The sequence below is a fragment of the Lissotriton vulgaris genome, chromosome 5 (assembly GCF_964263255.1).
Source record: "Lissotriton vulgaris chromosome 5, aLisVul1.2, whole genome shotgun sequence".
Classification (NCBI taxonomy): Eukaryota; Metazoa; Chordata; class Amphibia; order Caudata; family Salamandridae; genus Lissotriton; species Lissotriton vulgaris.
Genome location: NC_141693.1, coordinates 1,500,355,711 through 1,500,644,068, shown reverse-complemented (window position 1 = coordinate 1,500,644,068; position 288,358 = coordinate 1,500,355,711). Strand labels below are relative to the sequence as shown.

Sequence of the window (288,358 nt, the reverse complement as noted above, 5' to 3'; positions counted from 1 at the left end):
ATGTACATAACGTTACATAGAAACCTCACACTTCACTTTTTTAATAGTACCATCCTGGGGGCCTATTAAAGATTTTTTGGACCAACCCCAAGAGCCATGCACTTTTTAACTTATCACTCACAAATAACCCCACCACTCACTCACATCAAACCCTCAAAAGCACAACGCATAGTCATTGAAATAAGTGCTCCCACGTAGTCGTAGGTCGTAGCACGTCGCATCCCGTAGAGGGGTGCGAAGACCCCAATGATGAAGCATGACACCAAGGGTCCTTTTGGTGTGTGAGGGGTATTTTTAAAAGACGCTAAGTGCTCCCCACCACTGTAGGAAATATTTTTGAAAACTATTGGTGGATTCTTTTTGTTTACACTATTTTGAGTGAGCCACCAGTAAAAAAAACAGGGCTGAGGAAAAAAGGTAGTTCAGCCTCCTAAGAAGGCGGCTCGCCCAGCTACGTTAGTCCCTCCTGATCTAGATCAGGTTATGGATAAACTAATCCCCAGCTCTAAATCAATGGTTAAACTATTACTGGCCCCAATTCTGTCACGGCGTCAGGGATAGAGGTCATGCTTACCCATCTCACCCAGTTTAAACCCAGCACATCCATTGCTAATGCAAAGACGGTGGCTGCGGGGACCAGTCATGCGGCTGGGTCCACTGCCCCAGGTCTAATAAGTGAGGGGAAGAACCCTAGTGAGTACAGTCATATATTACAGGCAGGGCAGATGTTTACACTACCCACGCAAAAGGGTGGCCAAGCATCTAGGGCTAATGGTGCGACTGCGACTGTAGGTGATGCAGCAGGCACAACCTTCCAGAGATGAATAACTGGCCCAGTGGAAGCATCTAGAAGTGAACATCCATATGATGGGATCAGAATCAATACGTCCAACATACTCAGACACCGCTTAACCTAAGCATGTGATTCTAATTGTTGTAATTTGCCAACTGAGACAGCGCACCTGGTGGCCACTCTGATGGGTGTCCCTCCCATTAAGCAGGGATCAAAGGAGTCCACAGTAGACCTGATGCCCAATGTTACTAACTGGTATGATAGTACATTAGGAAAATGGGCACCACCTGTCTCCCCACATCATAATAGCAAGAAGAATGGGCTGGGTTAGCACCAATGTGAGCAAGAATATTGAGGGGGGCTGTGTTGTGGTTAATTTAGGACATCCTTCATATATGAAACCTATGGTTGAGAGCTATTTTACCCAAGACTCAAAAACAACAATTAGGATTGTGCCCCTTCAATTCTACTTTCCTACCAGTTTGTTACTCCCAGTAGGTCCCCCTGTCAACAGAGTTCCCTTGCCAGTGAGGATTCCACATGGATCAAACACTAGGGTAGCCGTTCCCCTTGCCAATAGGTTCAAACCTCTGATAGGCCTCAACAGCATTGATTGACAAGAGTTACCGAATCTATGACAAAATGTCGATTACAAAAATATCGAGATACAAAATTATCGCAACAAAAATATCGATGGCAAAAATATCGGGATCCTATACCTAACAAGGTAAGTACAAAAATATCGAAAAAATAATATCGAATGTCAAAAATATCGTTTTTTGTAAAATATCGTTTTATTTTAATAAGACAAAAATGTAATATTAACAAAATAACACTTATAAATGTAATAAACATATTTAAAAATATATTATAATATTTAAAATTAATAAATAATGTAATAGAAATTAATAATAAAGATATAATACATAGTATATTTTTCATTAATAATAACTCTTAATTAAATATTTTAATAACTTATAAATAAATGAAAATATAATAAATTACAAATACATTTATATACCTCCCAAAAAAATTTCAAAATAGCTTTATTCGATTTTTGCACAAGAAAATCATAAAAGCACAATTTAATACAGCATAAAATTGAGTTCAAAACTCAGGTATAAAACATGAAAAGGATAAGTTACGAGAATCTTTATACTGATCGGAAGTAACTATCAGAAATAAATCAGTTCATGGACGCTCTGCACCTTACTACAAATTTCAAGAAACTGGCAGCTGCAGTAGTTCATCCTCAAGCATGTATAGTTTGAGTAAGGCTGGCCTGCGTTGTCTTAGGCCCAATAACTTCAGGAGTGGGAGTAGATGTTTCTTTCTTCCCCAGTCATAAAATTTGCAGAACAAAACGACGTGTATGTTGGACTGCTTAGAAACGTTGTCACAGGGACAAACCACCAAGTCGGCAGACCAATCGTTTATGGTGGGGAATGTTAACAGACGGTATAAGCAGTCCGTCCTCATCCTTGTTAACAGCATTCTTGTGTAGGTCGAAAGAGTCGGGGAAAGATAAAGGGGAATGCCTGCATCATGTAGTAAAAGATTATATACCTAAAATAATAATATCAATAACAATTAATAACAACATAAAACTAATTAAAAAAACTAAATACATTTTAGATAGCGTATGAGTAAAAATTACTATTCCCACTCCAGAGATTCCAACAGTAGGGAAAGTATTGGATAGCGTAGGGGTAACAATTACTATTCGCACTCCAGAGAGTGCAACAGTAGGGACAGTGTTGGATGGCGTAGGGGTAAAAATTACTATTCCAACTCCAGAGAGTGCAACAGTAGGGAAAGTGTTGGATAGCGTAGGAGTAACAATTACTATTCCCACTCCAGAGAGTGCAACAGTAGGAAAAGTGTTGGATGGCGTAGGGGTAAAAATTACTATTCCAACTCCAGAGAGTGCAACAGTAGGGAAAGTGTTGGATAGCGTAGGGGTAACAATTACTATTCCACTCCAGAGAGTGCAACAATAGGGAAATTGTTGGATAGCGTAGGGGTAACAATTATTATTCCCACTACAGAGAGTGCAACAGTAGGGAAAGTGTTGGATAGCGTAGGGGTTAAAATAACATACATATAAATAAAAGCTTTTTTTTTATAATAAAAATATGAACGATTAAATAAATATAAACCATTTACAATACCTATACATAATTATTAAAAACATGATTAGCAAAATATATATAACCCAAAAAAATATTTAAAAATACCATTTTATAATATTTAATTACCAATTAATAATTAATTAACAATTATATAATTAACAAAACAATTAATTTAAAAACATTATTACTTAATTACATTTAAATTACTTCCCACCATATTCCCCTATAAACCCACAACCCGCAACAGAACACATTTATCTATTAATGAATTAATTAAAAATAATTACCAATTAATTAAAATTAATTACCAATTAATTAAAATTAATTTATGATTCCTACTAATTAATCATTAATTAAAAATAAGTAAATTACTTCCCACCCTATTCCCCTATAAACCCACAGCCCGCTACAGAACATATTTATCAATTAATCAAATAATTAAAATGAATTACCAATTAATTAAAATTAATTTATGATTCCTACTAATTATTAGTTAATTAAACATAATTAAATCACTTCCCACCCTATTCCTCCATAAACCCACAACCTGCTACAGAACATATTTATCAATTAATCAATTAATTAAAATGAATGACCAATTAATTACATTTAATTACCATTTATTTAAAAATATTTAATAATAACTACTAATTAATAATTAATTTAACTTAATTAAATTACTTCCCACCCTATTCCCCTATAAACCCATAACCCGCTACATAACATATTTATCAATTAATCAATTAATGAAAATTAATTACCAATTATTATAAAATAATTACCAATTAATTAAAATGTATTAATAATTCCTACTAATTAATAATTAATTTAACATAATTAAATTACTTCCCACCCTATTCCCCTATAAACCCACAACCCGCTACAGTACTAAAATACAAAATTTAATTAAATTACATTAAAAAAATTAAAAAATATAATAAATACATTATAATATTACAAAAATTATTAAAAAATCGATATTAGTAACATCGAAATTATTTACATAGATATTACTGACATCGATATTTAAAACTTCGATATTACTAATATCGATATTAAAAATGTCGATATTACCTACCTTCTATATTATGTCCCTTCGATATTTAAACTTCGATATAATTCTATATCGAAATTTAAATCTCGATATTTTGTCTGTGCACCAGAGTTACCACAAGCTGATGTGATGAGCCTAGGACCTGTGTGCCAAGTAGTCCGTGTGCCCATCTCCTCCCCCCAGATTGACCCTATTAACATCATCCCACCAATTATGAAGATATTGACCTGGTATATTGGAGGATTGAGGGCCAAAAGGGACGATGCATTGTGGCTAACGACATTTGGGTATTGTCATACAGTTGCTCTGCAGGAAACTTGGGACACATGTGATTCCTTTTTTTGGATAGATTCTCTTAATTTTTTTATCTGCATCACCCTCTCCTGCGGGGCGTGGTAAGGGTGGCTTGCTTACTTTGGTATCGCTTAAAATCCCCTACACCTTTAGAGCAGTTGATTGTCATTCACCCCACATGCTATCAGTAGAGCTGGTATTTATAAACCACTCAACCCCGTTAGTGGTAAACTTTTATAGCTTCTTTTGCAGAGAAATTGACACTGAACATATTGCCACACTGGAGGGGGTTCTTTAACTCTTTGGGGAGAGGGGACGCCCTTACTATGAACTTATAGTCCTAGGAGATTTTAACATACATCTCCGTCAGCTTAACAGCACCCTTGTAAAAAGCCACCTGAACACATTATCATCGGTCGCCCATTTTGGACTCCCGGGCCAGGGCTTCTGACTACAAGGGTTACTTGCAGCTAATAATCTGCATTGTTTAGAACAGTCAGGTGCAGCTGAATCGGTTTCAACTTTTTCAGGCAGGGGCTGTTCCTCTACTATCGATTTTATTATGCTATTTTCTCCCCTGGTCCCTGTAGTGCACAATCTGAGAACCTGTTGGAGTGGCTTTAATGACCATAATCCTTTAATATTGGACGTGCTTTGAACTCATGATTTATCCGGAGAAGAGGGCAGGAGCGTACCGAATCGTGCAATTAGTCCAAGCGACCAATCTCGTAGTTTAAGTTGGAAGAAGGTGTTACCAAAGGCCTTTTTGCACAATCTGTACGCAGAAGGCACAGCCAAAATAGCACTTTGTCTTGACAATAGTACGCAGGATAGTTTGGTACTAGATCCTTTAAATAACTTAACTAGGGGATTACTGATAATTTATCCGTCCGTGGTAGAGCAGGAGGCACTCAGGGGAAAAAGTGGTTGGATGTTGAATGTTGCAAAACACATAAGAACTTATTATTGATCTTAAACAGATACCCAGGTTACGGAGAGGGTCAGGGCATGTAGCAGTGCATATAAATTTGCCAATAAGCATAGGAAAAAGGCTACTAGGAAGCAGATGTGTGAGGCCCTATGTCAGGCCAGTGTACTGGCCAATAGCACCAAGTTCTGGGAAGTGCCTAATAGCACTGTCTTCTCTGACCCCGCAAACACCAGAGTGGAGTGCATCATACCTGCAGAGAGATGGGTTCAACATTTTGAAGGGACCTACAGGGGAGCTGACTGGTGGAGATTGACACTCTGTGGGAGCATGGAACAGAACTTCACCATTGTCTTTTAATGTGGGTGAGATGCATAAAGCCATTGTGACCACAGCCGGGAGGAAAGCGCTGGGCCTGGATAGGGTGCTGTCAGATCTTTATCAAGCCGACCCTTTGACCTGGGCTAAAATTCTGACTATTGATACAGCCATTACTTGTGGCTTGCTCTCTTCTTGGTCCACCGCCATCATCTTGCCTATCTTTAAAAATGGTGCGAGGAACAACCCAGCATGCTACTGTCCTGTTTCTTTATTGGGCTCAGCCGCCAAAATTATGGACAAGGTGGTACTGGATCGCTTAACCCTATGGTTAGCCAACTTTTATTTCAGTCCTGTGCTGCAGCTTTAGGCAAGGTAGAGGGACCTTGGACCAATACATTTATTTGCATATAGTCATGGGAAAATATACTATAGCCAAAAGGGGAAGCCTGCATATGGCCTTCAGGGATCTAACTTCTGTGTTTGATCGTGTTAACAGCTTAAGCTTTGGCCCTCCTTGCTAGATTTGGGCATGGACACAAATTTGGTGGCCTTCTTACACAGCTCTCAGTCTAATCTCACAGCTTCAGTGAGATATAATGAGAATGATTCTGTATTGGTTTCCTGGGAGGTTAAGAGAGGGGTCAGACAGGGGTGTATCCTGACCCCGATGCTGTTTACCCTCTATATTAACAAGCTAGGGAATGTACTGTCAGCAGCCTGTAAAGATATCCCTAGGGCTGATACCAAACTAATTCCCACCTTGCTCTATGCGGACAATGCAGTGTTACTTGCCTGAATGGCTGCGGGACTGCAAAGCCCTTTAAATACCTTTACTGATTTTATGGACCCCCTAGACCTCCCAATTAATTTTTCAAAATAACATATTATGTCAACAGGCAGCACAAAGTCACTTAGTCCCAAGTTCTTCTGTAGGGGGGCAAAACTTACTACAATTTCTACCTTCCCCAATTTGGGGGTTTTGTTTGATGAAATGGTGTCATGGATAGCACAAAGAACATCGTTTTCAAGAGAAGGGGTAGCCACCATGGACTTTGCAAAGAGACTAGGGGCCAAACCTATACCTGCTCTACAAAAAGTCTTTGGATTAAAATGTATACCCATGACCACCTCTGGCTGCGATGTGTGAGGATACAAAGTTGTAAGCGTACTGCAGGTGGCTGAGAACAAATTTTTGGGCAGACTTCTGGCTGTTCCCACATGCACCCTCTCCTTATGGCACACAAAGAACTTGGCCAGGGTTAAATCTCTGACCTCATGGCAGTTGCACCAATAATGCAATAGCTTAAAATTTGGCAAGCCCCATTCCTACCCTAAATCAGCTTGTTCTAGAGTACTGTATTGAACTTGAGGGGGCTATGAATATCCTCTGGCTGAGTTTTGTCTTGAAGCAGCTGAGGTGGTGAGGCCGCCCTGAGCTGTTCACGAATCAAAGGTGGTTATGTAATAGTGATCTGAGGGACATCAAAAAAATGTTCCTGGCCAGGAGTTTGGGGGAAGAGAAGGCAAATAACTTGCCAAGCCCACAGTAAGGCAATACGTAGGGCCCGATTCACAGAATGAACTTAAGACTAAATCCTAAACTTACTACTATTTGGTGTTCACAGAATGCACTTACTACTTTCGGGATTCACAAAGTGAACTTACTACTTTCGGGATTCACAGAATGAACTTACTACTTTTGGTATTCACAGAATAGATTTAAGACTACTAACTTTATGTCCGCACTCGGGCTGTAAATTCCGGCCCGGAGGCGTAGTTTCCGGTTTGGGGGCATAGCTTACGGCCCGGAGGCGGAGCTTCCGGGCCAGAGGTGGAGCTTCCGGGCCAGAGGTGGAGCTTCCGGCTCGGAGGTGGGTATTTAGCCATGGCTGAAATCTCCTTATGCGAAATACCTCTGATAATGACCTATATTGCTTTTTAACGGAGAGTAAATCTAAGCAGTCTTTATACAAAAGAGGATGTCAAAGAGGAAACCTAACACTTGAAAGTATTATCAAAACATATTTTTATTTATTTTTTATATGTATACTTTATATCGTTTTTTCAAAAAAGTTTTTTATGCATCTGCATATTTCATTTTGTCAGTTTACATATTATACAAAGATTCACCACAATACATAAAGCAATTGGTGTAAACATTCCTAACAAACAGTGGGAAACAAACTAGACACAATAAGACAGAGAGACCCAAAAGGTGTACTAGGTAGATTGCAGAAGGAACCTAGATGAGGTGGTTCTACCAGTTTAGAAATTGGTCTGTGTAGATTTGACCAAACTATATCCAAATTTGTGTATGCTGGGCCCAGCTAGGTTCTTTCTGCAATCTACCTAGTACACCTTTTAGGTCTCTCTGTCTTATTGTGTCTAGTTTTTTTTAATAACTATTATGGTATGCATGGTGTGCAAGTGTGTATGTGAGAATGTTAGGATCGAACATATTGTTAGGGGCACTTTTTCCTAAGTCAAATTGTTTCATTTTTTGTATTTTTCCAATTTACACCAATTGCTTTATGTATTGTGGTGAATCTTTGTATAATATGTAAACTGACAAAATGAAATATGCAGATGCATAAAAAACTTTTTTTAAAAAACGATATAAAGTATACATATAAAAAATAAATAAAAATATGTTTTGATAATACTTTCAAGTGTTAGCTTTCCTCTTTGACATCCTCTTTTGTATAAAGACTGCTTAGATTTACTCTCGGTTAAAAAGCAATATAGGTCATTATCAGAGGTATTTCGCATATGTTGTTTGCTTTTGTCTCCCCCCTCTGGACTTAAAATCATTTGGGAGAACACTCTTTCTCTGCCCATGGCTGAAATCTCCACCTCTGGGCCGGAAGCTCCGCCTCCAAGCCGCAAGCTCCGCCTCTGGCCCGGAAGCTCCGCCTCTGGGCCGTAAGCTCCACCCCCAGGCCGTAAACTCCGCCTCTGGGCCGGAATTTACGGCCCGAGTGCAGACATAAAATTAGTAGTCTTAAATCTATTCTGTGAATACCGAAAGTAGTAAATTCATTCTATGAATCCCGAAAGTAGTAAGTTCACTTTGTGAATCCCGAAAGTAGTAAGTGCATTCTGTGAATGCAAAATAGTAGTAAGTTGAGGATTTAGTCTTAAGTTCATTCTGTGAATTGGGCCCTATGTATTGAGTGCTAGTCTACTATGGCAGCCTTATTGGTCTTTTATTAATAATGCCTATCACTGTTCTCTCCTGACCAGATTTAGATTTAATTCTATCAATTGGCTCTTAGCTATTTCCAGAGGATTCTTAAAGCCAGGTGACTTAAAACGCTGTCCCTATGATCACTTCTCAGAGCAAGATACTTTACATTTGATTTTTTTATGTGATTTATATAGTATTTTACAGAATTTTTTTTTTTTTTCCATTGATAAGGAATTGTAATTTTGCACAAGTGAGGCCCGTCCTGATTTACAAATGTTGTCTTCCTCCATGGTCTGCTTTGGATTTGCAAGCTTTCTGTCAGGTGCACTGAGATACAGGAAGAAACTGTTTATGGAATAGAGAGATACTATTTGTTTCCGTGTTGAGATGAATTATGCATGTATTATAAATTCTAGCATGTTTTATAGACCGTTTCTGATGTCATCCTTTCTGTCTCTGCACTACCATATTTGCACTTTACATGTCCCATTTTTGCAGGTTTGTGTTTTGTACTATATTCCTAATGTCACGTTTTAACTCCCTTTATTAAAGGTTTTAGATGGTTTTATCTGTACCAAACTGGCAATGCACAAGTATTACTGGTCGCTTTTAAATAGCCATGTACTGAATTTGAATTTAGGCACACATGCTTTATTTAATGCGCTTTTATTATCTTTGATGGGCGAATAAAGGCTTATTGACTGACTGACACACACATCTCAACCAATACAAGTTATACATTAGGTGAATCGCCAAATGTCCATCTTGACCAGTGGACCACCTCTCAACTCAAGCACTAGTGATTACATCCTAACTAAACCATTAAATATCACATCTTAATTTTACCATCATATATGCATGTACTTTTTTTCCTTTTCAACTGCCTCTATTAAACGAATTGATAGAAAAGGACCAGTAGAGGTCAGTTAAATACTAAAAATTGCTTTATGTTTGTTCAACTGCCTCTTTTTAACTGTCTTGATAGAAAACGACCAGTAGAGGTCAGTAAAATACCAGAATTACTTTCTGCTGAAGGACTTTCTTTTTTTAATGTTTCTGGCAAATGTCTCTATTTAACTTTCTTGATACAAAACAACTAGCAGAGGTCAGTAAAATACCAGAAAGACTTTAACATTTTCTAGATTCCAGTCCATAGAAATTGTCTTCCTCGAGCACCCGTAGACAATAATATTTTTTTCAAATCTTGTATTTTTAGTGATATGACCACTGAAGGCCCTTCTTTTATATTAAAAACCGAGCTTTGGACTATACCATTTCCAGCTGAAAGGCAATATTTCTCTCCATGTGTTCCCATACCTGGCGTGTCACACAATTTGGTGCTTACTTTCCCTCCATGTTAAAGAACAGCAGATGTTTCAGCACCCAGGCTAATGTGCTGCATAGCTAAATACACATATGGTCCCAAAGGCAAGACCGATTGCATTTCAAATGCTTGTTTTATTTGGTAACAGTTCAGTATCTGCACAACTCTGTGACCTGGCCTTTGTGTACTTGTGGCTTCGGATGTCTATTTACTCACCAAAATCACAACAACCTTAGCTTATAAGCCGGAGCATCAAGTCAACTGCTAGAAAGCATCCCAACTCAAACACTGAAGAGCATTTCAAAACAACCAGTAGATCACATCTCAATTAACTACTAAACCATGCAGGAATACATTTTAAACGCATCTTGACTTAAACATTAAAGCACACCACAACTTTACCATTCTAGCCCACCTCCAGTAAAACACCAGCCTGACTTTCAAGGTAATCGTTATTAATATAATTCCAGTGTGATTTACGGATCCTCATCCCTTCTTAAAGTCATTCCCATACATTAGGTCCGTGGTATGTGAAACTAATGTAAAACTGTCATGTGCATTGTCTGCCAACAGCTAACATATATACAGAGACCAAGAGCAAAATTATGTCCTCCTACCCCCAGCTGAATGTGGTGAGGGGCCTCTACGACTCCTATATCTCATGACTATTAAATGGCCTTCAGCTGAACTGGGGTTCCCTTCACAAGAGCCCCCCCCCCCCACCCTCAGAGGCTGCAGGGGTCTGTATTTCGCACCTGATTCAGTGGGTGGAGGTGCCCTCTGCAGGTGACTGGTTCTGGTTCCCGCAGGGTTAATGCTCGGAACACCGCTGGTAAACAAGGACATCTGTTCTTCAATCATCGCCAGACCATTCAGGTTGGCACTGCAGCGTTCTATCAAAAGGGTCAATGTCAATATTACTTCTCATCAGCAAGTTAGAAGCATGAACAGATTCCAGGATGAATAAAGTTATGGATTGTTCTCAGTTCATTTCTCCTAACTTCAACTTCTGTAAATGTCATGACGACCTGGGCCTCTCCCTTCCCTCAACAATGGCTAGCTCTTTCACTGATGGGTGCAATTAATCAGCATTAGAGATGCACAACAGCTATTTAAAAGGAAGCAGCCAAAGGACTCTCAGGGCAGGCCATCCTCACAGACTTAAGAGGGCAACCATTTTCTGAGTCCACTCATCTCTTAAACCCTCTCTCCACTTCTCCAAGCTGGTCCAGGTAGTCACTGCAAAACCACAGCCAGCAGCTTCTGAGAACCTTCCTTCAGCTTTGATTTAATATTTCCATGTTAGGAATTCAAAAGCGCGGGACCGTAGACTGAACTGAGCAAACCCACACGGAGTCGCCCACATACTGGCAGCAGTAAGTCCACAAGCATTTTTATTTATTGGTTTATTTTAAACTGTTGATTGCTTAATTTGGAGGTGCCCTTTTAAGATTTTTCTGGAGTATAGGAGGTCGGAACAGTTTTGGATAGAGCATTCCAGGCTGGGCCTCAATCATGAAATTTCCAAGCCCCCTTTATGAGTCACCATATGAACAGGGTGAGGATTGAATCAGCAGATGAGTGGATGCCAGACCTCATCCCATGGACATTGTGGCTTTATGTTACAAGCATGCCACATTTCCAGTCCTGGTCTCTCCATTTACAAACCACTGGATTCTGTTTGTTCGCGTGTGCACATGTGACTTATCCATGGAAACATAGCTACACAGCAAGGGAGCCCTCTAATTGATGGGGATTACAAAGAGTGGTGTAGATGAAGGGGAAAAGGAAAAGGCAAGATGGGGTATTCAGCATCGTTGGTTCATGGTATATGTTAGAGAGTAAAGGGGTGCTATGATAAGCCTTTCAAGAAAGCGAGGAGTGGCAAAGTGACTAGTGGGATGGGGGATATAAGGGTGTTTCGGCATGCAGGTGGAAATTGTAGACTGCTATTGAAACTCAAGTGTAAAAGTCCTACTTATCATTAATCTGCTTAGGCAAAGACCATACATTAAAATGTGAACTCCTAATGATATATAACCCTATGCTGGAGCCCTGGGCAGCTAGTGTGTCATGTGGTACACTTCCAAGCAGGTGTGTTCTCAAGGCTTGTCTTATCGAGTTTCCCACTCCGTGTGGAGATGCCGATTTTGTGATATGTTCTGAAGGACTGAGACTCTCACAGAGATTCTTGTTAGGTTCATCTTGTCTGGACCCAAATTGACTATTTTATGTCAGCCAGGGCTGCGTCTGTGCCTTGAGATGCTATCTAAAGTGACACACAACATTAAGATTAATTTAACTATAACGGTACGAGTACTTTTTTGCCTGGGTCTTGTGACTTTGTACTTATGAATCAGCATCACCGTATTTTCTGAGTTGTAGGTTGACACACTCAATTGCCTTGCACAACCATTTTCAGCATTAATAATATATGGCACTGTAACCTGTTCTGGTGCTATTGCTGTTTTATTGATATTTTTCCTTGGACCCTTTAACTTTCTCTTTTGTTCAATAATATTCAACTTCGCTGACTCAACTGCCTTAGCTTATGTTAAATACCTTGCCTTATATCATTTTCAGCTTGCATCTTTACTTACACCACAATTACCCGCATACATAATTGGTGAACATATTCAAAATAATATATCATAATACATAAACTGCAATGCCACAATTTCCTGTAAATCTCCACAGCTTTTTACACCACTTCCCTTAGTGCCAAAGGAAATCACATCACTCCAATCCCATATAAAAATCCAATGTATGGACCCTCTTTATGTCTGGTGTTAGTCAAGTCCTATTGATTTTACTAAAACATGTATAATATACTTACAAATAGGGCTTTCACCCACCTATCTTCATCCATTGAGCTGTTGTTGTCAGTCACGTTTTGCTTCTGCCCACTAGAGCATATAGCATGGGGCCACTAGTTAACTTCGTTTTGAGTGACTGCACTGTGTTCTCTCAGAAGGAGCGCATTCAAACACAAGCCAGTTCTATGCAGTGCCAGTATTGTTTGTTTTTACTTTTTAATTATTTTAGTTGCCTTTGTCTTTAGAGCCAGACGTGATAGGAGGAAACTTCTGAAGTACATTCCATCTTTATCAAATCCCATCTCCTGCCAACGTTGTTGTAAATTCCTTTTGGAGGGTTTTGCTTTTCTCACTGCTGTTATTTTAAGGTATACCACATTGTATTCATTTGTAACATTTCTGTATTAAGTTATACTCGTCTTTCTTTCTTTCTTTCTTTCTTTCTTTCTTTCTTTCTTTCTTTCTTTCTTTCTTTCTTTCTTTCTTTCTTTCTTTCTTTCTTTCTTTCTTTCTTCCACTCAAGGGAAAGGGGCTTGCTGCCAATGCCAGAATGATTGACTTCTTAAGGCCTGTGTTAGCCTGGACCTTTTGATTTTACGAAAAGTATGTATGTACTATAGTTACTTGTAGGGGTTTCAGCCATTAGTCTGTGGTTGGAGTCATTCACATTTGTTTGTCACCCACTCTAGTGTACATTAAGGGGCAATGTTTCAGCACAGGTCAGCCATTGACTGATTTCACTATGAGTTATATATTCCACCCTTTCACAAGGAACACATCCACACACAAAGTAGTTCCCTTAAGTGCCAAGGAGTACTATGGTAACACATGTGTTTTTGTAGGGGTGGCTAGAATATTCAGTTTTACCTTCAGAATTAGCAAATCTGCGTTACTCTTGTAACTCGGTGTTCAGGCCAAATCCCCCCAGGATCACTGAAATAATATCGAGAGACAGAATATCGACAGACAAAATATCAAGTTTCTATCTACAAACAGGTAAGTTCAAAAATATCGAGTTAAAAATATCGTTTACAAAAATATAGTTTTAAAAAATATTGACTTTACTAAAAACAATGTTAAATAAAATTAATATTAAAAATTAATTACCAAAATATACTTAAAAATACTTAAATTAACTTATAATAATTAAATAATTAATTAAAGTAAAAAAAATGTTTTTAATTCGTATTTCTTAAAACATATATATATAGTAACAAAATATAATTAAATAATAGCCAATATTATTAACGCACAATAACAAAAGTGTAAAAATTACTATTCCCACTCCAAAGAGTGCAAGCATAGGGTAAGCGTTGAATAGCGTAGGGGTTAAAAGTACTATTCCCACTCCAGTGGGTGCAACTGTAGGGAAAGCGTTGGATAGCGTAGGGGTAAAAATTACTATTCCCACTCCAAAGAGTGCAACAGTAGGGAAAGCGTTGGATAGCGTAGGGGTTAAAATTACTATTCCCACTCCAGTGGGTGCAACAGTAGGGAAAGGGTTGGATAGCGTAGGGGTTTAAATTACTATTCCCACTCCAGTGGGTGCAACAATAGGGAAAACGTTGGATAGCGTAGAGGTAAAATTTACTATTCCCACTCCAATGGGTGCAAGAGTAGGGAAAGCGTTGGATAGCGTAGGGGTTAAAATTACTATTCCCACTCCAGTGAGTGCAACAGTAGGTAAAGCGTTGGATAGCTAGGGGTTAAAATTACTATTCCCACTCCAGTGGGTGCAACAGTAGGGAAAGTGTTGGAAAGCGTAGGGGTTAAAAGTACTATTCCCACTCCAGTGGGTGCAACAGTAGGGAAAGCGTTGGATATCGTAGGGGTAAAAATTACTGTTCCCACTCCAAAGAGTGCAACAGTAGGGAAAGCGTTGGATAGCGTAGGGGTTAAAATTACTATTCCCACTCCAGTGGGTGCAACAGTAGGGAAAGTGTTGGATAGCGTAGGGGTTACAAATTACTATTCCCACTCCAAAGAGTGCAACAGTAGGGAAAGCGTTGGATAGTGTAGGGGTAAAAATTACTATTCCCACTCCAGTGGATGCAACAGTAGGGAAAGCGTTGGATAGCGTAGGGGTTAAAATTACTATTCCCACTCCAGAGAATACAACATTAGGGAAAGTAAATATTTCATATATTATTCAAAAATGTAAAAATGAATATCTGTTAATAATTAATTAAAAATAAATAAAAATGTTATCTAATATAATAATTAATATTTTAAAATTACTAATTAACAATAATTATTTCAATTAATCACCTATTAATACAAATTAATTAAACATTAACAATTAATTATTTAATAATTAAAAGTTATTTTACAATTATTTCCAAATAAATACATTTTAATTAATTGTATTATTTAATTAATTATTAATAAATTACTTCCCACCCTATGCCCCTATAAAGCCACAACCCGCTACAGAAATTAAATTAGTAACATTTACATAATTACCAATTAATCAATTATTATAAATTAATTAACTATTATAATTAAATTATTTACCAAGTATAAATTAATTAACAATTAATTACTAATTACTATCAATAAATAAATTTACATATTTAATTAATTATAATTAAATGACTTCCCACCTATTCCCCTGTAAACCCACAACCCGCTACAGAATTAAATTAGTAAAATTTACATAATTAACAATTAATCAATTAATAATAATTAATTTCCAAATACAATTAAATTATTAAAACATATAAATTAATTAACAAATTACTATTCCCACTCCAGTGGATGCAACAGTAGGGAAAGCGTTGGATAGCGTAGGGGTTAAAATTACTATTCCCACTCCAGAGAATACAACATTAGGGAAAGTAAATATTTCATATATTATTCAAAAATGTAAAAATGAATATCTGTTAATAATTAATTAAAAATAAATAAAAATGTTATCTAATATAATAATTAATATTTTAAAATTACTAATTAACAATAATTATTTCAATTAATCACCTATTAATACAAATTAATTAAACATTAACAATTAATTATTTAATAATTAAAAGTTATTTTACAATTATTTCCAAATAAATACATTTTAATTAATTGTATTATTTAATTAATTATTAATAAATTACTTCCCACCCTATGCCCCTATAAAGCCACAACCCGCTACAGAAATTAAATTAGTAACATTTACATAATTACCAATTAATCAATTATTATAAATTAATTAACTATTATAATTAAATTATTTACCAAGTATAAATTAATTAACAATTAATTACTAATTACTATCAATAAATAAATTTACATATTTAATTAATTATAATTAAATGACTTCCCACCTATTCCCCTGTAAACCCACAACCCGCTACAGAATTAAATTAGTAAAATTTACATAATTAACAATTAATCAATTAATAATAATTAATTTCCAAATACAATTAAATTATTAAAACATATAAATTAATTAACAAATAATTACAAATTACTATCAATAAATAAAATTACATATTTAATTAATTATAATTAAATTACTTCCCACCCTATTCCCCTATAAACCCACAACCCGCTACAGAATTAAATTACGCAAACAATATAAAAAAATCATTAAATAAAATTATTTATAACATTAATACACACTTTTCACACATATTATAACATAAAAATACACTATAAAAAATTATATATTATTAAAAAATCGATATTTTTAACTATCTATATTATATACTTCGATATTTTAACTATCTATATTTTTAACAGTCGATAATATTTCACTTACCTTAAAAATGATATTTTTGTTATTTATATTCTGTCCTGTCGAAATTTTGTCCAGTCTATATTAAAAACTCGATATTATGTTCAATCGATATTTTGGACTCGATATTATGTCTGTGCACCATCCCCCCAATCGCTGCATGGCGGAATGTTTTCTTATGCGCAGCTTCAGAACAGTGAGTTGGTAAATGGGAGAGAGATAAGGCATCCCCTAGCACAGTTTCTGGTTGTTAGAAGGACATTTACAAATATTTGTCTAACGCTGGCAGTCGCAGGTGGTCACGACTGTTCACAATCAGAAGGCTTGAGCAGAAAACCTATTCAAGTGGCTGCAAAATCAACTCAAATAGCTGCACCCTCTGGGGTGTGTGCGCTGAATTTCAGTGTGGAAAGCGCTCCGCCACTAAATCACAGAGTGAGCTGCACAACATGCCTAACTCTGCAAAATCAGTTTTTATGTAACTCTGTGGAATTCCGCAGATTCAAATTGCACAAGTTCCTGCCACTCCTAGTTTTCTTCGACCCCAAAAGCTTTATTTCCTGTAGCAAATAATTTTGTTTTAGATTGATGAGGGCCCAGCATGTTCCAGATCACTAATGTTTTCAAAAACGATGACAAAGCAAAACAAGAATTACCAGAAGGCTGGCAGCTAATGCCACACCTATTAGCTTTGTCTACTGTACAATAATCTGTCAGATGCCAACCAATGTACAGGTGAATACATTCACTGAATCTTCATCCACCTCCCCGTTGCCCAATATCATAGATTAAGGAGACAATCTGAGGCCCACAAGGGCAATGTAGCCAATGGGTGGAGGGTGGGGTAGGTAGGATGTACTAGGCTAAGGGTTTTTAATAATCACCTTCCTTTCCCGTTAGTGAAATTCACTTAGGACCTCATTACGAGATAGCCAGACACTGAAGGGGGATATTGCAGTGATACTTAGCAATATTGGTTGCTGCATACATGGGTTACCGAGCATAGGATCAGGGCAAATATGTGGGTCTCGGAATTACCCAGCCCATTCCTGCATGCAGTCCCTGTCAGCAGCTGAGACATGTGGAGTACAAAAGTTTTATTGGATGAGTTCCTGCATCTGATAAACCCTAAAATCTTGTTTAGTGGTATCTCATGTGGAGAGAGATCTCAAAACTGAGAATGCGGGCATTGGTCTCCAGCAGAAACCATTTCTGTCTGTAGTTTCCTTATTAAAGGTGAGCTTTGATGTTACAACTTGACTGTAATTTAGAAATTGGATATAGTCGTTTATACATGTATTGCAAGCCTCCATGTTAGTAAATGGTATGTGTAAATTGTTTGTTGTCCGGTATAAGAAAGGATGGTGGGTAGTTGGTAGGAAGACTTGGGGTAGGATAGGCTGAAAGGAGAGGGAAATGTATTCACTGCCCAGTGGTGGGAAACAGGATTGGCTGAGGGACATGTCTTCACCTGCAACAGACAGGTATTGGCTTGAGGAAGAGGCACATGGTTCTTTCTCTGAACGACAGGCAATGAGGTTGACAGCAGAAGAAAGAGGCAAGTCTTCAATTCAGTCGGGAAGACGAAGAGATGGAGAGGTGATGAGACTCGATGTGAAGATAAATACCAGAGGAGGATGTTTGAACAGTAGTGCTTTCAGATACATGTAATGTAGGTGTCACACTGTACCCACATTAGAATGGAATACTGACTGCCTAATGTACAAACCCTCAGCTTCGGCAAATCTGAGGGCTTTCGCCTGCTAAAACACTTTTTGAAATGCACTAAACCCAATTAACGATTCGGAAAAGTTTTTCCGAATTGTTAAAAGTTAACATTAAAGAATCGCTATTTTGAAGGGGCATGTTAGTGACGTCCCTTTAAAGTACAGATTCCTTGAGGGATGTATTTATGTTTTGTGACAGAAATCAGTGGCAAACCGATAAAAATGTCCACCAATTCAAAATTTATGGTACACGATTCACAAACATAAAGGTCTCCCGATGGGACCCCTTCCTCTTTGAAAATGTTAACAAACATGTTTTTTAGGAGTAGGCAGTGGCCCCGGGGAGCACTGCTTTCTTCTTAAAAATGTTTGTTTAACCTTTCACTTTTTCATTTTTCTATAAATGAATTGCGTTTTCCTTTTAGGAAAACGAGGTACATTCAAAAAATAGATAGCTTTTTTTAAAAGCAATCACAGACATGGTGGCATGCTGAACCCAGCAGGCCAACATGCCTGTGACTCTAGCCAATCGTAACTGGTCTCAAATTCTGACCTGCCTCATGCATATTAAGGAGGTAGGTCGGATTGCGAACCACTACAATTTGGAATTTTGTGAACCGACCTTTTAAAACAGTGGTACTTAACCTGTGGTCCGAGATCTCCTGGGTCCAGGAAGCCTTCTCAGGGAGACCGCAACTGTTTAGAAAACTAAATAATATTAACAGATAAACAAAGTGTATATAAATAAAGTAGCAAAATGTTCAATTAAAACGTTCAAAATATTATGTAAATGTGTAGGAATTTGCCATTGTAGGCTAAAAAGTAAGGTAGTATCCTCAAATTGATTCATGGGAGCAGTGCAAATGCATCAGACAGAACATAGTATGGAAGATGAATGGCTTCAACTGAATGTAGAAAAGCTTCAACCTTTCCATTCAAATGTAAAGGTTTTCATATTTGTTTGCGAATGAAACAAAATATGTCATCATTTGTATATTTGTTTGATGGGTTTTTTTTTCTGTATTACTTATGTATTGTTTTGTGGGTCATATTATTGAAAATGCTAACATCATGGTCTCTTACTGCCAGTAATTACTTAGTGGGGTTCCCGGATTCCAATAATGATACAGTGGTGGTCCCCATGTTCCAGTAATGATTGAGTGAGGTCCGCGAAAGTTAAAAGGTTAAGAATGACTGTATTAGAACATAGGTCTCATATCAAAATACATTTACAGTCGCAAAACGTTGGTGTGCAATTTGCAACCTATTTTTGTAAATTAAAATGTGTATATCATGCCCCAATTTTGTGCTATCAGATGGAGGAAAAGAAAATGAGAGACTAACAAAAGCAGTAAAAAGAGATGACCCAAGTGCTCTTAATAACAAAATTCTCCTTGGTCGTTGGCCATCAACATTGGTCAAATTGTACTCTCTAGGTCTTTTGTTAACAAAACATGCTTTTTGTTTTGTATAAAAGGATTCAGGTGCTGAGACCAGTAAAGTGAGAGCAGGAGAACAATGCGCAATATCCTATTGTGGGTTGGTGAGTATTTATCCTTAATACCTCTGAACATTTGCACAAACTGAATACAATAGGGTGACATTTTACATCCTGAGTGGAGGTTAATCATTTACCCCAAAACGGAAGTGGATGCACATGGAAACTAAAATCAGAAAAGTAATGTTATCACTGTACAAAGGCAGCCTGGTCACTTTTGGGATAATGTGTTCATGCAAGGCTACATTTTTCCATCCAGGTAATTTATTTGGACAGTACAATTAAGCTGCTCTAAAGGGAAGCTTGAGAGACACAACAATAAAAACAGATCTTTGCACAGATGTGGCTTTGTTGTTTCAAACTTAGTTAACCATCTGCACTGACTTTCTTGCCGTCAGAACAGATATTTGACTTCAAAGAGGTACGTATACATTAAAATGTGATTTCTATACTTTATAATACACCTTTCTTCAATATCAGCATGACTGCCCTCAGGGCCATAATGCCATGATCATAACACATAAACTCTGGCCAATAGGAACAACATCTACCACTTCCCATATAGGGCGCACCCAACCCAGGCACCTCATAACAAGCATTGCTAAATGCATTAGGTTTCTACTATATGATCATCAATACGCTGTTTTTTGTTGTAAGTTGTAACTTGCAGAGTAGTTGTACGATATAAGTTACAGAAAGTCTGTTAAAGTGTTATAACTTGTTTATTGATGAAAGGTAATATATTATGCTGCCACTAGCGGTATTATAAAGTGGGGAGATTAGGTAAATGGTGGAGGACAAAGATAAACAAACAAAGAGAATATGTTAATGATTTGCACTTCTAAGATAGTTAGAGAAAAGCTAGAATCTTTGTGCTTGTTGCTACATAGTCCGAGCTTGTGCAGCTTATTTTTTTAAACTATCTTCTATTCAACTGTTTCGAATATCTGTGTTTATTTTTGTACTAGAGGTTTAATTTTTTTTTCTTCATATTTGCAAATGTGCTCAATCTTTCATATGAAAGGTCTATGCACCAAGGTTTTAAGTGGTTTGTGGGAAAGGTGATGGTGTGATTATGTATTATGTGGGATAAAGTACCTCTTGGAATACATAAGGATATATCAGGTCACCTTGGAGTTCCAAAACGTTATAAACATCTATATGGTGCTGGAACTCCTCTATGACTTGCAATCTCCTTATAATGGACATCAGGGGGGTACGTTATCCCTTATATAGCAGCAGCTATGCAACCTGATGGGGAAATACTGGCACCCTCCCAGGAGCAAATGAATGAAACTCACCAGACATAGCAGGTTTGCTCAGAAACAGAGTGAAATGTATGTATTGGTACCAAAAGCATGCATCATTGCTAATTAGCAAGGGAGACTTCAGATCTGCCACCTTAGGGGCTCTCAGACTGCTTCTTCCCAGAGTGACAGATTTCTAGGTGCTATATACCTTGAGTATACCTGTCAGCAAAACTAGAATAAGGCCCCAAGCCAAATATGGCTGACATGAATGTGCAATGTCTGCACCCTGCAAATTATAAACGCCAGATATGGGCAGACCAGACAGGCTGGCTCGGCACTGTGTAAGCAACTTGCACAACCAGAATAAGAAATATCATGTAGTCGGGACAATCAAGGTGACCTCTAAGGGGGTACAGAATAGCTTGTTGAAGCTTGTCCAGTCAAGGTCAGATAGGAAGCCCTTTTGAGCTCCAGCCGTCATGTTAACATGATCTATCTAAGCATATCTTTTGGAGTGCATACACATGAATTTGTATGGATATTCATATATATTTTACAACAATCCTCCCTTTTGGATAGACCTATCCAACATTGGTGTAAAACCAAAATATATATATCGCCAGTAGGTAGTTATAGTTAGGATTTTTTTCAATGCAAAATCTCAAAATTCTATTGTGAATAACTTTGGCGCCGGTTGACGAATCTGCCTGAAAATTTCTTCAAATTTGCCTCGCAGAGCTCTGGTCCTTCCTTGAAAGTTTGGGGGGGATTCGTCAAGCGGGGGCCGAGATAAAAGGGGGGTCCCAAAACATGTTTTCTCCATGTTAATTTCCATAGGGCGGTCAACCTCACTTTTAGCCCGAACGGCTGAATGGATTTCCACCAAACTTGGCAAAATTGTAGGGACTGGTAGCCCGTTGTGCCTTTGCTATGTCTCAAGATATGTGCTCCAGTGGTTTTTGAGTAATTTAGGTTCAAAAGAATATATATATCTATGGCAGCGCCCCGGTACGCGCACCGGGGAGCGCTCTGGGCGCGCCACGCGAGGTGCGCACGGAAAGCTGATTGGCTCTCGGGTGTCTGTAAACATTCGAAACAGTCCGGAGGGGCTGCCATCTTGTGTCTCGGTAGGATCGAGACACAAGAGGTAGGAAAAACAAAGGGGGAAATGACCATAAGGGGGCAGAGTAGATGCCCCTTGACCCCCTAGGTTTGATGTGGGGGCTATAAAAAGGCCCCGCGGGTGAAAAAAATATGTGTTTTTTTATTTGCGCAGGGGAGCGCCCGGTACGCGCACCGGGGAGCGGACCGGGGAGCGTGCCATGGGGAAAAATGAATGATAGAGTTTTAAAAAAATGTAGCCTTTTTTTAGAAATTGGAGGTAGTTCTAAAAGGAACTGTTTTTTTCTTCTTTTTGTTGTTTTATATTTTTTAATGTTTTTTAGACATTTTTTACTTTTTTTGGCTTTTATGAACTATTTTGTATTTTTTTGGTTATTTTTATGGGGAAAAACAAAAAACAGGGAATTGAAAATGGCTCAACAGGAGCAAAAAAAAAATCAAGAAAAAATTAGGGTTTTTGGGCCAAATCGTGGTTGAATGCAAGGGATTGTCTCCCTTGTCTCTGGTCCTGATGGAGTGGGTTGTTTTCGCTTGGAGGTGCAGGGTGTAGATTGGGGAGGGTTGCTGGCCAGTTCCCTCATCTCTGCGGCAGCATAGTTGTTAGGATGCTTGCGCTGCATGTGCCTTATCATGGTATTGTTCCCAAATGAATATTTTTTATTTGGGTTACCCCTTGAGAGTTCCATGTCACAGATAAGGCAAGTCAACTTTGCCGCATTCACTTTCTTTTTTCCCTCAGGGATGGAAAAAAACTCCCATACAATGTGTGGCTTGGGTTGGTATGGGGTATTGTGTTCTTCCAGCCACCTCCTCCTCGTCCCCTCCTCCTCTTCCTCCTCCTCCTCTTCTTCTTGACCACCAATGTGATGTTGTGGTGGTCCTCTTGGTGGTGGTGGTGGTGGTGCAGATGCTCCAGCTGATGCTGCTACTGTAGCCATTTCAAAGTACAAAATATACCTAAAAGATTTCAAAACAGGTCTTCCTCAGTCAAAGGACAAAGTCAGAATAAGGAAAAAAGGTGGGGTCTTTCATCATTTGGAAAAAAAAAATGTCCTGAACCAATGAGAAGTGTTATTTTCAGGTCACAAGACTAGGGATTTCATCATTATGAAACCAAAACTGTTCTGCACCAATTAAAAGTGTTATTTTCAGGTCACATGACCCGACGCGCTTACGCGACGCGCCCCCGGGCGCGCACCTGGGCGCGCCCCAGGTCACGTCGCGTAAGCGCGTCGGATGTTTACATTGCGCGATCGTATTCGCTCGAGTGTTTCCGGGTGCGCTTACGCTGTGCATATCACGTGGACTCGGCTGCGCGATACGTCACAATGATGTTTTCGTTCGCGGCAATAGCGCTAACGGGACGAACTCCGGAGCGCGCCCTGGGGCGCTTCAAAAGACTACGCTTTCCGGGGTGCTCACCGGGGCGTGCCCCGGGAGCGCTCCAGGGCAAAAAAAAAATATATACATATATATATATACGTTAAAAAAATTGTTTTAAATACAAATATAATATAGGATTCAATCATTTTCAAAAATATTACATTTCATAGCTATAGACATTTGCTATTAACAAAATGTTGAAATTTACTGAAAAAAACATAGGTTTGGGGCCTTATATATAGTTAGGAATTAGCATTTAAAAAACCTATGAAATTCACTGAAAAAAACATAGGTTTCACACCAGTTATAGTTAGGAATTGGCATTTAAAAAACCTATTAAATTCTCTGAAAAAAACATAGGTTTCACACCAGTTATAGTTAGGAATTAGCATTTAAAAAACCCATTAAATTCACTGAAAAAACCATAGGTTTGACACCAGTTATAGTTTTCTGGAAATTTTACTGACATAAAACCATTGAAATTCCCACGTTATAGTTAGTTGGACTCACTATAACTTGCGCGCCTGCAATGAACTGCTGATGACGTCACATATGTGATGTCACTGACCATGTCATGAGTGATGTACTATGTGACGTCATCAGCAGTGCATTGCAGGCGCGCAAGTTATAGTGAGTCCAACTAACTATAACGTGGGAATTTCAATGGTTTTATGTCAGTAAAATTTCCAGCTAACTATAACTGGTGTCAAACCTATGGTTTTTTCAGTGAATTTAATAGGTTTTTTAAATGCTAATTCCTAACTATAACTGGTGTGAAACCTATGGTTTTTTCAGTGAATATATATATATATGAAGGAAATATTAGTTACATATCTTTGGATGGCATTACACAGTGTTTGGATAAAATGCATATATTGTCACATTGATACATCTTGAAGAGATCAATATTATATCAGCAGGCTGTTGTGATACCGGCAGTAAGTGTTCAATAAATATTTTTCTTTGAGTAATGCAGAGCGCTACAGTGTCACTTTAGTCACTCAGTTATCGGGCACTTTCTTCAAGTGTCAGTAATTTAAAGGCACGCAGTGAGCGGTCATCTGCTTTTCCCCCTGGTCCGCAGTCGTCTTGTTCAGTGGCGGTTTCATGGACCTGCCCTGCATTGTCCTCTTCAGTCTATTTTTTCTGCCGGTGCAAACCATCACCTTTCTTTGGGACTGCGTTGTATATTACCATGAATTGAGAATTAATTTTGACCCTAATTTTCCTAGGCACATTATAGATTCAGACATCATTAGAGCAAAATTTACATTTACCTGTAGTGTTGTACCCTACAATGGTAGAATCAGGATATTTAATTAATACAAAGGAATTATTAAGTTGTTTAAACTACTTTTCAACATTATAAGCAGGTATTATATCTATGTTTTTTCTATTTTACTCATATAATGTGAATGCCTTTAATATTTAATATCATGTATCTAAGGAGAGTCAAATCTACTCCACATCAATGATAAATTCAGCTTACATTACTGACATTTTGTGTTTTCTTGAAATGTCATTTTAAAGTGCTTTTGCCATAAGAGTGTTGCAACATTTTGCATCTATTTTTAATATTTGTTAAAATGCCTCTGGGGTAGATTGGAGTGTAGTAGAGTGGGGGTGATTAGGGTGCAGTGGGGTAAATTGGAATGGTGTAGATTGGGTGGATTAGAGTATGGTAGATTGGAGTGAAGTGGGGTAGGGTAGATTACAATGAAGTGTAATAGGGTATATTGGAGTGGATTGGGGTAGATAGGGTTGGGGTAGATTAGAGTTGAGTGGGGTAGAATGGAGTGGAGTGCTGTGGCGGGGCACAGAGTAGTCGATGTATAGTGGAGGGCTGAGCTGTGTCGTAGAGTGGAAGGGCATAGATTGGAGCAGAGTGTTGAAGTGGGATGTGGTGCAGAGTGTTGTAGAGAGGAGTAGTGTAAAGTGGAGTGGTGTACAGTGGATTATGCATGGTGCGATAGCTCACTGTTATTACATATTACACATTTCCAATTGAAAATGACCATTGCATTTGCACAGATATACATTTTTACTACACTCAAATGATAGTTTGTGGAACTGTCATCACCTAGGGTATTGGCCTGTTTTGATCGTATTAAAATATTTGTTTCCACCATACTTCAGATTACCCAAAAAATGTAATTAATTTCTATTGTTCTCATTCTGATGTATTCTGAAATATCAGCATAGTTCATTTTTGTTGTGTGCTAGAAAGATTTACTACATTCTACATCTTCTTGCATGGGACTAAGCAGGATGGATGGCACATAAATCAGCAAAAGAAAAGTAAACAGCAAGTTCCCTAGGAATACAAAGCCTGACGTTTGACCACTGCCTTTGAGTGCACATCAAATGAGGCCTGTTTACAGATAGTGAATACTGGGGAGGATACAGTAAACAAGGAATGCTCACAGGCGAGACGAAGTCAAGCTTGACAACCTAAAAATCAAGCAAACAACAGAGCTAGCTAGGAAAGATGCACTTAGTGGAATAGCTCAACAGAATGAAAAAAATAGGTCCCAAAAGTGCAAGCAGTGTACAGACACAAGTTCTTGGTCCATGATTCAGGGGAGGGTCACATGCAAGAAGAAGGAAGTGCCAAAGGCAGAGCTGGCCCACAGGAACCAAGCAATCAAGAGTAGACTAAAGCCCATCAATGGTAAGTCATTGGAGGGCTTTAAGACCACTAACACTAAATACAATGTCTAGACAAGACAGCACATGCACTGTCTATGCAAGACCTAAAACTTAGATAGCTGGTGCTACTGGAATCATAAATGTCAAATGGCTAAAAATAAAGGCCGAATAAGAGCAGGAACACCCTTAGTGTTTCAACTCACATTATTATAGATACCAGCATGACTTAGCTAATACAGACTACAGGACTTGAATAGCTATTCAAAAAATGTATCAGTAGAAATGCCCATAACAATTACTACAAGGGAGCACTCATAGCAATTGTTACAGTCCATTGCAGTACTGCACTGAAAAGTAGCCAAAGAAAAGTACTGTATATCTTATCCCACTGCACTAATGCAGGGTGGTAGGTTTGTAGTGTGCAGAGAGAGACGGGGAGAGAGAGAGAAAGAGATTTCAAGAGAACAAGAGATGGAGAGAGAGCTCGAGAGATAGAGAGAACCCGAGATGTAGATAGAGGAAAGGAGAGAGAGAGACCGCAAGAGATACGGGTGGAGAGAGAAAGCGCAACAGAGAGGGGTAAGAGAGAACAAGCATTGGCATAGCCAATTGGTCTCTCCTTTGGGACCTTATAAGTGTTTAACCATGCAACAGTTAATGGTGTTGCACCAAGGATATTGTGCTCCATAACTAAAACCTGAAGGGAGGATCATCGTCCTATTTGTTATACTCCTGCTATGCCTAGTATCTACTGCTCCCTTCATCCCAGTGTGTATAGTTACTCTGGTCTTAAGATGATATTATCTTTATCCAGTCTTCTTTTGTATTAAGTCCCTTTTCCACTGCGTTGAGGAAACAAATGAACCACTGTTCACGTTTTTTCCTCCTATAGTACAGATCACCTCCTCGTCTGTCTATAATGATTTTTTCAAGGACAAACCATTTGAAATCAGTAAAATTATGTTGTTTACTCCTGTAATATTCTGTCAGGGGGGGGCGTTTCCTTTTCCTGTTTTAATTGCTGACCTCTGTTCCAAAAGGCAGATACGCAGTTCTCTGCTGGTCTCCCCCATGTATCTCAATCTGCAGGGGCACACCAGGAGATAAATCAAGTTTTTGCTGCGGCAGTTATTCAGCGTGGTAGCAATTAAAGTTTTGCCCGCAAAACTCATCATTTTACATTCTAAGCATTGCGGTCACATCGAACAAGGGCCACGGACTCCATCAATGTGCTTTGGGTGGTTTTAGTTGTTCTATATGTTTGTACCACCGCATTTCTAATTGTTTTGTTTCTTCTGAATGAGAAGAGGGGTTTTACTAGCTGTACCTCTGTACCATAGTTCAAGTGTCTCCAATTGCGATTCACTATATTTTTAAATTGGTTACTAATATTAGAAAATTGCGTAACAAAGACTATTCTATTCTCAGCTGCATTCTTCTTTTCTTTGTTACCTTCTAACAGACTCTGTTATAAAATATCGCTCTCTTTAAAGAATTTTGTATCAATTTGTTAGGGTACCCTCTAGCTTTGAATTTCTGTTTGAGGACCTCAGCGTGGCGGTAAAAATCTGATATTGTTGTGCAGTTCCTACGGAGTCGTAGAAATTCTCCGAAGGGTATGTTGTTTTTTTGAGAGTGGGGGTGGTTACTCCCATATTGTAGCAAAGTGTTTTTATCTGTAGGTTTGGTATATAATTCAACTTGTTCAAAGCACAAAAATGCCAAAGAGGATAGGGGATAGCCGAGGAGAGTTATGTCCTCTCTGCAGGGCTGCAGCTTACCGTCTCCCACCTAGATCACTAGCGGGGACATGGGTGACCTGGAACAGCTGCTGAAAGTTTGGCGGCAGTCTGCTTGGGCAGACTACAAGGAACAGAAGGTAACAAGGCAGGCTAGGCGGGCAGTGAATGTCTCATCGGCTCCTCGCCGTACAAGCCAGAGAGAAAAGCCGAGGGTGGGTGGAGAGGGGGACTGCACCGAACAGCCAATAGGGACAGTTATGGGGGAAAGGCTCAGAAAACAAGAGCAAGCATTGGCGGCCGCAAGTGCTACCGTGCCTGTGATGAGCTTGCTATAACGTGCATGCACGCGCGCGCTATTGTGCGCGTTCTAGCAAGCTCATCGCTGGCAAAGTAGCATTTCCCAGAGCCTTACTAAAGTCTCGGCCGAGGCCAGCGAATGTGCTGGATCAGGCTGAGACTTAAAAAGGAAGAGACAGAGAGAGATAGCAAGAGAGAGTGAATCTGAAACCCAGAAACTCAGTCACAGCGGAACGAGTCAAAGACCATCAGCAACACTCTGAGCTCATCCATCTAAACCAGGGCCAGAGGAAGGTTCATGTCGATGGTCACCTTGGCAGCACTTATGTCATCTACCTACCAATGATAAACTGGTGTATATCCACAATATTCTGAAGCAGTAGTTTCAGGTGCACTAGTGTCCCAGCCTGCATGTATGGGGCCTGCACTAAGTGCTGCAGTTTGGCCTGTGCACAGGCGCCTCCTGGGATACATCCTGTTTTACTGGTATTGTTACTACTCCTAGTATTTAAAACAACACCTCAAAGGATAAGTTAATGGGCCCAATGCTCAAAACCTTGTCCCTGCTTTAGGCCTGCTAGTAAGAATGCTTGACTTTTATAAAACATAGTGCCGGTTTTAGTCATTGGTAAGTGCTATAAACTACAAGGAGTTAAATCACGCTTCTAAAAAGAAGGCATTTTTCATGTTATAAGAGGTCACAGCAGGACATGACACATCAACTATCATATATTTATGATGAAATCAAGAAAAGAGTTCTGACATCAGGAGGGTACTCTGTGTTCTGGCCCCAAACAGCACGCGCCTTTCACGTAATCAGGAAGGGAAGTGACCAAACCTCTCTGCGTTTGGATAAAGAGCGTTTTGAAATGTTATAAATAGCAGTTATTCAAAGAACTCCCACCTACAAATTATGCAGAAAAGAACGTGTTAGTGGGTGAGGAAAAGATAATAGGCCTCACCAAAGTGGTGAGCATTTCAAACATGTCAAAATTAAAACACATTTCACCACAAACCCAGGTGGAGGTGCATGTAACACATTCTGTTTCTTACCCGATAGGGGCACATAGACACTCTGGTCACAAGCTGCAGGGTGCATAATGGAGATAGCTGAGGCCCAGCATCGGAATGGTAACACGAGCAGTCGAGCATTGGCCGATGTGCCAGTGCCTAAGGGTCACCTGTGGGCCGGTTTTATGTCAAACAGCCCACAGAGACTTATTGTCTTCCCCACCAGGCCACTATAAGGGGGGCAGCATCTTGAGCAAGGAAGCTCTGAGGGGGTTGCTTTCAGCAGCCAGACTTTATCTTGGCCTCTCGTGGGGCCGGTGCAGATGCCCAGAAGCAATGTCCCACTACCCTGCTGTGGGCCATCATCACCTCGGCTCCTCTGCCTTTGTTCACCCCTCCCCTGCCAGGTCACAATAGACTGGGCTGGGGAGAGTAAGTGAATGGCCTCGGTGAGGGCCTGTTGACAACTCGGCTACAGTGTCTTTCAGGCCCTCGGGGGGAGGGTGGGGGTGTATGGTGGCTTAAACCTCCCTTTGAAACACCTTTCCCAGAGCCGGAAATTGAGATAATGTAGTGTTAGAGTCAGAGAAGCTGAATATGGAACTATGGAAATAGGTTTGAGTCCCAGCCTCACCACAGCATCCTGTGATTCTGGGTAAATGACTTACTTGTGCAAAGGCATAAAATAACAAGCATATACAGTGCAACGGTTTCGCCTTTGGAAACTTTAGAGCTATTGGCATTGTAAATGACAACATTTGTATTTATGTGTTGGTTTTGAAAACAGATAAATAAATGGCATTGTCATTTACATTGCCAATAGCTTAATCTCTCGCAAATGTGAGACCTATTGTACCCTACGGACGAGCTCAGCAGACAGCAATTACTACCACACACACACACCCAGAGCCACACACCCAGAGCCAGTAACACACACACCCAGAGCCACACACACACACCCAGAGCCACACACACACACACAACCAGAGCCACACACACAACGAGATCCACACACACACCCAGAGCCACACACACACACCCAGAGCCACACCCACCCACCCAGAGCCACACACACCCAACCAGAGCCACACACACCCACCCAGAGCCACACACACTCACCCAGCGCCACACACACCCACCCAGAGCCACAATCACCCACCCAGAGCCACACACACCCACCCAGAGCCACACACACACACACACACTTAGGAGAGCAAGCACAGCGAGGGGGCAGGGAAGCAAGCACAGCGAGGGGGCAGGGAAGCAATCACAGCGAGGGGGCAGGGAAGCAAGCACAGCGAGGGGGCAGGGAAGCAAGCACAGTGAAGGGACAGGGATGGGGAGAACAACTTTTTTTTTGTTGCATTTGTTACAGAGAAACACAAACAGAAGAGTAGGCGCACATAGGGCAAGACCAGAGAAAACAAATTACACAATTATGGTGTGGAGCACAGACAGACATATCACTCTCCTGTTATAAAACCAAAAATGACAACAACATAGGAGCATGTCAGATTGGTATTACAATATAGAGTATCTGTTAAGTCATGACAATCCATGTTTTAGCAGTAAATAAGTAGGGTTCATTAAAGGGTACGCAATAGACGTATATCCAGTTTCTGATCATCCAACTAAACTGCTCAGGCAGGTCAGTATATCACACCATAACTTACCCATTACTGCCCACTGTTTCATCAACAGGATGAAGCAGCAAATAATCTTTAAGTGGTTGCCAGATATCACAAGGGGCGAGAGACTACAGGTAATAGTGTTGCATAGATTGCATAGTTGTATTACAATAAATAAGGTCACAAATCCATTTTTCTTAGAGTTGGTGTTTGTGTTCTGCCCCAATGCAGGAGATCTGGCGTTTCGCCAGAAGGAGAGCAATTGGGATATTTAAAAAATAAATATAGCAGTCTTGGTAAAACAACCATCTTTACTATGGCAATTCGGTCCGCTATAGACAGAGGGAGTTTATTCCATCTATCGACCGGAGTTGAGAGTTGGTCAATCACAGTGTGGGGGCGACTGTGGGTACTATTATCTCAGGCAGGGTAATAATGGCCCACTGATCTAAGTTATCGGGGTCACTACAGTGCACTTGTCCCGTCTGGGTGAATGCGCTAGTTCAGGAATCACCAGGCCGCGTGCCGCATCAGGCCATCCCAATGGTACTGGGTAGTATTCCCAAAGGGCGGCCAGGGGTAACGGGACAAATTGGAGTACACCAAGTGTCTGAGTAGTTTGAGAGGGCCGGGCAGCACGCCGGGTATAGAAGTATGGTACTCACGGTGCAGACAATATCACGCCATAAGAAGCGGAACTTCCAGGCGACTCATTGCAGGCTTCAGCCGCTGCATACCACCATCGGTCAAAATAAAGAATGACTACAAGGGATTCTGTTTATGAATCTTACTCAATTATTTTTCGTATTTATGGTTCAAGCAATCGAACCTAGTGCATCCTCAGGATAGCTGATCAAATTAGTTGAATGATTTTATAACCAAACAATACATTCGTTGTTAAGGAAAGTGAAAGTAAAACGCACACTGAAGTGGAAGGTTATGTTTAAATGAGTTGTTTATATAGATATAAATCACAAAATAAATAATGGGGATAAATGTTGAACAAAACTATACAATAACCATCATGAATAGCAACATATAAAAATTAGATTGACAATTCATAACAGTACGATCAACTCCATTGAGTAAATAAGGAAACCAAATTCATAAATGTATCCTGGTGTCCTATAGTAAAAATGACTGAGGAAATGATGTTTATGTCGACGTTTCGGTCTTCTGGGCTGTCATCAACAAGACCATCATCAGGACTAGGTTTTTTTGAAAATAACCCCTTGGATCAACACAGAGAATATAGTGGATCTGCAAGTATTATATAGTATTTCAATCTGGGGTGGTTCTGGATGTTATCTTGTACACTGAACGTTTGTGCCTTCGAAATGGGCCCTTATCCGGATAATTCAAAGTAATTTTAACAAGGCGGAAAAAGGAAGATCTGGATCAGTTGAAATACGTCCAAACACTTTCAAGAGGTCAGCGATTATATACCTAGATCAATCACGCTGCCAGGTGTAAAAAGATAACCAAATGTAATTCACGAGCTAGCTAGCAGAGGTTCATCAGTCACTTCTTAACCAGCGCAAGTGGAATCGAAAGTCGTCAGCCAGGTGGTAAACATAGTCATATCAGAGGTTGTGGCCTTTGGGCCACTTTATTTCACTTCACCCGCCCAGCCAAAATATAGTGTGTCTAGTTTTCACCAATATTTCTGGCTCCAAGAGCTTTAAAATATATAATTTATCAAACATTTCTCTAAAAATGAGCTTGATGAGATTAACCAAATGCGGTTTCGTGAACAGGCGTAATCCAGGAACGTGGGCCACTTTTCTGGGAGTGCCTGGGCTGAATTCTGATCCCAAACCTGCTGAGGCCACCCTTGGTGTGTGGTCTGCAGGCGTTTAGCATTGTGTGGAAAATGTTGGTTTCTGTGAAAGTTTGTTCCACTGAGAAAACATAGCAGTAAATATAATTTGCTGGAGTGATTGAATGGATGTCGTATAGCACACACAGCTAACTTAAATGCATCTAGAAGCTCCCAATTGTTTACAGATGCCGGAACTGGGTTAAATATATTTACCTAAGATCATGCGCCAACACACATTAGTTTAGGACCTTGTCACTGCAATATAGGGATGTCAATAAAATGCGCCCTGTGCTGTAAAAAGCCAATAATGCTAGGTCTAGTAGGGAGCATAAACATGCGTTTTAATAAAACTGCGGGCCTAGCATGTGTAACTGCACCTCCAGGGAAGAGGCACAGAAGGCAGCAAAGGTAATTGTCACTTAGGGATCGATTCCGATTCGGTAAAATGCCCTCCATACGGAACTTTTTTCCCATACGAATCGTATGCAGAACCGTACGCATAAGTACGATGTAGTACGATGTGTACCCAAAGCAGTCCTCCGTACGAATCATACGGAAGACCGTACAACTCAGTAATCCGTACAAATCACATTCGGAACGCGCAGTACGCGATGTCCGTAGGGATCGAAGCAGCATTTTCCGACCCAGCAAGTACGAATCGTATCGACAACACTCTGTACGACTCTTTTTCTACGGGAGCTTAAAACATCCGTAAAAGCAGATTTCGCCTCAAAATGCATACGAAATGGACCCCCCGGGTACGGTGCCTACACCCCATGATTGCAGCGGTCCGGTGCATCGGGGTACGGTGCGTACACCCCTGATTTTCACGGGTATGGTGCGTATGTCCCCGTGCGTACACCCCATGATCATAGGTGTACGGACCATAGGGGTACGGTTCGTACACACCAAGGTCGTAGGTGTACGGTGCGTACACCCCGTGCGTACACCCCTTGATTTTAGGGTTATGGTGCGTATGTGATACTGTTGCCCTCCGTACGAATTGCTCATTCGTGACGTTTACCGTATGAATCGCGTAGTCATTCCCCAGTCCGGATCGTACTTGGCGGGTCGTACGGCATGTTTATGAATCGTATGGTTCAGTGTGGGTTGATATCGTACGGATTTACCCTTCATTTTCTTTGTACGTTTCGCAATTATTCGGACGTATTTTCTGGTAACGGAACGTACTACGCGATTCGGAAAAATTCGGACGATTCGTACGGAAACGGCTACGGATACAGATTTGTTTTCCGAATTGGAAGGGCACCAGGGGATAGCTAAAGCAGAGAACGTAAATCTGTCTGAAACTGTGGGCTTAAATCTAATTCCTGAGAGGTAATGCCTTGTGGGCAAGGTTGTTAAAGTTCCCTAGTGCAACAATAATCTACACCATTAAAACGACAAGATGGGTTCTTTTTGTAGACAATATTTTATTAGAAAGTCTAAAGGAAATCACTTTATTCTATAACAGTTCCAAACCGTAAAACAAGCCAATAAAATGGGATACGCTATACGCTGCCCACATGGCTGTGATTAAACAACACAGCTACAGGGCAGCCTGTCCACCATTTGAATGCCGACCAGCACTGAACCCTCAAGTGGTACCAAAATAAATCTTCCCTTTGCATCGAATAATATGTTTGCAGCCCTAGGCTTATTGAGGCCCATTTTCAGCATTGGCATCCCAGTTGGTTTGTAGAAAGCTTGAACTTTCCTCTGTTAGATAGACAGAAGAGGTGATTTATCGTTCGAGAAAAAAGAGAGATGCTTGGCGGAAATGTTATTTTGTTCACTGGGTGGGACTCGATTCTTGCAAGAAAAGGAGATTAAACCGATCTCTCAGCTTGACACGCTTTAAAGCAGTCAAAACGCCTGGTAACAGCAAACAACAAAGAAGTACACAAAAAAGTTCCATGCAAAAGGGGATGAACACAGTACTTGGTCACGGGAACTGATAAGAGCGCCCTTTTAAGATATATTAAATACAACAGGTTTCACAAGCACAGCGTTGTGCAGGCGAAACCTAAAAGTGCTTAGGAAGTGTGACTCGTATCCAATTAAATATACCTTTCTAGGCTACCAGCACGACCTGCTGCAGCACCACATTTACTGTGACATGAAGAGAACATAACTTTGGCTCTTAGGCATGATACCCAATTCTTACTTTGCAGGACACGCTGAACTCATGCACCTCCGAACCTTGCATGCAAGCACCAGCCTTCAATCCATCAGCCAAGGCAACAGCACTACAAGGCTACATCATTGGCAACAGTCTGCAAACCAATTACCAAAAACAAAAAGTAAACAATTACGAATTCAATCTCCAACTAAATATAATCAAGCATATTTAGGTTTGGACTACAGACAAGTAAGACACCCATTCACATGCTATTCAGATCTAAAACGGAGTTGGCTGTCGTTCTACTTGTTCACATTTATAACTTTTTAAACCCTACAGTCAAATTGTCTGGATAACAGAGAACTGTGGGCCCCATTACGATGGCGGGTGGACTGTCGGCCCGCCACCGTAACGGTAAATGGGACCGACGCCAGAAGTGCGGCCATCCCTCCAGGTACAATAGGATGCGACCGCCACTCTGGCGGTCGTATCCTGCGTAATCCTGCGGGATCCTGCGTAATCAGCACACGCCGCAATGTAAAATAGGCATTTTGTGCATTGGCATGCACAATGTGACAGGCACGGCACGGCCAGCAAGGCACTGCCACCATATTATCTGCCGTTTCCACCAGGCTGGCAATCCAACTGGGGTAAAAGCGGCGGACGGTCTTTCCGCCCGCTGTGGTGCCCTTCACCATACTAATATGGCCGGGGGTGTCACAGTGTTATTTGGCAGGCTGTTCACCACCGCTGGCCCGGCGGTGGCGATCCGCCCAAGATAGGCCCCTGTGAGTTTTTGAGGTTGTGTGTGTGCCACTTTTTCTGTTGGCTTCATTTAAGTCTAAGACCCAGCCTCTTACATATCGGAACCTGTTCACAGGTAAATATAAAATTGTATATTTTCTAAAATGTATAATTACAACTATACCTAAATGTAAACACTTTACACCTTTGTGCTGTTCGCCTTTTCCGAATGTAGATGTACACATGTTGAGCACCTTATAATACAAATCCGAAATGTAAAGATTTTACCTGTAACTTTGCACATGTAGGTGGAGTTTTTTGCCACTGTGGCAGAGATCTCCCTATGGGGAAGTATAGGACAAATTATGAGTGTATTGCTCTTTAAAAAAAATATTTTAATGTAATATTTTATATACATTCGTTTAATATATGTGTGTGTATGTATGTGTGAGTACGTGAGTGTGTGTGTGAGGATTCCCACACTCACAAACATTTATATTCTATTTAATATGTAATATATTTGAGTAAAATTATGTTTTATTATTTGAAATGATGTTTACTTTTTTAATAAAAGTTATAAAAGTGCCATTTATTTGAAGTGAAATTAAAGAATTCCGGATAGTGCAGGGCCTCTAAAAGGCCAGCACAACCTGCCACATGAAACTTTTCTTCCGTCCTTTACTGTTTTTATTAGTTATGACTGGACAGTTGAACGATCTGATGAATCCCCTTGTAGGATGCCTGATAGGATGACCACTTGGCAAGACGGTGAATTCCGGACAGTGACAGTAAAAATTCAGGACAATGGGTCGAAATTCAGGACAAAAATTCAGGAACAAAAGGCCATTTTTACAGATGGTATGCAGACAGAATATTGAGTAAAAAATATGGAGTTCCACAAATATCGAGTGATAAATATTGTGGTTCAGAAATATCGACAGCAAGAATATTGTGGTCAAGAATATCGACTTAAGGTAAGTAATATTGATTTTTAAAATATAAGTGTTTAATATTGTTTGCAAAAAATATAGTTGTTAAAAATAACATTTTTTTTATTAATGTTATGTATTTTAGTATATATTTTATATGTATTTAATGTATGTTTTTTTGTATAGGAATTGTTTGTATTTTTAATACATTTGTTGAATTTTTAGTAGGACACATTTTTTACATTTTAATTTTGCATTTTTAGTTCCTTAGTGGGTTGTCGGTTTATTGGGGAATAGGGTGGGAAGTAATTTAATAATATTACATTAATTGATAATTTATCTATTTATTTATTATCATTTCTTTTGTTGAGATTTTATAGTTTTAAATGTGTAAAGTTATTCATCATTAATTCTTTAATAATTGCTTGTTGATTAATTGTAATCAATTATTTGGTAATTAATTGTGGTATTTGTATAATTAATTTTAGGTGTGTGTTGTGGTGTTTGTAGGTGGAAAAGGTGGGAAGTAATTTATTTTTAATTTATGAATTAATAATGTGTTAATTAATTTTCATTCATTATTGGAAATTAATGATGGACATTGTGTAATTAATTGTATGTGTGTGTTGGGTTTATAGGTGTAAAGGGTGGGATGCAATTTATTTTTAATTGATGAATTAATAATTGGTTGTTAATTAATTTTAAATAATTAATTGGTAATTAATTATGGTATTTGTGTAATTAATTTTAGATATGTATTTTGGGATTTATAGGGGCAAAGGGTGTTAAGTAGTTTATTTTTTATTTGTTAATTGAAATTAATTAAAACTTTATTATAGTAATTGTGTAATTAGTTTTCGGTGTGTTGTGGTGTTTATAGGAGTAAAGGGTGGGAAGTAATTTGTGTTTAATTAAATAATATATAATTGTTAATTATTTAATATTTATTTTGGGTAATTGTTTATTTTTTGTTTGTCGTTTTTAAGGGGTGAAGGGTGGGTATTAAAGAAATTGTAATGACTTTATTATTAGTTGCTAATAGTAACAGTTTTTGAATTAAACATAATTTTTAATTGTTTTATTATTTTATAGTTTAATTTAGGTGTGTGTTGTGGGTTTTATAGTGTTAAAGTGTGTGTTGTCAATGAATGTTTATTAGTTTTTTATAAATAATATTTTTAATTGATTAATAATTATGTTAATTATGGGAGTACATTTAGTTTAAAATGTTGAAGTGTTTTGTTTTTGGTTTGGAGTTATAGGGTGGGAAATAAAATAAATAAATGTATGTATTAATGAATTTTTCTGTTTATCAATATTTTATGGTTGAGTAATTTTTTTACATTTCTTTTTTATTTTATTTTATATAACATTTGTAGGTTTTTGATATTATCAAGTGTTAGCATACTGCTTTTTAACCTTGACCAACTGCACTCTTAGAATAAATTGGGTGTTGAGTTCCCTTAGTCAATTTTAAACACACTTTTGCTTTTCATTTAGTGCTGACTTTTCATTCTTTTTGAGTATATAATTTTCTTCACACACTTTGTAGGTGTGCCTTTGGGTTTCATGAAGTCATCAGCCATCCTCTAGCTCTTCCAGCAGCTTTTGATGCCCCAGTCAGTCTCTCAGACTGAGGTTCCTGATGAAAGGAGGCCAGACCCAAATGATGAGATATCACTTGGTGTATGATGGGTTTTGGCATAAGTGGTTCTCTTCTCCAATAGAGGAGGCTGTTGTCTTAACCCCGATGCACATTTACCTTTTTCCTTTCCCATTCTCCTTCTCTTCGTCTAGACCCGATGTGTTTGGTGGTGTATATATGCTTTTGAGGGGAGTACACCTTGCAGGTCTTTAAATTTTCCCTTAGACCTCCCTGAATGTTTTGTTTTGAATTATAGTTTTTAGCCCTCCACTATACAACACTTTCCCTCCAGTTGCAATCTTTGGAGTGGGAATAGTAATTTTTGCCCCTCCACTATCTACAACTTTCCCTACTGTTATTCTCACTGGAGTGGGAATAGTGATTTTTACCCCTCCACTATCCAATACTTTACATACTGTTGCACTCACTGGAGTTTGAATAGTACATTTAATTTCTCCGCTATCCAACACTTACCCTACTGTTACACTCACTGGAGTGGGAATAGTTATTTTTACCACTTTGGCATCCAGCAATTTACCTACAGTTGCACTGATTGTATTGTGAAATTTAAGTTTAAATATTTTTTAATAGTTTAATATTTTAATTTATTTTATATGTTGGATTTTTACATTTTAAATCATTAATATATTTTCTATATTATTTTAAACTTTTAACATAAATTAAAAATAATAGCTTATTAATTGTTTTAAAGTAAATATATATGTACACATTATTATGTTTGTGTCTTTATTTAATTACGTTTAATTGTTATATTTTATTAAAATGTATATTACATTTATTTTATTGTTAAAATTATATTTAATATTTTATTTTATATTTATATGAACCGATATTTTATACATCTATATTTTTACATCAATATTTTTAGTAGATATTATCTTACTAACTAGTTTACGTATAGGAGTTGATATTTTTGTTGTCTATATTGTTTACTCAATATTTTTAACATCAATATTTTTTACATTAATGTTGTGTCAGTGAACCTTTACAGACACATCTGAGGATGTCGCATGATTATAAAATAGACAGCTGGCAGAAGTAGAAGATAAAATAGGTTAATGTTCTTTAGTTTACACATTGGAATATTGAGCAAACATTTATACATAGCTGGACGTATTGCAGGAAAAAAAACTAGCAAAGATATAGACTCTAAAAAGAATTTGCCTCCCGACATAGGGGGCAATTTTCACAATTCTACCCCAGTACCATGAATGATAGTCCAGAAGCAGCGCTCTGTTGCTGAATATAGACTAAAGCTCCCTGTTTTCCATTTTTACTGTTTTTTACAGATAAATACAGACAGAAAACCATTTATTATCTTGTCTGTATTTATTTTTAAGTGTGGAAAAACGGAAATTGGGTGCTTTTTGAGTGATTCAAAATACACTCTGCCATGACTGCCAGGCCAATAACTGTGTGGAGTGATAGGGAAGGGTATTTAAATAAATGAATATCAGTAAAGAGGCTTAAACAGCAGTAGATATGCACATGGCTGATACCTAAATGTGCATATTTTCATATAAGTGCATTGATTTATCTTCTGCAGGTGTTCATATCACTGACACCTGGCAGGCATTCAAGCGTGACTGAATAGTAATTGGTTAAATAAATGCGGAAATATGTCAGTTTTATTTTTTTCACAAAACCGATAAAAAATATGGATAAATACAGATAAAGTTGACAAAAAAAATAAATATGGATAAATACAGAAGGAAATGTCAAAAAAATAAATACCATAAAACCAGGAGCCCTATTTATGAGCCACTTGCGCCCCCAGAGTGTCACTTTTTATGATGCTCCAGCACACAATGCAGCGCACATAGAAACAGAAAAGGCCATGAATGATTGTTTATGTGCAGAAAGATTTCCCTTCCTGCTCATAAACAATCACAAATGGAGATCTGAACCTTCTATATGTGCTGCATTCTGCAGCACACATAGAAGTTGCAAATCATCAATTTTTTAATGAATGTTTATGTGCAGAAAGGGACATCTTCTTGCAGATAAACAATCATTCATGGTGTTATACTTTTGCTATGTGTGCTTCACAATACAGCACACATAGAAACAGCAAAAACGAGGAGAACTAAAGCTTTTCTCCCTGTTTTGCCACGTTAAGATCTGGTCTTAATTTTGGTGCTGCTTTTTATTTATGTTGCCCTTGAAAATAGAGGGCAGCGAAAAAATCTTGGCAGAATGCCCACAGCAATAGCCATTACCCACCCCTTTCACACTAAATATATAGCGTGAGAGGGTGCCTTATTTACAAGGTGGCGTTAAGCCAGGTTAAGTGGCTTAATGCCGCCTCTTAAACAAGGCAAAGCCCCTATCACCATAAGAACGTTGCAAAAAGTGACATTCCTGTGGTGGTAGGGGCTTGTAAATGTGCCCCCATATCTTTGATAATCTGGTGCTGCTCTGCTCTTTCCCCTTCACGCAACACAGCGCAGCTACTTCACAAGTATGGCTGGAGTAAAGAAAATCTAGGACTGTACGTCACAGCATCCAGCGAGCTAATGACATTCTCTAACAAGTATAACTAACTATGATTTTTAACTGCAATTAATTTTCTACCTTTGCGTTTTAACTGGTTTTAAGAATAATTTTCTTCAGTAACAACTAAAAAGGCAGCTAAGGTGGATGAAATCATATTGAATGTCCCTCTAAAATTGTATTCTTTTAAGTGTCAATATTGCAATGGTTTTAGTTAACTAGGCAAACATAAAGAAACTCTCGAGAGTAATTCATATTAGAGCTTTCTTAGATGATTCAGCACACCAGAAAACTTGATGCGGGTTAATGTACTAATCTTAGTTCGTCGCTTTGTTTATTGTTGAGTCCATGGGCTCTTCATTGTCATATGTAAACAATAGAATTCAGAATTGGGTTTTAACTTTGTAGTTATAAATTAGTCTGGTGTATTTTTGCATTATGTTTGAACACACATTTATTGTATGTATGATTAATATTTTATTTTAACTGCACTGTGTGAATTTTGGTTTTAAGAGATCGATGTTTTAATCATATAATAATTAATTTTAATATTTTGTTATTTTATGGCTTCAATGATTTGTGCCGAATAAAGCTTTCTGATGTTGATGATGATGATGATGATGATGATGATGACTGCTCTGTTGCTCATTGCTATATTTCGGTGTTAAATTGGTAGAAATGAAGTGCAACCTATGCTCAGAGATTGCTAACTTTTGTAAACAAATGAATAATGAAGAAATACTATAATTAAATGGGCAACCGTATGTCAGATAATTATAAAGGTAAATGTAAGGGTATCTCAGGCGCTTGTGTGCATACCGCTGTGGAACCCTTCCTGGCTTTTCCCTGTGAAGTGCCCACTCCTGGGCACCCCCAAGGTGAAGCCAGGCATCCTAGCGTTGTTGGGGCCATTATGGAGATTAAGCAAGCTATTGTCCAGAGTTGCAGAGTGGGACCCATGATTAGAATAGACACCGAGGCGAGAATTATCAGGAACCCTAGTCCTGGGCTAGACCTCTGCATCAGGGTCTGCCATTCTAACCATTGAGCCACAAGTATCCCTCTTTTAACACATAATTTAGTGAAGTAAAGAAAAAAGAGCACTGGTGAGATTAAATATTTGCCTGTGATCGCACTATTTTGTAAAGGGAGGACACAATTAATCAAGGTTTTGTAGTTTCAGTTTGACAAATTAGCCACTAAATGAGTATCCATTTGTCTCTCCTTTCAAAGCGTGGCTCCTTATGGGCTTGAGGTTCCAATAGGACCTCAAACTGATCCAGAGCCAGGCTTTAGGCGTGAGGTTGGCTCAAGCTATCATCGTCTCGCCAACCTCTACCTATGCCCCTGTCAGGGCCACCTTTAGTGCTGGGGTCTGCCAGAGTGACATTATTTAATGGCACCCCAAAGCCCCCCCCCAAAGACCAACTTCTCCATGGATTCCCTTAAGACCACTCTCCAATGGAGTCCCTCATTTCTACATAGACCCTCTCATATGTATTTAATTTCTTTTATAGGTCTACTCATCCCAATTATGTAGGGTAGGGTGTTTAAGCGTGTTACATCGCAAACATATTATACAGAGACAATGACTCATATAAGTGAGTAAATCAATGCATCGAACATTTTACTTAAAACAAGGAGGGCTACAAGGTGTAGGAGTCACAAGTCATCCATACTGGTAGCCATTATATGATAAGAGTGCATGGTATGGAGGAATACAAACTCAGGAATTAAAACATAACCTACTGGTTTAGGTTGCTTAATAAGTATTTATTGTTTTTCTAAGAAATCCTTTTTAGCAACCAATGGAAGTTTGGGGGAAAATAACTGTAAGTAACAAAAGGAACTATGTGACAAGGGCAGTAGCCCATTGAGCTATTTGCATTAAAAACATATTTGATCCACATATTAAACCTTGTGCTTTGCAGGAGGCACATTTTCTGACTTCTACTTTGAGTCAAAACTGGAACTAGACAAAACTCAGATCTCTCTAACAGATACTTTAAGTTAATCACCGGATTTAAACTGACTATATTTTACTATCCCCTAAGAATTGCTGGCAAAAAAGGAACTCTGCAGTCTATAAAAAAATATTTCTACATTCAGGCCCCCAACGTCTCAGGGCTTGGCCCCCTAGTGAGGTGGCTCAATCCCCTGGATAAAAGCAGAATGCTGTGTCCTATGCCAGGGCAGGAGGGGTATCGCTTCATCCTGAGATTGTCCCATTGTCTTTCTGTGTGTGACAATCAGCTGGCATAAGGAATGAGAATGGGCAGGGAGCAGTAAGTGCGAAGCCGGGGAGGGGCTGCTCTTGTGCTGAGAGGAGGAGTGCAAGCTGACCCCAACAGGGAGGTCTGCATAACTCAGAGCCTTCTCACATGACACAATGAGCTCCCTTCAGTCTCTAGAGCTACAGACCGAAGACATCCCTGAAAGGGTTCATCACAAATAATGGACGTGAGGCCCAAATAAAGGGCTCACTGTGAAATTTACAGATGAGTGGTCACCCTTGTGCTGGAAGAAAGGGCCACTCCTCCAAGTAGACATGGATCCACCCTGCAGAGTACAGTATAAGTTAAACTTGTGACGTGCTCCCGTATGATGGCCCTAAGGGGGAGAAAAAAAGCGCAAGGTGGAAAACCTTCTCTGCACTCTTAGGATACTTGATTGAACGTTAAAATTGAAAAATTAGGAGAATAGCAAGCACCAAACCACTCCTGAAGGAATAAGGAGAAAAGAGTCAAGATAAATATTAGGAGAAAAATCCAGTACAAGTTCCTGGTGCAAGGAGCCAAATTCAGGGACAAAAAAATGGAAGCAGAGGACAAAGATTGTTACTAAAAATAAGGGAAAGAATGCATTGTGTTACAGCCTTCACATAAAAAGAGCAGCTCTGGCAGCGCCAGCGCTCAGCCACATGCTGACTGTGGCATCTCAGAAAAGGCCACCTGACAGCTTGATTAATGTTTCTTCCTCTTGAGCCTGCTCAGGGCCTACTGTAAGCTGAGTTCTTGCAAAAGATGGACCTCTGCCAATCCTTCCATGCATACCGAGCTGGAACAAAAACACAAGGCCCTGTCAGTTCTAGGGCATGACATGCCAAGCATGTTTATCCAAATTAAACTTCTAATAAAAAGGATGTGGTTGAAGGAGCACTTCCAACATAATTTAAGGTCAGATTTAGCGTTGAATGTTTCATGTCAGAGACTTTGACAAGACAAGTAATAGAATGTCCAATTGTTTACTCTGCCTAAAATAATGGTGCTCAGGTTTTTCCATCAGCATCTCAATCTTAGAACAAGAGAGGTGGAAGTGACAGGAAGACAGCTCAATTTTGCCTTGCCCAAACAGTTTGGTTAAGTAAGAAATCCATGATTACATGTAAGGGCTTATAAATTCACAGGTAACACCTCAGCCACTAGGTCATGCTGCTACTTGATTCAGCCCTAATCCGTGGAACCCTAGAGCAGCAGTATTTTACCATGTTAGGCCCTGAATACAAGTTGTGATGATTTGGGTGTCCTATTTATCACAACAAGTAAATGCCAATCACCACAACACCAAGAAATACAATACTAGTTACCACAGAGGACAAATATGAGCACCAGCCAAAAATGTTTTGTGGCTCTGTCCCTCTTCCTATTAATACAGAATTAATCAGAACCATGCAGATTCACTCTGTGATCCACTCCTAAAATGCTGACTTAACATGACGTTTTCTCCTAAAGCCCACACCCCAGAACTCAAATTCACTCAAAGCTCAGCAAAGTTCAGACTTGCGTAAAGCGCAGTTCCTGAAAATACCAAGGCTAGCTCAGACCTGTGCTCTTGCTTGCGAGAAAGGCATTGATGGTGTACTGCTGTGGTACTCAGAGTTCAGCAGTGCTACTCAGAGTACAGCCCACGGACAGCTGCCGCACGTACTGATAAGAACGGTGGGGCCGGGGGAGGGGGGATTTTGATGGACGATGACCAGGGCAGCCTAATTATTTATTTAATTTTCCCTGGTCATTGCCCATTGAAATCCCCCTCACCCAGCCCCACCACCCCATCGCTCTTACCTGTATGGGCAGCGGCTGCCCAAGGGCCGCCAGGAACACCTTGTTTGTGACCCCACAGACCTTTCTCATGGCCCCCTTCTTGGGCAAGCCCAGCACAGCTGCTCTGTAGCCAGCTACCCAGGGCTTTCAGTAAATACAAAAGAGGGTTACTGAAGAGTGCGCGATAATAACTTCACTGTGCATGCTCCAGTGGCCTTCTTTTGTGTTTACTTAAAGCCTCGGTCACGCCACGCACCTGGCACTGACGCGAAGCAAAGACTCTTTAAAAGTCAGCTGTTTCGCATTCAGAACTGACTTTTAAGGAGCCTTCCAGCAAGTTTGCTGCTACCTTTGCCGAGGACGTCGTCACCTGCACCATGCTCTGTCACCGCCACCCGCAGCCTGGTCTCTTCGGCACTTCTCTTCACCCACAAAAAGGACTGTAGACGCAGCAGGGGGCCTCCAGGTGATTGGGCCAGCATGCTCACCTTCTCACCGCCCACTGAACCACTTGTTTCCCTTCTTTGCCAGCTGCTCGCCGCCAGCCAGCCTGCCCTCCTCATCAGGAAGCCTGCCTTCCCAGTAAAATGTACTTGGAGAAGGCCTTTCAGGTCATTATGTAGACTGTTTTTAGACTGTTCATGTGCCTGTTTAATGGTCTCCCTGTGCAGTTTTTACTGTTGATTTCCCTGATATTAAAACTAACATTGCCAGCAGCAAGCTCAAATCCATGCAGTCTTCCATACCTTGCAAAAAACATATACCGCATGCCTAACAACTGTCCCAATTTTCTGACATGGGCCACTTTTTCAGTTTTCTAATTTACTAAAGGGGGCCAAAAACTGGTAATTTGGTACTAGGCTTATTTTGTGTCCAAGTTTCACCCTGTCCCTCACGCCCCCATGTCACTGCACGCCTCTTTTTATGGGCTAAAACCAGCCTTTGTGTCCTTGTTTACCAGTAAGCAGCATACGTCTTGTTCCTTCATGTCTGTTTACAGGTGAATGCTGACTCACCTGTAGCTGCATGTTTGTTATAGGTGAACACTACTCATCTATCATTGCACAAATCATCCAGCAAAGAGTGCTTTACCAAAGGTAAGTAAATGGCATATATATGATGCTAAAGTATTTCTTCAGTGTAAGGGCAGCTCTGGCTTGTAATTTGCAAACATGGCCCACTTTTTGTACCTATTTAATTCACAAATGGCGGCCCTTTTATTTTGGTGTCCGGTCTATTTTCTGTCCCAGTCTGATGCCTATAATAAAAAAGGATTGCTGATAATAACGAGGGTGACTTAATTACCGTGTTTGGGCCTCTGCAGGGACTTAGAACTAGTGGCATCACCCTGGGGAGCAGTCTTGTAGAGCACTACCAGTAATTGCCTTGACCCCACCCCCTGCCTCACCACTAGCTAAAAAAAGAACATAGGCCTCCCAGCCTGGGAACAGCCATGCTGTTGTTTTTTCTAATTTTATGTACTCTTGAATTCCTTCTGTTTTAGTTTTTTTTGTTCTAGGATGTTGTGTTTTTGCAGTTATTTTCATGCAATATATTACACTTGTGTGCTGTACTGTAAAAAGAGCTGCCTCCATATTTATGTGCATTCAGGTTGTGCGCCGGTGTTTATAACAGGGCACAGTTGAGAACTATGTAGATCAGGCCTAAGGCAAAGCAAGCTTCTCACAGTACCCATCAGTGGGTTATGAATAGGTTCAGAACAAATGCTTATCCAATCCATGGAATGCCTCTGCTAAGCACATAGACAACAATGGTCAGGTGGTGCAAATAGAAATGTGCTTTTATGCAAAAGTGTGTGAGTGACAAAATGGGAAATACAAGTGCTGAAATATTTGTATATCGATTATTTTTAACTAGGAAAGGTGACAATCCTACATCCGGTATAGTGAAGAGAAAAAAGTGAAAATGCTTGTCCTGCATCCTTATTTGTCACCCTTAAAGTATGCTGCAGTCCTGTATTAGTTTGGGTTTTCTGGCATTATTTTCTTCTACCGTTGATTACCATTTTGTGATCTTTTTTTTATCTCAAGATTGCAGGCAAGGCTGTTGCTTGGAGGCCTATTGCAACTATAAAAAAAGAAAATATAAAGGGGCCTTTAGCCCGCTAATCACTTACCATTCATTGGTATCATTATTACTCCTCTTTGCTGCCTTATAATTTGGTGCTGTGTTTAATGCTGTCACATTTGGGGTGTGCAGACAAAACTAGATTTGGTCAAGTGGAGTACATTTTAGCCAAAACTAGGATGCCTGGCAAGTTGCAAGCATAATTGAAAACATTCCTTTTTTTAATGAGCTTCTCTGGTCTCTGGGAATGGACCAAGGCCAATAAGTGTGTTAAAAATGAAATGTTTAATGGCAATGTCCATTTTTCGTGAGCTGAGGTGCCAGTCCATTTGTTGTGTGCTGAGGTGCCACTCCATTTGTTGTGTGCTGAGGTGCCACTCCATTTGTCGTGAGCCTAGGTTTTGTTTCATCAGTCGTGAGATGGTTTTGTCCATCTGATTCCTGGTCCCTGCTATATATTATACAGTAATGCACCAGATGCAGAGTTCTGAAATGTCCTACATTCCAGTTACCAAGCTTGCAAAAGACCCAGACCCATACAGAGTGAACAGAGGGTATTCCTGTTTGCTTTGCAAAATAAAGTACATGTTCTCAAAAGATATAACCTGCAGCTGCACTACATAACCGCCGGACACTCAAGATATACAGAAAATATCCCATTTAACTGAAAACTGCGTTCTTCAAAAGTGGCATTGTTAAAGCAATCTCTTCTTTCCCAACAGAAGCTCTTTCTTTTTCAGATGAAGGAATCCGAGGCTGTTACAGGAGCATTGTTCAAAATATGCTAATTACTGGACAAACATATGAAACCATTCAGCCAAAATGTTATCTAAAAACTATAGTAATAAGGTCAGACCTTTAAAGGAATCTGAACATTTCAGCTATCCAATTCCACTTGTGCAAGCAGATTAGAGGCAATGGGTGAAAACCTCCAGGAGCAGGTGATCAGAACAATCTGAGAGTCACCGTTCTTCAGCATTGCCATGGATGAGTCAACATATAAAGTGATGAGTCACAGTTATTAGTTTGGGTGAGATATTTGGACACAATGATTCATCCAAAAGAAGATATCCTGTGCTTTTCTGCCAGGGCACACAAGAGGAGGAGCTATATTGGACAACATATATACCTTATTTGAAACACATCACATACCATAAACAATCTCTTTCAGCATCACAAAAGATGGGGGTCCTGCCATGGTAGGCCATGACAGAGGTTTCGTATCTCTGTTTAAAAAGAAGCTCGCACTTATAGAATACCACTGCACTATTCATCAAGACATTCTGTGCACAAAATCAAAACCAAGAGAACTGTATAATGTCCTAAAATTTTCAGTGAAGATTGCTAATTTTATTTGTGCCAAAGCCCTTAACCATAAATGTTTTAAAGCAATACTGCACGATACTGTAGCTGAATATAAAGATCTCTTGAAACACACTGAAGTGTAATGGCAAAGCAAAGGGAACGTTCTAGAGCAGTTCATCTCTTTGCTTCCTAAAATTGAACACTTTGTAAACAGTAGAGGTCAATAATTCCCAGAACTGACGGATGTGAAATGGCTTATAATGCTCCATTTTCTTTCAGATCTATTCACACACTTCAATGCTCTCAATTTGACATTGCAAGGCAAGCAGCAGCTTGTCTTCTCCATGATGAATGGTATTTACTCATTTGAAAGTAAGCTTGTGCTAGTCAAAGATCAACTGGAAAATGCAGACTTCGCCCACTTTCTAACGCTGTGACTCAAAGGTTTCAAAATGCACATGAAATGCTGTAAAAGCTAAACCTTGGTTCCTGTCTTAAGGACATTTCTGGGGACATCAAAAGGTGATCTTCCCAATTAAGAGCGTTCACTCCTCTGCTCAGGCTGGCTGCAAACCCCTGGATGGTGAGTGCACGAAATCTTGAAGTTGTTAAACTTATTGGCATGAAAAGGGCACGAGCAGAAATAGAGCTGATTGACATGCATCACAATTCAGCTCTTGAAGCATTGTTTTTTTAGGGGGGGGCAAAAGAATTTGCAAAATCATGCCTTCTGATACATTTTCCCTTCTTTTTGCAGAGGCCCAGAAAGTCATTTATAGGTTTGGGTCAAAATATGCTTGTGAAAGTTTGTTTACCACAACAGGAGTCATGAAGAGTAAACTCAGAAATAAACGTACAGACTTACATCTGGATCAGTTCTTGAGGATTACCGTTCCATACATAGTACCAAATTACAGGACACTACTGGGAACATGAAGTGTAAAATAAGTTCCTAATATAGATGTCTTTATCTTACCGATTTTTCAGAATCCGTTAAACCTGTGGTGCATTGGGCCTGTGCTGGATATTAGGTTAATGAGGATTACCATCCAATGCCTCTTAACCCCTCCGCTGCGCTGAACGTTCCGTGCTGGTGCGGAACGTTCTATTGCGCGGGTGGGGCCGGAACGTTCAACGGACATGCGCAGCACTACCGAGGTAGTGCACGCGACGTCCGCTGAACGTGGCCAGCACTGAAGGGGTTAAAATTGCTACTGTTTTTTTCAAGTGTGCATATTGTTATAATCTGCTATGCTTGTGGTGCATTCTGTGCCCACCTCCATTGTTCAGTGCTCTGCTCAGCCAGTGTGTGATGTCATGGAATGTTGGTGTGTGAATGGCAGTTAAATGGGGTGGGCTGAGGAGAGAGGATGCTGCTCCTGGTGGGGTACTTTAGTAAGTAACTTGTAACCTCTTCAGCAAAACTATAGCTTGTTATTCTACATGAACTGGCTACCTAACTCCTACTTACTAATAAGGAATCCTTAATTACAACACTGGAGATGACAGGAAAATTAACCTATGTGTGAGAGATTCACTGATGAAAATAAAGAGGAGAAGGTAAATTGAACACAAAACAAACCTACATGAGAGTAAAACTGATGAAAACAAAGAAGAAAAGGTATACTGAAATCTGGAGAAAAGAAAAGAGACGTCCTGTACTCCATCAGTGTGTTTTCCAATAGACACCCTGTGGACAACGAACCCAAAAACTAAAAATTAGGGTGTGAACTGCTGAACTCTGTATGTACAGAATTGGAAAATGTACAGACTTCAACAATCAACTAACCAGTGCCAATACTGAGTGGAGCTTGTTTCAATTCAGTATTTCATTGGTGAACCGTCAATGAGTAAAAACATACCAGTGGGAAGTGAACCAGCAGTGCGTGAAATACGGGCATTGTCAGCAATTGTGACCTGATTTAATTGCCTTCTGTGAAGGGTAGTGAACAAGTACATCTGGGGATGAAGCGTGGGTCACCCTAAATTTTGCAGCGGTAATTGAGTGTAGGTGTTTTGCGAGTAAGACTGGCAAGCCGCAGTGTTATAGTTTGAACAGCACGCGTGGTTCTGCATGTCTGTGCAAAACGCTTTGATCCAAGGCATTATCAAACCTCAAGGGAGCACGTGGGGCCTGCATTATGCATTGCCAGGACCATCAAAGTGTTGCAAAGCGAAGCCCTTATCCCATTATACATGCCGTTAGGAGCTGCTGCCAGGCATTCCAAGTATGACGATCGAATGCTGTGTTTTAAAGTAACCATAAAGCTGCTGTGCGCCTCTCCCGAGAATTACGTGGGGGATAAGTGCAGAACGTAGGGCCATGCGCGTGTGAGGTACGCACGTGCGACCGCCATAATGACATCACAGCTGGGAGGCTGGTACATGAACTGTTTTGTTAATGCGGTAGCCGGCAGTGTTGTGAAGAATTACTCGAGATCATGTAAAAAGTAAGATCCATTTATTAGCTCGAATACTCACAGCATCCAGGAGTTGCGGATGCAGCCGCCGGTCAGTCTTCTCTCACAACACTCTGGCACCCAACCACCACGACATAACTACCGAACCCAACACACATTCAAAACATACCAACCTAGTCTTGTACTCGAGCTGTCCATGAGGAATGCGCAAGACACAACACTTCCCCTACAATATTCACACAAAAGAAAACAAAATATTAAAATGTAATGAAGATACAAGTAGATTAAGTGTCACAAATGTGCGTTACGTACATTTTCAAACTTCTTAGGTCTGACACTAATGCGTTTAGAAATAGTGGCCTCTCCATTGTGTGCACCATTAAATGGTATTACAGCAGAATCACTACACGCATCCAGATCACCATTCACAGCAGGAATCTTACTACACGAAGGTTCAGCAGAAACACCAATGTTCATAGGATCAACATTGTCATCAACATCCTCAATCCAATCAAATTTGCCACTGATCTCATCAGATTTGAACTGTCCTCTAAACAAGGCAATTCTATTGGCATTCCAAACTTTACCCTCACTAAGCAGAGTGGAATTACATAGGACTGTAATAACTTTGAGGGGTGTGGAGTACTTACTTTCACCCTTACACACCATCCTGCCCTTCTTCACTTTAACAAAAACCACCCCAGTTCAGACATGGCCATATGCAAATCAGTCTGACCCTGTGCCTCATTGGAACAGTCCAGCCCGAACTGCCAAGCCATGCCTTCCCTGGACCGGAAACAAGCTTCCGAGGACCGGTTTCTTGCATTCCAGCCGTCTTCAGCCCGGCTTGCTTGAATCCAGTGGTGTGGAGGGCATGGGACTCACATCTGAGCATACCCATCCCACTCGGGGTGACAAATGCAAAAACCACAGTTGATGGACAGAATGCAGGCACAGGGTCAAGGCTGATTTGCATATAGCCAGTGTCTGACCTAGGGTGTGAAGTGCAAAAAAATGATGGATTTAGGCCCAGATCTTTGTACTGGGGTGAATGTAAGACATTGTTCTGCATTCTGTCCATCAACTGTGTTTTTTGCATTCTTCACTTTAACAACATCACCAATTTTCAAAGGAACACACTTCTTCTTCTTCTGCAATTTATCACACCACAACTTCTGATTTTGCTCTAGATTCTGTCTTACACTTTCCACAGACCAATTTACCTTACTAGTGTGTGCATACCAGCCCATGTTGTCTTTAGTACGCGGAGAGCACCCTCTCATTACCTCAAAAGGGGAAAAACCTAAAGAATCACATTTAGTGATTCTGTATGCGCCCATAGTCTTCCTCAATTCGTCCTCCCAATTCATCCCATTACTATTGGATAATTCAATGCATCCTTTAACCACCCTATTGAAGCGTTCCACGCTTCCATTACCTTCGGGATGGTAAACAGAAGTAGTCCTGTTGGTAATAACAGAATCAGTGATAAAATCCTTAAACAAAACACTGGTAAACTGTCCCCCATTGTCAGAAATAATGTTGTTAGGAAGGCCCTCACGGCTAAACACATCCTTCATAAATTGTACCACACAATCAGAGTCCACTGTTTCCTCAATCTTATATTCAGGACATTTTGAAAAATGATCTACAATAACAATTACATATTTCTGCACGTAGTCCACACCCTCAACTGGACCAAAAATGTCTGTACCTAACCTCTCCCAAGGCATGCCCGGTACAACAATAGGATGAAGAGTAGTACTAGAAGTGGACAAACTCTTATCTGAATTAATGCAGTCCACGCAGTTCCTCACAACTTTCTCAATGTCCTTATCGGCCCCTGGCCATCAATAAAACTGTTTTATCCTCCTTTTTTTCGTTACAATACTAAGATGGCCTTCGTGACACAAGTTGATAATTTTCTCATGGAACACAATGGGGGAATGAGCCTACCAACTCTGAGTAACAGCCCATTTTCACATGAAATTTCATCCCTAATCTCTCAAAATGGAAAAAAAACACAGTCAAATTTTGATTTGCTAGGCCAACCATTAAGAACAAATCCGCCAACAACCTTAAGTATATCATCCGAATCAATGTTCTTGACCCATTCACTGTGAGGGATACTAGCTAGCTCACTACTGGAGATACTAGCAACAAACGAACTGTCCCACTCATTGTCAGTGCTATCAGGGACAGGTAAAGGACACCTACTTAAAAAATCTGCAATTCTATTTCCCACACCAGGGACATAAACAGCATCGTAGATGAAATCCAACAATTGCGCAGAAAAACAGGAGATTCTAGGTGAAACATTGCTGAGACCAAATGAAGTAAAAACTTTGGTGAGCGGTTTATGGTCTGTGCGAAGCGTAACACTAGCACCCCAAATATACTGCCTAAAATGCTTAAGGCCCCAAAGGCAACCCATAGCCTCTTTTTCGATCACTGAGTAGTTTTCCTCAGTGACAGTCAAGGCTCTTGAAGCAAAAGCAACTACACATTCCGAACCATCACTCTGTAGTTGTGACAAGACTGCACCAAGGCCTTTGCCACTAGCGTCAGTCGTAATGAAGCTCTTAAGCTTGGGATCGAACCCTTTAAGGGCTGGAGCCGAACAGATGTCCCTCTTCACACCATCTAGACTTACTTGACAAGCATCAGACCACTCAAAAATGGAACCTTTTTTAACAAATGTCTGATAGGATACATTTTGTCAGCAAAATTGTGGACTAACTTTGAATAGTACTCTGCGAGTCCAAGAAATGACCTGACCTCGTCTTTATTCTTAGGAACGGGTGCTAACACCTTGACTGCTGCAGCAATTCCCCCTCTGTGCTGAAAATCCTTGGAATCCATTGTTCATGACGAGCTCAGCTCGTCATAAGCACACGGCCAGTGTACTGCATGACGAGCTGAGCTCCTCATGAGCATGGAAGGGATTAAGTATGGCCTCAACCAGATTGGATTTAGGAAGAATACCACATGCACTTATCTCGTGACCCAAATAGGTTACACTTTTCCTACCAATCTTACACTTGGATCTTTCCACAGTGAGACCTTTGCTTTCTAAAATTTGCAAAACTCTGCACAACAACAAATCATGGTCCTGATTCTCTTTGCCCATTACCAGGATGTCGTCCTGGAAAAAGAGTACATTTTTTAAATATTTGAACAACTTGTACATCATGCGTTGGAACATGGCAGCTGCTGAAGCTAACCCGAAAGGTACCCGCTTGAATTCAAACAAGCCAAATGGGGTAATAAAGGCTGTCAGATGCCTACTTTCCTCATGGAGAGGAACCTGGTGGTAAGCGGAGGTCAAATCAGTACTGGAAAACCACACCATGTCCTTAGTAGCTGACAATAACTCCGAAATGTTGGGTAATGGAAACACATCAATAAAAATGTTTTTATTTAGCTCCCTGAGTTCCACAAATAAACAGATTTTGCCGTTAGCCTTGCGTGCGACCACCAAGATGGCAACCCAATCAAATGACTCTATGCATTCTATAATTCCTTTGTCAATCAGTTTTTGTATTTCGTTCTTGACCTCATCTTTGACCCCTACAGGAATATTCCTAACCTTGTGAATCACGGGTTTAGCATTATCTTTAAGAACGATCTTGTGTGCAAAACCACGAAGTTCACCCACGTCCCCTGAAAAGACCTTGGGAAATTTAGAGAAAATGCCATTAGGGTTACAAGTTTGTAAGGAATCAATGCACAGAACAGGATCCTAACTGTTAGGATCCAAGCGTATACCCAACTTGCCTTGGTCCGACCAGCCTAAAACACAAGGACCAGCTCTAGATACATATAGTTTGCAAGAAGTAGACCTCCCTTTAAATGCAAATTCTAGTACACGTACACCCGACTATTCAATCGGTTTACCTGTATAACCTACAGGACGGATGTCAGGCTTATCTAAGAAACATCCTAACTTAGGACAGAGGACCTCCTCCCATCTGTCTTTATTAACAATAGAGTATGGGGAACCAGAATCTTCAGTTAACTTAACCGGGACACCATTCATCACTATTTCACACACAAGCTTCTTCCTTCTTTTCCCATGAACTTCAATCTCATCATCATCATAAATAGTACACACACTGTACTCATAAGTTTCGGAACTGTCACACTCATCATCGTCATCATACTCTTCAACTACACACTTGACAGACTTGGAATTCCTGCATGCTTTGGCAAAATGACCAGGCATTTTGCAATAAGCACATTTCTGGCAGGGCAGGGCATTTTTTGTCATTGGCCAGATGTGAAGAGCTCCCACATCGGTAACAATTTCCTTTTATAATTCTAGAATTAATGGGTTCTTTGAACTTGTTCTTAGGCTTATATACAGGTTTGCTTTTCCCTTTATCTAAGTTGGACTGACTAGGAACTCTAACAATCTTAATTACTTCATCACCACCTTCCGTTTTCGCTTTACCTACAACAGTTTTAGCACATCTTGAAGTAAGTTCAGCTTTACTTATAATAGCTGAAATTTCTCGTAAGCTAGAGTCCCCGTTAATCCACAATTTGTCATGCAAATTCTGATTATTACAATGCATGACAAGTTGGTCCCGTATCAATTCTTCTTCTATATTACCAAACTTGCAAGATAACGCCAGTCTCCTTAGTGAAGCAATGTAGTCTTCAACCTTCTTGTTCGTTTCTTGCTTCCTATGGTAGAAATTAAATCGATGCACAGCATTGCAAACAGTTGGAGCAAAGTAAGCGTTAAGATCTGCTATGGCTTGTGTGAGCACATTTACTTCACCACCAGCCACTGTTCTCTTTTCAATTCTGTTTTAAACCCTCAACCCAGCTGGACCTAGACAATGCAATACAATTTTCTTTATCCTCTCAGGAGGCAATTCCTTGCTTTCGAATGTATCAAGATAATTGTTTAAATAGTCTCTCCATTACTCCCATCTCTGACTGGATACATCACAGTCCTTAATTAAAAATGCTTGAGGAGCAGGTAGGTTCATAGTGGTAGTTGCCATTTTAGTTACAGAATGCGCAATACAGGAAATATAATATATTCCAAATCTCCTTAAAATCAGAGCACTTAAAAAGGAATTATTTGCAAGAGTTCCAAAGAGGTAAGGTTAAATCAATGACGAATACCTCTAATAAATTTGATGAAAAGAATTAAATTAAATTATGTGCAATAAACTTAAGCTCAACAGTACCTTAAAATGACACACTGTGTGCCTGCCACAGAAGAACGAAATCCGATTAATTATCTTCAATCTTGTTAAAAATAGAAGAAATTCGAACTCGAGATTCGTTTCAGGAAATGAGGAAAATTTCCAAAATGGAGTCACGCTGCGTGACCCCTAACGTGCAGACGACACACGCAATGTGAACTTGCAGCGTTCTGAGATTGGATGACTAACACACCATAAAGAAGAGTTCCATGCGTGTCAGCATGAGAATGCGGAGGCTTCCTGTTGCACCAAATGACAATGGAATGTCAGGTTGAAAGATGCACAGTGAGTAAAAACGCGATATAATGAGTTAAAATATCACGTTTAGGGCATGTGCAAACGTTAAATATTAGCAACGATAAAACTTCAGTCACTTCCGAAAGGAAATCACATCTCTCAAGTTCATCCGGATTATTTATAGAGAAACCGAAATACATAGGCAATACCTCGATAGGTGTATAAATCCTCACTGAGTGCTGTTCACAATAGTCACGATCCTCTCAAAATGTAGATACTATATAAATCCGAGGCTCCTTAAGGTGTCACTGAATTTCCAAAAGTGCCGAAGTGAATTAATCCAAATTCACAATGCGCAGGTTCTTTTTTTTTTTTTTTAATTTTTGGTAAACCTTTATTGTAGGTAAATCAGTTACAATCACAGGCACGATACCATCTCAGTCGGCCAATAAATCAATTGAACAGTTAGCATAGCAACATTCCGCCACCCAAACGCCCCGTTGTAACTCAGGATAATGTCCGTACCAAATAGGCACCAGGATTAATGAGGTTTCTTTTAAAGTTTTAAAGAAAAACAGGATCTAGTGCCGCACAATCAAATAATACAAAAGCAAGGGGTTAGCAAGAATCAGGATATTCACGGTCAGGACTACTGCAGGCAGGACGATAGCGCCAGTACACAATTATCAGGATAAACAATAAGCCATACATTCTGTCCCCCAATACAGCAGGTGTCCGCCATAACACAAAGCTTTATAAAAACATCCCCCCTTGTAATTCGCATCACCAGAACGTACGGAAAGTAGCCCGTTACACGGTTCCTAACAAAGGCTAAGAGGAGGAGAAGTGGAAAGAAAGCCAAAAGAAACAGAAGAGAAAAAAGAGGCCCTAGAAACAGAAAAAGGAAAGACAATATTACCCCCCGCAAACCCCCCACCCCGCACCCCTGCCTCCGGCTACGGCCTCCCCCTTAGCAGCGTGCCTGTCGCCCAATGTGAACCCGAAATATAGCAGAGAAGAGAAGCATAGAAAAGAAAAACGTAGTGGGGGGTCCCAGTTCAGGCCCCCGGCCCCCCCTCCCCGGCGTAGTACACAGCTAAAATGTCGTCGCTGCAAAATACTCAGAACACTCGCCGACATAAGGTAGCGATCAACATGCCAGAACACCCAGGCACCCAATCTCGATGGTAACCCCCCCCTTAGCAGTCCAGAAAAAAGATCATCCCCCCGCAGCCCGACCCGCCCGTTCAAAACAATGCTGTGTCCCAATCCACACCTTCCGTCGCCATTTAATCAAAGTAATGAAAGTACAGTAATAACGAGTGTCCAGGGGAAGGCAGGAGATCTTGCAGTGTCCTGGGGCACAACACATTCCTATTGCTGTCCGCTGCCCTCGACAGCCTCCCGATCAGCCATGCAAAGTGCGGTCAGTACAAGTAGCCAGTCAGCGCAGTTTGAATAGCATGATGACGTCAACCTCCGGTGAGAAGGCAGCACAAGAGTCACCCCATGCCTCACATCCAATGGAATCCCCGACGACTCCATGCGCCGAGGAGGCAGGTGCCGTTCCGAAGAAACCTTCCGTAGCGATCAGGGAGGCCTCACATACCAATTCCCGCTTGCCAGCGACATACAAAGATGTACAAAGACACCCATCCGGGCCTTACCACAGACTGAGGGGGGAGTCACTGAGCCAGAGGCACCCGAAAAAGTGCCAACATCACGTTCACTCGTAACTCCACAAATGTCGGGGTCTAAGTTCCACACAAGCACAAATCCACCCAAGGTGTTGCCATTGCATCGGGGAGGGTGTCCGATCCCCCTGCTCCAGGTGAGCACCGCCATCTGTGCCGGTGGAAGCGGCTCTGCGGGGACGACGCTGTCAATCGGGGCCCACGGCATAAGTGCCGCCGGAGCCCTCACACAAGCCGCCATCTTGTCGACTATCAGGGCGTCTCCTCAGTTGCAGACGATATAACTGCCGCCCCAGCCGTCGATCCGGTGGTCCCACGCATTTTGCACGGTGCATCCAAGCAATGCCAAGTCACGACACAATAGCAGGCTCCGAACCCCCAAAACGCGGACTCTGTCCGCTGCAGCCGATGTGCGTCAAGCTCCGCCAGGAAAACAATGAGCGAAGCCACAGTCCTCCATGAGCGAGGCAGCAATCAAGGGAGGAGGGAGGGTCCATCCAACACGGGGGAACGGAGCTCCGCAACGAGGGCAGGGGCTCCTCTCGGGGCAAAATAGAACGCCCCAGCGGGTGTCCGGTATCACTCAGGTCCTCCTGACCGATGTTGTTGTGCTCACGGCAGCAGCGATGTCACGGGAGGCCCCGGCTCCGGGACCCGCGAAGGCCCCGCCGACCGAGAGAGCATTTCTCCGCCCTCCGAGCTCGGAGAGCCGCTGGAGTAACTTCTAGCCGGTCAGGGAACATTCCGCCGTTCGACAAAACGTCGGCAGCGCCGCCGCAACTGCCAGATCAGGTAGCCGGAGGAGAAGGTCGTCGGAGCCGGGAGCCCCGGCGACCATCTTGGCCGCCGGCCTGGCTCCGCCCCCCCCCAATGCGCAGGTTCTTTAATGAGGATTCAAGCTCCATCGTCGCCATTGTTGTGAAGAATTACTCGAGATCATTTAAAAAGTAAGATCCATTTATTAGCTCGAATCCTCACAGCATCCAGGAGTTGCGGACGCAGCCGCCGGTCAGTCTTCTCTCACAACACTCTGCCACCCAACACCACGACATAACTACCGAACCCAACACACATTCAAAACATACCAACCTAGTCTTGTACTCGAGCTGTCCACGAGGAATGCGCGCGGCTCAGCTCGAGACACAACAGGCAGCAAGACCAGGACGTGTTTGACAAGTGTTTTCACAAGGATGTGCTTGACAGTGCAACACGTCAGAGCGTTAAGTTTTTTCCTGTGAGAAAAAGTAAACTGGAGCCATTCTATGTGAGGAAAAGTATCTGGAGCCAATACGTAGGCTTGAGCGGTGAACTCTGAGACATTGGAAATGCATTTGAAGATGCAAAATTGTGGTGGAGTAACGTGTGGTCCCTCAACAAAACAACTTGTATCCAGTGCTTAACTGTGCTGTTTTGAATCTACTTCAGGTGTTCTACGCAAATGTTTGGGTGAAATGTTGTTCATCAGAGAGGAGTATTTTCGGTGTGGCTGCCAAATAAATTGTTTTATTTTATGCTAAATATTTACATATGGTGTTGCTTGTATTCTACATTTTTTATCTTACGTAGTCAGGAAAAAGCTTTTATATGTGTTGCATGTGAGGCAGTGTGTAATTTAAGTCCCTGGCCCAGCAAGAATGCACAGAAGAGGGTCCCTGGTCCTGCAAGCTTATAAAGTGGGGGGGGGTGAGCGGATTTAGGGTCCAGTAATGGGCATGCAGCAGAGGGTGAGTGATTTAGATCCCTGGTCCAGTAATGGGCATGCAGCAGAGGGGGAGTGATTTAGGTCCCTGGTCCTGCAAGAGTATGCAGTAGGGGTGGGCCCTGGTCCTGCAAGAGTATGATGTAGAGCATGGGTGCTGACAAACTTTCTGTCGGGGGCCAAAATTACAGTATGGGTTGTGGCCGAGGGCCGCACCAGTAGGGGAGGGTCAGTAGGGGCAGGGTCAGTGAGGGGGCGAGGATAGAGTTTGACCCCAATTCCATCAGTCTCTCTCTCTCTCTGTCAGTGTCTCTCTCTCTCAGCCAGTAAGTATCTCCGTCAGTCAGTCTCTCTCTCAGTTATTCTCTCTCTCTCAACTAGTAAATCTCTCCGTCAGTCAGTCTCTCTCTTTGTCAGTCTCTCTCTCAGTAAATCGCTCTGTCAGTCAGTCGCTCTCTCTGTCAGTCTCTCTCTCTCTGTCAGTCGCTCTCTCTGTCAGTCTCTCTCTCTCTGTCAGTCACTCTCTCTGTCAGTCTCTCTCTCAGTCAGTCTCTCTCCCTGAGTCATTCTCTCTCTCTCTGTCGGTCTCTCCCTCTCAGTCAGACTCTCTCTCAGTCAGTCTCTCTCACAGTCATTAAGTCAGTCTCTCTCTCTCTTTCTTTAAATAGCAGTATTTCTCTACTATTAACAGACACGCAACAGAACCTAAAAATAGATTTTTCGATCGAACTACAGCGATATTAACATATAACTGACATGGATTGCCTGGTTACAAGGCTTGTAGTGGAATGAAAAACGTGACGGTTCTCTCAAAGGTCCATGACTGATAAAATTAAGGGGTTGGCTTAAAAACATGTTAACAAAAATCTTTGTTTAGCATGGTGTCCCACCCTACTGGTATGTTGCTGTTTGTCATTGGATCCAGATAAATCAGATACAACCAGTAGCATTATACCTGCAACAAGTCAGGACTATTGGCTTTGCCAATAGTTGCTAGTTGCATGAGATAAATAAGCAACAACTATGGCTTTGCAGTATATAAATTATAATATTGAAAATGTGTCAGTTCTGAAATGATTAGACTGTGAAAGAAGTAAAACCAGTCTATTTGAAATTACATCAAAATCTTTGTGCAATGATGCTGCTACCAAGATGAGATTGTTTTCGTTCACCCGGAGGGCGAAAATGGAGACCCCGATAGTTAGTTGCATAAGATAAATAAGCAACAACTAAGGCTTTGTTGTATATAATATATAACATTGAAAATCCTTCAGTTCTGAAATGATGAAACTGTGAAAGAACTTAAACGAGCCTATCTGGAATTACATCAAAGGCTTTGAGCTGCTGTTGAGTTGAGATTTATCTGAGGGCGAAAATGGAGACCCAAGTGGTTGTTAGTTGCATAACATAAATAAAACTATGGCTTTGTTGTATATAATATTGTAAATGCTTTCGGTCTGAAATGACAAGAATGAAAGAATGAAAACTAGTCCATTTGAACTGACAAAGGCTTTCTGAGCAGTAGTGCTGCTACCGAGTTAATATATATATATTTTTTCCACCCTGAAGGCAAAAATGGAGCCCCCGATAGCTACCCGTCTCAGCATCTGCTTTGAAGCACTTGGCCCACTAAAAGCCCTGCCAGTTAACTATGTGAGATCAAACTCGCATAAAAAGTAAATTTAGCTGATGATTAACTCACAATTGGTCACAACAGCACCATCTACTGTTGCATTCACATAAATTATTATGCAAAACCACTTGGAATAAATAAAGGCACATAAAGAAAGGCAGCAACGTGCGTGCCTTCTTTTAAAATCCTCACCTGCCGTGACCCAAACCTATGACCTCACAGGGGCAGATGAGTGCGGGGGCTGCAGCTGAGCATGCGAGACACTACTTGTCTGCGCATATCCCTTTGACCTCTTCTCAGCAAATGCGGCCACCGAGGAATCACAACAGCAGTAATGGTGCCGAGTCCCTGACTGCTGCTGTTTTCCATGGGGGCAGCAAGGGAAGGTCTGGCTGGCCATAAATGGCCTGCGGGCCGTACTATGAGTACCGCCGCTGTAGAGGGTGAGTGTTTTAGGTCCCTGCTTCCTCAGTAGTATGCAGTAGAGGTTAGAACATGTGGTGCTAGTCCCTAAGCCTGCATGAGTATACAGTAGAGGGTGACCGTCCCTAAGCTCCCTAAGCTTATAAGAGTATGCAGTTGAAGAAGAACATATAGTGCTAGTCCGTTTGCTAAATTCACTAGACTCCCTGTTGTTTTGGCATGAGTATGCGTTGAAATAGATCTGTGTTTAAATTTATTGTGATATTCTGTTGTTTTGGGATGAGCGAAGGTTAAAAGACACCCATTTTGTTATACACAATATGCCCTGTTCTAGGTTGAGTGAGGGTTTAAAGATACCCATTTTGTGGTTAATTTGATTGTTTGTGTCTGGTTGAGTAATAGGTGGGGTGTTATGGGTCTTGTGCAACCTGAATAGGGGTATATTGCTGGTTTTGTATGTATAGGGTCGTATGAGACCCCTGTGTCAATAATTTATGTGTCTTCAAAGGGTCTGTCTCCAGAAGAGATGGAGGACAGGGAGAGAGATTGCAGGCAAAGTTTGAAGATGGCCAAATTGGAAGGTCAGAAGGACCTAGAGAGTAAAAAGTTGGATATTAAGAATAACAGGTTGGCATTTGAACTTGAGAAAATGAAACTTGAGCATCAGAGAGTATTGAGGGAGTTGGAGATCAAGGTTAAGAGTCTAGAGATTTCCCCCCTCGAGTGGCAGCATACCATTTGTACCTACTGAGAGTAGAGTTTATACCCATGGATGTCATCAACGATTTCCATAAAAGTGAGGATATTGGGCAATGGTTTGCCACATATGAGATAGTCATGGTGTCCTACTGGGTCCCTGAAATAGACTGGGGAGCGGGTTGTGGAGATGCTTTGTGAGTTATATGAAAGAGGCCTTGATGACAGAATATGGTTTGACCCCAGAAATGTACAGGCAGAGATTTAGAACCTGTAAGAAGTTAGAGGGTACCACTTGGGTTGAATATGTGTCTTTTTATATTGGTTCTGCTTGAGTAGGTGTGCGCGACCCCTCGGTCCATGACAGCCATTCAGGATTTTCAGAAGGACCTGGAACCTGAAAGTATGGCCCAGGCTCCTGCCTTAAAGAGAAGGGGTAGGGGGTGCGGGAAACCGGCCCCCTTCGTTCCCACGGTCCAGGAGGGAGCAGACCTTGAGGGGGATGCCCTGGAGCCTACAGGGGAACAAGTCGCTGAACTGGGGGACCTGCCTGAGCTGACCCATTGGCAGCAGGAAGGGGGGCCCACCAGGGAGGAGTTTTGTGAACAGCAGAGAACATGCCCTTCTCCTGAGGGGCTGTGGCGGCAGACTGCAGCCCAGGCAGCAGGTGATCAGTCAGGGTCAAATTTGATCTATTGGGAGAATTACCTCTTTCCAGCGAGCCTAAGGTTGCTAAGCCTGGGTAAGCCCTTGTGCTGGTGGTAACCCAGTGCTTCAGAGCCTTCCTACTGGAGTTGGCTCATGATGTGCATTTGCTGGACATCTGGGGCAGACCAAGACCTTTGAGAGGCTGGTCACCCACTTTCATTGGCCCCAGGTGCGCAGGAGCGCAGATGCTCACTGCAGGACATGTGAAACTTTCCAGGCAAGTGGAAAGAGCGGGGGGGAAGATCAAGGCCCCACTTTCCAGTTGGCAGTAGCCCATTCGAGCGAGTGGCATCCTGGTCTTGGTGGACCATGCCACCCGGTACCAGGAAGCCATCCAAATCAGGACAACGACAGCCCTTGTGGTGCGACGTGCACTGATGCGGATTTTCTCCTGTGTGGGGTTCCCCAGAGAAATGGTGTTTGATAGGGGTACTAACTTAATTTCCAAATATATGAAGTCCCTGTGGGAGGAGTGTGGGGTAACTTACAAGTTTACGACTCCTTACCACCCCCAAGGTAATGGGCTGGTTGAGAGATTCATCCGGACCCTTAAGGGCATGATTATGGGCCTAGAGGAGCCCATGAGGCGTAAGTTGGACGTCCTCCTGCCATGCCTGCTGTTTGTTACTCCGTTGTGATGTAGCATGTCTATGTCTTAAATACAGAGGAGTTTTGGAGAGGCAACCAGTTCATAATACCACTGAAGAGATAATGTCATTTAACAGCCCTTTGATCAGACGTGCAGCAGAGTGGAGAATGCTCTTCAATGTGGTCAGTAAGGATTTAGAAACAGTGACAAGTACACCACTGCCACCATCCATATGTGGTACATCCAACAATGAACTTTGGTTCTGCAGTCTACTTCCTGTAATAAGGGTTGACTATCCATAGCAGTGAGAGTTAAAACTAGGCTTTTTTTTACCTTAGTGTTGTGGTTATTAAAGCAGCGGCTGAATTCAGTTTGTATGCACTTGTGGTGAGTTGTGGTGGGAATCCTTCTAAACTTATGTGGAAGAGCCACTCTTTGATTTGGGCTTTTTTAATCATTGTTGATGAGTATGATTAACTGGGCGTTACTTCAGGTTGGCAATTGACATACATGCTTAGATGATGGAGACGTGGTAAAAAAGGGGGTGGTGATGGACGGAGCATCTGAATCAATCAAACACTCACACCCAGTCAAAAGATCTGGGTTTAATCCATCACTGTTCTTTAGCCCACTCGCCCACCCCAGTTCAGACATGGCTATATGCAAATCAGTCTGACGCTGTGCCTCATGGGAACAGTCCAGCCCGAACTGCCAAGCCATGTCTTCCCTGGACTGGAAACATGCTTCCGAGGACCGGTTTCTGGCATTCCAGCCGTCTTCAGCCCGACTTGCTTGAATCCAGTGGCAAAGTGAGCAAGGGACTCACGTCTGACCATACCCTGCCACACTTATGGCGGCCAAAAGCGGTAAAAAAGGGGGTGGTGATGGACGGAGCATCTGAATCAATCAAACACTCACACCCAGTCAAAAGATCTGGGTTTAATCCATCACCGTTCTGTAGCCCACTCTGCCACCCCAGTTCAGACATGGCTATATGCAAATCAGACTGATGCTGTGCCTCATGGGAACAGTCCAGCCCGAACTGCCAAGCCATGTCTTCCCTGGACCGGAAACAAGCTTCCGAGGACCGGTTTCTGGCATTCCAGCCGTCTTCAGCCCAACTTGCTTGAATCCAGTGGCAAAGTGAGCAAGGGACTCACGTCTGAGCATACCCTGCCACACTTATGGCGGCCAAAAGCGGTTAAAAAGGGGGTGGTGATGGACGGAGCATCTGAATCAATCAAAGACTCATACCCAGTCAAAAGATCTGGGTTTAATCCATCACCGTTCTTTAGCCCACTCTGCCACCCCAGTTCAGACATGGCGATATGCAAATCAGTCTGACGCTGTGCCTCATGGGAACAGTCCAGCCCGAACTGCCAAGCCATGTCTTCCTTGGACCGGAAACAAGCTTCCGAGGACCGGTTTATGGCATTCCAGCCGTCTTCAGCCTGGCTTGCTTGAATCCAGTGGCAAAGTGAGCAAGGGACTCCGGCGTGGGGTTCCCCAGAGAAATTGTGTCTGATAGGGGTACTAACTTCATTTCCAAATATATGAAGTCCCGGTGGGAGGAGTGTGGGGTAACTTACAAGTTTACGACTCCTTGCCACCCCCAAGGTAATGGGCTGGTTGAGAGATTCAACCGGACCCTTAAGGGCATGATTATGGGCCTAGAGGAGCCCATGAGGCGTAAGTTGGACGTCCTCCTGCCATGCCTGCTGTTTGTTACTCCATTGTGATGTAGCATGTCTATGTCTTAAATACAGAGGAGTTTTGGAGAGGCAACCAGTTCATAATACCACTGAAGAGATAATGTCATTTAACAGGCCTTTGATCAGACGTGCAGCAGAATGGAGAATGCTCTTCAATGTGGTCAGTAAGGATTTAGAAACAGTGACAAGTACACCACTGCCACCATCCATATGTGGTACATCCAACCATGAACTTTGGTTCTGCAGTCTACTTCCTGTAATAAGGGTTGACTATCCATAACAGTGAGAGTTAAAACTAGGCTTTTTTTTACCTTAGTGTTGTGGTTACTAAAGCAGCGGTTGAATTCAGATTGTATGCACTTGTGGTGAGTTGTGGTGGGAATCCTTCTAAACTTATGTGGAATAGCCACTCTTTGATTTGGGCTTTTTTAATCATTGTTGATGAGTATGATTAACTGGGTGTTACTTCAGGTTGGCAATTGACATAGATGCTTAGATGATGGAGAGGCATTTGTTATAACTGTCGATGTCTTAGAGACTTTTAGATACAGTTGTGTCAGTTTTGTAATGGTGGATCAGGATTCCATGATGGCAGAAAATTCCAATTGGTTCCATATACAGGTTGATGGTCACTTGGAAGAGATGGTTCCTTGAACATCATAGGTCACTAGTAGCTCTCGAGAACTAGAGGAGCCCATCAGGTGGAGTTCATAGCTACTGAAGATGTTGGACACTAACACACAAATGACAGAACTGGTGAACTCATAAAAGGATATTAGTAGGAACATGAGGGCCAAAAGTGATGAATGCTGCTGAAAAATGTAATAGGACAAACAGGCACTGTTTGTCTGTAGAAACTAAGCACAGCATGGAACCCCTACGGGGAATCACACCTATCCCGCTATCCCCACAGTTCTTATAATGATGGCAATAGCCCTATATGCGTCAATGTGCACACAGTTCAAGCACCCACTGTCAAGGTGGGGTACTAACAAGACTATACAATTCTAAACAAAAATCAACCGGTGCACCAAATAGTATTTAAACATTTAACAGTAGGCAAAAAACTTAGATTCAATTTAGGAGATGTATTTCCAAATCTTTTTTATGCACCATAGATTCAGACATGACAAGTGTGCGCAGGGGAGAACTGCCAATGCGTTTCGTCCAATACATTGGTCTTCTTCAGGGCATGCGCTTAGTATTGTATGAGCGGTTGCAGAGCCATCAATCCTCCCATCCGATTGCGGGGAGACACCCGTATTATTTATTCATATAGTAAATCTAAGTCAAATCATGGACAAGAATAATCTGACTAAAGGTCTAATTTTATTAAGATCCATCCGGTAAGGTCAGTTTTGTTAATGATTCCAAATTAAGGAGACCAAGGGCATATCAACCCTCAAGTCTGCACCATAATACGCACCAATGTGCAGCTTGCACTTCTCCGGTATCCTCACAAGACAGTGAATGAGGTCGGCAATGTTCATCTGTCTTTACAATGAGAAGTGCACAGTCCCCAACTTGTATGTTGTTACTCCAGTGACTCCTGTGTGGCGTTATATTGCTGCTGTAGTCCACACTGTGGTCAGAGTTGGGGTAGCTGATCTGGTCTCTGAGGTTACGGCTACTATTGTCTCTCCAATGCTAGTAGCTGTGATCTTTGTTGTATTTACAGCTGTGCTTGTTGTTTTCATCCGTGTTGTGGTAACAGCAGTGGTCACTACTATAGTCCCTGTTGAGATGTAAGCTCTGATCATCGCTGCAGTACCTGCTGTACTTCTGACTATTGTAGCTGTTGTTAGTGCAGACATAGCTGTGGTTGCAGCTGTTATGGCTAGTGATGTGGTTCCTCTTGTTGGTGCTGTAGTTCCTGCTGTGGTTGAGGTGAATGCAGCAACTTTGAGGCTGCCATGGTGGTAGCTATGGTTGATCGTTTAGTCGTGGCTGTAACTGTGTTCGCTGTCAAAATCCTCTCAATGATTGCAGTTTAGTCACTCCTATACTTCTCTGAAATTACACATTTGGTCACTTCAGTGGACCCTCCTATGCTAATAGCTTTTATTGCTCCTCATCCTATTCTAGTGGCAGCTATTGTGGCTGCTGTAGTAGCAACTGTTTCTGCTATTGACCCTTCTGTGGTGGCAGCTGTTGTCTCTGCATTGGCCCTCCTCTTAAGACTGCTTTGGTTGCTGATTTCCTTGCTGTGGTTATAACTGTAGTACTGTAGTTGCGAGGAGCTGGTGCTGTTCCTGCCACGGTGACAGCTGTGGTTTCAGCTGTGATCACTTATGTTGCAGCAACTGTGGTTTCTGCTATTGTGACAGTTGCTGTTGCTGCTTTGATCCTTGTGTGGTGGTAGATGTGGCTACCCCTGTAGTCTCTGCTGTATATGTGAATCAACATCATGGGAAGGAGGGGGACAGCATGTGTGTTATGGGCCTCTATTTTAGCCCACTTACCAATAAAAAAAGCGAAATGTGTCACTGCTCAAATCAACAATGATATCCGCTTCTGTCACCTTTTTATATAATTATTTTGTATCACATGACTTCTGGCAACAACTAAAGTTATCTCTAGCTAGACAGAAAAATGTGTTTACTCTGTTATCCTTCAAAATCCTCTCCAAACACTTTGATCACACTCCTGTGACCATTGAAATTAAACATTCTGTTTCATCACATCTCTCAATGAGGCACTTACGGTGGAAAAGTCACGGATGTCCCTGGAGCAGTAGCTGGCCAACTTAAGAAAATAATGCAACATAGTTACATCTTGCGGAGGATAGGTGGATGACAAAGCCTGAATTTTGGATTGATCTTGAGTCATCCCACGTCAGAGAAAAGGAGCTCAAAGAAGTTTAATTTTGTTTTGTGAAACGCAAACTTTTCAGCATTCAAAGTAAGACCTGCATCAGCAAGTAGACAGCATACTTGGGTAAGGGCTCTATCATTATCTTTCCATGTAGCCCCAAATACTAGTATATCATCACTATAATTAAAAGCATTTGTGACAGACTGCATATTGCAAGGAATGACATCTTGAAAAAGCTTAACAGCTAAAGACACTCCGAAACACAGTCTTTTGTATCTGAACAAACCAACATGAGTTGAACAGGTAGTAATGGACCTGCAATTTTCTTCCAGTTTCCTTTAGATCAAGGAACGAAAAGACTTTGCCACTATTCAACTGGTTAATATTATCGGCAATGTGCCTACCTAGATGTCGTTCTTTTTCAATCACTTTGTTTGCTTCACGTATGTCAACACAAATTCTCACAGACCACCCACTGTACTTTTTAAGTACCACGATTATGGGCCAATCCCATGGCGTCATACTAGTAGAGCACTCAATTATGTCATGTTTCAACAAAGCCTCAATTTCTTTTTCAACAGCTTCTTGTAATGAAATGCAATTCAACAATGTCATTAAGCAACAGGACGAATGTACTCATTAATGTGAAGCTGCACTTTCATTGTCTTATGTTTTCCTATTCCACGGAACAGTAACGGAAATGGATTTACTAGATCTTGATGAGCATGGGCATTGTAATTTACAGAAATTAGTCCCATGTCAGCATGTGTGCTGAAGCTGAGCATACATGTACTCAACAAAGTGCACTGAAGGTCATGGATTGGGGCTTGTACCTTCGTCTTTTTGTGTTTCATAGTCTCCATGAAAGAACCATGACTTTATAATGGCGATGAGGTTGCCCTCATGTATACCTTGGTTTTTGATGGTGTGAGTTGAGGCACCCGAGGCAGTTCATTGTACTTTTCGTCTGGCAAGATATTTATCGATGCACCACTGTCTATGATAACTGGTATATAGAAACCATTGACCTTCAGGTTTATTTTTGGACAATGTCCAAATGAATTTCGTGATTTCACTTTTCAATCCTTTTTCAACTTGCCTTTTTCCTTGCAGGAAGCCAAACCTACATGTACACGTCTTTCAGTAGTCAACATAGACATTGCACACCCATCTTCTTCACTGTTGCTCAACAGTGACGTCGAAGAACCTCCTAGATGAAAATCAGCCTCCTTCATTTTCCAAAGAAGTTTAATTTTGTTTTGTGAAACGCAAACTTTTCAGCATTCAAAGTAAGACCTGCATCAGCAAGTAGACAGCATACTTGGGTAAGGGCTCTATCATTATCTTTCCATGTAGCCCCAAATACTAGTATATCATCACTATAATTAAAAGCATTTGTGACAGACTGTATTATGCAAGGAATTACATCTTGAAAAAGCTTAACAGCTAAAGACACTCCGAAACACAGTCTTTTGTATCTGAACAAACAAACATGAGTTGAACAGGTAGTATTGGACCTGCAATTTTCTTCCAGTTTCCTTTAGATCAAGGAACGAAAAGACTTTGCCACTATTCAACTGGTTAATATTATCGGCAATGTGCCTACCTAGATGTCATTCTTTCTCAATCACTTTGTTTGCTTCACGTATGTCAACACAAATTCTCACAGACCACCCACTGTACTTTTTAAGTTCCACGATTATGGGCCATACCCATGGCGTCATACTAGTAGAGCACTCAATTATGTCATGTTTCAACAAAGCCTCAATTTCTTTTTCAACAGCTTCTTGTAATGAAATGCAATTCAACAATGTCATTAACCAACAGGACGAATGTACTCATGAAGCTGCACTTTTATTGTCTTATGTTTTCCTATTCCACGGAACAGTAACGGAGATGGATTTACTAGATCTTGATGAGCATGGACATTGTAATTTACAGAAATTAGTCCCATGTCAGCATGTGTGCTGAAGCTGAGCATACATGTACTCAACAAAGTGCCCTGAAGGTCATGGATTGCTGCTTGTACCTTCGTCTTTTTGTGTTTCATAGTCTCCATGAAAGAACCATGACTTTATAATGGCGATGAGGTTGCCCTCATGTATACCTTGGTTTTTGATGGTGTGAGTTGAGGCACCCGAGGCAGTTCATTGTACTTTTCGGCTGGCCAGACATTTATCGATGCACCACTGTCTATGATAACTGGTATATAGAAACCATTGACCTTCAGGTTTATTTTTGGACAATGTCCAAATGAATTTCGTGATTTCACTTTTCAATCCTTTTTCAACTTGCCTTTTTCCTTGCAGGAAGCCAAACCTACATGTACACGTCTTTCAGTAGTCAACATAGACATTGCACACCCATCTTCTTCACTGTCGCTCAACAGTGACGTCGAAGAACCTCCTAGAGGAAAATCAGCCTCCTTCATTTTCTACTTGCCTCAACTGATTTTACTGTACTTCGATGGGTGTGACTGGAACACTACTGGAACTTTTTGTGGCCATTTTGTCTTCACCATGTGATGCACTAACTTTTTCTCTCGCCTTGCATACTGTTACAAAATGGTTCTCTTTCTCACAGCCTTTACATATCTGTCCTATGACGGGACATACCTTCATGTGGAAAGGAAATCCAAACCGATAACACAACTTATTTTTCTTTAGACACATCACTTTGTGACCTTTGACCTGGTGCCTATTCTTGCTCTTCACATTCAATGCCGATTCACTCTGGGCCCGTCTGGCCTCCATATCAGTGGCTTGTTTGTCAGCACGTTTTTCTGCTTTGGCAGCATTTGACGTCTGAAGGATTCAGAAAGGCAACTTTCTATGATTCTGAGTCGTGTGACTTCTTCATCATTAAATAAAGTTTTTCAATGAATTCATCCATCGTTTCACTGTCGTTTTGTCTCTCTTGGTTGAAAGGTTAAAAAAGTAGCTTTAGTAGTCGAAATTCTGCAACAGATTGAATTTGGTGTTCAATACTTCTTTAATTTGACGGTAATTTCTTTACCTCTTGGTATTTCTTTATCACTTCCTTTACTCCTTCGCCTGCTATGTTTTTGAGATATTTGATGACCTTCTTGTCATCAGTTACTTCCAGCGCATCAATGAAATCATCAAAAGCTTCGATCCAGGCAATCCATTGTGTACCAATATTTTTTCATGTTCTCTAATTAAGATGATGGATTCAGAAAGGCGGCAACATTTCAACTGTCGCTTCCTCTGGCAGCCATGATAAAGCTGGAAAATTACACTCTTGCAACCATTTCATGGCTTCTCTGGTCAGTTTAGCAGGATTCAACAGCCTCATAAGCACAGCCCCCGTGCTTACAATAGGGTTGCTGCGTCTGACCCTGAGGTCAGACTGGCCCTCTTTACCCTGATTTTGATAAGCAAATTTGTGTTCTCTATCGCAGGGTTTCACTGCCTCTAATGTTTTGCTGCATGTATCTGCTTCTCATCACAGCATTCTCTAGCACCTGGCTGTCGTCACTTTCAGCAGGTCATTTGCATCAAACTCTTTCCATTTCTAGTGCTGCTTCCCATTTCAGCTATCACTGCCTTTATCGCTTTTCTGTCTTTGGTTAACCCTACCTTTAGTGTTTTATTTGCATTTATCAATTTCTGATCGCAGCGTTATGTTGCACTTCCCTGTCACTGTTTGTTGCGCTTTCTATACCTGGTTATCACGGCCTTTAGCGTCATTGTACTGTATGAATGATGACTGTGTTTGGTTGTGGTGTTATACCTCTTATCTCAGTCGCAAAATCAATTTTCTGACAGATGATAAAGGAAATGTTCCATAGGACCTTCCCTTCCCTTTCTTCAAAGGTCCTGTGCTGACAGGAGTTTTCCTTTGACTTCACATATGCCAAATGTTGATTCTCACTTTGATTGAGGCCCAAGTGGCATGTGCAAACTCTCCAGGATCACACTCTCAACTCTGTAAGTTGAGGGGTTTATTTATCCCCTATCTCATTGCCAGTTGTATGTCCCTCCCTGCCCCAACCCAGCAGCATGTAAATGATTCACGCTTGGTATTACACATTTTTATTCTCTAGAGTGTAACAGTTAACTGAACTCATAGTGTGACATGAATTTTATTTACCACACCCAATCACTTAAGCCACTAGACTACAGAGTCTGTTAGGGACCAGAGCGTTCAAGTGCTCCATAACAAAAGACACTACAGATATAATTTTTTCCTAACACACAAACATGTAAATTGCTGTAAATAATGCTTGAAATAGAGAGGTCAAGCAACTACATCACCATTGTCAGGAACTAAATTGCATTTTGGCATTTCACAAGTGGAGGAGAAGCTTTTACTCAGCATCTGGAATGGGGATATAGCAGATAAAATCTACATATTCAGCAGCTAGGAAAGCAAGATGAAGTACATTTTTTTGTAATTCTGAAGTGTGATAGAAACCAAGATTTTAGTAGGTTTAGAACAAATCAAGACATTTTATTCGGCGATGCACAAATAAATATTCAATGAAACCCGATTTCCACACATTATCATTTGTGCACAATATAGTTTCATCTATAAAACGGTATGTCTGATTAAACTTATTGACCATGTCAAAGGAATGACTTCAAATAGCAATGCACTAAGATGCCAGGCTTTAGAACGCTAAAACATCGCCTGGCTCATATCCATTAAAGCTTTGGGGCCAGCAAAAGTTTGTTGTAATAAAAATTGGGTTGTGGTTCTAAAAAATTTCAGAAGCCCTATTTTAAGGAAATGTTGAATAATGCAAAGAGAAGAGGATTACAAGGTGTAGGAGTGTTGCCATCTGTTGGACTTGGCCCTCTCTGCAGGGTCACCCAAAACGTTTTACCTTTACCCTGCACTTTTTTCTGAAATACGTTTTTGTTGGCTCTAAGACTCTGTGCACTTTACCACTGCTAACCAGAGCTAAAGTTCTTGTCCTCTCTCCTTGAAACATGGTAAGATTGGCTTACACCTGATTGGTATATTTAATGTATTTATGACTCCCTTGTAAAGTGGTATATCATATACCCAGGGTCTTTAAATTAAATGGTACTAGAGGGCCCACAGTACTCATTGTGCCACCCACCTAATTAGCCCCTTAGAACATGTCCCAGGCCTGCCTTTGCAGCCTGAATGTAGTATTACTCTGCCAATTCGACATGGCAAAATAACCCCCTTTTCAAGCCATAAACTCCCCTTGTATTGCAAATAAACCACACCTAAGGTAGGCTCTAGGTAGCCTATAGGGCAGGGTGCATTGTAATTTAAAGGTTGGAGATGCACTTTACATGCCTTGGTATTGAAAAACTCCTGAGTTTGTTTTTCACTACTGTGAGCCTTACGGTGTCTGAGAAAGTGTAATTAAAAATCCTCTTTAATTGTAAAGTCGGATTTTACGTTACACTTTTGAAACTGCCGCTTTTAGAAAAATAAAATGTTCCTGTTCTAAGTATTTGGTGCCTGCAGCCTATTACTAGGGCACATGACTGGGTGTAGTTGGCAGTTGGACTGTTTTTACTCCTCCCAGAAAGTCACACATTACAGGGATTAGGAATGCCTGGATGGGCCATCAACTGGCAGAATGGGGAACGGTGCTGTCTACAGCCCTACTTGCAGCTGAATAGGCTGTGGTCTGCCTTCACATAAAACATTTATGACCAATGCATTGTTCGTGCATTGGTCATAAAGTTGGAGCCAGTACAGGGGAAGCAGGAAACTTCAAGCACTTCAAAGAGAATTTGCTAGAAAACTTTCCTACTTCAAGAAAACACCAGGACCCTCAGACCCACTCTTCAGTACACCTGTACCTGTGGAAGACTCAGAATGTCTGTTGTACTGCTCTGCAAGAAGGATAGCTACTTTGGTGCCTTGTTCCGCTGCTGCTAAGGTAAAAGGACTGGATCTGTATTTTGAACCAGAACCACAAGAGTGACTCCAATGGCAAGTTGGCTGTCCTCTGTGATCAGAGCCCTTGGGACGGAAAAGGCTTAAACTACCTTAAACCCAGCACCTGAACTTTGACTGCTGTGTGTCCTACCCCCTTTGCCCCCAGGTGATGCCACCCCATTTCTGGACTCTTGGAAGTGGGCCTGAGGGTGCTCGCTCTGTCAGCCCAGCTATTATCCTGTGAGCAGAACTGACGCAGCATGATACATCTCTTTGCAGCCACATCGAAACTGCAACTGCGTGACACATTCCCGAAGTAGGACCTCGCACGGCAGCCCCCCAGTTTCTCGGAATACCACTGCATGACACATCCTCAATGTGGGCCTCTGCATCGCAAGCCCCTCATTGATGCCACCCTCAACAATGACACATATATTTGCATTGTGCTTTTAAGCACTGTTTTCACTTAAGTATTTAAAATTGCATATCTCCGGGTTTACTGACTGGATTTTTGTTGTTTTGGTGTCAAAAAATGTATTAAAATGTACTCTGTTTTTCTAAATTTGTGTGGGATTTTCTTGTGTTGTGTTTTTACTTTAAAACTGTTTTGAAGTGCTGCTTATTTGGGGTTTCCTAGTGTTCCACCCTGGCAGAGATTGTGGTTGCTGTTTGAGTAGGTAGTCACCCCCCTCAACCAGTAACCCTTTTTCTACATCATCCATACTGGTAGGCTGTATATTTTAAAAGTGTTTGGTCTAGCGAAGCACAAACTCAGGGGTTAAAATATACCACAAGGGTTTTGGTTGGCTTTACTGTTATAATATTAGGATAATGAAAGACAGGGAAATAACATAACATTTGTATTCTTTACCTGGCAGTTTGCTTGCAGTTCTTTGAAGAGAGTTCATAGATCAATGTGCTATAGAAGAAAGTAACTCATGAACTGCAAGTAAGAAAAGGATCTCTGTGACAAAAGCAGTAACCCACTGAGCTAGTCACATAAAATACAGTTCTATGATCTGCATGTTACAGATTCTTTGCAGCAGTCAAAACTGGTATTAGACACAACTTAATATCTCTCCAGCAGGAACATTAATCACCAGAGTTATCTTGACATTTTTTATTGTTTCCTGAAAACTGCCAGACACACAAGGAGCTCTGTAGCAGGGTTTTTTAAACACAAAGTGTATTTCACAGCGACTCCTCCAATCCACCCCCCAAACTCAGCACCAGGTGTGACTGCACCGGTCAGACCACCCTAAGCCCACGCTGGAGGAGAGCACAAAAAGGTGTTAGAGCTAAAGCAACAATGTAAAGAGGGTCAGCCGATAAGAAAAATACTGCCTCATCAATTGTGAGTCACACTTTTTGGAGCACAGGTCAACTCATTGCTTGTATGTCAGACTTCTCAGACTGTTTCCCTCATTTGACCAAAATGCACAATCTCTTTCAAAGGTACATGTTCCAGGCCTTGGAAGACAGTCTCAGTCACTGGGCGTGGGTGTCTCATCTGGGACCACAATGCGATTGAATGAGTTTGAACCTTAACCACTGGAGCACAGTTTTACTCATTTGGTGTGAATCCCACAGTTGGTGAAACATCTAATCCATATGTGTGACTTCCACACCTTGGGGCACATGCAAAGTATGCGCCTGGACTCCACGGTGTGGAAATCACATCAAATGAGTGAGAAAGTGCACCAAGGTTTGAGACTCACACCAAATGAACGAGGCCTTTCCCCAAGAAATGCATTCTTACGAACAATATGGTTAAAAGTGCTTCACGAAGCAACATTTGCACAATTGTGAACATTCTCTTACATTTGATGCAACCCTACACCTTAGAGTAGTCACACACACTAGGTGTGATTTTCACTTTTTGGGTGTGAGGTTTGCCTCTTGGCGCACAGTCTATCTTATTAGATGTGACTCACACTTTGGACTCACTCCTTCGGTGTGAGTTACACTACTTGGTGCGCAGTCTCACTCTGTGTATGAAGTCACACTTCTTGGAGCAATGGGGCCAAATCTCACTCTTGCCCATTCTCAATGTCCCCATTAGCGCTACCTTGAGTTGTGCACTATGGACTTCAGTGCAGTGCCCACAAATGGCAGATCTGTGGACTGTTGGCCTTGAGATTTGTGTTGAGTCTTTGACCTCGACTAGGGTTATTTGTGGTGTTAAGCGTCAAGCACATAAACAGCATGATTTCGAAAGAGAGTTCGGTTTGAAGTAACTAACACAAAAAGGTGTGGTTTCTGCAGACATCCACACATCCTGCTGGTGCCCTGCTTGAGGGGAGAACTAGAGGCGCCTGAAATTCGCATAACCTTCTTTTTCGCATCATTATCTGAGATTTTGGGAATATTTCGTAACATTACCCGTATTTACGTGAAATGTAAATCCATCATTTAGGCATCAATTTCTGCCACAAAGACACATTTTGCACACAAAAAAATACTATGAAAAATACAACTGGTGCGAACAACAGTCACTCATGTTCTGGTCGTTCTTGTTCCTGCGCTCGGTTTTTACCGTGTACGTAATGTAATAATGCAACTGGCATAAAGGTTTATATTATAGTGCTGATGGGCAATGCGAGACTCCCCAAATGATGTGAATTACACTGGGTTAGTTTAAAGACATCGATGATCTGAAAGTACATGGAGGACAGGAGGTGGTAGCAAAAGTGTGGTGCGAAGGATAAGAGAGAATCTTCCCCTGACAGATGATAGCTGCAGTATGCAGGAAGGGCAGGTAAAGCTTGAGAGGGGGTGAGGTTGTGAAGTACAGATGAAAGAGAGGATACATGTGCGGGGAATGAGATTTTGATACCCTTTTTGATTATCTAGATATTAATCTCATTCATCAATTTGGATCGGTTATTTTCTGTCATTGAGTAAAAGACAAACCCCGCATAGGTTAAATTAACCCCATAAACTGACGCAACTCTGAAGGACCACTTACAACTGATGAAGTTTAAAAGTTTAATATAAAATCAGAATAAGTTCATATACAATCCTCTCAGGATAGGATTCAACAAATATACAGGAACTAATAGGAACATAAATTCCCTAAAGAACCTCAGTCTACAACGAATACAATTAAAGTCAATTCCAGAATCAGCAGATTGAAACATAGACACAATGTGGTTCCGTTGCGTCATCTACAAAAGGAATAAACAAGTTAATTCTGTCCCTACTCTGTACTAGGTGACATTCCTACTTCGCAAGTTCCTTACCTAAAAAAGGTGTCAGCAGTTTGACTTCCAAAGAAGCTCAAACTCTCTTAGCCTCTAATGGTAACTTAAGTTTAAGAAGCAGTACCCTCTCTGCCTACCCATCCGCTCTCTAAGGGTCCTCGGCCTACTGCTCTCTTGCGCTCTGATCTCTCTCAGTGCATCTGCTCAAGTCATCTGGTCTGAGCTCCTAACTTGCCTCTCCTCGCTGTTCTCGCTCTTCGCTCTCTTCTCCCCGGGGTGCTGTACCTAAAATACACAATCACAGTATGGGTGGAACGCCCCTTCGACGCCCACCACGTACTTTCCCCATGATGTCATTTCTAGCTCTTTCCATGGCTTCATCTCTTTGCGTCGTCCGTTAAGTTGACCCTTCTCCTTAGACGCCATCTTCGTCTTCTTGCTGGTGACTTCATTGACATTTCATTTGACACTTTCGGAGCAAAAGTCTATCACCTCAGCAGAACTCTACTCTTTACGACTGTATTCGTAACCTTAGTTGGTCCTGTGAATGGTCCTTTCAAAACAAGACTCAAATTCGAAGCGTCTCCTCTCACGTTTAGGCCATAAACTTCGTCCTGCATTGTCACCTTAAATCTAACAAGACCTTAGACTCTTTGGCTCACACATTCAGATCAAGGCTATTCACGACTCCTGTGAGCCCACTAAATTACATACAGCGGACTACACTCCTGCGAACCCTTGGTCAGTTAAGGTTAAAATCACACATGACTAAACTCTTCTAACATTCCTACAACTTCTTCTACACAGTGTAACCTTTAACACACATTTATATATAATCGTATTTAGCAAAACGTTTGCTTATAAGTGAATACATTTTACATAGAATATAAAGTTATATTCTCGTTCGTTACATCGTTATATATGCTCCCTGCACATTTCTTCGTTTTACATTTCTTCTCTCGCTGCTTTCTCCGTTTAGCATTACACACGTATATGAATTCTACTTTTGCACGTTCTTCTGTTCGTAAGCATTTCTATACATTACTACATTAGCCCACTATGTATACGGGCTTCTAAATTCTAATGCATCTCAGAGTAAATACAAATACATTTCCTATTATATTGGTTACATCGGCTAACTTTATACTACAAGCGTTAACTTCACGTTATAGTTTCTACGTTTATGCGATATGCTTGTGAATATGGTCCGGATATACTTTTTATTCAAATTGCGCTCTCTCAGTTCCCCCCTTTGATGACTTCTAGGAGTCATCACTAAATGCAATTTGAATAACACTTTTACACAGAACTAGTTACAATATTCCCTCTTTTTATCGTCTCGAGAGCTCTTAAACTTTTGTACTGTTGGTCTTGTAAAGCAGCTAATCTCCTTTCTTGCTCTCTCATGGATCTTTGTAACCGGTTCGACCTATACCACTTGTACAGTTTCACTAACCCTAACAATGTAATTATGCAAATTAATACTATTAATACAGGTTTTAATATGTACCATACAACGCCTTTACCAAGGTTGGCAACCCAACTTCCAAACTTTCCCACTCCATGACCTACTTTTTCCCAAACATTTACTTTTGTTAAATCTTCTGTTTCTTGGTGTATCTGTGTAATGTTTTGTATGACCTTCTCAAGTGGTTTTGAATTATCAGGAATATAAGTACAACATTCCTGGACCTTCAAAGCCTTGCAAACTCCGCCCTCTTTTGCTAGCAGTACATCTAAAGCAAGTCGGTTCTGAAGAACCATTGCTCTAATCGACTGCATCTCTCCTTCTACTAGCATCAATGACCTTGCAGTACTTGCAGATAGTCTATCTACGACTGTAGCTAGTCTCCTGATCTTTACATCGTTAAGTATTAAACCTAACATAGGAAACATCGCTCCAAAAATGTCTCCAACTAGTTCAGCATCTCCTACTTCTCTTTTCGCTCTTGTCGAAGCCTTTCCTTCTATGATCGCTAAATCCCTTGCATGATATATTTTGGGGAAGACAATTGCCAAGTAACACGAACCATACCAATTGTCAGGCAGTTTTACATAGGCATTTCTTCCACATACAAAATATACATTAGGAATAGCTTGCATCCCCTTCATAAAATCTTTCGTATAGTACTCTAACCTAAAAGCATGTTCGCAATTTACTTCACCTACAAATACACTCTCATAATATGTCTTGCTTCGAGTTAAACATAACTTTCCTTTCTGCGTTCTATCCAAAGCTATTGGACCATTGCTACCTTTCTTTTTATGTGCCTTCTCTTCTTCGGTCCAATCAGTTTTCCACTGTCCTGACATCTTTAGAATCTTCTGCCTTCTGTATCGGTCATCTACTTGTCCTATGAACTTTTTCTCTACTTCTGACACTTTGCAAGTCAGATTATTTCTGCGTGCATATGAAGTATCTAGTGTATCCCAAGGAAGAAAGAATTTGGCTAATCTATCCTCCTTTTTATAATAGTCCCACTTATTCATTTGTTTATAATTCGGGACTTCAGGCAGTACCGAATCATAATTTGAAAAGTAGTACTCAAACCCTTCTCTACCATAAAATATACTGAGCAGTAAACTACATGTTATCCCATAAGTCAGTGGGAGATGATGATATCTGATGCCTTCATCTACAGAAGCCGGCAATTGCATACAGACGTAACAATCCTTGGCCTCCATGGCATCAATATACTCGTACAATAACTTTGCATATGCGTTTGATCTAAAATTTCCCTGTGACTCGTCTACGTGTAACCTACGAGCTTCATTTGCCAGTAACGTCTTTTCACGGATTACATTGCTCTCCTCCTTCTTCCCAACAAGAGCAGGTTTCAAAGTCGTTACAGGCTTTACATCTGTGGTTTCTTTATCACTTTCATGTCCTACTATGTATGATATGGTCACTACTGTAATTATGAGAAAAATTACTACCGCTATTAGTGTACCTATTATGCATTTAGCTTTTCGGTTTGGTTGCCGTTCTCCATGTTATCAAACAGCGTAGCTCCTTCTTTTGCGAAGAAAAAGTTTCTTTTAAAGTCTTTATTTGCTTTATTGCTTTCTCAGTCTGTAAAGTGCTCTTTATCAACAAAGTCTCTTTTCACCGCAATGTCTTTTCTCTTCAGCAACAGACAACCCTAACCCTTCTCCGTCCTCTAAATGCAATCCCTAATTTTATTCTTCTTTCCACTCGGCGCTAGGTTATCTTCTTCTTTATAGCTTAAACACCAAAGTCTTTATGCATCTACAATTATTCTCGTACCTGCAGCTTTAATAACATGTTCCAATAACTCTAAACGAATGACTTTTTCTTCTTGTTCTGGAATTTGATGACCAAAAGTCGGAAACTGTAATCGATTTAGCACTAGATCTTTGATCCGACTTAGGTAAGGGGGTATGGGAAGTGTGAAAGTCAGTAACCCCTCAGTCTCGAGTCCAGGCGTCAACATCCATATCTCCACTGCCACAAATGGATCGAGATCGATCACTTTCACTTCTCTCACTCTCCCAGATTTCTGTCCCCAAGACATCTGCTAGATAAGTCCACTCTGGGGTGGCGTACCTTCTGCAGGGCACACGTACCCTTCTTGATCTTCTCGGACTCTCAGAGCCTGAATCTGTAGTTTCTTCTTCCTGATCCGACTCTTCAGAGATCGGGACAAGGGTTCTCTCTTGATTTGCTTTTAAGCTTGGCCTTCTCCTCCTCTCCGGCCAACTGGCTTCGTCACTCCTTGTCCTCCTGCTCCTTGTTCTTGGACTTGTCTCTTGGTCACTCACAGCTTGTTCGTTATCTGATTCGAACTCCCAGGTACTCTCTTCTTCTGAGACGACTTCGGTCCCACTGGTGTCCTGACCGTCGTCGACCTGTTCCGACACAGGCTCAGCCTCTTCGATCACCTCTTCAGCTTGGCTTTCCCCCTCTGTGGCTTCTCCGCTTTCCGCTGGATTCTCATTCGAGAGAGGAGCTGTTTCTTCTAGAGGTGTTGGCACTCTTCGGGTGTGTGAAGCGTGTATCCAGTTGGGCAAGCCTCCACACTTTACTGCAGTGTTCGTAACTAGTATGACTTGAAATGGTCCTCGCCAACGCACGTCTAGACAGTTCTTCCTGACGTGCTTCTTCACCAGGACCCAGTCCCCCGGACACAGGTCATGGCACAAGTCTTGTGCTGATGGAACCTCTGTAGCCTGGACCTGAAGGGACACAGAATTAATGGCATCAGATAGTCCCTTGCAGTAGTCCAAGATCAAATCGTCTGTGATGTTCAATAACGCTGCAGTCGGAACCGATGGCAATCTCATAGCTCTCCCCATTAGCACTTCATGTGGAGAGAGACCTGTTTTTCTATCTGGTGTGCTACGTATGCTCATAAGAACCAATGGAAGTGCGTCTGGCCAACTCAGGGATGTCGATGAACAAACTTTGGCAAGTCTGGACTTGATTGTACTGTTGATTTGTTCTACAATCCCTGAAGCTTCTGGTCGATAGCTGCAATGGAGCTTCTGATCGATACTCAAAGCTGAACATAGCATCTTCACTATTTCGCTGTTAAAATGAGTTCCTCTGTCCGATTCCAAAGAGGATGGCACCCCAAACCTCGGTATCAACTCTCTAAGCAACAATTTCGCTACTGTAAGTGTATCGCACCTACGTGTAGGGTAAGCTTCAACCCATCTTGAAAATATACAGACAATCACTAAAACGTATCTAAGTCTATTGCATTTGGGCATTTCGATGAAATCAAGCTGCATTCTATTGAAAGGCCCCCCAGACCTTCCTATGTGACTCACCGTTACTGGTGTTCTCTTTCCTACGTTTAGTTGCTGACAGATCGCACAACGCTGACATACTGCTTCTGCCGCTACCCTAAATTTCGGATTAAACCACGTTTGTCTGAATACTCTCACCATAGCATCTCTACCTATGTGTGCTGATCCATGCAATTTCCTTGCCATTGGACTAACAAGTTCGTTTGGTAAAACTGCTCTCCCATCTGCAGAGATCCAAAAGTTCATCTCACTTTTTGTACATCCAGCTGTCTCCCAGCCCTTTTTCTCATCATCTGGTGCATTTTCCTGAACACATTTCAACTCATCCCATGTGTCTACAGTGTCCAACAACATTGTCAATTCAGTTCTTTCCTGTATTCCCCCCACTTCTACATTGGTGTGAGAATAACCTTGTTCTGCACAGTAACGTGCTACCTCGTCAGCATAACGGTTGCCTTGCGACACAAAGTCTACATTCTTCGTGTGCGCAGCACATTTGACAACTGCTATGGCTGTCGGACCTTGCAATGCCTCTAACAATAGTCTCACGAATTCTCCATTCCTAATTGGAGAACCCGAGGAGGTCAGGTAACCTCTTTGAGACCATAACTGCCCGTAATCGTGAACTACCCCGAAACCATACTGGCTATCGGTGTATATGGTGACTCGAATTTTGTTACCTGCTAAACAGGCACGGGTCAAAGCAATAATTTCAGCTACCTGAGCGGAATGTACTCCTTCCAAGCAGGCGGCTTCCACGACTCTGGTAATTGTACAAACTGCATAAGCTGCTCTCAGCTGACCAATATCGTCTCTTACGCATGAACCATCAACAAAGAATATTTCATCGGGGTCAGTCAATGGCTCATCTACGATATCTGGTCTCGGTTTGGTGCATAGTTCAGTCACATCAAGGCAGTCATGATCTGTACAAATTTCATCATCAATCTCATTTGGAAGTGGCATCAAAGTTGCAGGATTCAAGACGGAGCATCTTTTTAGGGTCACATTCTCGGCAGCCAATATGACTTGCTCGTAGCGTGTGAGCCTGCTATTCGTCAGATGCTGAGTCTTAGTCCTGGTCATTAACAGTTCCACAGAATGCGGTACGTACACCACTAACTGATGTCCCATTACCACACTTTCACAACGTTCAATGCTGACACCCGTTGCAGCTACAGATTTGAGACATCCGGGCAACGCTGCGGCTACTGGATCTAATGTAGCCGAAAAATAAGCAACTGGCCTACGCGCATCTCCGTGTATCTGGGCCAAAACTGCTAAAGCGCAACCCTCTCTTTCGCAGCAGTAAAGCAAGAATGGTTTTGTGTAATCCGGCATTCCTAAAGCCGGGGCACGACACAAGTCCTCCCTCAGCTGCAAAAACGCCATCAAACAATCTTTGTCCCATGGTACCGGATCACTCACTCCTTTGTGCGTCAGTTGTAATAACGGTTTTGCCTTCAGCGAAAAGTTGGCTATCCACTGCCGACAATAACCGACCATGCCTAGAAACATCCTGACTTCTCTTTGTGTTTTAGGCGCGTTCATTTTCATGATCGCCTCTATTCTATCTGGAGACACCTTCCGTTTTCCCTTTTCAATCCTGTGGCCCAAGTATTGCACTTCAGTCAGACAGTATTGCAATTTACTTGGAGACACCTTGTGCCCGTTCTCAGCCAAGTGATTTAGTAAGGTGATGGTGTCTACCTTGCAAGCTTCCTCAGTTTCTGACGCAACTAGGAGGTCGTCTATGTACTGGACTAGAACCGAGTTCTTGGGCAGTACTAGACCTTCAAGATTTTTCTTCAGTAGCTGGTTAAAAATCGATGGGCTTTCTGTATACCCCTGAGGGATACGACACCATGTTAAAACGCGATTTTCCAGCTTAAAAGCGAAAAGATACTGGCTCTCTTCATCTAAAGGAATCGAAAAGAAAGCCTGGCACAAATCTATCACTGTGAACCATTCAGCTTGGAACGGTATCTGAAACAATATCACTGATGGATTCGGTACCACTGGACAACATGAGACAACAATATTATTAATTTTTCGAAGATCCTGCACTATTCTGTATTTTCCACTAGGCTTCTGCAAACCCATAATCGGGGAGTTACATGGACTACCCACGATCTCCTTCAATATTCCCTGTTTAATCATGGATTCGATCACAGGCTTTATTCCTGCAATTGTCTCCGGTGTCAACTTGTATTGTGGTGTTCTTGGATACTCGGCATTGAGTCTTACCAGGATCTTTACTGGTTCTACCCCTTTGATCAATCCTATTTCTTCTCCAGTAAAGTCCCACACCTCAGCTGACACTTTCTCCCTCAAGTCCTGTGGAAGCTCCTCCACTGTTAAGGTAGGATATAGTTCCACGCATTCCTGCGAGTTTACAACCTTAAAATCGGCATCCTCATCGTTGGTCTGCACTTCTACTCCTTCAGGTGTGCAATGTATTGTGCAATTCAGTTTACACAACAGATCTCTTCCTAGCAAACACACAGGGCTAGAATCACAGATCACAAACTGATGTTCGTCACTGTAATTCCCTATCTTCACTGACACTGGTTCTGTCAGAGGATTCGTCATTCTCCTGTTTGCGACTCCTACCACCTGAATCGTCTCTCCCGATATTGGCAAACCTGGGACTACCGCTGCTCTCAAAGTGGATCGAGTGGCACCCGTGTCTACCAAAAAGGTCGTAGGACATCCAGCTACTTCAGCCTCTACGTATGGTCCTCTCTGGTCTACCTCCAGGGCTGCTCCTAGAGTACAGTCTTCTTCTCTATTCACTCGTTGTCCCGTAAGAGGATCAACGTAGTAGCATTCTTCCCCTCCTACGAACAATGGCATTTGTCTATAGGTTTTCCCTCCATTTGTAATGCGAGGCGGTTGAGGAAACGGGGCTCGAGGAGTCTGAGTCCCCCCTTTGACAAACTTTCCCTTCTGGACTGCTGCTCCCTTTACCACGTTGTTCTGTACCTCTTCCTCCTCCTGTTCTAATTCCCCTGTCTCAACATTATAAGGACATTCGCGTCTCCAATGTCCCACCTCGTTACACTGATGGCACCTCGTTGTCTTTTTCAGTGTCGCGATATCTATTCTCGGTCTCGGTCTTTCTTCCTCATCTCTGCTCTGATTATTCTGTTTCTTTCCTGGCGTTCCTGTTCCCTGTTGCCGCTGTCCACCCTTTCCAGCTGATTGCATCTGCACCAACATCAGAATTCCAGTGACACGGGGGTTTTTTAGAAAATAGGACTAAAAGGGCGCGCTGCCTGGGTTAATACGTTACAAAGTGTGTGAGAAGCAAAACAGTAGTTCATGTAGTGCGTGAAGAGCAGACGGCAAAACACCCTTAACCGTCCAAACAAGTCAAAAGACAAAACATTTGTACATAGCCAGGCTCTCGCAACTACATTTATGTATGTTCCAACAAGGTACAATGACCAAAGTCAAAAGGAAGCGCAGAAGCAGGTTCTTTGATGTAAGTCTTCTTGTCACAGCAAGATGTTTATTTTCTCCAGACTTGAAATAATACAAACGCCGACACGTGTTTCGTCGTGTGCGGTTGAGTCACACGACTCATCAGGGCTTCCACTCCGATTCCAATATGTGGATGGAGTAAGTCTGGACCTCAGAAAGCTCTGTATCGAGCAATGGGTTTACTAGGAGATTATGCAACAGTAGATGCTGTGTGGCATAATGTTCGGTTGCAGTATAAGGATAATAGTTGTCTTATCCCACTGGTAATTTTCTTATGTAGAAATAGCACTGCTAGTAGCTTTGTAGTAAAGCGGAAAGCCGGGAGGGGATTCTTTATGGCGCCAAAAAAGGAAGGAAACGGGTACGTGTCCTCCGCAGTGGTGTGCCACTGCAGGCAATCCCTCCTCTGTAGTTTCCCGGCGGTCGTCTCTCGTGTCCGTACACGAGAGACGACCGCCGGGAAACTACAGAGGAGGGATTGCCTGCAGTGGCACACCACTGCGGAGGACACGTACCCGTTTCCTTCCTTTTTTGGCGCCATAAAGAATCCCCTCCCGGCTTTCCGCTTTACTACAAAGCTACTAGCAGTGCTATTTCTACATAAGAAAATTACCAGTGGGATAAGACAACTATTATCCTTATACTGCAACCGAACATTATGCCACACAGCATCTACTGTTGCATAATCTCCTAGTAAACCCATTGCTCGATACAGAGCTTTCTGAGGTCCAGACTTACTCCATCCACATATTGGAATCGGAGTGGAAGCCCTGATGAGTCGTGTGACTCAACCGCACACGACGAAACACGTGTCGGCGTTTGTATTATTTCAAGTCTGGAGAAAATAAACATCTTGCTGTGACAAGAAGACTTACATCAAAGAACCTGCTTCTGCGCTTCCTTTTGACTTTGGTCATTGTACCTTGTTGGAACATACATAAATGTAGTTGCGAGAGCCTGGCTATGTACATCTGCACCAACATCAGCTTTTCCTTGAGTTTCTTTGCCTTCGAATCTATTTCGTCGCTACAGTACCTTGCATACCTCAGAATCTCATCTAAAGGTTTGTTCTGCCAACAAATCAAATGCTGTTGAATCATCAGGCTTATGTCTGGTCTCAATCCTAAGACAAACTTCGACACAAACTGTCCTATGTCTTTAGGATCCATTACGTCTAACCCACTGTACTGCTTGAATGCTTTCAGTAATCTCTCATAGAACTCGTGAACGGTCTCTTTAGGTTCCTGAGTTGTTCGATCTATCTTAACCCAGTCTATGTCCTGCACCGGCACTTTCTCCTTTAGCCATGCAATTACTCTCTCGTATTTTTCCATGACTCTATCTGATGGACCGTTTGTCCGGGCATCTCTCGGAGGCTCACAAGCGGGCCATTCGACACTAAGCTTGCATGCCGTCCACAAATCTCCGGGTACTACGATATCGAACAAGGTGTTCAAATCGATCCACAGCACCTTAGAGATCTTCACGAACCTCTCTACCTGCTTGTACCACTCCACGGGGTTCTCTCTTAACTTGGGGAAAGAATTAGTAAATGCCGCTAAATCCCCCCTACTCCAGGGCACATGGACGTAGTTTCCGTTCGCGATTTCTTGCAAAGGGAAAGCTTCCATTCGCATTAGCTCTCCATCTTGGGACTTCGCAAGTGTACTCCTTCTGACGGATCCCCTCTTGGACCATCTTTCTTCCCATCTATCCAGATCCCTCCATATCCTGATACACATGATTAGTTCCCTTATGTGTACTCTTAGCCCAATCGTCCTACGCTCATCTAAATCCTGATCCGTGCAATTTAGCCTATGGTTGGCCTGTAAAGCTTTAGTCCGTGACATGTCTATCATATACCTGTCTGCCAATTCAGATAATTTTCCATGAGCTGCCCTTGCTTTCTGAGTAAGATCCTTAGATAAAAACAGTATTTCATCCGGTTCGTACAACTCTAACCTTTCTATTGCCACTGTGCCGTCAATTATCTCATCCAAGTCTGATTTTAAACTCATCACATCAATCCGTTTTGCTTTTAATTCAGCTCTCAGTACGCCAGTTCTAGGTTGTTCACTCACACCCCTCTCACCTCCACTATGCGCCCTACGTCTAAGCACAGGTGAGTTATGAGGAGTTCTTCTTCCATCTCTTTGTTCCCACCTCTCTAGATCCCAAGCTTTTCCATCTTCCCTTGGGGTATGGTGGAACGTTAATCCATTCCCCATCACTACACTCCGTTTTTTCGGCTCGGTTTCTCTAGATACAATATAGGATCCTCCGTGCTGTTCTGTATCACTGCAACTCCCTTGCTGTCTGGTGTCGCTCAATAAAATGAAAGGTCCTCCACGGTCCTCCATGTTCCCGCGATCTCGTTGGTGATCACCGGATGCATGGCGAGACGTTTCGCGACTCCCTATATTCTCACGACTTCGTCCATGATCACCGGATGCATGGCGAGACCCTTCGCGACTCTCCATGTTCCCGTGATTCCAATGTCGCACATTTTCGTCCGGGGCATGGTGAGTGCACTTGAAACTATTTCGATACTCCTGCGTCCTTCGTTCTCCCTCACTAAGGATGACGCGAGGCACTCCCCCACACCCTGCATTCCTGTCGTCGCACATTTGCCTATTGCCACTGGTAGTATGGCAAGTATCTCCTCTGCTTCCTTGACTCCCTCTCTCCCACTCCGGGCTGCTTTCGCCAGCTCCACAATGAGAGAGGATCCTGTTATCCTGGTCACTCCATTCTGCTCCTGTTTCTAATCTTTTATTCTGAGTCTCTTCGGCAGCATCCCATTCTCTCAGATATTTCCTTAACTCTTTATAGGATTTTGGTTTCGGTCCCCTCAAATCCATCTGTCCTCTTTGGCCCCCCTGTTCTATCCAGGGACCCGTTGCGGAATCTAGTGGGGTACTCCGACTCATTGGTCCTAGCAACTGCCTCTGGGAATTGATCGTATTATTCCTTCCCTCTATCTCTGCCCTTTCTCTGTCCCAACGTGCCTGTTCCTCCTGCTGGACCCCCTCGGGGTTGTAGATTGATACTATAGGGCGGTATAGAGACAAAATATCGACTCCAAAATATCGACTGGACATAATATCGAGTTTTAAATATAGACTGGACAAAATATCGACTGGACATAATATCGACTACAAAAATATCGTTTTTCAGGTAAGTGAAGTAATATCGACTGTATAAAATATAGATAGCAAAAATATCGATTTTTTAATAATATATAATATTTTATAGTGTATTTTTATGTAATAATATGTGTGAATAGTGTGTATTAATGTTATAAAATATTTTATTACATGAATTTTGTTTTGATAATAATTGCGTAATGTAATTCTGTAGCGGGTTGTGGGTTTATAGGGGAATAGGGTGGGAAGTAATTTAATAATAATTAATTAATTAATATATGTTTGTTAATATTTTTAATTAATATTTAATTGATAATTAATTAATATTAATTAGTTAATTAATTAATATAATTTTGAATATATTTTGTATTAGTAAATAATTGTTAATTAATTAATTGTAATTAGTTAATTACATTAATTAGAGTACATTTTTTATATATATAATTTTGTGGTATTTTTTAAGTAATTAATTTTGAACAAATAATATTATTTATTAAAATAATTACACCTAATGTTCTAATATATTTACTTTATTGTTATTGTTAATTAATAATTAATTGGTAATTAAATAATATTGATAAATTTTGGGTAAAGGAGCATTTTTAGGGTTCAGGGTCAGTTTTCAGTTCATGGGTAAAGGGGTATTTTTAGGGTTCAGGGTCAGTTTTCAGTTCATGGGTAAAGGGGTATTTTTAGGGTTCACGGTCAGTTTTCAGTTCATGGGTAAAGGGGTATTTTTAGGGTTCAGGGTCAGTTTTCAGGTCATGGGTAAAGGGGTATTTTTAGGGTTCAGGGTCAGTTTTCAGTTCATGGGTAAAGGGGTATTTTTAGGGTTCAGGGTCAGTTTTCAGGTCATGGGTAAAGGGGTATTTTTAGGGTTCAGGGTCAGTTTTCAGGTCATGGGTAAAGGGGTATTTTTAGGGTTCAGGGTCAGTTTTCAGGTCATGGGTAAAGGGGTATTTTTAGGGTTCAGGGTCAGTTTTCAGGTCATGGGTAAAGGGGTATTTTTAGGGTTCAGGGTCAGTTTTGGGTTTTTGGGTAAAGGGGTATTTTTAGGGTTCAGGGTCAGTTTTGGGTTTTTGGGTAAAGGGGTATTTTTAGGGTTCAGGGTCAACAAATAAGATGTTAAAAAATTATTTTTATTATTTTCATTTATTATTTTATTATTATAATTTAATTTAAGTCGTTTTAAGTATATTTTAGTAATTAAAATTTAATATTAATTTAATTTAACACTGTTTTTAATAAAGTCGATATTTTTTACATCTATATTTTTGTTAACGATATTTTGTACTCGATATTTTTGTACTTACCTGTTTGTAGATACAAACTCGATATTTTGACTGTCGATATTTTGTCCACGATATTTTGGCAAGTCGATATTTTGTCAGTCGATATTATTTCAGTGATCCACTATAGGGCCTATGGTAACAGGTACTTGTAAAGCGTCGGGCATTTGATACGACCTTGCATGCTGTGTTTCTGGCACCTTCTGGACCACGAATCTTCCCACTACTCTCTGTTCGGAACTAGATTGAGGTACTTCCTCCCCTTTCCTGGTATCCCACTCTGATACTGGGAGCGGTTTATATTCCCCCCATCTAGCTCCGTCCCCTTGCTGTAGTTCGGGACTTTCGGCTTCTCTGTTGTACGGAGGTGGTCTATCCGTTAATAGTCTCTCTATCAGATCCTCATCTGGCTCGCTATCCTCATCTTCTTCTAGAGGTTTCTTTTCTCCCGTAACTTCTAGCATCGGGTACAATTTGTCTGCTTCTATCTTCTGCACCCTCCACTTTTTAGCTTCATCGTCCCATTTTGCATCCTGCACTGCCTTTACCGATCGTCTCACTCTTTCTTGGCGTCTCTTTAAGCTCTTTTCGTGTGCTGCTCTAAACCATGCACTAAGGGCTTCGAACTGTGTTGGCCTCGGTAGAGGTCTCGTTGCAAGCATTACCGCTTTCAGTTGGTTCAATACTTCTAGCTTAAACGTCCCGTATCTCGGAAACGTCAGTTCCTTATTCCCTTCTGTTAGCTTATTCCACTCAGAGATCCATAGTATCGAGTGTAAGCCTACATTCACTGCCATATGATAAGCTGGTGTGCCTTCTGGTGGAGCTTCTTCTCCTGCATACAAGTTTCCTCTATCTCTCTTAAAGATCGCCCTTAAACGTTTAAAACACTTCATTTTTCAAGAATCTACGATTTTCCTTATTAATTCTCTTCCTTGTTTACGTCCCGATGACAAACCACCAATCCCTACGCGGCTCTCGCTAATCGGCCTATCCCAGCGCGGTTCTATACTAACCGACCAATCTCAGCGCGGCTCTACGCTGACGTCACTCGTTCCCTCTGCAGCAGTTCCCCTTCTTTCTCAACTCGTCTCACGGTCTTGCATGCGTTTTCATTCATACGCCGAAAAATGACTACTTCCGTCCAAGCGATCACTTTTCTCTGACTGTACGGCCACAGTCTAACTGTAATTGTCACCTCAACTGACGAGACGTCTTCCTCTCACGGTCAGACGCTCACCTTAACTGATAGGTTACTTACACACAGTAAACGTACGACCAGCGTCCGTTACTCATACATTCACTCTTACGCTCCCCCTATCATCGGTCCTTCGGGCGATCAATGGTACCTCATGACCCCCTTTACAATGGTGAACAATTACTCTGGGTGTTCGATACACCCGAACCACTTAAGCTCTCCTTGAACTTAAGATTTTATCCGGTTGCGCGCGCTCACAACCTTCCCTCAATCACACTACAGGCATTCAACTCCGCTTGACATTACAACACAGGTACAACACAAAACACCGCAATCTTACAACGCATGACCCTTATACTCACTCTCGAACGATTCTGCTGCTTTTCTCTCGACGCACCGTCAGCACCTTCTTCGGCAGGGATTCTTCTTCTGGTCGTCGATAACTAGGGACCTTGGGGTAATCTAGACCTGACCTAGGTTGTCTTCCTCAAGAAGAAAACCATCTTTCTCTGCTACCAACTGCGGGGAATGAGATTTTGATACCCTTTTTGATTATCTAGATATTAATCTCATTCATCAATTTGGATCGGTTATTTTCTGTCATTGAGTAAAAGACAAACCCCGCATAGGTTAAATTAACCCCATAAACTGACGCAACTCTGAAGGACCACTTACAACTGATGAAGTTTAAAAGTTTAATATAAAATAAGAATAAGTTCATATACAATCCTCTCAGGATAGGATTCAACAAATATACAGGAACTAATAGGAACATAAATTCCCTAAAGAACCTCAGTCTACAACGAATACAATTAAAGTCAATTCCAGAATCAGCAGATTGAAACATAGACACAATGTGGTTCCGTTGCGTCATCTACAAAAGGAATAAACAAGTTAATTCTGTCCCTACTCTGTACTAGGTGACATTCCTACTTCGCAAGTTCCTTACCTAAAAAAGGTGTCAGCAGTTTGACTTCCAAAGAAGCTCAAACTCTCTTAGCCTCTAATGGTAACTTAAGTTTAAGAAGCAGTACCCTCTCTGCCTACCCATCCGCTCTCTAAGGGTCCTCGGCCTACTGCTCTCTTGCGCTCTGATCTCTCTCAGTGCATCTGCTCAAGTCATCTGGTCTGAGCTCCTAACTTGCCTCTCCTCGCTGTTCTCGCTCTTCGCTCTCTTCTCCCCGGGGTGCTGTCCCTAAAATACACAATCACAGTATGGGTGGAACGCCCCTTCGACGCCCACCACGTACTTTCCCCATGATGTCATTTCTAGCTCTTTCCATGGCTTCATCTCTTCGCGTCGTCCGTTAAGTTGACCCTTCTCCTTAGACGCCATCTTCGTCTTCTTGCTGGTGACTTCATTGACATTTCATTTGACACTTTCGGAGCAAAAGTCTATCACCTCAGCAGAACTCTACTCTTTACGACTGTATTCGTAACCTTAGTTGGTCCTGTGAATGGTCCTTTCAAAACAAGACTCAAATTCGAAGCGTCTCCTCTCACGTTTAGGCCATAAACTTCGTCCTGCATTGTCACCTTAAATCTAACAAGACCTTAGACTCTTTGGCTCGCACATTCAGATCAAGGCTATTCACGACTCCTGTGAGCCCACTAAATTACATACAGCGGACTACACTCCTGCGAACCCTTGGTCAGTTAAGGTTAAAATCACACATGACTAAACTCTTCTAACATTCCTACAACTTCTTCTACACAGTGTAACCTTTAACACACATTTATATATAATCGTAATTAGCAAAACGTTTGCTTATAAGTGAATACATTTTACATAGAATATAAAGTTATATTCTCGTTCGTTACATCATTATATATGCTCCCTGCACATTTCTTCGTTTTACATTTCTTCTCTCGCCGCTTTCTCCGTTTAGCATTACACACGTATATGAATTCTACTTTTGCACGTTCTTCTGTTCGTAAGCATTTCTATACATTACTACATTAGCCCACTATGTATACGGGCTTCTAAATTCTAATGCATCTCAGAGTAAATACAAATACATTTCCTATTATATTGGTTACATCGGCTAACTTTATACTACAAGCGTTAACTTCACGTTATAGTTTCTACGTTTATGCGATATGCTTGTGAATATGGTCCGGATATACTTTTTATTCAAATTGCGCTCTCTCACATGTCACAGAAGAAAACTTGCGACTGCCAACACCTTGGTGCTCACGGCAATAATCAACACAAAAAGGGGAGCGGGAGACAAAGGGGTTGAGATTGAACTAGACAATAGAGGCAGAAAAGCAGGGAAAGGCTGTACCTGGGAATGAGCAGGTGTGGCGCCATACTTACCACTCCTTCACTACGTTAGATACCGGAAGAGGGGCCACCTTGGCCGAAGGAGAAGCTTGATAAGCGGTTAGTTGCTAGGGCTAGCATCCCCTAGGCACCCTTATGTTGAAGTGTTTTTAATAGCCTCGAGTGTTTTTACTACTGTCCTTTTGTATTCTTGCATATTGCAATGATTTTAAATAATTGTGCAATAAAAAACTTTACTTACTTTACTTACTTCTGTTGAAGTGGCTGATTTATGTGGATATTTGGAGCATCATGAAGTGTCTTTGTTAGTGGTGGAGCAGGGAAGAGGCGGAGCAGGCAGCCTATTTTGCACATGGGAAACTGGCTTACTGACTGAAACTCACATCATTCCCTTCCAGAGTACATTGATACAAGTGATGAATCGAAAGAATGACTTTCTTCCTCTAGCTTTGTGTTTAGCTTCTCATGGTCTCTTTCCATTCTTGTAGGAATGGCCCTGTTGCTGCAAGCACAGACAGGTAAGAAGGATATGGAACAGCTGTCAATTGCAGAGCTCGAGACTGTGTATCGTGTCTGGGAGAGTGTAAAAGGGGGCGACTACGTGGTCTTGTCCACATTTTGTTCCTTTTAAATTTTGTATGTTTTGTTGGAAGGTGGCCTGGAGTTTAGGCTGGAGTAGGGGGGGAGGGGGGTGGGGGAGGGGGGGGGGGATTGGGATTCACTTTTTATGCAGGTAAATGTTTACACTTTTTGATGGTGAATCCCTAGAGCTAAATACACTTTTTCTCCGTTTTCTTTTTTAGCTTTTTGTAATTTTATACTAATTTGTTTACCATTTTACTGTGATGTTGTTTTACTGTCGGGGGTCTTGTGAGGGGTTGAAACCCATTTACATCGCACACGAACTTCAATATACTATCAGTTTCAAAGTCACTTCCTCTTTGCACTCTTCGACCCAGTGCAACTTCCTCTTTATGTTATATGTCCCAGTGCCACCTCCTCTTTACACTCTTTGTCCCAGTGTTACATCCTCTTTACACTCTTTGTCCCAGTACCCCTTCCTCTTTCTTGATACTATTTGTTCCAGTTTTACATCTTCTTTACACTTTTTTTCCCCGTGCCACATCGTCTTTATCCATTTCCTCTTTACCCTACTGGTCCCAGTTTCACTTCCAAATTACAATGCATGTCCCAGTGCCACACCCTCTTTACACTATTTGTCGAGTATCACATCCTCCTCACACTTTCTGTCCCACTGCTGAATCGTCATTACTCTGTGAGCGCTGGTGCTACATTCTCTTTACAGTGTGTCCCGGTACAACATCCTTTTTACACTGTGTCCCTATACCATATCCTCTTTACACTGTGTGTCCTTGTGCCACATCCTCTTTACACTGTGTCCTGATGCCAAATCCTGTTTACCCTAGTTGTCCCAGTTCTCCTTCCTTTTTACACTACATGTCCCAGTGACAGACCCTCTTTACACTATTTGCCCAATTATCACATCCTCCTTACTCCTTCTATCCCACTGATGAATCGTCATTACACTGTGTGTCCTGGTGCCAAATCCTCTTTACACTATATCCCTGTACCACATACACTTTACACTGTGGGTTCTGGTGCCACATCCTCTTTACAGTGTGCCCTGGTGCCACATCCTACTTACACTAACATCTGAATCCGGCATTTTTAAAGCGCAAGCTACTCACCCCTAAGGGTGTCAAGGTGCTGGGGGACATCAGGAGATTAAGTGAGCTAATGCCCAGAGTCACATGGTGTTGAGCTGGGCTGCCTCCTTGAATCGAACCGTGAGCCGTGCACTCTGGAGTCAGCCACACTGTGTTTCTCTGAGCCACGTCTTCTTTACACTGTGTGTCCCTGTGCCACATTCTCTTTACCACTAGTGTAACAAAACTTGAGGGGGCCCCCTCGGGACTCAATCATGAGCTCTCCGGACAGAATACTGTGCTGAGGACACCCCCTGGAGCTTGGGGCCCCCCCGTACAGCGGAGGCTGCACAGACCTGTGTTACGCCACTGCTCTTTACACTGTGTGCACCAGTGCCACATACTCTTTACACTGAGTCCCGGGACCACATCCTCTTTACACTGTGTGCCACATCCTCTTTACACTGTGTCCCAGTCCCACATCCTCTTCACACTGGGTGTCCCGGTGCCACATCCTATTTACACAGTGTGTCCCACATCCTTTTTACACTGTGTCCCGGTACCACATCCTCTACACTGTGTGCCACATCCTCTTGGGGCCGATTATGATTGCGGAATTTCCGCATCCTCGGGGCCGGCGGAAGCCACCGCCGGCCCAGAGGATGCGGAAAAACCGCAGCGGACCCACCAAAGACCCACCGCCACATTAGGATGGCTGGTGATTCCTGGTTTCCGTCCGCAGCTTTTCCGCCGCGGTTGGCTTACAACCGCGGCAGAAACGCTCTAATATGGTGGCGGTGTCTCTCAGACACCGTCCACCATATTAGGATGGGCTTCCAAAGATGCTTTTCCGCGGCGGGTTTTCCGCCGAGGAAAAGCATGTGTATCTTCACTGCTGGGGCCCGTTGCGGGCCCCCTAGGTGAAGGGGGGTGGGGGGTGCACATGGGGGGTACCTATGGTACCCCCCTGCATTTGTATACAGAAATCGGCAGGCACCGCGCGGTGCCTGCCGCTTTCTGCATACAAATGCATTGTATGCATTTTTAACATTGCGGCTTGAAGCTGCACCTGCCGCAATGTTAAAGATATAGGATGTGACCGCCAACCTGGCGGTCACATCCTAATCAGCACAGAGGGAACGCCGCTGCCCATGCGGACGTTCCCTCATACTCTGGGGTCGCGGACGGACTCAAGTCCGTCCGAGATCCTAATGACCCCCTGTGTCCCGTATCACATCCTCTTTACACTGTGTCCCAGTCCCACATCCTCTTTGCACTGTATCCCGGTACCACATCCTCTTCACACTGTGTGTACCGGTGCCACATCCTATTTACACTCTGTGTCCACATCCTTTTTAGACTATCTGTTACAGTGCCACATCCTTTTAAACTATCTGTCCACATGTCTCATCCATCACAATGTATTTCCCAGGACCACATTCTGTTTATATGCTTTGCCAAATACCATCTTCTTAACATGTCTGTCCCAGTAACCCACCCACTTCAAAGTAGCCATTCATGTAACACATCCTTTACCGTGGGGAGCTGCTTCTCTATTATTAGATCCCTTCGTGAGGTTCTTCCCTATCTGCCAGCTCAAGCTCGAGCACTGGTAGTACGAAGTACCATTCTAAGCAGGCTGGCTTATTGTAATGCCTTGCTGCTGGAGTCTCCAAGATATTTGATTGAGAGACTCCATAGGATTCAAACGATAGCAGCTAAGCTAGCCCTGCGAAGGCCAAGGCAATCATCTGCCTCCCTGGCCTTGTCGGAACTGCACTGGCTTCCTATACTGCAAATAGTTCATTTTAAGTCCCTTTGCATAGTATTCAAGGCTCTGCATGGGTCTGGACCTAAACCAATGCAGAATACATTTTACTGGCATGCTCCTGCGAGGAACCTTCGCTCCTCCTCCACCAGGATGGTGAAGGTACCCAGATTTCAAAAAATAAAATCAGGAGGTAGGGCTTACAGCACCTCTGCTGCACAGCAATGGAATATTCTTCCATTTGAGTTGAGACAGCTGGAAGATCTGTTTCTGTTTAAGTAGAGACTGAAGACATGGCTCTACCCTAGGGCATAACTCTACTAAAGTGGTGAGACCCCCGTAACATGAGCCCAGTTTGGCACACATATGTTAGCTCCAGGTTGCTCGTAGGGTGACAGTGCACTCTATAAGTGCTGAAATAATAATAATAATTTACACTTTCTGTTCTGGTGACAAATGTTCTTTACAATGTCTGCCTCAGTGGTACAACCACTGTGCATTGTTTATGTAGATGCCAGACCTTGTTTACACTACAGGTCTGTGCGCCACATCCGATTTACACTATCAATCCCAGGGCAGCATACTCTTTATACTACCTGCCCTAGTAACACATCGTCTTTACATTGTCTTTAAAACATCTTTTTACACCATCTGTGTTGCGCATGCTCTTTACAATCTCTGTTTGTGTTCCACAACATCTTTACACATGTGTTCAGGTGCCCATCCTCCTTACACTTTCTGCCCTGGTGATCTATCATGTTTACACTTTCTGCCCCATTGCCACATACTCTTTACTCTTCCTGTCTTAGTGCCACATTCTCCTCACACTATCAGGTTCAGTTATATTCTTTCGTTTACACAGTATGCCCGTGTCCTCATCACAATTGCTGTCCACTTATCACAAAAGCCCCACTGTTCTGGTTCAGACGGACAGATTTTCTCATACAGACAGGTCTTCAGACGTTCTATCTACCACAAGCCCCTCACGCTGCCTGGCTAAGTGCCCAATTATCCTGTCATTGCCTGTCCTAGTGCCCGAGGATCCTCACAAGGCTTCTCCATTTGTTACATTTTGTTTACACTGCCTTTCTATGTAGTGTGTTCCATCCTGCCTGTTCATGAGTCCCACAGCTCATATTGGAGCCCTGAATTGGTAAAACACTTTTATTTTTTTTAAATGAACCCTCTATAAAAATTGTGTTATCTATTCTATTGTCTCTCGAATCACGTAGCAGTGAAGGATTTGGCCCATGCATACCAAGGGCCGTGTTTAGAATTTGGTGAAGGGGTACTCTATTGTGACCGATAACTTGTTCACCTTATTACAAGTGCATTATATCTCAATGCATTTGTTATAAGGGGGAAGGGATATCCGTTATGGAAAGCAGATAACCTAATCTCTTAACTTCTGAAGGAAAGATAGGGCAACCTGTCTTTTAAAGCTTTACATTCTCAGATGGGGTAGTAAAAATTGTTTTGTAAAAACATGGTAAAATTTACAAAAAAGGTGAAATGTAACAGAGACTGGCTTGAGACTATCACAGGGAAAAATGTAGATTTCACACATGTTGCCCTAATGGGAAACAGATGTTCAGAGCAGAGAGCAGTGTTTCCTCTCACAGCTTGACCCAATCAGAGTTGGAGGATAGACAAGCAGAGAGACTCTTAAAACTACAACTGGCTACCCGTGCCCCAAAGGAAAAGAAAATGGCACTGGCCAGAGAAGAAACTACTAATGACCCATGAGATGAGCCAGCAACACCTGGACCTGGAACCAAAGAGAGTCTCTGAATCCGGTAATGATGATCGCAAGGACACTCAAGTGCCTAGGAGAGGTAAAAGGCTCCACATCTTCAAAGCCCTAGTGCCTAGCTTTGTGGTGGTATGTGAAATAGACAAAAGTTTGAGGCATATGAGATGGCATAGTGCATGCACAGAATCCCAGAGGAGCACTGGGGGGCCATCCTGTGGAAGCATTTGCCCACTCCAGGATAAAAGAGAGAAGTTTCCCAAAAGGCCCTAGAAGAGTATGGAGGGAAAGGATTCCCATAAACCTTCTGAGTGCAAGGAGGGAGGCTCTGAAAGGTGAAAGTTCAGGGTGCCCTTTTCCCCGTTCAGTTCTTATGACAGTTACCGGTCGAGGCACAAATATCCCAAGAAACCATTCACAGTCTGGCACTCTACAGTGGTGGCTAATGTAGCCTTGGCGGGAGATTGCTCCTGGAGGAGAGGATAGAGCATGTCCTTGTGCCCCTTAGGTGGGAGGTGGATCCAGAAGGTAAGCTGGTGGTCTCTAAGGCTGGTAGTGATCACTTTCATCAAATCACAGTGAAGAGGAGTCTCTTTCAATGCTCTGAGGGATATCTGTGCCTGACATGCCATGGTGGTGGAAAAGCTGGTTTCCCCAGAGCAGTACCTGCCAGGGCAGTTATGTAGGGCAACCCAGGCCTATGCTCTATGGGCCTAGGATCCCTGGAATGGGAGGGGGACAGCTGCTCAGAGGAGGGGCCTTCACAATCCCCAGGAGCCCACGGACATGCATCTTTGACAATGAACCTCCACTGGTGAGAAAAGAGCTGGGTGAGGCGGCTGCAACGAGCGCCATACCCCTCAGATTTCTGGGGGTACTGTTGCCCAAAAGGGAGTACGGAGGCCCAGATGGAGAGTAAGGGGTAGGATGTGGAAGCAGTCTACAATGGGAGGACTAGTAGGTCAGGGTGACCTGCTCTAAGAGATGAGTACCCCATGATTGACCCTGGCGAGGCCACATCAGACCTGGACTGTCACAGAGACAGAATACAAGAGAACCTTCCCCAGACAGACACCACCTTGTTGGCCATGGTGGTACTATCCATATCTTCTCACACTTTCGCTCTATATTCACAAAGGTTGTTACAATGTATGATTTTGTAATTGTCCATGCATTCCCAGCTCCTACACTGTCTGCCCATGTGCTCAAAGCCCCTCACACTATCTGCCCTTGTGCTCAAAGCCCCTCACACTATCTGCCCTGGTCCTCAAAGCCCCTCACACTATCAGCCAATGTGCTCAAAGCCCCTCACACTATCTGCCCATGTGCTCAAAGCCCCTCATGCTGTCTGCCCGACGTGCAAATAAGGTGTAAGGGTTTAGCCACTAGCCCCTTGGTCTAGCAAACCTGGGGTTTAATACCAGAATAGGGATTTGACAAAAATGTGTATTTCTATCCATATACATTTATCTCCCTATGCCTCAAATTTAAAATGGTGCGTAACGTAGTACCAGCAAAAGGCCACCAAATAACATAATAATATAACTGACTTTGCCAGTCACATGTACATTGCAGTAATCTGGTTTTAAATGGACTTCACAAACAAACTACTGTTCTGTTTTTGGCATCTGCGATGGAGGATTCTCCAGATAAAATTAGAATGCTCACTAGAAAGAGCTGCAATACTCTTAGGAGCTAGGTCTGAGCTGTGGGTTATAAACTGTGACATCGAGGAATCGCGGATTACAGCATGAGGGTATTCTTCTGCTTTCTCAAGAACAAAACTGAAGTTAATCATTATAACCAACTCTGCTCTTCCCTTCCAGTTTTGGGTGCCTACAAACTGGTCTGCTACTACTCAAACCAGGCCTGGAGGCGATCTCAACCCGCCAGTTGGAGGCCGAGTGAAGTGGACCCCTGCATCTGCACACATCTGGTCTACGCTTTTGCCACCATCAGTGAAAACAAGATCACAACTAAGGATGAGTCTGAGGACAATCTCTATAAGATGTTCAACAGCGTCAAGGAGCGGTCAGTATCTGTGTGGTAGCATTGAAAGCCTCTGATTGACTGCTGTGTTTTGCCCGGCAGGAGGCTTTTTTAGAGGGGCGCGGATTCAAGGGATACAAGTTGAGCCATTGTTGCTACAGCTAACATAGTGCTATAGGCCATGGGGCCAGAAGAACTGTGTGCAAAAGAGCAGGTCTGGAGGTATCCCCGCCTCTATTTACTACTTAATAACTTTGCACCAGAGGATCATAGGGGCTAGATGCGACCTCCTTACGAAGGACTCCACATCCCCTGCTGGCCCATGCTCACTATTTACCCGGCCACAGATCCCAAAAATACCGGAAAACTGAGAACCAGAGCAGAAAGGTCTATTGATCACAGGACTTTTCATAAAAGCAGGTGGCTCTTACCCCTTTGTCTCTGTGTTCAAATATTTTATTAGGCTTTTGAGAATAGGTAACATACAAAAAAGAGCTCCGAAAAGGTACAAACATTAATCGAATACAATAATATGAATAATGATAAATATTCTAATTTTCTAAGTAAGAAATGCGTGATTATATTATAAAGTACCAACAAAACTGAATTATATCACTGTAAATAAGAAATAAAGAGAACAACATCAAACATTCATAAGTACAGATTACTGAGCTACGAAAGCTAAGAAGCCATGCTACACAAAGATATAACTAAACAATAGAAAATCATCAATTGGTTTCCAGAAATGCAAATAGTTCAGATTAATATTAATATTACCAGATAAAGTCAAATTAGCACACTTTCTTGTAAAAATAATCCAGGCCCATCATGCATAAACAGACGAAGAAGAAGATTATTTCCAATTAGCAGTAAATGACTTCACAGCAGCTGGCATTAAAAAATCAAAAAGTTTGTTATTCAGTAAAGACAGTTTAGTAGTGAGGGAAGAGGATTTGCAAATAATTAATTCATATGAAAAAGTATCTAATACATTCAATATACAAGAAAATCTTTGCCAAACTTTATCTCCAAACTTCTTGACAAAAGGACAAATAAATAACATATGTTTTAATGATCCAACATATAAAGAACAATTCCTGCAATGAGAAGAAGTTAAAAGTTTGGCATTTTATAGTTTTAGAGGGGTCCGTAAACAATTAAAAAGTATATAGGAGTTAGTTTGGTATAAAGTTACAGGCAAGCAACCTGAAATAGAATTCAACCAAATCTTCCTCCATGAGTCCAAAGGAAAGGACATCTGTAATTTTGCATTCCAAAAGGTAGCAAGAAAATTGATATTATCTCCATTAGAAATATTTAACTTTTGATATAGTAACTATATGGGGAGAGGGCGTGATTGTCTGGAGAAACACTTCTAAATCCGAATAAACAGTGAAAGGAAAGTCTTTCGGGAAGGAATCGAGAATAGAGTTACAAAGAAATTAATATTTAACAATATCTGATCGTAGCAAATGAAATCTTTGTTATAAATCATCAAACTTATAAAGGCATTATTATGATAAATATCTTTAAAGTACAAAATGCCTCCTTTCATCCAATAATTCCAAAAATGTGTATGACAAACTAATTTTACTGATGGGTTACACCAAAGAGATAAACTCAATGTATTGGGAATAGAACATTGAAAAATAGAATCTAAATCACGTAAAAACAAACTAGTAGATTTCAATATGACTGATTTCTTTGAAAAAAACAGAAGAATTTGATATTGTAAGCAAAGCAGCTAGAGGAAAAGGTGATACTGAATTCTGCTCAACACGTAGCCATGCCGGTGAGTTATTATGCTCCAAATTTTGGAACCATAAAATACTTTGCTTTAAAATAAAGGCTTCATGGTATTTTAGATAATTTGGTAATCCAAACCCTCTATTGAGGTTAGACCGTTTAAATTTTTTGTAACTTAGCCATGGCTTTTTATTATTCAAAATAAAATTAGGCAAAACTTTGTCTATATCTTTATAATGTTTGAGAGGAAGTTGAACAGGAATCATTAAAACAAATAAAGCAATATAGGAGCCAAAATCGTATTCTACCTCATCAAGATAAACACAAAGAGGACCATTTGTGAATTTTGACCTTAATATATGTACAAGTAGACTCAAAATTGAGAAACAAAGTTTGTTTAACGTTTTTGGCAAATAATATACCCAAGTATTTAAGTTTATCTTTTTGCCAAACAATCTCTTTATTAGTTAGCATATCATGTGAACAATGAACATTTAACCAAAAAAATTCTGTCTTATTAGTGTTAAGTTTATAGCCTCAAATAGTAGAAAAAAACACCATAAGCTGATATTTTAATAGCAACATTGTTTATTTGAAGGCCTTCAATTTCAGAGCAATTTATAATAGCAGTTAACAAGGGTTCAATTGCAATAAGAAAATGCAATGGAGATAATGGGCAATCTTGCCTGGTTCCTCTAAAAAGGTACAAATTTTGTGAAAGTCTATCATTATTAAAAAGATTAGCCGAAGGACTATATTTGAGTGCTGAAATCATTTGGATAAATAAGGAGCCAAAATTGAATGCATATAAGGAGCGAAAAAAGGTATTGCCAAAGCCTTCTCCTCATTTAATACTAAAACTCCAGCAGGAAAAGAAAATAATAATCCAGTTTCAATTGCTTGAAATATTAGTCTAATATTATTTGATGAAAGTCTCTTTTTCATAAATCCAGACTGATATATATGGATAATAGAAGAAATTATACAAGTTAACCTAGATGCAAGGATTTTAGCATACAGTTTACAGTCTTGATTTATTAAAGAAATAGGACAGTAATTGGTAACCAATGAATGATCTTTATCTGGTTTCAGTAGGACAATAATCAGAGCTTTTCCGTTAATGACCCAGATATAGACCCAGTATCACCTAAATGTGAAAATAAAGAAAGCAGATATGATGAGAGGTGAGATGAAGTTTTTTTTATTCTGCAGGAACACAATCCAGACCTGGAGATTTCTTTAACTTAAGTGATTTAATAGCTGAAAGTATTTCCTCCCTTGTAATTGGAAGTTCCAATTTATTTCAATCAGTTTGTGGTATTTTAGGTAACCCACAACCTTCCAAAAATGTGTCTATAAGAGCTGTGTCTGATGAAGGTGGTTTATTGTATAAATCTGAATAATAATTAATGAATTCTTTAATAATTTCATCATGGGATAAAGCAATCGAGCTATTTGGGGAATGAATAGCATTAATTTGATTTTTGTCATTTTTAATACGGAGGTAATTAGCTAACATCCTGCCAGACCTTTTTGCGCTAAAACTAAATTTAGCTTTATTATTAAAATATGTACTCCAGCTCTATTACTTACAATAGAATTCAATTCATAACAAAGTTTCTGTAATTTTTCTTTATATAAGAGTTTATTAGAAGTAATATATAGACTTTCGTATTTAGCTATCTGCTTTCCTAATTCGTCAATTTTCTTGTTAAATATTTTATTTTCATGTGCCATAATGGAAATAAACTCACCTCTAATATATGCTTTAAATGCGTCCCAACGATTAATAATAGATGTGGAACCATCATCATTAAATAAAAAACTCTTTAATAGCTAATAAAAGTCTAGATCTATTATTTTCATTAAGAACAATATTGGTATTCATACGCCAACGATTATGACTATCCTGTTTGGATTCATTACATAAAATACACTAGATTAAAGCATGGTCAGAAATATCTATTGTCTGAATGTCTGGAGTAGAAATTGAGGACATTTAATTATGAAAAATAAAAAAATAATCCAACATAGAATAAGAGTCATGAGGTTTAGAGAAAAAAGTAAATTGTTTGTCAGTAGGATTATGTAGATACCAAATATCAACCATTTCGGTATTCTTGAAAAATGCTGTAAGTGTGAAAAATGCCTTTGGAGGCCGAAATTTAGCTTGAGGTATTCTATCCAGTAAAGGGTCAGAAATAAGATTAAAATCACTTCCAATAATCAGAAAAACATTACTCAAATGTAAAACCTCTGATGTAAATCTTAACCAAAACTCTGGGTCATCATTCGTAGAACCATATACATTAATGAGGTGGAAAACCTTATTGTCAATTTTTATCTGAGCTGTAATAAAACGACCTTCAGAATCAGTATTCTTATGCAAAATTTGAACATGCAATTTTTTTGCAGAAATATTTGCTACCCCAATGTTCCTATTGAGAGCCGGAGATAAAATAACAATCCCAACCCATTTCTTATTCATATAAAATAGAACTTTATCATCTACATGAGTTTCCTGAATTAAACAAATATCTGCTTTATACCTCACTAAATAATCTAAAACTTTAGTATGTAAAACAGGGTGCTTTACACTTCTAACATTGAATGAAACAATTTTAATACCATTACCATTTCACATTTTGTAAAAAGAAAAAATGTAGGGAGGAAAATAGATAATCAAGAAAAATTAGAAAAAGAATAGTAGCTCCAGAATTGATATATAAAAGACACCAACAGACACCAAAAATAATAACCAAACAACATAGAAACACATTTAGAACTTTTGAATTTTTATCTGAGCTATAATAAAACGACCTTCAGAATCAGTATGCTTATGCAAAATTTTAACGTTTAATTTTTTTGCAAAAAGAATTGCTACCCCATTGTTCCTATTGAGAGCCGGAGATAAAATAACAATCCGAACCCATTTCTTATTCATATAAGATAGAACTTTATCATCCTCATGAGTTTCCTGAATTAAACAAATATCTGCTTCATACCTCACTAATAATCTAAAACTTTAGTATGTAAAACAGGGTGCCTTAAGCTTCTAACATCGAATGAAACAATTTTAATACCATTACCTCTTGACATTTTGTAAAAAGAAAAAATGTAGTGAGGAAAATAGATAATCAAGATAAATTAGAAAAAGAATAGTAGCTCCAAAATTTATATATAAAAGACACAAAAGACACCAACAGACACCAAAAATAATAACCAAACAACATAGAAACACATTTAGAACTTTTGAATCGTGTCACCCATTTCAAGAGAAAGCCACTAAACATGCCCTAAAAGAATGCTCCAATCAATTAAACATAGTGGCAATAAAATTTAAGCAACATTGAATTCATGTGGTAGCTTCATTTGTTTGCATCGAAGACTGAGATTGTTAATCCAGAAAATGGCGAAGATCTTAAGGATGATGAAAAGATTTAGAAAAACTATCCTTCCAGATTTGCATAGTAGACGGATCAAAGAAACCATATTTATAACCAGCAATTCTTAGCCTACGACAAAGGTTTGCAAATTACTTACGAATATTGACTGTCCCTTTTGAAAATGTTATTCCCATTGACCATTAACAAAGGGATATCTCTGGGAGCCTTTGTTATTAAAATTAGATGGTGATGAAATAACACTTTGAAAATCAATTGACAAGGCTTATCTTGTCTGGGATTTCCATGAGATTGTATTCTATGCGCCTTATGAATTTCAAATTTTTCAGGAAATTTAATATGCAAAATACCAGGAATTAGGTTTTCCAGATAGACCCTGCAGTCATTACCTTCCACATCGTCTGGTAAATTAAACATTTGCAGATTGTATTACCTATTGCAATTTTCCAAATCTAATGGTAATTTATTAATTGGATCAATTTTGTCTGCAATGGGCAAAATGTGGTACATTTTAACTTTATTGTCTTGAATTTTAATAGCGTTGTCAGAGACTTTAATGGCAAAACCTGCCATATCTTTACGTAATTTTTTTTATCTCAGTTGAATATTATCAGTTTTGAAATGCACAGCTTGAAGTTCCTCCAATAAAGTGGATAATGAAGGTTCATGAATATCCACTAATTTGGATTTTACTGGTGGTTTGTGAGACGGTTTGCTTCCGTTTAGAAGACATATTGTGTGACTGCTTGCCCTCCATAAATAATAGAGAAATAAATGCAGGCAGCAATAAAGGAGCAGTTAAAAGCAATATTGAAAGAGCAATACCGATAAATGATGAAAACATCCTGAATAAACAGTGCTCAGCAGCTAAAACCAGCTATGGGAGTGGCCTAGTCCTCATCCTCGCCCTCTGACAGGAATTCCTGGGACAAAAAGACACCAGCCACCAGAGAGCAGTTCACCTCAATGAAACTCAGCTCTACTTGCTGCACCAGGCTCCAAAAGGTATTGTTTCAAGCGCCTTCCTTATGCCAAACGTCGTCTTCATGTGGAAAAGAAAAATGACAGCGTTAAATTTGCATAAAATCGTCAAAAACTGGCCAAATTCACCTCAGATCAGTGAGGGGCAGCCATCTTGAAACGGCATGCTCGCGCGACTCTCACCCCTTTGTCTCTGAATTGGGGAAACAATAAATGTTGTAGTCCTCGGACTAAATATCTTAAAGTATTTGTCATGTGCCCATCCCTGTTATTATTTAGAAATAACCGCAGTCTCCCTGTTTGTGAGAGGAAAGAAATACTTCAACACTCACGTTTAACATTTAACTTAAGATTTAGAATAATCCACTAGAAATAATGTTAAAATAAAGAGATGGTAAATAAGTTTCAGATAACCACAGATTAATTTTCATTTTTTTTAATGAAAAATGTAATTCACCCTTTTATATGTTCCAAAAAAAGATAAATATATACATTTTTACATTTTTTATATGGCATTTTATTCAGTTTTCAACAATGAAACCTATAGCACAGGATGATACAGCATGAGGTATTAATAATGTTGATTTTTATTTATTAGTTATTTCTTTGGCATCACTTTTCATATGACCCCTTAAGGTGCTGGGTGTGAATGCACGTGCATTACCTTATGGCTAACTTATTTCTTATTGAGACTTTGGTTTTCGGGCATGGTCTTGGACGATTTACTCCCTCCTTGAGCAACAGAGATCATGGATCTGAAATATCAGTTCACAACCTGCCAAAATGACCTGCCGTGGCTCAAGGGCTGCATTATCTTCCATATTCTTGAATATATATTTGGTTCCGAGGAGAATCATAATGAAGAAGGTGCTTCATTTCACCAGTATGCAGATGACACTTACATCAAGCAACCTTCATGTGCTCATTGCCAAAAAACAGAATTTCTGATAATGGCACAACAAATGTAGATAAGTTCATCTAGCTTGCATTAAGGAGCTATCGGTAAATGGCTTCACTCCACCTCAATCTCCACACTATAGACTGGGTTTGATTTAGACCCAGCCCGAACCCCCGTTTTACAATGAAATCCAGTATCAGCCAGTAAACTCAGCAGGCATCGACCTCCATGGCCTCAGGAAAGGGCTCTTTACTATACTCTACTGCTAGGCCCACAACCAGCAAAAGAAGACATGATTGCATCTCTGAGTCCTGCAAAACCACAACTGGCTATTCCTGGATGGAATGCTGAACCATGCAAACATTCACACCCAGTCACAAAGATCTGGGTTTAATTAATTGTTCTTTTGCTCCCCATGCCACCCCAGTTTGGACCCAGCCATATGCAAATAAGTCTTGACCCTGTTCCTTATGGGAGCAGTCCAGCCAAACGGACAAGCCAGGTCCTCCCTGGACCGGAACCAAGCATCCTGGGACCTTGTGTTTGCTTTGTTTGCCCTGTTTTCCACACTCAATCATCCTCCTGGACCATGCATCCTGGAACACCGACTATATTCAGGGACATCCCTTCTCACATTGATTCACCCACTACCGCCTTTGTCCCCTCGAATACACTCAGAAACCCACCCCCCTCCATAGATCTCCAAACTTAACTTCCTCAACTTTCCCCTCTTTCCCAATACCCAGACCTGCTGGCACGCTTGGACGATATCTCCCTCCAGATGCACCTTCTCTCCCTCGAACTCCATGATTTGAAATACCTCTCACTTGAATATCTCCCATTGTTAAGCCCCCTCCTCTCTAGTCCTAACCGGCCCAGAGCCCCCGCCAGCACTATTGACACAGCTCCCCGTGACCATACCTCTTCCCCTTCTATTTCCATTCCATTCCCCTACCCAACGCAGCCTCTTGTCCAAGAAGATCATCCGGCCTTACGCCCATGGAAATTGACAGCCTGCTCAAGTCGTATCTGTCTAACACAGATAGCAACTTGAGTCCAAAGGGTATAATCCAAACCATTCATTTCAACCCTAACAGAGAACCTACCACAACCTCAGAGTCATAAATAACGGCAACCTCAAGAGAGTAAACATCACTCAGACTAATCCCACCCTCACGCCGGCTCCACTCAAGTGCATACTGCTCAATTGCAGGTCTGCCAACAAACACGCCTCCGAGATCTTCGACCTCATACAACACAATGAGATAGATATTATTATTCTCACTGAACCCTGGCTCAACCCCTCGTCCACCCCAATCCTAGACCTCTTGGTGCCCCCCTCCCATGACATAATTCGCCTAGATAGAGTTAGGAAGCAGGGAGGTGGTCTTGCTTGTATACATTGGAACACACTTGCGGTCTCCCTCACAGAGCCCTCCTTGCCAGCTAATTATGAATACCTTTGCCTCAACATCTCTAGTAACAATCAATTGTTCTGCAAATTACACACTTTCTATCACCCCCCAGGTGACAAGCTCCCCTTCATTGAGCAATTTATGGAAATCATCTCTGGCAATGTGGATTCAGTCCAGCACCACATTTACCTTTAGGACTTTAACCTACATTGGTCCAATACCAATGACCAAGCAGTATCATGCCTTAAGTCCTTCTTGAATGATCACAAATTTATTCAACATTGTGACCAACCCACACACACTAAAGAAGAAACCCTAGACCTCATCATCTCCAAAGGTCATAACATCACTTTGGACTCGATCATACCATGTGACTGGTCGGATCATCACATTATTACATTCCATCTCAACTCGGAGGTCCTCCGGTGTAAGGCACAAACAACTAAACCAAAGATATGGAAAAGGGACCTCAGAGATATCAACACGGTTGACCTAGCAACCCGCTGTAAGCGGGCCCTTTCTCCCCAAGGGGAAATACTTGAAGTCAACGCACTCACAGACTACACAACTCCTCTATTGCCAGTATCATGGTTTCTATAGCGCCACTCCAACAAAAGAATGCACCTACTAAAAGATTCTAAACTTGGTTCAATGGCAACCTAAATTCGGAATGGCGCAATCTAAGGGCCATTAAACGTTCCTGGAGATCCACACTATCTGCGGACCATCTTAAACCCTAAGATCAGCAAGAAGCACTTATAACAAACAAATCAAGACAGCCAAAGCGGGATATTTCCGATCCCAACTCATCCAAGCGTCTAATCGACCCAAGAAATTGTTTGAACTGGTTAAACAACAATCAGTGGAAGCCCCTAACCGTCCAGCTGCAGAAGTCATCCCTCCCTCATATGATGATCTGGCTGCCTTCTTCATGGAGAAATCTAGACTTATTAACATCCATCTGGAGACCAGGAAGGCCCTATTGCTACACAATGAACCTGCACCCCCCTGGCCTTGTTAGACAAGGCAGAACCAGTCAGATGGGGTATCAAGAACAACGCTTCCTAGGATACATGTATTCCCCTAACTGAAACAGAGATCCAAAAGGTTCTTCAGAGTATTAACCCATCAAATCATTTCAACGACCCGTTACCTCCCAACATCTTCAAAGAAATTAAGGAAGAAATCTCCCCATTCTGGACAAAGATCATCAATGCATCTCTGTCACAAGGCACGATCCCTGATTGCCTAAAAGAGGTGCAGGTAACACCTATTCTAAAAAAAACAACAGCCGACAGTACAGTTCTTAACAACTTCCGACCTATCTCCAGTATCCCTACACTAGCCAAACTCCTTGAAAAATGTTTTCAGTCCCAACTTAGTGCGTATAACGAAAATTTCAATCTTATGGACCAACACCAATCTGCTTTTAGGAGTGGGCGCAGCACAGAATCGGCTCTCACACATGTGATGGATGACATCTTAATGATGCTTGATCTAAATGAATCCTGCCTCCTGATCCTACTCGACCTTTCCTCCGCCTTTGACACGGTCAATCATGACAACCTTTTATTCATTCTTGAACATAGGATGGCCCTCGCAAGTCAGGTGCTTCTTTGGTTCTCATCCTTCCTGCAGCACAGGTCACAAAGAGTTAAAGCTAACCATTCCCTCTCCCTGCCATCCACAGTCAACATGGGGGTTCCCCAAGGGCCCTCCCTATCTCCGATTCTTTTCAATTTGTTCCTTGAACCCTTAGCTAATGCTCTAAAATCCTTGGACATTCGCTTCCACATGTATGCAGACCACACCCAACTCTATCTGAAAATCTCCTCCCAGGATGACATCACTTCACTCAACTCCACCCTACTGACTACCCAAACAGGTTAAGGGAGAACCACCTCTTGTTAAATACATCCAAAACAGAATTCCTCCTCATTTCTCCCCCGAAACATACTCCTAAAATAGACCTCTGGATGAACCAACTCACAGCTTTCAACTGCTCCCCCCACATTATTGATTCATCTAAATCTCTAGGAATCACCCTGGACAAGCATCTGAATATGAAGACCCATATTAGCAATGTGTGCAAGGGTGCTACCCACGTGTTGAGAACATTTAGGAATCTAAAACCCTTGCTACCTCATTCTGACTTCAAGCAAGTGGTCCAAGCGCTCGTCCTACCGTTAGTTGGACTATGGCAGTGCTACGTTATGTGGCCTCCCCAAATACACTCAGGCCCCCCTAAAGGCTTCACTGAATGCGGTGGCCAGATTGATCACGAACACCAAGCGAAATGCCCAAATCTCCCTGGTCTTAAAAATCTCTAAACTGGCTGCCCTTTGAAGCTAGAATTCAACTGAAGTTTGCCTGCCTATCCCAAAAAGCCCTCCACTTCAAAACCCTCAACTACCTTGCACAAAAACTAGTACTATCAGGAGGGGGTAGATTGTCTAGGAGTGCTAACTCCCTCCCCTTGAAATCTCAGATCTTCCGCAAAAAGAGAACATGCCAACGAGTCTTCTCTGGCGCAGCACCAAAAATTTGGAACTCTCTTCCACTGGAAATTCGTAGAATCTCCTCCAAAGTTGCTTTCAAAGTGGAAGCAAAAAGATTCCTCATGAATAAGTTCTTACCTTAACACAATGGTCTCTAATCGCTTTGTAAATACTACAGCATTGGTTAATAATTCTGTTTGTTACAATTGTATTCGCCCCCTTACATCATTATGTATCATCACTCCCTTGATGTCATCTTATCATTGACTAGCCCACTCTGAATTAATCCTGAATTAGATAGGATCTGTTATGCTAGCACCAAATGTTTCTATGCATATTGTTTCACCATGTTAGTCTTGTTGATCTTTTTCCTTCCTCTCCCTCTAACTGTAAAGCGCTCTGATATCCTTCGGGATCAAGTTTGCGCTATATAAAACTTTATAAATAAAATAAATAAAAATAAAATAAATAAGTTGGCAGGGTATGCCCAGACGTGGTCCCTTGCTCACTGCACCACAGGATTCAAGCTAGCCTGCCTGATGAAAGGTGACATACCCCGAAACCATTCCCAGGATGCTTGTTTCCCGTCCAAGGAGGACTTGGCTTGGCAGTTTGGTCTGGACTTTTCCCATGAGGCACAGGGTCAAGACTTATTTGCATATGGCTGGGTCCAGACTGGGGTAGCGTATTAGGCAAAAGAACAATGGATTTAACCCAGATCTCTTGACTGGGGGAGAGTGTTTGAATCATTTATCATTCCGTCCATCATTTGATGCAGTTACACTTTTCGCCCTAAGTGGGATGGGTATGCCCAGCTGTGGGTCCCTTGCTCACTGCACCATGGGATTCCCCAAAACCGGTCCCAGGATGCTTGTTTCCGGTCCAGAGAGGACCTGGCTTGGCAGTTCGGGCTGGACTGTTCCCATGAGGTACAGGGTCAAGACTGATTTGCATATGGCTGTGTCTGAACTGGGGTGGCAAAGTGAGCTAAAGAACGATGATGGATTCAACCCAGATCTGTAACTGGGGGGAGTGTTTGCAATGTTTAGCACTCCGTCCATCATCTCCTTGTGTTTGCTTTGTTCGCCCTAAGTTGGCAGGGTATGCCCAGATGTGGGTCCCTTGCTCACTTTGCCACTGGATTCAAGCTAGCCTGGCTGATGATGGCTGTTAGCCAGAAACCGGTCCCAGGATGCTTGTTTCCGGTCCAGTGAAGACATGGCTTGGCAGTTCGGACTGGACTTTTCCCTTGAGGCACAGGGTCAAGACTGATTTGCATATGGCTCTGTCTCAACTGGATTCAACCCTGATCTGTGACTGGGGTGAGTGTTTGCAATGTTAAGCACTCCGTCTATCATCTCCTTGTGTTTGCTTCAAGGAAGGAGTGACATTTATTGGAGACAGAAGTGTATTACATTCTGTGTATCTGAGCTCTATACATTTGTGGTGGCTGTACTAGGGTATTTGAATCTATCTTTTTTATTGTACTGTTTAGCTCCTTGATTTCCTCTACAAGTGTGGCAACTTTCCCCTTCTGTGTCATGACTACAGCTATGAGATGTCTGCTGCATCTGGCAGTATGATCAGACAATAGACAAGGCCATTTGAAATGGCTACTGCTGCAGACTGTGTTGCTGTTAATTGTTGGCACTAAGATCCACCCTTTTTAAACTCTTCCTTCTATCATTTTAGCCGTGTATGTCTTTGTTACCCAGTTGAACTGAGTCGGCCTTGCTGTGAAATATGCAGAACCCTAACAGTTTGCATTAAGTTAACAACTCCCACTAGACTATTAAGCTATGTTATAGGGAAAGTTAGAATAAAGACACAAGTGCCTCTCTGGTCTCTGAACCTAGCAGGTGGAATGACAGCATGGATGATGGAGCATCTTGTTACTCAGAATTTTCATCCAACTTAACTCTATGAAGAGTTTCTAATCACATCTCAACATTACAGTCTGATTAGCCTGTCTCACTAACAAAAACTACTTACCTGACCACTCTATCCTCCTTCCCATAGTTCTCATTTCTGAGAAGACTTCAAACCAGAAATAGAAGTTTCACATTTGTTGAATCATCAAAATGTACAAATAAACCGGCTCTTTGATACTCCTTCATCATGGCAGCAGCTACAAAATGCTCATAAGCTCATCAACTGTGATGAGCTTCTGAAGAAACTTAAAACACTTCTTCATATTTAGCTTCCTGGGAAAACCATGTTTATTTGTGCGATGTGACCCTTCACAGTCTTAATTGATCCTTCCATTTCTCCCTTCTTTCTTTACCTCCCTTTTCTTTTTCACCCTTGGTGGTTGAGGGTGGCTATCTGATAGAAATCTTTATGTTAGAAAATGTTGGCCTCTTAGTAGGTGATCCTCTGCAGATATTTGCCTGATGGTTGTTAGGGCTTCTATGCCTTTCTTGGTCATAGCTGTGCCCTGATGATTCATCTCTAAGATGTTTCTAAATCTATTTCCTGCATGTGTGGCCTAGATGTAGGTACTCATCTTGATAAGGGACCAAAATCACTGTACCCATCTTGATTTTTTTAACCACAGCACACATACCAATCAATCTCACATACTCTTTCTCTTATTCAGCGTCATCACATTCAGCCACAGTTGTTGACATAGAATATCAGACAGATTCTTAGTGAGATTGTCTCTACCTAGCTGAAAACCCATTTCAAACTTCTTTACTTTTTGCTCCATGTGAGATGGATAAGCATGTATCTCTAGAAGGTACAAGGAGCCTGAAATCAGTGATGAGCTGCAAGAGGTGCCGTTATAATTGCAGAGTGGAACAGCAATGCCCTAACAGGATTGTAATTGTTTCTTTTTTAAGTAGAGAGTCTTTGTTCTCTGCTGGTGTCAGAACTCAAATGGTGTATGTATATCCACGTTTTAGTATAATGTTGCTTTGGGACTCCTAGAACAGATTGAAGTTCTAGTCAACTGTGGTTTACATTTGAGTGCTTAGCCATCCTTACCTAATGCGCTCTGGTCCTTGCTCAGTGTGGATCCTAATTGTTTTAGTGCCACTCTACATGGCTCCACTTTAAATCCTGTTGATAAAATGTTTGTAGTAATCCTCAAATTAATGTCTGCAATTTGTTAAATATGTGTGCTGAACTGGTCCACAGGAAAAGTCTCTTATTATTGGCGGTTCCGGGAAAATTAAACTCTTTAGAGAAAGAATGAAATTCAGCCGTTGCTTAATACTGTAATGCAGTGCCTTCCTCCTACACAACAATTCAATATGCATTGTAATTCAGACCCCTATCCAAGATTCAATCAATCAATCAATGAACCAATCAGTCAGTAGATTTTTAGAGCTCTACTTGTCACCCACAAGAGAATCCAGGCGTTGGCAGGGTCGAGTTGATAATCTGAATAGCCAGGTCTTCAGGCCCTTCTGAAACTCTGGAGGATATAGGAAGGTTTGTATATGAAAAGGTAGCTCGTTCCATGTGAGAGTTGAGGAAAGGGACACGGAGCAGAGGTGTCTGGTGGGCTGATGGAAGTTCAGGCGGTAGTTCAAGTAGGCAGGTCTGCACTTGTGTAGGGCCTTGTATGTATGGGTCAAGAGCTTAAACTGGCATCTTTTCTATACAGGCAGCAAGTGGAGCTCCGTGAGGTGTGAGGTGATTTGGGTTCATCTGGGCAGATCCAGGAAGAGTCTGGCTGTGGCATTCTGCATGGTCTGTAGTCGTCAGAGGAAGCGAACTGCAATCCCTGCGCAGAGACAGTTGCTGTATTTCAATCTGCTGGAGATGAGAGCCTGGGTGATAGGGCGTATTGAGCTTTGGGGTAGACATTTGAATATCTTACAAAGCATGGATAGGATGAAGAAGCAGGAGGAGGAGATGGAGTTGATCTGAGTTGTCATGGTTAGCTTGTTGTCCAGAATCATGCCTAGGTCCCTAGCCTGGTCAATGGTGGTAGGAATGGGTCTGAATTCTGAGGGCCACCAGGATGCGTTGCATGGGAACTTTTGTTTCTGAAAATCAGTACCTCTGTCTTGTCCATGTTTAGCTTTAGGAAGTTGTCCTTCATCCAGTTGGCGACATCTGTCATGTAGTTATGGAAGCTGGCCTTGGTGTTAGTGGTGTCTTCAGAGAGAGAGAGGATGAGTTGTGTGTCGTCAGCATAGGATCTGATGTTCAGTCCCTGCGTTTAGACGATGCTGGCCACAGGTGTCGTATAAGTGTTTGGGAGGGTTGGACTGAGCGAGGATCCTTGGGCTACTGCACAGTTGATTTACTTGGATTCAGAGGTGAACTTTTTTTATTCTTCCTGTTTTGAAAGAGGCAATCTATCTAATAGTGGCTCCTTGGATGCCTATGTTGTGCAGCCTTCTGATGAGTTTGTGGTGGGAGAGCATATCAAAGGCTGCTCAGAGGTCAAGGAGGATCAGAGCCGTAGTCTCTCCTCAATCGACTAGGTCTGAGATGTCGTTGATAGCCACAATGAATACTATCTCTGTGCTGTGGTTGCTGTGGAATGCAGATTGGGAGGAAGTGAGTAGGAGGTTCCATTCCAGATGTGAGGAGAGTTGCTGGTGGATGGCTTTTTCTAATAATTTGGCCGGGAACAGGAGCAAGGAGATCGTTCAGTAGTCCTTGGAGAAGGTGGAAATGCCAAATGAAGTATTGAACCAAGATAATGAGTACACAGCTGTTTCTGGTTTTGCCAAGGTTGAAGATGTGGTGAGGGCATGAGTTGGTTGGTGCCCTTAAGTGGACCGAGTTCATGATGGAGGTGGTGTCCTGTGGGGTGAGCTGGCTCCTTTCATTTATTTGGATGTCTGTGGTGGTAGTGGGGTAGTTGTGTTGCTTGAAGAAGTCGGTGAACTTGTCCTGGGGTTTGAAGTTCCTGTAGATGTTAGCAGTCTTGTTGTGGAAGAAGTTTGCAAGGTTGTTGCAGAGTTCCTGTCAGGAGAAAGGTTGTTGCAATTGTGGTGCCCTGTATAATTCTTTGACGATGTTGAAGGGTTATTTGATGCTATTTGAACTTGATTGAGTGCATGAAGCTAAGGCCTTTTTCTTCAATATTCTGAGCTGTCTGTGGTAGAAATTGAGGACTGTCTAGAAGGTGGTCTTGTCGGTTGTGTCCTTGCTGGTGCATTTCCTTTCCAGTTGTTTACAGTGTTGTTTAGAGGTCCTGAGCTCCAGATAGGCTGCTTGGTGGACCTTCTGTGGGTGTTATTGCCGATAGGAGTGACACTGTCAACGAGTTGGTGATCCGGTTGTTAAATTTTCTGACATTCTAGCCTAGGTTCTTGGGGGAGATGGGGTGGGTTGTGTTGAGGGTGTTGATCCATGTTTCCTTTGAGACTTCCCTTCAGCTGCAGTGGGGTGCATTGGGCAGATTGGGGTGGAGGTCCGTGAGCTGGTGATGTTGAAGTGGACGATTGAGTGGTCTGACCAGGTGAGTTCCATGGTGGAGCTGTACCTAATGTGGTAACTTGAGGTGAAGATAGGGTCTTGCATGAGGCCTTTGGTGTGCATGGGGCAATGGATGAGTTGGGTTAGTCTGATATTGTTCATGCTGTCAAGGAGGTTTATAATGTTGATGTCATTGTGGTCGTCAAGATGGAAATTGAGGTCACCAAGGAAAACTTAGTTGTTGGAGTCAATGCCGAGGGGGGTGATTAAGTCGGCGATGAAGTTCCAGAATGCTGGACGTGGTCCTGGAGGGTGGTAGGTAAGGTTGCCCCTGATGGTGGTTTTGATGACTGTTTGGAGCTGGAAGTGGAGAGATGTTGTCATTTGTGGTGGTGCATTGGATGAACTCCTTGTGTATGATGGCAATCCTACCGCCAAGCTTGCTGATTTGGTCATGGTGGGTGAGCGATGTGGGGAGCGAAAGTGGGTGAGCCAGGTCTCATTAAGGAAGAGTACATTGGATGTTTGGGTTAAGGGTGGGCGTAGTTTGCGAAGTAGCGCTACGCAAAGCTACGCGAAGTGCACTTCGCACTACGCGAACTTCACGTAGCATTACGCGAGCTGCGTAGTAGCATGTTTGCACTGTGCAAGATGCGTTTTCAATGATTGCACAGTGCGGACAAGCATCCAGCACTGTGCAATCATTGAAAACGGCATCTTGCACAGTGCGAGCTGTAGTTTTCTGCTGCTCGAGTAGATTATTCCTCGAGCTGCAGCTTTTTCAACGTGAACTGGTAGTTTCTCATTGAGAGCGGTCGCGAGCATGCGCAACCATTCACAATGAGAAACCTTACCTCCCCACGTTGAGAATCTCGCAGGGATGTCATTTTGCTTGCTCGCAGTCGCGAACATGACGTTCAGGACCGCAAACAAGCAAAAAATTTGCGCTGCACTACGCTACGCTGCACTACGCGTGTTCGCACTGTGCTACGTGCAGCTCGCATAGTGCGAAGTTGTGCAAACTGCGCAAACTCCGTGAGCGTAGCGTAGTGCTTTGCCCAGGGTTAGTTTGGGTAGAGAAGAGGTCCCCAATCTCTCGAGTGTGTTTGCATAGTGAGCATGTGTTGAGTTGGGCGCATGTGAGTTGGTGTTTTTGTTCAGGTGGGGTTTGTGGTGTGTTCGGGGTGGGTCTAGTTAGTGGGCTGGTGTGTGTGCTGTGGCAAATGAAGTGGTAGTGGGAGCAGGCAAATGGTTCTAAGATGGAGTGTGGGTAAGCATGGTGACAGTGTTTGTTTTGGTGTCCGGGCTTGAGGGTGTAGATGTCGGTGATGCTATAACTTTGGGGGCAGATGGGCCAGGGGTCACGGCGCTGGGCACGGTTCAGCCAAGGACGGTCACAAACGGGCTCATCTTTGGTGTGCCAGCAGCACGCCCCCTGCATGCTGTTGCGCTGTGGCCTGCATTAAGTAGGTCTTCTGCCGGCAGGAAGAACGGTGAGCGAGAAAATTCAGGCAAAGCGTTGTCACTGGATCCGGCAGGAACAAGTAGGAACTGGAGGCCATAGGCAAGTGGAAGGCAAAGTGTCCTGGTGTCAGTTGAAATGTAGTACAACCTACCAGATTACACTGGAATGTCAAACTTGGGCTTCTTCTTCATGCCATATTGATTCCAAAGAAAGCCATTAACAATTATAAACAACCATTTCCACATTCCCCGCAACACATTCCTCGCCCCTAAGCTCCGATTTTGTGTCCCTGAAATATGCTTCTAGCACTTGAAAATTCTTCTGGATTCTCCTTCTGGACATTATGCCTGGCTCTTTTCTCTTCCCTGTTGTCAGTGGGAGTTTGATGCCAGCCATCAGTATTAATATTCATCTCCAATCAAGAGCTACAAGATTGCCAAGGAGGGCTTTATGTTTTTTCTTACTGTCTGGATTTCTCTTAAAGAGATGCTCGACTCCTTTCATGAATACCACTCAGTGCAGGGTGGTACCGTGGCTCCTGGTAGGAGTTGCCCTTCCCTTAGACAATCCAGAGGAGAGTCAATATACTCAAGATCCAGTCCTTGAAAGCTCTTTGGTAAAGCTGGGGTTCACTGGATTGTAGGGAAAAAACTCTAGTAATAGATTCGTTTATATTGAAAAAATACCCACATGTGTAGATTAATGAGAATTTATATAGTGAGTGTTGCCTGCAGCAGAGCTTCCTTTGGACTAAACAGATTCCTTGACAGGATTAGGTATGGGGCCAGATGGTTTTCTGGCCAGGTCAAACTACTCTTAATTTACTTTCTAACAAAACGTGAGTAGCAAACACTTGCCTTTTGCATTCCCAGCTAGGAGCTGTGGTCTAACCCGGGGTGAGAAGAGGTTTAGAGGCTGCTCCTCACTTTGAAAATTTATGGGGGAACGGAGCTCTTCTCTCCATCATCACACTTTCTTATCGCCAGCACATGGTTCTCCAGTCACATGCGCTGGGCAGACATGCTCATGAAACTTTGTTTTTTTATATAGTTTTTTTCAGACAGTGACCAAATGCAAGTTACATTCTCTTCTCTGAATATCCATCAGTCCTGAATGTCTCTCACATCTCTCATAGTAGAATTTTTGAGATTTGTTTTGTCACCCATATTGTATTGGCACTAACAGTGTAAATAAGAACAACCCTTCCCAGGGTCTACTGAGATACATTATATAAGTAAATATGGTGTATATGAAATGAAAACAGGCTGTTTAAGCAGTGTCATGTGACCATTTCACACAAAGTTAACCGCCTTCATATGTGATTGTAAAAATATTTCTGTAACCCTGAAACTTCCAGGCCTACACCTACAATTGGTGTGAACCATCTGTGTTCAACATCATCTAGTAGCATGCCAATACATTTGAAGGGTCTGGCATCTACAGGTTCTGCCTTTCTCTATGGGATATGATGCACTATTAACATGTCAGTTAGAATTGTCTCATTAGAAACCTGGAAAACTAAGTGATGCTTCTCTTGCCACCTCCTCTCTACCTTGTCCTGCCAGCTTCCAGAAGGAAGGTTGTCAAGTATGTTGGTTTGCCTAATAAAATTCCTCACTATCTAGCATTTCATGTCTGCTGTTTGGCTGTGAACTGATTGTTGAATTGTTAGTGAATTGTTGGTTACAGATGATGCATGACTTATTTTCCTATTTTATAATAAAAATCAATAGAATATGTGCAATAAAAAAGAATATCCTGTCAAGGGTACAGATGTCCCCTTTATGCCATACACGTTTGAGTCCACAGAAACATTATCAGACATAATTGTGTCAAAATTGTCTTGGACCAGTGTGAGCCCATTTTCTTGCAATGTTTCTGCATTATCTTCAGACATTTACGAGGTTTAATTACTGATGCTGCATTTAGCAAGTAAGCCTCCTAGAGGACAAGATTTTCTTAATGTCATAAATGAGAAGAAAGGAAGCACTCCACTCAAATTGAAGAAGTCAAATATGCCAGGAGCAGAATCTGGAAATGTATGCTAATTGTGTTTATTACTTATCAACAGCTGGAGCATAACATGACTCTGGGAACTTTTTCACAGCCTAAGTAATGGTATTTGAAGATATAGTTATGGTGTAGAGTATAAGGTTGCCAGATGGTATTAGTTTGAGCTCTAGAGTTCCAAAGAGTTGGAATGGTCTTCAATAAGGATTACAGATGGTGTGTAATCTGGTGTAAATCTGAATGAAATTATATGAGATAAAACTTTGTGGGTCGCATATGAAAAAACACTCAGTCAGAATTAACCTGAAAGACCTGTGTTCATTCTTTAGATCAGTATGCATCCAAAGGCATTGTTGGAAAGTGGCTTATCAGTTGTAGTAAATATATATTTACCGCTGGCAATAAGGCCACTAATGCGATTTTAGGCTCAGTATAAGTGTAAGAAGTGTGGCTCACTGGTTAGAGCAGGCAGACCCTGAAGCAGAGGTCAGACCCGGGACCAGGGTTCAATTCCCGACGCGGCAGGGTCTTGAGCTCAAATGTCCATGGACTCGATAATTCTCGCTTCGGTGCCTGACCTAATCATGGGTTCACACTCTGCAACTCAGGGCATTAAGCTTGCTTAATCTCCACAACGCCCCCCCCCCGCGGCGGGATGCCTGGCTTTCACCTTGGGGATGCCCTGTAGGGGCTATCTCACAGGGAAAAAGCCAGGACGGGTTCCCAAGGCAAGCGCGGAGATACCCCTTCGGGGTTGATTCTGGCGCTATATAAGAAACATAATAATAATAATAAGAAGAAGAAAATTATTCCTATGCTTAACCGTGGGTAGCTTGGCTGCGAGTAAGCAGGCTTACTTTCGAAGACTGGTGGTAAAGCATTTAAGAACACCAATTCGGTAGATTATTAAGGCACAACTCAAAATAAAAATCCAACACCAATTTATAGAAATAGGAAATATGTTATCTTTAAAATAACACCAAAGTGAAAAAAAATCCAAAGTAGGGAACCAGGAATATGAATTTTTAAAGATTTAGCACTATATAGAACATAGAAACCTATAGTGCCTATTGGGACATCTTGTCACGCTAGACCAAGACAAAGTCAAAGTCACAGGCTCACTGCGATGGAGCCCTGCTCCGTTACCCCTTGCAGCAGCTCTCAGTCAAAGTTTTTACCCTCTGACTTGGAAACATTTTTGGAGCTTTTCTATCCGAGGTCCCTTGAAGTTTTAGGCCAGTCTGGATTCGGTGAGGGTTCACCAGATTGCCTTGCAACAAGCTCCTGACCAAACCTATGGAAGTCAGACGTCTGAGTTTTCCAGCAGGACAAACTAGAGATACAGGCCAGCTCGCAGTTGAAGCTGGGCGGCTTGACTCTCACAAATGGTCCCGGTCACCTTTTCTACATTTGGACTTCGAAACGTCTACAGAGCTTTCAATGCTCTTCACCAGGCCGGATTAGATGAAGGTTTGCTGGCTTGGGTTTCCACCAACTCCCGGTCAATCTCTGGAAGTTGGACCTCCAGAGCTTTTCAGTGGGACAAACGTTGGCTGCAGGCTGGCTCGCGGTTGAGGGTACCCGACGTGCTTGGCCATGTTGATTCGGTCCACTTATGTAACTTTTTACCATAGTTCTTCAAACTACTGGAACTTCTTCCTGTAGCTCCTTTGAGGGTCCCAAACTGTACAAAACTTACTACAAGGGTCTGGAAGCTCTAATATGGTCCTTGAAAGTTTAGAACTTCAATTGCCACAATCCACTTGGACAAAACCTTACAAATCCACTGGCAGTACTGTAGGCTGGGGATTCTTTGTTGTGATTGTCCAGGTGAGCTCTGTTAACCTGTAGCATGCAGGAAGCCAACTCTTTATTCCTTTTGAAGCATGTTAGTTCCAGATTGTCCAGGAGGCACAGTCAGTCAGAGTGCAGGGCCTGGTTGGTGCAAATTAAACTTCTCAGCATGGACCCTTCTTCTTCCTCTTGTTTCAAGCAGCAGATTCGAGAGGCACTGCCCTTCTCAGATACTTATTCAGGGTTCCCTGAGGTCACACAGGAGGGCACTACTGTCCAATGAGGTGCAGGAACGATGCCACAAAGTATAACCATTTTCTCCAAAGTGTGGCACAATGGTCTCCCAGAAAGCACTATTTCTCCATCAGAGAAGCAAGAGTTAGCTAAGCCAACGTCCAGGATGTCTCATCTCTACATTATCCAACCCCCATGGAATCTTCACATTCCTTCCTTAAGCCTGCATCAGGCTGGGTCGAAAGAGTAGGATTGTAAATGAAACTGGCTACTCCTGCCTGTCTCTTCCTTCTATTGACCATTATTGTTTATGACCCCTCCCCCTTGCTCTGGCATTCCAATGTAGCAGAATCCTCTCCTCCCAGAATGGCTCCTTCACCCAGAGGCTACTTACTACCTCATCAAGGCAGCCTGGCTATTCTACTTAAATCTGTCCAAGCAGGGCAGATCACTGGACGTCTAAATTTTGGCTTACAGACAGGAAAGTCTTATAATTTCTTGTCTGTACATTTTAGTATAAATTCAACAATAGTATAATGTTGAATTTGTCAATACAATTCTAGTAAGTCCTTGAATTACATTTTCTGATTCTCCTGGCGGGAATTATTAATGAATAGCTTTCTGCCATGTCAACCTATGTAGCAGGAGATTTGCAATGGGGAAAATAACTTGGGCAACTTTTCCAACACTAGGGCTTATAAAACATCATGTATAAGGACCCTGCCTATATCTACAGGACCCCCACCCCTGGAATACTTAGGGGATATTGTAGGGTTTATGAATATGTAAACAAATTGCAGATCCTCACTCCACAGTGCTTCTAGCACAAAAGTCGATTTTGGAAAGCACTTTACTACAATGGGGGCAGTGAAATGTGCATTTTCACTAAACCCAAGGCATATAAACTTTTTTATGAGGGCCCTCCTTATACATAAATGACTACCCCACACGTCCACCTCCACCACCACTGGGACACCTAGGGGAAATCCTGGGGGTACCGAATATGGCAAATTATTGTAGTTTATTAATTTTTGAGTGCCCCAAACACCAAAGTCGAGTGTGGGCACAATTTACCATTTAAAAGCCGTCCTGCAACACAGGGCTGCTTTTACACTGAGATTGACCCTTAGCAGTGCACACATGCAAGTGCAGAAAGGGCTTCTGACCTCTAAACGGCCATGCCCTATTATATACTAGGGGACTTAAAGGTAGTTGTATCCCCTAACCTATTATGTACTAGAGCATGATATGGGAGGTTGTTCCAATCATAGGGGTACCCTAACCCATAGTGAACCCTAGTGTATGTAGGTGTTTTCACTATATAAGTGTATGTTCAGCATAGCACTGGCCCTGGGCCTGATTAGGCATAGCCCAGGGATAGTCAGAGTCAGTTACCACCAGTAACAGTTAGCAAAAAGTCTGGGTGTGCCCAGGGCGCAGGATGACCTTACAACTTAGCCTCCGTCAAATGAAAGTTGATGGGTTACTAACCTACACCTTGGTCATCCTCATCGGCTAAGTGGAAAAACCTGGAATGTCCATTAGAATTTGATAGGGCACCCCCAGGTCTGTGTTCCACTGTCATGCCCATTCCCTGTAGGGAAATGGGCCACCTTTACTGATACATATTCTCCCCTCTCATCTGTGTGAGCTATCTGAGAGTCCTGTGGTCAGTTGAACGTGAAAGTGAGTCCCAAACAAATATGGTCTAAGCTTTTTCAGGGACCAAACCACATCAAAAGCCTCTCTCTCAAGGGTAATCTGCCTCTGCTCTCTGGGGAGTAGTCGCAGGAGAGAGGATGTGGCCTAATGTCTAAAGTGGTCGACCTCAAAGCTGGGGAACCGGGTTCGTGTCTCAGCAGGGAAGCTCAACATCCTCTGATTCTGGGCAAATCACTTAATCTCCCCATTCCTACCAAAAATGAATGTGTCCATCTGTAATGTAACTGGTGCTTATGTAATGCGCTCTGATTCCTTTGGCTCAAGTTCATGCTATATAAAACTCTTTTTGTTTAAAGTCGCCTGCTAATGATCAGGGCCTTCTTCATTTAACTGTGACAGCACTGCCCCAATCCCTCCTCCTGAAGCATCTGTCTGAACCACATATTCCTTTATATAGTCAAGGGCCAGTAGCACTGGTGCTGAACACATAGCAGCTTTCAGAGTGTCAAAAGCCTTCTCACACTCTGGGGTTCAATCAGGGCCGGACTGAGAACAGAAACCGGCCTTGGCAAACTGCTCAGCTGGCCCCCTGAGGTCAGGGGGAGTGCAGCCGAGCATGTTGCAAGGGTCGGTTTCGGCCAATTTTGTTACCGGGGGCCGACATTGCCGACCCCCGGTAACAAAAACGGACCCAAGGGGCCCAAAACCGGCCCCTACCCTAGCGGCCTACCGGGGAAACGCCCGGTGCCCGCTATGGACAGTCCGGCCCTGGGTTCAATACACCTTTTTGGGCCTCTTCTTAGAAGTCAGTTCTGTTAGGGGCCCCACAATGGTCCCATAATTTTGAATAAACCTTCTATAATACCTATTCAGTCCAAGGAATGCCCTGACCTGAGTCTGGGTAACAGGACCGGTCCATTCCAATATAGTTTGAATATTGGCCTGGACAGGCTGTACATGGTCTCCACCTATCAGGTGACCCAGGTACACCACAGAACTTTGCCCTATTTGGCACTTATTTCCCTTAGTAATCAGGCCTGCCTGCCGCATGGCCTAAATCACTTCTTTCAGGTGGCTTAAGCGATTCCCCAGGGAGAACTGTCTACAGCTATATCATTGGGATAAGCTGCACTGAACTGCTCTAACCCAGGCAATACCCTGTTGACCAACCTCTTGAAGGTGACAGGTGCATCCTTTAACCCAAAGGCCATTACCTTGAAAAGATAATTACCCTCTGGTGTGGGGAATGGTGACCTCTCCCTAGTTCCATCTCTGAGGGCAATCTGCCAGAAAATTGAAGTCAAGTCAAAAGTAGTCAAGTAGTTAGCAGCCCCTAACCTGTCAATGAGCTCATCAGCTCTGGGTATAGGGTAAGCATCAGTCTTTTGTGACTGCATTCAGTCCTCTGTAGTAAGCATGGGCGGAAAATCCGTTCCGCTCGCGGATTTTGCGGATTTTCGGTAAATTCGCAATCCGCGAACTCCCGCGAATTTACCGAAAATCCGCAAATCCGCAAGCGGCGGATTTTTCCGGGGGCAAAAGTTCAAAACTTGCAGCATGGCCTGTTGTAACTATTTTAGGATGGCGCCGGCAAGCTGCCAGCGCCATCCTAAAATAGTTACTAAGTTAGCTTCAACAGGAAGCTCTAATAGATAAAATAAAGCAGGTGCTCGATTTTATCTATTAGAGCTTCCTGTTGAAGCTAACTTAGTAACTATTTTAGGATGGCGCTGGCAGCTTGCCGGCGCCATCCTAAAATAGTTACAACAGGTAAGGCTGAACTGATCTTTCTCTGACCTTTTATGCACACAAGAGGCATGTGAACTCGCATGGAAGCCCCGCACGTTTGGCCCCGCGCACACATTCGCGGTTTGAACCGTCTTCCCGCCATTCACCCACTATGATGGACAGCTCATTCAAGGGACCCCTGCGCCCTTCGGGGCGATTGCATAGTAACACACACATGGGCGCTCGAACTAGTTGATGCTCAAATTCAGTGACTCATTCATTAGCCCAAAAACAATCATGAGCGTCTTCGAGGCTGGACAGGTGTGCCTCTTCCCAAATCTACCGTGGAAAGTTAGCTGTGAGGCTGGGTAGAGGCCTTTGCATCCTTGACTTTCATGAGCGCAATCCCCGTGCTGTTCCTGTGACCAGGAGCTTCTTTCTCTTCATATTATTGTGTTCGCACGGGTTGCTGCAAGTTCGCACGCGTTTTGTACAATTTCGCAATTTGCGAAATTGTACAAAACCCTCGCGAACTTGCAGAAACCCGTGCGAACATAAAAAAAAAATCTGCGAATTCGCGAGAATTCGCGGATTTTGCGGATTGCGAGTTCGCAAATCCGCAAAATCCGCGAACGCGAGATCCGCAAAATTCGCCCATGCTTACTCTGTAGTCCACACAGAACCTTAACTCTGTTGGTCCCCCCGGGGATTAGGTTTGGGCACCAGCACCACTGGACTTGCCCATGGACTGTCAAACGGTTCAATGACCCCCAACTCCAGCATTTTAGCCACCTCAGCCTTAATGGTGACTCTGACATGTTCAAAGAACCTGTACAGTTTGTTTTTGATAGGCAGGGTGTCTCCAGTGTGAATGTGGTGCACACACCACTCAGTGATGCCTGGGGTCAAAGACAACAGGAAAGCAAACTCCTCCAGCACCTGCTTGTAGTCTCTGTGCTGCTGGTCTGTCAATTTGGGAGTGAGTACAACTCCCTCCACTGGCCCATCTTACAAATTATTGGAGAGGAGGTCAGGCACAAGCTCAGTTTCCTCCTCCATTCCCTCATTAGTGACGAGTAACATGGTCAACTTTACTGTGAAGGTTCTGGGTGTGCCAGATAGGTGACCTCACGCTCCTTTTCTAAGATTGGATAGAGCCTACTCCATTTGTCATGGAGGGCCCTGGGAGACTCCAATACCCACACCAACTGTCCGGTAGTATATTCAGGCATAGTAGACATCTGATCATACCAGTGTTTCATGAGCTCCTGGCTGGCCTCTAGTTTTCTGCTTGCTTTATACATGTTCTCTGCCATTCTTCATCTCAGGCCTAGCACATAGTCCAGCATATTTTCCTTCTCCGCTTTTTAGAAGCTTCTTCATAGACTCTCTCAGCAGGCAAAATGGCCCCCTCACAGGATATTCAAACAACTCAAAGGGCCTGAACCCAACCCTTTCTGTGGAACCTCCCTGTGTGTAAACAGTATACATGGCAGGAGAACATCCCATCTCCTACTGAGTTTCTCAAACAACCCATTAATCATGCCCTTCAGGGTCTTGTTGAACCTCTCCGCCAGACCATTTGTCTTTGGGTGATAGGGGTTGGTCAACTTGTAGTTGACACCGCACTCATCCCACATGGCAGTCAGATAGTTGGAAGAAAGTTTGTGCCCCTATCTGACACAACCTCTTTCGATAAACCCACTCTGGTGAACACACAAAGCAGTGCTCTAGACACTGCAGGAGCATCTATGGTTTTAAGAGGTATTGCTTTAGTGTACCTATTTGCATGGCCAAGATGTACCTATTCTCTGATGCACGAGGTGGTTCCAGGGTTCCAGGGGACCAACAATGTCCATCCCCGCCCTTTCAAAAGGAACTTCAACCACTGGTATTAGGAGAGCCTGTGTCTTGCCTCCTGCCTTGCCACTGGCCTGACAGATGAAAAGGAACTGTAAATATACTTTTCCTTTTCAAACATATGGGGCCAGTCTTTGACTGTCTCAAATGTCCCGCCAAGGAGATATCATGACCCAAGGTCAAGGTGAACTTTCTGTAACTCTGGGGCACCACCAACTTACTGGTGTCCTCCCAACCCTCCATGAGGTTTCTGGCCTCAGTATAAAGCAGTCCATCTTCTCAGTAGATGCTGTGAAACCCACTGCCTTCCCTCTCCTCTTGCTTAGAGGCAATCAGTCTCAAGCTTTCAAGGGTGGAACAGTCTCTCTGTACCTTACTAAACTCCTCTCTGGAGGGTCCACTTGTTCCTGTCAGTTCTGCCAAATCTGACAGCTCTGACAGGGATGGAGTCCATCCCTCAGAGGCCGGATCCTCCCCATCAGGGTTAGATTCCTCTGGCACCTTGGAGTTCCCTGGGCTGGCTCACCAAGCCCAGTAACCTTGTCCTTGGATGCTTGGCCCTTTTTTTCCAGGGTCCAAGAGTCCAGCTTTTTGTTTCTGGATAGCCTCTGGCCTAGACACAACACATACACACAGGGCAGAGAGCTCCACTATTTTCATTGGAGTGATCTCTCTCCACCTCTGACCACTCTGATGCTTCGAGATCATTGCTGAGTAAACACTGGACTGGGAGCACAGGAGAGCACAGGAGACACATCTACCTTCATGGAGCCTATCACACCTCCCCATTAAAAATCCACCACAGCCATAAGATGGAGTTTGGTAGTGCTGTCTGCATAGGTCACCTGGTGAAACTCACCAGGTAGCTACCTTTCATGAGGCACCAGCTTCTCCAGGACCATAGTTACACTAGCCCCTGTATCTCTGATAGCCTCCACCTCAGCCCCATTAACTTTAGGCCAATGCCTGTACTTTTCCATGTTTAGAAGTAAGGCAGCAATGGTTGCAATATTCACCCCACCCAGGGACACTAAGATTGCTTCTACCACCAGCCTACCCCTCTCTGGGACACATCTTTCCACCCCCACACTTACACTGGCAATTACTTATGATGGCCCCTTATTGAGGGGCCTCTTGGTGCAGGCAGCGTCTCCCTTTTTCTGCCCTGGATGGTTACAGTCCAAGCACTTACCCACCAATGAGGGATCAAAGAACCTACCATTCTTTCCCTGTTACCACATCTCTTTGAATTTAGGTTGGCTTGGCCCCCCTTCTTGACCAGGTTGTTGTGGGTCTTTGGAGGACTTCTTCTTTTTTGACCTTCTTTTCCCCGGGCTTTCCCCTGTGGAGGGACCTGTCCTCCTTTCTTCTGGTAACCCCCCTGGTGCTGTGTGGAAACCTGGGTTCTCACCCACTCATGATCTGCCTTGACTAGGTCTCTAGGACTAGAGAGCTTCTTTGAGTTCACTATGTACTGGTATACCTTCTCTTCAGCACAATGAGTAAAACTGTGTTCTCTCAAAAACAAATTATACCATCCCCCATATGTGTCAACATTGTTACCAACAATCCAGCCTTTCAGTGCCTTTCCAAAGATGTCCAAAAAGTATACTCATGACTTTGAACTCACTTTATGTGTGTCTCTGAACTTAATCCTGTACTCTTCTGGGTTAAACCAAATTTCGCAACTAAACATTGCCTCGTGTGAGTATTGGACTTCTCCTTCTCTCCCTGCAGGGTCAGGAGCCTATCCCTTGAAGCCACTGGAATCAGTTCCCACAAGAGTGAACACCGATGCTTGAGGGGACCCTCCACGTTTCAAGAGCCCTTTCAAATGCAGTCAACCATTTGTCAATGTTATCCCCCTCTGGGTACCTGGGTACTATACCCTTGGGATGTTTGTGAACAAATCCACCACCCCTAGACATCTGAAACTCTTCATCATTTTCACTGCCACCATTTCTTTTCATCGCCTCCTCCCTCTTCCACTTCTTTTCAGTCAATTCCAGTTTCCTCTGCTCCAAAGCTATCAAAGCCATTTGGGCATCAAGCTGTCTCTCTGCAAGGGAAAGTGGTGGTCCATGAGTAGGAGACCCTCTCCCCTCCCACCATCTAGAATCATATGACTAACACTGAAGAAATTGGAAGAGGCACCATCCTCACCTTCCTCTTAGGTGAGATTGGGGGGGGGGGACACCCTTCACATCACCTTGAATCTTCTGAGCTACCCCAGGCCAGGCCCTAAGCGACTTAAGCAACCCTGCCTTCTCTAACTTCCTCCAGAGTCAGATCTGTTCCTGTGAAATTTCATGACTATATGATGGAGTGATACCTATGATGATCAGTTTTCTCTTTCTTTTCTTTGGTGCTTATTTCTTTCTTCTCTGTTACTTTTCTTTGGTTCCTTTCCTTTTTCTTCCTTCTTCCTCTTTCCTTTCCTTGTGTAGAAAGGGAGGTGTGTTGGGTTTTCCCTTGCCTGTTTTGCCTGCCATTGCTTTGTATTCAGAATGTTCCCTGCATGGAACACTGCTGTCATTCTGTTCCTGGCAGTTGCTGCCGGGGAGCTGCTATGGCTGGACGCTTAATAAACCCCTTACACTTACCTGTCATGTGGGCTCCACTTCTCTTCACCTTCCTAATGTTGTTGAAAGCAGACTGCCTCCCATGCCTACACTGCTCCCTAAGATCAGCCAACCTGCACTTGTGCAGTTTAGCCAGTTCTAGCGTCATGGTTCCCTAGTTTTGGGTCACAACCAGCACAACAGACTTAGAACAATTCTGGAAAAATCCAAACAATGGATTAAAAACAGTTTAGTCCAAATTCAAAAAACCTAACCAACGTTTTGTTCTAAGGCAATGTAGATGATTTTTAAAATCTTAATTTACTTTACTGAAAGGTGTACTTGTTAAACACAAGTTCTCATCCACACCGCTGAACACCAAAATGTTGGAAAACAGCTTATTAGTAGTAGTAAATATATATTTACCACTGGCAATAAGGCGAATAACGCGGTCTAAGGCTCAGTATAGGTCTAGGAAATATATTCCCATGCTCAACCCTGGGTAGCTTGGCTGCAAGCAGGTAGGCTTAACTTCAAAGACAGGTATATAAAGCCTTTAAAAACACCAAGTCCGTACATAATTAAGACAAAACACACAATGTGAATTCAACATCAAATTATAAACATAGGAAATATTTTTATCTTTAAAATGACACCAAAACGAAAAACATACAAGGTAGGGAATCGGAGATATGAATTTTTAAAGTTTTAACACTATATAGCAATTAGCAACCTATAGCGCCTAGCGGAACATCAAGTCGTGCTAGACCAGGACAAAGTCAAAATTTCAGGCCGACTGCAAAGGAGCCCTGCCCAGCTACCACTTGCGGTAGGTCGCAGTCAAAGTTTTTACCTTCTAACTTAGAAACTTTTCTGGAGCTTTTCTTTCAGTGAGGGTTTGCTTGATTGCTTTGTGACCAGCTCCCGTTCAAACCTATTGAAGTCAGACCTCCGGAGCCTTCCAGTGGGACAAACCAGAGATCCAGGCCGGCTTGTGGTTGAAGGTGGGCGGCTTGACTCTTGCAGTCACCTTTTCTAAGTTCGGACATAGAAACGTCTATGGAGCTTTTTGTCCCAGGGAATCTCGAGGCTCTTCAGTCGGGTTCGGTGAGGGTTCACCAGCTTGTGTTTCCACCAACAACTGATCAAACTCTAGAGGTCGGACCTAACCTGACCTGCTGGGAAGTGTGCCCAAGGAAAGACGTTTGGAATGTAAGTTATTCAGACTATTTTGCTAAACTGGCTACACCCTGCTATACCTCTAATCTTGCTCATCATGATTCAAATCCGACCAGAGAAAGGTCAGTCTAAGCATTAAGGGCCAGATGTAGGTAATTCTATTTTACCGATTCATAAATACCGAATTTTACGTATTCGGTATTTATGAATCGGTAAAATAGAAGCTGGGAGATGTAGGTAGATTTTAAATTTCAATTACCGAATCGGTAATAATCGGTATTTACCGATTCTGTAATTACAGAATCGGTATTTCCCATTGATTCCTATGGGCTTTGAAGCCCATAGGAATCAATGGGAAATACCGATTCTGTAATTACAGAATCGGTAAATACCGATTCCAGCAAGGGTGCAGGGGGTGTCACTTTGACACCCTCTAGCACCCCCAATACAGGCCACACAGACATGCCCTAAGGGCATGTCTGTCTGTCACATGGCATAGGTGTGCATGCACACATGTGCATGTACACCTGGATTCGGTATTTTACCACCCAATTGGATTGGGTGGTAAAATACCGAATCTAAAAGGCCTTTTGGACTCAGAAGAGTCTCACCTACATATGGAAGTTACCGAATCGGTAAAAATACCGATTCGGTATTTTACAGATTCTGTAAATTTACCGATTCGGTAAATTTACCGAATCTGTAAAATGAGGCCCCTTCATGTCGATTCCTAAATACCGGTCGGTAACGGCCGAATTCGGCCGTTACTGACTGGTATTTGGGCTCCTACATCTGGCCCCTAAATATGAAGCAGAAACAGCATCTAAATTCAGGAGTCCTGAACTGCGTGCATGCACTTCTGTTTTTATCCTTGACAATCCACATCAATGTGGAGGGGAGAGTAGCAGCCAAGTGCTCATGGAAGTGACTCTACAAGGCTACTGCAGGAGTACCAAAAGACAACTATTAAGACACTGAAGGAGAAACAAACTTCCAGGTCGCAGTCATGTGAAGTATTTCATATGCAATGTATAAGAAATAAAATCAATGTGATGTAAACGAGAGGAGTTGTTAGTTGTGACTAATTAAAACATGGAAACATGAGTCTGTTTTACCATCATATCCTCCCTCTATCTTTGTCTAAACCCTTGTACTTAAGCTTAAGTGTCTGTGCACTATGTGACCCTGGCACACAATTTTACATCCTAGCTAGACACCAGACGCGCTTTGTTGAAGATGGTTTATGGTCTTTCAAATATGGGCACATGTTTAGAAATAACCTCATGGCATAAAGACACTGAAACAGGAAGTTAAACAAGATCTATCACACAGGGTACCAGCAGGTATGCTTATTAATGCAACAGCAGTCTGCGCAAAGTCACTGAGTGACAGAAAGTAATATTAGTCTCCAGGTGATATCGCTCCATGTGTCTGTGGCCCCTATGTTTTCATCTTTAGACTTTATATTTTCAAATGAATGCATTATGGTAGGTATATAGTCTTGGCTGAGAAGATTGAAATAGGCACCAAAATACAACAGCTTGTTGAATGAATGCCCTGCACTCAACACCGTCTGTTCCATGAACAGAAAGCCACTTCTTCTCCCTACTAAAGACTGTAGGTTTGGCCTCACAACAAAACAGTATAACCCGTGCAAGCTGACTCGCTGCAGGACTCAGACATTGCGAGGTGTGTTTTAAAGGATGGTTGTTTCCAGGACAGTTAGTGTTCTTGTTGTTAACAAACAATGAGCTCTTGTTGTCTACTGACCACAGCAGGGTGAAGTGGAGTGAGGACATAACTGCAGCCAGAGGAAGCATGCTGATGATGTATTTTTGTGGCCCACAGGAACTACTGGCTGGTCACCCTCCTGGCGGTTGGAGGAGAGGACTTCGACATGACCAGGTAAAGCTCCCTCTGTTACACTGCGTCCCACCACTTACCCCCAGGTTCATCTGGCACATTATATGATTTCCATAGAGTTTACTTTAGCATATGTTTTTTAGCCTGTTACAGAATAATCTACTTCATGTATATATTTTGTATAGTCTATCAACTTTACTTACCACAAACAAGGAGGTCCTATGTGTATAGATTTACGAAAACCAGTTACAGTAACTTGCTGCTTTTGAAGTTGCTTCTCCCAACATAAATGCTTCAAAATAGCTGGTGGTATTGATTCGACCTTCAGGTGTAACAATGTCATCATCACATGCTTTTGCCATCTGTTTCGAATTTCACTGTAATATATCAATAACAAGTTAATGTTTAGCAGCTAATCAATCACTAAAAGGCAGCAGGATTGTAGAGGGCTGTGGATTAAACAGTAAAATATAAAGATAGAATGAAAATCAGACTTTCGAATAAAGCACGCATTACTTTCATATTTCTTCAACTCATGATGTTATTTCGTTATGCTTGCAATATTCTAATATTGTCAACATGATTTTTCTAGTTAAGTAAAGGGAGAAATTTTCAGTTTAAAAACCTAAATAGATTCTGAGCAGACTCCCAAAACCATCTGTCTGTATACACAAAAACGAGCAAAGTTTTACTTAAAAAAAAAAAACACAAGCCATTCAGATGTTAGTTGTATGTTGGCCGCGATTTTGTTTTTTCCTTGTTACGGTTAAGAATGTGGCTCTTTTTTATTAACTCTCAGAATTGTTTTTGGCCCCTTCGTTTTTTTTTTTTTTTATTGACAGTTTTTCAAGTACAAAACAGTACAACAACCCAACAGGCCAGTTTGTTGATACATTAAGGCCCACATGCATCATTGTGTCATTTTGCATTTCTTAATTTGCGAAAAATAAGGAATCGCAAATTAAGAAGTGCAAAATGCTATGCATCATTTTTTTCGGTATTTCTTTGTGATTCGGTAAAAATCGCAATTTTTACCGAATCCCAAAGAAATACCGAATTCTTAAGTTAATTTTCGCAATTCCAAGGCCCATAGGAGTCAATGCAAATTGCGAGTGGCACTTAGAAAATTTCATGGGTGCAGGGGGGGGTCCAAAGGACCCCCCCATGCACCCCTGAAATGTATTTTTCGCATCATGTTGCACACACACATGTCCTAAGGACATGTGTGTCCGTAACATGAATGTTGAATTTTCAACATTTTAAACACTTTTTCCAAATTTACCGAGTGGAACCCTAATTGCGAATTTCCACTTGTCAAAGTAATGATGCATTGCTTTTAAGAAGTCGCACATCTGCGACTTCTTAAAAGCAGCCGCAATTTTAGAACTCGCAACAATGTTACGAATTCTAAAATTGTTTCATGCATCCCAAAAAGCACTTTTGCATTCGCAAACGGCCGATTTTAAGGAATCGCACCGTTTGCGAATGAAAAAGTGCTTGATGCATGTGGGCCTAAATCCGAGTGTGGCTTGGTACAGTGCAGACAGTGTCACATTGTTATAATCGTGGAAGTCGTCTCGCTTACACCATTGATTCAAGAAAACACTAAGTACATGCATTTTCTACTTACAGGCACTGGCATGCAGGAAAACTCAATTTCAAAATAAAAAAAAAACTACACATATGCCGTGGTCTGCGGTGTCCCAGATTGCTCCCCATCAACAGCCTCAGTCTGTCCCCGAACCCATGTCAGGAATGGTTCCAAAATATCCCGAGGGCGGGAAGAAGGGGAGATCAGTTCCCAGAAAACAGACAGCTGTGTGTGCCCATAAGTCACGTCCGCTATCTAGCCCTTTAGGGATGGCGTTCTCTTCCTACCCCAATGCACTTGCCCCTTCCTTTTTGGGCTGCATTTCTGCCCTATCCAACATAACTAATTCTGAATAGTAGTAGGAGTAGCTGTGCCGCGGTCCAGTTGTTTTTTATCCACGTCTGGTTCCTTTCGTTTTATTTGGTCCTGCTGGTACTTGGCTAACACAAGATTCCTGAAATGCACCTTGACCGAGCGGCCTATTTAATGGGCATCACTGCGTAGCCGATGTAATGACGTAACATAGGACCGGCCTACCTCAACCACTGCTTACACTTCTACCATCCCACCAGGCAGCTGTGCTCGGATTCACTCTAACTCGCCACACACCTTTCGGATTCAAAGAAGCAGAAATGGAGGCTGTTCATTTTCATGCATCGCTGCAAAGATCTGGAGCAACCTCCCACAGCACATCAGGGCATGCTCTTCAGTCCTCAAAGATATGACTTTTCAACTAACCCTGCAGTACATCAAGCCATAATCACATCTCATCTTAACTATGCCAGTTTCATCTACGCCTGCCTTCCTTATTACTCTCTCTGGTCTGTTTATACATTATTAAGAATGCAAAGCACAGCTTCTTACGAGCGTGCCTTGCAGAAGCTCAGTTCGTGCACACCAGGTGGGTCTGCACTGGCTATTGAATGAATACCGTGTAAATTAATGTGACAGTCACTACTTGTTCTGGTCCACTCTTCATCCTGCTCTCTGCAGAAGCGGCCGCTCATCTCGCAGCTCCCATCCTCACAGAAGCCTCTCAAAGCGGTATCGTTACTACGATAAGATCTACCTCATTTAATATTCTGCTCATTTCAGCTCCTTTGCAGCCAGAGCGTAGCGCTACAGTGCCCCGCCCGCCAAGCAGCTCTGTTAACTTTTTGCGAGGCCATCTGACCCACAACGACTGACGAGTGTAGTGCGCTAGTTGTACTGTTGTTTGGCACATCTCTGCCTGTGTTTGACCTGCGCCCTTCATTGCATTGCATACCTGCCTGACCGCCTTTGCCATCGCGATCGCCTACTCTATGCCCCAGTGTTGTTTGCAGTTCGACTGCTTGCTGCCATTTTGTTTGTTGTTTGTGCCTCCTTCCACCGATCTCCACCCCGCCTCCCTCGCCCCTCCCCTTCCTCTATACACATATGACCAACGCCTTTTCGCGCAGCGTTCACGCGCAGCGATCGCGCCCCAGTCGGGCCGAAGGTGCGCCAAAGGTAAGCCCGTCTACGCCCGTACGCGCCTGTCCCGCGCCTAGCGCCAGACCCCCTGGCCCTTGTACCACCTACCCCACCCGGATTACATACAACGCCACCACCCTCTTAGCTTTAAACCCCGGCCGTCTCCCCAACTGCTTCCTAGCCGCTCCTAGACACACCCATGGACCTTTCTCTTGCAACTCCTGCAAGTTCGACGGCACCAAGAACAACTCCTCATCCTCGAACACAAAACAGTTATCTGACCCCAACCACCTAAAATGCATCCTGCTCAACACCCGTTCAGTCCACAGGCACGCCATCGACCTCTGGAATCTACTAGACACTATCTCTCTGGACGTCGCCTTCCTAACAGAAACATGGATGAACGCCTCTTCTGCACCAGACATCACCATTGCCATCCCGGAAGGCTACAAGATCATCCGTAAGGACCGCACCGACCAAACAGGTGGAGGCATCGCTATCGTCCATAAGAACTCCATCCGCATCTCTACCAGCTCAGACGTCAACCTTACCAGCGCCGAACACCTTCACTTCCAGATCCACACCAATCCCAAGACCACACTCAGAGGCTCCCTCCTCTACCGACCTCCAGGATCCCGTGCACAATTCAGCGACGACATCACTGACTTTATCACCCCACACGCCCTCCCTTCCGAGGAATACATTCTACTGGGAGACCTCAACTTTCACCTGGAAAAGAGCAATGACAGCAACGCCACCACCCTTCTGGACAACCTCGCCAACCTCGGACTCAAGCAACTGGTCACTACCCCCACCCACATCGCAGGTCACATACTCGACCCTATCTTCACCTCCAGCAAACATGTCTCCTTCAGTCACACCACAACTCTACATTGGACGGACCACAGCTGCGTTCACTTTAGCTACAATAAGACCACAACTCACAACTATCCTCAACCTACTCTGCGAAGAAACTGGAACAAAATCACCATCGACCAGATCTCCTCATCGCTTCTTCAAAACCCCCCTGTCTACTCCTCAAACCCTGACCAAGCAGCCATTAACCTCACCCAATGGCTATCCAACAGCGCCGACACCCTAGCTCCGTTGAAAAAACACCAAATCAAGCTAGGCAGCAAAAACGCCTCCTGGTTCAACGACGATCTTAAGAAATCTAAGAAACACTGTCGCTCCCTCGAAAAGGCCTGGAAAAAAGACCCAAACACCAGCACCAGGGACGCCTTCAAAAACGCCACCCGCATGCACCACCAACTAATCCGGTCTGCCAAGAAAGCCGCATTCAAAGACCGACTAGATAACAACGCCCACAACAGCAAGGAATTATTCAACATCGTCAAAGAGTTTACCAACCCCTCAGCCAACTCCAACGACATCACCCCCTCTCAAGCCCTCTGCAACTCCCTAGCTTCATTTTTCCACAACAAAATTGCAGACATCCACAACAGCTTCGACAACCGACCCGGAGACCAACCCACCCAACCTTCTGCAGGACCTTCACCCCCCTTGAACATCCTTAATGACTGGAACCCAATCTCCACTGAGGACACCATCCGTCTGATGAACTCCATCCACTCAGGATCCCCCACAGACCCATGCCCTCACCACATCTTCAACAAAGCGGACTCCATCATAGCACCACACCTCCGAGACGTCATCAACTGCTCCTTCAACTCCGCCACCTTCCCGGAAAGCTGGAAACACGCCGAACTCAGCGCCCTTCTGAAAAAACCCACAGCTGACCCCACCGAACTCAAAAACTACCGCCCCATCTCGCTCCTTCCATTCCCGGCCAAAGTCATCGAGAAAGCTGTCAACAACCAGCTCGCCGCATTCCTCAAAACCAACAAATCCCTCGACTCCTCACAGTCCGGCTTCCGAGCCAAACACAGCACTGAGACCGCCCTCATCGCAGCCACAGACGACATTCGAACTCTACTGGACAATGGAGACACAGTCGCCCTCACCCTCCTCGACCTCTCCGCAGCCTTCGACACAGTCTGTCATAGCACCCTTTTACAGTGCCTCAGAAACATCGGAATCCAAGGAAAAGCACTGGAATGGATCACCTCGTTCCTCACCGGAAGAACGCAGAGAGTCCGCCTCCCACCATTCAGGTCAGAGGCCACTAAAGTCATCTGCGGCATGCCACAAGGATCGTCACTCAGCCCCACCCTCTTCAACGTATACATGAGCCCCCTCGCGGTCATCGCACGCCGACACAACCTCAACATCATCTCATACGCTGATGACACTCAACTGATCCTATCACTCACCAAAGACCCGAACACTGCCAAAACCAACCTACATGAAGGAATGAAAGAAGTAGCCGAGTGGATGAAGCACAGCCGACTAAAACTGAACTCAGACAAAACAGAAGTCCTTATCCTAGGTACCTCCCCCTCCGCCTGGGATGACTCCTGGTGGCCAGAGGCCCTTGGAAAAGCACTCATCCCAACGGATCACGCACAGAACCTAGGCGTCATCCTGGATTCTTCACTCTCCATGTACAGACAAGTCAACGCCGTTTCATCATCCTGCTTCAATATTCTTCGCATGCTAAAAAAAACATTTCGCTGGATCCCCACCGAAACTAGGAAAACTGTCACCCACGCTCTGGTCACGAGCCGCCTGGACTACGGAAACACCCTATACGCCGGTACCACCGCAAAACTCCAGAAAAAACTCCAACGCATTCAGAACGCTTCAGCCAGACTCATACTAGACATCCCGCGTAAAGACCACATCTCTGGTCACCTGAAAAACCTCCACTGGCTCCCCGTCAATAAAAGGATTACTTTCCGCCTCCCAACCCATGCACACAAAGCACTCTACGAACTTGGACCCGAATGCCTTAACACACGACTCTCCTTCTACTCCCCCTCCCGCCAGCTACGATCCTCCAACCAAGCCATCTGCTGCTGTACCTCGCATCAACAAAACCACCATGGGAGGTAGATCCTTCTCCTACCTGGCAGCTAAAACCTGGAACTCACTTCCCACGCACCTTCGCCTCACTCAGAACCACCTAGCATTCAGAAAGCAACTTAAAACTTGGATATTCGACAAATAATCCCCCCACCCTTCTTCAAGCGCCTTGAGACCCTGTGGGTATGTAGTGCGCTATATAAATCATTTGACTTGACTTGACTTGACTTCAAGAAATCCAGCCCTTTTTGTGTAATTTGCTCTTCCTACATCCTTCTTCTGATGGTTCCTTATTTTTGTCATTCCCAAGACGTAGGTAGATCATTTTCCTACTGCAAGCTCTGAAACTACCTATAGTTTTTCATGACACGGACAACCAAGACATGTTCTGGAAATATCCCATGGTATGTCTGCTCTCCCTTTTCATTAGTAAAGTCTTGTTCCTGAACCAGGAATCAAAGCACTGGGTACCTGTTGAGGTCACCGTGGACTTCATAAAATGACTGCATGCAGATGGTGCAATCAACATAGGGGGCATATTTGCAGTTGGTGGGAGGAGCATTATTGTTTGTTCTCAGGGACATTAAAGATCTCCTACGAGTGGCCAACACCATGAAATGTAATCTAAATTGACATTTATAAAGCGCAAACTGTCACTCCGCGAGGAGTATCCTGGCGCTGAGGGATTGGAGGTGAGAGGGGTCCTAGACGTACTCGCTCGTGACCATGTTAAATCATTGTAAGACAGCAAGCATCAGGGGTGTTATCAATCCATGTCTTCAGAGCCTTCCTGAATTGAATTTCTGTTTTCTGTAGTCTTAGATTGAATGGAAGTGCATTCCAGGCTTTAGTCCCCAGAACGGCAGCAGTTTGTCCTCCTTTTGTTATTCGTTTAAAGGTGGAAGGTTTAAGAAGGTTGGCTGTCAAGGACCTGAGAGTCCTAGTACTAATGTAGGGGGGAAACTGTGCTTAGAGATTCTTAGGTCCTGATTTAAGTGTGGCTCTATATGTAATTAGAAGAATTTTGAAAATGATTCTCTTGTGAATCGGAAGCCAGTGTAGAGCTTTAAGAGAAGCGGATGCTGAGGCTCTGCGTGGGAGCCTCAGGACAAGTTGCGTCGCAGCGTTTTGGACCACCTGCAATTTTTTTATCGTGCATTTGTTGGCTCCTGCGAAGAGGCTATTGCAGTAGTCTAGGCACAAGAGAATCAGGGCCACTGCAACAGTTTTCTTTGCATGGAGTGGGATCACATTGAAGAATTTTTTTAATGATCTGATATGGCTGAAGCACGTCTCGGCCATTGCCAACGCGCACGGGAGAAAAGAGATTGCAGTATCAAACTGTACCCCTAAATTCTTAGCTATCTTGACCCTGTCTGGTGGGGGATTAGTTCCCTCTGGCCACCACATGTCTGGCTGGAAAGTTAAATCTTTCCCAATGGGAAGGATTTCCGTTTTATCGGTGTTACATCTAAGGTGGTTATCCCTCATCTACTGGACAAATTTAGATAGTCAGCATTTGAAGTTCCATTCAGCGTCCATATTGTTGTTATCAAGAGATACAATCATTTGAGTTTCGTCTGCATTGGACGCTACTTCAATTCCGAAGGAGCTCATGAGAAAGATGAGCAGGGTCATATAAATGTTAAACAACAGTGGGCTCAGTGAAGAACCTTGTGGGACTTCTGTTGTTATACTTTTCTCCGTTGAAAGGAAGGAGCCAAGATTTACCGCTTGTCTGCAGTTAGTAAGAAATTACTTAATCCATTCCAGCACAGTCCCTGAAATGCTGCCATGTTCGAGTCTCTTTGGAAGAATCTCATGCGAGATGGTATCGGACACAGCAGAGAGATCGAGTAGAATAAGAACTGCTTTCCTGCCTTTGTCTGCCAGCATTTTTAAAGTGTCTGTGACTTCCAGAAGGGCTGATTCTGTTGAATGCTTTGGACAGAAACCTGATTGTTGTGGGTGCAGAATTTTAGCAGTTTCAATGAACTTGGTAAGTTCCTTATGTACAAATGTTTCTGTAATTTTACCTAGCAGGGGGAGCAATGAGATGGGCCGGATATTAGAGAGCAAAGAGGGATCGATGGGAGGGATCGATGTTTTGTTTCTTTTTAAGAGGTTTTACCAGAGCCAGTTTCCACTCGTCTGGTACTATTCCCATGCTTAACAAAGAATGAACTATTTGATTTATAAAAGTGTTGACTATTTCAATGATTTTATGGAAAGTCATGGGGGGGGCAGGCATCTAATGGGGAACCTGATTTGCAGGGTATGATAGCCTCATGAGTGTGTTCTAAAGGTACCGGCTCAAAGGTTTTAATGCAGTGGACAGTGTGGGAGGGAACTGATTTGGTGATATCATCACAGTCATCAAAGTAGGTTGAGATGTCATTGCACAAGGTTTGTGATGGGGCAATTCTTTCTGCAGCGCTTCAGGGTTGGTGAAAGATTTTATGATCGAGAAAATAACTTTTAATCTGAGTTGGCCTCCATTATTCTCTTTGAGTAATACTCTTTTTTGGCGGTTTTTATCTGGAGGTGATAAAGTTTTCTGCACTTTCTATAAGCTGTTCTAGCTGCACTGTTATAAGATCTTCTCCATTTTCGCTCCCGTTTCTTACAATTGAGGTGATTTAGTGCTAACTCGGGCGTGAACCAGGGGACCTTCTGAGTTTTTGATTTCCTATTCATATCGTGTTTCTCTGGTGGCATTAAATCGTTACAAACCGTTGTAAGCCAGGAGTGAAGGAGGTAAGAGTCCCCCCCCCCCCCCTAGATTTCCTATCAGTGCGGACGTGAGAGCTTGTGCGTGGGCAGCTTCGGGTTATCATCTAGTTGAGCCCATTTATGTCTGGGTTGAGGGTCAGGGGATAATATGGCATGGCGATTTTTTTGTGGGACTCTGAATGTAAGTGGAACGAAGAAATGATATGACCATATCATCAGGAGCGGGGTGTCTACTGATAAGCCCATGAAGTTGGAGCCGACCCCGTCTAAAATATGGCCCTCCTGATGTGTTGGGCCCTTTATGGCCCTCCTGATGTGTTGGGACCTCCACCAATTGGTGTAAAGTAAGTAGCTCTGTACTTTGGAGGAAATTATCAACTCCTGGTTCAGTTCTAGATTCTAAATGAAGAGTAAAGTCGCCTAGCAGCGTAAAATGTAAATGTAAATGTAAATGTAACTTGTATAGCGCCTATCACCCAGGGGTCTCTAAGCGCTGTACGAATACTACTGTGGAACCCTTCCTGACCTGTTACTGTGAGGTTTCCACTCCTGGGCACCCCCAAGGTGAAGCCAGACATCCTACCGTTGTTAGGGCCGGTGTGGAGATTAAGCAAGCTATTGCCCAGAGTTGCAGAGTGGAACCCATGATTAGAGTAGGCACCGAGGCAAAAATTATCGGGTCCGAGGACATTGAGCCCAAGACCCTGCGGCGACGGGGTTTTAACCCTGGTCCCGGGCCAGAACTCTGACTCAGGGTCTGCCACTCTAATCGTGAGCCACACTTCTCCACAATTAGCATATCTAAGCAACAGATGGCTTAAGGAGTCTCTGAGTGAATCTGTGAAGGTGGAACTTTGACCTGGGGGATGATAGATCAGAGCTCCTGAAAAGGATATAGAGGCGCTTAGGGAGATGCAAAAACCTAAGCTTTCCCCGCCCTTGATAGTGTCAAGGTCAAAGTTGGAGCAGTGTAGTGAGTCATGTAGAATAATGGTCAGGCGCCCGCCTCTGCCATTTATTCTGCCCTTCCTATAGATTTTGTAATTGGGTGGAAGCGTGACCGCAACATCGGGGTTGCACAAGTCTTTCAACCACAATTCAGTAATAAATAGGAAGTCAAGTTTCTGATCTAGGATTAAATCTCTAACATCCTGACAACGTTTACTAAGTGATCTAGCATTGATTAAACCTCCTTTACTTTGGGCATTATGTGCTGTGGTGGGCAGGCTTGTCCTATTTATAGATATGGGAGAGCCTCCAAGAAAATCCGTTCTGCAACTATAGCAGGACCAGGCCCCCCAAATGTTATCAGGAGCAATCTGGCACTTACAGTGCCCCTTAGAATTTAAGTATTTCAATGCCTCAGGACGGTAGACAAATTCTGGTTGAATTTGGGCAGCATTTTCTACCCTTGTCGCATCTTTGGCGCGGACGGGCAAAGACGGGCTTGCGCTTGTCTGTTGCGCGTCCGGTCCAGCATGAAACTAAATAGCTGGCCGGGTGCGGGAAGATCCTGGGTTCTGGTCTCCCTACCGGAAGTTAACATGGCTGGAAATTAGGTCCGCCTGGTGGGGGTGTGTCTGCTTCCCTCCACTCAAATGGCAGCATGCCGGCTTTGGGCCGGGGAAGCGGAGACGAACAGCGAGACCACCAAAATGTTAGTGTGCAAGAGTCTTCTAAAATGTTAATTGCTGTAAGATGAGTGCGGGAATCATACACTAAAAAGTGGTACCCAAATAATTTTATAAAAGTCATTTTATTATTTAAAAACAGAAATCATACACTAAGAGAATAGTACCCAGACAGTTTCTAAAAATTAGTTCAGAGTTAGAAAGCACACTAACTACTTTAAAGCCGATTGGAGTGACAAAGTTAAAAAGTTGAAACTGAGTTAAAACGCAGTATTAGGCAATAATCAGGAGGTGACACAGCGAAATGCGAGGTGAAGACTTCTCTCACCTTCCTGCTCCGCCATCTACCGGTGACATCAGGAGATCGCGCTGCCCTCAAAGTGCACCCATCGCCTGCTGAAAGCTGGACCGCACTGTGTGAGCTTGAACTAGAGAATCGTATCTGGAACACCAAAGTACCAAGTGCGGAGCTCAAGAAGTTGCCCACATCTGTGGTGAAGTGGTTCCTGTACTGCAGGATCCCTTGGCTTGCAAAAGCATCTTTGGTGAGCTGATTCAACGGTTGCTGGATCCAGAGTGGCCCGCTTCGTCGACTGTGCCACATTTCCCTTGTGCACCATGCCAACTGCATGCTCATTGCATGCTTTGTCCCAGTGATCGGTTGTAGAACTTGCACCTGTTTGTGTGGCCGAAACTGTCTCCAAAGGTCATAAGACTGACCTCCTGTTAAGACAATAGGGATACAGCCAGCTGCAAGAGTCCTGCTTAACAGTCGAAGCGGGACCTGAAGTTGACCCTACTGTTGCCCCTGTCTTACACCTTGAGAGTCTCTATGTGCCTCCGTTGAGGTATTGGGGGGCTTTATAAGTAATTCCGGTAGTTGTTTGGGACTTAAAAGGACTTAAGTCAGAAGGTAAACTATTTTGAACAGAGTAAAGACCTGTATGTTTTCAGCCACACTGCATTTGTTCTTCTCTTTGGTACTTTGGTGCTTTTCTGCTGGTTTTGTCATCTCTGTCATTATCACTGGGAAGCCACTTCCTGGGGTAGCTGTACACTTTAGTAATCTTTTAAACATAACATAAGAGCAGAAAACAGGGAGTGTTGATAGTTTGTAGGGTAGAGGGGGGAATAGGAGAACAGAGAAGCGTCAGGGGACAAAAAATAAGCTAATGCTGAAAATGAAAGGATAGAGGATGTTGGGGCATGTGGCAGGGAGGGCAAGGCATGACCATAGATAGAAGAGAGAAATGAGGGATTGGGGGATATTCCTCAAGTAGGAAATGAGAGAAAGAGGTTGATCAGGAAGGAGGTGGGGGAGGAAGAGGATAATAGGTAAATAACTACATATCATAGAACTGTACACTTGTGCTACCTAGAACTGGGCTCTTAAACCGTATATTTAGAGTTGGAAAGCAACTCACATGAAAAGTGGTAAGTAATAGGGTTTGGGTTATTTGTTTTGGCAAAGATCGCAAGTTGTATCGCGTCAGTAGCGGGCAGCTCCCCATCTCTGATTTTATCCTTGAATTCTGGGACGTGGTCCTGAGTTCGAGGCAAAACAAATTGCATTTACTCATATTGAAATACCGGGACTGGATGAGCTGCTTCTACCTCAGGGCAACTTGATAGATATGTTATGGCTAGTAACAGAAAATGCAGCGTATTGGGGAACATCAATGTGACAAAGATGTGAGGGAGAAGAAAAACAAATCTATTCATTACTACACTGAAGACAATCATTCATGGAGCAGAAGATTCCAGGAGTTTATGTCAATACGCACAATATGAAATGTGAGATTTCAGAATGTGAATTATTGTATCCTCAGTGACTATGCTTAAGCGTGGGGGGCTAGTTAGAGGGTTATGCGTAGGATTGATAGGATAGTGGCACTTCCTTAACACATAAAGTCTATTATGCAAGGGTATTATAGAAAGATCCTCTGCTGTGTCTTGGTATAACAACGTTTTATCCCTCTCCAGGTTTACCACAATGGCATCCAGTTCAGAGCGCAGGACCATCTTCATTGACTCTGTGATCCATGCACTGCGTTCCTTCAAATTTGATGGGATTGACCTGCACTTTCAGTACCCGGGGTCAGGGGTCAGTCCCCCAGAAGACAAACACAGGTTCACGCTCCTAGTGCAAGTAAGAACCTGACATGCATTGCAAGTGTCTCTGCGTCTATTTGTTGCCACAAACCATACAATGTGTCCACTAGCCACTAGCAAATTGTATCATGGAAGCAAGTGATACATTTAGTGACATATCAGTGTCAGGAACCAAATATTCAATATAACCTGAACTGAAAGTCTGATATAAACGGTACAAAGGGATCGAAATAACCAAAACTCACAGTTAAACTTTTATATATAACGTTTTGTATATGAACATATTTCATCGTAAACAAAGTGTAAGCAAAACTGGCAAATTAATACCCACAACAACGAACGTTCAATGTACACCACAGCAGTATTTGACTTTAAAGAAAACAAGATTTTCAATGTAAAAAAAAAAGTTCAAAACATGCCTAGACATGTTCAATATAAATAAAAATAACAACTCAATATAACCAATATAAAACACAATCAAACTGAACTTAAAGTTGAAAGTAAATGATTGTCCTATCATATTCTTATTGTCTTGTTGGGAAATACTTGAACTGGTCAGCTTCTGTGTAGGCCTCCGGCAGCCTCTACGACACACATCCGAGCCCTCTACACCTTGGCGAGAATCATTGAGATATGGCATCTAGATGCAGATACATTGAGGCTGTGTTCTGCCTCTTCACGTAATTTAAGAGGGGTGGGAAGTGTGAACCCAGCGCCTACTTATATATACACATTCCCCTATTTCCCATATTTAAATGGTAATGTTTTTCCCTAGGAAATGCTGACAGCCTTTCAGTTTGAATCTGCAAAGAGTGGACTTCCTCGCCTGATGGTCACCGCAGCTGTCTCTGCCCAGAAGGCCACCATCGAGGCTGGCTATGAAATGACCGAGCTGTCAAAGTGAGTGGGATGGGATGGGGCGGGATGGCCAGAATTGGACTTAGAAGCCATTTTGGGCAGCTTTGAACGTTCTTCTTGTTGTACCAGTACAATTTGGAGCTCGTAGGGAGGCTCTGACAATTAAACTAAGCTGACAACCTTTCAAGATAAACTTCCTGGAGGATATTTTAGGGTTCTGTGATCAAAATATGTTATATACCGATTTCTCAGAATTAAATATTAACTTGTGCAGCTACTAGATATCTTGTTATAGCTTGAGCTCATGATTGTACCTCGAAGGCTCGGGCCTGGATATACTGATTACTACTGATTTCGCCCCAGGACTACCGACCTTTCACAAGTTCTTGAAGTGATCTTCCTCTGGTGAGTTTTTCATTGTGCCTATTTAAACACACCTACCTCAGGACATTAGACAGCCACGATCGATGCCTGAGCTCTGTGCAGAGTGTGGTCCAGAAACAATATCTTTTGTCAGGAGCCTGGAGTATCATAGGTGGGTTCTCACTGAAGTGTGTAATTAGACACTAATCAGTGAAGCTTGCAATATCCAAATGTAAATCAGAGATGTAGTCTAACCAGGGCCACTGGAATTATGGAACAGGGAAATACCAAATTATGAGGGAAGGCTGAGTAAATTGTGCGGCAAGAAAAGGGCATATTGAGGCACATTTTGTGATATTGATTAATGTCTGGGCATTGGTTACACCTCATTGGTCCCAGTTTAACATCCAACAATAGTAATAAGCATCATAAAGGTGACCAGTCGACCTCTGCAGAGGGCTTTCTACTACGCAACCTGTGTAGCTGTGTTTTTAGTAACCTTTGAACCTTTTGAGCTAGAATCAATTTATTTTGGTTAAAACCTGCAAATTACGTAATAGATGATGGATTATGTGGCATATGTGTCAAATCTACAATTATGTGAAAAATGCTGTGGCCGCACAATCACATAATTCCAGTGGTCCTATAAGGGTATGTGGCTTAGTGGTAACACTTATCATTTAACTTGCAGAATCAAGTTCTAATTATTGTTTAATTTCTTAAGCAGCACAGGGTTTGGTTTGGGCCAGAACTGTTTGTCTCTGTGAATACTGGCTCCACAGTGAGGCAGATTGATCACAGTGTTATGTGCTATATAAGACTACACATTCAATTAGCCCTGGATGTTTGTTAAATAAGTAGACTATGAGATCATTGTGGTTTTCTGTGTCTTCTTCTTCCTATAAGATCTCTAGATTTCATCAGTGTGATGACGTACGACTTCCAAGGAGGCTGGAAAAACATGACAGCACACCACAGCCCCTTATACCCAGGGTCCACTGACAAGGGGGACTCGGTTTACTTCAACTGCGTAAGACCCCGCTTCATAGTCTGTTTCTTAAGACCTCTCATGATTTTGTTCTGAGTCTCTGACTACCAACACAAATTACAGTCTTCCAATTTTTGGTCCACAGGAGTATGCTATGAATTACTGGAAAAATGCAACCACCCGCACTAAGAAACTTCTCATGGGATTCCCCACATTTGGCCGAACCTTCACGCTTAGCAGTACCACCAACTGCACAGTCCACTCTCCAGCCAGTGGGGATGGATCTGCTGGATCTTACACACAAGATGCTGGGATTCTGGCCTATTATGAGGTAATCAGGTTCTCGTTAAGCACAGACCCACAGTTTTATAAAGTTCTGTTACCTTTTCGGATATCTTTGCCCCTATAAAAAAATACACACATACATATATATTTCAAAACAATTCCCTTTCAGGCATAGAGAGATGCATAAATTATGCAACAAAAAAAGAAGCAGAGAACTCTGGGTAGTTCTCAAGTTTAGGTGGAAAGCAGCTCTAGTATAGAGCACTCTCAACACAAGCAACACTCTAGGTTTGCTCACCGCAAATGTCTGCTTTTCTATCAGTCTTTAAGCATAGGATAAGGACAGTGGATGGCACTGTCCTACGCTTACGCTTAAAGACTTTGATAGAAAAGCAGACATTTGAGGTGAGCAAACTTGGAGTGAGTGTCGCTGGTGCAGAGAGTGCTCTATACTGGAGCAGCTTTCCACCTAAACTTGAGAACTACCCAGAGTTCTCTGGTTCTTTTTTTGTGTGGGTAGGATGACCCCTCCCCCCACCATGGAAAAATGTATATGTTTGGTTGTTAAAGGAACAGTACCTAATGTACCCTGACTTCTTTATATACCACACAATTTCGGTTTTACAGACAAATGTTTTCAAGCACAAATATCTGAGTGAGGAGAAAGCTTTAAAATTGGACATAAGGCTACTGAGTATTGACGTAGTAGATTTATACAAGGTGAAGTACCCATTGTAAAACCATATCCATTAATTGCTACTGTGTTGAATCATGACTTAATTGTGGGGCACATAATATTTTCATTTGTATACATATATGTCTCTTCTTCATCATAATTTTGCCAATTTTTGTTAGTGATCAACACAGAGATTTATAAGCAAAGCAAAGATTTTTAAATAAAGATTTTTTGAAGTGCAAACAAGACCACTCTTAAAGGTTTCTATCTATCTAACACTATGAATAAAGTGCAGATGCAAATAAATAACACAATATTTAGAGATAAGCAAAACATCATATATATTCATATAAATACTTGACTCACATTCTAAATATAAAGTGTGTGTGTGTTTTCTCTCTTTAGGATTTACAATAACATGTTGTTAAACTCCATAAAATAACTGATTATAAAAAAATGACATCACCCTGTGAGGCTTCTGCTACCATATATCTATCAGTCAGAGTAAAGTACATCTGGCAATCAGAATAAAGGGCAAATACAATCAATATTATGGAGAGGAGAAAAAGAGATCTGGTTTATACTCCCAAGGTGTAAAAACTCCTAGATATTATATGCATACAATTGGTCATGTTTTGATCCAATATAAAATGCACTTACAATGAATATGGAAAATATCCAATATAGTATAAAAGAGGAAGGAGATAGTAATTGTAAAGTACAATAATCACTATATTAGTACTGTCTCTCCCTAAAAAGTCATCTAAGTCATACAGCGAAGCACTTAGTGTCCCTTCTCCTCCACATCACATAAAGGGAACATGTCGAAAATATAAAGTTTAAGAGAACATACTAAGGATCTTTCATAAAGGTTAGAAGAAAATGTCATAAAACTCACACCTCAATGTCATTAAAAGTACAGTCATTCATGAGTTCATGATCTCCTCATCACCAATTATAGAAAGGTGTGGAGCTCTGCATCAGTATTGAGTCTCCCTGGGAGCATTGTTCCCATAATGATTATCCATTTGGACTCTGCATTTTGTAATGTGATCTCTCGGTTCCCACCTCTCAGGTTCCAAGGAATATTTTCAATGCCATAGAAGGACAGATTCTCACAATTGCTTTCATGATCTTTCCATATATGCTTTTAGATGGCATAAGAAAAGTCCTTGTGGTTGATTGCTCTAAAGTGCTGTAAAATTTGTAGTTTGAGTTTATTCACTGTGCTTCTGATATATTGCTTGCCACAGTGACAGCTTAGAGCATATACCACATGTGTAGTCTCTAATGTTATTCTTTCGTTGACTTTGATTTTTTCTTCTGTTAAAGTAATTACTTGTGGGTGGTTTTGACCATGTTTACAAGATTTACATTTTGGGAATTTAAAGAAGCCATTTGCTCCCAACCACTGAATGCTGCTTCTTCCTCTCTCAGGCCTCTGAAAATACCTGTGCATTAATAGATTGCCCAGAGAGGACACCTTTCTGTGGGTTATGTTGAGATGGTCTGAAACAACAGTTTTTAGCTCCTCATCCTTGTTAAGTAACTTCCAATGATTCTGTAGTGCATCTCTTACCATATTGCTTGAAAAATTATACTGTGTGATGAATCTGATTTTATCTTCTTCAAGAGTTCCCTTTTGTTTACCCATGAGGCTCTTGGGTTGTAATAAGGGCTCCCTTTTCTTTTTCATTGCCCTTGTCTTCGCATTGTCCAGGACTACAATTGGATATCCTCTTCTTAAGAACCTCCCATACATTTTGTCAACTTTTGAAAGGTATTCTTTGTCTTCTGAGCAATTTCTGCATGCCCGTAGAAATTTCCCATAGGGGATGCTCCATTTAATTTTTTCGGGATGGGCACTGTTGGCTGAGAGGATGCTATTGCAGGCTGTTGGCTTGCGTAAGAGAGTCATGCACATTTTTTAATCCTTGATATAAATGTCTAAGTCCAAGTAGTCTATTTCATGTGTGCTGGTATTGTAAGTAAATTTTAGCTGGAATGTGTTGTTATTAGGAGATTTTAAAAAGGAATTCAATGTATCTTTTGTACCTTTCCAGATTAAAAACAGGTTGTCGTATTCGTATATATATTGTATATATATATATATATATATATATATATATATATATATATATATATATATATATATATATATATATATATATATACACATATACAGCGCAGACAGGTACGTGGACCACAATATCAAAATCAAAACGCCAGAGCTAGTCTTGGAATATTATGGTGATTTATTCCATTTCGTGATGAAAGGGTGCAAGCCTCGTCAAACGCGTTTCGGGCACCGGCTGTGCCCTTGCTCACTGACAAATTGTTCGGGACACATCCACATCTTTAAATACATGATTATGAAAAACGTGCCAAACAGCACAATAATAAACATAGATATAGGACTCAATCCTTCAAACTTGTAAGGGTTCATGTAAAATGATGTCGCCATTTTGGAACGGGACTCTACGTGTTAAACTTTGCCTATTCGCATGATAGCTTAACACATAATGACATTACATAAAAAATGATACACAAATAACTTGGCACATATTTTTTGCCCAACTGTGCATATTCGAAATTCGTCAGTCAATCATAATACCGAACATCTGCAATTTGATGTGCCTGAATACTTGATAATGCAATTGCCTGCATATAGCCACTAAAAGTAGTCCATTAATATGCTACTTATATAATAATATGTACCTGATGTCATAACAAATCATACCATAAACATAACGGGTACTAATACCTAGTAACATTGTCCATGAAGTGCAAAGTGCTTCAATTGATAATACAAAATGTAAACATTCGACTAATATAAATAGATTCATACAAATCTATAAAAAGTGCGAAGTGCATATGTGAACAATTACTCTGTAAACATTATGTTATGACATGGAAATCGGTTCTTTTCTTTACCTAATAATCATGATTCACAACTTCAGATTTGTTAAGATGATCGCAGAGATGTTTGAACAAATGTCATTGTACCGCCCAAATGCGCTCATTTGTCCTCGCATAGAACCCTTAAAAATATTTCATGTGTGTTAGTGCTGCTGGGGCACTAAACAAGTATGTATATAAATAAAAAAGTGGAAGAGTACTGAGAGGCCATTCGAAAAGACTCGTAAAGGAAGACTTCCTGAAGAAAATTCCTATACTCAAGTGAAAGTGCTGTCGTGAAAATTAAAAATTAAAATGTAAAAACATGTCAGAAATGACGACATATCTAAACAAATTCTCAACCTGCTCCTGCTGTGATCCAGGATTATATGCGTTGCTTTAGTGAGAATGACTGTGGCCCATGGATCTACACTCCAAGCCTGGAGTGGATTTACAGAAAGTTACGGAGATCCTCCCCCATGTTCAGTCCCCCCGGTGCTTTGCTATTGAGCTTAATGATATATTTAGATTCCAGTTGTCTAAGCTTTTTATCCATATCGCCCCCTCTTTTGGACTGCGCGACCGCATCTATCACAAAATAGGATAGATGTGACAGGTTTTTATTATGTGTTGTCGCAAAATGCCTGGCTACTGGATACGATTGATCTGTATTCACAATAGCTCTAATGTGTTGAAGGATGCGAACGTGGGCAGGATGTTTAGTACTGCCCAAGTAATCCAGGTTGCAACTACACTTCAAAACATACACCGCATATTCGGTGCGGCATGTAAAGTGGGCCCTGAGGGTTACCGGGGTTTTCTCGAATGGGGTATTATAAGTAGTGGTATTGACCCCAAATGTACAAGCCCTACATGAGCTGCATTTGTAGAATCCCTTTCGAGGGGACATCCAATTGACAGATTTTTTAGTCTCTGGACTGCTAGTAACCAGTTCATTGCGCATTGAAAATGCGCGTCTAAATGTGATGGTGGGGGTCTTGGGCATGATCTCTTTTAACACCTGATCTGTCAAAATGATGGGCCATTCTTGTCTCACTATTTTAGTAATATGTTTGGCCTGACGGCTATATCCAGTGATAAGTCTCATAGGTTCTGCCGCTGGACCTGATATTACGCCTTCTGCCAAATTCCTATTGGGATCGAGGAGAGCTAGACGGTTTAGTGTGTTAGCTTTCTTCATAGCTATATCAAGTTTCGCTGGACTATATCCCCTAGCTATGAGTCTGTATTTAGCTTCCAGTTGTTGATGGTCTCTGTGTATGGATGTACTGCATGTTCGATGTATTCTGAGGAATTTCCCATAGGGTATACTGGCAATGGTATGGCGAGGGTGGAAGCTACCTGCGTGTAGAATAGAATTTCCCGATGTGCTCTTTCTGAAAAGACTAGTGACTATATGATTGTCTTGTACAGATACATGCACATCGAGGAAATCAGCTTCAGTTTTGCTCATATTGGCTGTGAACTTTAAATTAAGCTGGTTATCGTTGATTTGATCAACAAAGTCCATTGCCTCTTGCATCGTACCTTGCCATAGCATAAACACATCATCTATGTATCTCCAGTATTTTAAGATGTGTGTAGACCAGAAATCGGCAAATTGCACCCTGAGGACATGTTCCTCCCACCAACCTATGTGGAGCCCCGCGTACCTGGGGGAGAAACATGCCCCCATTGCCACTCGCCTCAGTTGTTTATAAACTGTGTTGTTGAATAAAAAGATGTTATTATTCAAACACTTCTCAATCATTTTTAGCAACATGCAATTGTGTTGGTACATCTCAACTGGTCTCTTTCCCAAAAAGTATTTAGTGGCCTTAATGCCATCTGTATGGTCTATGCTCGTATAAAGCGTTGCAATGTCCATGGTGATAAATATAAGATTGTCAGACCAAACACACTGATTCAATAAATAAAGAAAATCAGTCGTGTCCTTTAAGTAGGCCGGTAACGTTGTCACAAACTCTTGAAGATGGAAGTCTATATACTTTGAAGTATTCTCGAATAGGCTATTGATAGAGGATACAATTGGCCTACCTAGAATGGGGAATTCTTTTTTGTGAACTTTAGGAATAAAGTAAATGTTCGGTATAGTGGGATACTCTTTCCATAAAAATTTGTGTTTGTCCCTTGATATTAGCCCTTCACGTTTCCATTGAGTTAAGTCATTTTTGTATTGCCCCTGGATATTAGTCACTGTTTTCATATCCAATTTAGCATAACACTGTTTGTCGTCGAGATGTCTTGAGGCTTCCTCCATATATTCCTTCTTGCCCCATATAACAATGTTACCTCCTTTGTCAGATTGATTGACAATCAGTGCATCATTATTTTTCAATTTTAGCATAAGGTTTGAATATTGCTTCATTCTTGCACTAGGAGGTTGAAGTTTTTGTGCAGTTTTCATTTGCAAAAGCTTAACTTCTTCTGTTAAATGATCCGCATAAATATCAATAGCATCTTGTGGCATGCTGGGGATGAACGTAGAAGGTGCTTTAAATGGACTACTGGAAGGTTGTCCCACATAAATACCCTCCCTTTCTACGATATCTTGAGTGCTTGCAGTCTCATTGTCATTCCTTGCAATCCTTGCATTACGCGCATCAGTGAATTATCCTTAACTTGTAACCCACTTTGGATCGTGGTGCTAGCTGTGCTCATATTTTTCTTTGCCTCCAGACTGGTTTTAATGGAGTGATATTTTTTGAGTTTAATTTTTCTGATGAATTTAAAGGTGTCGATGTGGGTGTTACAGTAATTGAAATTGTTTTCTGGGCAATACGAGAGACCTAAGGATAGCAGTTGTTTTTCAGCTTGGTTAAGATCGATTTTGGTTAGGTTTATGATGGTATTGTCGTCTATTGTTTTTTGTTTTTCCTCCAAAATCGTTTCTTTTGCTGTTGACCTCCTTTTTGCTTGGGTGCGCTTCCTGCACTGCCGTCTCCTTGCATTCCTCCTTTGTTTTGGGTTCCTGGAACGCAAGGTGGATTTGCGTTGCATCCTTACATACTCTATCTCCTCTGCTAATGTGAGTTGACCCGTATCCCCTCGTTTTGCACCAGGGTCACTGTCATCGGAGTCATCGCCACTGGGAACCAAACTGCCATCTGTGCTTACTGCATCCGAAATGCTTGAATTTGTTTCCACATTGCGCACCATAGGGGCAGATTTGTTGCTAGCCCCTCCTCGTTGTTTGCGCATATAATCGAATTTACGGGCAAAAGTATATATTTGGCCTAGCTCATAGTCCTGCTCATCCCTGGCGAACTTGTAAGCTTTTCTTGCCTTAATTGTATCCTCCTGTTTTTTGAGTCGGTCTTTCATCTCTTTGGTCGACTTCTCAATATATACTTTGTCTTTCGCGTACTCCTCTTTAAGCAACTCTCCTTTTATGCAAGCTATTTCATCCAAATTCTTCTGTCTGTCTATTTTCGCATATTTAACCAAAAGGCAGACGAGCCTCATGGATGCCTCCAAATTACTTTCGGCCCAATCCTTCAGTAACAAGGGGTTAGGATTCTCAAAGCTCGGGACCAGCATGATCCGGAGACCTCGAGGTACCCGCTCTACCTCATCTAGAGGGATCGTATTTCTCACCACTTCATCCAGACAAAAACAAATCAGTGTTATGATGACCGTTTACGTAACGTGCAGGGGGCCAAACGTCGTTGCTCCTCAATCGAACAAAACTTCCCAGCGATCTTCCAAATTGTTGGCCAACTTTTTCGGTGGAGGAGTCCACGTGGATTGGGTAGAAAGACCAGTCCCGATATAAACGCACTCCAACTTGCCTCCAAATGCGCGTGCAGCGCAGACAGGTACGTGGACCACAAAATCAAAATCAAAACGCCAGAGCCAGTCTTGGAATATTATTGTGATTTATTCCATTTCGTGATGAAAGGGTGCAAGCCTCGTCACACGCGTTTCGGGCACCGGCTGTGCCCTTGCTCACTGACAAATTGTCAGGACACATCCACATCTTTAAATACATGATTATGAAAAACGCGCCAAACAGCACAATAATAAACATAGACATAGGACTCAATCCTTCAAACTTGTAAGGGTTCATGTAAAATGATGTCGCCATTTTGGAACGGGAATCTACGTGTTAAACTTTGCCTATTCGCATGATAACTTAACACATAATGACATTACATAAAAAATGATACACAAATAACTTGGCACATATTTTTTGCCCAACTGTGCATATTCGAAATTTGTCAGTCAATCATAATACCGAACATCTGCAATTTGACGTGCCTGAATACTTGATAATTCAATTGCCTGCATATAGCCGCTAAAAGTAGTCCAATAATATGCTACTTATATAATAATATGTACCTGATGTCATAACAAATCATACCATAAACATAACGGGTACTAATACCTAGTAACATTGTCCATAAAGTGCAAAGTGCTTCAATTGATAAGACAAAATGTAAACATTCGACTAATATAAATAGATTCATACAAATCTATAAAAAGTGCGAAGTGCATATGTAAACAATTACTCTGTAAACATTATGTTATGACATGGAAAGCGGTTCTTTTCTTTACCTAATAATCATGATTCACAACTTCAGATTTGTTAATATGATCACAGAGATGTTCGAACAAATGTCATTGTAACGCCCAAATGCACTCATTCGTCCTCGCATAGAACCCTTAAAAATATTTCATTTGTGTTAGTGCTGCTGAGACACTAAACAAGTATACATACAAGGCCGTGCATGTTGTGCACAGCTGTGTCATTCTACCATTTTGTGACTTTTGGTCATCCACTGTTTGCTTTCCCTCAAAAGCGTCAAAGGGTCCATCAACAACAGAAAACGTAACAGTTCTATTTACCTAGTCCTTCATCATCTACAATAAACATTCTAGAATATGCCTTGGTTTTATAATGTCAGCCTGTCTTTCGCTAAATATTATGACATCATTCTCCAGATACCCCATTCACCAATGTTGAGATAACTGTGCTTTTTGGCATTCCACCCTGTTGAGAGGGCAACTACAACCATCTCACCTGACTGCGTGTCACATGACAATTAATGCTAACTGATCAATATGCAGCTGCTCTGGCTTTCCAAAACACACTGGTCCCATTTGAGAATGTGGATTTTCCTAGCTTTGATGAAATGGAAATCTGAGATTTTATAAAGACAAAGAAATGAGTATGAAATGCAAGCTTCTTTATCACTAACTATTGGCAGCAGCAATAATATATGATTACACAAAGGTTTCTATAATGTATTGAGTGCTATAAAACAGCCTCTCTAGAAGCAAATGCCATCTCTTATTGCCAATTGCGAAAGATGGTTGGAAGCTTCAAGGATGAACTTATGACAATATCAACAAGCATTTGCAATGCAATAGGTCTCGCATTAGGAAAGTTTGAGCTATTGGTATTGTAAATGACTAATATTTTATTTATGTGTTGGTTTTGAAAATAGCGAAGTTAATAGCTTTGTCATTCACAATGCCAATAGTTTTAACTTTCGCAAATGTGACACCTATAGCATTTGTAATGCAATATGTGTTTACGTGACTTAAATGTATTGATATTACAAATAACAATGTCTTCATTTTATTAATAATTAATACTTAAATAAAAGTTATTGTGATTTATAATGGCAATAGCTTAAACTTTTGTAAATAACTGTTGTGAAGATTATGTTCAGTGTATTTTATTGTGATGAAAATCCAAGAACAGAAGTGAAATATTAACATCTTTTTGTGACATTTGTAATAAAGCTTGAAACATTGAGAGAACATATTTGAACTAGTTGTTGTTGAATGGTTGCACAGATTGATGTTGTGGTGGCGGCGAGTGATGCTGTAGCATTCAGTGATGCTGTGGTAGCGCATAGTGATGTTGTGGTGCCCCGGAGTGATTCTGTGGTGGTGCTGAGTGATTCTGTGGTGGTGCTGATTGATTCTGTGGTGGTGCTGAGTGATTCTGTGGTGGTGCTGAGTGCTTCTGTGGTGGTGCTGAGTGATGCTGTGGTGATGCGATAGATAGGGTGAGGGTGATAGATAGAGTGAGGGCGGTAGATAGAGGAAGGGCTGTAGATAGATAGAGGGAGGGCGATGGATAGATAGAGGGAGGGCGGATAGATAGAGGGAGGGCGATGGATAGATAGAGGGAGGGCGATGGATAGATAGAGGGTGGGCGATGGATAGATAGAGGGAGGGTGATGGATAGATAGAGTGAGGGCGATGGATAGATAGAGGGAGGGTGATGGATAGATAGAGAGAGGACGATGGATAGATAGAGGCAGGGCAATGGATAGATAGAGGGAGGGCGATAGTTAGAGTGAGGGCGTAGGGTACTGCCCCTAGAGTACCCTATTCCTGCTACAAGCAGCACACAGCATTGATGACACATGAGCTGTCCTGCAAAAAGTGTACATTTGTGGTCCCTGAGGATCAGTTTTTGCCCCTTTGCTCTAAGACAGCAAAAGTGAGAAAGAATGAGAAATAAATAGAGATAGAGAATGTGAGAGAAAAATTAGAAGAGGAGAGAAAGAGACAGAGAGGGAAGGATGACAGAGTGCAGAAAAACATGTAAGAGAGAAAGAAAGAAAAATAAGGCAGAGAAAGATAGGATATGAAAATAGAAGAAATAAATGAGGTTAAATAGATATAGAAAGGAGCAAAAGAAAGGCAGTGAAGGAAAAAGATACATTAGAAGAAAATTAAAGGAAGAAAAAACGAAACAGTGAAATGAATGAATGAAAGGAGAAGAAAAAACAATGACAGAGAACGGCATAAAGAGACAAATAAGGAAATCAGAATTGAGAAAGAGGAAAGAAGGCAAGTGAAAAAAGTAATCAAGAAAAGGATGTGGTGTAAGGCAAGAAGAAAATGAGTGGTACAAAGGCAAAGAGAGAAGAAGTTAAAATAAAATGGGAAAGAAAAAATGGATATATTATATTTTGTGAGTTATTAATGTCTTGAGTAGATGTTGTTTCTTGCAGTTATTGTAATGATTTAAATAAATCTGTTATATGTATGTGTTAAACAACATCCTATATAGAAGACACAGCCATGATCTAAATATCAAAAGATGATGCAGATATTGAAAATACCACTAGTTACATTAATCACCGATACAAGAATATTGATACATTAAAAAAGCGTAATAGGTTGTTGTTGTTGGATAGCTAGGAATGTAATTAAAATAAGAATGAACCCGGGCAAAAAGCATAAAAAGTCAACATTTTGTAAATGTCAGTGTCTTTTACTCTGCATCATGTTTGAAACTGCAGAAAGTGAGAGGTGTCTGCCTTATAGTGTAGAGTCTGCAGCAATTATGACGGTTTTGTCATAAACAACTTTGCATTTAAAATATACAAGTCCAGACCAGCAGTGCGCAACAACTTTTAACTCCTTACAGAGTCAATAGATTTCACGCTAACAATTTTTTTAAAAGGTCAAAAGAAAAGCCAAGCGCAAACATTTCCTGAGCCTATTATATATTGGGGTACTTTGCGCATCGGGGTTGAATGATAGGGTAAAAATGCGTGAGCTAAGTAGTACTATGCACAAAGTGGAACGAAAGTGTCTATTGTCTATGTCGTTTTCCCATTCAACAGACACGTAATGGGTGTGAAAACTGTGGTGTGGTGAACGTAACCCCAATGATCGGATTGCCACACAAGTATAACTCATGTTACATGAAATGACAAGTTTCATATAAATACGTTCACCATTACATTTTCTTACACAGCCCAAAGAAATTAAATCTCAAATACGGATTATCCACAACAGATTAACAAAATACATATGTCAGTTAATACGTTCCTATTAATACACATTTGCGGGGGGGGAGGTTTGTGTTGGGGCGAGCGGCCGCCGCCCTGTTCGGATTTCACGGTTTGCTGGCCTGGGTGCAGAACGGCTGGTGGGGGTGCTGAGGGCTGCAGGGTGCATGCCACAGTGAGTGCATGGGGATAGGGTTCGCGTGTCCGTAGGGTCGGGTTGTCTTTGGGAGGGCGAGTGGGGGGGAAGCGGCGGTGGAGTAGCGCGCTTAGGAGGCGCTCCTTGCTCCGGCAGGCTGCAGGCATTGTGCGGGGGCCTCCGGTTGTTTCGGCATGTCGGGGGTAGGAGGTGTTGCAGGGGTGGCCTTGGGGCGTCCCGGCTTCCGCTTGCGGTTTGCGGGCTGCGCGGTATTGCAAGGACGCTATTTTGTACCTTTTAACATAGATGATGCAGGCCCTTCTTCCACATTCTCGGCAGAAACGCCTCAAATAATTGTCCCGGCTTCCGCTTGCAGTTTGCGGGCTGCATGGGGCCGCGCGCTCTCCGGCGGGGCAGTCCTGCTGCTGCGGTTGTCCTCGTGGTAGGCGCCCACGTGGGACGTGCTCGTGGTGCCTTGGCGGGGCTTGCTGGGCTTGCTTGTGTGCTTCCCAGAGAGACAGGAGATTGGGAACGCGCGCGCACGGCCGGCTCCGATCCCTTTTTCTGAGCGTGCGCGTGCCAGTCTCCTGTCTCCTGGGAAGCAGACCCGGCAACTATAGTATCGCGCCTGCGCGATGCATATGGCTTTGCCATATGCATCGCAGGCGCGAGACCTAAAAAGACCAGTGGGGTTACTACAATGGAGTATCAAAAGAAAGCACGTTATTTTCACATGTAAATAGATTTTTAATACATTCAGAGCGCTTTACATTGCACCAATTATGTTACACAAGGACACACATTCATTTTGCGAGGCACGGGGATTTGCTCAGAATCACAGGAGGTTTTCGCGATATTCCCGAGACTCGAACCGTGTTCCCCAGGTCCGAGGTCGAGCGCCCTAGCCATTAGGCCAACTTCTCTCTTCTTACCACTGAATGCAGGAGCAGGTTAACTGAGCCATGCCTTTCGTTGCAGAAGCAACATGTACTATCTATGTTTGGGTGATGCTACATTGACCCATGCTTATCACATGTGGTGTACTTGTAGGAAGAGAAAATAAACTTAAGCACTTTCCCTCCCTAAATGCTTCGATGCACCAGAAATGCTTTAATATCAACGGGAGGCAGGCGAGCGTGGGTGAAATAAAAGAACCAGCGTTTGTCGGGCGATCCGCCCATCCTGCATAAAGAGAAGACTGCGACCTGTGTACTTTTGAGAAGAGGGAGGAACACTACAAGCTGCTCTACCAAGTCGCACAGATGAGAGAGTGCGTGCCCTGGGAGCAGGCGTGAGCATGAGCAGCGTTCTGAGTTGTGGGAGGCTGCTTTCCAGGAGGACAGCACCTGGCCACTGCGAGCGGGTTCACGCGCGTTTGGCCGCCGCAAATCGCCTCCTTCGGCAGAAATGCACGCGGCCAGGTGCTGTCCACCTCGGAAGCTGAGCCGATAACTGTAGGTCTCTGGCGAGAGCGAGCTTTGCTCGCTTCTAGCTGAGACCTAAAAAGGAATCGGGGAAGAAGAGCTTGAGGCTTGCAGGAAGGAGAGATCCAAGTGTGACAACGCACCTCTTGTCTACTTTAAATTCAAAGGAGTACTGGGAGTTGGAGGTAATACAGATTCGTTCATTCAAGCTTAAGCGGATAACATCTCGACTGGACTACTGCAACAGCCTGTTTGCAGGATTAAATAAATCGGTCCTGCACAGGCTGCAGATGGTCCAGCATGCAGCCGCCCGCCTAGTCCTGGGCTGGCCGAGGAAGTTGTCCGCCTCGGCGGCGCTTAAGGCCCTTCACTGGCTGCCAATTCATAAGCGCATCCTGTTTAAAATACTGGTTATCACATTCAGGGCATATCACCAGCGAGGGCCTAAATACTTTTTGAATCGCTTCAGACGTTACGTGCCATCCCATAACCTTAGGTCACCAAACATGAATCTGTTGTTGATTCCCAAATTTAAGCTTGTCACGAAGGGAGGGAAAATCTCTTGGAGTGATAGGTTCCAGGTCGTGGAACAAGCTCCCGCCGCAATTGCGGCAAATCCCAGCTGAGAACCTATTTAGGAAAGCTTTGAAAACCTGGATTTTCAATCTTACAGACACCGCATGCAAAGCTTTGGTATAAGTATGCAGAGCCCGATGCTTTAGTAGTTTTCCGGCCTGTTCCATCTGGCTACGAGCTACAGCGCCAAGAAGCTCCCTGGAGTGATAGCTGCGCTATAGAAAAACACAATTACATTACATTACATTACATGCAAGACCAACAAGGAAAAAGCTGTTCCCTGTAGGTAATGAACAACCACAAAGAATTCTCCTTTCATATTTATAATATACTTCAAACAAGTCTGCCTACAGACTTCACTTCCCTCCCCCTAATACATTGGAAATTTCCTTCCAGTTATACATACAAAAAAGAATCGCTAACCACTCTACATTTTAAGATAAGTGATCACTTAATTGCAAATTGATTTGAAAAAGATCAGTGTGACTTTCCATCTCAGAGAAGCACAAATGATTAACAAAGTGTAGTTCTTCTAACAACCACTCAGCATTTATCCAAGGACATGGAGAGATAAAAATAAAATAATTTACAATGTCAGAACGTGCATGGAAACTTCCTCAAACAACGTTGTACAAAGTCAGGTGTATTAAAAAAAAAATGTCTGTACTGTTCATATTATATAACCTTTTCCTCACCAGATGCATCCAAAAAATAATGAGGCTATGCGTAACCCCAAAAAAGGAACAGACCTGAGACAGGGCAGAGAAAAATCAATAGGCTAAAAAAGAAAACAAAAAGGAGAAACTTTTAAAAAAATCAATTAATGAGGAATGCATACAATAGAAATATCAAGGAGAAATAGAAATACTAAAACACAATAAAAGAAATCTGGAGAGATAAAACAAGAAAAGATATAGGGTTGATACCCATTAGTAAGAAACAAAAGAAAGATGGAAGGGATATATTATGCTTGCCTTATTGTCTTTCATAAAATCGCAGATTTTCTCTTCACTGGAGCTAAGAAAACCCCATTTTATCACAAGACAATTAAGCAGTGTGACCTAGTGAGGGCCTGGTAATGTATATGCTGAAGCAGCTTATGATAGATATCCTACAGGATGTGTGGTAGTGAGTACACAACCATTCAGTAGTTCCAAATGGACTTTATGTGCCAAGGTACAGAGAATAGGGGACATGTCCTTCAAACAAGCTGTCCTCCCTCAACTGCTTCCCAGCCTTCCAGCATAACATGATAGAACTAGAATGTCATACAAATGAATACAAGCAAGCCCACACAAGACATGAGCCCACAGCACATCCCCCTCCTTTAAAATGGCAAAAGAATAATAGTTGGTTTAACACACATAATGTAATCACCCACACTTTCCCCTCTGTTAAAAAAGATGTATGTAACTTTGAACGTAATAGAATAGAATAATAATAAAACAGCAATAACACAGTACAGTAATAAAACAACAACATATTTCCTCTTTCTTTTTTACCTACAACCATCGAGAATATAGTCCTCTAACCACTTGGGTGGTTTCCTTGTTCTACCACATTCATTCATACCCACATCAGATATCACATTGATCTCCGGCCAAAGTGTAACTGTCTGTTTCCTCAGGTAACTGTTTGGCCACACCACTACAATGTGGCATTAGATCTTCAGAATTATTGACCACCAGAGTGCACAGAATCACATAACTAATTTTCATCCTACAACTACTCAAAAGATTTAATTCCCTTACTCTCTTTATGATCTTTCCACTCTTTAATGTTGCTCAATGATTCCTGTTTAAGATTCCATACTTTGCCATTACTCAACAGGATGACATTTTGCAACAAATCTTCAACTTCCTCAGGTTCATAGAATCTGATGTCCTTCTTTGTGAATCAAATTTTTTTAATGTGGGCCAATCACCAACGTGGACAGATACAGGTTTGGTACTACTTTTAGCATCACAATACATTTTGCTCTTCGAAAGCCCTTTTGCCATGATGTCTCATCAGTTGCACATCCCCAGTCTTGATTTTTTACACAAGCTCATGAGTCCTCATGTAATGCAGCTTATGCTATGTAAAGTGCTCTGATACCCAATTCGGGTCAAGTTTGCGATATATATAAAACTCTGTAAAAAAAACTGTCTGGATCACACCCTTAAACACACGGTTGAACCTCTCAACCATTCCGTTGCCACTAGGAATACATAGCAATGTATTTTTATTCACATTTTCTCACAATACTGTGTAAAAGCATGAGATTTAAACTGCGCTCACTTATCACTTAACACAGTAGAAGGAATCCCTTCTGAACTGAAAACATGATCCATGAAAATTAAAACTGAAAAGGAATCAACATTTTGTACAACTTTGACCACTGGCCACCTCGAGAACAAAGCCATAATCACGATCATGTACTTTTGTAGTGGCCCTACTGACCCCATTATATAAATAATGATAGACTCCCAAGCCAAGGATTCTTTGGGCCAAGGTTATCGCTCATAGCGGGCCTGAGAGTCTAAAGAGACATGTCTGCTGAAGAGCATTCCATGCATTCAATGACCATACGCTCTACATCTGAATCAAAGTCTGCCCACCAGAACAATTTCTTGACCACGGATTTGGTATGAATTATGCCAAAATGGCATTTGTAACACATCATCAAAATGTTATTAGGAAGGCTATGAGGAGGAACTCTTCTTTCTCCCCTCAAAACTTCCCACTCTGTCAAAGGATAATTCAGAACGTATTTCCCAGAGTGGTCCGACAGCATCTGCAAACATTCTTTTGTTAGGCCATGCTCCGACAATAAATATAACCACTTCTTTGAGTATTGCATCACTCCTATACTCCTGTTCCTAACCTCTTTTGTCACTTCATATAAACTGTTATCATGTACAACTGCCACATCTTCATATACCTCTAGCTGCATTGGCATCCTGGAAAGAAAATCTGCCACCACGCTCTCTCCCTGGCATGTACACAAATTTGTAAATGAAAATTCAGGCAATTCTAGCAGAAGCTTTGGTGGTCTCCTCCATTGCAATAATTTCACCAAGAGATCAAGGGCTCCACGAATGGTAATAGGCCTCCCCATACAAGCATTCTGAAATGATCCAATGCCCATGCACAGGCTAATGCCTCCTTCTCAATGGTTGGGTATTTCTGTTCTGTAGGTGTTAATGACCTAGATGCAAATGTTATCATGCCCTCCACACTTTTTTCTTTCACCTGACTCAAAATGGCCCACAGACCTTTGTTGCTTACATCAGTTGTGACTATACAATCATCATTAGAGTCAAAACTCAAAAGTCTGGTAGCCTCAGTTGTACCTTCTTTTATAATTTCCAAGTTGTTTTCGTGCTGTTGTGACCACACACATTTTGTCCCTGATTTTAGAAGTTGCCTTATGTAGAAACACTTCTCAGTGAACTTGTGAATACATTTAGCACAATTTTCGGCCAGGCCTAAAAATGACCAAACATCGTCCTTACTTTTCAGTGTGGAGGAACTATTAATGGTCTGAACTAAAATATGTTTAGGCTTCATTCCAAATTTATCAATGACATGGCCTAGGTATGTTATACCTTTCTCTGAAAATTTATATTTTAAAAAATCCACATTCAGTCCCTTCGATTTAAGAATGGAAAGTACCCTGTCCAGTTTTGAATCATGTTCCTGTCTATTCCTGCTGAAGAGCAGAAAATCATCTTGGAAAAACATAATATTCTGCTCTTTGCCAAACAAACTGAACATTATTGTCTGAAAGACAGCATCTGCTGATGCTAGGCCGGATAGCATGTGTCGGAGGTTGAAACAACCATCTAGGATGATGAACGGTGTATACTTCTGGGACTCTGGTGTCAACGAAATCTGGTGATACGCAGAAGATAAATGAATTATAGAAAACCAATGCACATTTTTTATCAAAGTCACCATCTCATTGATTTTAGGAAATGGACACCTGCCAATGATATTATTGTTCAGATGGAGGAGGTCAATGCATGATCTAATTTTACCATTACAGAGTCGAGCCACCACCACCAGAGAAATCCACTAAATGTTGAGCATACTTAGAGAGTGCACTATCACCCCATGGGCATCCTGGCACTAGTGTACATTAACTCAAACCATACACCCATATTGCAGTTGGGGTCCTACCCAAAGAGGGGCCTAGGCAGCACCATTAGGGTCCAGCCAGGTCTTTAATTTCTTTCTAAACTGCAGAAGATCTTCCACTTGTCAGAGATTGGTCGGAAGTGCATTCCACAGTCGGGCAGCTGCAGAGCTAAATGCTCTTCCTCCCAGTTTTACCCTCTTAAACCTGGGTGCCTTTATAAGTCTGGCTGAGGATGATCTCAGGCTTCTGATGGGGGCATTTGCAAGAAGAACATTTGATGGACAGAATGCAGAACAATGCCATACATTCACCCCAGTACAGAGATCTGGGCCTAAATCCATCGATTTTTGCTCACCAAGCCATTCCAGTTTGGACCCAGCCATATGCAAATCAGTCTTGACCCTGCGCCCAATGGTAACAGTACAGCCCGAACTGCCAGGCCAGGTCCTCCCTGGACTGGAAACAAGCATCCTAGGACCGGTTTTGGGCTTTCAGCCCTCATCAGCCAGGATAGCTTGACTCCAGTGGCATGGAGAGCATGTGAACCATGTCTGGGCATACCCGTCCCACTCGAGGTGACAATTGCAAAAAGAACATTTGATGGACAGAATGCAGAACAATGTCATACATTCACCCCAGTACAGAGATCTGGGTCTAAATCCATAGTTTTTTTGCTCATCATGCCATTCCAGTTTAGACCCAGCCATAGGCCAATCAGTCTTGACCCTGCGCCCAATGGGAACAGTACAGCCTGAACTGCCAGGCCAGGTCCTCCCTGGACTGGAAGCAAGCATCCTAGGACTGGTTTCAGGCTTTCAGCCCTCATCAGCCAGGATAGCTTGACTCCAGTGGCATGGAGAGCACGGGACCCATGTCTGGACATACCCGTCCCACTCGGGGTGACAATTACAAAAAGAACATTTGATGGACAGAATGCAGTACAATGTCATACATTCACTGCAGAACAGAGATCTGGGCCTAAATCCATTGTTTTTTTGCTCGCCATGGGGCATACCACTGAAATTTGCTCTGCAATGGTTTGGGCCCTAGGCTGTGTAAGGCTTTAAAAACAATATAGAGAGATTTAAACTGAATCCTCTGTAATACTAGGAGCCAGTGGCGTTCCTTAAGGGCCAGGGAAGCTGATGATCGCCGAGGTTTCATAAGCGCTAATTTGGCCGCAATTGTCTAACTTCTCTGAAGTCTCTCGATCAGGTATTTTGGGGCCTCCAGAAGAAGGGCATTGCAGTAATCCACTTCTTACTATCTGTGGCCTAGTTAGAATTGGCAGCATTGGGGGGATCTTCCTTTGTACTCTTATGAGGGAGAAACTGATCCCCACTGTTTTATTCATGTAAGTCTTTAAACTCAACCTCTCATCAATTGTTGCTCCCAGGTTGCGTACTGCCTCAGATGGTGTCAGTGGCTTATCCACTAGAATTGGCCAGAAATTTTGCCAGGAGCTGGTGTGGAATTTGCCGGGCTGCACAACATATCTGTCTTATCACTGTTAAATTGTAGAGAGTTATTTTTAAGCCAGCGTGCAATGTCCTGCATACATGTGTGAAAGTTTTCCAGTGATAGTGATTGGTCCCCTTCCAGGGATAGGATAACCTGAGTGTTATCTGCGTAATTTATCAGGCTGATATTTTGGGACTTGATGACAGAGATCAGGGGGCTCATTTAGATATTAAATAGTGTTGGACTAATTGCCAGCCCTGAGGTACACCATGCTGAATATTAGTGAAGTCTGATTGATATGGGGGTAGTGCTACTGCCGGTTGTCTTTTTGACAGATACGATTGGAACCATTTTAAGGCCATATCAGTTACCCCAACTTCGTTAAACCTTGCCAGAAGAATTTTATGGTTCACCTTATCGAATGCGGCGGACAGGTCTAAGAGGATCAGTATGTCTGAATGTCCCTTGTCCGCTCGCAATTGAAGTTTGTCCAACACTGTCACCAGGGCGGTCTCTGTACCATGTCCCGGCCGGAAGCCGAACTGTACATCCTCTAACTTGTTATTATTTCCCAAGAACAGCAACACTGTTTTGCTGACCAAGCGTTCAAAGATCTTAACAGGATATGGTAAAAGGGAGATATGTCTATAATTTTTTTGGCACAGGGGATCCAGAGGAGCTTTTTTCAAAAGAGGTGTTACTATCGCTTGTTTCCAACAGGTTGGTACTGCCCCGTTGCTCAGTGATTGTCCACATACCTGTTGGAGTAGCGGAAAGAGCTTTGTACCTAATTCTTTCCATATCCTGTGTGGTAGAGGATCCATTGGGGAGCCTGAGGAAACACTTAGAGCTAATCTATTAAACTCCTCCTCTGAAGGAATCACAAAGTGATCAAGAGTTACCAATTTACCCCTACCTGTTCGTTCCTCTTTCCGAGTTTGTGGTAGTGGCTTTTGGCTCGAACTATTAAAGTCCTCCCCTTTGTCTAAATCGGCCACTTTTAGGCCCTCAATAATTTTATTGATTTTTTTCTTAAAGAAGACCGCTAGACTGTCACAGAGATCCTGTGTGGCATTAATCCTATTTTTTGTGCAGTCAGGGTTGGTGAGATCGTTCACTATTTTTAATACACTTTTAGTGTTAGATGCTTTTAGGATAGCGTCTGCCTAATATTTTGCTTTTGCTGTCGATATTTCTTTCTTATAGTTAGTTCTGGCTATGACGCCTCAACAGGTTCAATTACACCAGATGACACCAATTCCTCCAGCTCCTTTGCTACCTCCTATCTGATAGGTACATTTCTAACCTCATGGACTTTTAGGAACACATCTTTTTTTAAGCTAATCTTGTGCTCAAATCCCACAAGATTACCTAAACCTTGTTTAAATACATCAGGACATGTTTAAACAATTTGTCCCCCATGGTTGTACTTTAGTCTACAATCAAAACTTGCTTTTTGCTACTGGGGTCTAACACGATATACAGATCCTTCTGGTTATGCCAACCAGAACTAGTGGACCTTTCTTAGCTAAGTGTGATTTACCACATGACACTGTGAGCTTGAACTAGAAAATTAGCCATCTAAACCTCGTAAGTTTATTCTCGCCCCTCCATAAACTTCAGGGTCAATGTCAGATAGAGTCAGAAATTCCCCAATTTTCCCCAGAAACTTCTCTTTCCAGATCTTTTAGTTAGTAATTATGTACGGGGAACCAGAATCTGCAAAAACAGTAAATTCCACCCCACCAATAGTCATTTACACTCCGGTTTTGCTTTGCACTTGTCATCCAGTATATTCAAGATTAACATTTCTTTAATGTTCGTCACAATATTTAACCTATCCTCTTCTGAATCATTATGTTCTGCTGTATCTTTTTCATCATATACACACTTAATACATCTTTCCTCTTGAATACTTTGGCATAGTGATCCCTGAAACCCACAATTACTGTTCTTCTGGTTTGTAGCAAGGCACCTTTTTCTGTAGGCAAAGATGTCTTTGCTGTCAAACTTATAGCATCTACATCTTTCACATACTTAAGTCTTCTCTTTGTGAGAAGCATAACTATTTTTTGTACTGGAGCTTTTTAAAATGTTGCTCACTGATGTCAAATCCTTACCAATTTGTTTCAGAGCCACAATACTTTTTTATGAAATCACATGTTTTCATACCATAGCCAAGACAGTATCCGAAGGTAAATCACCATATACCCACAATCTCTCCTGAATGGCAGGATTGCTCGCATGCATCACGACCTTATCCCTAATTAAATCAGCCTGTAAGATGCCAAACTTACACTTATTTGGCAACTTTTGCAAATCAACCACGTATTCATCAACAGTCTCCACCTAAATTTGCTTGTGCTGAAAAAATGTGTATCTATTTATGCTAATGCATACTTTGGCTTAAACATGCTTAACTAAATCATTAAGAGCAGCAGTAAAAACAGCACAGAGAATGTAGAAGAATCATTTTCTTTTGCACAGCAGACATTTCCCCAGCCTCATTAATTGCTTCAATGTAGTTCGTAAAGTACTCCCTCCATTCCATCCACATCAAAGGAGGTTCGGGTCTGACAACCAGAAGGGGAGGCGAACTGATGTTGAAATTTAGATTACACATATTTATAATGGACTTGTTCAGTGAGCAGAAAACTGTCCAATCTTCACCATTAACAGTCTTCCGAACTCAGGACAAATATGTACTCCCAACAACCATGTTTTCCTTTCCACACAACCGAGAAAAAAAACACTTACTCAAAATCCAAGGGCCTCCTTTATAAGGCTGTGCGTCAATTTTACGCCGCTGGTGCGTCACTTTTTGTGACGCACCATCAGCGTAAAAAATGTGCCTTGTTGCACCATATTTACAAAGCGATGTATCTAGGTAGATGCGTCACTTTGTAAACCCCTGCGCTACATTATACCTACGCCAGGTATAATGTATAGAGGGGGGGCATTCTGTCACAAGACAGGGTCATAGAAGTGACGCAGTGAAATCTATAAGATTTCACTGCGCCACTTCTAGGACACAAATGCGTCAATTTCTTACGCCTGCCTCACAGCAGTCGGAAGACTGAGGCAGGCCCTTTCACATGGGGCTTGCCCGATGTGAAAGGACACATTGCTGGAGTTGCTTCACTTTTGTGACACACTCCAATAATGCGTCACTTTTGCGCCATACAGATACGTCAGAAATACTGACTTATCTGTAACTCCTTGCGCCATGATGCGTCATACTGTAAATATGACGCACCATTGGTCTCGCAAGGAAGGTGCAGTGAAAAGTGGTGCATCGCTGTTTTCACTCAGCGATGCGTCACTTTTCATAAATTAGGCCCCAAGTGTGTAGTGCAAGGCTGACTGTAACGTCTGTTGCCTAGATACCAAGTTGCACCCCACAATGCTTCGTGCAGCTGTGGCGATGGCGCGTGACGGGTCTGGCTGCGCTTCAAAAAATAACAACAAAAAAGCAGGAAATATGGCCAGCGCTACTAACCGACTTGCTGGCTGCCACAAAATGTCTCCACTCCCAGCATGAAATGAAAGATTCTTCACGGGTACAAAACCCCTAAAATTCCACTACCAATCTCCGTACAATCCTTGTCTCACTGGTGGGTTTGTTCCTGTACCTGGGCGCTAGTTGCCAAATTGTAGTGGTAAGTACATTCAGTAGTTCCAAATGTACTTTATGTGCCAAGGTACAGAGCACAGAGGACACATCCTTCCAAGCAGCCGTCCTTCCTCAACTGCTTCCCAGCCTTCCAGCAGAACAAGCTGGAACTAGAACGTAATACAGGTTAGAGTAGTACAAGAGACCGGATTGTGAGGATCGCTACAGCAAAGGAGTTGATCAGATGAGAAAAAGGAAGAACTTCAAGGAATTTACAACACTGAGAACATGGAAGGAGGGAAAAGAAGTGTAAATGATGGAACAGAGCGCATCTTGGTAGCGGCCAAAATGTACAACACTCCTCTATCGGTGACAAAGGGCACCCCTAGATGATTTTTCAAAAGGGAAGGAGACCCAGCAGTGGGCAAAGTCTGCCAGGTGCGGAGATGGGTCCAGTCCTGCAAACTTGGATGCCTATTTTTCGAAGGCTCAAACATGAGTTCCTACTAACAGGTTACCAGTGAACAGTTTGGAGGTGGAGGGGCGTGGTAAGTTGGAGAAAGGACCAGAATCTCCAGGGCGTTTTGGGTAAGAGCCCCAGAATGTACATCAAGATTACCGCTGGATAGCGATGCAAAGGAGGAATATTTATCCTCATCACCTTCCATCATGGCCACATCCCAATTATGCACCCCAAATTGGGCCTCATCATTGGCAGGAGCCTCATGCATCATTGGAGATGTAAGATTGTGGTCTTTCCGGGGAAGGCTTTATGAAGGTTCTTATTCTTTCACAGTATTTTGCTGTGCTTTAGAGCGTTTGCAGGAAAAAGAAAAGGCATTGGGAAAGGACGAGCACCAAGTCAACACTAACTTTCGAGGGCCTAAGGAGGCCTGTAAAAGTTCACTCAAGTCTTTAATAGCCTGCTGGAGTTAGCGCTGAGAGGCGGGGCAAAAAAAGGGCGAAGAATCCTTACTGGAGGGTTACTGAGGCACGATGTTGCACCTTATAGTACAGATGGCTGTGTCTACTTGCTCTCAAATAAACAGGAATGGGTTGCCATAGAGTTGGCAGCTGAGAAGCCCCTCTTCTATGTATATCTATATGCCTTAATGTATTTTTTTAACGAGGCCCCTTCCATATAGGTAAGGAGTGTGGCTAGTGGAGTAAAATGCCAAAGATGATCTGGTTAGTAGGCTGTTTGAGGTATTAATAATATTTGCTCCTTAATTTCCTGCTTTATAGAGGAAAGGAAAGGTTGATAATCAAAAATGGTAGGTTAGTATAGCTAAGACAAGGTACATTTTGTTAGCAGAGAGGGATTAGCATGACGTACAGGAATGGAAACAAAGCAGTCACTATAAATGAGCATTGCTATGCAAGGTTGTGATAAAAGATGGCTATTGTGTCATCAAAATGCGCTGACCAAGCAGCTGTACAGGAGTGCAAGGAATATTGAAATGTTTTTTGCCATCAGGAAGAAAACCTCAAAGGGGATGTTGACAATGCAGTGTAAGAAGATGGCCACTGCATCCCTCATGATCAAAGCAATGAAGTGGCAACCGTACAGGTGCCTCTGAGGGACTTGAGGCATTTGGTGATAGGATGGAGAGGCCAGAGGAAGAAAGTACTCTGATTAGGCAGTGGTTGGTTGCACTGCAGAGGCCATGGTGTGTCACTCAGAGGCAAGGTGGGAGAAAATAATTAGATGGTCAGGTGGGCACGAGTGGCCTCCGAAGCATTTGAGAGTGTGGTCACAATGCGTACAAGTAGGAAATTAAAAACTGCTTTGGGAGGGGGGAGTTGTGAGAAAGTGCCCTCTTTCTGCATGGTTGACCCCACTTTTTGCTGAACTGCTTTGACTGAGTGTGCCCTGGGCTCCTGCTAATCAGGTACCCAGGGCCTATGTTCTTTCCCTAAAACTACATTGAAACCAAAACCCAATTGGCATCCCTGTCCACAATTCAGCCCCTGGTAAATGGTGCCACAGGTACCCAGGGCACTGTGACCAGGGAAGGCCTCTAAGGGCTGCATCACTTATTGTGCCACCCTTAGAGGTCCTCTACCTTTACACTCACACACTGCCCTTGCAGGCTGTGTGTCTTGGTGCAGAACAAAGTGAAGAGTCGACATGGCACACATCCCTGTGTGCCATGCCTACAACCCACTGTCCTGATATAGATCAGTCACCCCTTTAGCTGGCTTGAACCCCCATTTGCCCTGAGCTTAAGTCAAGGAGCTTTGCTCCCACAACCCAGTCGCCTGCTCGTCAGCATCCACCAACTGGAGGTCCCCTAACCCCCAATGGATAACATTGGGCCTCAGGACTCTGCACCTGGATGCCCTAGTGCAGCTGAGGGTGTAACAGGAGTGCATCTTTGACTCTGGGGACCCCTGAGTCTAACCCCAGAATACCAACTCCCACAACCGAATACTTGCCTTACTAAGGAACACAAACACTTTTACTCACCTGTTTACAGGAAAACTCCCAGTGCAGTATCCATGTATTCTGCACTGTGTAAGAAAAGTAATCTGCAAAGTAATCTACTGGCCATTTTACTAAAAAGCCTATACAAAGCATATGTACTGTATTTCCAAAGCATTGAATTTTCAGTAACAGTAATGTAATCAAAACAAAGTGCATATACAATTGCAATCCAAACTCAGTGGAGTACTTCAAAGAGATATTGTAAAAGAACAATGGGTGAAGCTGTCCAAGGGGAAAAGATTTAGAAGTGGCTGAAGGGTGAAAGGGCCAGTGATAGTTTGGAAATCAGAAAAGCATAGGATAGCCTTTTATGAAAACAGAGAGGTACAAAAAATAGCGTGGAAGAGGAGAAATTACCCGCTGAGGGACTAAAAGGAAATCATCAGGATAAAGATGAATAAAGGAGAAACGCTGGAAGTTGAGAGCTAAGAACGCACTTATCTGATGCCGGTGCGCAAAAAAATAAAGCGCTTGCTGCTTGAGAGGCTGTTTAATATTAGTCAAAAAGTCCTTTGGTTATCACATCTTATTGCTGGTACCCTTAGTTAGTTCTAAGGTGTTTTGTACATTGCGCCACCTCATTGTCTTGTGATAAAATGTGTTCAGCCCCTCATAACTGGCTTCTTTATGATCCCCTGGGTGTATTCTTTGTGGGTTTGTTATTTGTGGCATGCAAAGTGACTGTTCTATGTGAATAGAGATTTTTTGGAGAACAAAGTTCATGTAGAGTTTAGCTCCATTAGGATAAGGAGCATTTTGCTTCGCTGTCCTTAGAGCAGGCCTTGAGGCCTGCACCTCATATAACCAATAGTCATTTTGGCCCTCTTTGCTTGCTTGGGTTCAAAATACATTAAATACAGAGATATACTCAACAACAGCACTTGGATGACACTAGTTTAGATGACTTTGCACAGAACGCACTCTTACACCCAGCTGCATCCTGAACATTAGGATGCCTGCTCTCTGAATTCCAGTTGCACATCCCAGTGGTCATGCACTACTTCACCCTTCATATTTGTTTTGAAACAATGTAGAGGCTGAGCAGGATTCCCTACATAATATATTGAAAGAAGAACATGTCAGCAACCACGCTCAGTTACTCTTTTACTCAAGGCTAATACTAAGCACGGAATCAGATGAAGACTGGAGTGGCATTGTCTGCTTGGACATAATAAGCTGGACCATCATGTAAGGAGATGAACTCTGCAGGCCAGAAGAAGACAAAGCCAAGGTCCAGAATGCTGAGCCCTTTTTGGAAGACCAACTTGAGGAGAGTCTAGTAGGAAATCAAGAGAACCTGAAGGCCAGTTATTCTGGACTCTGAAACAGTTGACTCTACGCCAGAAGAGGGTGAGGGTTGGACAAAGGTGGGAGGCAAAAGCTTAGTGTATTCAAGTGCCTCTCAGATTAGGACACAGTACTCAGTATCCATATTTTAAAATGTTATATTTATACTTTTAGAACATTAGAAATATACAACAAAAGACAATGACATGGCAATATTGTCATAATATTACAATTGAAATAGGAACTTGGCCCTCCTGTGTCATATCGTATAATTTTGCCTCCAATCCCCTCAACTACTGCATCTTCCAAATCACATTCGTTCCTTGTTTCGTGGAGATACTTTAGAATCCCCCCGTGTCCGTGTAGCCCTTAGTGCTAAAGCCTGGCAGTGTTCCAGGGTGATGGGTGAACCCACCAGTTACATCAGAAACCCCCTTCTTGTGTCCCTACCTCCTCGAAGGTCCCCAGTATCCCTCCTGAAGCATCTAGGTCTTCGAGTACCTTATCCTCTCGGCCGTACAGCACAATCTGTGGTAAATTCTAGCCTTAAGTAAACCTATATATATTTTTAAGGTAACTGTGGTATAGAAATAAATCATGCATCTATTAAACAGTAAGGGTTCAGTAAATGTCAATATTGTCTACAACAGTTAAAGCAGTGAAAATAAAGAAAAAACTAAAAATACATGGACTGGCTCTTTGGAACTATATAAATGAAAAACAGAAATGTAGAGTACTCCAGTGTCATGGACTATTGATAAACCTTGATATAGATAACCCCACAAGGAGCAATAAGTGCAGTAAACTCGCCCCTCCAAAAATGACTCCAAGCACCTACAAACTCACACCACTCCAAACATGAAACATGGAACACTCATCTATCATCAGTCACCAGACACAACAAGGCCACTTATAACAGGCCACAACACCTAGACCACGAGCGGAATAGGACACCAGCACTATATTGAGGAAGTGGGGTATCTGTGCCTCAAATGTCATGCCAAGGAAGTACACTAGACATTCCCTTATCCACCTTGGAACACTGAGGTGTTTTTGTCGCCTGAGACTGGTGACTCTGGAACTGCAACTCCAACATGTGGTTCCACATTTATAGCAGTTAAAACAATTGGTGTCTCCTATCCCAGTCTATGGTGCTCCCTCTTCCCAGTGGGTACCCTCCAATAATGAAAATTTTAATACAACCAAAGGTTACAAAGACAAAACTCGCAATGATTGAGAACATGCCGGTTGGCAAGCCGATTTTGACTGCCCTACCACAGCCTACTATAAATGATTCCAAGTCATTTTGAAAATAATAGCTTTGACTGGTCATTTACGTTTATTTTATATGTTTACTGTGTTCAAACGTATGTCCACTTTCTGGAATAAACCTTGATTTCTTCCACAGGATATTTATTTATTTATTTAATTGCGGGTTTGTGTAGCACTTGAATCAACTTCCATGAGGAGTATCTCTGCGCTTAGGGCCAGGAACATAAGAGAGCAGAATGTTACTGTTGGGATTTAAATCTGATTACTAAACAGTAGGGTTTTAAGTTGTTTACGGAATTTAAGATGCTCTGTGCATTGTCTGAGGGACAGTGGGAGTTTGTTCCATAGTATGGGTCCCGAAGTGGATAAAGCTTTCCCGTGAGAAAATCAGAACAATGTGTGTGTGGTCATATCAAGGGAATGAAAGTGTGCCCAATAAAGGCGTGGCTGAGGAGGTCAATCTGGGAACACAGACTGATTGAGCTCCCTGCCATGATCCTGCCATCCAGTTAACTATCTTTCAGGAGAGTTCATCAGGTCCCCAAACTACTCACTGCTCTTGGGCAGGGTCGGATTGTGAAGGCTGGCACTCGGGCAATGGCCGAGGGGCCGGTATCCGAGTTCCAGCTGTGGGCTGCTTTTTTGGGCAGCTTGGGGCTGTGTCTAGTGTGTTCAGATGCCGCCAGTCTCCCAGTGGGTGCCTGAAAGGCCTTTTCTCCCTTTCATCAACGGGCACAGGTGCCACTCCCTTTCTCTCGCTGGGCCGGCCACTTAATGTATGCATATTGACTGCACTGCACTTCAGGGATTACCTTTAATTACCCACTCTTAAGAAACACAATCGTATTTGTTTTCCTTTGTGAACACGCATCGCATAGAAGGATACAGTTCTTTTTCTACTCTCTCTGATTGAAAAGAGAGGCAGGAAGAAACTCTTTGGGACCCCAGGTAATGACACTGGGCATATGATTGTGTATTGATGGGATACCAGCTATCCTGAGGCGATCCTGCGTTTAGTCTTTTTGTTACTTTTGTTTTCCGTTCTACCGTACACTCAACAACATAGAGAGATGTAATAGCCTCTACATCAGTTTATAAAGGGTATATGTTCTAATACCCTTTATTCTGATTTAGTCCTTTGGATTCTATTGTTTTTGAATAGTATAGTAAGGGGGATTGAATCCAGTTTGGACTTAAAAATTCCCTCGGACCCTCTTTTATGAACTTGGTTCAAACTGATGACCATGTGCGGCACCAAGAGAAAATGGGCCCCTTGTAGAGGGTCATCGGGCGGGGACTGGGGTAGTCTTGTGACCAATGCTATGCTGCCATGCTGGTGTCCCCACCAGAGTAGTAGTCCACAAACCTGCACACAATTTTATAGGTTCTGCGCAAGGTCGCACCTAGTTTGTTCAGAACTCACACTGCACACATGTTGGCCCATGGTGCTACGCAAGATTGTACTTAGTTTAGTTTGCTCGGAATTCATACTGCACACATTCACACATGGTGATCCAGCGCACCTCACCCCTGAAGACTAAGCCCTTGTTTTATCCCTGTACTTGCTTATTCCCAAACTTTAGGGGTTCGCACTGATAATCGTGTACTGCACCAGCAGTGGAAGTTTACCTGCTCCTTCCAAATTTGAATTTTCTTGAATAATGGACATGCCAAGTATTATTAATACATTGTAGCCTTTTTATCCTTTTACCTCTTGTTTACCAGAGTGCTGGAAAGGATAGTCAATGCTTTGGTTTGGAGGACACGGAGTAACCTATGAGCAAATTTACCTGCACCTTCTAAATATGACTGCAAATGTGTTCTGGTAATAGTCAGCATTGGTGCTCCACACCCATATTTTTCAACACTCTTGGAGTAACAGCACCAATTTTGGCATGACAAACTAACGCAACCCACCTGGTTGACTGGTGGGTCTAGCGTATGTAGCCCATAACCCAGTTTTTGCTAGAGGTATACCAGTGTGTCAAACAGGGCCAATGCTTTTGGCTAGTGAGACCCTGGAGTAAATCATACGCACAAATTGCCTGTCCTTTATTATTCCATTACCTGCAAGTCCATCAACGTCTGAAGGCTATCTATAGTTGCTGGGTCGCCCTGCTGCTGTCCCCACCCTGGCGTGAGTGGCCCCGTGCAAAACTTCTGTTAATGTATCCCAGGAAGCAGAAATAAGGGTGGTAAGAACGGTAGGACAGTCTGAACAGGATCGAATACCAGTCTAACTACAGACTTTGAATGGATGCTGTGTTGCAGTACCGGTGCACCCCTCCTGTTGTGGATTTCCCAGCACACAGGTTGGAAGTGTTGCTGGAATGCCGAGGTAGAAATGTAGGTAGCATTACTCCACTGTCAGCTAGCGTCCTCTAACAAGTGTACCCATAACCTTGATGACCCTGTCCCCTTTTACGGGCACCACTCCTAATCCACATATCTGGACCAGCTAGGGGACAGGCAGTCTCATAACAATAAGTGACAAATCCAGTGGAACCCACTGGATGCAGAAGACATTCCTGTTAACTTGCCGCTATGTTTGCACCTCACCCAAATTACTGATACAACTGTATTAAACCAATGTTGTGGCACAGTCCAGTACCGTTGGAAAATTGTCTTTTTGTGCCTCGCCAAGTCAGTCGGTCCCTTCCTCATTTATCCAGATTAAAATTTTGCAGTAATTAAATGCCATCTCGGATGAAAGGTTGATACACGCAACAGGGATTGATCCTGTGACCATGAGGTTGAAACCACCACTATACCCTGCAGGTGAATCAATCCAGGCTTTCTTTGCCATGACCCCTCCTATGCCATTTGAAATCACCATAAAACCTGCAAATGGTCACGTGGCAGGCACCCAGCAGGACCTGGCAGTCCTCTTTAACCTTCATATCCTTGCAGCATAGCAGTCCGAAATGCTGCAGATGTCTTGTTGCTCGAGGGTCCAATACTCGCCCATTGGACTCAGTAAATATTTAAATTACTTTAAACAGTGTTTATGAATGAAACGATGCACAAGTAATTGAAAATGTAACATAGACTGTAAAGTGACACATTTTGGACTTTTCCGTCAGATTAAGTTGATCGCCTCAGATCAATTCGAGTGACCAGTGCAAATGAATCACACAGAACAAAGTGTGGACGATAAGTGACCCCATTTGAACAGACAGAAGCTTACTGTGGGTGGGTTGTCCAAATGCAGCTTAGATATGGTGGAATTGCCCACCCCATGTGCATCAAATTACTCTACAGCCGTGCTGTGTGCTGCCCCTTGCCGCTGGGTCACCCTTCCCTATAAAAGCGCCCTCTGAAAGACTTGCGGAAATTTCAGCACACTCTGTTCTATCCTTAATACTTTCAGCGTAGCTCCTGATGACACCCATTAAATCGTTGCTCTACATTGGGCTTATGGATTTTAACATATACGCTGCCATATAAAGGGCCACCCAAACCAGTGGGTTGGCCCAATGACTTTTGACATGTATTTAGCAGGCGGGTTGATCTGCTGCGCTATACTCTTTGAGTCAAAGATTCCTCTGGGCAAAACACCCGATTCTTCAAGGCAGCAACAGCTCCTAACACCATCATATGTAGGTCACATGACACCCATGCCCGAAATCCATCTGTACGCTTAAAAGTACTTAGTCGAGTCACCCGGTGGCCTTATGATTCTGTTACATTGGACCTATTGCAAGCCGTGATTATTGCCTTTGTCAATGGTTGATAGTTGCATAGGTAAATAAGCAACAGTTATGGCTTCCTTCTAGGAGTGTTGAAAATTGCTTTGGTTCTGAAATAATGAGACTGTGCAAGATCTCTACTGCGTTTGTTAGAGGTTATATCGCAGTCACCAAACCCCACCAATACAACTTTATTGAAGTGTAGCTCCAGTGCGCGCATGCTGCACGTGGTCACCGCCGCTACCACTAGTAATACGCCCTCACTTTGCTTATCACATTACCGCACACCAGGCCTGTCTGCACTCATGGGAATGCCTTGTTAATAAACATGAATTCCCCCATATAAACTAGCCCTGGTTACCCGACAGATGTCAGCATACATTATTGCCGCCCGCCGCAGCAGTGTGCCCACATATTGCATACATCTATCAGGGATCATGTGCTCCCCATTCGGGCAAGTAGCCCCAGTTATCTTGCAACAATCCTCAGGGTCCCCCCCCACCTCCATTGAACCAGAGGATTTGAAACCAACACTGCTTCTGCGTGGGGAGGCGCTTCTGGTTGTTCATCAGCAATGTACTGTATCAGCCTGGTAGCATTCATGAAAGTGACCTGCAATGCACGTTGCAGGTCGCAACTCGATTACCGTACCCTGCCCACATGCTACTGAGTAAATTTCCTCGCAAAATGCCACACCCAGTGTTGCGTTCTTTTAATTATTTATATATCTATATTTCAGCTTTATAATGCATTACCTTGCCACGCCGGTGCTGGAGCACTCTACTTGGGCAGCGGTTGCATCTCGCGAAGGCATTGCAAGACACCTTAGGCTTAAAACATGGAAGCCTTTATTGTATAGTGTTGCATTTACCACCCTAAGGGATTGCATATTTTGCAAATACTTTGTCACACACCGGCAACTATAAAACTCTGTGCCTACATAATCATTGTGCCTACATGATCATTGGGATGCCCTGCTATGCGCAGTATCAATGGTTCTGGCCTGTTGAAAACTCTATCCCCTTCGCTACAAGCCTCAAACTGAAACAAGACAAGTGAACCTGTGCCAATTACCCTGGCGGATCACCCAAGACAAACAAAGACCAAAACGCTGTCCAACTAGCCACTGGGGACCTCCCCAGGGTAATACTCCAACAGCTACATAGAAGGACCTCCGTCATAATGGTAATAGTATTTGCCAATAGTTAGCTGAAGGCAGGGGCGTGACTCCGGAGGAGAGAGGGTTTAGGGGGGTTGTACATCCTCCTTCAAAATGTATTTTGTAGTAAACAGTTGGGTACAGGTGCCTTCAGTGGGATCTGGGTGTTGGATTTCATCCTGGAATTTTACATGCCCTACTGACAAAACTCAGTGATACCAGTTTCTCTCATCTCAGTTTTGAGGGCCTTAAAACTTGGTTAGTTTGACAAATATAGTGTTTAAGAGCCTTCAACAATCCTTACTCATTCTCACTGTCCCTTACCCCCATCATGTTCTGCTTTTACTATAATGTATTTTTACAAGGTATTTTAGCATGACTGTTGGGAATCTGAAACCTCCAAATCCCCATTTTGCTGACTAAGCCACACCCTTGCCTGATGAACATATTGAAATCTCAATTGATATATGTCAAGTCTGTAGCTCATGGCGGTCATTTCCCCTTTGCACTATCCTTCTAGCAGCTGCACCCTTTTAATAAAGAAATGCACTGTCTACCCGTGCTTTTTTTGCAACGTCTGTATAGCAGGCGTTGACGACTTACAGACTCAAAACCATTTAACAATAGCCTCCCGGCGCAACCGCCTTGCCCGGCCCGAAAATTATAGGAAATTGTGATTTTCACGATATACTCACATGTAACATTACACCTACAGCAAGCCAGGACTATTGACATTGTCAGTGGTTGTTAGTTGCATGAGTTAAATAAGAACAGCAATGGCTTCGTTGTAAGACTATTGAAAATGCTTCAGAGAAGGGGATTTCAAGCACCAAACCGGTGGCACACACCATGAGGCTAAATCAACCACCTCAATGAGCCTGAGCTCGCCTCGAAACACCGAAGCTGCCTACAGACACCCGAACATAACGTGATGCAATACAAGCCGGAACCCCTGGACAACGCGTGGTACATTCTCAACTGATCAGCAGGCAACAATCCCGCACACATCCTAAGCCACGCAACAATGAAAACACCATAGGTATGCAAATTAAATCCCCCGCACAAGCTCCCTGGCACGCGTCACCGCCCCCCCCCCCCCACGCGATGGAGATTGGGGGGGGTCAAGACAGGCTGTTGGGAAAAGCATTTACAATGCAAAAGTCTCGTCCTTGTTAAAGTTAGACACATAGAAATAAATGGCATTGTCATTTACAATGCCAATAGCTTAATCTCTCGCAAATGCGAGACCTATTGCATTTGCACCCACACACACACACAGAGCCACACGCACCCACACACACAGAGCCACGCGTACCCACACACGGAGCCACACGCACCCACACACAGAGCCACACGCACCCACACACAGAGCCTCACACAGAGCCACGCACACACACAGAGCCACACACACACACAGACAGAGCCACACACACACACACAGAGCCACACACACACACACACAGAGCCACACACAGAGCCACACATACACACACACAGACAGAGCTACACACACATAGACAGAGCCACACACACACACACACACAGAGACACACACACACAGAGCCACACGCAGAGTCACGCACACACACAGAGCCACACACACACACAGAGCCACACACACAGAGCCACACACACTCACAGAGAGCCACACACACACACAGCTCTCTGCCCAGTAACACCCCAGGTAACAGAGGCACAAAAAAACGGATCACAAGCAGGGAACAGAGGCACAAGCAGGGAACAGAGGCACGAGCAGGGAACAGAGGCACAAGCAGGGAATAGAGGCACGAAAACCGGATCACAAGCAGGGAACAGAGGCACAAAAACCAGATCGCAAGCAGGGAACAGAGGCACAAAACCCGGATCACGAACCGGGAACAGAGGCACGGGCAGGGAAAAGAGGCATGAGCAGGGAACAGAAGCACAAGCAGGGAACAGAGGCACAAGCAGGGAACAGAGGCACAAAAACCGGATCACAAGCAGGGAACAGAGGCACAAGCAGGGATCAGAGGCACAAAAACCGAATCACAAACAGGAAACAGAGGCACAAAAACCGGATCACAAACAGGGAACAAAGGCACAAGCAGGGAACAGATACACAAGCAGGGAACAGAGGCACGAAAACCGGATCACAAGCAGGGAACAGAGGTATGAAAACCGGATCACTAGCAGGGAACAGATGCACGAAAACCGGATCACAAGCAGGGAACAGAGGCACAAGCAGGGAACAGAGGCACAAGCAGGGAACAAAGGCACAAAAACCGGATCACAAGCCGGGAACAGAGGCATGAAAACCCGATCACAAGCAGGGAACAGAGGCACGAAAACCGGGATGACAAGCAGGGAACAGAGGCACAGAAAAACCGGGATGACAAGCAGGGAACCGAGGCACAGAAAAACCGGGATCACAAGGCCGGCCAGAGAGGTGAGACTGAGGGGGGTCAGAGAGGCTGAGAGCGCTTGAGTTGTGCTCCCCACCCCAGATGGCGGGGAGGGGTGATTGGTGGAGAAGCGACCCGGCTGGGCCCGACTGAGAGGAAGCTGAGATTGGGGCACTCTGAGGGCCCTTACGAGTAACACAGCGGATGAAGGGCCAGGTTGGCCACAGTGCAAATAGCGCAGCATTCCCCCCCCCCCCCCCCCCCCCCCCCCCCACCGATGACTGAAAGGCCCAGGGAGCTCCTGGGCTTTCCTGCGTTGGGCAACTCCGGCCTGCAGAGGACGGGTGTGCAGAGGCCCAGATCGGAACTCAGGGCACCAGTATCGAAGAAGGCTAGGAGCGGGGCCTAGACCTCAGGGCCCGTCAGTACAGCACAGGTGAGGAGAGGCCGGGGAAGGGACGCGGGCCATACGCAGCACAGGTCCAAATAAATACAGGCCAACGGGTGCCATAACTCCTGGAATACTAGGGAGAGGGGGGCGGGTCAGTGGGGGCAGAAGGGGCCCACCTATTCAGACTCTGCTCCGCGGCCTAACACAGCAGCCGCCCCTGTTCCTCCGGCGGCTGCTCAGCCCCAGAGGCGGCCCCGCTGCTCTCCTGCTCGAAAAGCACCACCATAGTGGGAGCGCAGGACTGCTCTTCAGAGCCTGGGCAGCATGCAGGCAGCTCGGACAGGGCTGGCTGCAGTGGCTGGGCTGGCGCTGCTGGTCCTCGTGCTGCTCTCGGCCAGGGAAGGGGGGGGAGGAGCCGGCACATGGGAGCCCCTACACGAACCACCACAAGAAGGCAAGAGGAGGGACCCACGCGGTGTGAAGCCACAGAGGGGCAGTGGAAGAGGTGGGAGGGGGCTAACAAGGACTGGTTTCAAGGAGGAGCGAGAGAGTGGTTGTTAACAGTTAGCGAGCTCCGTCTGGAAAGCAGACCACACCATACACACAGGGAAAACCCGAGCCGAGGTCGAGAACGGCATCTAGCGACCCGTCATATTGAAAAGAAGCTTTCCTTAGCTCGCTGTAAAAAGTTAAAACAATATGCAGGCTTACCTCGGTAGTGGGACATGTCTGCCTGGCTCCTCCTCACTCTGCTCTTTTTGCTGAAGTTCCTGCTGCTCTCCCTTTCAGTTTCCGTCCCGCCTCCCACTCCTCCGATAGGCAGTTGCTTCCTTCCGCCCTGCTCTTGGACGATTCGCCCTGCTCTTGGACGAAGGAAAAAAACTCTCTTTTCAACATCCGGTTCTGGTCTCACAATTGGCTTAATTGATCCAACTAACTGTTAGCGGCTAGGCTCAGAAGGTAACGTAGCTGCTTCTCTTTGCTTGTATCGAATGAGTTTATGTTTTCCGCTCATATTTAGGCATCTTGCTTCGTATTTAACGTTGTTATTACTTAATTGCTATAGACACAGTGACACCTCTTTTCGTTCTTATTTTTTGGGTAAAGATGCTATTGACTTTTTTTTTCCTGGGCTTTCACTCGTGTCTATCTTTGTAAAACACATGGATAGCCTGGGAAAGCACCAAAACACCACCATCTTTCTCCGAGGCATTAGCAAGAATGCCTCGGATAAAGGCCCGTCATTTTCGGATTCTGGGGCGTGGTTTTCGTTCTCTCCTCTTCTCATTGGCCGGAATGTAAAATTCCAGCCAATGGGAAGAGGAGAGAAAGAACACAGAAAGAAGCTAAAAAACACCCCCGAATACGGTCTTTAACGGAGTGACGCCCCTCTCCTCCAATGGCTGGCCAGCATGTACGAGGCCAGCCAATGGAGAAGAGGAGCGGGTTTAAGCCCCCATACTGTAGACATAAAGTCTCGGAGAGAGACTGCGCAAGCGCAGCCTTCGCTAGTCCGAGACCTCAAAACTAAAACCTGTCTGTGCCAGGCACACGCGAACACGCAAGCAACACGCTGCACAGTGCACCCACTGGGGGAGCACAATAAAGGCGATGCCGCAAATACGCCGTCCCACCCACCAGCCCAACCGGCCCCATGAGTCCAGCGGCTCCCAGGGGAGGGGTCAAAGTGGCCAGCATGATCTGCCCACCACAAAGAACGCGGCAAATTACTAAATGAACAGTGCTTCCTCCGTTTCAACCTGGGAGGTAAGCACACAATGCAAACCGAGAAACTACTGCCCCCACAGAAGCTCTCCTCGGGGCCCAAACGCACCAACTCCACCCAGTCTAACCGGCGGAGCAAGCTGACATCAGGAGGCCAAAGAACTTGCCTCAACGCTCTCCCCAACTACATGGGTGCGACTCAGTGGCGAGAGTAAGCGCGTTACAAAGGACGGTGACACCGCAAATCCAATACGCCTTCCCACTGGCTGCATCGCCTCTGCCCCCGTCAAGGTGAGCAACCACACCGATACGTGAGACCCCAGGGTGCCAGCTGATTCAAACCCGTCGGTCCAAGGCCCACCAAGCCACGGGCCTGCAACAAAATGCTCTCTTGTCCCCCACAAACCAGGGAAGCAGGTGGCCCAAACTCTCTCAACAAACAGGTCAGGGAACCTCAGCAGTCTCAGCACCCGGACTGCCCACAACAAGGATGCTGATCTGCCCAAACAAAGGCCCCTCCTGGCCCACATTCACTTGCCCAAAAATTCTGATGCTAGAGTGCTCCTACCCAATTTCTTCCCCTTAGCACATGGCGAGGCACAAACCCCACAGTGCCCGGAGGTCGCCGCAGTGTGCGCAGTTACAAGGACGGAGGCAGCCTAGCTACTGCCATGAGGGGGGTAGGGCCAGCTTGCTCTTGTGGCACCTTCTCCACACCTAGCACCTGCAATCCGGTTCCCGCGGTCCCACGCACTCATCTGTTGCCGCCCCCATTTTGCTAATTACAGGGGTGGGGAACCATGGTTCCTGCCATGACGGGGAGTGCCTATGCACAAACAACCAAACAACCAACTTTCGGGGCCCGCGACAATGCACAACCAGGCCGCAAGTTCAGAGATTCAGCTCTCTTGCCCCCCGCGACCGGGACAAAGACCCCTCCAGTGGCCACAACCCCTGGCCCGCAACTCCTGCCCCTCAAATTCGGACCCAAACAGCCCCAACCCCCAGACTGGGAAAAAGCCTATGAAGTGAGCCACTTTCTGTTGGTGAGGACACGGGCACCCTACCTGCCACCTATGTACACAGACAAAGAGTCCCCAGGCGTGAACCCCCGCTCCGCAGCATCTTGGCGGCTTTAAATTGCAGGTACGTGCCAGCTCATGCACACCCCCCGGGGCGAGCGGCACTCTCTACCCTTTGGCCATTACTAATTTTACCCTCGACTACCAGGAGGTAGGAGCCATAGTTCGCCCCAGTCATTGTCTCACCTGTAAGGCACTCCATGCATCACTACCGGCGCGCCAAAGCAACACCGCAGGGGAGGTGCCAAGGCAACCCTACAATATCCCTGTCCTAAACACCGGGGGAAAAGGTGCACCTGGTCTGACCACCACAGAAACCAAGGGGTAGCAATTGCCCGCACACTCCCCAAAACGATAGGCAGGCCACCACAAAAGATGCACACAGACAACTAAACAAGGACCTGCCTGGCCCGCTCACCTCCCAAACCAAAACTATGCTCATCCGGCTATGATGGTCTGCTCAAACTCTTCTGTTGCAGTGACCCGCCAAGGATCACAGGAGCTGAGACTAAACATCGAAACCAGTCAAGCCCCGACAGACCGAGACCACCACGATTACCATGGCGTGACTGGACAGCATGTCCTAATGGCGTGATCCTTGGTGCCAAAAGGATCCTCAGCTGGGCGAGAGAGGTAGATGTACCTGCCCCCGCCCTCTGGTGTGTCAGAAATTACACAGGTGGCGCCAGACCCCCAGGGGTCCAAACACTAGCCCCGTTGGGTTTGTGCCCACATGTGGCACTAAGGTGGCCGCCCTGCTTTGGGGGCCCCCTGGGTGGGCCGCAGGCAGCCTCAGACTGCTGGCATGGTGGCTGTAAGCTGTCAACTTGTGGGGTTTGAGCTGCCTTCCTGCATACCTCACGGGATCGGCGATTTAGGCTGATTGGATTACGCGGCCTACCATTTTGGTCCTATTTAAAGGAGAGGGCCTCAAACTAGCGAGGCAGAGGTTGGACCGTAGCTCCTAATCCCAGAGAGCGTGGAATCGGCTGAACAAGGTGACCTTGCTGTTACCTTCTTGTGATCCCCGGGTGAGTGTTTGCCTGCTGCTGCATTTTCCCTCTTCTGCTCAGTGCTATTCCAGAATCCATGACTGGAGGTACGTGGGGCACATGACCCAGAATGGGGGACCGTTGATCTTGGGTGCCCGAGTAGGGGCAAAGGGGGCTTCCTCTCAGAGGACCTTTTATCGTGCCTAACAACCATGCCCAGACTAGCCTGGACTGTTACCTATGTGTTTGGACCTCCACTGAACCCACTTCCTTGATCAGTGGATTCTGGGGCCACATACCACAACATTATTGTATGACTGTGAATCTTATAGACCTTATGCAAGCCATCCCACGAGTACGTAGTGCCTGATACTGGGTGATGTGAGGCTGAGGTCAGCATATTTGAACCCTACACTTCTGAAGGGTTTCCACACTGACACAACAGCCTGCAGATCTCTGGATACCTACCAATATGTGCTGTTATGATTAAGTATTGTATTGTTCACACTGTGGGGAGTCCCAACTGAAGGGTCGCCTGCTCGGATTCAAGGAGCTGGCACAGTCTTCGTATGCTGGACAAGCGTGATTGCATAAGGTCAAGGATGACCACATAGTGCTGCTGGAAAGACTGCGCTGCCTTAATTATGCCAAACACACCAGGAAAACGGACGCTGAAGATGGCAGGCTGGAATCGTTGTTGACGTGGTTGATATTTCAAGAATAGGTTAAGCACTGTATACTGTCAGTATGGTCCAGTGAGGGACAGTTACATGCAAAGAGCAATTCATGCCGCCTTTACATGTCACTACACATGGTTTGTACACATCTGCAGTCACAATGGAGATCGGCGGCTTCTTGGCTGACATTGCCCCGCCACAAATTTCACTCCAACATAGTGCGGAACTTTATGAGGATATTACCATTTTTGGAGCCTCTAGTGCACCTTCTGCATGCCCAGGGCCAGCAGTGGGGTATTCCCCTCGGGGACGGTAAGCATTCTGTCCTCCTTTATGCATATGATATGTTACTTTATCTTAACGTTGTCCAGGCCATACCTCTCACCATTGAACACCTACTTATCAAATGTACAGCTATCTCAGGCCTCTGAGTAAATTGGACTAAGTCCTGCCTCTTCCCCTTTACCATTAGCACACCAGTCCAGATGCACTATGTGAATGGGGTCCGTCTCCCCTGGAAACATCCACATTTTGCTATCTGGGGATAAGGATTTATCATACATCTGAGGACCTTCTAGAAGATAACCTAGTTCACACTGTCTCTGCCTTGCGGGCACAGACATCATTCTGGAAAACACTGCTGCTATTGGTGGCGGGTAGAGCGGCCCTACAAAAATGAACTACAGAGATTACTGTATCACTTTGCCAATCCTCCCCTCTCTATACACATGCCCTTCTTTCGCTCATTGGAACGTCTGATGAGTGATCTTATAAGGCACAATACTTTATCTGCCAGCAAACTGTGGCAGGCTCAGTGTGCCTAACTTTGGACACTACTATTTGGCCTTGCAGCTACAGTGGGTAGCGCACTGGCCTTGCAGGGTGCAGTCTGGAAGATCCAGCAATACTTCTTCCCCATTGGGATTTGGAACAGTTACTTAACATTTTCCATCCCTTTGCCAAGGCACCGCTACTGAGCGTGCCTCTCCTCCGATTGCGTATTGCTGCTTTTGCAGAGCCCTATTTCTCACCCGCTTAACTCTGTCTTAGCACTGGCATTGCCACTGCTTGGCATGCCGTGGGGTAGCACAGTATTGGAGACTTGTATCAGGACGGGCCCTCCTATCAATGGAGGACCTACTGGCTGACTTTGAGCTTCGGGCCAATTCCATTTGAATGCTTCCTTTGTTGAGTGTTGGGCCAGTCCTGGGAAGAAGTGCAACAGTTGCCCCTGCACCATCTCACCACGCAATACCTGCATGTTCTTGGCACAGATAGCCATTTAACCCGCTGGCTGGCTAGCGCTTTATGCATACACACAGCTAACCCCGTCACCACGCTGCATAGACATTGGGATGTAGAATTAGGATGCAACTGCACAGATAGCGATTGGCAGACCATCTTGGCGTATCCTACCTTGGTGTCTCGGAATGCCAGTTTTTAATTAATGTAGTTTTATATCTAGCACAGAGCTTATTTAACTGCCAGTAAAATCAATAGATATTTTAATCGAACTGATGCTGCCTGACGCCTTACCCCTAACGTTGAGCCCCTACACATGCTTTGGTCCTTCCTTTCACTAACCGGATACTGAAGAGACGTCATTATGCACTTAACACGATGCACGGCCACCACTGTGGTCTATACCTGGGAGGTATGTATACTGGGTCTCACTCATAGCACTAAGGTACACAGAGTGGCGACCCGGTTTGTGGACCTTGTCCTTATCTTGGTGAAAGGTCTGATCAACCGTAAATGGAAGGCAGCACCCCCCCCCCCAATTGCCTTGGCATGGATATTTTCCATGATGATTTTTTTTTTTTTTTTTATTTATTTAATGCGATTTTACATAGCGCAAACTTTACCCGAAGGTGTCAGAGCGCTTTACATAAGAACCAGTTGAAAAACATAAGGACTTAGGACAACATGCATTACATAAAAGATACACACAGAAAAAATTGCAAATGTACAAGATGTAAAGTCACACAAGGAGGAGATACAAATAGAAAGAAAAATTGCAAATGTACAAGTAGTAAAGTCACTCAAGGAAGAGATACAAATGGATATACTCTAAGAGTCACGTAGGAATGGTAGAAAGTACAAAGGTCTACTGCATATACTAGTGATAAGAGTTATCTCTATATACATAGGGAAGGGATATGACTGGATATACTTTAAGAATCACATAGGAATGGTAGATAGTACAAAGGTCTACTGCATATACTAGTGATTAGAGTTATCTCTATATACATAGGGCAGGGATATGACTGGATATACTATAAGAGTCACATAGGAATGGTAGATAGTACAAAGGTCTACTGCATATACTAGTGATTAGAGTTATGTCTATATACATAGGGAAGGGATACAAATGGATATACTCTAAGAGTCACATAGGAATGGTAGACAGTACAAAGGTCTACTGCATATACTAGTGATTAGAGTTATCTCTATATACATAAGGAAGGGATACCTATGGATATACTCTAAGAGTCACATAGGAATGGTAGAGTACAAAGGTCAACTGCATATACTGCATATACCAGTGATTTGAGTTATCTCTATATACATATATACACATAGTAGATTTTCTCAGGTCAAGACCAGGGAAAAAAAAAAGCAGGAGAGCAGAGTTCCATCATGTGGGGTCGGGGGATCGTCAAGGGGGAAACGAGGGAAAAGGGTAAAGGACGAGGGAATGGACAAGATGGCGGGTCAGAGTTCAGAGAATAGCGGCCGAGAGCAGCAGCAAAATGGCTGCCAGGACAGAAGAAAAAGTAAAGAGGTCCATGAGAGTCCTTGCTGGTTTGTTGACTGTCGGTTACTGACGCTTTCGTTGGGCCGCTTAATAAATCAAGAGTTGAATGTCCCGCGGTTCCCCTGCCTCGAGCTGCAGCTTGAAGAAGGCGTTCCCACTGTTGCCATGCCGCGCCTTCTACCGTGGCTGGAGAGCTCACCGGTCCATCCATCCATGCACCGCACACACTCCCTGCCTGCCCGGGAGCCCCCGTTACCTGCAGCACGTTGGGGCGCGTCAGCCACTGCAGCAGTACCATCTCCTTGATGATATTGTAGGCCAGCCGGTAGTAGTCCCGGGCCGCCCTGTACTGCCGCACGCAGCTCTCCATGTCGTGCCCGCCCAGGTCCACGGTCTTGAGCGCCGCTGTCATTTCGCCCTCGGATCCGGGGACGTTTGCCATGACGGTGCGGGCAGCATGTCCGGCAGGTCCACGAGCAGCAGCTCAGAGTCGCTGAAGTCGAAGAAGCCTCCTTTGGTCTCCTCAGTGTCGGCCAGCTCCTTCGTGTCCGCCATTGCATGACCACACTTACTCCTGCAGATCAGCGGGAAGGACATTCAAAGGCTTGTTTAACATAGTATGCCCCAGCGCCTCTGAGTCTGTGGGCCTCGGATTCTAGCAGCAGCCCTGTAAGCAATGCTGGCCGGGGGGGTGGGAGTGCAGCACTGCCCAGGAAAGAGGTGAAAGGCCTCCATAAATTCCCAATTTCTGATACCTGGGACGTGCTTCCGTAAAAGCTCCAAGGGGGTATCTTGAAGATTCTTGTGGAGCTCCTCGTTTTCCCACCTCCCCCACGCTATTTTATATGCCCCTGGTGGTGCCAACATTTATACGGTCGGCCTATAGGGCCCCGGTGGTGCCCTTCGGGGATGCAACTCTCACGACATTCCAGCTATCATATTGAGCGAGTGCAGGATTCCTCTGTTCTCGGTTCTGTTCACTGCAGTTGTAAGAAATCGTAATATGGCACTTCTCAATCGCGATGGACTTTTACTACCTGTAACTAGACTTGCTCTTTGGTGTATTCACAGCTGTTGTTGTGTTTCTGGTTAAGCAACTTGTACTAAAACTTGCCTGCAGTCTATACTAAGCTTTGTAAGAGAAATATAAAAAAAAAAACATACAAATACTTTAAAAAAATGAAAGGGTGCCCAGTACCCTTGAACACCTGCATATCTAGAGAAATGTTTTATTTGTGCCTCAGGCACTTTGAGAGTTTGCTAATAAGGAACCTCTTTTCCATCATAACAGTTTTGTTTTTAGGCCATTTGTTTCAATCTGCCACCGTATTTTCCCATGTGTCTTGGCACAGTGAAGCAACTGCCTACAGTTGCCTAAATGTAGCACTGGCCTAGGACTTAGTGGCAAACAACAATACTCACTACGGATAATGCCTTGTAACAAATCATAGCCCAAGGATTTTGAGAAAATGATTTATGCTAGGGCTTGGATCGTGCCTTAGAGGTCAAGTGCTGCATAGTGTAATTGCCTGAGATAGATCCCTTCCAGTCCCCCTAACTAGAGAACTGGAGCTTCCAAAGGATAAAGATAAACCCATGTCTAAGTTGCATTGCCTAGAAGCATGCTTTTCATGGGGCTTCAGAGCAGTGATCAACATGATTACGTAGGCAACTCCCCCACAATCTAAGATGGCCACCTCTGTGATCAAAACTAGTAGGCCTTGTCCCATACAATACGGCTGCCCGCAGCCCCCACAGGGGGCCACCTAAAAGGGCGGCCCTTTCAGTGCAATTTGGGTACTTCCTCACCCCCCCCGTTTGCAGGACTCAGGGTGGAATCTCCCTGATGCACTAGGCATGGCATTTCCGGCGTGCTGGGGAGGGAATTTAAGCCTCCTCCCCCGATCTTGGGTCAGGCCCTGCTCCAGGAATTTTTATTTGGGTGGGCCAAGGGTGCATTTGGGTGGGCCACTGCAGGCTCGATTTGTCGCATGTCTAGGTAGGCCTGCTTCAGAGCCCTCCTTTATCTCTTCTTAGTTCTACAAGGCCCAGTAAAACGCACTCTTTTCGAAATCTCTTTCTAAATATTATCAATCTCAAAAAGTGTTTTTTCCATGTAATGTTCCTTTGATAGGAAGAGGAGGTTTTTGAGGTGGGAATATCAAGCAAGTGACACTTCTCGGGCTCCCTCTGTACGAGCCTTCAGGGAGAATCCCTCTTCATTACTACCTCCACCTGACCCTGGACTCTGCAACGCACTAATTCCCTTACAGGCTTGATTATCCACTACTCCTCTCCAGTGCACCTTATCACACAGCTGACCTTGCGCCCCAGCCCCATATCAGGCACCATCGGGCGCTACTTTCATTTTTCCTGGTAAACACATTAGTAAAATCACCTTCAAACTTAAAACATTGAATATAGCAGTAAATATAATTAGCACACACTTTAAAGTATGTTCTACAGTAGCCCTTATGACCCGACTGCCAACTAAATAAACAAAAACAGAAAGGCCTTGACAGGGCCGGCTTCAGCGCTGATGCAAAAGTCTTTTTTGGCACCACATCAATAACTTCTTTCTCCGTAAATACCTTTACTACCACCTTCCAACAGTGTCCCTCATCCCTCCATGCCCCTCCCCCCCATTGACCTCCTTCAGGGATTCCCTCACTGCCACACGCCACAAGTGCAGGTATAGTCAGTCAATGTTTATTGTGTCAATTAATAAAAATTGTTACAAAAGTTTCAAATAAAATCTCACATACTTCATTTCAATTAGTTTGTACCAGGGTAGTTGTGATATATTATATCTTACTGAAACTATCAAATATGATTTTTAGGAACAGGGCGTTAAAAACAGATAAAATCAGTGAGGTGCAGGTATAGACAATAAATCAGTTCAGTTCTGTAGATTCCTTCCCCTTATGTGCACATTTTGCAAGTCTTGCAGGGGAGGGTTGGGGTCACAGAGCTATAAAAACATTCAAAATTATCTTTGGGATGCTCAAACCAAGTTTTAAGAGTTTCAATGATGTTATAAAATACATAGGTCCGATGGTGGCATAAGTAGGCTGAGTGCTAACTATACATAGGCGATTACATTTCAATGTAAAAGTTGTACAATCCTAAATCAAGCATGAGTTCTTCAGGCCTAATAATTTCAGTTCAAAGGTGCATTGTGCTTGTTTTACCTAAAAGTTCCTTGACCTTATATGCAAACTTAGCAAACCTTTCCAATTCCATTGAAGTCTCCAGATTAAAAAGCAGTTTCATGGCTTCAGTACAGGTTTGCACCCTTTGTTTTAAAAACAAGGGCTTTAATAAAGTGTGTTGTGCGTGCAACAACCAATGACATGTGCAAACCAGATGATTCTTCATATTGGTGGCAAAGACTGCAAGTTGTGATTGCTCCCAAGGTTTTCCAGCACCTGTTAATGTCTTTAATCGGCAAGGCCATTAGTCTCACCATAAAAATTTGTTTTAAAATCGCCTTGTTTAATGCCTTATTAAGGTATGGTTGTCGTAGGTGGGCTTCATAGGAACTTGCAAGTATTCCAATTTTGCTGCTGGAAGAGTTCAGTTCCTTCAAGTCCCCTTCCTTTGATAATAACCTGACTTGCTTTTTCAGTATGGACTTTAGGGTGCCAGGCTGGTGAGTTAAATCCTGCAGTTGGGACATATCAAGGTTCAGTTCACTACAGGCGGTGTGCAGGCGATCATGCCACGGATTGATCCCTGTAATGAAAATTATCTTTAAAATTGCCTTCATTGTGTGCGGGGTGTCTGCGCAAATCCCTCGATAGAACCGCAACATTGAGGCCCAGAGCTCATAACTCTGTTTGTTCAGCCCAAATTCCAGTCGCACCAGAGCGTTGCGAGTGTGGGCGGGAATCTGAAAGATTTGTTTGAATGCACAACAATTAGTGTGTTCCACAGTGTTAATAACAGTTTATGGGAATGCTATCTGACCATATGTGATTGCCGGGAGGAGTTTGGCATTTATGATCTTTCTCATTGCCTTGGTCGTCGGGCTACTTAGCATGGAGTACAGTTCGCGCAAAGCGAACGTTACTGCTTTAATTTTTGTTTGAACTGAGGCAATGTGTGCTGTGGGTTTCCCATTGCTCATCAGCCACACCCCCCGGTAGTTATATTTGGTCGGTGATACTATTTTTAGATTACCCAGTCTCCCCTGTTGTCGGAGTTTGTTAGTGTATTACCCAAATATGACTACCTTTGTTTTTTCTGCGTTCGCTCGTAGTTCGTTGTGGTTGTTGTAAGTGTTTAGTGCATCTAGTAGTCTTTGCATGCCTGTTTTTGTATGGTCCAGTAAAACCATATCGTCTGCGTACTGCATTAAACATAATTTATTTAGGCCGATTTTGGGCAGTAAAAAGTTTGCATTAGATATAATTTTTCCAAGGTCTGCCATGTAGAGATTAAAAAGCAGAGGAGCCAGTACGCAGCCTTGCTTTAACCCTCTCTCTGTTGGAATCCTTTTAGTGGCTGAATTTGCAGCAGTTTTTACTCGTACCCAAGTTCCTGTATAGAGACTGATTATGGCTTGCAACAGGTTTACTGGTATCCCCCAGTCTTGCAGTTTCCGCCATAGCAGATTCCGATAGACCCCGTTAAAGGCAGCAGAGTAATCCACAAAACATGCAAAGAGAGGAGGCAAGTTTTTCTGCCCGGACTGATCTATTAAGTAGACCAGAGCTAGAATGTTATCCGTTGTAGATGCTCCTGGCCTAAAGCCAGTTTGGTACACCGGGAGAATTTCATTTTCATCCGCCCAGTCCTGTAGGTCTTGCAGAAGGAGGCTGGCGTATCCTTTCACCTCGATATCCAGTAAGGCAATAAGCCTGTCATTGGTAGGGTCCCCAATATCTCATTTTTTGAGGATGGGTTGCAACAGGGATCCTTTCCAAGTCTCCGGGACTGTTGAATTTGTCATACAGTACTGATAGAGTACCGTGAGTATGGTTCCCCAGAAGTCACAATCTTCTTTGAAAGGATGGCCTGGTAGGCCATTCGGACCAGGAGCTCCATCTTTTTTAATGTTTTTTAAGATTTTCATCACACGATCCCCCCTGACCAATGCTTCATAGTTTTCTTCAGTGGTTGTCGGTTTCCCTTCCACAAGTGGTCCGGGTGTGTCTACGGAAGGTGTGTCAATCCAACCCATGCTGGTGAAGGGCCTTTGCGTGCCTGTTGATGGCGGGTTAGAGGTTCCACAGTATAGTGAGGTTACATAGCTTATCCATTTGTCACTATCGACCACATTGCGTCAATCATGGCCGTGCCCTGAGAGCCTATTAAAATATGTCCAAAATTCCGCCTGTTTGCTTGGAGTCAGCAGAGTGAAGACATGCAGTCATTCGGAATCTTGTTTTTTTCTTTTGTGCTCCCAGATATTTTTTCTTTGTGTTATCCTTGCTGAAAGTAGGATTTGATGTGTTTCGTTATTTCCCTCTTGCTTGTGGTTGCGTAGGGCGGTTCTGAGTAGCCTCTTACTTTGCACCACTTTTTTACACCGCGGTTGGAGTTGACAACAAGGCCTTTCTCTGAGTATTGGGGGATGCCTTATTTGTTTGCCTAGTAAGAGATCGTATACCTTCGTCAACAGATTGATCCAGTTCTCAGGGATTTTACCACTTGTAAATTTGTCCGCTATTTTCGGCCAATTGCTTATCCAACTGTTTAGGACTGATGTATCTACTTTGTTCCACTTTAGTCTCCTTCGCAAAACATGGATTTCCTCCCCATTTGTATTGCCCGCAAGAACAATGGGCTGGAGCAAACTCGCTTGTAAAGTGATAGTTATGGCCAGAGGGAGGTGGTCACTGCTCTGGATGAAAGGCTTTTGAGATTCCGCCACCTGTCCCAACAAGAAATTACACACAAAGATATAATCGATCTTTGGTTTTGTCATCCTCTGCGGGTGGTTATTCATAGCTGTTACCGGCTGCTGATTCCTTTGAGTTGATCGTAGTCTATACGTATTTAAGAATGAATTTATTATCATTCCTGTTTTGTCCGCGGGAGGTGCTTCATCTAGACCCGTTCCAAGGTTTTGGGTGTTAAAATCCCCAGCCATTATGATCCCACAGTTTGGCTGGGTACTTAGTAGATCTTCAAGAGTGTCCACTAATGACCTCATAACGATGTGTCTTGGAGATTTTTTGCTGTTAAAGTAGATGTTCAAGAGGACAATCTTTATTGGACCACCATTTATTTTCATGCCTTGCAATAGGACCGCTTGAACCATGTCCGTTTTGAGTAGCAGTTTTGTTTTTATGTTGCTACTGATGCACAAGTATATCGATAAGCCCCCTGAAGGTCTTCCGAATATATCGTATTTTTTTGCTGGCTGCTGGAATTCCGGGAAGCCAGGTATCACCTCTGGGGCAAGTAGCCAGGTTACTTGAAGGCATAGTAGGTCCCCAGACTGTAGAAATTCGAATGCTTCCTTGTTATTTAGTGTAGTTTTTAGCCCAAAAACGTTCCAGGAAATTACTTTTAGGGATTCGCTTAATTTGTTGTTAAAATGGCCCTTTCCATGTGTGCTAGGAACACGTTCGCCTTATTTGACTGGAGTTGGGTGAGACGTGAATTCTTAAGTTGGGAAATGTAGTGGTTCGGTCGACATAATTTGTCCCTTTTAAGATGGATTTCCGCGGATTCTGTACTGGTTTAGGATGAGATCCACTTTTTAACATGACTGGGTATTTCTCTTCTTTAGGCATGTGGACAATAATACCCCAGTTTGCAAATCGATCTCTCTCCTTCATGGTTCTTTGTGGGATGGAACCATTGCTCCATTTTAATATGGTTGATTCTCCCAATGTGTTATTGTCCATTTTAAATTGGACTTGGATTAGATCTTCCGTTATGATAGAGGAGAGCTCTGGGATATGGTTTAAAATTTGTAAGCTGTTAGACCGATTTAGGATGTCTGAGATTCCCCGTGAGGTGTATTCTGGTGTAAAGATTATGGAGGTATTCTCCGCGTTCCTAAACTCTTGGGGCATTTGGTTAGTGGCAGCAGGGTGTGATGCCCTGCATTGTGCAGCTATTGCTTTTGCTCCCGAGTCGTTGTTAGCATCCTGTAGGCCAAGAGGCACGATGTTGTCCATTAATATGGTTGCTGTTGTTCTCCCCTTTAGAGCCTTCTGCCAAATTTTGCGATGGTTCTTCTGGTGCTGCTCTTCAGGGTGAATGTCGGGGGTAATATTTTTCAAGATCATTTTTAATTCTTGCTGTGGTCATTCATCTATGGTATTGACCGTTCTTTTCTCAGAGGTTGGAGTTATAAGTAATGCTGGGTTTTCCTCGATGATCGAGGAAACCATTGTTTTCTCGGAAGTTGGAGTTATGTGTAGTCCTGGACTTTCTTTGATAATCGCGGTTGTAATTAGTTTGGGTTCCAGTTTATTTTGTATCTGGCTTTCCTTTAGAAAAATCGAGAAAAATTTCTGTGAACCGTGTTCTTTTGAGTTAAAGCTTTTTTTACGTTTGTTTTTTGGCGCCGAGTATCGTAGGATTCTCTCGAGCCTGATAGTAGTTCCTTTGCCCTGTTTTGTTGTTTTATGTTTTTTGCGTGTTTTTTCAAGCGTTTCTTAGTCCTTCAGGAAAGGGTTTTACCAGGAACTGAGGTGTTCTCCAAGCAGGTAGCCCCATCTGCATTGCAATGTAGAGTCTTGCTTGTTACGGATTCCTCATTAGTGGCTATGTTTTGACTGGACAGCGGTGCCAATTTCAAAGGTAATTGGGGTGTGTCCTTGGGCAGATCCTGCTCACTCACTTGTGTGTTCCTAGGCGTCAGGAGTTGTTTACTGATTTGTGTGTTTATAGGCGTCAGGATCAATTCCACTGGATCGAGCTTGCCCACATAGTGGTTTGCCCCCCTCATTTCTGCTACAGTTTGCAACATGTTTTGGGGGAACTAGCTATGCCCGCATAATTATATATTCCTTTTTGTTTGCCTTCTTTTGACAGGCTTTCAGTTGTTCTTTGATTGGGCTGAGCTATGATGTCCTGTTGTCTTTGCTTTAGTTCTGTAACAATAGATGTTAGAACCTCTTCTAATGAGCTAAGCTTCTCCACAATTGGAAGGCACAGATATCTGGAAATGGGTTGCATCCTCATTGAATCCAGTTTTTCAGTTAGGGCATCGATTTTAGCTTCAGTATTAATCAAAGCTGTCGCAAGCGCCTGTATTGTGTCCATTTGTATCTCTAATTTCTGTGTTTGCCAAGTAAGTGCGTTAACAGCCGTTGTTAGTATGGTATTTATTGAGGATAACAGGGAGTTTTGGTTGTGGCATCCTTTATAAGGTGTTGTATGGAGTAAGTTCTGTTCCCCCAGGGAGGTGTTCTCTCTCTGTTCCTCATCCGTTAAGGGCGAACTTTGATTAAAGGTAAAGCTTTTGATTACTAATAGACTTTGTAGCTGTCCCGGGGATGGCGACGTGGACAGATCGTGCCGGTAAGGACTATCCTCCGCATGTTGGTTCGTTGTGTTCTCCACATGTATGGATTGATTATTTCTGTTAGGTTGTTCCAGTGGTTGTTCCAATGTTATGAAATTTCCAAAGTATCTGGTTTTCCCTGGTGCGTTTCGTCAATCCTTATGCCTTTGGGGTCCGAATGCTCTGATGTTGATGAGATTGCAAAGACTTCTGGGCGGTCTGGCGATGGTTCCTGCATTGATGTGACTTGCCTTTCTCCCTGGAATAGGTGGAGGTCCGGTATTTCCTGGCCCCGCTCCTGCCTTCCATCCTGGGCTGCTGGGTACTCTGTCTGTCTTATTATTCCAATCGCTTCAGAGTCTCTGTGGCCTTTCACCTCTTTTACCTTTTCTCTGTTATTCTCTCGGGACTGGTGTGGCCCAGTTTCTTGTGTGCTGAGCTCCTCGCTTGGGGACTGGATCTGACTCGATTCCTTTTTGTCATGTGGGCTTGAGTGTACTATTACATTACTGTGGGTCTCACTTATTCCCAGTATTTTTTGACCAGATGTTATTGACGTGAAGTATTTGCAGATTGACTTATTGTTTAATTTAGGATTTGAGCTTGATTTTAAAAGTTGTGATTGCGCCAAAGGGGTGGATCCAGCCGCACTTGGTTCCTTGTTGGTCGCTTAGTTCAAGCGCCTGTGTCTGTATCAAGGCCTGTGCTGGTTGGTTTGCCCATCCAGCTGTTGGTTTTGCCTTTTGTCATTTGCCTCTCTTTCCGTAGGTGGCTTTTCACCTGTCTATCCACTGATTTATGGTGGAATAGATAATTTAGTTTATAGGGGATCTTCCAGGGAGTCTCCAGCTCTGAGCACTGTGTGGTATGAGCCTCCTAATTCCCCTGTTTTGTGGCTTAGTTTCCAGACTCATTAAAGTTGGGCAAGTGGGCAAGTTGTTTTAAACTAAAATGGACTTCTTCCCCTCAGACTGCCTGCCTTGTACTTTCTTGCTCAAATGTACTCAGATATAGCCGCGATAGCACGGCAAGACAGGGCAGTGGAGCCTTGGCTTTTAGATGAAAATCGCAAGGGGGCGGCCACAGGGCGATTCAGTTTTGGGACTCTTTTGAAAGTGCTTGGTGACTTCAATGGTGTAGGTATCTCTGTAGGTATCTCTGGTGGCTGTTGGTGGTTGTTGGTGACTGTAGGTGAAGGCAGCGCCTGGTGAAAAGTGCTGGAAAAGTGCTGGCAGGGGGCGTCTGATCCCCTCTGATGTCCACCACTAACCTCTGTTAGCTGCCTCAGTGTCAGAAGCTAAGGGGTCAGGGGCAGGGCACACTGGGGCGCCACAGCTGCACCCAGCCTAACTGGGCCGCTTCCGTGGTGCTCCGGGGCACAACACTCTGCGGCCTCCGATAAGGCTCCACACCGAGCTCACCCCAGTCCGGCTCCTGGCGCAGCCTGCTTGCTCCTTACCGCGGGCTGCCTGGTGCAGATATCGTGGTGGGGGGCTGCAATGATGGACCTTGATTCGCCCCTTGGTTGGCGGGTTAGTGGTCTGCAGATTGCGGATTGCGCTGATGCAGATCCCCCAGGCGTCCTCAAGCTGCGATGTCGAGTCGCTTGCTCGTTCGCCCGACCGCTCACCACACACTCGTTCCTCCCACAATGATCCTACACTGCCACCTCGCGGTCAAACAAGTCAACAGGGTCACAGGTAAATTGCGCATTTGACTCTCTAGAAACAAAACCACAAGTGCCCCTCATCTCCCCATAGCCCCTCCCCCTCATGACCTCCTCCTCAGATTCCCTCACTGCCACCTTGCACCAGTGCCCCTCTTCTCTCTGTAGCCCATCCCCCTCATGACCTCCTCCTCAGACTCCCTCACTACCACCCTCTACCAGTGCCCCTTATCTCTCCCTACCTCCGTTCTCCACCCCATGACCTCTTCCTCGGATTCCCTCAATGCCACCCTCCAACAGTGCCCTTCATCGCTCCATAGCCCCTCGCACTACCTCCTCCTCGGATTCCCTCACTGCCACCCTCCAACAGTGCCCCTCATCTTTACGTAGCCCCTCTCTCATATCAATTTCATTTGTTGTATAGCGCTACTCATATCAGTGTAGTGTGTGTGTCAGTAATTTACACCACACACACATTATACAGAGACAATCAATCATACAAGTATGTAAATCAGTCTACAGGGAATGTCACATAAGCCAATGAGGATTACAAGGTGTATGAATCACATGTCATCCATACTGGTGGGAAGTATATTTTAAGAGTGTTTGGTCTGAGGAAACACAACCTTAGGATTTAAAGAGTACTCTCTGGTGCTTGGGGGTTAGCTTTACTAATAAAAATGTATATCTGCTCAAACTAACTCATTTTAGCAACATTAGAATAATGAAAGACTGGGGAAGTTCTAACTGTATCACAAACCAAAAAAGGGAAGTTCTAACTATACCATTCATGTTTGTATGCAGCTCTTTGATGACACTTCATTGGTCACTGTCCTATGTTAGGATTGTAACTCCTGAACTGCAAGTAGCACAAGGATCTCCGTGACAAAGGCAGTAACCCACTGAACTTCACATAAAATACAGTTCATCAGCATTTAAAAACTACTAACAAACAAATGATTGCTCTCCAGCAGAATCATTATTCACCAGCGTTATCTGAGCATTTTGTATTGTCTTATTGCTGTCCTGCATTGGCCATGATATTGATAAAAACTGTTTAAATGAAGCACTCACGAGTATGTGCCCTGCTGGGCCTGTGCAGATTTTAAAAAGAAAACCAAATAGTAACCTACTTACCTACTCCATTAGTCAAACTTTGCGTCACAGCCTGGTGTGATAAGCAGCTGCAGGGGTCAGGAACGGTGAATAGGAATAAACAAATTTATTTTCTCCCGAGCTGCATTGAAAAAGAGATATCCACGCAGCAGAACAGTAGGCAAATGTTACCGTTGTCAAAGAAAGGATTTGTCGCCTTTGCCATGTGGAGATGAAGGGGTAAAAAAATAAACAAAGCCTCCTTAACATGTAAATGGTCTTCTAAAGACCTGTGAAGTACTCAGGTACGGCTGAGATAATCTCCAAAACGGTCTGTGTGTGTGTGTGCCCGGGAAGCTGTCGCAGCCCGGGAGCACACACACGACGTGTGCATTGCGTACCTGCCTTCAAGCCCTCACTGCGAGGGCCAAGGCCCTGTTTGGGTGGGTCAGGCTCATGTTTGGGTGGGCCTGGCCCACCCAGCCCACCCGCTAGAACCGGGCCTGTCTTGAGTTCTCGTTGGCGCCAGACACGCCAGGGCATCATAGGTTGGTTACAGCTGCCTGCCCTTGGATCGCCCATAAGATAACCCACCATATGTGCATACTTTTGTATGGAATAAACCTGCAGCAATATTCTTCCCAAACAAAAGTTGTGTTGTGTATTTATGCATGCATACTCTACGTGGGGGGGTGTTGCCAATAATTAATTGTGGGTTTGTAATGCGCTAGAATCGACTTCCAAAGGAGTATCTCTGCGCAGTAGACCACTGGGGAACCCTTCCTGGCTTTCCCTGTGAGATGGTCCCTACTGGGTATCTCCAAGGTGAAACCAGGCATCCCCGGCGCATGTGGGGGGCCGTTGTGGAGATGAGGCAAGCTAATGCCCAGAGTTGCCGAGTGTGATCCCTGGTGCAGATCCCTGGTTAGAGTAGGCACCGAGATGAGAATTATCGAGTCCGTTGACCCTGGTCCACAACCCTGCCGCGTCAGGAATTGAACCCTGGTCCCGGGCTGTCCTCTGCTCTCGGGTCTGCCACCTCTAAACAGTGAGCCACACCACTCCACTGGGACTATGACTGTAGACGTGATCTAAGAGTACATCTGCTGTATGTAGCAGGTGACCCAAAATGGATGCTAAGTCACAATTAAAGGTTAAATACTTCATCTGAAGTTAAAACATAAGCAATCATTCCCTTTGTGCACAGCTGAAGTGCTGTTCAAAAGACGTAGTAATACAACTAGAAAGGTAACTCAGGTGGTTTTTGTAACGACCACAGCAGAAGCAAAGGTAAATAATGCATATCTGTTAATACAAAATCCCCTTAATACTTAGTGTTATACAGACTTTATAAGTACATGTGAGCATTACAAATGTATCTCCTTTAGAGGGTAGATTGATACAAAAAAAATATTTACGCTAATCCAGTGCATACTTTATATTACCCATGTTGTGTAGTACCCTGGGACACGGGCGATTTCTTAAAGGTGGAAATTAATTATAAAAACAATGTTAAATTTGCCTATAATTCCTTATCGTAAAGTCTTTCTTTCCTTTCCGAGTGGCTGGGTTGCGGAGTTAGCCAAGAAGAGCTCTGCAGGCAGTGGAACGAGGACACACCCACCCCCTTTGAGTTTTATTGCAAAAACTCTCCCAGGCTAGGTGATATTTACAGGATCTCCATGTTCTAAGAAATGACGAAGTTCCTGGGATACTGACACTGACCGGTGATTGACAGAGGTTTGTGTATGTTTATGTCTCTGAGACTGAAACCTAAACAAAGGTCAGGAATGTCAGGCTTATACAGCTGGCCCATTTTCTGACCTACCTACCTCAAGTAACTCGCTCGCAGTGCGCATCCTACTTCTGACTACTTAAGACATGTTTTAACTGCATAAATATCTTTAGCTTCTCCAAGACGGCTAATAGGGGGGAATGAGTCATTTATGCAGCACACTTAGCAAACCTGACAACCCCTGGAGTGGATGGCTATGAGGAATGACAGCTATGTAGTTACACACAAGAAATCTCTAAGCAGTCAGTGGAACCTTCTATTGCCTTCACAGGTCAATTCTTGCTCCAGAAACTCACAATTGAACCGCGTATGCCTCAATAAAAATAATCGTGGAACTCAACAAAAACATAGTTCATAAGTAAAATAAAACAGGATTTGCACTTTCGTATCTGTGGCATTATGTTTCATCCAACTGTGCTTTGATCTTTAAAATGCCTTGTAATATCATGAATTCACAAAATGCTGAAGTCTGCGGTGAGTCTGATATCGCTATCCACTTTAACTTTCAAGCTAGGCTATGTTTTGCTTTATGTGTCTAACCTAATTTATATTGTTTCCCCTACAATTCATGGGACTGATGCAACATCGGTAGATCTGCCAAATCCCAGACGGAAATTCAACTTCATTTGAGTTCAGTAAGGAGCAGCAGGTCCCATTTGCCTGCTATGGAAACCAGTGGGTGGGCTATGATGACCCGCACAGCTTTGGATTGAAGGTAAGTCTCTCTGCCTGTTATTTGCAGTGCACATATTGTAATGAGCCGTTAGTCCCAGCTCATCTGCAGCTTTCACTTTACACAATGTCCTCATGATGAACTTAGCCAACAAAAGTCCTGTTGCCACAGATGTGTTTTTCATTCTTCAAATGGATGAGATGTGGTCCCATGGATATGTTTGTCTTGATATTTGAACATTGATATCTGGGTTCCAGATTGTGTGACTCTGGGCAAAGCATGTTATCTCTCAGCACGTACGGTTCTAAGCGATCTCTCAGCACGTACGGTTCTAAGCGATCTCTCAGCACGTACGGTTCTAAGCGATCTCTCAGCACGTACGTTCTAAGCGATCTCTCAGCACGGTTCTAAGCGATCTCTCAGCACGTACGTTCTAAGCGATCTCTCAGCACGTACGGTTCTAAGCGATCTCTCAGCACGTACGGTTCTAAGCGTTTGGCATGGCGGATTTTATAAAGTGCTACTTCATCAGCATCAAGATATAGCCAGTTATTAAAATGGATTCTGTAGTTTATAAGTCTTGAGGCATTTTTGAAGTAGACCAGGGCAGCGTGGAGTCCTAGTGATTTGATTCAACTCTTGCTTAGTCGATTTAAGGAGAGTGTAAAGTCCAGAGCTTAGCCTAAGGCATTCATGGGTTCGAACCAGGGCAGTCTGAGGCGTCAGCCCAAATGATAAAATCACCCATCATAGTAGTCTCAGTGGGCTTCAGAACTAAGGGCCAGATGTACAAAGGGTTTCGCTTTACAAACTGGCTGATTCAGCAAAATACAGGGTTTGTAACAACAAACACTCTTACATTTATATTAAATATTTTTCCAAATTGGAGTATAGATGTAGAAATTATTACGGAATTGCAATTTGGAATAGTTGTAAGGGGCGCTCCTTCCAAATCGTGATTTACTAACTTATGTATCAATGGTTTGCAACCATAAGTCCAGTCACAAACCATTGATCAGTTACCAACTCCGAGATCAGGGTGGGGGGAACTGGGGTAGCAGCATCAGGGCAAACAATAAGTGGTCCCTGGGACCACTGTGTGAGCTCACTGAAGTTTTTCAAAATGAAAAACATTTTTTTAAGCAGTCCTGGTTCCTTTAAGTGTGTAGCCAATTACAGGGGGTCGTAAATAGTGACATGCCTAATATACATTCGGGGGGTCATTCTGCAACTCCCTGCAATTCCTTATTTTGTGAGCCAACCTGTTAATACTTAGGTGGGCCGGCAGAATAAGATACTGGTTGCAAAAAGTCTTTGTGTGATGTGCAGCAGCTTTTTGCGACCAGTTTGTACATAGACCTGTATGCCCAGTATGTATAATAGTAGCCACTAAAAAGCCTACAAGCAGGCTGACATTCACAATTGGGTTATAGACTACAATGATGAAAAAAGAAGAATTGGTTCAGATCAGTAGGTATCTGCAAGAATTCCAGCGCTGCCATCCCTGCGAAGCATACATTTGGTAACTTTAACATGGTCAAAAATATCAGTTTCCCTGCCACGCCTACCCATATTACTATCATGTCTCAGTACAGGGAAGTCGGGAGGTGTGGTCATGTCAAGATCATACCTCTCAGCAACCACAAGTATATCTAGCTAATGATTAATACCCACTTCCACCTTGTGCTTAACTCATTGCACCAGCCCTTGCCATCAACATTAACATTAATTTAGTTACTTGAAAGGATTTCTTAGTACATCTTCCCTTTCCATCCCAAACCCTCTTTCCTCCTTCATCTTCTCTAGATAGCTCTTTTTTCATGCAAGTTTTTATATTTTCCAATGTACCTACATTCAAGGAACGGGCTCCCTTCCATCTACTTGCAATCAGTACCATTGCCACAGTTGTTCAAATTCCAGTAGTGAGGGCGGGAACTGTCCTTATAAATAGCCCATTCCAAGATGGTGGTCAGACCATTTGAGGATGTTTGAGATTCCCAATCCATGCTGCAGATTATTTTCGTTTGAACTCAGTATATATAAAAGAGCTAATACAAGAAGAAGATGCCTCACAAAGCTTCTTGTTTCCTGAGTTTTTTGTCATGATCTTTGCTACCTTGCTACTACTTTTGTTTCTGGTTTTTGCTTTCATCAGTTTGGAGCGTTTTCTTATATGTTCTTTTCCTGGTTTCCTTTGGCGCTTCTCTCTTTCCCGGTGTCAGGAAAACGTTTGTGCCTGGCAAAGTATTCCACTCTTCTCTTCCTCTTCAATCAAGATCCACCTGCTAGCCAAATTAAGCATTCATTCACCTGGCTGGGACACTCTTAAGTAAAGACTTGACACCTTTCTTGCATATTATTCTGAGAACTGTGGCACGATGGCAACTTGGAGGGGTCGCCCTTTCCTCAACCGGTCACCAAGGGTGCTCAACAGACCTTCTCAGATTCCATTGCTTAATGGATTGTGACACTACTGGCCCCTGAGGCTTGGTAATGCTATGGATCCTTCCCAGGACCGAGCAAAATAGCTACACCAATTACATCTTGAGAATTCGACATTTAGACTTACCATGGTGTCACGTTCTACGTTCCTTTAAGTGTCCTTCATTTGTCTGGGGATCCAGTAAAACTAAGAAAAGTTTCAGATTATCTTATGATGCATTTTGCTGTTCGCCCTGCAGAGTTTAATTAAGGTCAAGACAAAGTGCGTCCCCTCATTAGTTGCCTTTCTGGACCAGTATTGGCTTGAGCAACTCCTTTAGTAACCAACTCAGATGCTTATTTACAGTTTCATGATGTCTTCTTATCAGTCTGTAAAAAGGTGTTTGAAAGTTCTGATTTGGAGTATTGTGCTGAAGATGCCTTGTGTGATATTCAGCAAAGAGGTAAGGATGTATTGACTTATGTGACCTGTTTCCATCATTTAGCAGCTGAAACCTGGGTTGCTAGAACTAAGATGACATTGTTTCAAAGTGGCCTAACAGAGGGAATTATGGACAAATTGGTCCGATCACAGTGTAGAACTTTTTTCTGATCTTATTGAATCTTATGGTCCATCAGTCGACCCGTTGTCTTAGGCAAAGCAAATGCAGGTTGTACATTGAGATTGAGTGTAAGACATGTTCTCTTTGACAATAGACATCAATTTAGAAACATCTGACTCAGACCTGATCCACTTAGACATCCATCCAGGTCTGAAAGAAGTATTGGCCTTCCTGCCTCTCATGAGTTCGAAAAGTGAAATTTTTGTAGAAGAATGAGGTGTGGTCCTATAAGGAGCAGAATAACACTACAATGCCAGTAAGCGCATGAAGGCAGCGCGGGGACAGAGCATGTGAAGGCTGCAATGCCAGTAAGCGCGTGAATGCAGCTAGGGGACAGGGCACATGAAGGCAGCGTGATAACGACAGTTACACACGGTAGCAATGACAACAATTAGAGCTCACGTGGAAAAGTCAAGAAAAGTACCTTAGTAATGTGTGAAGGACTTGTCAATCCGATGTAGATTTTTAGAGGGTTTCTTGAGTGCTTCTTGATGCGAACGAAATAAACAGATTTGTTAATTCTTGACATGGAAGTGCATGCTGGGTTCGTCCATGTAGCCAGGATCTTCGCCAATAAATTGTAGTGAAGAGGCAGGAAACACATGGAAACTTGAAGGTGTGTTTATTGAAATGCTACATGGATAGGAGCTGGCAAGAAAGTTGCCAGCTCCAACAGCAAAGCTTCAATACAAAACACATGAAACATTCTAATGTCCCCTGGCAACAAGGAACATTCTAAATAGATAAACCATTCCACAATAACTAGTGAAGTAAAGAAACAAAGTACATTTGAGTACCTCCCATTACTACATACTACAGCAGGTTTAAGTATATTTTGTGGTGATGATTGACATTTGATGTGGCCTCTGACAAATGCTGGAGGATTTAAATCTTCTCCAGAGAAGGATATAGGAGTGATTGGAATCACTATATAGGATTTTCTATAATTTATGCTAATAAGCATTTTTCCCTCCTACTATTTATTATGTGAATCGAAGATAGGAAGACCATTAATACCTGTGCATTGTTAAATAGTGATGCCTGTGAAATGTTTGGTGATCATGTTGGCCCATCAAAAACTGATATTCCTAAGAGACATAAGAAGGCTCCTAAAGTGATTAGAACTGTTGATGCCTCACCACTGACGTAAGGTCCAATTTGAGAAATGTAGTTTCCATTACAAGTATTTTCTGGTAATCATGCAGGAATGTTATAATTTGAAATTATTGTCTCTTCTAGTTATGCTGAAATGTTTGAAGTTCCTTCTTTAAAGATGCGTGCCAATTATTTCTACTCAATCATTAGATAGTCATCACAGTTTTGCCATGACTGTGGTTATGCTTGTAGAGGTAATTGGGTAACAACAGATGAAATACAAAATTCCACAGCAAATTTAATAGTAGCTGGCCTTCCTTCAGTGACATTGCATTACTATTGTTTTCTCCAGTATGTGTTAATCCTGAAGTCTAGTCACTTCCTCCTCATACAGAATATGATTGTGCCATGCAAACTGAACCTGGCATTGTTTCTTTTGGAACTCTTTATTCCCTCACTGAAAAAGAGAAGGTGATCTTCAAGAGTTTCTTTCGGGAAAATTTGAAAAACAACGTTTTGTACCTTCATCATCACCTGCTGGAGTACATTTGTTTTTTATACAGAAGATAGAGCAAGACCCTTGAGCTTGTATTAATTGTAGTGACCTAATAAGATAATGATAGATTTTCTTTGCTTCTTACAAAGGGCTGTCACTAAAGTTTCCCCTTTGGGTGAACTTGAAAGTAAACCACAGTTTTACACTAAACATACAAAGAATTCACACACTTTCACAAACTAGGAGCAGCTAATGATAAACATGAAGCAGTCATACAAAAACATGTATATTTTATTTTGGTAAATTTAAAAACAATTAAAAAAAACAGAACATTGTGACACATCATAAATTCATTACACGTGAAATGGGACAATACATAAGGAAAATAATTCCAATTAAAAAGGGGAGAAAAAGACACCAGTTCCAATAAATTGATGAATATTACTCCAGATTGTACATACAATTTCGCAATTACAGGAGTTTCTTATCTCTATCACTTAGTGTTTCTCCACCCAAAATTGCATCGACGCATTTAGGTTATGGCACATAAATGTTCAAAGCCAAAAACCTTCCTCAGGATTAAAATAATAGTATCCCACTTTAACACAATATCTTATTAATCAGCGAACGAATATTATCAGCGGTGCTGCTTATAGTCAGCTGCTTATTATAGTCAGCTACCTTCAAGACGTACCTCCAGATAGTTTCTGTGTGCGTATAGAAATATACTGCACTTCGTCTTCAAAGACGTCACAATCACGTCTCTCGTACCGGAGACAGAAGAAATGCTTCTGTTCTCATCTTAGCCAGACCGCCCGCAGACTGCTAATCAAACACTTCTGGCCGCAACGTGGGGTTCTGCGTCTTGTCCACTCCGCTATTCTTACAAAGGGCACCTTGGGGTCAGTCTGTGGAGCATGAGTTATTACTAAACTTGGTTTATGAGGGGTTTATCATTTGTTGTTCATAAATGAAGGTGTTGCGTGGAAAATGGTGTCTCATACTCCTTTCATGCTTTTTTAATATCATGGCATGCTATTTGGGTTGTCCAGTTATCCAGCAATCTGTCTTTGCTTCATGGATTCAATATTCTCAATATATTTGAATGACTCTTGTGGAATATTCAGGAACAGTGAGTTTTGTGTTGTCAAGACGGGTATGCTCAGACGTGGATCCAGTGCTCTCCATGCCACTGGAATCAAGCTATCCTGGCTGATGAGGGCTGATAGCCCGAAACCGGTCCTAGGATGCTTGTTTCCAGTCCAGGGAGGACTTGGCGTGGCAGTTCGGGCTGGACTGCTCCCATGGGGCATAGGGTCAAGACTGATTTGCATATGGCTGGGTTCAAACTGGAATGGCATGGTGAGCAAAAAAACGATGGATTTAGGCCCAGATCTCTGCACTGGGGTGAATGTATGACATTGTTCTGCTTTCTGTCCCTCAACTGTTCTTTTTGTATTTGTCACCCCGAGTGGGATGGGTATGCTTAGACGTGGATCCAGTGCTCTCCATGCCACTGGAATCAAGCTATCCTGGCTGATGAGGGCTGAAAGCCCGAAACCAGTCCTAGGATGCTTGTTTCCAGTCCAGGGAGGACCTGGCTTGGCAGTTCGGGCTGGACTGTTGCCATGGGGCACAGGGTCAAGACTGATCTGCATATGGCTGGGTTCAAACTGGAATGGTGAGCAAAAAAACGATGGATTAAGGCCCAGATCTCTGTACTGGGGTGAATGTATGACATTGTGCTGCATTCTGTCCATCAACTGTTGTTTTTGCATTTGTCACCCCAAGTGGGACGGGTATGCTCAGACGTGAGTCCTGTGTACTCCATGCCACTGGAATCAAGTTATCCTGGCTGATGAGGGCTGAAAGCCAGAAACCCGTCCTAGGATCCTTGTTTTCAGTCCAAGGAGGAACTGGCTTGGGAGTTCGGGCTGGACTGTTCCCATGGGGCACAGGGTCAAAACTGATTTGCATATGGCTGGGTTCATACTGGAATGACATGGTGAGTAAAAAAACGATTGATTTAGGCCCAGATCTCTGTACTGGTGTGAATGTATGACATTGTTCTGCATTCTGTCCATCAACTGTTGTTTTTGCATGTATCACCCCGAGTGGGACGGGTATGCTCAGACGTGAGTCCTGTGCTCTCCATGCCACTGGAATCAAGCTATCCTGGATGATGAGGCCTGAAAGCCCGAAACCGGTCCTAGGATGCTTGTTTCCAGTTCAGGGAGGACCTGGCTTGCAGTTCGGGCTGGGCTGTTCCCATGGGGCACAGGGTCAAGACTGATTTGCATATGGCTGGGTTCAAACTGGAATGGCAAGGTGAGTAAAAAACGATGGATTTAGGCCCAGATCCATGTACTGGGGTGAATGTATGACATTGATCTGGATTCTGTCCATCAACTGTTGTTTTTGCATTTGCCAAGACTTTAGCAGCATTATTTTCATTGTAAAAGGGAGAAGTGTGAATTTGAGAAGCAAGCCATTGGGTTTAGAATGACTTCCCCTGGCCTATTTATCGATCCGAAGAAGGTATAAGTTATTTTGCGTTGTCCTTATACAGGTATTAGAGAGTCTCAGTTTCCATGCATCTGCAAATTTATCAAGAAGTTTGTAGAGATAATTAGTGACATTATGTGACTTTAAAAAAAAGTATATGAAGAAAAGTATGTTGCAATGATCATGATGAAAATGCTTTCATGACGTTTAAACAGATGCTTGTTCAGGTGCCAGTTCTGCAGCATCCTGCTACATATAATGAGTTTATTGTAAATATAGACACCTCTGAAATACCAGTTGGAGCAGTTTTGTTACAAGAGCAGAAAGATGATGCACATCCTGTCTCTTAGCTATCCCATGTTCTGTTAGAAGGGCATTACTCAGTGTCTGCGAGAGAACTTAGCAAAGAAGATGGCATGTACTGAATACAGAAATGTGTTTGCTGAGCACTTGAGAGACATGTAAAATTTAAACAGATCATCAGAATTTGCAATGTTTAAGAAATTTTGAAGGCAGAAATAAATATCATAAAGTTAGATATGCAGATTTCTTTGAACATTTTGATTTTATCATCGGTTTTATTCCTACTTCAAAGAATGTGATAATAGAGGATTTATCCCATCATTATCCTGAGTCATCATCCACTTATTTGCAGCCTATAACCCCTCCGCAACGTGTTGTTCGAATAGTTCTGTCTTATTTTAGTTAAGATTAAGATGGCATACAAACAGGTGAATCCAGAGGATTTGTAAGGCATTCATCAAAAGACTCCCTTAGTTTGTCGAAATAAACTATATTTCAGCCAATACACTAGCCCCCACATGCATCAAGCTATTTAGGAATCGCAAACAGTGCGATTCGGTAAAATCGGCCGTTTGCGATTCCTAAATACCTTTTTAGTATGCATCAAGCATTTTTGGAAAAATCAATATTTTTAGCGAATTCCAAAAATGTGATTGCTCTTAAGGAATCGCAAATTTGCGATTCCTTAAAAGCAATGCATGATTAATTTTTAAATTGCGAATTCGCAATTAGGGGGGGCAAATTACCACGAGGGTGAACCTCGTGGTAATTTGCGAAAAAAATTTAAAATGCTCAAATTAGCATTTTAAACACTGTCATGTTACAGACACACATGTCCTTAGGACATGTGTGTATGAAACATCCATTTTCAAAAACATTTCAGGGGTGCAGTGGGGGTCCTTTGGACCCCCCCCCCTGCACCCATGGAATGCATCAACATTTTGCGAATTCTAATTTGCGAATTCGCAATTAACATTGATTCCTATGGGCCTTTTGAAATCGCAAATTGGAATTCGCATAATATTTGCGATTCGGTAAAAATTGCAATTTTTACCGAATTGCAAATATTATGCACTTTCAATAATGCATCCCGTTTTGCGATTCCTTATTTGCGATTCGGTAAAAATCGCAAATTTGGAATCGCAAAACAGGAGTTTGATGCATGTGGGTGTATATGTACGAAGGAATTACAGTGGGCTCTGAAGATGTATTGTAACTATGCTGCCAAATCAAGAACACATTTTGTTTTCTTTTTGCCATGAGAAAGGGTTTGATTGTCTTCCTATTTTCTTCCAGTCCATACACTGGCAGTTAAATTTCAACAAGGATTCTTTTTTCTATTTGAAGTAACTCATCAGCAGATCAAAACATTGGCTTTTAAGCGTACGGAAAATGAATCCTCTATTTCATTATATAAACTGAAGCCATATATTTCCTTTTATTATCACTGGCTTCCATCTGAACCACAACCCCTTATGGTACAACGACAACCTAAATGTGAGCCTACAAGAATTTGGGATTCCCGGATACTTTGAGGTCTGCTTCAATTATTGATCTATTGGAAGAATCATCGAAAGGGTTCTTTGTTTTTTTTTTTTTTTTTTTTAGTTCATGCCCCTTTAAGAGTTTGCAGTTTGTTTCAGTAGCACCCTGATAAACCCTGAGCCCCAGGACGGGGCATACTATTAGTTCCATACTAAGTTCTTTGCTGAAGGCTGTGCCAAGTGCCTACCAGAGACCGCTTGAGCTCAGAGCGAAAAGGAACATTCCGTGCACTTTCAATCAATGCGTTGTCAGACGTCGCACTTACTCTAAGATTGGGCCTCGTGGGCATTGTCTCTGATATTTGCTTCTAGCAGTTTGGATCCTTTTCTTCTGGATTCAACAGCCGATGTTGCTTGGCATTCTTTTCTTCCTTGATGTGAGAAGGAGTTTTGCGCGCTGCTGAATTGTGGTTCCAAAACCTTAGATAGTGGATCTACATCTCCTGTCTGGAAAGCAAGTATACAAGTGAGACCCCCAACCACCCCACTGTTTGTCTTGACCAAGGAAGATAGTGATTCAGAGTGATGAAGAAATGCTGTACAATGGACAGTACCTGCTTGTCTGTCAGCCTTCCAGAGGTGAGAGGACATCACCTGAGGCCCGAAACTTACTGTGGGTCTAACTAGAGCATTAGAGGCAGTCTGTCTGCCTGCTCAGAGAGAGAAGGTGAGTGCCTGAACCTGCAGGATTGGAGACTGTCCTGTAGGAGAATCCCAGCTAAGCCTCCAGTGTGTGGGATGCCCAGAAAAAGATGGCTATTCAAACAGAGCACCGCTGGGATAGACTAGTGCTGTAAGAGGTGGTTTGGTCTCCCTGAGTGCTGTTCTAGAGGTGAACTGCGTGAAAAAGCATAACTGCTTAAATTCCTGCCAACTGGCACTCCTACAGTCAGAGGACTGGTGCTACCACTGGCAGTGTGAGGTGCAGCTACAAGGGAGCAGTCACCACTGAAGCGCAACGTCTTCCCCGGTTCAGAGCCCACACCTGCAAGGAATACCGAAGGCTAAAGATCAGCACTCACAAGCTCCATCTATCAAGCTGATACCTGAAGCAGTCTGATAGAGGGAGCGATAGAGAAGGGAGACTACCCCTGAGGTCAAAGAGATGCCACCAATAATGCTGACCAGAGTATGTCAACACACACACACACACCAGTCAGTACCCGCCAAGCAAAAGTCATTTGCAGAGCATGTACAGCAACTGAGAATCTGTAAGCACAAACAAAGTTACAAAGAAATAATAATGTATCCATATCAGTAAAACCCTTTTTGGGATAAAGAGCAATACAAAGTGATCCATAAGTTGCCCAGAGGCAACCATTTAGTGAAAGTTGCACCACTTAAACGCGACTTATGGGAGGGGACAAACACTTTTGATGTGGCAGGGGACACCATAGATCTGAAAGGAGGGCACTGGGGTGGCAGCATTTCATTAAAAGTGCAGGGGTGACATTGTTTAACCTAAATTCTAATACCTATCTGATTGTGTCTTTTTTGTTTTTACAGAAGTCATGTTAAAAGTACTTTTTTTTCTACAAAAAAGACCAGCACTGAGCTGGACTGTGATTTATTGGGTTTCTCAATCAATTGTTGAATTCTGAGTCTTTACCCCCAACACTGCGTCCATGAGAAGCCTTTCATTGATCGACCGAGCTCCCTTGTGAGTCTAGTGTGGAAAGAGTTTACTTGCTCTAGTTTGCAGAGCCACACTAGGAGGGATCCCAGGGCACCAGTGGAAAACAAGCTCAACCACCACAGTTGGGACCCAGAAGTCCCAGGACTAAGCATGAGCGGATTTTGCGGATTGGCAATCCGCGAATTTGCGGATTTGTAAACTCGCAATCCGCAAAATCCGCGAATTCCCGCGAATTTGCGGATTTTTTTTTTTTTTTGTGTTCGCCCGTGTTTCTGCCAGTTCGCGAGGGTTTTTACAATTTCGCAATTTGCGAACTTACCTGTCGGGTCGCAAGTTTTGCGAACTTGTTGTTTCTACGTGTCCAACCTGTTTGGGACACTCTTCTTCATCACTGCCACTCTCTGTCACCACTGCCACTCTCTGACTACTCATGCCACCCTCTGGCCCACCCATGCCACCCTCTGTTTCATCACCACACCCTCTGGTTGTCCAGTGTACATTATTTTTGGCAAAGCAAAGCACACCTTCCCTGCCTCAAGTGACCTGAATTAATTTGGGGCTGATTAATGTGTCACAGAATATTTTTTTAGCTGGCACCTGCTTCCTTAGTGCGCCCTGATTAGTGATCTTTTGCACTTGCTAAGTGCTTTCATTGTTGCAAAATTAGTTACAACACCTGCCCTGCCCCAACTGACAATAATGAATTAGGGGCTGATTAATGGATTTTAACTTCCAGCCTGGCTCCTGCTTGTCTCCCTTAGCTGTAATTCAGGACCTTTGTGGCATATGTGTAACTATTCTGAGGTTCAGAGCAGGGTCACATAATAGTTGCAACTGGCAACTGAACTCTGGAGGGGCCCCTCAGGAAGCACTACAGGAAATGGCTACTAATGATGAGCCTGAACTTTTGAACCTGGTAAGTAGTTACTTTCAGTTTTGCTAAAATCGTATTTCTGCAATTTCGCACTTATTCGCGGGGCGCGAACTCACGCGAACAGTGCGAGCAGTGCGAGCAAAATCCGCTGCTCGCGGATTTGCGGATTTTTCAGGAAATTCGCAAATCTCGCGGATTGCGGATTTCCCGAAAATCCGCAAAATCCGCGAGCGGAACGGATTTTCCGCCCATGCCTACCCAGGACAAAGAGCAGACCGGAGCTTGTGGGCCTCAGACGTGGTGGTTGAACTTGTTTGCCACAGCCAAAAAGCTACCATAACTCTTCTTATGAAAAAAACAGGAGTGGTGTAACCTCGTCTGTCAATTACAGACACATCTCCTCCCTACTTTTACTGGTGAGAATCATAGAAAACATAGTTACTTCACATCTGAATAACTACCTTGAATCACATCATCTTCTCCCAGAAGCCCAATATAGATTTAGGCCAAACAGTTCACACATACTACAGTTCTGAATATCAGAAAATTACTAAGGGCCCAACTCTGATCTCGTTCGGAAAGCAAACCGAATGACTCGTGTCCGCAATGCTTTCCACACGACTTGAATCAGGGGGATATGACCGAACAAGTATGATGCATTGGAATGCATCCGAAAACGATTCGGTCGGACTCCCATTGACTTAAATGGGAGCCTGTGTACTGAACTCGAACACAGGCTCCCATTGACAAAAGGGCTGGTTGGGGATCATCGTGCACCCTGTGGCGGGCACCCCTTGATGCCTGCCACACTGTGGATGGTCTGAAAGAGGGGACCCATGAGTACCTCCATGGGCACAATTCAGAGGGCCCCGGGTGAAGATTCCGATTCCGGCAGCCTTTTCGATCTGGGCAAAACGAATCGTAAAGGCTGTCCGAATAGTTCATCATACTTGCTCGCTTGGAAAACCTACTCCATAGAGCTGTAGGATTCAGCTCTGGTGGGCTCTATCTCTCTGTGTGTCTTCCGGAACCGATTCGGTCAGTGCTAAAGGTTTTCAGGCTCTGCACTTTGTTGTCTGGAATTGGGAACAAGTCGGTCGGAAACAAGGGCACCGGATCAGTTTAGGTAAATCCAAAACCAATTCTGAGCCCTCCGACCGAGATCGGAACCGGACCCTTAGTATGTGAAACAAAGGTCACAAAGAAGTATTAATATTATTAGAGTTATACACTTTATTTGACACAATTGAACATGACGTATTACTCGTTCACTTGGTCAAAGACTTGGTATTCAAGAAAAAGCTCTCACTAGTTAAGATCTTTTCTTTCAGTCAGGGGGCAACATGCCAAACTAGGCCCGTTGTTATGCAAATACACTAACAAAAGCAATGAAGTACCGCATTACTGGACTATCTGCTAATTATTTTTCGAGACCTCCAGGCGTTCAGTAATATGTGTAATCGCTTCAAAAGGTCTAAAATTCCAAATGTACACAAATGACACAGACATTTGAATAAACTAGACAGCTTTGCTGAGGCTGCGCTATTGCTCCCTTTTGTCTACTTGTTGCTAAATCTTTTCTGCCCTTGCTTTCTTTCATCTTCTCTGTTATTGCTTGTTTGCATGGGCGTCCGCAGGGGAGGGCAAGGGGGTGCGCTTGCCCCCCCCTGGATCGCCGGTCCCATTCCTTTTGGTCCGTAATGTTCAAGATTACAGCAGGCTGTTCCCCTGCGAGAAGCCCCAGGAGTTTAAAGGTTCTCTCACTTGGGGCCTCTCGCAGTACTCTTTGAACTCTAGAGGCTGCAGCAGCCTCTCCCCGACTTCGAGCAGACTGTGGACAGGCCCATTGTCATTCTCTCTGCTGCTGATCATCACCAGCCAGCTTGGTGCCGCCAGCACCTCCCCTCTCATAAAGAATGACAAGGGGCCGTCTGCATTAAACGTGCCTTGAAGGCGAGTGAGGAAGTTAAAATTTTGCCTCCCCCTGGAAACATTTCTGCGGACGCCCATGCTTGTTTGTGTTTTTCTTTCTTGGCACTCTGCCTCTCATACCCTGATCCAAGATCTTCAGTTTCATCTCCTTCTCCTGCATTCGTACAGTCCGCTCCACCAATCTACAAATTACCAACAACTGCTTGTCTACTGGTACTGTACAAAGTGACAGAAATTGTTTTAAATAACATTTCGTGTGAACTAGAGACTGTTATCTTTGGTTGAACCTCTATATTATGGTAAACTGCTTATTTGTGATATACCTTGAGATTGCCTTAAATGGCGGATGAGTATGCACAACAACTGGAAAATAGGAAACAAGGAGAAAGGAAAAGGAGTGAAGTGATGGTAACGCGAAAGAAGGCTCCCGGATCGAATTGTCTTCCTCAAGCACACTGGACAGAGCGGGTTTGCTAAGGTGGCTATCTTCCACTTAGCAATATGGGCTAACCATGTAAGCATACCCCAGCTTTTAAAGCAATTAAATATTCCCACGTGCTCCTGCTTCACTCCACTGCTTTAAATTATCCTACACCAAGGGACATACCCAACGCACTCAGCTAGCACTGGCCATTACCTCCTCGTCCGTCATCCCGTCTCATTCTTTATCAATGAACAGCTCGCCTGCTCCACAGAACGTATTACCAAGCTAAGGTCAAAATACTTCCCCCAATATGGTGCTGCTTACCCAGAATGCATAAAGGAGGAAGCAGCTCACCATGACAGCCTGTTCTTTTTCTTATGTGCTGCAGTACGATACTGTTTATTAATGTTCCTACCGGACTTGCACAAAAAGTCTTTGCCTTTTTCTTTTCGGACCACCCCGCTCTGCTCCAGCGAGCACGGGTCCTATCGTGGGTTGCGGGGCAAGCATCCTTTTTCCCATGTTTTATCCACCACCCCTCACTAGACCACCGCTTTGCATCAGACAGACAGCGGGTGTGCACTGTTTTTTCAGAGGCACTGAGCGTCCTGAGTGTTCTCATGTCTACCCCGACAGCTGCGCATCCACAGGTGGTATTTTATGAGGCGGCTCTGCTTCCTGCCTCTCGTGTCTCCCACAAGTTTTTGGGTGCCGCGAGAGTTGAGTTGCTTAGATATGGGCAGGTTGCAGAAGCGACCACTTTGTGTTTCTCACGCCGGCTATGGAGTCCATGTCTGAAGCTGCTGGGGTGGTGCAGACTTTGGCAGCACTACGCATGCTAATTAATGAGGCAATTGAGGCCCTTTTCAGGCCAGAAAAAGCAGGGGAGCCTCCTGCTAAGGTTTCACCGCAAAGTGCCATGTTGGACATTGATGACCCTGCCAAAGATGAGTGGAGATGTGGTTGCTTTGTTCAGGGAGCTGAGTTCTGGTCTGGTCTGTTTGCTCATGTAGGGGACAATTTTGGATTGCCTTTGCCTGTGCAACAGGAGTGACAGGATATTGTTTTAACCAATATCAGTGCCCTGACCCCGCCTCTTTGCCCTTGCACAGTGCAGTTTGCAAAGTGCTGGCCCATGAATGGAAAGAAATTGACAAGGCTACTTTCCCTTATTTTCTGGCCAAATGCTATGCTTTGGAGGGGTTTTCTGAGGAATTCCCACAATCAGTTAAAGTGGACAACCTGGTGGCTGGCCTATCTTCCTATCATCCAACCCTGTGGATAGAAAGGTGGAAGAGGTAGTGAAGACGTCTTACGCTGTCTCCACTTTTTCCATCACGACTACAACCTACACAGATTATATAGTGCAGTCCCTTCTGAAGGATTTCCAGATCCTTGTGCTGCAGATGAATGATGGCGGGGAAACGTCCTCCCTTTTGGCTCTGATGGAACTCTAGAATTGCTACCTATCAGACATCTCATTTGATAACCTGTGTTCCACTGTAGCAGCTTCTGGGGCTTCCATTGGGGCTCGTTGACATATATGGATGAGGGCATGGAAGGCGTTTGGTCCACATCTTAAAGAGATGGTAAAACAGTCGGCTGAAAATCGGAAGCTTGTGACTCAAGTTTACCCTCCATGCCAGGGAGAGGTTTTGGTTACTGCTACGCCTTTGCTTTTCCTCAGGCTAGGGATACTAGCTAGCCCTTTTGAGGAGAGGGTTGTGGCCGGCGGAGTCCCTGGAAGAGACAAATCCCAGTCCCTGTCTGCTGGTGCCTTCTCCATTCCTTCTACAAAGCAGTGACTATCTACCCCCTCCTGATTATGATCGTCTTCACTTCTTTTGTCACCAGCGGTGGCGTATTTTGGATGCATGGCCAGTTCAGACAATGACCTCCAAGTACAGGATCGAGATTTCCTCTTGCCCAGCCCAGATTTTCAAGGAGGCTCTTCTGCCCCAAAATCCCATCGAGAGGGTGGCCTTGTTGGAGGGTGTTTGGCTTCTTTTGGAGAAGTAGCGAACATCGAGGTTCCACCTCTGGAATGGGGGCTTGGATATTATTCCATCCTATTTCAGGTTCGGAAGAAGGACATCACAGACTAACACCCCGGGTTGGATCTGAAGAGGATGAATTGGCACATGCCTCATCGCCACTTCAAGATGGTGACCTTGCAGTCGATACTTCAGCTGGTGGATCAGGGGTGCTTCCTCGCCTCCCTTGCCCTGATGGACACCTTTCCTGCATGTTCCTATCCTTCTGGTGGATCAGCAGTTTCTGTGCTTTGTGGTGGGCTCAAGACACCACCAGTTCCAGGTGCTTCATTTCGGCCTTTCAAGGGTTTTTACGAATCTCTTGACCCCCACAGTAGGTATTCTCCATTCTTGAGGTATTCCAGTCTATCCTTACCTTGATGATTGGCTGATTGTCTCTCCTTCTTTCTCTCAGGCAATGGAGGAGGTTTATCAGGTTTGTCATCTTTTGGAGTCTTTTGGGTTTCTAACCAACCACAGGAAGTCTTCTCTGCACCCCTCTCAGTCTCTGAAGTTGATTGAGGCCGGATTCTGACTGGATCTAGGGATGGTGTTGCTCTCTCCCGAAAAACACGTAACTCTGTTCCAAGGGAGTCAGTGGGAGATGTCCTCCACACTGCCAGTGCTTCCTTGGCCACGCCAGGATACTCGCGAGTAACAGAGCGCGTTATAAAATATTTAATAACATAACATAACATAACATATCCTTTTGTAGCCCCTCTTGAATCATCTTCTGTGCCACTGGGATCCGGCTTCTCAGGTATTTAAGGCTCTCATTCCTGTGACTCCAGAGATCTGGAATTCTCTCCAGTGGTGGGTGTCTTCTCCCAATCTGTCCAAGGGCTTCAGTCTCGATCCTCCGCTTTCGGTGGTCCTGACAGGGGATGCAAGTGCCATGGGTTGGAGGGCGGTTCCAGGGGACTCCAAGGCCTGTGGAAGATGGTCCCAGTTCAGGGCTCCCCAGTCCTCAGTCCTCAAACTGGATAGAATTGTTGGCGATGTGTCAAGCATTTTCTTTAGTTTGCTCCTCTCCTTCAGGACAGTGCTGTCTGTGTAGAAACCGACAACTAGGTTGTTCATGCTTATATCAACTGGCAAGGGTGGATGCTCTGGTCCCTGTTTCTCCTTTCCTGAAAGATCGGCCTGTGGACATAGAGGAATCTTCTCTCTCTCTCTCTGCAGTCTATCTTCCGGGTAAGGAGGATAGGCTGGCTGATTCTTTCAGCAGGGTGTTCCCCTCTACTGTGACCATGTGTGTTCTCCCCTTCTCTGTCAAGATTCAGCCTTCCTTGGCTGCATCTGTTTGCCTCTGAGGGAGACAGTCCTTCTTCATCAGTTTTGCAGCCTAATTCCCTTAAGGTTGGCCTAGATCATGGGTACTCACAAACTTTCTCTCGGGGGCCAAATTTACAGTTTGGTTTGTGTCTGAGGGCCGCATCGGTGGGGGGGCAGGGTCAGTGGGGGAGGGGGAGGGGCTAGAGCAACAACATAAAACTGACCATGAGGTTGATCATAGGTCCCTGCAGCGGACGCCTTCGTCCACTGAGCCATCCCGGCATACACACATCTCTCTCGGTCTCCCTCCCTCTCTCTAGCTCTCTCTCCCTCTCACCCTCCCTCTCTCCTGTCTTCCTCTGTCTCACTCCGACTGTCTCACTCCCTCTCTCTCATTCCCTCTCTCTCACTCCCTCTCTCTCACTCCCTCTCTGTCCCCCTCCCTTTCCCTCCCTCTCACTCACTCTCTGTCTCACCCCCTTTCACTCCCTTTCCCTCCCTCTCCCTCCATTTCCCTTCCTTTCCCTCCCTTTCCCTCCCTCTCCGTCTCCTTCCCTTTCCCTCCCTCTCACTCCCTCCCTTTCCCTCCCTCTCTGTCTCCATCTCACTCCCTCTCCCTCCCTGTCCGTCTCACTCCCTCTCCGTCTCACTCACTCCCTCTCCCTCCCTCTCCCACTCACTCATTCACTCTCACTCTCTCCCTCTCTCTCACTCGCTCACTCCCTCTCACTCACTCCCTCTCATTCACTCCCTCCCTCTCACTCTCACTCACTCTCACTCACTCCCTCCCTCTCACTCACTCACTCTCACTCACTCCCTCTCACTCACTCACTCCAACTCACTCCCTCCCTCCCACTCACTCCATCCCTCTCACTCACTCCATCCCTCTCACTCACTCCATCCCTCTCACTCACTCCATCCCTCTCACTCACTCCATCCCTCTCACTCCCTCCCTCCCTCTCACTCACTCACTCCCACTCATTTACTCATTCTCTCTCAATCACTCCCTCTCACTCACTCCCTCGCACTCTCACTCACTCCCTCTCACTCACTCACTCACTCCCTCTCACTCACTCCCCTCACTCATTCTCACTCACTCTCACTCTCTCAGTTACTCTCTCACTCCCTCCCTCTCCCTACCTCCCTCCCTCTCTCTCTCTCTCCCTCCCTCTCTCTCACTCCCTCCCTCTCACTCCCTCCCTCTCACTCACTCACTCTTTCTCACTCACTCCCTCCCTCCCACACACTTCATCCCTCTCACTCACTCCATCCCTCTCATTCACTCCCTCCCTCTCACTCACTCCCTCCCACTCACTCCCTCTCTCCCACCCTCTCACTCACTCCCTCCCACTCCCTCCCACTCACTCCCTCCCTCCTACTCCCTCCCTCCCACTCACTGCATCCCTCTCACTCACTTCATCCTTCTCACTGACTCCCGCTCACTCACTCCCTCTCACTCACTCAACTCATTTACTCACTCACTCCCACTAACTCCCTCTCCCTCACTCACTCCCTCTCTCACTCCCTCTCCCTCACTCACTCCCTCTCCCTCACTCACTCCCTCCCTCTCTCCCCCTCTCTCCCTCTCACACTCTCCCTCTCACACTCTCCCTCTCACACTCTCCCTCTCACTCCCACTCACACACTCCCACTCACTCACTCCCACTCACTCACATCCACTCACTCACTCCCACTCATTTACTCATTCTCTCTCACTCCCTCTCAGTCACTCACTCCCTCTCAGTCACTCACTCCCTCTCACTCACTCCCTCTCACTCACTCCCTCTCCCTCACTCCCTCTCCCTCACTCCCTCTCCCTCACTCCCTCTCACTCTCACTCCCTCTCACTCACTCACTCACTCCCTCCCTCTCACTCCTTCCCTCCCTCCCTCTCACTCACTCACTCCCTCTCACTCTCTCTCTCTCTCTCTCTCTCTCCCTCTCCGTCCCCCTCCCCCTCCCTTTCCCTCCCACTCCCTCTGTCACCTCACCCTGCCTGTGCGCCAGCCGGGGCACACACACACTCACAGCCGCACCCGAGCACTTCACAGGTCAGTAAAAGACCATTTGCATGTTAATGATGCCTTTGTATTTCACCTCTCCTTAGGCCCCTGCAGCTTTACTCTGGCCATTCCTAGGATCGCCCGCCGGCAGCCCCCACAAAGCAGCAAGAGTCTCTCTCGCTGCTGCAGACACTTAAAAAAAAAAACTCGGGAAACACAGGTATGATGTACCCCTGGCCTAGATGCTTTCTCCAGCCCATGGACCAAGGGGCTCCAGTTTGCCTTTTCCCCATTTCCCTTAATATCCAGGGTCCATAGGAAGATTAGGGTGGACAAAGTGGTGGTTCTTCTGTTTGTTCCAGAATGGTACTAGAGACCATGGCTTCCCCTTCTTCAGGCTTTGGCTGTGTATCTCCATTGGAGGTTTCCTGCACACCCCTCTTCCCTGCTTGCTACTCTTCTCAGTGCATCCTCGCTCCTACACCTCTGGCTGGGGATTTGGCACTTGAGAGGTTTACCTTTTTGGCTCAGGGTTATTCGCTTGAGGTGGCTAGTTATCTTGCAGGCCTTCGGCCTTGGAGTCTTTCCATCATCATTGGAAGAACTTTGACTCATGGTGTAAGGGGAAGTGTCTGTTTCCTGTTTCCTGTCAGGGTGTTGGACATTTAAGAGACGGGTTTGTGATGGGTCTAGTGGTTTCCACCTTCCGTGGCCAATGGGCTGCCATTCTGGCCTTCAGAGGTTCAGATATGCCTTTTGCAGAGTTTTTTGCTTCCGATCCTGTTGCTCGCCCTCTGGTCCCCACCTGGAATCTCCCTTTGATTCTTCAGGCACTGACTGGTCCCCTGTTCGAACCCTTGGTTCCCTGTTACCTTATGTTTCTTTCTGCTAAAGTTCTTTATTTTTGGTGTCAGTTTCTTCTGGTCGCAGAGGTGGTGAGCTTGAGGCTTTGCTGGCTTCCCCTGCCCCCCCCCCCTTTTTGCGTTTCAGTCCAGATAAGATGATTTTGTGCCCAAGTTAATTTTTTTCTGCCCAAGGTCTTGTCTGACTTCCACTCTCAGGAGGATATTGTCTTTTGGTATGGTATTTCAGTCTGACCTATCTAATCCTGCAGAGTAGGTTCTCCATTCTCTGGAGGTGTTTAGAGCTCTTTGCATCTATCTGGACTGTAGCAGTGAATTTAGACAAATACATTCCTTGTTTGTTACATATGGTCTCTCTGGGAAGGGTCTCAAACCTTCTTTGTCCACTCTAACTCGATGGGTAAAGTGTGCCGTAATCTTGTCTCACAAGGTTGCTCACCGTCCTCTTACTTCTTCTGTCCAGGAACGGCCAACTCGGGGTGTTTCCTCGTACTGGGAGATGTTTAAGGGGGCATCACTCTGTGCCATTTGTAGTGCTGCTACATGGGCCTCTCGCAACACTTTTGTTGCACACTACTGTCTTCAGTTGGGGATGGTGGCATCCGCTGATTTTGGCACTCATGTTTTATCGGCTGTGCATGATCTGTAAATTATTCTGTTTTTTGCATTAAATATCAAGTATGTGGTATCATCCTTGTTTCGTGTGCATCAATCACCATGTGCTTGGGTATGGGCTCATTGATAAGGAATGGGACAGGAAGATGGACGAGGAGGTAATGCCTGGTTACTAACCAGCAATCTTCAATACTCCGAGTCCGGGTTTTCACGTTCCATTCTTGGGCCTGTCACTCCCTCCCTGGTTTGTGGTGATATGTTTATTTTTTTCTTTCTTTTGAGTTTCTTTGGTATACTCAGGCTGTCATGGTAACGTGCTAACCATTTATGCATGCTGGGTAGGCAGGCCATGTAGGAGGAAGTAATGTGACCATAGCTAGGTAATGCATTCTGTAGAGTAGGTGAGGTGCTCATGGACAGGAAAAGGAACGGGAAGACCGGGACTCGGTGTAACGAATATTATCAGTGACTAACTGGGCATTAACATGCATTACCTTCATGCCCTGCAATTCCAAAGCACATCGTTTTCACCTGCCATTGGAAACGTATCTGGTTAATGAGGTGTTTTAATTAATCTCTTTGTATCTAGGCTTAAATGGCATGACCCTAAGATTCTAAGATCTTTGCATACCAGCATTGAAAGCTGCCAAAACTTTAATTTAATGTCTCAACAATCTGTCAGGCCAACCTGGGCTTATATACACACCTCACACAGTACCAAAGAACTTTTCTTAAGAGCACCAGGCAGCCAGTGTTAATAAACAAGACAGCTGGGCTGCTGAGTCACACTGCAGAATAAGCAACTGGCTGCTGCCAGAGGGCTGCCTTTGGAGTGAATCGGACAGTGTCCCAGATGTAAACTGGTTCTGCTGTTATTTTTCAGGTTGAATTCTTGCTTGATAACGGCTTTGGAGGTGCCACTGTTTGGAGCTTGGATATGGATGACTTCAAAGGCAGTTTCTGTAACAAAGGGGCGTATCCTCTGACGAGCAAGTTGAAGTACCTGCTGGGACTAGAAACAGGTATTGATCTGTTTATTTAAAGGCCTTCTTATGTTAAGATTTCATATACAGCAGAGCATTCGTATGACAACCCCACCCAAGAACTATGGGATCGTAGTTTGTTGCCAATTTAACAAAAGTGATTTAGATAAAAGTTCAGACAGTAGTCTGTATAAGGGTGAACCTTGTACAGCCAGTTTGACCGTTCTGCCCTTGTGCAACTTTTCTATCTTCTTTGCTACCAGTAGCCTAGGCACCTTAAAGACTACTGGTGGTGCTCTGCGGCGCTCAGTACGAGTGCCAGGATCAGTACAGTCGGGAAAATACTGCTCCTGGTGCTTCTGGGGCACCCGTTATCTCCATACCCAGGTTCCCTGGATGTGATTTTTCCAGGCTGGTAATCCCAGCCCGGTTTCACCAGTTGCAGATCCACGCTCTTTAAAGCTGCATGCAGTGAGTATGAACACAGCCGAACACCCTCCCAAATCCTGTCTACTTCATGGTGGGAGTATAAAGGGGGTGGTGATGGATGGAGCATCTGAACCAATCAAACACTCACACCCAGTCAACAGACCTAGGTTTAATCCATCACTGTTCTTTAGCCCACTCTGCCACCCCAGTTCAGACATGGCCATATGCAAATCAGTCTGACCCTGTGCCTCATGGGAACAGTCTAGCCCGAATTGCCAAGCCATGCCTTCCCTGGACTGGATTCAAGCTTCCTAGGACCGGTTTCTGGCATTACAGCCATCTTCAGCCAGGCTTGCTTGAATCCAGTGGCAAAGTGAGCAAGGGACTCATGTCTGAGCATACCCTGCCAACTTATGGTGAACAAAGCGGTACAAAAGGGGGTGGTGATGGATGGAGCATTTGAACCAATCAAACACTCACACCCAGTCAACAGATCTGGGTTTAATCCATCACTGTTCTTTAGCCCACTCTGCCACCCCACTTCAGACATGGCCATATGCAAATCAGTCTGACCCTGTGCCTCATGGGAACAGTCCAGCCCGAACTGCCAAGTCATGCCTTCCCTGGACCGGATTCAAGCTTCCTAGGAGCAGTTTCTGGCACTGGGGTGGCTTGGTGAGCAAAATAACGTTGGATTAAACCCAGATCTGTGACTGGGGGTGAATGTTTTGCCATTGTACAACATTCTGTCCATCATCTTGTTTGTTTGGCTGTTCACCCTATGTGGGAAGGGTATGCCCAGATGTGGGTCCCTTGCTCACTACGCCACTGGAGTCAAGCTAACCTGGCTGAAGACGGCTGATAGCCAGAAACCGGTCCTTGGATGCTTGATTCCGGTCCAGGAAAGACATGGATTGGCAGTTCGGGCTGGACTGGGCCCATGAGGCACAGGGCCTAGACTGATTTGCATATGGCCATGTCTGAACTGGGGTGGCTTGGTGAGCAAAATAACGATGGATTAAAATCAGATCTGTGACTGGGGGTGAATGTTTTGCCATTGTGCAACATTCCGTCCATCATCTTGTTTGTTTTACTTCATGGTGGAAGCATGGACCGGCCCCAGCCTACCTACAGTGTCCCATGGCCCAGAACACCATTCCCGCCCCTGCTTAGTGACGTAGCAAGGTCAGGTGGTACTCGGTGCGGAAAATTACTTGTCATCGCTGGCTTGACAAAATGGCAATAATATGTGTTTAAAACACTTATTTTTGCCATTTTGTCACTCCCCTCAGTGATGACACTTGTCACCCCTGGCTTGACAAAATGGTAAAAAAAATGTTTGCCATTTTGTCACCCACCCCCTTCAGTGATGATACCCGGGGTGGCCCGCACCAACCGCACCTCCCCTTCCTACGCCACTGCCCCTGCTCCTTCATGTGCATCCATCCCCCACTGCTGATTACTACCTCCTGAAAGCAGGTGGTAATTTGTACTGGAAAATCGTCTAAGAGTAGGGATCCACATGTGGTTTTGGACCCGTAAATAAGGTTATCTGCATGTTATTCCCCATTTTGAGCCTACACGGAGATTCTGTCCAGAATCATGGATGTGGTCCCTCTCCCAGTATCCATGCACATGCCTGCTTTGACAGTTTTTAAGCACCTTCGGAGAAGAAGGCTCTTCTTAACTGTTGTTCTGCCTATGGGTTATCTCGCCGCCACAGAGGTGGAAACTCCTCCTTCACCACTCTATGGGGAGACTGGTGCTTGGAGGCTGCTGAATGATATGTGGGTTACATGCCTTTTTATCCTAATGCCTTAATATTGAAAATCAGTTCAGTCCTTCCACCTGGGCCTTACTTCCCCTGGAGTGTGATGTGTGGCTGTGATTCAGCCTAGTATGTTTGGAGGCCATCTCCTGTGTCAATGGTGCTTTCTAAGAGGGCACAATGAATGTAGCACAATATGGAGGATCCCTCAATTATAGTTTAGACCTACTGTCTTCTGTGTCTTTCAAGCAGCCCCAGAGAACTACACTATGGAAACACCACAGTTGTTCCACCTGTGTATAGTTGGTATGCTACAACATACTTTAAGCCACAAGGATGGCATCTAGAGAAGACCTTTTTGAATTCCTGCGTTGGACGAGGTATGTTTGCCTGGCAACAGTCTGACTACGCTGGGGGGGGTCTGGATTTGGTCTTTCAATCCTCTTTCCGCTGACCATGTGCTCTCCATTCTGCAGTCTAGAAAGAGAGGGACCTCAAGCTGTGGTTGACTATGGAATATTGCACACCTTTTGTTGCTGGCCATCTGTAGACTTCAGCTTTGTGAGGAAGCGTTACAGTGCCCGCTGAAAGAGATTACTTGCTGTTGCTGTTCTCCTTTAAGCTTGACTCAACAAAGGAGTGAACAGAAAAGGAGTGCACTACACCCTCGACCTGTCCACTTCTAGAACTGCCCTATACCTCAGTAATGTTTGCCTGGGCCTGTGAAGGTCAGAAGTGTGAAATGGAAAGTTTACTTGAACCGGCTTGTGATGTTTGGTTGCATATACTTCCCTTTTCAAAGCCTAGGAGGGCCTACAGAGTTTCACACCTTCAAACTACTGAAAGTGGGTTGTTCTAGTTTGCAGGGGATGGGCTGCTCTGAACTGAGACCTATTTGGACAATAATGCTGCTGTGCACCATACCTACGTTATGGCAACTAGAATGTTAGGTGTCACCCTAACCATGAACAAGGGCTCTTGGGACTCTGAACTGTGAATGTGTGCAGCTGACAGGGGTACTTGTCTGATGCATTGTGTCCAAGATCCCTCTAATTGATTTCAGAGGCAGAAAGCCCTCTTAGAATTAGACAACCAGTAACATGCCGCCACTTCTCTGACCAGTAGCATTCATTTCAGTAGATCAGGGATCTGCATCACACGATTACTTTTTTGACACTGATCTTTGTTCCTTGTGATAACTGCGCCTACTGGATCATAGTTTCAAACACATATTACTTACTCTGCAAAGTCTTGAATGCGCACCAAGATGGTGAGTCAGGAATGCAAAAGGAGTAATTTCTCGATTAAATTGGAGTGCAACTGCACCCAATGGCGTTTGACTCCATTGGTCAATGACAGTATCCATCACACATCACCAGAACCTCTAGCTGCTACAAGTCTGAAGAAATTGGCTCACTGTAGTGCCAGTTCAAGGCAGAGACCAAGTTTGTTTATCGTTTTTTTTACAGGGATGTTCTTGGTTCCCTGATTCTAGCCCCCCCTAAATCAAACAAGAGAGTTGGGTAAATTGTAACAATGTTTAAGGCGCTATCTGTTGGGGTGACTCAACACCATTGTAGGTGAGGGGGACAACCAATGACAAACTGGCCCAGAGGTTGATAACACTATCCGCCTGTCCCATGGTGTAATCTTCATGAGGTGAACAGTTTGCCTACTCATTGTGTTCTTACAGCATCCTAAATCCTGTACAGGAATCATAAATTATACTGGCCTCTCTGTTCCAGGAATGTGCTCCCCGAACCCTGTGCCATGGTCGGCAACGATAGCGGAGGTGGCAAAGCCTACCACAGCTTCCACAAAGGTGCCATCTACCACAAAGACTACAAGCGCTGCACCAGCCGCCACACCGTCCAAAGGAAGAGCTACCACTAAGAGCCGCAGAGGTGGAGGCGAATTCTGTGTTGGTAAACAAGATGGAATCCATGCCAATCCGAAGGACAAAACCAACTTCTACCTATGCGGCTTAGGGACAACATTTGTAGTACGGTGCCCACGGGGCCATTTGTTTGATACAAGCTGCAAGTGCTGCTCTTATGTCTGAGCTCAGTCGCTCACCATGCAAATGTACTGCTAAAAATAAAATGCTTCTGACAGTGCTTCGTGCCTTAACAGAGACAACCCTTTTCCTGGTGAATGCCTTTATGCTCTCAGATATGGTTTTGCTAGAGAACAACTGGACCAGTACTGCAGCCCATCTTCTCTGTGCTTTTGCCTCTTTTTCTTTATGCCGTGGCTCATATTTTGGGCCCTGGCTCCTCTGTGCTCTAACCTATCTCCGTTATGCTGCAACCCATTTCCTCTGAACTGTAGCTAGAATGATCTGTGTTGTGTTCAATTTCCCCAATACTGCCACCCATCTCCTCTGGGCTGTGTCCTGGCTCCTCTGTGGTAGATTCTGTCTCTTCTATGCTGCTGCCCCTCTCATCTTTGCTGCAGCCATCTTGACTGTGCTGTGGCTAATCTTCCCCAACCTGTCATCGATAGCCATGTATGTTCCTGCTCATGTGTAATGTGCTGCAGTCCATCAAAGGTATATTTGGCTTCTTGTCTCCTTCCTCAATAACATTACCACCAAACCACGCCCCCTGGCGGTGTGCTGAAGCCCATCCCCAATGTCACAGAGAAGGCAGGCCGCAGCAAGGAGAAGATGGATCAAAGAATACAGGAGACGAGCACAGCATGGAGGAAATGGGCCTTCGCATAGAGCGGGTGGGCTGCAGCATCCGTCCAGCTAATCTCTTGCTTTTTAACAGGGAAATGCAATATAGAAACTCAAACACAAGTATGTGAAAACGTTTTTTTCAAGTGACTTCATTTAATGTTTCTGTCAGTGAAACGTATCCCATCTCTGCCAGTTGATTTCTAAAGCATTCCCAGCGGATGATTCTTGAAAATCAGAATTTAGTCAGAAAAGGGACATTTTGGGAAGAAAGGACATAACATACTTGTATTACATTTGCTTGAATACTTCAAATCAATGTTACCGTTTTTGCTTCTGCTTTTTTAAAATCCCCTACCATAACACCCACTAGCTTCATGGTGTACTGGTGATCAACAACTTAGCATGAACCTGGAAACACACAGTCCTTGCAGTAAGAATAAGCTCAGTGCCAATTGGCCAACTCTTTACCCTGAAGATATGGGGCCTCATTCATGAGAAATGACGCATCGCTGCTTGAAAGCAGCGATGCGTCACTTCTCAGTGCGCACTCCTTGAGACATACCTGATGCGTCATATTTACTGTATGACGCATCATGTCGCAAGGAGTTACAGATACATCAGTATTCCTGACGTATCTGTATGGCGCAAAAGTGACGCATTGCTGGAGTGTGTCACAAAAGTGACGCAACTCCAGCAATGCGTCCCTTTCACATGGGCAAGCCCCATGTGAAAGGGCCTGCGTCAGTCTTACGCCTGTTGTGAGGCAGGCGCAAGATTTTGACGCAACAGCATCCTAGAAGTGACGCAGTAAAATCTCATAGATTTCACTGCGTCACTTCTACGGTGCTTTTTGCAGGGGAACGCCCCCCCCTGCATACATTATACCTGACGCTCGTATAATGTAGCGCACGGGTTTACAAAGTGACGCATCTGCTTAGATGTGTCCCTTTGTAAATAGTGTGCAAAAGGAGGCATGTTTTACGCCGCCGATTCGTCACAAAAAGTGACGCATCGGAAGCGCAAAACTGACGCAAGGCCACATAAATGAGGGCCTTGGTCTGCAGCACACTGCCTCTTTCGCGCAAGGACTTGGTCTGCCCTCCAAACCCCCAAGACATCGGACTGGCAGGCCCTTGCCAGTCTAAACAACCTAGCCTGTGAAGCTGGTTGGCTGAAGCTCTACAGGGGAAACAAAAGCTGCAATTAATGATCATAATGTGTAAAGTTTTTCTTCCCCTTCTTCGTTGTTGAAAAAATGGTTTAGTAAGGTTTGAAATAAGCCATACATAAATAAAAAACAACCCATAATTATCCTTTTAAGCAATTATGAATTTGCATTTGGGCAATTGATGTGAATACAGAAAACATTGATAAGGTCGACATCATTCTTTATTTCCTTTCCAACTCTATGTTCTGCCAAAAACTTGTTCAGAAATTCTTTAAAGCATTTACAATCAAACATTGCATATTATACTTATTACACTACCATGTTACAGAATCGACATATACGTCTGCCCGTGGGAAATGCTCACAACTTTTCTACTACATCTAAATACTAGGACTGGAACTCATAAATATCAAATTTTTGTGAAGAGAAGAGAAGTCATCAAAGATGCAGACTGTATATCCTAATTTTTCTAACCTGTGATGAAGAGGAAAGACCTAGTCTCCTCCAGTTGTAAGTGCCTAGAATAACTGTTCAACCTCTAGCATCTTTAGCCACTTTTCACAGACGCTCACGTGCTTAAAAAATGGTACCACTTGGAACCTAGTCAAAGCTGCTCTTTTCCATGCCACAATTATATATATATATATTTTTTTTTAATGCAGATGTATATGCACGAACTCGACTCGAAGGTATTGGAGCGCTTTACATGAGCACCGGTTAGGTTACACAAGGACACATTCAGGGACGGGGAGATTAAGTGATTTTTCCAGAATCACAGGAGTTGGACACGACCCCGAGTTTCGAACCTTAGTTTCCAGCACCTTAGTTGGCAATCTAACCGTCTCCCCAATATTTACCAGGGCATGCTAGATTAAGACAAAAATAAGCTAGAACCTGTTGGAATGTTCCTGCCGAACTTGACACAAATGTAAATTCTAACGAATGACCACTGTAGGAGTATTTGATCTTAATCCGAACATGCAGTGCCAGGCCTACCCTTCTATTTACAATTCTTCCTAAATGGAAACCAGACCTGCCACCATATATTATTACTAGCATGATTAATGGGGGAAAATATCCACAATAAACCTTTTATTGAAACATAAAAGTTACTTGGCTAACAATAGTATTGCTACCCTTTCTCCATAAAAAAAATGCCTTGAGTGTCTCTTCTGTATCCAATACGCAGCATATTTGAATACATTAACCTCCCCATGTTTAGAGGCTTCCATGAACAAAGAGCCTTTGAGAACAAGTTTCCCAAAAAAGAAAATTTGGCTCTTACCCTAGGTCGTTGATTATATGTTTTTTGCTGCTGGGGAAATTAGGACTATAAGTGCCCTTTGAAGCCCCACTGGTCATTACCTTGGCATGGGAATTTCAGCACACAACTAAAAATACAGGAGGCAGAGCCAAAAAGTCAGGGGACACCACGCCAAGAATGGCAGGTCTAACAAGTGACCACTCCAGATGAATGAAAAGTGGTATAGAACTACCCACTCTCCTGGGAGTTCTCACCACTAAGGCAGAAAAATCTGGACAGAAAATCAATATTGGTATGTTCTGTTCCAGGGTGAAGTTCCACTGTAAAGTCCATACTGTGTAAATTAATGGCAGGACCACCTCAACAGTTTTGGGTTCTCACCCCTCATTTGACCACCTGAGGGGCCTGTGGTCTGTCTGAATCCAGAAGTGAGTCCCATACAAGTAGGTTGTTAGCTTCTTCAGTGCTCAGAGCACAACAAAAGCTTCTCTCTCAACCAAACTCCACCTCCCTGGGAAGTGACCTCCTACTAATGAAGGCTACAGGTCGTCATCGGTCAGCTGTGAGAGTACTGCTCCCACACCATGCTCTGATGCATCTGTCTGTACCACAAATTCTTGGGAGACGTTGGGTGCCTTGCGCACGGGTGCTGTGCACATGGCAGCTTTCAGAGCATCAAAAGCAGTCTGGGAGGTATCAGTCCAGCTAACTTTACTTAGCTGTTTCCTGGATGTCAGCTCCGTCAAGGGGGCAATAATGGTGCCCTAGTCCTTGACAAACCTCCTGAAATAGCTGAGGAGACGTAAAAAGGCTCTCACCCATGTCTAGGTCTTGGGGGACTCCCAAGCCAAAATGCCATCAATCTCAGGATGTAGGGGCACCATCTGGCCACTTCCTACATGGTGCCCTAAGTACACCACAGACCCCTGCCCGATTTGCCACTTACTGGCCTTGATCGTGAGGCCTGCTTTCTGCTGACACTTCAACACTTCCCAAAGGTGTTGCAAGTGATCTTCCCAGCTGGAGCTGAACACTGCAATGTCATCCAGGGAGGCGCCACTGAAATCTTCCAGTCCAGCCAACACCTGGTTGACCAACCTCTGAAAGGTGGCAGGGGCGTTCTTCAACCCAAAGGACATCGCCCAGAACTTGTATTGCCCCTCTAGCATTGAGAACGCAGACCTCTCTTTGGCCCCATCAGTCAAGGCAATCTGCCAGTATCCAGACATTAAATCAAACGTGCTGAGGAACTTGGCAGCTCCCAACCGGTTCATGAGCACATCAGCTCTGGGGATGGGGTGGTAGGCAACACAAAAGCCTTTGGACCAAGACCACTGGACTGGCCCAAGGACTGCTGGAGGGCTCTATCACTCCTAGCACCAGCATATTGGAAACCGGTTGCTTAATGCTGGCTTTAACCTTGTCAGTTAGCCTGTACATCTTGTGCTTTACATTTGGATCATCCCCAGTATCCACAGCATGGATACAACAACGGGTGTCTCCTGGGGTTATCGAGAACAGTGAGGCAAACTGTCTGAACAACTGGCAACAGTCCCTCTACTGCTCTGGGATCATTATTGGGGAGAAATTTACACCCTCCACAGACCCATCATGCTCCTGGGCAGACAAGAGGTCAGGAAAAGGCACACTGTCTTCCTCCATTCCATCATCAATTGCCAGCAGCATGTTCACCGTAGATCTCTCAAAGTGAGGTTTGAGGCGGCTCATATGCAGGACCCTAAAAGGATTCCTAGGAGTCTGCAAGTTCATCAGATAGGTGACATCACTCTTGTGCTCCACAGTAAGCATGGGCGGAAAATCCGTTTCGCTCGCGGATTTTGCGGATTTTCGGTAAATTCGCAATCCGCGAGATCCGCGAATCTCCCGCAAAATCCGCAAATCCGCGAGCAGCGGATTTTATGGCTTGCTCGCACTGTTCGCGTGAGTTCGCGGCTTGCCAGTACAACTTCGCACCCCGCGAGTAAGTGCTAAATTGCAGAAATACGATCTTAGCAAAACTGAAACTACTTACCAGGTTCAAAAGTTCAGGCTCATCATTAGTAGCCATTTCCTGTAGTGCTTCCTGAGGGGCCCCTCCAGAGTTCAGTTGCCAGTTGCAACTATTATGTGACCCTGCTCTGAACCTCAGAATAGTTACACATATGCCACAAAGGTCCTGAATTACAGCTAAGGGAGACAAGCAGGAGCCAGGCTGGAAGTTAAAATCCATTAATCAGCCCCTAATTCATTATTGTCAGTTGGGGCAGGTGTTGTAACTAATTTTGCAACAATGAAAGCACTTAGCAAGTGCAAAAGATCACTAATCAGGAAGCACTAAGGAAGTAGGTGCCAGCTAAAAAAATATTCTGTGACACATTAATCAGCCCCAAATTAATTCAGGTCACTTGAGGCAGGGAAGGTGTGCTTTGCTTTGCCGAAAATAATGTACACTGGACAACCAGAGGGTGTGGTGATGAAACAGAGGGTGGCATGGGTGGGCCAGAAGGTGGCATGAGTAGTCAGAGAGTGGCAGTGGTGACAGAGAGTGGCAGTGATGAAGAAGAGTGTCCCAAACAGGCTGGACACGTAGAAACAACAAGTTCGCAAAACTTGCGACCCGACAGGTAAGTTCGCAAATTGCGAAATTGTAAAAACCCTCGCGAACTGGCAGAAACACGCGCGAACACAAAAAAAAAATCCGCAAATTCGCGGGAATTCGCGGATTTTGCGGATTGCGAGTTCGCAAATCCGCAAAATTCGCGAACGCGAGATTCGCAAAATTCGCCCATGCTTACTCCACAGCCTAAAAAGGCCCAGTCCATTTGTCTTGGATAGCGCAAGGCTCTACTGAGGCCATGACCCAAACTTTCTGGCCAGTTTGAAACTCTACCATAGTGGCATTCAGGTCAAACCAACATTTCATGTCCTCCTGGCTTACTTCCAGGTTCGCCTGAGCAAGTTTTCTGAAGTGGACAGTCTGGTTTCTGAAGGCCAGCATGTAGGTAAATGCATCCTAGGGAGTTTTACTGGGAGCTTTCTCCAAGCCTTCTTTCACCAGACTAAATGGTCCTCTTACAGAATATCCATACAGCAATTCAAAGGGGCTGAACCCTACTTATTTTTGCCGTACCTCTCTGTACGCAAAAGAAGCCATGACAAGAGGACGTCCCACTTACGGCTCATGGGCTCTGCAAGACCCTTAATAATGTCTTTCAAGGTTTGGTTACATCTCTCAACCAAACCATTACCTTGGGGGTGGTAAGGAGTGGTGCACTAATAGGTGACACCACAATCCTCCCACAGAGACATCATATACTTAGATATGAAGTTGGTACCCCGGGATTGCTACCGGGTGGCATGGTCCACCAAGACAGGATGCATCTGTTGACTAAGGCTGTCTTGGTGTCACGGGACCCCGCAATATCAATTCCCACCCTCTCAAAAGGGGTGCTGGCAACATGGAAAGGATGGAGAGAGGCTTACACCTCCTCCTACTCTTACCACTTGCCTGGCCAGTTTGGAAAGGCCTACAATGCGCATCAGAGTGCCTTCACATCTGGGACCAGTAAAAGTCGGAAACAATCCTCTGAAATGTTTTGTCCTGCCCTAAACGTCCTGTAAAAGGCATGTCATGAGCCAGCTCCAGTAGGAAGATTCTGAACTGCTGGGGTACCCCCAGCACACAAGCTGACCCAAGTTCAGCTGCCTTAGGCTGACTCTAAAGGAGACCATGCTCCCAGTAGATCTATTGTGATCCAGATTGATCAGCAGCTGCCTGGTTTGCAGCCTGCTGCTACAAACCAACAAGAGAAGGACAGTCCTGCTGCTCCTTGCAGATTTCTTCCCTGGAGACCCCCTTCCTGCTGCCAATCGGTCAGTTTAGGTTATTCCCTCAGTTCAGCTACTTGTTCCCCTGTAGGTTCGAGGGCATCCCCCTCAAGGTCTGCCTCCTCCTAGACCATGGGAACTTCTGGGCGGCTTTTCCATGCTACTCGGACCGGCTTCATGAGGGTAGGATCAACGCGTCCCGACCTTAGCAGAACCGACACTACATACGAGTGTCAACAAGAGCCGGTACTGATGCCAGGCAACTGTGACCCTAATGGGGTTGTGTTTTTATGATCTACAAGGTACCACTTTTTAGGGTGCTGTAATGGTGGTCACTTACACATTTTAGCTCCATGTTGACCACTACCAAAAAGTGTAGATAGATATTTATTGGTCCTGATGAATTGCCATCTAATAAGTTAATGGACAAGAAACATGTTGACCGCCTCTTTTCACAAGCACATAGACTCCACATCCTAGAGTGAAACTATGCGTCTTGTTCCACTTTTAATTAGGGTAGGGGTCACGTTCATTAAAATTGTTTTGAGTGGACCACCTCCCCTATTTTAACTAGGGGTGAGCGGGATTTTTGGGAAATCTGCAATCCGCGAATTTTGCGGATTTCCCGCAAAATCCGCAAAAAAAAATCAGCGAACGTAACGGGTTCAAAAGTTGAACCCCCACTCATGCAACTATTTTACAATGGCGCCAGCAAGCTGCCAGCGCCATTGTAAAATAGTTACAAAGTTAGCTTGCACAGGAACCACTAGATAAAACGAAGCAGGTGCTGCTCTATTTTATCTAAGTGCTTCCTGTGCAAGCTAACTTTGTAACTATTTTACAACGGCGCTGGCAGCTTGCTGGAGCCATTGTAAAATAGTTTCATGAGTAGGCTCACTCAAGGGACCCCTGCACCCTTCGGGCGATTGCATAGTAATAACACACACATGGTCGCTCAAACTAGTTGATGCTCAAATTCAGTGACTCATTCATTAGCCCAAAAACAATCATGAGCGTCGTCGAGGCTGGACAGGTGTGCCTTCTTCCCAAATCTACCGTGGAAAATCAGCTGTGATGCTGGATAGGCTTTGCATCCTTGACTTTCACGAGCGCAATACCCGTGCTGTTCCTGTGACCAGGAGCTTCTTTCTCTTCATCTGCTGAACTGATCTTTCTCTGACCTTTTATTCACACAAGAGGCACATACCCTACTGGGCACATTGTGTTCGCACGGGTTTCTGCAAGTTCGCACGCGTTTTGTACAATTTCGCAATTTGCGAAATTGTACAAAACCCTCGCGAACTTGCAGAAACCCGTGCGAACATAAAAAAAAAATCCACGAGGATTCGCGGATTTTGCGGATTTTCGCAATCCGCAAATTCGCAAATCCGCAAATTCGCGGATTGCCAATCCGCAAAATCCGCTCATGCCTAATTTTAACCCACTTCCTTACACTCATCTTTCACCTACACTGCTCTAGGGCCCTCACGCGCACTTCACCCACCGGCAAAAGGAAAAAAGATCGCTGCCAAGAAGGCCCCATCACGGGTGCCGATCGGGTATTGCTCTGCCAACCCGATAAGGAGCAGACCCGAAGATGAAGCAAGACACCTAGCTGGCTGGGTGTGTGAGGGTCTTTTTCCGAAAGGAAATGTCTCCTCTCCCCACTTCCATGACTTCATATTAGTTATGAAGCCCATGCGTAAAACCCATAAAACCCTGCATTTTATGTAAGGCACTGCATACCAATATTGTGTAGCTTGATTCACGGACGTGTATGCTGGACCTGGATAAATAATAGTCTGTTACTCCCCTCTCTTTGTCTCAACGGCTTTCCCATGCTCCCTGCTCCTTCTCTTTCTGGCAGGCACCTGGGCCACTCTTTCAGGCACCAGGTCCTCTTAATCACCCTTATTGGCTGCCATTGAGAGGTCACACACGATCACTCAGGCAGACCCACCATCTCCAAGTGTGACCTGCATTCCACCTCCTTCCAAGGAGGGTAACCCTCCAGGTTGTTCCCTAACAGACAGTGAACAGTAATGGTTGGACTTGGCTTTCCTTGACACTCTCGACCTGAAAATGGCAATCCAGGCTCTAGTCATCTCCAGACTAGAATATGGATGCTCTACCCTTGCATGTCGACCCAAGACCTCCTCAATGCTGCCACCAGACTCCTAACAGGCCCGAAGAAATTCAACCGCATGTCCCCACACCTTAAAGCTCTGAACTGGCTTCCTCTCGAGGCCAGAATCTAACTTAAGCTGGCTTGCATCACTCACAAGGCTCTATACTTGAACTCACCTGCATTCCTCACCCAAAAACTTGTGGTATCTGGAGGAGCCAGAAACTCCCGATACGCCAGAGACCTCTTGCTCCAACCAGCACGCTTGCGGAAAAAAACCGTACAATAGGGCCTTCTCTGGGGCCGCACCAAGAATATGGAACTCACTCCCGCCCGCCATTCGAAGAATTCCATCTCTGGCTTGCTTTAAAACGGAGGCCAAAACTTTCCTAATGGGCAAATTCCTCTCCTAACGCTTGCATCACAATCACCTCAGCGACTTTGTGCTACCCTCTGTGTTGGCTTCTCCACGGTGTCTGGACACACACCCGGCACCTCTGGGCATCCCACCCGGGATTTGAGACCGTCTGTTTCTTGCAAAATGTATCTACCTGTTTTTATCCCAAATGTTGCCACCTGTGTTATCCAAAATGTATCCACCCCTCCTAAGTCCTTTGTACACTACTTTTCAATCCTGTAAATCCCCTCTCCCCTTCTACAGAAGCAAACTGATTATACAGCAAAGATCACTGGGTTCAGTAGCCGACCCCGTACCTGAGCATGCACAGATGGGTATTCTACATCTCAGACACAGCCGTAATATTCTCTCAGAAAATATCTCTCTCTCTCTCTCTCTCTTTCTCTCTCTCTCTCTCTCTGTTACATTGCTCTGCATACCTAAATGACAAGGTTAACATGTCATAAACAACAGCTCCATTTCTGTGTTGTGTCCAGGTGTGAGTGCCTGACCAGAACAAAATAACAGGGGACATTCTTGTTTGACCTTGTCTGTTGTTCAGACTAAATCCTAGGAAAGAACAGGATGAGAAAACATCTGCTTTCATCAGGTTCTATGTGAAAATGTAATGTGGCACATAAGCAAACCTTTATATATAGTAATGTGTACAAAGCTAATGTGACCTGTGTCAGACACAGTTAGGCTAACATAGGGAAACCACAATGGGGCCTGTGTAGAATACATGGCACATCTTGTCCTCCTCAGGGAGCAAAGTGTTCCTCCTCTCTGCAGTGAAACGGCTTCACAACCGAGCTGCCCTGTCTCTCTCAGGGACCCTGTGGGACAGCATTGCTATCACATATGCTTTAAACCATTAGCAAATGTCATCCCTTCTAAAGAAATCTTTTATCACTTACTTGGGTATAAGTAATCTCCCTTCTGTATGCACTAAAGATACGCTGCCACCATTTGAACTGGACTCTGCACTTTTAGCCTTCATTTCCAGCTCCTTCAATCCTCTCTCATGCGCTAACTGCATTTTCTTTTCCTCTATTGCTAGTTTCTGCTTCTCCAGCTCCATGCTAAGCTTCTCAAGCTCCAACTCATGCACTCTGCTCTTTTCGCTGTCTTACATTTCCGCTGGAGACAATTCTTGTGAAGAGCCACTGCTGTCTGCCCTGAAGGGCACCCTCCCTCCAGGCAGGTCCCGACCCAACAGCCTATCCTACTGCATGTTTAAATCATCAGTCTCCCCTGCAGGGTCTACTGAATGCCCACTTGCCTTCCTAGCTACCAACAAGACCCTCAGCACCTTTTTGAAGCTCATTCCTTCCTTGTGTGGTCTCTCATGGGAACTTTACATTTTTAGCACATCGATTTTAGCTGTTGCCCAGTGTAGGACCCCACTCTATCCTCTTCCAACGTAACATCCATGGATGCAACTGAAGCTGGCTAAGGCATGATGAAGATGAAAGGTCTATGTAGCAATCAAAAATGGGGAGAAGGAATGCTTGTGATCCCACCAAGTTCCTTGGCTTCAAGTACTTCTAATCAAAAAGGGGGGGGGGGGGGAGGATCACTTGTCCTGTATAACCTGGGTACAGTTCTAACTAGGATGACCCTTGGTAAAAGACCCTCATACACGGTCAGTTGGTATGCACCCTCCACCTGGAGGAGAACAACCTAGGTTAAAAACAGTAGTGATAAGTGATAGTGGGTGTTGTTTTTAGAAATTCACTCACACATCACCCACTATCACTTATCACTACTGTTTTTAACCTAGGGTGTTCTCCTCCAGGTGGAGGGTGCATACCAACTGACCCCATGATTCTGCACAGACGTGTAAACGAAGGCGGAGAACCAACATATACCGCCCATACCACCATTGCTACACGTGTATGATGGTCTTTTACCAAGGGTAATCCTAGTTAGAACTGTACCCAGGTTATACAGGACAAGTGATCCTCCCCCCCCCTTTTTGATTAGAAGTAGAAGAAGATGAAAGGTCAACACATGGTAAAAATACATAAAAATGCAACAGCCAAAGAAGAAAAACAGTATGTGGTTGCGTAGTAGTCTGCACTAATCAGTAGTAGTGTACACCAATTAGTGTGGGTCAAGTATATAAATGCAAGTTCTATCCTCACCACTGGCCACCAATGTTAGAAATGGGGGTCTCTAGTTGGAAGAGGTCTGCACCATGTCCAAGTAGGGGTCCTTCCTTCTAGTCAGGATGAGTAAAGTACACACCTACGTTTGCCTGTGCTCACCCTCTGGTAGCTTGGCACAGAGCAGTCAGGCTAAACTAGAGTGGCAATGTGTAAAGCATTTGTATATAACCCACAGTAACACAGTGAAAACACCATAAATGGACACCAGACCAGCTTAGAAAAATAAAGTATCTTTATTTAAACCAAACAAGACTAAAACGTCAAAAATCCAACATACAGATAGCAAATTATGACTTTTAAAAGTTAAAAACAGTTCTGTCCATCGGAAAATTATGGATGCATCACTTTCAGCACAAAGTACCTGGGATGCGTCAAAACCACAGGCAAAAACAGCTGTAGGCAAGGTGATGCGTAGCTTTCTTACGCACAGGGAAGGTGATGCGTCAGTTCTTTGATCCAGGGGGGGTTGATGTATCAGTTCCTTACTGCAACGCAGGGGAGTTGATGTGTTGCTTACTTACTGGAGAGGAGGGGATACATCTGTTCCTTACTGGAGAGGAGGTGATGCATCGGTTTCTTACTGTGTGGAGTGGAGATGCGTCCATTTCTCACTACAGCCCCAGCTTTGTTGCATATTTGGAGCACAGGTGTGATGGGTGGGAAATCCAGACGCACTTGAGGTATTGCGGCAATGGCGAACCAGGTGCTGCATAGATTTCTCCAGCCGCCGACCGGAAATGTGTTGATTCGTCTTGCTGCAAAGCAGGCTTGCATCAGAGTTGGTGTGGTGGTCTTTGACGTTGGAGATCAGTGTACAGACCTCGGCGTGGGGTGGTTTCTTGGGCCACTGGCTGTATGGGGATGTGCTTTGGAATATTCAGCTGCAAGGCAGACAAAACATCGATTTCCTTCAGAACTTTAGTCCTTGGCAGTTTCCTCTAGAAGGAACAACCCCTAGAGGCCCAGAACTGGTATAGGCACTTCCTGGCAGGTCAGAACTCCCAGCAGTGGATTTCCAGGAAGCTGGTCACCTATATCTAACTGAAATCACTACACATATAAACCTATCAGTCACCCCTATGGCAGGCCTTATCAATCCTGAAGGCAGGGTGCTGGGTTTTGTGTGAGAGGGTGCCCATGCATGAGCAGGGCCCCTTTGCAGCCATCGTAATCTATTCTCCGGGGTTGTTCTGTGATGCAGCCAGACCATAAACTCTTAAGTGCATTATTACCTTGCGGTAAATGATAACTTTGGAATGGCTGCAAGGAAACATGTTGTGTTTGGTGTCAAACACTTTTGAATCATACCACCGCCAGTCCTGGTGTCGGGGGCATGATTTCACCCTTCTAGGGGGAGAGACATGTACACAGCGGTACACCCGGTACCAGTTTAAAAGAGCCCTGGCATCACAAAATGGATGCCATATACACGAGTCTGGCCTCCTGCTGCTGGATGAAACTCCGGCAGGGGAGGCCTGGACAATAGGTTTCCTGTCAGATGGAGGTGTCACCACCTCCCAGACAGGCTTTAGTGTATTGTGGCTGGGTGGTGCACTCCCAGAGTGCTTTGAAGTCAGCACTGGGGGCACATTTGGTGTCCCTGAGCATAGCCCAGTTCAAACTGGTTTGCTCTGGCACGAAACTGGACAAAGGAAATGGGTGTAGCCACCCCTCTTTCCAAAACATCCCATAGGTGGGTCCCCAGAGTTTGTCCCACCCCTTCCTTGGGTATAAGATAGGAACCCCTGGCAACAGGACTTTAGATTACACCTGGACGAAACTCTGATACTGAATCATGGAAGTTGGATGATCTGCACGACGCTGGATGACTGACGAATCTCCTTTGGAGTAAAGGAGTTACTCCCCTGCATCGCAGGCACCAAATAAGCATCTGACCGGTTTGCATCTCTGAAACTCCTGCCGGACTCCGAAGTATTTGCAACATAGGAGGTAGGTTTCCAGACTTCCCAGAGGCTGACCCAAGTCCCCAGCAAAGCTGAGACCCATAGCCTTGTGGGCACCATGGAACCGGAACCCCTGGACACTGTGCACATTTGCAAGTGCATCAGCTTCCCGTTGTTCCTTGAGGCTGTGCATTGAGTTACTTGTAGTCCAGACCCCGACCACCATTTCCACTGAAGATTGCTGGCCTACACTCCATGAGTGTTCCGTGAGTCGGCCCTTTGTGGCTTACCAACAAGAATGTCAGCGACAACTTGATGACACCAAATCTTACCGCCTCTTGAATGAAGATCCAACTCCCAGAATCTCCAATGAAATAAAGAGCCTGGTTGAGGAAGGATTGGCAGAAGGCTGGATCACTTCTCACGAAGCAAGATATCTAATCACCTTGCATCCGGTCATTCCCTATTTTTACTGCCTTCCAAAAATTCATAAGGCACAGAGACCGCCTCCTGGAAGGCCTATTATATCGGGCATAGGTTCGTTACTCGAGCCTTTATCTACTTTTGTAGATTTTTTTCTAAAACCCATTGTGCAGGAAATACCCACGTACCTCCAAGACACTGGAGATGTGCTTAGACTCCTGGCCGATGTGGAATTTAATGTTGAGACGGATCTACTGGTAAGCTTCGACGTTGAATCACTGTATACGTCAATCCCACAGCAAGCAACACTGGATTGTGTTAGGAGTCTCTTGGAGTCCAAACAAATGGACACGATTACACCCGTCGCTTTCATTATGGAGTGTGCGAGGATCGCCATGATGGAGAATTTTTTCCAATATCAAAATAATCTCTATCTACAGGTCTCAGGGACCTCAATGGGGAGTGTATTTGCGCCAAGCTTGGCAAATCTATACATGCATCAGTTCGAACAAGACCATGCACTGAACCACAATAACCCCTTTATCCACCAGGTGGTATTGTGGAAACTTTATATTGACGACATTTTGATGATCTGGAGAGGGACATTGACGGAGGTTTCGTCCTTTCACACATGGTTAAACTCTAGGAATCAGTTCCTTAAGTTTACCATGGAAAGCAGCAAAGAGAGATTGGCTTACCTGGATCTCCAGATTTTTCCATCAGAAGCAGGCCTACAGAGTGAGCTCTTCAAGAAACCTATGGCACGGAACTCGCTTTTGTCCTTCCACAGTTTTCACCCTCAGTCCCTACGCGAGAACCTGCCTGTAGGACAATATCTTAGGGTAAGAAGGAACTGTTCATCTAACACCTTATATGAACAACATGCGAAGGAACTAGCGCTCAATCTGAAAGATCGACACTATCCGGATCATTTAATACGCCGTGCACGGAAGAGAGCTTTCCACAACAACCGTGAAGCACTTTTGCAACACAAGAGGCCTGAGACCATAAGTGACCAGATGACTATGGTCCAAACGTTCACCACATCTTCCAACCAGGTGAAGAAAACCATACTAAAGCACTGGAAGATATTAAACACAGTAGCAGGTACAATACCTCGCCCTCTGTTTGCATTCAGAAGAGGACCCTCCATTCGGGATAATCTGGTGCATACCAGACCACGCAACGAGATGAGACAGACTATCAATACCATCTGGAACAGCAATCCAGTTCAAGGCCATTACCCGTGCGGGAATTGTGCGGCCTGTCCACAGACACGCAAAACCTTAACTGTGGATATCGGCACCAATAGACCGTGGAAGTTGACAAAACATACTAATTGTAATTCTAAAAAACTAATTTATTTGATCACCTGCCCATGCAAAAAACAGTATGTGGGCCACACAACGCGGATGATCAAGGCTCGCATCAGTGAACATAAAAGCACGATCCGATGTAGGAAGCAATCCACAGGCCTCACGAATCACTTTTTGGAAGCGAAACACAAACCTGAGGATATGTTATGGTTAGTGTTGGAAAAGCCATATATCCCACCACACATCACCAATGTCTCCCACTTTCTGTTTGTGAAGGAGCAACGGTGGATCCACAGATTACAATCTGATGTCGATGGCTTGAATGACAATATTCCTTGGCTATTAATCTGACTAGACCCCTTGCTATGAGCAATTTTGGTGGACCACTTGCCATGTGTACTTCTGGTGGTTACAACGAGCCAGTTCAGGTGTGATTAACTACCACCCATTTGGGGTGTTGGCGACACCAGGCCACTTATTGACCGCCTGTAGGTTCTCAAGTTAAATACAGTCCTCTTGTCTAGCTTTGTCTCTCATAACTGACACCATTATTGCATATCCATCACCATTAGATATGTACTTCCACTGTAGGGGCTTCCTGCGCAGTTGGCCCAGGACCTAGTTAATTTCCTCTGTTTTACAATTTGTTATTGCTGACTTCCGGCATAATAGCGCGCACTTCACGCTCTTTGTGAAGGCTATCACCTCATGGGACTTCATATTTTTCACTCATTCCTTTGCTTTATTAAATTTCTTTGCAAGGATCCAGTCCTATTAGTTAAATGAATAAATCGCGGTGTTATCTGCAATATAACCGCATTTCCCTTGCCTTTTAAACATCTAATTACAGATTAGACTGAGGCTACAATGCGCAAGCGCGAGATAACTGCATCTTAGCAGTGTCTCGCGCTGTACGGGACGGAGTGTGTTGGTACTGCTCGAACGCGCATGCACGGTGCGCTCAAGCAGGCGTCCTTGTGTTCGCGCATGCGCGCCAGTTGTTTAGTTGGGAATGTACATGCGCGAGGATGTAGTAATCAGTGCATCGCGCAGGTGCAGCGCGCACTATAGAAACTCAGCTGAGCCCCATTAGAGATAGATCAGCGCTATAAATAGACGCTAGATCGTTCGTTCGGTGCCTCCCCTTCGGCTCGTTTTCAGCCTCAAGGTACCGACGGACAGGTAAGCAGGGACAAGGTTACGTTACCAGGATGAACCTAGGGAGTTCAGTGGTTGATCCCTACATCTAGTTAATAGATAAGAACAGAAGGACTTCCCTCTATTTAATTTTGAACAGCTTAACTGTAATTCTTTGCTCAGCTGTTGAGATGGACTTTAGGTAATGGGGATTCCTCCCTACTGGTTCTAGACAGTAGTAATCAATATCATTACTTACTAGTTTAGTTGACAAAGTAGTAGTTGTTTTTACAAATACAAGAGCATCTTCTCAATTACACTGGAGGTATAGATGCAATATTCGTTATACGTGGCCACCCTGGACACCGGGTGGGAACACGTGACAGACAGTTGATAAAGCATGTGGGTTTTATTGAACATAGGGAGTGTATACCCCAGAGACATGCATCTTGTGAGATATTGTCTTTATATGTTCAGAGCGGTGCCTTATTCGTCCGAGCAGTTGCCGGGTGAGGTGAGGTCCACTTCCCACACACTGCTGGGTAAGTGTCGAAACTGTGTACATTATTTTTAATCACTGGGTGACGTGTCATAATGCACCTTGTATGTGACTATTACCAATGAGTGATGGTCCAGTCTTAGGTTTGAGAGTCTACACTGGTTTTGCACGATAAATCATCCCACTATAGTATGGTTGGTGTAGATTTAACTTTTGAGCAATGTTAAAATGCAATGTCTACATTGTTCTTTTCTTCTTTTTTTCTTTTTTGTCCTTCTTGTATTTCTACAGGAAAGATCCATCGCATCACCACAACAATATTGACAAGATGTGGTAGGATGGTTCCGTTTTGTTCACCATTTGCACATTTCCTTAATTTTTGCACACACATTATAGTGTCTTGCAGTAGCAGATATTAATTCGGCCCTGACGAATGCCAGTGATTCTTCACATTTAAGGCAGAAACATGTTGGCCCTCTTATATCTTACTTAGTTTTCTACCAAGCAAGTCAAACAGTGATTTTTTTCACACTGTTTTTTCACAATTTTTTAACCTGACGTCCAGGCAAACGCTAATAAAGGTCTTTGTTTGCCTCGATAGCCATTTTAATCACACACTACTTCATTTTCTTTTCCTGCACTGCACATATCAGTCTCCCCCTCAAGTCTAACAACGGTGGTGACCTTACCTCGGCCGAGTAATGCATCGCTAATTTACAACTGGGCGATTGCATACTTACCTTGGTATTGGAGTCCTACATGATGAGGCTCCGCCATTGGGTGGGCTGATAGGACTTAATCAGCTACTGTTGATAGTCTTTAGTTAGGTTCACTTCCGTGCAATCATACCAGTGTTAACTATCACTCCTTAGCACCTTTGACTTACAGGCTCTGTTGTTATTTAGGTAGTCTTACAGGGGGTATTAGCCTGTTTTGTCGTTAAACATTTCCCTCGGACCCTCTCTTACGAGTTGTTTAGATAGGTTTCCAGACTTCCCAGAGGCTGACCCAAGTCCCCAGCAAAGCTGAGACCCATAGCCTTGTGGGCACCATGGAACCGGAACCCCTGGACACTGTGCACATTTGCAAGTGCATCAGCTTCCCGTTGTTCCTTGAGGCTGTGCATTGAGTTACTTGTAGTCCAGACCCGACCACCATTTCCACTGAAGATTGCTGGCCTACACTCCATGAGTGTTCCGTGAGTCGGCCCTTTGTGTTTTCGCTTGAGGTACCTTTGCGATCCCTGGTCCGTCGACTGGTGGGTCCCTGAGAAGGCAAATGTTACTTTCCTTGGGCTTCCCTGGTTGCTCCAGATGTGCCCTGACTCTCCATCACATGGTGAGTCCCCCAGACCTTGCTGGTCGGCACCGAAGCATCTTTTCTCTTCCTGCGTGGGTTGCTGTTGCCAAGGCTTGTTGTGTCCAATCCGGGCACCGACACTGCAGCACTCGACATCCTTTGTAGGACAGCTTGAATCCAGGTCCTGGTCATCGTCGATGCCTCCTGGTCCTCGTGGCTGCAGAGTCAATCTTCAGCTCTTCACAACTGAATCCCCCGACATCGGTGGGCATTAGTCTATCATGCCCCTGGTCACTCGTGAGTGACAAAGACTCTATCCCCTCTGCTTTCAATTTCCTCACATCTTCGATCCAGGCTTCGATCACACCAGACAATTTTCATCTCCACAGCAGCAGCACTTTGCAGCAGATCGCCATTGAAAACAACGACGATTCCCACACCAAAAGACACCTATGCACCCGGCTTCTCTGGGTGAGGTAACACGAGTACTACGATGCTCCCATGGGTGTTGGTCCTTGAACCCCTTAAGTCTAAAGGGGTTTGCTCAAAGTCCTCTCCTAAGTGTCCTTTAGCTTTAAAGTTCCAACCGCTACTTTCCCCATAGAAGCTAAGAGGGTCCAGCGGCTGTATTCTCACACTGCAAGTGTCCCCAGTGGGTCCCCTGTGTCACTACCTTGGATGATTCCTTGTGGTCCCAGCGATTCTACAGGCTCTAGGCCTTGCGTCTAGTCAAGTCGTTGTTCTTATACCACTTACTTAATATATGGTTCGGTCCCCCCTGGGGCCCAGTGTATATTGTGCTATTTACTGAAGTTCTATAGCATTTAAAGTGTGTACTTTGCTCTGTAATCTCATAAAAATATTACTAGAGAGTGTTTATGAATAAATACATATATTTTATATATATACCTTGTGTGGTTCTCTTTTCATTTAGACATTCAAGAGTTTAAAATCTGGTAAACCCAGATGCTTTACACTCCTTCAAGACTTAGCCTGAAGGCTGTTCTCCATAGCTACCACTAGTATAGCTTTCAATAAAGGTTGTCTTAAACCTATCATCAATAAGGGTTGTTTGGACTGGTACTAGGTGCCCACTAGAATAGTGGAGAGCATATGCCAGGCCAACTTCTCACACCCTTCACATACCTTGCAGGGGGGACCCCTCAAGTTTCGTTATGCCAGTGAGGAACATCTGACCTAATGAGATATCCCTGCCAGCCAAGTGGGATTATCTGTGATGCCAAGAGTACCGCATACTCATTTTCACAGTATTGAAATGTTGCCAAGTGACCACCATGATTAAAGCCACCATTTGTCAATAGTTTTGTATTTAGAAAATAATCTTCAAAAGTGAGTGTATGTATTCTCAGTACAAAAAATAAATGTGCCGACACTCAAGGACAGGCCTCCACGTCAGACCTTTATAACCTGGCACTTCGCCTGGCTCACAATTGAGCAGGGGAACTCTGATTGCAATAGTGTAGGAGCATCTCCATTTTACTACAGTAATTCTGTTCTGCCATACTCTAAGTCATGTCAAAAAGACCAGTGTAGTAGATTAGCCCACTACTTACTTTCAACTTTGACGATATTTCTGAACCAACCCTCAGAATGAAAGTGTTAGAGGATTTAATTTCTGAGAAAATACTCACAATACAACCCTGTGAGATTTCAGTATCGAAACACAGTTCATTATCAGTCTATGGGAGTGGGCTATTATCCTCAGCTTTACACATTGCTGAGATGCACTTCACCGAAGTATGTTCACTCGCACTTCCTCCCCAAGCCTTCTTGTCTTCAGGTTCTTACATACGCCTTCCTTCAACAAACTACCAGAACCTAATATGATTATTAGAAGCAACAGCCATTTTCTCCCTAATTTGGATGTTTTTAATATTTTTGATAGAATTCTTCAAGCACTGCTTGGCCTTTTCAGCCTTCTCAGCTGTTTTGTTGGTAGAAGCAATCCATGTCTCCTGGCCTTCCTCTATAATGATCAATATATGTGACTATTGAATTATATGCCTGCTTAGCAAACCAGGTTGCTTCGTTGGTAATCTTATAGTTAGCATTTTAATCCTTTTTAAACCAATGCTTTTTGGGCCAAAGTCTGCAGTAGAGCAACAACAGCCAACACATTTATCTTTCAATTCTTTAAACTTCCCCATATCTCAAGAATCTCCAACCATATTATCATGGGCATATCTACATCTCACTACACCTTCATCACTTGATTTACATAATATTACCTTGTTTATAAATATCTGTGGCTTGTGGCTCATGTTTGCGCCTCAACTCAATTATAGTACCTACAGAGTTATTAAAATGGTCTACTGACATAAACCCCCAATCTATAAGGGATTGGAATTGAGAAGCATATCTAGTGAAATTGGCCGGTCTGTCAGAAGGTAGGTAGCTTTTTAAATAGGGCAAATTATTCTCTTCTAACTGGCTAACTATCAATAAGACTACTGTGTCCATTCTGCTTTCTGATAGCAATTGACTCTGGGTGTACCATCTATAGTCTATGTTATATTTTATATCAATCACTCTGTATACATTTGTAGTTCTGGCACTGAAGCCCCCCCCCCCCCCATCCAAATTACATGACGTTTCTAATTCTACTTAAATACATCATCACAGATTTGAATCTCTACTTTCCTGTTGGCCTGGGAGCTAAAAGCTATTTATAAGTTACATATTACAATGGGAACGTGGATGGAATTCATTAAGAACATAGAGTTCATGGGCTATGGAAGTATCTGCACAATGGCTCCCGCGTTCAGATGGTCCGCTATTATGATTAATATGCCACCTTTAGTTCTAACACTTGTTCCAGGACTAGCTTGGCTAAGAAAAATGCAAAGTCCAATGAAGCAACCTTTGCTGTCCACCAAGTCTCCTAAAATAGGAGGATTACAAATTTCCTAATACAACTTTAGCATTTCTAATCATCTATTTCACCAGTTCTGTGATAATCCAAATTAGACAATGTCAATGCTGGTCTCTGGTGCTAGTGGAGAAGCGTGGCTCACTGGTTAGAGCAGGCAGACCCTGAAGCAGAGGTCAGACCCGGGACCAGGGTTCGATTCCCGACGCGGCAGGGTGTTGAGCTCAAATGTCCACGGACTCGATAATTCTCGCTGCGGTGCCTGACCTAATCATGGGTTCACACTATGCAACTCTGGGCATTAAGCTTGCTTAATCTCCACAACGGCCCCCCCGCGGCGGGATGCCTGGCTTTCACCTTGGGGATGCCCTGTAGGGGCTATCTCACAGGGAAAAACCAGGACGGGTTCCCAAGGCAAGCGCGGAGATACCCCTTCGGGGGTCGATTCTGGCGCTATATAAGAAATGCAATAATAATAATAATAGATTAAGAAGGAGACAGTTAATTATGGTAAAAGGAACAAAACAAATCTCCAGTGATGGGGGTACTCTGACAAAGTGGCTGCACTATAGTGTCTGCCACTTTGTCAGAGTACCCCCATCACTGGAGGATTTCCCCTAAAAAAGGATGGAGATACAAGGTTACGCATCTCCCATATGGTGTCCATTGCATGCATTGTTCAGCCTAGGTCTTGTATGCTGTGATCTGTCTGCTGGAGATCATTGCCTTTATGCTACTAGTAATTTCCTGCTTATTGATGCCCACTGATGTATCCTGATGCAATGCAGCTGTACATTGCAAACTACTATATGACAAGGCCAATCTTCCATATCCTGCAGCATATCTTCTCCACACTACTCTGTGCTGCCCATAATCTACTCTATACTCCCGCCTTTTTCCTGTATGCAGGCCCCATGTTCTGTATACTGTGACATGCCCCCTTTATGCTTCTGCTCATCACCTACATGCTACCACCAATCTGTTGCATGTTTCCAGTTGTCACAATATCGCTGCTATTTAAAGATCATTTGTTGGTTCCAATGAAGTCCAGGTTTCCAAGTTTGGAAGACTTTGATTCCTCGATCGTGTCCTCTAACAGAAGTACACTATGATCAGCTACTGCCCTAAATAAGTACATTGGAAAACAAAATTATGATTGTATGTGACCATCTTTTCAAACTATTATTGATCATTGTTAGATCTGGTATCATTGGTGTGGGTCTTCCTACCTCTCTACTCTCCCTATCTTTTATATTGGCTGGATTTAGATGTTCTGGGCGCCGTGCCATTGCTACTCAGTGCCACAGCGCGAATGCTCCCTGTATATAAATGACTGTATGAATAAGGATAACCTTAATGCCTACATCTGTGTAGCCTGTCTCAAAAGCGAGTTACCCTCCATTTCACTGTCACTACTGCGAAACGATCCATTCTCATAGGTCAGGATGGGCCGGTTAAAGATTACTTTCTATCATCCTAGGAACCTGATAGGAACCTCGAGTTTGATATGTTTGTGCTCAGGACATTAAGGGGCACCATTTAGTAAGGACCATTTAGATATTACATGTTTTGAAATACCTTTCCTGAAAACTCTGTAGTTTCTTGCATAAGCTTTAATGTAGGCTGTTGCGAGTATGTGTATTGGCCATCTGGTTTTGGACCAGCAGGGCCAGTTGGGTCAGACCTGGCTGGAGAGAGAGATCAGTATTCAGAGCATGGGGAGGGGTGACTCTTTGATCCGTGCCTGGCAAGGTGAATGATGGCTCCACCTCCCAATGGGTGTCTGATAGCAGACCCCCTCATTCTGAAAGAGCAGGATGTCACCTCGTAAGCCAAGTGATTCCCGACCCCACCGGACTGGTTCTGACTGGAGTCAGTGATTAGCGGCCTTAGAGAACAAAGACTTTTTAGGTATAAAATGCTACGCTGGAACTTTGTCCGGGAGTGTTCCTTCTGGATTTCAAGACAAAACTCTGTCCGAGCGGGCAGAGGAAAGGACTTTGAAACTTTCACAAAGCTTGCCAAAGAAACTACCCAAGGGCCTAAATCAAGAGCGCCTCCTGCAGAAGTCTCAGGGACATTAGACTTCACCCGGTCAGCCACCGGAATTCCTGTGCGAGGATTCCTACTTGCAGGTGAGGCCTCCGTCCAGTAATCCAGAGCCTGTAGTTCAACTGTGAGGACCGCTTACTGGGAATCTTTGAATCTTTTGCTAAACCCGAGCGCAACGCTGCAGTTAAGGGAGAGCTGCCGCTGCTGAGAGCCCGCCTAAACCTGAACCTTTTAATCTTTTGCTACAACTTGAGCGGGCCGCTGCAGCTAATAGGGAACTGCTGGAGCTGAGAGCCCGCTTAGATCAGAACCTGAGAACCTTTTGCTAAACCAGTGGGGGCCGCTGCATCTAAGAGAGAGCTTCCGCTGCTGGGAGCCTGCCTGAATCTGCACCTTCAACTCTTTTGCTGGATCCACGTGGTCCGCCACCACTGAGAGAGAGCTGCTGCTGCTGAGAGCCCACCAGAATCTGCACCTTCGAGCCCTTTGCTGAGCCTGTGTGGGCCGCTGCAGCTAAGAGAGAGCTGTAGCCACTGAGTGCCCACACCCTTTGCTACCTTGCATCATTGTGGTTTGTCCCGTGGGCCGCTGCAGCCAAGAAGAGAGCTGTAGCCGCTGAGTGCCCCCACCCTTTGCTACTTTACATCATCGTGGTTTGTCCTGTGGGCCACTGCAGCCAAGAAGAGAGTTGTACCGCTGAGTGCCCGCAACCTTCGCTACTTTGCCGCATCATGATTTGTCCCCCGGCCACCGCAGCTAAGAGAGAGCTGTGGCCGCTGAGTGCCAGCACCTTTGGCAACTTTGCATCCTTGGGATTTGTCCTATGGGCCCCCGCAGCTGAGAGACAGCTGCTGCCTTGTGCCCACACCTTGTCGACCCTTGTTGAGGATTGTCACTATCGTCTCATGGGCCACCGCAGCTAAGAGAGAGCTGCTGCCGCTGTGGGCCCACCACGGAGCTGCACGGTGAGAATCAGCACCACCACCAACCCGGGTCACCGCAGATGCATGCTGCTGCTGCTGAGCGCCCGCCTGTCCCCGAGTGCCCGAATCTTTGAGGCTACGGCCTCCAAGACTTGTGGTCGCTGGGAGTCTGCCTGTCACCGTCTCCGCTTCTTCGAGAAGCCGCATGCTGTGTCCCCTTTCAACAACAGATATCTGGTGCGTAACAGGTCGAGTAGGCACCGACCCTGAACTCAGCCATTGTCATGCTTTGGTGAATACGTTATTGTCTTTTTGAGTCCCTATGGTTTGACGTGAATTGTAGTTGTTGAAACGCTTTGAGAGTTTTGAAATAAACTGTTAGATTATGATATTATTTTTCTATACCTACCTGAGTAGTGTCCTTTTGTGGTGTCCTTGCTGCCTTATTGTACATGGTCATAAATGCTTTACACACTGCCTCTGAGATAGTCCTAACTGCTCGTGCTAAGTTAGCACAAACTTGAGCAGGGGTTGTCAAAGGGGTTAGCCCACTTGCCCTGACTTAGGAAGAAGGGCCCCTATTTGGACAGTGGTGCCAGCCATTGCCAACTGGAGACCACATTTCTAACAATCATTGATAAAAATAAGTTACTTATGATGTAGGAATGTTACTTCTGATGTTCATATAACAAAATATTAAAATAATCTGAGGAAGCAAACCATTACTAATGGATGAACAGATGAGTGATTGAAGACATGTGCCACTGTGGCAAGCTTCTTCACACAAGTATCTTGCTTCCATATGTGTGACCATGAGCATTTTTGTATGATCTGGGGTGCACTGTGCTCTTTCAGTTTCTCTGGATTTTATGTGAAGCCCTATGATTTAAGTTTTACCTCAAAAGCACACACTCAGCATCTGTACCTCACTACGTACCCACAGAGCAGCAGCCAGGAAAAGGTGAAAGACAGAATCATTGGTATTAGACACCCTCCAAGAGTAAGGGGTTAGGCTAAGGGCCCTTTGGCGTCATGCTTAAACCTGGATCTTGCTTCCTAGAGATGGCTGGAGATAAGCAATAAATGCATTTAATTTGTTTGATGGGATTGGGGAATGTTTAGGAGTTTGCTAATTTTTTCAGACAGTGACTTGGGTGCCTGCACCCTATTCTCCAAGGTCCTACATTTCCCCAGGAATCTCAGGACTGTGTTAGAAATTGGGCCTCTAGTTGACAGAGGTTTGCATCCTGTCCTAGTAGGGACCACAATCCTAGTCAGGGTAAGCTAGATACACACTTTAAATTAACCTATGCCAACCCTCTGGCCACTTGGTACAGAGCAGGAAGGCTTAACTTAAGAGGCAATGTGTAAAGTATGTGGTGGCAGAGAAGCCCTGTGCTTGCTCAAAACGTGTACTGTCCTATCTGGTGCAGCTTCCTGGCAGGAGGTGGAGACAGCATTGTAGAAGGCAGACCAGGCCAATCCAGGTGAAAGGAAATCTCCTCCCCACTCAAAATGCAGCCAAGGTCTATTCAGCCCAGCCCTGACTTATCAGACTCTCTGGAGCCATTGCTCCTCCCAGCCCTGTCAATAAAAGCCAGACATGCAATACACAAACTTAGCAGAGGCACACTGGATGGCTAAGCAAGAAAATACCTACTTTCTAAAAGGGGTATTTTCCAACACAGAATGTAAAAATCACCCCACTAAAAGATGCATTTTAACATTCTGAGTTCAGGCATCCTAAGCTTTATTTTCCTTCCTTGTTCCCAGGGGGAGTTATGTTTATAAGATGTTATAAACAAAATCCCCATTCATCCTATGGGAACAGGTAGCCTTGCAATAGTGAAAAACGAATTTGCATGTATTTCACTATCAGGACATGCCCCACACATCAGAGCATGTCCTATCTTTCACATACACTGCACCCTGCCCACAATGGTACCTTGTGCCTACCTTAGGGGTGACAAACATGTAAGAAAAGGGAAGGGTAGGGCCTGGCAAATGGGTGCACTTGCCAGGTCGACATGGCAGTATCAGACTGCCCACAGGCTCTGGAATGGCAGGCCAGAGTTACATTTACCAGCTGGCCTGCTATCAGCATTAGATTTACAGGCCTTGGGCACACACAGTGCACTGTACTGGGGACTACTAGTAAATCATATCAGCAAATCATGGAAACACCAATCCATAACAACAATTCACAAAGGGAGCACTTGCACTTTGGCACTGAACAGCAGTGGCAAAGTACCCAAAGCATCTATACCAGCAAAACGTAGTCCAACACACAGCAAAAACACAGGAGTCAAAGGCAAAAAATGCAGGTGAGACCAACGTCAATGGTGCAAGATCTAGCAAGTAGCTTATATGGAGCTAGGGTCGACGTTGAGCGCACAATGCGCTGGTTCCGATCCACGCAGTAGGTTCCTACATTGTCATCGTCGAGCTCCATAGAGATGAAGGCATTGCGTTGTCATCGAGCCATGCAGCACTTCATTATTGGGTTGCACAGGCTGTGATACCGCTATCTGCAAACAGCCCCTGCTTTATAGGGCAGTGCGTAGGTTCCAACTGGCACAGTGGTGACTATGTGTCGGTTTTTGCAGAAAACAGCTGCAGAACCCACTTCTGAGGCCCAGGACTGGAGGGGTCACCTCAGACAAGAGTAGGCCTCACAGATGACAGAGTCTGGCAGCACTAAGAGAGTTTCAAGAAATCTTTTGTGTCCCTGAGACATCAGAAAACAGGAGGAATGCCAGCCAGCCCTTGTAGTCCCTCTTGGTTCAAGTGAGATGGTTCCAGTTCTTGTCCTTAGTAGAGCAGAGATCCGCAGGGCAGCTCAGCAAAGCAGAAATGCAGTTCCTCATAACAGTCATCCAAGGCAAAGTGACAATCCTTACAGAACAGCAATTTGACTCCAGCAGAGTACTTCCCAGGTCCATTGGTGTACTAATTTGGTAGGATCGGAGCACCAGCATTTATAACCAAAAGTGCTTTTGAGGTAGAAGGTGACTTCAAAGCAGCTCTCTGAAGTGCACAAGGATCCCTTTCAAACCAGTCCTGTCTGCATGGCTATCGGTGGTGGTAAATCAGTGCTTTGTGTGTGGACTCAGAATTCAGAGGAGCCTTACCTTACTGTGTTTGTGGCTGTCTATAGGGAATGAGCAAAGTGTAGCTGTCACCCAGCCCAAACGTGTATTGGAGACAGGCTGCAGACAAACAGAGAAAAGGTAAGAGAAGGGAAATGTCAACTTTCTAAAAGTGCCATTTCTAAAATAATGTCAAAACCAACTTTACCACTAAAGAGGATTTATCATTATGATTCCATCATTATGATTCAAAAGATATGAACATGATTTAATTTCTCCTTTCTAATCAGGAAGTACAGCTTTAAAGTGTTCTAAGAAATTCCCAATGCTAGCCGATAAGAGGAGTAGGCCTCACAGCAGTGAAAAACAAATCTAGCTGATTGTCAGTACCAGGACATGTAAAACTTCAAAGTGCTTTTCCTATCTTTTACTTACACAACACCCTGTCCTTAGGGTTACCTAGAGCTTCCCATAGGGGTTACCTATGTGTAATAAAACAGGAGTTTAAGACTTGGCAAGTGGTTTTAAATGCCTAGTTGAAGTGGCAGTACACTGTGCACACACCTTTGCAATGGCAGGCCAGAGACAGGTTTTAAAGGTGACATTTGTGGATGGCAAAATCAGTGCTCTAGGCCCATTAGTAGCAGTCAGATTATAGGCCCTGGGTATATGGTTTATCACTTCATAAGAGACTTACAGATAAATTAAATATGCCAATCAGGTAAACATCAATGTCACCATGTTTAGGAGAGAATCACATGAACTGTGATACTGATTAGCAGTGATAATGCGCTCAGAGTCCTATAGCCCAGAAAAAGCCAATAGAGGAGGAGGAAGGTAAAAAGTTTGGGGTGACCCTTCAGAGAGGGCTAACATAGTAATTTAAACAATATTTGTTAGAAGTTTTTTTAGGTCACTAAGGTTTCAAGTCTAAAAACAAAGAAATGTACTCTTGTAGGCTCACACCTACGTTTGTAATGAAAGTCCATCTGCTTTTCAAATTACAGAGTATTTCAGACATTCTTATGGCAAAATGGGACAGTCATTTATCATGTGCAAACCAATCTTGCTCAAACAAAGAAATGTACTCTTGTAGGCTCACACCTACGTTTGTAATGAAAGTCCATCTGCTTTTCAAATTACAGAGTATTTCAGACATTCTTATGGCAAAATGGGACAGTCATTTATCATGTGCAAACCAATCTTGCTCACATAACTATTACAAGTGTGCATGCATGCAATACTGTAACAGGAATACATTGATGCATGTGTAAACTCTTTGCAAAAACGCATTTGCACTTGAATATGCCTTGGGGTTTTTTTCTAAACAGAGAAAACATTTTTTACTGCGAAGAAACCCCAAATGTAGAGGAAAAAACAATTATCTACAACCCCACTGATTTTCATAGTAGTCTCTCCCTTCAAACCTCTCAAACAAATTTCCTTTTTACCTAAACTTGGCTATATGAAGAGTTGGAATTCACCTTGCAAAAGTTTGGTAACATTTAAAAATACACAGGTTTGTGGGTGTACTACTAGTATCAACACACACCTCCCAACCCCCTTTTTCCAGATCACACTTTCTTAACTTCTGTGGTTAAGTATCTCTGTAACAGAGGGTTCACCAGCAGGAAGACGACATTTCACCAACCCCTGGCTTTCTCCACAGGTAGATGACACAAGGCATTATGGCACCATATACATTTAACAATGAATGGGGTTTTTCAAAATGTTGTCTTTATTCATTTTGTCGTGCATATATTTTCATTTACAATTCTACATTCCATTGCCAAATCTGTCAATCAAACTTTTTTTCACAGAGTGGAGGGGGTGAGGCCTTAGAGGGGCAGGACTTTGTGCTGAGCACTGCTTTGGAGGAACATCTAACCCCTACACCCACCAAAAAAGGCAACAACTCTTCAGTCTTCAGTGATTTTACATCCTGTAATGGGCAATGGCTGTGCAGAGTGTAGGAGAGTAGGATTTGCTGACTATGGTTATGCCCCTTTTTTTGCTGGCGTTTCACTGTTTTTCAACTTTAGTCTGGCTGGGGCCCTGCTTACCAGGACGCCAGCCTAGCTGCTTACTCTCTAAAATGATTGCATGTACAAGATTATGGATCTTCAAATGGATCCCTCCCGACACAAGTAAAACCGTCACCCAAGCCCTCGTCACCAGCAGACTCGACTACGGGAACGCCCTCTACTCAGCAACAACAACCAAGCTCCTGAGACGACTGCAACGAATCCAGAACGCCTTGGCACGACTGATCCTCAACGCCCCTCAACGCAGCCACATCCCACCCCACCTGAAAAGCCTGCACTGGCTCCCCGTCAACAAGAGGATTACCTTCAAGCTCCTCATCAACGCACACAAAGCCCTTCACAACACTGGACCTGCATACCTCAACAACCGACTCAGCTTCCACACCCCCACCCGAAGCCTCCGCTCAGCCAACCTCGCCCTCGCCACAGTTCCCCGCATCCGAAGGGCCACCGCCGGCGGAAGATCCTTCTCCCACCTCGCCGCAAAGACCTTGAACGCTCTCCTCACCAGCCTACGACAGACTCAGAAAGCTGGCCTTCAGAAGACTCCTCAAGACCTGGCTCTTCGATCAGTAGGAGCCCCCCTCCTCCCAGCGCCTTGAGACCCTCACGGGTGTGTACCGCGCTTTACAAAATGCAGTGATTGATTGATTGATTGATTAGGTACACTCCAGTTTGGTTAATGGGGTACACTTGTTAGTCCCTAGTATATGGTACTTTAGGTACCAAGGGCATAGGTACCCCAGAGGCCTACCAGGGGCTGCAGAATGTATTATGCCATCCCTGGGAAGCCTTCCAAAATGACACCACGGGACTGCTCATGCAGCCTGGGTAAGGTGGTGCATGCATCCCCTACTATCTACCTTTAATCACTGACACATATAAACCTATCAGCCGCTCCTATGGCAGGCCTTGACAATCCTGAAGGCAGAGTGCTTGGTTTTGTGTGAGAGGGCGCCAATGCATGAGCCAGACCCCTCTGCAGCTTTCGGAATCTATTCTCTGAGTCTGTTCTGTGATGCAGCCAGACCACATTCTCTTAAGTGCATTATAACCTTGCGGTAAATGCTAACTTTGTAATGGCTGCATGGAAGAATGGATGCTGCAGCCACAGACACAAGTCTGGCCTCCTGCTGCTGACCAAAACTCGGCCTGGACAATAGGTTTCCTGTCACAGGGAGGTGTAACGACCTCCCAGACAGGCTTTAGTGTATTGGAGCTGGGTGGGTGCACTCTGAGAGTACTTTGATGTCTGCACTTGGGGCACATTTGGTGTCCCTGTGCATAGTCCAGTTCAAACTGGTTGCAGGGGCACTCAGGCCCTGCTCCCGCGTGAAACTGGACAAAGGAAATGGGTGTAACCACCCCTCTTTCCAAACACTCCCATAGGTGTGTGTAAAAGGTGAGCCCAAATTACCCTCGATGCCCGGGCTGCTGGCGCAAGACGCCTCTTAGTTCCCATTCTGAATGATTACCAAATAAAGAGACGGGCGCTGGCAGCAGGAATCAAGAACAGAGTTTATTACTCATGAGGAGAGCCTGTCATTTCGGACACGAAACACAGTGTCTTTCGGGAGGTGCTCTAACAAGTGAGCTGAGACATCTTCTTTTATACCTTACAAAACACTTGGCATTACAATCAGGACATTGTGACACAAAGAAAAGACATCCCTATAATCCTCGTGCCAATCCTACCCCACATATGTTATCAATAGAGACCCTTGAACTGTAGATAAGGGAGGGGGCAATGACGCAGCTGAGTGTTCCGCTGATTATTAGGAGATGTGCGCCTGATCGTATCCCAAGGGGTGGGGAAGCCAGGATCAATAGTGGGTTCTTTGAAGAGGAGTGACTCCATACCATAAGGGGCAATAAACAGTATCTTCCGGCTTAGGCGATGGCCTCGGACATGTGTGGACAGTCCATCGCGGAGGGAGGGTTTACTAACAGAGGGGTTATTCATAAAAGGAAAGGAGGTGTTGGTCAGGCGCGGCCGGGACTCCCAAGGACAGGGTCTTGCAGAAGAGGAAGGTTTATGACTTGTCCATGTGAGGGAGGAGGGGGGAGCCAGGGTGCGCACAGGGACAGAGTCGCACAGAGAGAAAGGTCTTGTGACCTGTACATGAGAGAACAGGGGCAGTCAGATACAGCTGGGGGGTTATGTCAGCTGAGACGAAGGATGCCTCTTCAAGAGGAAATGGGGGGTTTGCGTGGGTCAAGCAGGAGGGTTGCCTTTCATAGCAGGGTCGTGCAGAGGGAGAGGGTGTCATGGTCTATGCATGTGAGAGGGGGTTTAGGATACGCGCAGGAGGGAAGCCGGGGATTCCAATGGGCAAAAGGCCATGGTGCCTAGAATGGCTGTCACGTACATATGGGTACGGGCTTTTACTGGCGGAGTGATGCGGTCAATATTTTATGGTATTCATGGTGCTTACAGGGAGAGGAGTGGGAAAAGGGAAATGAACGCTGTTTATGTACATCAATTTTTCTAATTTTCCACAGTCGCCCCTTTTTACATTACAGAGTTCATTTTTGTACTTGATAGGGGTACAAATAAACAGGCGTAGTTGAAGAATTAGCATTTGTCAATACTAACATTTGGCATATAATCATGGACAGTTGATGTGATGGGCAGAATGCAGCACAAAGGAAATTGCATTTGTCGAGTTCCTATCATTTCAAAAGCACTACATAGCATAAATGTTTCTGACTTAAAAAATGTGACCAATGAACATCTTGACCAAGTAGTTGAGGGCGGAATTCAGTTCAATACACAAGATCTCTTCGTCACAGTGTCTTTTTAGCAGTGAGCCATCACTGGTAGGCTCTAGTCTTTTTAGCAGTGAGCCATCACTGGTAGGCTCTAGTCCGTGTCCTTTCGTTGGCGCTGTTGAGCACCGGCGGTGGAGCTATAGGTCCAGCTCGGGTCCATCCTTACGCGTTGCAGGGTGCGGTCAGTCCTCTGCTGTTAGACCACAGTCCTGTTCCCTAACCAATCCTTTTAATGGCGCCTTATGCTCGGCACCCATATTCCTGCGGCATACCCCATTTCCACCTGGATGCCGTCCTTCCTTTCGACAAGAAGTCATGTGGAAAAGAGGGTGTGTGGTTTCGATAGTCGATGGGAGTGAGAGGGCGGAGTGGGGGCAGATTTTCCTGGGACACACCAAAGGGACCAAGGGAGCAAATGATAACAAGCAAGCAAGCCCATCAACCGGGCTTGAAGAGGGGGACGGAAGCTTCAGGCACGTGTGGGTAGGCGGGCAAAAGGCTTCAGGACAGCCCTTCATCCTTTCGTTTTACCACATTGGAGAGTGCTGTCTCGTCCCGTATTCCTGTCGTGCTGGGGCTCCACCTTTGGTCGATGTCGCATGTGTCCCATGATCTGCGGCCAGGCTGTGTGTCACGTCCGACCCTTCTCCTCCGGTGATCGTATATCTTTGAAATAGGTACAAAACAAGCTTTAGAGAACTGGTCAGGGGAAGACATTTATGCACGTGAATTCCTCCCTCAATCCTACGCACTTGGGAGATGCGCTCATCGGTCACAGTCAGAGGTTCATTACCAAGCAGTGCATATGTCAGCATTCCTACTGAGTTCATGCCAAGTTTTATTCATCGTCTACACATGTCACATATGGAGGAAAGTCAGACTCTTATCAACTGTGCATTCCATCAAACTCAACATTTCGGAACCTCCAGGGAGACTCGTCTTTCTAACCTGAGCCTTAACAATCTAACGTTTCCCTTCAAGGCTGGCTAACCTTTTCAAACTGGGCGGGGGCGCTATCATCGAGAGTCAGGGTAAAACAGGTTTTTCTCGAGGGACGACAGTTACTCATGGTCATCATGTTTATATCCGGGACAGCAGCTGGGGTCAATCAAGTGGGGCGGGGACGCTTCGGGCATTCGCGCTTGGGTGCAAAGGGGTGGGGCAATCTGGGCATTGGAGGTCAACCTAGACGTTGGCGTTTGTCTCTAACAATAACAAAAAATAGGGTGCCATTGACATATAGTTCCCTTTTTAAGAGGGCCAGATTAGGGGACCTTAGTCGTCTCACCTGTCCTTTCTTTCTTAGCCAATTCGAGTTCATTCATTTTGTAGAAAGGAGAGGTAGTAATATGGCAAATCACAATCATTTTATTTTCTGTCAATTTCACTGAACACCTTTGTGCTCACAGAGTATCCAATCAGACTAGTGCCAGCGGGGCACAAAGTATATACATAAAGGAAGATGGAACAGGGGGACTCTCGTAGAGAGTGAGAGTCGTCCGCAACCTAAACGAGCTATTCAGTACACATATGACATGCAGAGAGAGAGAGAGAGAGAGAGAGAGAGACAGATAGAGGGAGAGAGAGAGAAAGACGTGTACGGTAATAGGTCATTTAGTGCGCTCACAACACAGAACGACAGGGGTCAGGTAACACGCTAACACAGACAGAGGGAAGACATAAATCCGTACATTACATACACACAAACTCAGACAAGGGAAGACAGTACATGTGTTACATACAAAAGCGTTCACGACAAAACACAAAACAGTTGTTGGCCAAACGAAAATCTCCTTGTGCATGCTGCGCATTTTTAATATCCTATTTATCCATGGGCTGAGTTCTTTTTACCTTTCCTCCTTCTCTTCTCGTTGGCTATTTTTGCGAGCGCTCCCAATTGCCAATACTTACACCTCGGTCAGGCGGTCAGAAATTAACCCGGTCACGCTATTTACCCATGGTTGGATCTTAAACCATTTTTCAGTTTCTTCCTTTGGCGGGAAGTTCTCCAGGCTGAGGCAACAGGGGGTATTGGTCAGGAGAACAGTCAGGCAGCTTTTGTTATATCTACAAGAGGGTGAGAAGGAGGTGGTACATTTCGAACATCAACAATATTTCTAACTTCCCAGACGGGGGTGCCTGGGTACCCTTACCTCAGGACTTTTCCTAGTCCTTTCCCTTATCTAATTAAACGTCATAATCGTGTTATCCATCATGCTAATGTCGAGTCAATTTCCGTCATCACAGTACCCGTCGAGTTTCTATGTCAGTCCATCCTCCCAGTCGCTATGTTCTAGGGAGGAACAGTCATGTTTAAAGTCTACGTCTTGAAAAAAACTTATCGTCATAAGGACTATGCACATATTTCCTCCTTCCCTTTTCGTCGGTGGTCCGATCATCGCTCTCCCATACTTCAGCCGACGTTCCGACGTGACCTGCAGAAGGGAGGAGAAAGAAGGGGTGGGGGCAGCATTCAAAACACATCAGCGCGCATAAATCCGAAAATGTTTTTACCTACTACATACTCGACCTATCTCCCCGGGGTGCATTCTCTACCAACTCGGCGTTTAAGCCCAGAGGGACCAGCAGTGTCAGATAGATAATCATCGATGGTCTGCGGATCTACATGCATCACACGATCGTGGCCTTATAGGTCGTGTGCAAGGGTGGCGGTCAGGTGGTATTTCTGTGGTATCGCTCAAGGGCGTCTAAAAACACCTTTTCGGCTGCCTGCGATACATAGTGTAGCTGCTAAATACCGGGCCTTTTTAACCTTCAACCTTAATCATACTGCATGTATTTTGCCTATGTCGATGACAGTAGCCATACATTTCAACAACATTCATAAATATAAACGCTACGATAATATTTGCGTGTTCAAAGATTTTAATGAAAAAGGTTGGCGCACAAATACGGGCCTACAAACCAGTGGGCCGGCTACGGAGAATAAAGTCGGTGGTCTTTCATTTCGTAAAGTGCAGCAGTGAAATAAAATCATATCGAACTTTTCTACACTGCAAGTATAATGCATGCCAATAATTCAATTTTTCAATAACTTTATCTCGCTGTCCAACTATTACTCAAGATCTAATATTTACCAATTCATTGTCAAATGCTCAATCAGTTCCTGTTTCATACCAATTCATTGCTTCCAACACATAATCAATATCCATTTTATATCGCTTTCTTTTCCAAGCACATACTCAATATCCTTCTTATCTACTTTCATTGTCCAAAAACTGCATACATATCTCGGGGCATCAAAGCTGCGCAATCAGGGTGCAACAAGGTTTATTTAAAAAGTCTCATTTTGTGTCGGCGCCATTTTGGGCGAGGTCAGGCAAGTCCCTGCATAGTCAGATTGCCTCCACTGACTCGTAGTAGGACCAGAACCTTCCGTTGGTGGTTTCAAAAGTTTTTCGCAATGGGTTAACAGTTTAGCAATATGGACCATCAGTCAAAGAGTGGGGAGGGCGGTAACAATTTTTGCCTACCGGGTCATTCTGGTGTTCCTCCGGAACTGAACAAGTCTGTGCCTTGGCTGTATTTTAGCCTTTTTCAAACTGAGGCTGGCGCTGGCAGGAGTGCGCCGATGTCGCGGTTCCCAGTGAGGGGGACGGGGGCGCCCATGCGGAGGGATCGGGGTGCCCCCCGGCTCTCATAGAATCTTCAAAGTTGAGGAGAGAAGGCATGGGGCGTGTGCCCGTCCTGGGCAAAAGACCCCTTTTCGATGTTGACCCTCTTTAAGCAAGAGCATTGGGGTGTCGCTGGAAGCCTCCACCTGGAGGGAGGTGGGGGAGGGTCGTTCGCGCCGCCTCCCCCTTCCAGCGACCCCGCGCCGTTCTTCGGCTCCAGCGCTTCGGTATTGGCCGTGCCAGCCATTGAAGATGGGGGGGGGGGGGGTCGGTGGCCGAGGCAAGACAGCCCCCCCCCCACCGTGGCCTGCAGGGCAGCAGAGGAGGGAAAGGGGAGACCTCCATGATTCCTCGGGCCGTCCGCCCTACAGCCTCCCCCTTCGACTGCGGCCAGCCGAGCCCTGCACGCATCGAGGCCTCGCCTTCCGGATGGGCGTAACCGCGGACCTGTTGCACTTCGGGAGCTTCTGGAATGGGGGTAGGTACCTATTGAATTGTTTCTATTTCATGTGACCGTTATTTGGGCGTGGTGGGCAATGAGGCAGACATGTTGGGAGCAGGAATAGGCAGTGGAGCCTAGCTACCTCGTGGCTGTCTTGCTGTCGATTTTTCGCCATTTTATATTTCTTATTACGAACTGTTTCTAATGTTTCTTATTTTTAGTGAAGTCGAAAGCTCATCAGGGGGTTACTGACTTAGCCCGAATTCTTTTTATTTTTCCTTCTTTTCCTTAGCGTGTTTCGAGCTAAAGTTTTCTGTTAGTAGGGTACGGTGATCACTTCATTTTTATATGTCCTTTCACTAGGGGTACTCTTGGACGGACCAGGTGAGTTACCTCCAATAAATGGTCCGGGTGGAACTAGATTATCAATCAAAAGGGGAACATATATTCCTTCATTAGGGTATCATCCTGGACAGACCAAAGGATGTACTTCCACTTACTAGGGTAGCCTCCTGGACAGACCAGATGATCTACTTCCACTAAATGGCCCGTGAGTGGGGAGCATATGTCCTCCATAAGGGTAGCCTCCTGGACGGACCATGCGAGCTACCCCCCAAATAAACAATCAGTGGGGAGTGGGTAGGACTGACGAATTCACAAAGGGGCATAACCTACCCTTTACTACTTGCAAAGACTAGATAGAATATTTCTATTCCACGTTGTTTGCAGGTAGAAAATACCTCAAACGAAACAATTCCTGGAACAACAATGTCCAGGCAACCAATCAATCAGTGGGGAGAAAAACAGGCATGACGGATTACAACGGGGACAAATGTCTGCATTACCTGCCCTTCGCTATCTGCAAAGGGAAACAGAATATTCCTATTCGTCTCTGTTTGTGGACAGGGAAGATCTCAAAGAGCAACAATCGATTATTAATCGATTTCAAACAATCAGTGGGGAGAAAAGTAGGCATGACGGATTACAACGGGGACAAAAGTCTGCATTACCTACCCTTCTCTATCTGCAAAGAGGGACGAACGTTCCTATTCGCCGCCGTTTGCAAACAGAGAATGTCTCGTTCTCAAGAAGAGAACCAATATTTCAAGTAGCATCCAAAGCTAAATGAACCAATAACAACAATATCAGTATTCAAATACCGATTCCAATACAATCAATCAATCAATCAGATGGATAAAACCATCCTACCAATCAGGCGAAAAACGCCCTATTTAATCTTACCCGGACCGGACCATACGGACAGTTCTTCCTCTTCCTCCTCCAGCGCCCGATTGTTCTCTTTCTCCATGCAGCATTCCTGTGGGATTCCAGTCAGGACAATAGGTCGCTCAAGAGAGGTCCGTTCAGAATCGGTGAAGTTCGTTCAATCGGCAGCCGGGCGAGGGCCCTCTCAAGGCAGGTATACTCCGATCATTTAGATATTCACCTCATCGTCTGGATCTCTCTTACTGGACCTTATGTCACTGATGGACCCCGCGTTGGGACGCCAATTGTAAAAGGTGAGCCCAAATTACCCTCGATGCCCGGGCTGCTGGCGCAAGACGCCTCTTAGTTCCCATTCTGAATGATTACCAAATAAAGAGACGGGCGCTGGCAGCAGGAATCAAGAACAGAGTTTATTACTCATGAGGAGAGCCTGTCATTTCGGACACGAAACACAGTGTCTTTCGGGAGGTGCTCTAACAAGTGAGCTGAGACATCTTCTTTTATACCTTACAAAACACTTGGCATTACAATCAGGACATTGTGACACAAAGAAAAGACATCCCTATAATCCTCGTGTCAATCCTACCCCACATATGTTATCAATAGAGACCCTTGAACTGTAGATAAGGGAGGGGGCAATGACGCAGCTGAGTGTTCCGCTGATTATTAGGAGATGTGCGCCTGATCGTATCCCAAGGGGTGGGGAAGCCAGGATCAATAGTGGGTTCTTTGAAGAGGAGTGACTCCATACCATAAGGGGCAATAAACAGTATCTTCCGGCTTAGGCGATGGCCTCGGACATGTGTGGACAGTCCATCGCGGAGGGAGGGTTTACTAACAGAGGGGTTATTCATAAAAGGAAAGGAGGTGTTGGTCAGGCGCGGCCGGGACTCCCAAGGACAGGGTCTTGCAGAAGAGGAAGGTTTATGACTTGTCCATGTGAGGGAGGAGGGGGGAGCCAGGGTGCGCACAGGGACAGAGTCGCACAGAGAGAAAGGTCTTGTGACCTGTACATGAGAGAACAGGGGCAGTCAGATACAGCTGGGGGGTTATGTCAGCTGAGACGAAGGATGCCTCTTCAAGAGGAAATGGGGGGTTTGCGTGGGTCAAGCAGGAGGGTTGCCTTTTTCATAGCAGGGTCGTGCAGAGGGAGAGGGTGTCATGGTCTATGCATGTGAGAGGGGGTTTAGGATACGCGCAGGAGGGAAGCCGGGGATTCCAATGGGCAAAAGGCCATGGTGCCTAGAATGGCTGTCACGTACATATGGGTACGGGCTTTTACTGGCGGAGTGATGCGGTCAATATTTTATGGTATTCATGGTGCTTACAGGGAGAGGAGTGGGAAAAGGGAAATGAACGCTGTTTATGTACATCAATTTTTCTAATTTTCCACATGTGTCCCCAGAGTATGTTCTACCTCTTTTCTTAGTATATATATGGGACCCCTGGCAACAGGACTTTAGATTACACCTGGACGAAACTCTGAAACAGAATACTGGAATTTCGACACTCTACTAACAATTAGAGGACGGAAGAATCTCACTTGGGGTCAAGGAGTGACTCCCCTGTTCAAACAGGCACCAATGAAGCATTTGCCGGTCTGCGTCTCCAAAGCTCCCACCAGACTCTGAAGTACCTGCAGCCCAGGAAGGGATTTCCAGACTTCTGGAAGGCCTACTCGAGTCCCCAGCAAAGCTGAGACCCGCAGCCCTCACGAGGGGCTTGGAACTGGAACTCCTGACACTGTGCACATTTGCTAAGTGCATTGGCTTCCCGATCTTTCCTGAAGGTGTACTTTGGGTAAAATATAGCCCAAGCCCGAGCATCATCTGCACCGAAGATTGTGGGTCTGAATTCTACGAGTGTTCCGTGGGCCTGCTTCTTGCATTTCCACTTGAGCCTCCTTCATGATCCCTGTTCCATTGACTGGTGGATCCCCAAAAAGGCCATTCTGATTTTCCTTGGGCTTCCCTGGTTGCTCCAGATGTGCCCTGACTCCCTACCAAGTGGTGAGACACCCAGACCTTGCTGGTCTGCACCGAAGCCTATCACTGCTTTCTGTGTGGGTTGCTGTTGCCAAGGCTTGTTGGGTCCAATACGGGCCCCGACATGACAGCACTCGACATCCTTTGTGGGACAGCTCCAATCCAGCTCATGGCTTAAGAGTCAAGCTTCACCTTCTTCACCAGAAATCACCCGACATCGGTGGGCATCCGCCTATCGTCTTCCTAATCACTGGCAAGTGACCCAGACTCTGTCTCCTTTGCTTTCAGGTTCTTCACATCTCCGATCCAGGCTTGGATCCCTTCGGACAGTTTCCACTTGGACACCAGCAGCACTTTGCACCCGATCGCCATTGAAAACGACGACGAAACCCAACACGAAAAGACACATATGTACCCGGCTTCCCTGGATGAGGTAACTAGAGTACTCCGGTGCTCCCGTGGGTGTTGACTCTAGAACCTCCTAGTTCAAAAGGAGTTTCCTCCAAGTTCTCTTCTAAGTGTCCTGTATCTTTGAATTTCCAACCTCGACTTTCCCCATAGAAGTTAATCGTGCTTCGCGGGTGTGTTTAGATGCGTCCCCCATGGGTCCTCTGTGTCACTACCTTGGGTGGTTCCTGGTTGCCCCAGAGGTTCTAAAGGCTCTATGCCTTGTATCTATGCAAGTCGTGCTTCTTATACCACTTTATTGATATATGGTTTGGTACGCCCTTAGGGCTCAACGTATATTGTGCCAATTTACTGTGTGCCATTAAGTTTACTGAATGTACTTTTGCCTCTAGCCTCATAAAGAGACTAGAGGGATTTGTTTAGAATAAATACATATATTTCATATATATACCTGGTGTGGTTCTCCTTTCATTTGGTCATTCACGAGATTATAGACTGGTAAAACAAGCTGCTTTACATTCCTCCAAGACTTAGCCTGAAGGCTGCCCTCCACAGTTACCACTAGGATAGCTTTCTATTAAGGTTGTCTTTAACCTACCATCAATAAGGGTCGTTTGGACTGGAGCAAGGTGCCCACTAGAATAGTGGACAACATTTGCCAGGCCAACTTCCCACAGAGAGGTTACAAAATCAAGCTGGAAACCCATTGCATGCAGGGTTTTCTAGGTCACCTTTTGATTCAATTCATAAGCTTTTATTCGATTTGAAAATTCAAATCATACAAGCACATTAAAAAATACAACACCATATATATACAAGTAGTACACAATATTCACATTAAAAATGCGGAAAAAGGTAAGGTAAAAAGCATATACATCAGTTATTGGGCAACAATGATTTAAAAAAAGAAGTGATATGGGAATATATACAGATATGTACAGACAGGAAATCGGTATATTTAACACACAGATGACGTTTCCTGGCAGCTGTACATGAAATTTCTGAAATGTAAAAAGGGACCTTACAATACATACTGTGAACGTAAAACATGAGTAACCACTCAATATTTACAACTGATAAAAACTGATAAAAACTTTTATGTACAGACAGGAATGTATAAAATAATAGCAGCACTATACACTTCCTGGCAGCTGTACCTCTCAAAAGAATTACAGACAGGTAAGTATAAGGGGGTTACAGTACTATACTTTTCCTGGCAGCTGTACATTTCAAGATATAGGTAGCCAAAAAAAAGCAAATATCCACATTCTCCATTGAGCATAATAGTATTAATGCTATCTTTGTGGTGCGAATATTATATTTTATAAAAATAGGCTTAAGGTATTTTAACCTAAGAAAATGATAAAATTTACAAAAAAGTAAGAAGTGGCAACAACTCTGTCGCGAAGTATTATCACACGGGCAGGGAGTCTCTGATCTGACTTTCTGAGTTGGGAACGCAACAAGGTGGTGTACGATACCCAATCTAACACGGGTTAGTACAAATTGGTGAGATGGACGGGTCACGTTCACAAGGTAAGGTTGTAGCCCCGGAGTTAGATTCAGGTCTTTATAAAACTTCACGGTGGCTAGCTTACCATACACTTTGTCTCGCTCAACCTTTTTAAAGTTTAGAAATGTTGACTTAATTTCTTTTTTGGAAATGGCAGCAGCCTGCTCTGGGTCAAGAAAAACATCGATATCAAATAGAAGGTTAAACCAGAAATGAATGTATCTCATCCACTTTATACGTAATGAGTGGTCAAGACCTATACAATCAAGAATAATCTCTTGAGTGAATCGAGTCTCTGGCTTAGCCCAAATAGAACGCCACAATAAGAGTGGCCGAACGGCTGCTAAGTCAGATATAAACTCGATCCCTACCTCATCATGGATCAGTTGTACAGAGGCGGAGGGAGGAACACATAACAATCGCTTTAAAAATTTATTTTCGTCAGCTTGGAGCGAGGGACCTTCACTATGGCCCCATACGCCTGCCCCGTACAGTGCAGAAGAGACACAGCGAACATTATATATATTAATCATATCTGGGAAGCTTCTAGAGCCAAGTTTGGAAGCAAAACGAAATATGCTACTGGTGGACCGTAACATTTTCAGTCTGATGTTGTCAAATTCAGAAATCCAAGACCCACTGTTGTTATACGTGATTCCCAAATAACAGAAAGTTTTAACGTATGTCATTTTATCTTTATCCAGGAAAAAGCTATGCTTCGTCTTATTTGCAGCCTGCCCGCATGCCATAACATAAGTTTTGGATTTGTTCACACGAAGCCTCCTGTTTTGAATGAACAACATAAAGCTATCGATTAGGCGCTGGAGGCCAATCTGTGTGCGTGATAAAAGAACAGCGTCGTCCGCATAAAGTAAAAGTGGGACAGGTGTTCCTCCAATCAAAGGGGCATCAGCAGGGGTATTGACCAAGATACGGTCAACGCCATTAATAAAAAGGGAAAATAAAAGAGGGGCCAAAACGCATCCCTGGCGTATTCCCCGTGAAACTTTGAAAAATGGTGTGCATTCGCCTAGGGTGCCATAACGGACCTTACATGAAAGTTTTTCATAGAGCCTGGCTAAAAAGTGGACTATTTCCTTCGGTGCCCCAGATTCGAGCAGAACCTCCCAAAGAATAGCATGATTAACTAAATCAAACGCGCTGCTCAAATCAGCAAAACATAAAAAGAGGTTGCCTTTTTTGGCCACAGTATATTTGTTAATAATAAGGTCCAAATTAACACATTGTTCCAGGGTGCCCATACCTTTACGGAATCCAAATTGTACTTTAGTTAAAATATTCGAATCAGTTGCCCAGGTTTCTAACCTTTTAAGCAGAATCCGACTCATGACCTTGACTGAGGCATCCAACAAAAAAATTGGACGGTAGATGGCGGCCTCAGATTTACTGCCTTTCTTGAATAGGGGAATTATAACTGATTGGCCCCAGGAAGGAGGAAAAATATCTTCTGCCGCACAATTAAAGATCCTAGCTAGGATGGGGGCCCACAGATGCGGTTCGGCTTTTAACAAGTCGATCGGGACCCCATCCGGGCCTGGAGCTTTTCCTCCTTTACTATCAGAGAGCCCATCATAGACTTCCTCCAACGTTACTCCCAAAGGTAGGGGAGTCCAAGGTGTGGCCTCGATAGTTAGTGCCTCGAGGGGTATCCCTTCCGGGTTGAAGATGATGGAAAAGTGGGTAATCCAATCATTGCATGCGACATAGGAAGTTAATTCCGGAATGTCTTCATTATTGAGAAAAGGGCTATTAATCGTTTCCCAATATAATTTGCAGTTTTTGGTCTCTGCTGCTTCCTTTAGCTTATCCCATGCCTCACATTGAAGGAGTTTTTTCCTATTGATGATTGCCATTTTATAGTTAACCCTAAGGAGTTTAATTCCATCCCTATCTCGTGGTTTGATATCCAATGCCTTCTTTAATTCCCGAAGGGCAAGCATACAGGGTTTATCAAACCACCCCTGCTTTACACCTCGGGCGGAAGAAGGTGCCCTAGTAAAAATACCTTCGATAATGGTATTGATGTTGATGAAATGTGACAATAGGGGCTCGGGGTTAATTACATTGCTTAAACAATAGCTTATATGGGATTTACAGCTAGTTATAACCTCCTTCTGCTTGGCCTTTGAATTAGTTCCAGACCATCTAATCCTTAGACCATTAGGTCTGATGGGTACTAGGTCAGTAGAGCATTTTTCACCTAACTCTGATGATAATGTACCATGACCCAAGAGAGTAAAACAGATACTATTGTGGTCGCTGAGACTTTCTTCTTTAATATATAAATTAGAAAAGTCTCCGGTACTGGACAGCAGGATGTGATCTATGAATGTCCCAGCATCCCTTCCTGTGAAGGTAGGACATGTAATTGCCTGTGTGTTTCTATTACAGTTTAACAGGTGCAGGTCTAGCTTAGTTAACATTTTGTTAAGCAATGTGCCATAATGAAAGTGGAGGAATTCCTCCTTCTCTCCCATTCCCCCCCATTGGTTGGACATTGCTACTCCTAAACCACAGGAATTCCCATTGGACAGATGGCATGGCTGTAGGTTAAAGTCCCCTGCCCATATAACCTCAGCCTTTCTATTTGAAATGCCCATGACCCTTACAATTTCCTTCTCAAGGGGGTATAGAATGTTCCCTCTGGAGGCATCGAAGATATTGTTATAAAAATTAACAATAACCAGATTGATCCCCTTACTGCACTTAATCCTCACTACTTGGCTGTGGGATCCCACCATCGTACTACTTCTAACCACACAGTTATTCAACCTGTTGGACAGGAGCAGCAGTAGACCTCCCTTAGCCCTACCTGAGCTGGATTTGGTAGCTTTAAGGCAATGGGATGTATAACCTTCGATATTGATTTGTTCCTGGCACCAGGTTTCCTGGAGGAGGACTATATCAAATCCTTCCCCAATAAACCTGGTCCAAAAAGGTGAGTCTAGTTTCCCTGCAATACCAGCGATGTTCCAGGAAATAAGGGTAAGACCGGTTGTCTTGCTGGTGTCGTGGATAGCCCCCGGTTGAGTAACACGAGGTATAGTTGAACTAATTTCCTGGGTGCTGTTAACTGAGCCTGGTCTGGGGGCATCAATGGGTGTACTCGCATCAGGATCAATCCAATGGGTACCTTTGAAGGGGGGAGTGTTTGGGTTATTACTGGAAGCAGTATAAAAAGTAGATTGTTCGTTGGGATTTCCCTCTTTTACCATATCATATCGTCTGCCCACCCTTACACCAGTGGATACACATTCCGACATACGGAGTGCCTTAACTTTGTCATGAGCAGATACCTTAGTGGCAAGCTCGCTAAAAGGTAGAGGGGCACTACGTCAGTCGACCATCTCCAGACAGTCAAATCTGTTGCTAGTATGGATACCTTGCCATCCATTCCCCATTTGTTGGCCTATATTAGGATACCAGGGGCGGGGTAGCCAATCCCTTTTCCTGCTCTTTTGGGTCGTCCAGGGGCCTCCAGAATTCCAGGGTTGTTCTTGGGGGATAACCGAGTTAGGGGCTAATATTGGAGCATGGAAATTAAATACTGGTGGATAGAAAAAGGAGAGCCGCTGGGTATCGATTCCCCCTTTCTTCTCCAACTCTGGCCAAGAACAAATATGGTTCACTGAGGATGCGTCTTCGCAGGTAACAATGACGCAATCCCCCTGAATACTTTTGGGAGTCGGCCCCACCCATGAAACCCTACGAACAGAAGATATTCTACAAGTATTGGTAGGCTGTAGTGGCCTGTTGATGCTAAGCCATTGAAGGATTTTGTTCAAAAGGGACCAGGAGGGTTCATCAGTACCCACAGGGAGTTCCGGAACTCCCGTTAGGATTACTGTGAATGGTGTGACCTCTGGTGGGAGATGAACTGGACGTTTAAGCCTGGGCCCCCTCTTAGTATCCATAGAATTTGATTTTTGAGTGACTGAGGGTTTATCTTGGGGTGGCTGCTGTGACCCCTGTGCAGTGGTTGTAATAGCAACTGGGGGTAAAACTGCAGAGGGTTGTTGAATTGGGATTTGTTGACTAGTAAGGTGAGGCTGCGGTACAGGTTGGGATATAGATTTGGCCTTAGGCTTGGCAGATACACTCTTACTTGGAGCAGGTAAAGTGGTAGTTAGAAGCTCTTTGGATTTTGCCTGTGCTTTAGGTGTGACCGGCGGTCTGGGTGAATTGGTCAGTGTAATCCCCAAATTGGTGGTGGTAGTGGTAGTGGTAGGTCCCCCCCCAGTTTTGGTATTACCCGCCCTGGTCTGGTTAGGAAGTTTGGTGAGGAGTATGGCAAGTTGCTTTTATATTGCCATAATACTCTTCTCCAAGGGTTGGAGGTGGACTTTTAATAGGTCCCTGAGAATAGCAAGGAGGTGTGATGTGTCCATCTGGTTATGGCCGCCCTCTTGGACATTGACCAATGTGGGACATTCAGGACTGGGTGGATCTGTTGTAGCAGAAGATTTACTAGAAGAGGCATTTTTGGATGGTGCGATAGTTGGCCCTTTCTTTTTACTGATGATACGAGAGTTTGATTTAGTGTTCCCCTTTTTATGCTGTTCGGGCTGCTTTGGAACGGCGCCCTCCCTGACCCCCCTAAGTTTGTTAGTTTGTGCAGGATCCTGACCCGGATCTTCAGAAAGAATATGCTCAAGGTCAGGGGTTATCTCAAGATTCTCCAATAAGTCCGATTCCAATGACAGATTAGTGGCTGATAAATCCACCGCACTAGGGAAGGAATGAAATTGTGCTATGGTGCCAGATTGTATTAGGATTGGGATAGAGGTAACTGATGGCAATGGGGTTAGGGCAGTTGCTAAGGGGCCCAATGAGGATCTCCGGGCAATTGCAAGGTCCTGAGAGACCCTACGTTCTAGGACAGCAATGTTCTGATTAATGGCCTCAGTTGTTTTAGAGATAAATAGATCAATAGGACCTGTAAATGAGGCAGCTTTAAGGGCTGTTTTACTTCTCAATCCCCTAGTCATGGTTATAACAGTTTATGGTCTCAATAAATGGTTAAACAATTGTCCAATATCAAAAAGTGACAAAATCAATACCTTTAGGCAATGTCCGTAAGAAAAAGATAAAGGGGGGTGGCCCAGCCCAGCCTGGAACGGGCTGAAACGGGCCCGCCCTTGGCCCGGGCTTCGCCCGGCGAACGCCCGCGCGCGTCCCGCGCTGCGGGGCACCGGCTGGTCTTTTGTGGAGCCCTGGCGCCGCCTGATGACGCTGTTAGCAGGCGCCTGGGCTTGGGCTTCTGGGAAATGTGGTCCGGTCCGGTCTGTGTAAGGAGACACCGTTGGCCGTTCCCCTCACGGCGTTAGCAAAGTGCCGGGTGCCATTTCACTCACGGCGCTACTGCTGGCAGATGACTGACTCCGTAGTCAGGTAAAGAAATGGAAGTTGCAGTGTCAAAGAGCGCGTCACCTTTTGATTCACTACGTAATATTGGCTCCTCATCAGGTGATGGGAGCCCATATTGTGTGACACAGAGTGGCACAATGCGTCTTGGTAGGTCTGCATCGCATTTACTTATGTGTACACATGAAATGTAGGGGCATATTATCAAGGGGGTTTATCTCCGCTTTTTTGGCTTTAAAAGCCAAGAAAGCGGAGATAAAATTATCTCCCTATTACCAAGCTGTCGCTAACACCAGTTAGCAAAAGCTAGTAGGAGATAGCGACCATCTTGGGCCCCACTTTGCATGTCAGTGATATTTATCACTAATGAGATGCAAAGTGGGCGTGCCAAGATGTTAGAGACTGAAAACAGTCGCTAACATCGCTATCTCCTATTACCAACTTTTGGAGATATTCGCGCTAAGCGGGAATATCTCCAAAAGCTAACACCTGCCCTGAGCAGTTCTTAGCCATGTTATCCAATGGGAGGTGGATAACATGGCTAAGAGCATTAGCTCGATAATGCATGAATATCGCTGACTTTTCAGCGATATTCATGCATTTCGGCCGTTTTTTATCGCATTTGCGATAAACCTTGTTAATAGCAAGGTTTATCTGCGATAAAAATCGCCGATGTGCGGCGATACTTTTTGTCTCTAAACAAGTTAGAGACAAAAATTATCGCTAGTTGTTGGTAATATGCCCCGATGTTTTTAGAAAACATGCTTAATATTTTACAAACATTCCCCTCATCTCGGAACATTTATAAGAGATAATGTCAAGTTAAGCACCTGTCTCACCGCTCTGTGATACACCCAGTTCAGGGATGCATGTTCCAGCTGATTCTGAGAAGCAGCTTACAATATATTATATTCCGAGTTTTATTTATTGGGTTTTATCTACAACGAAGGATGAATAATGGAGCTCCATAGTCGTTGCAACAAAGTCAAACCTGGTGATGGGGCAAGCACCCTTCAGCCCCTTCTTTATTTTATTTCACATTCGAACACTAGGATATCAAATAAGGGGCGGTTTTGCTTCTAATGTGGTGAAGTAGCCTCAGGTTGTGCCTTCAAAATTGTAGACTCTTTCTGCCTCTCTTCTTAAACTGGACTCCGCTTCCCTGCACATTAATTTAACACAGAGGTTGGAGGTATAAACTGTGTTTTTTTTCTTTTGCACCAGAGAAATATTTTCTTTCTTTTCTCTTCTGTCTTCGGAGTTTTATATAGCGCAAACTTGACTTGAAGGTATCAGAGCGCTTTCCATGAGTACTGGTTGAGTTACAGAAGGACACATTCAATTTTTGTTATGCACAGGGAGATTATGTGATGTTCCCAGAATCACAGGATGTTGAGCGTCCCGGCTGAGACTCAACCCAGTTCCCACGCTTTAAGGTCGGCCACTCTAGCCGTTAGGCTACATCCTCTCCCAATATACTATTGATCCCCATAAATATAAATGTTTAGAGTTGTTAGAGCACCACACATTATCCTTTTGCTCTGTAGAGAGTGGCATTTTAGTTGTTCTTATGTAATTTGTAGGTGAAAGGTATAAAGTTATTTATATCTTTAAGGTGAGGTAATAAGAATGTATTAGCTATAAGAATGTGTTAGATCACTGTATTCTGGAACTTTGGTTGTGCATTTTTTATTCTTTACCTTTTCTTCAACTAGAACTGCTGTGGGTCTCTGATCCTGTAATAACGTAACTTTCTCTTTATTACAAACTGGAAGTCTCAGCCTTCTTATTTCACTGAGACCCTTCCGACATATATTCGCAACAAGGTTGAGAAATTGCGGATGTATATTTGGTGCTCCAGATTCCACTTTTTACTGATCACAAACCTTTAATGTACATGCTTGGTGACAGGTTACAAGAATTTAACTTTGATATTAAATATATTCCAAGTGGCAAAAATGTCCGAGCAGACTGTTTGTCACGCATGCCTTTGGAATGCGCTGATGTGGATGATTCCTTCAAGGACAATGATTGTGATGTTGTTTTTTCTGTGAGTGACTTGTTGCCAGATAACAAATTGTCTGTAAATGAATGGATTGAATGTTGTAGTAAGGATCTTTTGCCCACATGCATCAAACTGAATTGCATTCGCAAACGGTGCGAATCGCAGAATTCGGCCGTTTGCGAATGCAATTCCTGTTTTTGAGATGAATCATTCAAAATTGTAATTTTCTCAATCTGCGAATTCGCAATTGCTTTTGCGATTCCTTAAAATCTCGCAATCGTAAGGAATCGCAAAAAAATCGCAAAAAAGTGTATGCATCAAAATTCGCAAATAGCGTTTTTTGAAGGAATCGCATTTAGGAATCTCTAAATTTAGAAGTACTGGGAGCAGGTGGGAAATTTTTTAAATTGTAGGGAAACATGTGAAATCAATTATTTGGGTACTTAAGGGGTTGTTAATGAGCAGCACACCTCTTTGAGGATGGCAGCAGTCATTTTTCTTTCCCGTCGCTGGAGGTTGAGAGCAGCAGGAAGGAGAAGGAGGATGCTTAGTGAAAGGATATTTAGATTGCGGATCACTTTGTTTGGTCAGACACAGGCAGAAATATATGACAAGTATAGGTTGAATGCTGACTCCATAATAGATCTTATTGCTGAATTAGACCCAATATTACGCAGAGAAACACGTAGGATCCTAGCCATACCGACCCATGTGCAGGTCTTATGTTGTCTACACCTGTTAGCCTCAGGATCCTTCCAGGGAGTAATAGCAATTGCTGGGGGGGTGTCACAGAGTGCACTTTCAAGATTTTTCCAAGATTTCCTTAATGCAATGCTGACAAGGATACAGCATCACATCCATTTCCCTAGAAATCAACAAGAGTTGTTGGAAACCAAGTTGGACTTCTACAACATGGCTAATTTCCCACATGTCATTGGTTGCATAGATGGAACCCATATTCCCATTTGTCCACCATCTACCAATGAGTATATTTTTCGCAACAGAAAAAACTACCACTCTTTAAACATCCAAGTAATTTGCAATTCCAAAACAATAATCACTGACCTAGTTGCAAGTTTCCCAGGGAGTGCCCATGACTCCTATATATTCAAACATAGTGCCATCCATGGGCGACTGTTTTCTGGTGAATTTGGAGATGGATATTTGCTAGGTAAGTCATGCTCTACTGCTCAAATTACATTCCTTTTACTGTTACATGATAACTGAAATGCCATTCAAATATTTTTAAATCTCATAGGAGACAGTGCATATGGTGTGAGATCATATATACTGACACCATACCTGAATCCAGCAACCCGTAAGCAGCAGAACTACAACCATGCCCATATTACAACTAGAAATGTAGTGGAGCGGACCTTTGGGGTCATGAAGTCTAGGTTTAGGATACTGCACAAAACCGGTGGAACATTGCAATATCGTCCAGATGTATGCTGCAAAATTGTTGTGACATGTGCCATCCTGCACAACATTGCCACACGTAGAGGCTTGGAACTGGATGTAGATGACATTTTACCAAATAATGACAACCAGCCTCAACAACCTCATGCAAGAATGCGTGGACCTGATGCTGCTGAAGGAAGGCGAAGACAAGCAGAAATCACAGAGCATTATTTTTAAAAACAGGTAAGAAGCCAGGTAATGTTCATGAATTCAGATTTTTTTTAATTGAAAATGAAAATAGCAATAATGACAAACCAATGTAACATGAATGCAAAAGAAGTTGAAAATAAAACAACATGTAGCTTTAATTTTTCAGCTGCTCAGGCCAGTATTGCCAAGTTTTGATTCATTCATTAGTCTTTACATTTATTTTCGTCCTCTCACACCTAAAGCTTTGCTTTTGGTACTCTTCAAAGCTGTAGATGTGTTGCCCTGCAGTGTGACATGTCTGGTACTACGTCGGCCAACCACTGTTTCAGTTTTTGATGCAGTACTTGCTTCTGCACCATCATTTGCATTGCACCCATGTGTTGATGGAAGCACAGTCATGTCTTCCTGCATTACCTCCTTTGAATTACTGTTGGAAACCATTCTTACTGACAGGGCCTTGCAGCATTTCCTTAAGTCCTTTTGCATACACAGTGTAGTTGTAATAAGTTTGATGTTTGTGTTGCATAAGCGATGGATTGCTCTAGTGTAAGTGTGTATGCTAGAGTACATTCTCAGGTGCCTATTGGCATTAGCAATGTTCTGTGACTCTATTGCATCACATATTCTCTCCATGGCTGTTGCCATGCGCTCAAGTTTCGAACTAGTGGCCAAATGTGCATTTTCAAACACAGAAGTCATTCTGACAAGGCTGTCACTCATGGCGCTAATGTTGCTTTTGATGTGGCTCAGTTGGCCCTTCATAACCCTGATGTCTTTGCCTTGCAGCCTTTGAACTTTGAGGAGCTTTTTCTCCACCACACTGGCCTGGCTCTCATCTTGTGTGGACATTGCCTGGTGAGCAGGACGTGATCTTCTGCTGTAAAATTGTTGGAGTCTACTGCGTTGATTTACAGTTTTTGTTACATTACTTCCAACTGATTGTTGCAAATTTTCATTTGTATTTATCTGTTCATCACTATCAGACTCTTCCAGTTGCAGAATCCTTTTACTTGTTTTCTTTTTGCATACTGTTGGTGATGACATATTTTGACTATGGACTTGCATGTCCTCTATGTCTGTATTGACATTGTTGTCCAAATCCATGCTTTCCCTCTCTTTCTGAAAATCTACAAATTAAAAATAAATGTTTAGTTAACATTATTATGTTTATGTGATTTTCCTTTCTTACTCTAATAAATTGATTTTTAAAATTAAAAGAAGCATGTTCTTTCTGTAGCAATTCGTGTACTCTTCTGTCCTCTGACTTCGTAAGTAATTTGGAATTATTTAAGTCAAACAAATTGAAAGACACAAATTCATACGAACTACATCTCCCACAATGCACTGCTGCAATGCAGACTCCCATTTATTCCTATGACTCTTTTTGTGTGTGTTTCAGAGTACATGCTGTAAATTACTTATATCATTTGAGAATGATTCTAAAGGCAAAAGTCTGTGACATATTTTAAGTAATAACATTTACAGTTACACACTTACCTTGCGAAGTACCAGGCATTTCAGATGTATCTATGTTGGTCACTCCTACCACTGCTTCAGTGAGCAGGGTCCCCTCAACCATCTCCTCCAGTGGGGTGTTTGGTTTATCCTTTGGGGGTCCACCACCTGTCTTGTTAGCATGTTTAATCCTGGAGGCAATTTTGTCCTTAGCACGGCTGCGCAAGTCATACCAGCGTTTTTGTAAATTTGTGATATCTCTGTGGGCAACCCCCACAGCATTCACTTTTGATTGAATGGCCAGCCACAGTTTTCTCTTCACTCCTTCGGGGACTTTCAAGGAATCCTTGCCAAAAAGCTGGGCATGCCTCAGAGTGACCTCTTCAATTAATATTTCCAGTTCCTGGTCACTGAACTTTAATTTTCGTTTTCTCGCATGCAGGTCTTCAACAGCACTTTCAGCAGCCATCTCTCCTTCAAGGGCACACCAAACACACTCCTCCTGTAGCTGAAAGCAGAGCTCCAACTGCCAACAGCCACTCCTGCAGTTTAAAGTGAACTTCAGCTGAGTCTAATCATTGTACTGGTTTCCTGGGTGTGTCCTCATTGGTATGCATGAAATTGCGAATTCGCATTTTGCGATTTCGCAATGTGCGAAGTCGCACTGAAAAAATCGCAATTTTCTTGCGATTCAAAAAAAAATGCGATTTTTACCGAATCGCAAAAAAATTGTGAAAAAAAGGATGCATACCATTATGCGATTCCTAATATGCGCTTCGCTAATTTTCGCAAATTAGGAAACGCAAAAAATAACTTTGATGCATGTGGGCATTTGTCTCGAAAGGGTGAAGACATTTTTAGTCCATGGCTGGCCATGTGATTGAAGTATGTCTATTCAAGACAGATGTTTTTCGCAAGTTGCTTTGGAATTATCCATCGTTAATGTAATTTTGGTTTGTGAAGACAAAATTGTTCCACCTGAGGGTTTGAGAAGCAAAATTATATCCCTTGCTCTTGAAGGACATTTAGGAACTTCTAGCACAGTTCGCATGATTAAAGAAACATACTGGTGGCCCAGTATTGATGGTCAAGTTAAATCTTTTGTGGACAAATGTCCTGAGTGCTTATGTTTGGATACACTTTGGCACACATCCACTATTCCATTATGTCCTGTTGAATGGCCTAAAGGTCCCTGGCAGAAGTTAGGATTGGACTTCTCTGGTCCCTTTAACCTACTTGGCAGTGATAATAGATTTCTGATTGTAATCATTGATTACTTTTCAAAGTGGCTGTCTTTTTCTTTTGTAAGGAGTTCAGATTCCATGTCGGTCATTACATTTTTACAACGTTTATTTTTAAGTGAAGGTCTGCCTACAGAAATTGTGATTGACAATGGCACTCATTTTCCCTCTAATGAATTTGAAAATGTTCTGGGTGAAGTCTTTGTTAGGCATATTTTGGTACCTTTATATAGTCCGGCTTCCAATGGTCTTGAGAGAGCAAACAAGTTGTTGAAGGAAGGTGTACAAACAGCTGTAGCTAATAGATTGGATGTGTTTAAGTATGTGAGCCAAAAAGGTCTGGAGTTACAATACCAAACCCCATTCTACCACTGGGGGTTCCCCTTATGTATTATTGAGGGGGAGGAAACCCATTGTCTACTTAGTCCCTCTTGGTTGAAGGACAAAGTTGTTAATGCACATTCTCATGCTGTTGATTTGCATAAAGTAAGAGAACATGTCAAACAGAAACAAGCAGTGTATAAGGAGAATTATGCCAAAAGAAAACATGTTAAAGCAATTTCTCTATCTCCATGTGACTGGGCTCTTTTTAAAAAAACTATTAAGGTTTGCAAGGGACAATCTAGGTTTTCTGAGCCTGTTAAAAATATTACAATTTCTAAAATGGCTGCTTTGTTGCAGGATTGTGGATGGTGGATTCGAAATGCTTTAATAAAGCTAACTGATGAAAATGCCAAGATTATTTGTAACTGAGTTAAACCTCAATCAGATTCTGATTGATTTGATCTTGGTGATCTTACTCATGTGCACAACTCTGACGAGAACATGGCTTGTTCTTCTCGTCCTTTAAGGGACAGAGGTGATGCTATTTCTCCTTCCAGTAACATGGATGAAAAGCTATTTTGAAAAGTAATATTGGCTCTGGTGATCAGCAGACAATTGAGGAGCAGTTCTCGTATCAGACTTACTCCTTTTCGTTCGAATGATTTTGTATATTATTAATTGTTTTTTTGTGTGTTTTTTTTGTTTGTTATAGAAAGGGGCGGTAGAGAGTGGTATTTTAGTTGTTCTTATGTAATTTGTAAGTGAATGTATTAATAAAGTTATTTGTATCTTTAAGGTGAGGTAACAAGAATGTATTAGCTATAAGAATGTGTTAGATCACTGTATTCTGTATTCTGTAATGTTGGTTCTGCATTTTTCATTCTTTACCTTTTCTTCAACTGGAACTGTCGTAGGTCTCTGCTCCTGTAATAAAGTAACTTTCTCTTTATTACAAACTGGAAGCCTCAGCCTTCTTATTTCAATGAGACCCTTCCTCCTTGCTCCAACAAAGCTCTGTAGTAAGTGATGTGAACAAGAGCTGTGGAAAAGTTTTAAGGGTAGATTCAAACCAGATGCAAGGTATTGGCCCCTTGCTAGAGTTTCTCAGTTGCTGGGCCAGTTTTTACAGGATTTCATTGAAGGCCATTTTTATTATGTATGGCTATCACTGAGAGCCTTTAACGTGAATGTCACATTATAAATGTGATAATTAACTGCTGTTACATATCAATGTTGGGTTATAGATCTCATAAATCACTGCTCCTACCTCCTGAAGAAATTTCAGGCTGGTCTGCCTGGGCTTTGTGAGAGATGGAATGCGGGGAGCACAGCTTCTGAAGGAGAGGGAAGGGAAGGTACAGAGAGTGTTGGGTGACAGGAGGTCAGGTACTTTTTTAAACAGAGAGGACAGGCTATGTTATATATGCTCCCCTACTACTCCTCTGTCCATGCATAGCAGTTGAACCTGTTGTTCGTTTCCTGCATGGCCAATTGTAGCTTACTCTAAGTTAGACTAGTTGTGCACATTGTAGGACGCATTGTCTTTTGCACCCATTACTATATAAAAACGCTTGCTTTCACACATAACCTGTGCATGTTTCGTGTTTTGTTTTTTTCCTGGGATTTATTCTGAACAACATAAACTAGGTCAAACAACAATGCCCCTTTTTACTTTATCTCTAGTCAGGCACTAGCACCTAGACATATCAAGAGAATGCAGCTGTTGTTTATGAGCACACATGTCTTGTCATATAACTGAGTATAGGAGTGTCAGCACACACTGAACAAGCGTTCTGAGACAAGATTGCTACGTCAGCTGAGATGTAGAACATTCATCTGTACATGCTAAGGTGCGGGGTTCCACACTAATTTCAGAGATTTTTGATATATAATCATTTAGTTTCGGTAAAAGGGGTGGGGAGTTTAGATTACTCTGTCTTATAAAATTACAGAACTTTTTATGGTATATGGTTTATTGACTATGCTAACAGTATTTATTTTATGCAATTCTCTGATTGTGGCAAGAATACCGTATTTTAGAGCATGATAGTTTTAATAAATATTCTAAACCTTCCTTCGTCTCTCTTGGTTATTTCAGTGTGGACGGGTATGAGTGAGAGAGCAAAAAGGTGTGTCCTGTTACCACGATCCATGAGAGGGTCAACGTTGTTGCATTCTGGGGTGTCAAATCAATTGTTTCTCTGGAAACAAGAAAATTGTGCGAAATTATCACGAAATCAGCCGAGGGGCGCGATGATCGTAATATTAATCTTTTCTGCCGCAAAACACCGGGGCATCACGTTCACAGCTTGCATTCTCTGCATTCTCTCGTATGAGGTTCCAGAGCTGGACGTGTCTCAGAATGAAGAGGAAAGCAATGCTATTGAAAGAAAGATGAGAAAACAAAAGTAGCATTTCACTCGCAAACTCTGTAAAATTACACAAATGTGTTTGAGTGTGAATAAAACCACATTGTCTTATTTTATTTATTTTGATGGAATTTGGAAAATAATGACTTCCTTTTGTTTCTTTGTCTCAAGGCTACACTATGTAAAGGAAAAATATCCTAAAAGGACACTTCCAGCAATGTGCTTTTCTCTCTTTTGCATCCATTCCACAAGGGAAGTAGGGAACGAGTAAAGGAAAGGAGAGGAAAAAGAGGGTAAGACCTGTTCCTGTTTCTTAAGGTCACGGTTCTCCGCAAGTGAGAAGGAGTGAGATAAAGACAGAATGAGGGAACAGAGAGAGAGAGCTGCCAGCGGACTCAGTGACAAATTGACAAATGTGAGCTGCATGAGACTAGTGTCACAGTAAGATGAAGGCTTGGTTTTGTGTCAGTGCCAAGTAGTCTTTAAGGTACTTGCGGACATTGTGGGGCACTCATTTAAGAGATATTTGCATAAACGTGCCTCAGTCTGCCCCTAAAATACACAGGTGATACACCACTTTCCCGGGACACCTGACTGCTCTGTCTCTTAACTACTCTGTGTGCATGTCTGTCGTCTCCTCTCTTGAGAGCCCTGACTCCGCATATTGCTACTGTTGTTTATTGCACCCTTCTGTTTCAATATTAGTTTATAATTTAAAGCATGTATCAAAAGCATTTGATGAACTAGGCACACAACAGAGAAACAAACTGTGTTTGTTCTGCAAATCATCACAGTTGACATTTTGGATAAAAACGCAGGCAGCAAGCATCTACTGTGACTCACATATTCCTAGCACATTCCTTTAGTATTATCTAGGTTTTCTGAGGTAACACAGCAACAAACTTCCACTAAAAGACCCCTCTGTGCAAACACACATTTCTCATCAGAGCAAAAGGCTCTGCTTGCAAGGATGAGGGTGACTACTGCATTCTCCAATCACATTATATAGAGACCAGGGTCGGACTGGGACAGAAAATATTCCAGCCACCAAAATAAAAGTGGCCCTTATTAGTGCACCAGGTAGCTAAAAAAAAAGTGGCCCATGTCGGCAAATAGGGCAGTTTTGAACTTTTGGAAACACTATAGGTGTTTTGTAATATATGCATGCATTTGTATTTGCTATAAGCAATGCTTGAGTTAATATCAGTAAAACCAACAGTAAAAACCTGCCCACCAGACCATAAATGAAATCAAATAACTGTCCTTGGAGCCCCGAACCTGCAGATGTCTCGAGAATAGATAGAGCCACAACATCAATCAACTAAGCAACACAGTCCCCCTTGCACCATTATGCAAGGGTGTCTTTGTTGCATTGTGTGCCAACGTAGGGGGGAAGGACAGGGGAGCTTATTCATGAACCCCTTCTGACAGTTTCACCCCGCTGGTGCGTCATTTTCTTGATGAACTTGCAGCATGATTCTTGCATAACATTGTGCCGTATTTGCAAAGTGACGCATCTAGGCATATGCATGACCTTGCGAAGCCCTGTGCCACATTATACCTGCTTCAGGTATGATGTATGCAGGGAGGGCATTCCCACCCAACAAAGCCTCAAAGGAGTGGTGCAGTGAAATCCATCAGATGTCACTGTATCCATTATAGGATGCCACTGTGCCACTACCTTACGCCTGCCTCATGGCAGGGGTAAGGGTGACGCAGTGCCACAGGGATAGCTGGCCCCATGCATTGCTGGAGTTGCGTCATGCTTGTGACACAACTGCAGCAATGCGTGATTTAGCACTGACAGATAAGTTTGGAATCTGTTATTAATTGCAACATGGAGTTTAGTACAGTAAATACAACACATCCATGGTATTGCAAGAAGGGCGTAGTGAAAAGTGTTGCAACACTTTTCATGAATGAGGCCCAGGAAAGTGCCCCATCTTATTGATAGTGCACATTCCTGCCCTGTAGTTTTGTCGCAGGGCAGCGCAGCAACATTCCTTGCAGCACTGTCCATCACCAAAACCTTGTGAAATGAGGCCCCAAGTGTTTACACAATTTTAAAGACCAGCTATTTTCTGGTCTTAAAAAACTGCCTCTAACTCTTTTTTTGGGTTTTGCACCATACAGCGAATTCCTTGCAAATATCGCGAAGTGGGGTTAGCAGCAGTTTTTGCATTGGAATGCCTACCTTGCATCTCATTTTCGTTAAGTCCCGCAAACAGAAGTGGTGATCTTAAAAATGCATGCTTTTGCCGGAAAAGTGCCGCTAAATTGACTCTACGGCAGTGTTAAGTCCTTGTACATATGCCCCTAAATTTGCCTTTGGCACGTAGTGGGAATATCAAAATGTGGTGTCCTACCACAGATGGCACTGGGGCTTTGAACTGCTAGCACCAAGTCAGCACAATGCCACAAAACACAGGATGACTAGCAACCTTGTGCTATTGTGCTTGGTTTAACAAATGATCTAGAATGTTACCACAAAGAAGAATATAGCAAACAAACACTCTCAGACACTTTAAACACGCTTATGTCAAAGTAGAATTCGATGCTAAACCAGTTTCCATTTATTTGAGGCTGAAAAGGAATGATTATATGTGAAATAAAGTGCAACAATAAGGCAGC

The 288,358-nt window shown here is 43.6% G+C and overlaps 1 protein-coding gene across 1 annotated transcript; it reads left to right on the top strand.

Moving 5' to 3' along the window:
* Nucleotides 1-93,700: 93,700 nt before the first annotated feature.
* Nucleotides 93,701-230,204, top strand: LOC147712853 (acidic mammalian chitinase-like). Its single transcript, XM_086920388.1, has 10 exons — nucleotides 93,701-93,728; nucleotides 100,222-100,426; nucleotides 133,053-133,109; nucleotides 145,407-145,572; nucleotides 146,311-146,435; nucleotides 147,663-147,786; nucleotides 147,890-148,075; nucleotides 204,240-204,362; nucleotides 225,846-225,984; nucleotides 229,888-230,204. Exons 1-10 carry the CDS (start codon nucleotides 93,701-93,703, stop codon nucleotides 230,202-230,204), a joined length of 1,470 nt encoding a protein of 489 aa, XP_086776514.1.
* Nucleotides 230,205-288,358: the final 58,154 nt, after the last annotated feature.

Coding starts and splice junctions, on each gene's coding strand:
- LOC147712853 (XM_086920388.1), top strand. CDS start 93,701: ATGGCCCTGTTGCTGCAAGCACAGACAG. Junction 147,787..147,889: donor ACTCGGTTTACTTCAACTGC/GTAAGACCCCGC, acceptor TTTGGTCCACAG/GAGTATGCTATGAATTACTG. Junction 225,985..229,887: donor CCTGCTGGGACTAGAAACAG/GTATTGATCTGT, acceptor TCTCTGTTCCAG/GAATGTGCTCCCCGAACCCT.